At 41.1% G+C, this 235877-nt stretch overlaps 15 protein-coding genes across 28 annotated transcripts; 9 read left to right on the top strand and 6 right to left on the bottom strand.

The window, feature by feature from the left end:
• The first annotated feature begins 723 nt into the window (after positions 1–723).
• LOC147058184 (3',5'-cyclic-AMP phosphodiesterase 4D-like) lies at positions 724–27136 on the top strand. The gene is made up of 3 exons (XM_085909052.1): positions 724–855; positions 12988–13092; positions 26894–27136. Exons 2-3 carry the CDS (start codon positions 13048–13050, stop codon positions 27134–27136), a joined length of 288 nt encoding a protein of 95 aa, XP_085765178.1. The 5' UTR covers positions 724–855; positions 12988–13047.
• A 4008-nt stretch (positions 27137–31144) lies between these two features.
• On the top strand, positions 31145–123631 carry pde4d (phosphodiesterase 4D, cAMP-specific). 4 transcript variants are annotated; one of them, XM_085909048.1, is made up of 15 exons: positions 31145–31961; positions 105211–105402; positions 106381–106417; positions 106493–106569; positions 107113–107162; positions 110040–110152; positions 115684–115777; positions 115909–116084; positions 116398–116496; positions 116581–116745; positions 117537–117636; positions 118478–118632; positions 118751–118873; positions 118966–119148; positions 119234–123631. In XM_085909048.1, the coding sequence occupies exons 1-15, from the start codon at positions 31654–31656 to the stop codon at positions 119750–119752; spliced, it is 2391 nt and encodes a 796-aa protein (XP_085765174.1). In that variant the 5' UTR covers positions 31145–31653; the 3' UTR covers positions 119753–123631. The 4 variants fall into 4 exon arrangements, with proteins under 4 accessions (XP_085765174.1, XP_085765177.1, XP_085765175.1 ...); XM_085909051.1 differs by lacking the exon at positions 31145–31961 and adding an exon at positions 83463–84032; XM_085909049.1 differs by lacking the exon at positions 31145–31961 and adding an exon at positions 94867–95200.
• Positions 123632–124409: 778 nt separating this feature from the next.
• rab3c (RAB3C, member RAS oncogene family) lies at positions 124410–132694 on the bottom strand. Of its 2 annotated transcripts, none has more exons than XM_085910440.1 (5): positions 132544–132694; positions 130244–130468; positions 127768–127886; positions 126361–126485; positions 124410–126146 (listed from the first exon to the last, which is right to left on the bottom strand). In XM_085910440.1, the coding sequence occupies exons 1-5, from the start codon at positions 132559–132561 to the stop codon at positions 125956–125958; spliced, it is 678 nt and encodes a 225-aa protein (XP_085766566.1). In that variant the 5' UTR covers positions 132562–132694; the 3' UTR covers positions 124410–125955. The 2 variants fall into 2 exon arrangements, with proteins under 2 accessions (XP_085766566.1, XP_085766567.1); XM_085910441.1 differs by lacking the exon at positions 132544–132694 and adding an exon at positions 132115–132227.
• On the top strand, positions 132553–135907 carry LOC147058181 (adenine nucleotide translocase lysine N-methyltransferase). The gene is made up of 6 exons (XM_085910442.1): positions 132553–132802; positions 133604–133779; positions 134626–134730; positions 134963–135103; positions 135177–135227; positions 135299–135907. The coding sequence occupies exons 2-6, from the start codon at positions 133612–133614 to the stop codon at positions 135473–135475; spliced, it is 642 nt and encodes a 213-aa protein (XP_085766568.1). The 5' UTR covers positions 132553–132802; positions 133604–133611; the 3' UTR covers positions 135476–135907.
• A 506-nt stretch (positions 135908–136413) lies between these two features.
• plk2b (polo-like kinase 2b (Drosophila)) lies at positions 136414–142846 on the top strand. Its single transcript, XM_085910656.1, has 14 exons — positions 136414–136634; positions 136712–136819; positions 136918–137034; positions 137501–137630; positions 137711–137894; positions 138108–138306; positions 138392–138539; positions 138989–139083; positions 139260–139395; positions 139711–139791; positions 140459–140618; positions 140745–140874; positions 140952–141062; positions 141990–142846. The coding sequence occupies exons 1-14, from the start codon at positions 136449–136451 to the stop codon at positions 142179–142181; spliced, it is 1977 nt and encodes a 658-aa protein (XP_085766782.1). The 5' UTR covers positions 136414–136448; the 3' UTR covers positions 142182–142846.
• Positions 142847–144482: 1636 nt separating this feature from the next.
• mier3b (mesoderm induction early response 1, family member 3 b) lies at positions 144483–179000 on the top strand. 7 transcript variants are annotated; one of them, XM_085910362.1, is made up of 13 exons: positions 144483–144606; positions 172571–172595; positions 172832–172977; positions 173241–173363; positions 173433–173556; positions 174020–174093; positions 174176–174248; positions 174327–174469; positions 174609–174690; positions 175122–175216; positions 175291–175418; positions 175506–175666; positions 177316–179000. In XM_085910362.1, exons 3-13 carry the CDS (start codon positions 172879–172881, stop codon positions 177771–177773), a joined length of 1560 nt encoding a protein of 519 aa, XP_085766488.1. In that variant the 5' UTR covers positions 144483–144606; positions 172571–172595; positions 172832–172878; the 3' UTR covers positions 177774–179000. The 7 variants fall into 7 exon arrangements, with proteins under 7 accessions (XP_085766488.1, XP_085766484.1, XP_085766483.1 ...); XM_085910358.1 differs by lacking the exon at positions 144483–144606 and adding an exon at positions 171670–171782; XM_085910357.1 differs by lacking the exon at positions 144483–144606 and adding an exon at positions 171799–172019.
• Positions 179001–180452: 1452 nt separating this feature from the next.
• elac1 (elaC ribonuclease Z 1) lies at positions 180453–182788 on the bottom strand. The gene is made up of 5 exons (XM_085910364.1): positions 182334–182788; positions 182012–182218; positions 181886–181944; positions 181454–181664; positions 180453–181315 (listed from the first exon to the last, which is right to left on the bottom strand). The coding sequence occupies exons 1-5, from the start codon at positions 182488–182490 to the stop codon at positions 180831–180833; spliced, it is 1119 nt and encodes a 372-aa protein (XP_085766490.1). The 5' UTR covers positions 182491–182788; the 3' UTR covers positions 180453–180830.
• A 4546-nt stretch (positions 182789–187334) lies between these two features.
• me2 (malic enzyme 2, NAD(+)-dependent, mitochondrial) lies at positions 187335–195340 on the bottom strand. 2 transcript variants are annotated; one of them, XM_085910643.1, is made up of 15 exons: positions 195210–195340; positions 193463–193611; positions 192284–192417; positions 192059–192208; positions 191821–191896; positions 191590–191751; positions 191299–191512; positions 190962–191059; positions 190775–190888; positions 190541–190652; positions 190330–190472; positions 189902–190004; positions 189765–189835; positions 188877–188975; positions 187335–188808 (listed from the first exon to the last, which is right to left on the bottom strand). In XM_085910643.1, exons 2-15 carry the CDS (start codon positions 193577–193579, stop codon positions 188644–188646), a joined length of 1758 nt encoding a protein of 585 aa, XP_085766769.1. In that variant the 5' UTR covers positions 193580–193611; positions 195210–195340; the 3' UTR covers positions 187335–188643. The 2 variants fall into 2 exon arrangements, with proteins under 2 accessions (XP_085766769.1, XP_085766770.1); XM_085910644.1 differs by lacking the exon at positions 195210–195340 and adding an exon at positions 194569–194720.
• A 357-nt stretch (positions 195341–195697) lies between these two features.
• On the bottom strand, positions 195698–202013 carry mapk4 (mitogen-activated protein kinase 4). The gene is made up of 8 exons (XM_085909856.1): positions 201638–202013; positions 201405–201580; positions 199699–199843; positions 198462–198544; positions 198317–198395; positions 198019–198238; positions 197794–197947; positions 195698–197570 (listed from the first exon to the last, which is right to left on the bottom strand). Exons 1-8 carry the CDS (start codon positions 202002–202004, stop codon positions 196791–196793), a joined length of 2004 nt encoding a protein of 667 aa, XP_085765982.1. The 5' UTR covers positions 202005–202013; the 3' UTR covers positions 195698–196790.
• A 2775-nt stretch (positions 202014–204788) lies between these two features.
• tspan36 (tetraspanin 36) lies at positions 204789–211397 on the bottom strand. Of its 2 annotated transcripts, none has more exons than XM_085909854.1 (8): positions 211283–211397; positions 209697–209920; positions 207238–207429; positions 207080–207154; positions 206667–206762; positions 206382–206531; positions 206227–206310; positions 204789–205882 (listed from the first exon to the last, which is right to left on the bottom strand). In XM_085909854.1, exons 2-8 carry the CDS (start codon positions 209754–209756, stop codon positions 205802–205804), a joined length of 738 nt encoding a protein of 245 aa, XP_085765980.1. In that variant the 5' UTR covers positions 209757–209920; positions 211283–211397; the 3' UTR covers positions 204789–205801. The 2 variants fall into 2 exon arrangements, with proteins under 2 accessions (XP_085765980.1, XP_085765979.1); XM_085909853.1 differs by lacking the exon at positions 211283–211397 and adding an exon at positions 211057–211233.
• A 212-nt stretch (positions 211398–211609) lies between these two features.
• LOC147058174 (uncharacterized) lies at positions 211610–212529 on the top strand. Its single transcript, XM_085909855.1, has one exon. It carries the CDS (start codon positions 211709–211711, stop codon positions 212396–212398), a length of 690 nt encoding a protein of 229 aa, XP_085765981.1. The 5' UTR covers positions 211610–211708; the 3' UTR covers positions 212399–212529.
• Positions 212530–216737: 4208 nt separating this feature from the next.
• Positions 216738–217757, top strand: LOC147058173 (uncharacterized). The gene has a single exon (XM_085910112.1). The coding sequence runs from the start codon at positions 216885–216887 to the stop codon at positions 217497–217499; it is 615 nt and encodes a 204-aa protein (XP_085766238.1). The 5' UTR covers positions 216738–216884; the 3' UTR covers positions 217500–217757.
• Positions 217758–218544: 787 nt separating this feature from the next.
• On the top strand, positions 218545–221812 carry mpeg1.1 (macrophage expressed 1, tandem duplicate 1). The gene is made up of 2 exons (XM_085910773.1): positions 218545–219091; positions 219492–221812. The coding sequence occupies exons 1-2, from the start codon at positions 218642–218644 to the stop codon at positions 221163–221165; spliced, it is 2124 nt and encodes a 707-aa protein (XP_085766899.1). The 5' UTR covers positions 218545–218641; the 3' UTR covers positions 221166–221812.
• Positions 221813–222553: 741 nt separating this feature from the next.
• prf1.5 (perforin 1.5) lies at positions 222554–225216 on the top strand. Its single transcript, XM_085910288.1, has 5 exons — positions 222554–222673; positions 222802–223071; positions 223143–223414; positions 223853–223994; positions 224073–225216. The coding sequence occupies exons 2-5, from the start codon at positions 222808–222810 to the stop codon at positions 224958–224960; spliced, it is 1566 nt and encodes a 521-aa protein (XP_085766414.1). The 5' UTR covers positions 222554–222673; positions 222802–222807; the 3' UTR covers positions 224961–225216.
• A 146-nt stretch (positions 225217–225362) lies between these two features.
• smarcad1a (SNF2 related chromatin remodeling ATPase with DExD box 1a) lies at positions 225363–234936 on the bottom strand. 2 transcript variants are annotated; one of them, XM_085910706.1, is made up of 25 exons: positions 234438–234936; positions 233525–233642; positions 233346–233454; positions 233084–233150; positions 232768–232865; positions 232533–232596; positions 232027–232121; positions 231773–231895; positions 231460–231538; positions 230761–231365; positions 230238–230434; positions 230066–230156; positions 229829–229928; positions 229633–229692; positions 229485–229560; positions 229266–229401; positions 228916–229047; positions 228415–228510; positions 228184–228301; positions 227697–227812; positions 227073–227261; positions 226826–226944; positions 226571–226753; positions 226374–226483; positions 225363–226050 (listed from the first exon to the last, which is right to left on the bottom strand). In XM_085910706.1, the coding sequence occupies exons 1-25, from the start codon at positions 234523–234525 to the stop codon at positions 225989–225991; spliced, it is 3231 nt and encodes a 1076-aa protein (XP_085766832.1). In that variant the 5' UTR covers positions 234526–234936; the 3' UTR covers positions 225363–225988. The 2 variants fall into 2 exon arrangements, with proteins under 2 accessions (XP_085766832.1, XP_085766833.1); XM_085910707.1 differs by having other exon boundaries at positions 232768–232862; positions 234438–234931.
• Between the last annotated feature and the right edge of the window lie 941 nt (positions 234937–235877).

The raw sequence follows: 235877 nt of genomic DNA, 5'->3' as shown, positions 1-235877 counted from the left end.
GAATTCTGTGGCTGGTCAGCTCAAATGCTTTGAGCCCATGGGCTCTAGTTTCCCCGCCCCAGTTTAAAAAGAGAAACTGTGTGTTTGAAATGATTTTATGTGTGTTTTTGTAAAGCTGTCACAGAGGAGTACCGATGGTGGCAAAGAGGAATAAGAAGATGACTTGAAGTCAAGTAACACTGAAACTACTTGTCTCTGTCCCAGTACAATAAGGCCAATTCAAAGTGACAATAAAAAAAACTATTTCCAACTTGCCACTGAACGAGACGTAGGCATTTCCTTAAAATCTTAAAGTTCCCAGATGTTGTAATGACAGCTCTTTGACTTTGTTCTTTCAAAATACAGGCGCAGTTTGCAATTGAAAAATAAAACACCCAACAACGTCATATTTGTTGCAGAACTAAAACTATGCACCTATCTTGTACTCTGTTTGACTCTGCAAAAGATTAATATAATTTCCAATGAGAAAAAAAAAGGTGTTTGCAAAAAAAGAATAATAAATGGAGTATATTCAAAATCAATCACCACTTCTCCCAATTAAATCAATTGTTTGTCAATTACCTCATGCGGTTTGTTCCACTCTCCAGCGCGGGGAGGAGGAGGCGGGGGCCGGTCCGTAAGAGCCGCACTATTGGTTGGAGGTGGGAAGCAGGAAACACTGTGACGTCACTGGGCCGCGCAGCTGGCAGCTCGTTGAGGAGAGTTCCCTCCTTCCTTCCATCACGAGAGAGCCTGAGCACAGTGAGCAGGCAAGCAGGAGTGGGAGCGTGGTTGTGATGATGCATGCATGTTTGTTTTGGTTCTAGCTGACTTGGACTACCAGAGAGGGGAGACACCAAACAAGGATCAATACATGTAAGTTTCTTTATGGATAATAACAATAGCTGTGATGATGAATGCAATACAGACAATATTCATGCTGTGAGAGTTTTTTTTCCCCCCCCACATTGTATATTACATTTTAATTCATTGAGTTAATGTGCTGTGAGAGATGCGTAGGTAGCAGGAGGAGAGTGCTGCAAACTGCATTGCCTCACTTTGACTGAGGAGCTCAAGGACTTCACCCCCCCCCCCCCCCCTTCCCCGAAAACCCTGGTGTGACTTTCAGGGGTCGCATCCCAAACTGTGCCGCAGATGCTCATAAACTTCATTCGGCGAACATAAACTACACTACTTTTGTTCTACGTCACGTGTTGCCATAACAAAGTCATGTCCTGTAAATGTACAAATGATAAAGAACAAACATGAATTAGTGCAGTGACCCATTTTGACTTTTGGAAAACCTGACATATGGAAATGGAACATAAAAAGTTGCCCATTTTTAATTGTGTGCGTGTGTTTGTGTGTGTGTGCATGTGTGTTGTAATCGGAATGGGTGTATTTGCATGTGTCACACTTTCCCTTGTTCCACTGCCACATGCAGTTAAGATGATTTGCTTTGCAGAGCTACACAATTCCTCGGTGGAAGTTTTGGCTAAACTGTCACAGGAGTCTAAATTGAAAGCCAACACGAATGCTAGATGTATAAACAACACACACATAAGTGTCAAGCATATGGCAGCTAACCAGGTGGCACAGCGAGGGGTGAAGCTAATGTAGCAGTGTAACTCTCCACTTGCCAAACACAAAGTCGGCTGAGAGGCAGAACAAACTAAATGGGAAGTCATTCCAATCATAATACATGTACCAGCACTATACAAAATTTACCTTCACATTTTTTTCTTTTTTTTGCAACTAGCCTTTTTTGCAAAAAGTCACAAAAGGCCAAAAGAAAAAAAAAAAGTTTTTGATGCTTGCTGAAATGAGGTTTAGTGAGGACCTATGCTGAAGTTACGTGCGTCTTATACAATATTGCTTAAAGAAAAAGGCGCAACAGATTTTGTAACTACAGGAGGTCCCTAAATTCTATTAAATGAATTATTAATGGTTATATCTATAAACCATGTACGCTACAAATGTGGAGCTTTGCCATACCATCAATGGTAATGTCTTTTTATTTGATCTTTCTATAGAAAAACAAGTAGCCTAAGTGAAATTCAAAATGCACGATTTAGAGTCTACAATAAAACTTAGGTTGCATGTTTTTAGAAAAAAACAAAAAAACACCCGCAGAGCCTCATGATCACATGCAGCTCCATGCAAATAGTCATCCATGCCCCACATCCACGTCAAGGAATCAGTGAGTCCTTTGTCTCACCTGCACGTCATCTTACGTCACAGAATTCACCGTTTAATTATCAACATGGGAACGAGGGAGGGTGGGAGGGGGGAAATATTGTCTCGCTTCTTTAACCTCTCAGTCAAGCATCTATTGGGGGCGTGCTGACTTAGCAATTTGTTGTTTTCACATCATCACGGCCAATGACGAGATGATGCATTGTAGCAGTTGTTTGTTTATATGAAGCACTTAGGGTAGGACGCAGAGCAGAAAAAGTACATTACTCTCTTGCTGTCTCGGGTGCTTACTTTCCTACAGCAATAAAAAACATAGGCCTAATCTGTAGAACTTTATTTAGCACTTTATGGACTAGCTATTCCAGTGCTGAGCCATTTTTGTCCCTTTATGGTTAGCATAGGCTTACTTGTGTTTGGCAATGCAAAAGCTATGCTACATAGCAGGAAAACGCAGTGACCTGTAGAACTCATTAGCTCCAACGAGTCCAGTAGTGAGCTTTCTTCTACCCAACTAGTTCCATCTTTGGTGCTAGTAGTAACAGAGCCTGATGACGCCTGTATAAATGCTGGGATGGCGAGACAGACGTGTGAAGTTTCACACTTCAGCCACTAGTGTGTTGAAAGCGATTTTTCTTTTTCTTACATCACGCCAGACCTCCAACCGATGTCGTCATTTAATGATCCGATTGCAGGATGGTGACTCACTGCGTAACAGTACGAGTGATTGTGGAATTATTTCACCTTCGATGGCTTATTAGAGTGCCTTCAGGTAATATAGAACCAGATGCACCCTAAAACAGGGTACGCACATACTAGAGCGGTAATCGATCTGAATTTGACCATTTTCCCTCTCTTGCAATCTGATTGTTTGAGAACGATTGTGCTGTGGTGAGGTGTGTTGAGAGATTACCCCCCACCCCCTTCTTCTCCTTGGAATATGTCCGACAATCATAAATTTGAAACCTATTGAATATTTACAATCACCTTTTATGTTTGGTCCAGCGCCCCCTACTGTCAACTAAAATTAACATCAAAGTGCCGTAGAGCTGACATCGTTTGCAATTGTTCGTAACGTGTGCTCCCGGGCATATTAATGTCAATTTTGGTGGACTGCATGATGGGTGCTGTGTAAATTGCAGCCTCCTTGGATGGCTAAAAAAAACACATCACAGGGTGTCTACGGTATTTATCGATAATCGGTACGGTACAGCAACCGGAGCTCAAGAAAATCTTCAATAATCAGACCTTTGCTCAAATTCATCTGCGTACATCATTTTTGATAAAGTGTGATGACAGCATTAGTCAAGTTTATGAATGAGTTTTACTCTTTCGAGTTGATTGGGAAAAACATCGGCCCTGTTTGCTTCATTCAGTCCAATTGGAGCATTAAAGGAAGGCGAGCATCCCAACAGCTGCCACACTTTCCGAACGATGTGCGGAGATGAAAAGCAGCCGTGTACGTCACGTCTGCTCGTCTCCCCCTCAGTTCAACCACTTTGATCCGGAACACGTGGATGTGTGTAAATGTTTATCTGACTTTAGTTTATTCCAGATGGTCCGCCTTTCTGAAAGGAGTGCTTTTTAAAAGCCACGCTGAGAGGATGCACTGTGGTGCTTTGCAGAGGTGAAAGTTCAGGGGCTTATATTGCAGAAAATGAGGAGGGGCGGGGGGGCGATTTGCCTTGGTGCCAACAAAGTTAAATGTCACATATTTCCCTGAGCCACTCTTGCCATTTCATAATGGAGACTTAATGGAATATTATATAAAGTGCTTATTAAAGCATATTCATGACTGTAATAATAAGCCTGTGTTTGTTTTTATTAGCGAGGCAGCGTATCCAGTAGTATCCCCCCCCCCCTCCAGCACACATTTTTAGTTTCAGTACAGTTTAATTGAATAGTTGGTTCCCATAACAACACTGAACATGTACCGATGCTATTTAAGGTCATTGTATAACATCTCAGTTGTATTTATTTTTTCTTCAGACATATTTTCTCAATGTATCATGTTAAGGACGCTCCCTGCATGCAGATCTTGGCGGATACTGTCACCATCCCAGTGATTAATGCGGCACGCATCCAAGAAAATCTAAAGACTTGTGTGACTTTCGAATTTATAAAGGAGGGTTCCCATTTTGTACTTCCTTAAAAGGCAGCAGTGTACCTACACAGGTTATCACATATTAGCTCAAGCACAGGTGGTCTTTTTTTTTTTTTTTTTAGTCCAGGTCGAACACAGTCCTGATTTCTGAAAAAAAAAAAAAAATTGGAAATATATTTTATATATATATATATATATATATATATATAAATATATGCAGCAAAGCAAATATATATATATATATATATATATATATATATATATATATTTGCTTTGCTGCATGGTGGGGGGGGTCAAGGTCATGTGGCGAACGGTCAACAGGTCCTGGATTCAGATCTTGGCTTGGCCTCAGGCTTCCTGTGTGGAATTTGCAAGTCCTGGTTTTCTCCAGCTACTTCCTCCCACATTCTAAAAACATGCCAGTTAGGCCTGCTGAAAATGCTAAATTCTCCACAGCTATGAAATGAACTTTGAATGGATGTCTCTATGTGCCCACTGACTGACTGAGAAGCTGGGATAGGTTCCCGCTCTCAGATGGACACAAGCTGTAGGAAATAGCTAGACACATGAAATGAGTGTGGCCATAAAGCCAAGAAAAAGCAAAACAGACATTACTCCTTTGATTCACACTCATCTGAAGTGTATTAAGGTCATCATGGCTAACAGCAGTTGAAACTTTGGACTTCCACTGCCATGGATGAGTGGTTATGGATGTGGCATGTGGCTAAAGGTCCCCAGGTTGTTGTCTGACAACTTGAATTGGTTTGACGTTGTGTAAACTTGCAAACCGATGATGATAGAGGATGTGTGTGGGTGGGTGTGTAACTGTGTGTGTGTGTGTGTGCGTATGTGCGCGTGTGTGTGACGACACAGTGTGACGCGGGACATCAGGAATGACCTCGCAGGGAAACGATTGAGTGGAGGAAGCAGAGACGAAGAGAGAAGCAGCTGTGTCCCAGCGCTCATCTTTTGTTTTCCTTACTCCTCGTCCGTTTGGACGTCCTGCCATTGTGTTTGTTTGCCTGCGTCCAAAAAACTCAAGTATCATGCAAAAGGTTAAAAACACTAAAGACACTGTGGGGATTTGGGAATGGAAGGGTGGGCTTGGATTTATCTCGTGAGAATGATACGATGTGCTGCGGAGTACCGCACAACCGGAAGCTTGTTAAACAACTTTTGTTTTTTGTTCCGGAACCATGGAAAATTTTTTCCATTACAACTGTTGACATTTTCACTGTTTTTTGGACCGGGATAGTACAATGTCACTCTCCTCTTTGGCCTTTGCAAATGAAATTCCCAAGGATCCCAACTCCTTTAAAAGGAAAAAGCTACAACAGTGATATATATAGTACATATGTGACTATATTAAAGACAAATAAAATCCAATATATTTAATAAATACATGTGATAGACATAAATAAATACATGCATGTATAAAAATACAAAACCAAATAAGACAGATAAATCAGAAACAGGCAAAAATGCATAAAACAAACAAACAAACAAACAAACAAACAAACAAACAAACAAACAAACAAATCCACAGCTAAATATAAGCTAAATAAGATACAAAGAAATACATAACAGACATAAATTAACCAATGAATAAAAACACAATAAAAAATAAACAACATACATTTGCACATAAATGAATAAGCACAAAAATAAAAAAATAAAAAATAAAATAAACTCCATGTAGGCTGAACCATTCTTACTTTTACATTGTCAGTGTGATTCTCAATTCATTTTTGAGGAACACAAATATTTCCCTTACTTTATTCACAAAAATGCACAAAATATTCATATAATATAAATATATAAAATATTCTCAGCACGATGCAGCGCAGTTTTATCCACAATAAATAAATACTTTCTTTAACGAATAGCTCTCTGACACAGTTATCTTTCTAAGGGCGGAATTTTACTACACTGCATATGCAAACGACAATATTCGCTTGCAAAGTCATTGTTACAATTCCAATCCAAAGCGGCAATTGAATAAATTGAAAATGCACAAATGACGTGCGCCTCAAGGCATTGACATTTATTTGTTTGGCTTACTTGAACTCGTATTAAGCTACAGTACGGTGAGCTGCACATGTGCGAGTGAATCATCCTCAAACAGAAAGGGAGAGAAATGTCTACAGCACTCTGCTGACATCTGCTGGTCTGATAGTGTAGTACAAGTTAAAGCAGAACGTGTAAAGGCCCAGTTATAGGTTGGTAACATGATTGTAAATTGACCACCATGAGTCAATCCACTTCCACGTTGGCACAGTCAGGTTTCATAGTACACACGGACCTCGAAGGGAGAAAACCTGCAAACCCACTTTAAGTCTGGAAAAACTAAGTCATAATCATCATTAATCCGCTTCCAAACAATTAAGATTAACCAGTAGTGGTTTTCACGCCTGGCGTCTGGATGTAACTGAGGTGGCTCAGTTAAATTCGCATATTAATTATTTGTGCTTTTTGCCAAACAATTGTCCAGCTAATGCGTTATCTTGCATTGTTTTGTCATTGTGAAGTACAGCTTTGTGAGCAAAATTAATACCAATAGGTCCGTTACTACATTTCCCATAATGCAACTCTTGCTTTGCCACTTCCTACTCAGGTTGACATGTAGGTCATCTGTCTTTATGTAGGAATGGATTCTGAGCTGTCGATTTAAAAGAAAAAAAAAAAAGGCCTTTATTGTAACGCAAACACATCAATTTGGCTCCTTATACCCAACAACACAAGTCAACATATTAAATAACTAGTCTATTGCAGTACCGCAAATTAATTGTAGCCGGCGTGATACATATTGGATGACATCATCTGACTGGATTGTTCCATTTCTGATTGTGGTGTAAGGAGAATGTGTAATGCCGGCTATGAGTCACTGCCTTTTACTTATTATTTTGGGGTATAAATTGAAGACAAACCTGTCCAAGGGAGTTAAATTGTGTGTGTAATGAATGGTTGTATGGTGACCCTACAGTAAGTATGTCCCCAGTGATTGATTCCCACTAATCTGAAATCCCACATTCACTAATGTCAGGCACGTTAGTAGAATTTTAAATTGTGCAAGCCTGTACGAGGAGTCATTTATCAATGCCTTAACTTTAATTTCACACGCTTTCCACTCCACTCCCCCCTTGCGATGACCCAATTTCACAGCACAAAAACCAAACACGCAGAAGAAGAAGAAGAAGAAAAACCAAACAACAATATGAAGTCCATGAGTCATAGTTGACGCCGGGAGACAAGACGTAAATCCCTCAGGGGAGGGGTTTCGGGAGCTGATTTACATTTCAAGTAAATATATTTCACCCCCCCCCCCCTCTGTCCAATTGCTGTGAAATTGTTTCAAGGTGCGACAAAGGCCAGGTCGCATGTCAAGAGATGAATGGCGATGGAAATCCAGGCTGATATGGATTTGCTATCACAAAGTAGTAATCCCACCTCCACGGACTGACATCTGTTGGTTCCACACTTGTGTGTGTGATTGCATTTCATGAGCTGACAGGCCCTCGGTGCTTTGATTGCAGTTGATTTATGTGGGGAGAGGCAGCAGGACTGGAAAGGACAGGACAAGGTCGTGCTAACCCAGCCGTCGAGGATCCTCTTCTGCGTCTCCCCGTAATAAAATATCATCCCGCTGAGCTTTTCTCATCTTTTCTTCTTTCTTTCTTTCTTCTGGCATGTTGAGTGTAAGACCACTTGGAGGAGCCACTGCTGCATTAGATGCTTCAAGGAGGTTATTTATTTATTTATTGATTGATTTATATATTTATTTTGCTCTTCCCTCCCAGGACATTCATTTTGGGTAATACAAATACATTTAGGAAAAATTGGAATGTATTTCAAGATCATTGTCAATTTCATATGGTGATTTATGATTTTATTTCAAATTCATTCATCTCACAGGAAATAGGCAATTCATTCCCGAGTCGAGCTGTCACCATCAAAAAGCCGATTTTTTTTTTGCTGTATGGGGGATTTGAATCATCATGTCACCATACTTTACGATAATACTTAAATAAAAAGATTACCACGGCTAATAACTAAAATCAGTAATGTGAGTAGCAGTACACAATTTGAACAGTGTATGAAAAAATAATTGTTGTGATTAATAGTTTTATTCATAAAAATCGATTAATTGCCCAATTAAATAGAAGTGATGCATTAAGGACTCATCCTGAATTGCACAGTCCTTTCTTCTGTTTATTCTAATCGTCAGCAAATATATTGAGCGGCAGGACTGTAATGTGCTTTCCTCATTTCAAGTTAATGTCACCCATGAGCAAGATCGATGATGTGATTGACTGAACTTGAATGTTGGTTCTTGATGCTTGCGCACATGCAGCTTCGCAAAAGCTCTTTTTGAAAGGTGCTCCATTCTAGTAAATAAAAATCTAAGCTTGAATGTTTGTGACTGTAACGGGCGAACGCCCACGGAAGATTTTTTTTTTTACAAATGGAACAAAAAAAAAAAAATCCTGTTGATTACTATGGTGAGTGCACAGCTTTGCTTTCAAAGGGAATAAAAGCTTTATCAAGCTCATTTTCGCTGATTGGACAGCCATGATAAAAGACAACGTTTCTTTTGAGGGATTATTCAATAAGCAGCCTCGACATAGAGGAAAAAAAGACATTTCACTGAGAAAACTAAAATCCAGAAGCCCCGTCAGACAGCCGTGACCTTCCTTGGCCGTGTGCACCCTTGTAGCCCAAACCTTTTTTTTTTTTTCCCGGGTTAATGTGATGAACTGTCACTGCACTTTTACTGATGGCGGAACATTCAACAGAGGACATATCAGTGGGGCAAAATGACATTCACAGAGGGCAGACTTGTAGCCAAGCTCTTTGAATTCATCCAAAACATTCTTTTATTTTTTGTAGAGCTTGTTCTTATTAGGGCTGAACAAACGTTAACCACTGGATCATCATGTTAGCATCTAAAATGTCATTTTATGAAGCTATTACAGTGGAACTTAGAAAATTGGTTCCACACAAATTTGGAGTTCAACCAAACACGCAAATGACCATCACTGAGCTAATCGTGTGGTAAATGGCCACAAGCAAGCAGAAACCGAGTTACGAGCCTTGTCCCGATTCAACTGTAAACAAGAGTATGTTTGTGCTCACAGCTGCCATGTTTGAAAATTGTATCCTGCATTCCGCCCATCAAGTCTTGGACAAAAAAAAAAAAAACAACAAAGTCAAACAAAGCAGTTGAATTTCCATCCATCATACACCTAAACCACTTGCTGGCCTTTTGCTCACTGACAGGCAAAGAAAAGTTCCCCGCGAGGGATGTGCAGCCCTTTAGAAACTAAAGAAAGAACTTAACTTTGAGCTCAGACAGAAATCAACCTCCTGCGGTCGCGCTATCGGCACACGCTCCACATCTACTGATCATCCATCACGCACACGAGCAGCACACGGAGGAGAGGAGTTCCCCACTAAAGCTCACACTCCCGCTCACAATATTAGGTACGGTTTTACAATCTAATATGGAGGTGTCAAAGTTTGGTCCGTGGGCCAAATGTGGCCCACAGTGCAATTATATTTGGCCCGCAAAGACAAATTGTGCATCAACTTTATGTGTCAAGATAAAAATGTTACTAGCAATTTGTATTACCATTCATCTTTTAAAATGCGGAACCGTTTTTTTTTTTCTCTGATTTCAAAACTAGTTTCTTGTGTAGCCTATATTGTATATAATATGAGACGTTCATACATTTTATGGGGGGGTTGACAGTCGTAATGGCCCTCAGAAGGAAACCATGAATACGCCAAAAATGAGTTTGACACCCCTGATCTAACAGGTTCCGAAACGAGCGATAATTTTTGCAAAGATAACAATGCTCAATTTTGATTGACACTCTCAGAGAGGTAACATAGAGGTTTCGCTTTTGTTCCCGGTTCCCTTGTTTATTTACGTCCTCTATTCCGTTTCTTCCCGATATATCAACCTGATTTTTTTTGCAATGACAAGATGGTATTTTTCAAGGATTGTTATGATGATGAGAAAGTTTTGTGCTTTTTCAAAAGTGAAATTTTTCACTTTTCGGATGACAATGATCGTCCATGGTCTCCACTTTGCTGCAGCAGACCTTATTCTCCTCTCGAATAAAAGTGTCACTGTGGCTGAAGATCTCCTATTTTACAAACACTTGCTGCAACAGTCCTCAACTTCTTGAAATGAAATCTTCCTCCTTGCCCTCAGAAAACTCGCTACCCTGTGAAGACCGAATCCCAAAAGGAGCTTATTAAATGAAGCAGACTGATATGTTCAATGTGGTGTGATTAATGCAGGTTTCCGCGATAATATTTTGTTTGGCCTTGGGCTAGAAACCCACTGAGTGGCGAAGGTTTGTGAGTCTCCGCAAATGTAGAGAATGTTGCTTTTTCATCAAGGTCGCCAATGGTTGCTCAGACATTCGCCGGACATTCACCCACCAATAGTTTTATTGGCACAAACAGTTTTTCTTATAGCCATCAAATTTTGAACATGTACAACATTTGAGTCTGTGATGCAATTTCTAGTCAGTTGTATTACAACCAATCATGGCTCAGCTTCAGAAAACTGGTCAGCCTGAAACTAAGACCTGGCTACTATGTCATTTTCAGTTGATAGCAAGTGGCAAAATGGCCGCCCTCTAAAATGGGTGAATTTTACTGCTTAACTCATATTCCAAAAATGCAATAAAAATCTAAATGTGTTTAGACTAGTTGGGCACATACAACATATTATTGCAAAGAAAATTTGGGGGTTGACTTGCCCTTTAATTAACCAAGGCATTTTAAAAATTAATCCACCGTGTCACTTTGTAAAGGTGCCCACCTTGGATTGAGAGAGCGAGAAATAGCTGAGCAGTGAAGTTATTTCTGTGAGTGACTTATTATACAAGTGTGGTTTGCCGGAGTTCCCGACAGATGCAAAATGTCAGCGCTTTCAGGAGAAGATGTTCATTAGCATCTCTCGACACCCCGAAGGCTCCAAAGAGGAGCGGCGTCGACTGAAATGCAGGAATTAGTTTCCCTTTTCGAACCAAAGCATTGACAAAGCAACTGGCTTGTGGAGTCAAATTTATATTTAGGATACTATAATGTTAAAAATAGATGTGACAGTGCATAAACATTGTTAAATAAATTAACTTTGTTATTGTCCATCAAAACTGAGCATTATAAACTGAAGTGAAGCACAAAGGATGATGCACAAGTTTGTGCGGTATTAAATTAATTTATTTTCTCATAATATTCCAGCTTTCTTCTCTGAATATTAATTTATGTTTCATATTATTGTTACAATTTTGGTTGGTCTCAAAAAATATGGAAGCTTCTTTTTTTATTTTGATAGCAATTATTTCCTCATATTACTGTCATAACAGTCTGACTTCATTCTTCTGATTTTACCACGTTTTTTTTCTCATACATCTATATTTTTATGGTAGTCCCATTTTTTTCTATAAAATATATTTTTTAAATTTGAATAACAACATTTTTCCTCTTATTTTAGGAAAATTAGGACTTATTAAAAGACATTCAAAAAATTCTTAAAACATCGGCTTTAAATCTAATCGTATAATTGTTTTTTAAATTATTCTCATGGCATCATTCAGATGTTATTTTTGGAATGTTTATTTTTATAATATTACACTTGTCATAGTTGGACTTTATTTTCTTATCTCTTTCTCATGCATATCGTTTAATATTGATTTTATGACTACAATGTTCAAGCTTTATTCTTGTACAAATTGCAACTTTTCTCATTGCAAAATATAAGATTCTCACAACCTCTTTCCACCAAAAGCCTTCGTAAGACACAGTTGTTTTTAAGTACATAAAGTAGATCAGTACTGTTGATAGCTTATGTGATAAGCATCGCCTCCCCTTTGCTTCCATCCTATCTCAAGTCTGCAGTAATTACCAAGCCGGGCTGTCACTCCGCAAGTCGGCATCTATTTACTGGAGAAGGTCCCGCTCATTGGTTGCACTCGTCACAGTGCTGTTGACAGGGTCAACGAGGAGTTCCCTCCAATATGGGTCATGTTGCAAATGGCAAGCGAGGAGGAGAATGCAAATATCAACTCGGTGTAGGCTAAAAGTATTATTTGGAAAGACTTACATGGATTCAACTTTGTACGGAGTTGCTTGCTGACTTGTTGATATCAACAATAGTTGTGATCACAAAGCTGATAGACGCTATGTGCACGGGCACATATCCATCATTAGATTAACCTTTCCACTTGCAATTCTTTGGATTTTACTCTCGTGGACCGCAAACGACATTTTCCACTCGGTGCAGAACATTCAGTTCAGTCCTGTCACGAAAAGACAATAAACGAGAGGGAGGCAGGTGTCTGCTAGGGGTTATTAGGCCAGGTAAACATAACAGGCTTGTGTAACTCTGGCTTTTAATTCATTGACCTTTACCTTTTACAGCCTAATGCATTCTAATAGGCCAGTGGATCCCTATATGACCCCCCCCCCCCCCCTCACCACCACCACCCATACACACACACACACACACACACACACACACACATGGTTGTCAAGGAGATCAGGGCATCACAGTACACTTACAAAGAACCAAAAAAAAAAAAACCCTAACGTGATTTCCAATTAATTAGATTAATGTAGAGATGCTATTCGAACATCTTGTCAAGCTTCTTGCTGAACACACACATTATGTTGTTCTCTGTCTCTGTTTTCACCAGCACCCTTCCTGATTAACTGTGTGAGTGAGCCCTGCCTTGTTTCCGGAGGTTGTGCACACCATGCAAAAAAATGACCTGTCTGTGGATGACACCCAGCGGGACAGCGTGAGTAAAACACAGCTCAACTACTTTTTATGCCCCCTCATTATAATACTCATTTTTCATTTATTTACCTAATAAAACATACATTTTTTTTTAATAACGCTAATGTATAAGGGCATGGTACATACGTGTACAAAATGAATCAGTGTTATTAGATTCAATTACTTTATGAGGGAGCATTTTCAATTAACTCCAGATAGGTAGAGCTTTTTATTGGTTTCAGGGTGTGTCTACACTGTATGTGATTTTCAACTGATATTAAACAATGTTACCAAGGTATTATAATGTCCAATATGTCAAGTGAAAGCGGCATTTCAAACATAAACGAGGTATTAAAAAGTAATGGATCAGAGTAACATGAACCAAGGGCAGACTTAATAGTAAGATGGCTGCTTTAGCACATAAAAAAGGATATTAAAGAATAATGGATCAGGATGACATGAACCAAGGGCAGACTTGGTGGCCGGTAAATGGCAGCGCATAACATTGTGTAGCAATCACTAATTGCAGAATCTCCACTTGACTTGGGACTTTTTATTATCGGCCGAGAACTTGTTTACAACCCAAACCAATTCCTAGCGGTTCAATATAATGTCTTTGTGTGAACAATAACATCTATCAACTGCAGTTACAATCGTTTTGTTTTTTTTCCTCATGGGAAAAATAGAGGCATTTATTTGTCTTGAGTGTATTTGGCGAATAATTGGACAAATGTTCCATTTGTACAATCTTATCTCCCAACAATATAACATTTGTAAAGGCATATTTTTTTGAAATATATATTTATCAGTTAGCTAACATTGCGTCCAGTTGCAAGTACGTGAAAATAATCAATATACAAATGTAACCTAATTATTGAAATGTCACAAGCTTCACAGTGCACAAATAAAGCATTTAATAATAGCTAATTACTCTCATTTCCAGACTACAAAGATCACAATTAACAGCTACATTAAAATGTTAATTTCAATAATAATCATTTTTTTAACCCCCCCGACAACAAAATATTTTTTGCCCATGTGATTTGTAGAGAAAAAAACTCCAGCAGCCATCGGTTTTTAACCAAGACTTTACACGACGTGCTTCTGTTCATTGTGGTGATGTCGTCCGGTGCCCCCTGCAGAAAACCAGCCCAGAAACACAATGTTTCCATCACAGATGATGTCAGAGCTGAGCGCCAGTTATCTGTCACTCACCGCAGGCTGTCTGGATTTAATAGACGTTTCTTGGAAGTCCTGATAAGTGCCGGACAGGTCGGAGCAGCCATATTTAACTGGAGCTGTAGCTCGCATTGACCCGCCGCGGATGGTCCTGGCCTTTTCCTTTCAGGCATGAACAAGAAATTCGATTTTTCTCGATAGCCGTTGATCCCCAGATGGAAAATCTCCCAAATGGGCTGACACGAGAGACCAAATGCATTCGGGTACACAGATGGCGCTTTTCTCTCGGCGGGAAGTACAGTAAAGGCCAAAAGCGTCATAAGATGTTAAATATAAATGGAAGATTTAAGCAATTCCCATTACGTTTGTGTGTTCTTCACATGATGGGGAAAGTATGAGTCACGGCAAAAAGATGAGATTGAAATGTCAAAACGACCATTATAGCCGGGTTACGATGATCCACTCGGTTTGGAAAGCGAGGAGGGCGGTGGGGGGGTTGTCACCACTGAGACGCTCAAGCTCCTGCCTTCTTTCCATAATGAGCAGCATTGTTTGTGCCAAACATCCCTTTTGGAGTCAAGTTTAACCTTGGATGAATTGGTCCGTAACACATTTTCTCAGGTGCTTGGTAGATAATTTTTTTTTAGGGTCACTTTGCAGTTGAGTGATTGCCATCTTGCCGTTTACCTCCAATACTAAACGACTCGAGTTGTGCTATAAAGTGGATAAATCCCATGGAGATATTTATTAATATGGATTTATAAAACATGCTTTTATTGGTTAAATTGGTACAAATTATTTTTTTTCAGCATCGGAAAACATCTGAAGGGGGTTTTAGTATTTTCTGGAGTTTGGCTTCGCCTCAGAGACAAACAAGTAAAACTGCATACAGCTTCTTGACATCAAAAGGAGTTAACTGAGGGAGTTCAGACACTTGATTAGAAAACCTCTTAAGATGGAGATTTTCTAGGCACGTCCAATTGATAGGCGCCCCGGAGGTGGTCCCAAAACACACGCTTGGGTCGATACAGTACCTCCACTGGCCTGCCATTGACCTGACGTAGCCACTTTTGAAGAAGAGTTCTGTCAATGGTTACAAAGTTCTCCACATTGTGTCAAAACTGAACTGAACAAAGTACAGAGGCTACTCAAGTAAATGCAAACCACTCATTTGCAGGAAGAATAGGCAAGTTGGAATCTACGCTAAAGTTCAAAAAGGAGCTTGAATAACTCAGAGTCAAAGTTTTGCGAACTGATAAGACAAAGATTAATCTTTGACAGAACGGCTTAAAAAAACAATCCGCTCATAATTCCTCAAAAATACAGGCTCATCTGTCAAGCAGTGAAGGATTTTTTGGAAACAGGCTTTCTTATCATCATTGATAGATAACATAAATTCTGAATTCTCCAGAAACGTTTTGTCTGCCATGGTTTTTTTTTTTTATCAAAATTGTGATTCCAGACACCTGAAAACTTTTTTAAAATCACAGTATGTCTTTTTAAAGCAACCCAGCGGCTGTGACTAAATGATATTGGCCAGATGGCTTGATTAAGGCGAAACAAGAAGCTTATGTGCAAGATATTTGGCAAGGTTAATAACAAGATCTCTTCAAAAGCCAAGCTGAGTGAAGCTTGCGGGTAAAGGTGGGGAAAAGAAAGAGGCGGAGACATCAAGAGGACAGGTAATTAAAGACGTCAAAGACAAATTGGGACGCAAACACGGCGCCCAGTCGTGAGCCCCGCAGAGGTAGCACGGGGACGCAGGACCGCACTTGATGAATGCGTTCATGGCTCACGACGCTCTTGGGGGTGGCCCGTGCAATCAGGCGCGGCTATTGATGAATAGTCATGAGTCACCTTATCAGCATCGCCATGGCAACACAGATGCATCTGTAACTCCTGCCAAGGCGCCAAGAGAGTGGGCCGAATGCACCTTGAGCGGGCTCGGAGCCAGGTGACCATAAATGATGGATAAATGATTTCCTGTATGGATACAGAAATAAATGAGGATTTTGATTTGTTAAGGCAAATGAAAATGCAAGAAAAAAAATGTCATGTACATGCAAGTGATGGCTGGGAAGCAGATGGAAGGAGAAGTGGGTGACAAGATATTAAATGAGCAGAGCTGGGCAGCATCGGTGCAGGACGACATCATAAGAGAGATGGAAGAGTAACAGCTGCCGGAAACAAACAGTCATGATATGGAACAATAGAGGAGTAAAAAATGATTCATTACAGCGTCTCCACAGGACAGTGTGAAGAGTCCTTGTGAGTAGAAATGACCTTAAGGAGCCCAGTCACTATATTGATTTTGTTCATTTTGTGCCCAAAATAAGGTATGCATGTGGATTTATGTCGAAAAAGAACATGCATTTTTTTGCCTCAACTTGAAATGTATTCAATAAATTGACAATTCATTTTTAAACCACATGGCAAATTGGGAATGTTATTAAATGTATTTTTTACGAGCTGCTACTGATTTAAGTAGATGCAGTGTAGGATTGTAAGATCTTATTATTCTTTATTTTTAGGTTTTAGCTAAAATGGCACTCAGTAAGGCACTGGGGCTTCTAGCATTAACCCCATCCCTTCCATATAATATCGTGAGAGCCTTCAATCACATTTCCGGCACGATTGCACAATAGTTATTCATAACAAAACAATATCTATAACTATCCATTTATGCTGCAACATTGTGTAAATGCCTCTGTCATAATTAACACAACAGAGCCGTGTCCTTATTTCAACTCCCAAGAAGAGGAAGTGACGCTGGGGATGAGACCACCAGCCACGAGCCGGTCAAAAGGCGGAGCCCCATAAGCCAGCTGGTGGCTAGCAGCAGCATCAATAATTGGGACTCTCAAGTAGGAACAAAAAAAAGTTCTTTGTTCCCCTAAGGCCTTCTTCCAAATTGTTTTTTTGTAATGGGACAATCCTTCTTTGAAAGTTCAGAACTTCTATTCCCATGCCATGTTTTATGAATCCCAATATTGCTGCCTTAGGCCATTTATGGAGGTTTCCGTGGCTGTAGCTCAACTCCCCGTAGCTGAAGTCATGTTCATTAGACTGCAATTGCTCCAAGACATTTCAACAGTTCCTTCAACACAATCGACTAAATCTCAATGATTATATTGCCGATTACAGCCATGTCATGAGAACATCCATCTAGACCAGGCGTGTCAAACTCATTTTTGTTGCCGGCCGCATTGCGTTTCCTTCGGAGGGCCGTTATGACTGTCAACGCCTTATATTATGGGTTACACAACAAACTGATGAAGAACTAACTTCGAAATCAGAGATTGGTAAAAACGGTTCAAATATTTTATTTTAAAACGATGAATACAAATTGCTAGCAATACACAAGTCATCACAACATCACAAGTCGATGCACAATTTGTCTTTGCGGGCCACATAAAATTATGCGACGGGCCGTATCTAGCCCCCGGGCCTTGAGTTTGACACCTAGACCGTCATCTTTATGTCCTCATGATATGAAACAATGGAGTGAAAATAGGAGGCTGTTATTTGAGGAAAAACGGTAATTCACCAAAACATTTTGCCCCGAGTAGAAGTAACAAAGCTATCAGTGTCCTCGCTATCAGTGATTGGCCAGGACCATTGATTTGTTTTTGAGCCATTGCTTATCTACCTGCTTTATTTATTCATAGAGGTGGTGAGCATTCCACTGCATTTTTGAAACAATTGAATAAATTAGTTGCTTCACTTATGTCTTTTCCCTTAAGCTTGCCAAAACTCATTTGTTTTAGCTATTTGTTCCCGAAAATACTTGATTGTTTCTGTCTGTTTGTCTGCTCGCTCGGCCTGATGTTGAAGAGCGGTAAGCCAGCCCGCTATTTATATAATTCTTTATTCTTTAAACCCGGTCTAAAAGAAAACATCAGCAGCCGCCCAAACATTCTCATTTCACAGCCTGTTGAGCGCATTTAAAGTGTGATTAATCTCGCAGGTGTTTGGCAGCACGCTCAGCGAGAATGTAGGCCCGATGTATGAAGAGTGATGTGCGAACTCTTCTCGGGAAGGTCGTTATGGAGATTTCACGGTGGGATGAAGCCACCTTTCCCGTCGATGTCAAAGTTGAGTAGCTTTCAAGTCATGGCTGACACAGTGAATTTCCTTCCCATTACAAAGCAAATATAAAATCGAAGCCTTACGGTGTGAAGACGGAATAAACTGCAAGTGGGATGTTCTTTCTTTCGTTCTATTCTTTGACTTTTTGTACAAAATGATAGAAAATGTGCTGCATTCGTTGCCCTACCTTGCCCCCACCATCTCAGAAAAAAAAGCTCGGGCTCACCCTTCACCCTGAACTAGATAAGCTGCGGGAAATGGATGGACAACTTGCAAAATGGGTTTCCATGTGCCACTCTTGCTTCCACTTTGAGCAAATTATTCGCCATTTCTTTGTCTTTTTAATTCCGTCCACCACGCTTTGTCGAGGTGTTTGTTCTACATCATCAACCGGGTTAATCTTCCAAATTTTCCATTTGACAGCTCACTATTCCCAAAACGTCACACTTAAAATCTCTGTCCAATCGCAAAATATTTCTTGGACACTGTACAAGAGAAAAGTTTTGTGCTTCTGGGATTTTTTGGGTTCATGAACATATGAAAGAAAAGCTGACTGAATAGACTCAAGTTATTTTCTTACTGTATGAACAAGTAAGAGTTAGCCATATTCTTTCATGCCATAGCGTAGCCTGCGGGCATTTACATATTTACTTGGTTCACATAAGGGGAAGCAGAAAAGATGAGGAACCATTTTTATGAAATGAATTAAATTGGTGTTTAAAAACAAAACTAAATAAAGCATGAACATGGGCAAAAACAATATTGTGGAGTGATTACACGTCAGCATCTACTTGAAATCGAATACATTTTCTTTATTGTATAAGGGAGTGTGTATAAACATTAAAAGTGCAAATACCAATGCCATCTGAGTGCCTGAAAAAAGTTGAAGTACCAAAATAATGACATAGAAATGAAACAGGTGCAACCATTCCATTACGGCTGCACAATGCATGAAAACATCACGAACATTTAGGTACACGTGTACGCATGTGCTAATCGCAGTCGGAAAATGCTAGCCTGAAACTCACAATATTTTCGATCACGTTAACATAAACAATCGGATCAACTTCAATACTGTACTTGTTTTCAACCTACAGTAAGAATTCCCGGTTTAATTAACATCTCAGTTATTATCTGTGTGCGAGCGATGTAATATATGAACTGAGCACATTCTTTTTTTTCCCCCTGATTTTTAAAGAGTCATTTATTACCCTAAGTGGGATAAGGGAGGCGTTTATTTCTCCTAAGTGGGGGAGAGGGATGCATTTCTCTGCGGATGACTAATAATGGCACAGCCTCTGTTGGCAAAATGGCATCTGTTTGTCGACAAAATAAAATCAAATTCGACGAGTGACTTTTAGAGAAGAATTTCAAACACTGCCACTAATCACCTTCCCCACCTTGCAATGTGTTGCGAAAAATGTGACCTCTAAACGCAGATAGACCTGTTAATTTTTACTCCCTCCGGGATTCTGAGCCAGGTGAGACAGCAGATCAAGCTGTTGGAAAAAAAAAAATACACACATGGCTGTAAATTCCAGGGTGCAGCAGATAAACCTCTCCTTTTACTCAAGCGATAAGCCCATATGTGTGTGTATGTATGTATGTGTGTGTGTGTGTGTGTGTGTGTGTGTGTGTGTGTGTGTGTGTGTGTGTGTGTGCGTAGGAAGCACAAGTACTCACAGTCTGTCTCGAAGTCAAAGCATAAAAAGAGAAAAAGACTGCAGTAAAAGTAGACCAATTCAACTCCATCAGAAAAAATAGGCAAAAAAGCCAACTTAAAAAAAATTACATCTGAGCTTTATATATATTTTTTATTTCCTGCAAATTATTCTGATGGGCCACAACATCAGGCTTCTCTGAATCTGCAGCTTGAAAAAACAACAACAACATTTTGACAAAATCATAAGTTCTTCAAGTTTAGGAAGTGAAAATCTTTTAAAATATGCTCGGATACCTTTTAAAATCTATCATATGAAATTTGTATGTCGTTATTTCCCGCCACCGTGTGTTGAAAATGACCAAATAACGAGAAACAGTCATATTGCTCTTTACGAGAATCACCAGCCTTCACCCCAGAGGCACCGAAAAACAAAAAAAGCTATCAATAAACTCTAGACAAAAGCTGGCTTGTTTCAAGAACAATGTTCCGCAAGCGAGACTGCCTGGCAGAAAAATGGAAACGTTAAAGAGCTTTTTTTTTTCCCTCCGTTGTAAACTGGTGATTGAACACTTTTCCAATGGTAATCCTTCTTATTCATCTCCTCTGCCCTTCCCCTTTTTAACTTCTTTCCCTCACCTCGCCTTTGCTCAACATTCATTTCAGATTCACCCTCCGATAGAGTTGATTGCGAAAGTCATAGCGTGGAGATGGATGATGGCACTGCTGATGAAAAGTTGCACTTTTTTGGGGGATACTGTTCGCAGGATACCTCGTAGCTTCCGGTGATGATGGCGAACTCTCATATTTATTGCTGCGCCTTCGGGGAGCTCGCAGTCAGAAACCTAAAGAGGAAATCAGGCCTTACTAAATTCAAGAAAGATTTCAGCACTTGGGGCAGATGGTGCTGATAGGATAAACAGCAAAGCACAATAGTCATGTTCAAGATGTGCATAATGTTGCAGTGGATTACATAACACACTAAATTCAATCGGAATGAAATCTTGCAATGTGCAAATTTTGAGATCCAATGTCATAAGCAATATTATAATATAAATAATCTAATGATCTCATCACATGTGCTTAATATGTCCACTGTAACACAACACGCATTTCATTATTTGTCTTACTCTTGAATTTTTTTGCCATGTTCAAACTGTTCAAAATGTCATCTACTTTGCAGTTAGTGTGTTTGAATAGAATTTTTCTCAATAATGAAACCTAGAAAATCTTTAGGTATTGTCGAAATTAACGATTAAGTTATTCAACTATTCAACTCCTTTTATTCTCATTTATGGGTTCAATGTTTTGATATTTTTTCATAACAATGCTTGTGAACTTTTGTTTTTAGAAGAAGCATTTGTCCCGCCCGCACATGCCGCAATCGTAAACAATTGTCCCACTAAGTACATCGTTATCTTGTGCAAAAGTAGAAACCCCACACAGACCACATTTTGAGTCACCTGAGCACTCAGGACAACAGAAATAATGAGGAAAAAAAAAACCCTGAAGAAATGACTTCCACTTTGCTAATTGATCTGAATTAATTCATAAATTATGCATGAAACAAAATGTATCAAAAAAACCATTAATAGCTCCCATGATACTGCCTGATTAGAATTGGGAAATAGTGCCAGATGTTGAATAGCAAACTGAGGATGTTGAGAAAAATCTATAGAGTGTGCCACATTAATATAAAATCTTTGTCATTTAGATTCTGCACCACAGCGAGGATATCTCTTCAAATCAAGTATATATTGTGAATGTGTATTTTTAAGGTCCATGCAATCAAAAGGTAAAAAAAACAGATTTCCTTTGGAGTTTCTGTTCAGCTTCCCAGAGTTGTGCAAAGAGGGAACAGGAGCTTGCTTGCATTGATTTATTTTGCTCTCCTGCAGCTGCCAAAACCCCAAACACGGGCCCCGTGAAACCAGCAAATGATTCTGGACTTGTTCTTTAGGCGGGAGGCATGCTTTAACTGTCGAGGCTGCAGGCGTGAGATATTGCTACGCCTTCAGCGTCAAATAAGGGCCCCCAAGCAATAGCTTCTTTTACATTATATTCTTTGTATTTCTTCCTCACTAAATCAATAATCCACAATAATTTATTCATGTTAACATAGGCTTTACGCAAACGTATCCGCTGACTCGACTTTCTCTGACCACTGTGTTTTTTAATGTTGCCGGTTTTATCCAATGAACTGTCACGGGTCGCTATCTCACCTCTGAAGTGGCTCCAAAACTGCTTGCAACAAATGTTTTTTTCCCGTTTTACTTGCTCAGCGCGGTTCTATTGTTGACAAATTTAACTGCCGACTTCAATCAAGGCTGGGATCTGCTTGCATCAACCAAAACGTAAAAGATATTAACAAGAACTAATCCCCTGTGGAAAACGGAAGCGGCTGAGAGAAGGTGCTACAATTGTGAGCAGTCGGACCGAAGCTCTCATCTCAAAGACGCGGATCATGCTAGATCTTTTTTTTTTTTTTTTTTTTTTGTGAGTGTGATTGAATTTTTGTATGGTCTTGAGGTTGAACTGGATATTCAAATACTTCTGCCACCTCCTAACATCAGCAGCATCGAGCACTGGGGATGCTAACACTGCTGAGCACAGCTTATTTAAAACAACAGAGGCATAACGTGATTACTGCCATTAATCCTAAAAAAAATACAAAATAAAAGAAACCTGCAACTCATTTTTTTTCCCCCACCTACACACAAAATCATATTTTTTAAAAAGTCAAGTTGTTAACTCAAAAACAGAAGATGGTAAGTGGAGCAGCAAGTTTGACCTTCCACATTTCAAATAAGATGATTTCAGCGCCAACTGAATGGCACATCAAATGCAGAAGAGTCGCTCTAGGCTCATTAACCTTTAACTGATCCCACTTATCATAAAGTGTCTCTTCAGACATTTGGTGGCTGGTTTACGAAAGGTTTGCATGAGCAAAAACAGCAAACTTGATTACATGTAGGCAAACAGGGATTGCATCTGCCGAAAACAACACATTTAATTTTGTCAATTGTGGAACGTTGTGGGAGGAGTCTATACAAATTGCATATGCGCTCCCATGCTAATTTGCACTTTTTTGAGATCTCAATCTAGTTATCAATCACAAGCTAGTTCGACCCAAGGACCGCAAAAGGTTAAACTCATACAAACAATAAGATTGCAGCATCTTGTCTTTTCTCATCACATTACGGTGTTAACGGTTATTCGTTTACCTCATTGGACGATGAGATTAATAATTTTACCTTGGATCTGCTTAAATAGTGAGGTTAATCAAATCTGCCCCTTTGTGTCCCGCAACGACAAGTCGCAGTCTGTGGCGCTGAGCGTAATGCACCTAATTATGTGGAAATGGCAGCTCAATGGCTTCGACAATGACGATTGACACTTTGATGGATGCACGCGGGCATGCGAGTTAGTGCTCGCTGAGGCGTTACCTGGACTGATAAAGATGTACAGTGTGTTGATGTTCACGCTACAGAGCTTCACGCTAATCCGCAGAATTATTGGATCACGCCGGCCCAGGCCATGCATACAGTCAATAAAAATCCGGAACCTTTACTAATCCCGTGACGAGCCTACCAGTGCTTTTCTTAGCTTTTTAATATGTAACTTCTGTATGGTTTGTTTACGTAATCTTCAAATCACTTCCTGCAGTGTTGTCAAATCGACGGCTGGTGTTCAATTTATTTTGCTGAGGTGTCGGTATAGAGCGCGTTTCAAACTGTTGTTGGCTTTCACAACTAATCTAGCAACATTTTAAATTCAGCCTCATTTCACTCCCGACTTTTGTCTATGACCAAAGCCACGCTCCTCACAAACATGCACGCGACTCACACTGTATGTAATACAACATGCGACGTATACACGATGTTTACTTTGGCTGCTACATTGTTAGCATGCCTTGTTTATGTTGAAAAGTTGTAAACACCAGCGTTTGCTACTGAGTCAAATAATCCATTCATGATTGATGGCCAATGCTTTCTGCGACAAAATACCCTGAAGGTTTTTTGATGATAATTAAAGATAAAATTAGGTACATGAGATGGGGTCGGGGATCGATGATAATCTACATCTCACTGCAACTCTTGACAGGATATTCAGTATACAAAACAGATGGACTGATGCTGTGCACGTAGATGATGTGGCGCAATGAGATACGGAGGTCCGCTGGCAGGGGGTAACCCCCCTGTCAATTTAATGTTGTTGTTAAGACACATTGGGGGCTCTAGGATTGCACTTTCCTGACAGAAATTCACCAGGTCGACATCTAACTGCTCCAGATACGTCAATCATTCCTTCTACCGCCTGTCGACTGAAGTCTCAACCCGCCTCCGATTCCAATGCGAGCCAGAGGAAACCTAATTAATATAATATTTGAGAAGAGGGCTCTGAGTTCTTCGTAATGCCGCTAAATCGGCTTCTACGCTAATCTCTTCAGGCGTTGTTTACAAGCTTGTAGTCTTTGCTTCAGAGACAATTAAAGCGGTACTTCCTCAAGGAACACAAATTAGCGTTTTAAGCAAACGCTATTCTGTCTGTCTAACGGGGTGGATGGTTTCAATTTTCTGTGGCTTTTTAGTTCAACAGATTGCTATCTCACAATATTTGTATAATTGCTTAGTCAAATATTCTCGCTCCAACAGAAGAGTGCTTTGCGGTACTTACTGGACCCTGTAGAAGATAAGGTATGAATAGGGGCCCAACAGCAAATAAACTGTGTCAGGCTAATCCAACCTTGACCTTTTTGTAGTAAAGCGGGTTGTTTAAATGGACTATCTCAATCTGTAGTTTTTAATGTGTCTATTTTTATTGAGGGGGCGGCGCTGCTTGTACAAAATGGTGTGGAACTATCACCTGGAAAAGAACCGCGTGGGATATCCGTGCTGACGTCTGAACCTCACTTCACGGGACAAGTTTACTTATTCATGCACAACAAATGAAAACTCTGGGCGGTTTGCTGCAAGATAAATGGGCACCATATCTCCCTCAATTTATCATGCTGTTCCAGCCTGTGCATTTGTACCTGTGTATTCAAGTGTGCCCTGAATCAAGGATACTCCTGCGAGCGCTCAATAGGCAAATAACTGATTACCTTGCTACCTTCCCTAAGGACACTTTACCAAAGGAAACCCAAACAAAACAAACAATAGAAGACATTAAATTGAACTCCATCTAGTCCACTTCCAGCTATCTGAGCCTTTGGGTTTATTGTGAGTTCAATAAGAGCGAGGTGGAAGGATTGGAAGAAAGAAAGCAACTCACTCTGGAGTTCAGTCCATCACAAGCCAGCTTGAAAGAAATGAGTCATTTGTTTGACCATAATGGAGGGAGTCTCTTTGAGTTGCTCAGCATTGCGGCAGCTTTTGCGGTATGGCGATCATTTAAATAATCTGTTCACTTTATGCTGCATCAGTCACTTTAATGTGCTCCTACCGAGTTACCTTAGCGTCTAAGGTGTAACCTCAGAGGAAATCACGCTAGCATTTGCAATAAATGCAATCCACCTTGGTGTAGTCACACAAGCGTATGTATATTAAAAATAGCAGCAGAAGCTTTGCATAACTGAGTCATGTTGCGGGTCATGGGTTTTGCTCCTTTAGGGGAGTGAAACATTTGTTTCTCTGGCTGACGTGTTTTTTTTTTTTTTTCCCAGGATGGCTCGGTTAAGACAATTTCATTCATAGATATGAATTCCAAATGGTGGAGGAAAAATACTTCATATTTTGCCATTCAGATCCACTCCAGCTACAGCAGAGACTAGATAGGCGCCTCGGGCACAAACAAAGATGGTGGCAGAGTCTGACATTAAGCCTTTATGAGTTGAGCCATTTTGTGGTTTCAATAGTTTTTTTTTTTTTTTTTTAGTTCGTTCGTATTTGGTGTCTTGACTTGATTTAAGCCATTGGCAAAAAAAAAAATACTTGTGTACTTGTTTTTTTTTAATTTGCATGTATAAAATGGAGTTCAATAATTAACATTTGTCAGTTTTCCATGTGGAGAGGAGAGAAGGCCGTTTATTTCAAAAATTCAAATGCAGCCTTGAATCTATAATCTTTTGTCTTTTTGCACAGAACTGTCTCCCTCTGAGCTGAAACTCTTTTTGTCATCTCGAGATGCATTTCTGTAATTTACCATCCCAGTCACAATGCATAAATGGCGTGGATGTCTTAAACAAAACAGCAGTAATCCAACTTTTGTATTAGTATGACATTAACTGAATTTATGACATCATTATCGGCTGATGACACGACTTGCTTGATCACCGGTGGAGACGAGACAGCCTACAGGAATGAGATAGCTCAGCTGGTGTTGTGGTGCAATGAAAATAATCTCTCCTCAAATGCTGTAAAGAATAAAGAGATGATTATTGACCCAAGGCAAAATGCATCTTGCACCGCTTGCCATCAGTGGAACTCAGGTGGAGATGGTGAAAACTTTGCAACATGAGCGATGACCTCACATGGACCCACAACACATTGGCATCTCCATAATTAGTCAGAAGTACGTTGCACACCATCAACTTTGATGTTGTGGATTATTTCAAGCCATTCTACTTATTTCTGTGATGTGCGTTGACAGTTGAACTCATGAACAAGTAGCAGAAGAAATGACCTCCTAGATTATATTCTGACACAACTTTGACGTGTGCTCGTGCTTGTATGTCAACAAACGTTAAATGTGCTTTGATGTGGAGAATTTCTAATGGTTCTGGATATTTCTGTGATGCAAGGTGACAGTTATCATTAGCAAGTTGCAGAGGGAACGATTGCGTGTGGTTTAATTGTCAATTTGATCTGGCTCATTCTCGCCGTGTGGTCTTTCCAAACTTTCTTACCATTTTTTTAACGTGGTTACTCCGATATGTTCTTCCCTGGTTCCTCAGGTGTCTGACGATTCGACGGACTCCCCAGAACTGGGTCCTGTCACCTGCATGGAGCCCTTCCTGGTGCGGCGGCTGTCTTGCCGCACGGTGCAACTGCCACCTCTGGCCTTCAGACAGGCCGAGCAGGCGTACTTTGAGCGCAAAGCGGAAGCCGATCCGGTCACCGTTCCTCCCCGGCCCAACAGTCTCCCACTTCGTACGCCGCCTCTCATTGCCATCACCTCCGCTGACACCAGCAGGTAGGAGCACATAAAGGCTTTTTCATTTATATTTAACAAGAACCTTTGAGGGTCAATTTTGGTGTGGAAATGTTGTCAAACTAATGTGATCTAAAAAAAAAATGGTTAGGATCTTTAATCACTTTAATCCGTTTTCAAATGATAATGAGGATTAAGACGTTCATTCGAGTCCCTTCAGATTGAGCTTCTGAATTTATCCTGGAATATTCTTTGGTCATTCATCCTGCATATATAATTGCCTCATAACTTGCAATTTTCTTTAAAATGACTAACTGCCAGCTGCTGTGAGTCATCACGCTTAATAGATGAATGTGTCACTTTTCTAAAACATGCCTCCATCCAGCTAATAACAGCCTTTTGCCAATTGGAATGTAAAGCAACACATCTTCTTTTCATATTGAGCAGTGCAGAATAGAACACTGAGAATTTGCTGGCCTTTTCTCACATGACAAAACATGTCCGTCCGTTTGTCCGTCCATCCATCCAACCAATGACCCCCTACAACATTAAAAATAAGGATAATACAAAAATAAATCTCAAGCAATCCTTTACGGAGATCTTATTAGTCTGTCTCCACTTGAAGAAAACAACCTTGTGATAAATGTGAGAAAAATGTAGCCCACTCCGGATAAGAGACTGTACCGGTGTGTGTGTTTGCCATATGTGATTCTTGAGAGACAAACAAATCCTTCTTCCCGCATTGGACATCCAAAGACGGCGTTTCAATCACGTAGCAAGCTCAAATAGTGGCGCTAGTTCATTCCACGGTCAAATTCATCTGTCAGTGGAAGTCCGTCAAGGAGAAAGAAGGGATCGTTGCCCTACCTGGTGTACGGCATAGCGTAAATATGAATGAGGCATGCATGGACACCAAATCAAGTTTTTACGCTCGAGCGCAATTGCTTTGTTTACCAAGATAGATAGTCGAAGGTCTCCTCTGACTCGGATGGTTGATTCAACAGTCGCTCCAGACAAGTGCGCATCTGTCACGTTATCAACATACACACTTGTCTCTCAAAGTTCTGTTCCAAATAAGGACTGAAAAACACTTTTTTTTTTTCTCTCTCTGCCTCATCCTCCTCATGTTGTTTTTGTGCTTGCCAAGAATGCTGCTACCTGCAGTGAGTGGGTAAACAACAAGGACACCAGCGGACGCTTACTAATAAGGCTTGCTATGGGGGCTTTCATTATCCAGACTGGATAATAAAGCCCCGCTAATGGAATTCAAAGGCAAAAAAAAAAAGGGTGATTGATAGAAAAAGAAGATGTCAGAAATTACAGTCTACTGTGTGGATTACATGATCAGGCAACTTTGTAACAGTTCACACAAATAATTTTGTGTTCCTTTATAATAGGCTTTTGTCTGCCTTGCTGACATTTCTTTGGCTTTGTTTACCATGCGTCACCAACCCAAAAAGCTCCTACTTGTAGCTTAGACTGAATCATTCTGCCATCAGCCAGCGGGGAAACGACGTAGGATGAAGAGACAGCCCAATGTTGGCCGTGTGTGCTTATTTTTACACTAAAGTGTCAAGTGTGTGTGTCTATCATGTTCAATAGATTGGAAAATGATTGGGTCACTCTTTGAGGCTAGTTGAGAACAGAATGGGACGAATTGATCATCTAACACTGCCTTGTTTTCTCCATTTCTCGGAGGTGAAACATCCAATTTGAAGACAATTTGCTTGTTTGATAGGTCATACTTGTGTTAATAACAGGCCTCGCCAGGACTCTTTTTTTTATTCTAATGACGTGGTGCAGTAAGGGTTCTGGTGGAAATGAAATTCAGAAGAGTACCCAGGAAGAAAAGCTACGCTTGGATTTTTGTCTCGGAATGCTGATGGATGGATCACTAGAGCAAAGATGAATGGATGGATGGCATCATTGTTACTCTTAGTTTAATGTCATTCTTTTCATTTGGTTGATGTAAGTAATCCTTACATGCGCGCTAAAATGAAGTCCAGTGAGATTTTCCGAGTTCTCGGGTGACATCATAAACAGCCGAACTTTCAACTTTTGTGCAACTTTAGTATCAACTGCAACCAAACTAGAAGACGTTTAGATGTTTCAAATTGATAGCGACACTGTTTATCACGATCGCCATCAATGAATAACTTAAAAGGCAACGTAGAAGGCAAAAGTCTGGCACCAACGTGAGCCAAATAAAAACAAAATGACAAGTTCCTGAAGATAACAAATGTATGTATTTTAAATTCAGTCTAGGAGCAAAATTTCCTTTGTGTTTTTATTGATAAATAACTTTAATAATAACAAAATGATTTTGTTATTGGAAACTTGATCGCTCTGCTGAACAACTTCTTTTAATACATACTATTTATTAACCTGTTGGGCTAATCCACTGTGGGGGTTAAAAGCCACGTACGTTTTTCTAGATCAACACTAATCAGTCCAGTTAGTGTGACAGCCCTCAAGCGCTCTCATATATTTGAAATCAAATGCACAAATCCAGAATTTCTAAGTGAGGGAATGGGTCATGGAAAGAATGTTAACACAGGCTATGCGTCTTTGCCTCGCTTCAGGCATAATTCATTTATTATTCAATACGCAGTGTGGAGATCTATACAAAGGTGCTGCGCTTTAATACTCTCAACTTTGACTTTTGGGCATATAAGGAAACGCAAGATGCATTTTAATAATTCAGTGTGTGCGAGTAACACAAAAGATGGAGTCAAGAGTGCTACTGTATGTTTTTATGACTGGTAATCAGTACGGCAAAATTCACACATGAGATTGTGGGAGCAGATGCGAGTGTTTACCGGCGAAGTAGCTGTTTTTGCTAAACAACGTGACGTTGATGAAACGGTGTGTTGGGCTATTTGTACATTTGCAAATTGTTTTCAAACAACATTCCGGGGAAGCTTCAGAGAGCACGGAAACTTAAATCAACACGTTTATGTGACGTGGCGGCAAACGTGTGGATTGTTTCGTGCACTCTGGACGCTAATTAGTCTGCGTGGCGGTTAAAGCAGTGTGCTTGCTTGCTAATTGTAATCAATGTGTATGTTTGGGGATGAACAGGCAGGTTCTGTTCAAGGGTCGAAGCCACCTGAGATGGATGAGGCCATTGACACCCATTCCTAATTGTGCAGTGGTCATTATGGATTGCTGAGGTAATGACCTCATTTCCATGAAGCGTTTAAGAGGGGAGGCCCCAAGAATAAGCAATCCCGTTGAGTTGCCCTTCTGGATGAAGGTGAAGTTTGAGATACGTCAAGTATTTATACATTCATTTATATGCATTTAATTTTTGTTGTCAGTCCGTCCACATCGGGGCCAAGTTGGGCCGTGATCCGGCAGATGTGTGGCAGCTGGCTCCCACTTTGTGATGGTCTTTAGCACAATTGTCAGCTCTGAATTGCAAAAATATCGCTTGGAACATCTTAATCTCCCCCCCCATCAAGCAATTGAGATATTTATTTATGATTCTCAAGTCTTGGCAGAGGTTTGAGCGCTGCTGATTGTACTTTTAATCACATTCAAGCCCGTTTTCAATGGGACTCACCCAGCACACACTTGCCACCATTTAAAGTGCCTCTGAATATCCTCTTAACCCCAAAGGAAGTTCAGATTTGATAATGGGGTATTCCTGACATTTTTTTCCACTGCGGACTGAAAATTAGTGTTCTTTCGGAATTATGATAAAAATATTCAACCTTGGTTTCATTGCATTTGAGAGAATTAATGTATATTTTTACAAAATTGAGGTCAGACTTTGTTGTCAGAAACAATTCTGAAATGACTGCAGCTTCTTGGCAATGTAAATGTTGTGCTATATTTTAATGTTGACAATCTTTACTGCGTTCCAAAATAAATCTGATTTTTTTTTTACATTTTATTTCTTCTTCTTTGTATTGTGTTTATATCTGTGAATGATCTAATTTGCTCATTTCCCTTCCCATTTGAAGTCTGCTCTGCACAGCTGTAAGATGTTTTTATTTTATTTTCCTTTTATTATCATTATTCATTTGGCGCACTGGGCTGTTTTCCAGCTGTGGAGTGTGGTTAAATGATTGGGCCAAGTTGGGCCACCCTTTGCCTCCTCACGCTCGCAGGATGGCAGGGGAGGTGCTCTGGGTGGGTCTCTCATGTTTAATGTACGCTCCTGCCTGCTTTCCTATATTTGCCGCCGGATGTGGATCCTGCACAGGAGCATTCGAAGGGGGAATGGAGTCGTGCTTTTTGACTTAAAGTTCTTTTTTTTTTTTTTTTTTGCACATTAAAAGTTGTGCACATGCAGAATTGGTCTTCAAGTGAGCATGTGATATCTTTTTTCTGCAGTGGGCATGAATGTAGACACTACTTTGGGCAAAAATGCAACTTTGGACCCGTTCAAGACCACATGGATGTACTGTAGGTCAGTGGAGAGATAATTCATGGAGTTGAGTTTAACAAGCCTTAAAGTTCACCTACACTGATGCTTCGGCCAAACATTTGCATTAAAAAGCACCTTAAGTATTGTTAAAAAAAAAAAAAAAAAGAACAAGAAAGCTCAGGAGTGAAATGGAGCAAGGCAAAGTGGGGACGCAGCCCTCGGTGGCCGGCGGCGGCGGCGTCGGAGCCGCCGGCGTGAGTGCAAAGGCTCCCAAACATCTGTGGAGGCAGCAGAACCAGGCTGCGCTCTCGCCGCTCCACCACGCTCTCCTTGTGCGCAAGAGCCACCAGCGCGTCAGACAGCGAGGCTTCTCCGACACCGAGCGGTACCTCAGCCCACTCAACATGGACCGGACGTATGCCGTGGACACGGGACACCGACCCGGACTGAAGAAATCGCGCATGTCTTGGCCGTCGTCGTTTCAAGGTCTTCGACGGTAAGATTCGAGCGTAGTGCAAGCGAGGTGGCGGGTACAAAGTGCTTCGCGATGGGCGGTGTGTGCAGGAGCGACCGGGTCTTTAAGCAGCTCTGGTTCTTTTTTTTTGCTGAACTTTGGACGGGTTTGTTGCTTTATTCTGCTATTTTTTTTAATTCTCTATTGCTTTTCCATCAAGATGCACAATGTGCATCAGTTTTTGACAATGGACGCGGTTTATCTTGCTTTTGAAGGCAGCAATGAGACGTGAAATTTATTGCAACTTTTGATGTTGCCAAACGATTATTTTGGAGGTTATTCTAAAACGGGGGGGAAAAAAAATCAAATGAAAGCTCAATGTAACACAAGGTAGTGGCTGCCTTCAGGTGCAAATGACACCGAGCTGAGGTGTCGCCCCACAGGCGGGTCACAGGAATTATAATATATGCAAATCAGCAGACGTGTTGTGCACTGATCCTTAAGGATTATTACCATTTAGCTGTATAAAGCCATTCCTACTCGTGTGAGACATAAGGTTTTTTTTACACACTTAGGCTCCAGTTACATAGGTGGGAAGCCTACGGCCGGTGGGCCATACATGGTCCTTGAGAGCATTTGATCTGGCCCACATCCATCAATCTATTTTATGTACTGCTGATCCTGTGTATGAGTGTATTCTATCTTAAATTGGATCAAATGCAGACTACAATACAGCCTGGGCTGGTTCTGATGCCTTTGGAAAAACGGGGCACACAACCATTCGCACTAAGAATCACACTCTTCTGAGTGGTAATTGAACTCTCGCTGTCAGCGGAAGTCAAGTGAGCGAAACGCTATTGGCCCATGCAATTTTGCAATTGAAACCTGTGAATGCTCATAATATACAGTGTACCACTTTTTGGGAAAATCAAGGCAGCATTTTGATCTTGTGCTTAATTTGCATCTATGTCTCTGTCCTGAGATTAGGGCTTCAAATTACTCTGTTATGGTTCCTCAGTCGAACGTTTTATATTGTCCATATTTGTAAATATGAGTGTGAATGTTTGTCTATTTGGCCCTTCATGCGATTAACCAGTCCAAAGTGTATACTTCCTCTCGCTCCACCTCACCTACAACTCTAATGAGGACGAGAGATAATAGATATTTGGCAATTACCCCCCCCCCCCCCAAATTTACTATGCCTCCAAGATGCTTCTAACAGGATTAAAATGATTCTGCATCCCTGATGTATCGTACTGTACATATGCGCGATGCCCACAATCCCTCTCTCCTACTCTCCTGAGCATTTTATACAGACACTCAAGAGTGATGACAGCAACGTTTTAATGAAGCACTTCCTGCAAACATTTATGCACAGTGGCAGCAAGGCAAAAAAAAAAAAAAAATGGCTGTGGTGTATACGGGAAGTGCTCTAATTACTCACATGTTCTGGGAAAGAGAGAGCGCACGACAGAGTGGATGGGAGGGGGGAAAAAAAAGCATCTGAGGATGAAATCTGAGAAGGTCACCTCAGCTCCCTTGTCTAAAGTGACTCTTAGGGATGCAGGTTTTATGTCAAATCACTTGATGTACCCCACCACCACCTCATTGCTTTTTCTTCTTTTTTTTCTTTCCCTCAAATATTCTGGTGATGAGAGCCTGTGAGAGCACTTGCTGGCCAGCTACAGAAAAGCTGTTGGTTTGTCTGGCCGGCTGACAAGAATAGTTCCTGTCTTTTAGTGGCAGAACAGTCATACAGAGGAGAAGCCCGAGCGAGAGGGAGAGAGCGTAGCAGGGAGGGCACGCGAGATCAGAGCACAGATGGAAATGACACAGCCATGCAACCGCTTTGCTGCACTTAAACACCCTTGTCGTTAAAAAAAACCAAAAAACAGGGTAGCATGAAAATGTGTCTTTCTTTTGCCGACATGTTCTCGTATGCCGTACGACCCCATTCAAAAGAGGGCAGCACTTCGGCAGGTTAACGGCCAACGCGGTACCCTGAGCAAATGACACTTTACACCAAAGACTAATTAGTTGAGTGATACACTGAACTGTTCATTGCGAGGAACAAAAACAAACCAGGGCCAATGAAATTTGCAGCAACACGCTCTGATTTGCAGTTGGTTGTGTTTTTTTTTTTTTTTTTTTTATGTCACATATCCTTCCTTCTTGTCCTTCAGCTTGTATTCTGTCTGGTTTGGATGACAAGCTGCTAGTTGAACGGATCTAACAGTTGACTGTAGCCTTATAACGCTCTAAAACGTTTTTGTTTTTTTTCTACGATACTATCTCCACTTTACTGCAGCGGTCTTTTCACCTGCTGCCTCTGAAATAGAATTGCATCGGCAAGACATAAATAGAGAAAGACCCTTATTGTCGTTTTGGTCTGACAGATGCTTTTAATGTTTTCTGTCTTTCTTTGTCGTCCGGACCCAATCCGAACTGGTAGTGGAAAAGTGGCATTGTTTGGCACACAACTTTTCAGAATGGTAAACCTACCTTTTTGTATCATAGCATAGTGAGGAAGTGAGAAAGTTCAGTGATGTCGAGGAAGGTGACAATAAACCAAGTACATGAATGGAGGACTTCCAATTTTTTGACATGCATTTCATTACAAGAAGCCGGTGACTAGCATTTTGTCTTTTGGAGGTCACGTTTCTTTCTCGACAAATCAAATGACAACATTGTGTCTTGCTGCAGCCTTCAGGTTGTGTCCTTACTTGTCTTGTTTTCCAAGACCAGTATGTGTTGTACAAAACAAAATGGTGCACCGCTATAAGGTACATTAAGCCTTCAGTAAAAAGTAGCTGGCCTTCCCCACCAGAAGTGCTTGTCGTGCTATTTCATGCGAGGCTTGTTGTTTTAGTGCCGTGCGGCGGTTTGAAGGCCACTTGTCGTCCTTCCCAGACGTGCAATAAAGTAAGTAAAGCTGCCCAAAGAAGATGAAGAATATGACGCTTTTGGCTCGGCATCGCCGATGTTGTTTATACGAGCCGTACTTCGGAACAACCTCATTAAGCCAGGCGACGGCATGCCTCATTTCTTCGCATGAAAACCTCAGCGATCAAGTTGCTTCAAGGCAGATAACGGCTGACACATCTCCTGATTATAGCAGACAGATATAAACAACTATCCGGCCACTGTCCCCGAAGAGGAATGAGAAAAGCCGGCGCTCCCTCCTTTGCCTTTCACTCTTACAATCTTGCGTATATGCAGAGAGACAGCCGCCCTTTCCCCAATGACTGTGGATGTTACAGTCCGTCCCCGAGTGGATGGTGCAGTGCAAAGTCCAGCGGCCACCCCCTTCAGGTACAACACATCACCCAAATGTGTCAGAATGGAGGCTGGCCTTGGATGTCGCTCAAGGCTTCTGTGAGACCTCAGCGAGAATCTGGAGCATCCTCTGATGGCAACATGGCATTTCTCCCGTTTCTACCCTGTTGCAGAGAAGCCGCAGGGGCCGCTTCTGTAATGCTACACGTCTTTGTCAAAGGGAACATCCGGATTTCTTTTCTCGCCGTCCAATATTTGACTGGAAAAGGAAATGATGAAATCAAAGCAGAGGAAAACATGGAATGGCTCCATCTGGACTGTTGGTACTTTTTGGTTTACCCGCGTCCTTCGAATCTAAATTGGATTTGACAGTCGTGGTGTTCATTAGGAACGGTTTAAAGGTAGCTGTAATCAGATTTGTATTTTTTTTTTCCATTTGTCAAGTTCCCCAAAATAGGGAAGCAAGTGTGACTGACTTGCACTCTAGCCACTCTGTGAACTAATTCAGTGCAGGTTAGCCTCTGGCTATCAGACGTCCTGGTTCTTGGGATGCTTTTGGCAGTTTTTCTCTCTAATCACTCCTACTGTGGCTCCCATTTCCAAGAAGGTTTTTTGCTAATATTAGCATAATCGTTGCTCATCTTTGAATTCTAACGATGTTTGCGAGAAACCCCATAATCACATCTATTGACTATGTACCATGTGACTTCTGCAAAGAACGTGAGGAATGTGCTAATAAACGCCGTGCCCTACATTCCATTAGTCAAGATTAGCATCAAAGTTCATAGACGGGATCACAAAATGATTATTTGTGATTTCTCAGTACAACAATGCACTCATTTGAGGTAGATAGAAGTTCCAGCGTAATGATATCAATGGTACCCGCCTCCTCATATCTGTTCATTAAGAAGAGCTCAGTGCTTTAGCCAACGGTTTTTAAAATTCTTTTTTTTCCAAGGCTTTAGAGGGTTATAGAAGCAGACGCATTTAGGCGCCCCCGTCGAGGTAGTTTCAGCCAGTCGGATGTGGAGTAAAGCCTCTGTTGTATTGAATGAGAATGCTAAAAAAGGTCAGCGAGCATTCAGCATCAGAGTCAAATCATCATCATTATTATGCACAAACCCAGGCAGTCACTACGCGCCGGAAGCCTCGCTTGCAGCTAACCTTGGTAACTCATCAAAAGCTTTCCTCATGAGCAACGTTCATTGTTTACTTGGTCACACCTGACGAGGAATCTCATTTAACATCAACTCATTGTGCATTAGACAATAAAAGTCATTGTCAAATATCTGCTAATGTTCATTTGCTTCATCTATTCAGCTTTTAATATGTTTTTAGTAGGTCGCTGTTGGAGTAATTGTTCATTTGCCTGACGTAATTCGCACTCCTGTCGCTCAAGGCAACCTTTAATTGACTGGAGAAAAGTCTTGGGGTGTCATCTATCTGAAGTCACCTTGGAGACACTTCAGCTATGAAGAGGGATAAGCGGTAGAGAAAATGGATGATTTTAGGAATTTATTTAACCTTGTGTTATGTTTTTAATAAAAAAAAAATACAAAAAATAAAAACGTATGTGATTTTGCTCCGAGACCACTCGTTCCTTCAGATCTTTTCAAGCTGCAAATGAAAAGGAAAGTATCCTTGACTGCTAAATGCAGTCAACATGTAGTGCAAGGCTCCCAGTGAATCGTCCATTCCTGGTTTATTTTTTCCCCATTGGCAAAAGTGAGGTACAATAGAAAGCCAATGAAAAGCTAGGTGATATGACTACTGTCCTTTCAAATAAAACAAAGTATATGAATTGCTGTAAAATTAACACGTTGGTTTCACTCTTCCTCAGGCAAATACTTAAGTGCTTTCGTTTTGTCTTTCTATGAACACGATGGCTCTCTAGAAATACCTGAATTGCAGGCTTTTCCCATTTAATTCCATTATTTTAATTTCTTTCAGGAACTCGGTCATCTTTTCTAATTATATTTCAGTTCAATGTCATACTTGTTAGAAGGCTGTTAAGACTACATTTTTGATTAATTATGCAGCAAGCATGCAAGTGAGCAAGACGACCGACCATGTTTTGTAAATAGGCAGTTTAGCACATTTAGTATGCCAACTGGCACAATTTATTGATGAAATGAAGTGGCAATTTAGACAACTTTTTATCAGGAGGGAAAACAAATAAATTTTTTGTGATCTATTTTGTCAGGATATGTGAATTTTATAAGACACAATTTGCAATTATGCAGTTTAGATTTTTAAGCATATTTAATTCATTTTTCATATTAATCAATTCAGCCATCCATTGTTAATTTCAAAATATTTTATTCATTAGTGTCTGAGTATGTGACAGTTTGACCATATAATATATAGAAACTATTAAAAATTACTATGCGTACCATGTTTTTTTACAACCTCCAATAGATTGGCGCCATTTGCCGGGCTTATCAAATGTATGGACGGACATGACTGCTACTGTGAGTCAGAGCCTCCTCGCCTGTCCTGATGCAGGGTGATATCCATCAGTCTTGGCTGGCTACATCGTGTGGATCACATGGCACTATTACATAGAGAATAACTTGCTCGTCAAGGCTTCGACAGACTGTACGCACACAGGAGATTGTGTTGACCGCCTGCCTCTGTAAGAAACCACACATTATATTGAAAATGACTTGCCGGTCACATTTGTTTTTCCTAACCATGATTTACCACCCTGTGACGGTTGCGGAATTTAAATTGGCATCATATCATTTCCCTGTAAGAAGGTGAAATGGTTTTAAAAAAGAAACCCAAATGACAATTGACTGAAAAAAATACAACCACTGACCTCTACTATTAAAACACATTGTTAGCATTTTATGCCTTGCACATTTTCTCACATGGAGCCTGAAAATAATGTTGAAAGATAGGAGGCATTGGACACATACATTCACCTAGCTTCTTCAGAAGTAGAATCAATGACCACTGGCCATGGAATTCGCAACGGGGAAAACGAACAATGCCAAATGCCAGATGCATCCGCTCCGATAGAGATACGCTTGTTGCAATCACAGACCACAACTGCTCGTGTAAGTTGACATTTTAATCACAGGTTTCTTTCTCACTTTTCACGTGTCTTTTCTTATTTTGCTATCAAAAGGCTTTTTTTTTTTTGCTTGCTGCCTTGTGTGTAAGTTTCCAGTGTGAGATTGGAATTAATGATGAATTTGCATTCCCCAACATAGTATGTAAGGCAGAAGAGGGGTAAAACACTGCTTGTGTTTGAGGAGCTGTGACCAGAGTGTGTAGTTGAACACGTGGAACTCATTACCCAAACCACTTTGTGTTGATAGATTTATTTATTTATTTTTTTCGCTATTCCTAACTCGGACTTTACCACACATCTAATTGTCGAATTTGCCAAGTCCAAATGACTTTTTGAATGTGTGCTTTGGACGCCATCTGTCCATTTATCCACCCGTCCATTTTCTGAACCGCTTATCTCAACAAGGATCGCGGGCCACTTTGGTCTTGTAATTTTCTCTGAAAAGGCCAGGCAAATAAGTCAGTGCTGGCTGTACGCCTATGTCTATTACACCAATTTAACAGAGTCCAAGAAAATCAAGTGTGGTTTCAATTTAAATGTTATGTCACAGAGATTGGCCATTTCTTGTATTACTCTGTGGGGTTCTCTTCTATCACTCTGTGCTACTTTCTTTTTGGGTCAACACACTGCTATCACTCTTGGCCACTCAACTGGGGCTGATACAAATAAAAATAGTTTCAATTCCTGGCTAGTTAGTCACTTTTGAAGCATTTGTCCCACTTAGTCAATCCTTCACGATCACATCTTCCCCACTAGTGCCCTGGAGTTGCGTGACAATGCTAGTTTTCAATGTCAAATATTAAATGCCATATGCATTCACTCAGAAAAAAAAAAAGCTACAAAAAGAATGCTTTTAATGTCAATCATATGCAAGATTCATTTTTTGGCATGAAAAAAAAGAAAAGAAAATTATTTCTCACTTTTATTAATTTAGTACATAGTGGTCATACAGAGAAGGAAAAAAAACAAGTTCCAGGTTGCCTTTTGAACCAGGAGCTCGAGTTTGCTCAGGCTTTTCAAAACAGCATGTTCCGCCATTGCCAACGTAAGTGAGGAACAAAATCAGCTAAATTAACTACTCATAATGATTGAAAAATAATACCAATTGTTTTGTTCAGATTAGACACAGTTTTTGAGTGCCAGCAGCCGGTCGTTTTTAGACGTCACATCATTTTTGGAGCCGACAAGTATCTGTCCGTTTTTCAAATGACAAAAGGACTACATAAAAGTCATCCAAAAAATATTCAAGTAGATGACAGATAACCTGAATTTTGAAGTCAACCCCCAAATCTTCTTCACTATGATACACTTTCCAACTAATAAAGAAGCTGACAGCATATCTCAGATGGCAGAGTTGCTCCACAGTGGTTTGTAAAGAGATGTATCGTCTCTGATGCAAGCACCCATGGGTGTTATCTCGCTCGCTTGAGTTCCGTCTGCTTCGTCCTGTGAGAGAGCGGTTGTACTAAAGCTGGTGAAACATGAACAAAATTTCCGCCTATGCACGACCACAAGGGAGCGTGATAGAAGAGTTGTCGGTCATGCTGGGCTCCAGCATGTCTTCATAGTTCAATCCCTCTTCTGATTTATTATTCATTTTTGTTCCCCTTTGCCAAGTTTCCTTCTATGATGTTCCCCATTATTATTAATCCCTACTGGCATGTAAACACACATGGGATTAGATTTGTGTGTTTCATCATAAAAATGTACAGGTCTTGGTTTGAAGGCGATAAAAAATATATTTTATGGAAACAGTAAATTTTCTTTCCCTGCCACATTTATGTTCTCCAGTAGTTGCAAGGTTTTGTCTCACTCTCGGGTATGATTAAATGGTTGTTGTCTAAACATAAAACTAACTTTCAGCATAGCGATAGCTATCAAGTTAAATTTCCTGTCCTGTATGGGAAAGAAGAATGTTGATGATTTGGTACCAAAGCGGCTCATTTAAAAATGTCTGATCAAAGGTGATGGACTAATGGATGGATTTTTTGTTTTTGTTTTTGGTCGAGGTAGAAAAAGCCATTTAGAAAAGCGCTATCGTTAATGTATTACGTCTGGAAAAATCCCATTAAAATTCTCGTCGGCATGTTTTTAAATATTCATAAAGGATTGAAAACACAATTCGCCATATAAATAAAATGTCAGGGCAGCTGCTTAACACCAAACAAGTTATGGTAAACAGAGCTAAAAAAAAAATCTGTGGAGTTAGGGGATTAGGTCCTATAATTAAGTGGTTTATTTACTACATATACTTTCAGTGTGTTTTGATTGCTTCAGGCACAGAATTTTAAAGTAAATAGGCAAGTGAATATCAAGGGAATGACAGTCGGGCAATGATATGCAGCAAAAGTCCTTGGGTGATTTAGGCCAATGATTGCAAAAGGCCATGGTCACTGTTTTCTGTGTGTTTTTAAGTTGAGTATCACTTGAGTTTTAATATCTCAGTTGTAGCACACAATAAGTTGACTCGAGGCCATGTCCTTCTCAACATAAGAGTTTTGTTTTATTTTTCTGCTAACACACAGGATTGAGTGGAACAGCAGTTATGGATGGTTCCCATTACAATATAATGGATGCGCCAAGATGACACACATTTATTATTATTTTTTTAACTTTTATTTCATACATATTCATCATAGATTATGGAAAATATTGGAGAATTTTCAAAAACTAATACCTTGGGTGGACTTTGGTGATGTAACTGAATTTCCTTAATTGACTTTTGGAAAATAATCAATTAATTGGTTGTTTAAAAATATATATATTTAATTTTATAGTTGCTACAAGTTTTCCCACGGTAATTTTTTGCTGAGCAAAGTTTTTAGACTGCACTTAGCACTTAATGCTAACTTCATCTAATTAACTTGTTGTCTGTTTTGGAGGTAGATGTTGTAGTGTGGAATTAAGAGATCAAATAATAATGTCTTGAGACTTCAAAACATTTTCAATTAGTTCAAATCCATGGATTGTACCCATTCTTTGACTAACTGTGTTTGTTTGCATGATGTCCTCTTGAACATCAAATTAGATCAATCAAGGATGAAATAGATGGACACTGTTTGGGTTGCATCATAATCGGTTTGCATTTTCTCAGAATACGTTCACAGAAGGGCACCGCAATCATTTGAGAAATAGTTGCCATGGCTACATTAGTTAAATGGGCGCGCTGATTTCATTAGTGATGAGATCTCACGAGGACGCTTTGAGGGCAGCGGGCATAGGACAGGAAGGGAGAAGAAATGCGACCAAATTATTTCAGGATGTGCTGAGCAGATGGGAAGATTTTTGCTTTTCACCCAATCATTTTGCCGTCAATATGAAGATGCGTAAAAGACTTTGAAAACTTTTTGTGTGGTGTGGCGTGATGATGAAAGCTACTACCACAAATAACACAAATGTCTGTTTAATAGAGGCGAGGAAGAAAGGGAACATTGCCAATTTGCTTGCACATTGTTTTAGGGAGGACCAGAAATGCACATGTACATGAATATCGGTACTCCCCAGACAGACGGCTTTTGAAACCAATTATGTGGAACAGTTTTTTTTTTTAATTCTTTTTCAAAGAGATGAGTTCTAATAATTGATCCATTTGGCTATTTAACAAAATTAGCAGGTTTAAGCACATGTTGTTCTTTTCCTCCACTGGAGATCCTCAAGCCATTTTCATACTGCACTTGCTCTGTGTGAATTTGATAGCCTCCTGCTGAGTCCAAAAGGCCTGAAAGAAGTCAAGTCAAAACCTTTCTTGACAATATGTTCTTTGCGGCCCCCCCTCAAATAGTCTAAACACAGATTTCAGGTGATTATTACTTCTGATTAATATGAAGCATAAAAATCCAACCATCTCATGGTTGTGTGGCGATTTTCAGTTGACAGCAAGTGACTAACATACAAAATGACAGCCTGCCAAGATATGCATAAAAACGGGGGGATTGTTATGTTTTATTCATATTCCACAAGCACAATCATGTTCAGAATACCTTGTTTATGCTAGTAGGGGTGCATAATGTAAAGAAATGCTGTGATTTGACTTCCGCTTCAACACTGCCTTTCAATAGTTTGACGTCAGACGCTAATACTAGGTCAGGACTCCTGCGATGATGATGTTGATTGTTCCTGAACAGGAATGCGCTGTAGTGTATCACTATCATAAGAGCATTTGGCAATGAGTATTCACCACCTGCAAGCTTGAATCACTCAGCGTGCACCGCTACCATCACCTTAACTCATGGACACTAAAAAAAGCTCCATTTCCTGGTGTCCATCTGTTTGTGCTGAAGTTAACTTCCCGAGATAAGCGAGTCTCACACAACAGGGAAATTAAGGTTCCTTTTGCTAAAAGTAAATTAGGATTGTGGAAAATGTCGTGCTCTGCTACACTTGGTTTTATTTACACAGATTGCAATAGCGATGGCAATGTACCGCGGGGAGTAAGGCATGACTGAGTCTCGCATCCCTTTGGAGTGGTCAAAATGACTTTTGCTCGTGTTACTTATAGGAAGAGTCTGAAACATGAGGGAGACGGGTAGTTATTGAATTCATCTATCCTTTATTTTAGCTTAAGTCCTTATTAGGGTCGTAGGTGAGCCAGAACTTCTTGACTGCCAACTATCATAATTACAAAGACTCCCAAAGGACAGAAAATGACGCCAAATGTGTGTGGTGTCGTCGAACGTTGGCCCACTCTCGTTTCAGTCATTCCCATCGGATGCGGTTCCTCCCTCACATCCTCATTGAGCGGCTCCACCCAAATGTTTTCTCAGGAACCGCCATCTCAACCCCCATTCCTCTTGGCTCATTTTGTGCCGAGCAGCAGCCTGTGTGGAAATAATGGCGGAAATTAGATTTCCAACCCATTGATATAAGGCGCCAGCACATTCGGATCAAGAATACTGATTTTTACATTTGACTAAAAAAGAACTGTGAGATGAATGCTGTAGTTGAGATCCAATCAAAAAAGTCTGTCTCCAAAGTTGCGAGGAGCACAATACATAAATAAGATATCAAGCTTGTGTGCTATTGAGAGTGAGGAATGCCCTCTAGCATATTTCCCCTGAGTCACTTTTTAATGAGACTGCAGGACTGTCCCTCATATTGAGTCATTGTTTATTTTTTTGTGTATGTGTGGGGTTCTAATCTGGTCCCAATGCTACATTGCTATATGCTGTGAACTGCTGTCAAGCTCTGATTTCGATAATTTTTTTTAATGCAGTATAATAGAATAGTACTTGAATGTAACCGCTTCAATTTGTGGGATGGAGTTCTAAAAAAAACATCCATCAGATAGTTCTATTCAAATTGTTATTCCAGCCAACAGTTTCCGAAATATCCATTTTCTCCTTATTGCTGTTGTTTGCTGATGCGTTCAATGGAAAAGCGGCATTTGACGCTAAAACTACTAATGAGAAAAAAAACCTCATCTTTGCCTATAAAATTAGGGTCTATGAAAACAGTGATATGATACCCAAATATATATATATATATTTTTTTTTGCTGCTAGAGAGGAAAGCCACAACGTGTTTACATTCCAAAAAGTAGCATGATTGTATAAGCTGCTACATTTGAAGACAGTGGACTCCAAGGTAATCAGAAAGCTGTCTTGCAAGGACAAGCCTTGGTGTCACCTTCATACATGAATGGCTCAAGTCATTTTTTTTTTCCAGAAAATTTGAATCTGTCCTGTCTTGTGCTGTATTGTAAATAATGAAGTAGCCCCAATATATCTTTGTGGGTTGATTGTGGGTAAACTCATAGGTTATAGTTTGGCTGTAGAATATATCTTTAACTTCTCTCCTACACGTCCCATTTAAATTGCAAGTCAAAACATCGTCTGCAATATTCATGCCTAATTACAGAAGTGGCTAGTCTTTGACTCAGTGGAGTGACTGATTTATATGGCTGCAAATATCACACTAGAGCAGAGCCTTCGTTCCATTTCTTTAACGTTAGCTTTGGGGCATTTTGTGCACATCTCGCTGGGTTTGTTGAGGCTGTTGAAGCATCTGTCCATCTTGTTCATTTTTGTTTTCTACATGGTGCTGTGGTGTGTCATGCGTGCACAATAACAGGACTCAAGATGTTATTTCAAATGTTTGTCCATGTATTGACCTAAAACTGGATGAATCAAGTGGCCACTTTATATAAGGTACACAAAATCTAATACATGTAATCCAAAATTGTTATCTTCCTTGAGCAACATTATTTCCTTCGCTTTTTTGGAGAACATATTTCGAATGTCTCTGACTTCCAAGGATCTAACTTGGCATGAACACAAGTGCTTACTGCCAAGTGTGTTTTTCAGAGCACAACCTGTTTCTTAGTCTCCTCTTCTTGATGAGGCTCAAGTGACGTGTGACTCAAAATGCCACTCACTGATAATTGTCGGTCTCTCGTCGCCGTGTATTTTTTCTTCCTACATTCCGCTTAGTTTGGTTTTTGCTCTTTCAAGTGTTTTCACCCAAGGGTACAATACGGCTTGCCTTGAAATGCTTTTGAACAGTATCTGTCTTTGTTTCTACAAGCGTGTAGGTGGCATGCATCAGCCAAGTACAGTAAACGTCATGACATCATAGCAGTGAAAGAAGGCGCAATTAGTGCCACAACAACACAACATTGTCGTCCAAGGACACCCATGTGGCGCTCCATTGCAAAATGTTTCTCTGCTTGGTCCCCCCCAGAAAACGTTGGCAAGCAATATCAATTGGAAAACTTTGGTCTTTCCAGTGTAGAATGCTCAACAACAACTGAGTCAGCTACGTAAATAACGGAATATCATGACAATAGGTTCGCTCGGCCAATAAATTCCATCACGAAGACACAGTAAAGGGCAACAGTTCAGTGCTGGCCTTTTTGTGTTGTCTGCCAAAAGAGACATATTGTGTCCTCCCACTTCCAGTTTATTCCTATTCAACTGACGGCAGTGTTTCTAGGTACCAACCAACCTCGAGGTACCAAATTACTTTGGATGTCGAAAAGAACTACTTATTCCTCTGTCTTTTGTGTAATCCTGCATAGCTTTTGGAATTTGGGCCTAATTTAACTGTACTTGTGATTTGTCCTTGGGTAAACTTGAGCTGAGTAGCAAGTTAATGAATGGGTGACCTGCACACTTTTTTTTCCAGGATTTTTAAGCATCCTATTAAAAAGAAGTTGTCAAAGGTCAACACGTACATACACACACTTTAAGAAGTGGTCCGACACTCGTTGCGTGTTGCTGTAAGCTTCCACCAAGGGCTTTGGGGGAATAGTGAGGGTTGCTTTTCTTTTCTTTCTAAAATTGTCATTCGTTATATTCTGCGGGGGTTGAAGACGACACAAAGTAGTAGTCATGGTGGAATTGTTGCTTGTTTCACGTTCCAAGACTGCTTCAACCGCGGACTTCTTTGTGCAACTCGGTCGTCAGTGCTTCGTTTCTGGGGCAGATATAGGATTTTTCTCAACAATTATGAAGCTGTCAAAAATGTAAACAATGACACAGGGCTTGGACTACTCTACTTCCAATAAACTCAAGCATATTGTGCTCACAGGTGAGATTTCAGGATGAATTTATAATCCACGGTAGCCTTGAAGGGTTCAGTATTGTTTTTCCACCATTCTCTAATATAAAGCTAGTGGCAGATATTTAGTGGCCAAAAATCATTGGAGCAGCCAGGAATCCTCTTCTCGCTACTCTGGCTTTCATTTCTCAGCCCAGCCCCTTAACCACAATCACCTTTGTATTTACCACTATAAGTGACACTTAAGAAATGTAGTGGAAGCCCTTGAGGAGGATAAAAAAGAACGTCGTCTAAATTTGTCTGCGATTCTTCCCATCTCACCAATTTAGTCTTTTCATACACGACATCTTTCACTGTCGGCGAGAACTCTCTGTGGGATTCATCAGTGCCATCTGGCTTGGAAAGCATAAGTCTGCTAACATGCTTGGCTTCTCTGCAGATGTCACTTACCTGATTTGTGCCACACTAATGAGAGGATTTCCTAAATGTGTCTCTTTGGGCCCTGATAGGTGAACAAAAGCACCAAGGATCTCTTTTGTCCTACATACTGCTGAAAGTAGCATTTAAGGTGACATTTTGCTTTGGAAGCATATAACTGACATGGATCAGGATACTATGAAGGTCTTGCTTTTTAAGTTGAAATGCTAACTATTTGAGTTAGAGAAGCACAAATCTCTTTTCCAGCTTAAAATCCAAGAACAGAATTAATCGCAACGTCCATGCACGTTTGGTTGGTTCATTTGTTTCCATGGCCTGATATTAAATGACATTTTTTGCGATAAATATATTTAGCTTTCATGAACGTTAATGACGAGCTGGTGTTTACTGTTGTCTGAATAGTGAGTGACTCGACGATTTAATTGCAGTCAATCACATGGTTGATGGTAACCTCGGCTGTCTGTCATTGCTTTGTTACCCGCTGATGTTTATTTTGCTTTGACTTTAAAGGATACCTCTGGGCTGCATTTATGGATTTGGGCTCCTCTGGGATCCAGCCAGTAAATATTATCAACACAAGCAGCTGTGCAGTCAAAGCGAGTCAGTCGGTTGTGATTTACAATCGAACACGCTGCTGTAATTACTCTTTTTCCTTTGCTACGTTCAAATGACTAATTAGTCAGTATGCTCTACATGTTAGCGAGGCCCATTAGTCCAACTTTGATCATTTCTCTCTAAAGGGCAGAACGTTTCGAGAGTGTGTGGATGGTTAATCAACTTTCAAAAGCAGTCTCAAATTAGCTTTGTTTTATGGGCAGCACAGTGAAACCTAGCCTTTTCGAGGTCCGCTTTTCAAAATCACTTTTTTTTTCTCCTAAAATGCTTTAAGAAGCCACAAGATGGCACCAAAGCCTTTGCTAACAGGAAAGTAGTAATTGGTTTCCAAAAATATTTTGAGAGACTACCTACTGCACACCTTGGTCAGTTTCCTCACAAATAATGGTTGTTTACTGTATGTAAAGGCAAGAGAAATGTCCCACAATTTTAGGACAAATCTCAGATGCAAGTCAATAATAACATTTTCTCTGTGAATTTTTTTCTTTATTGAATCATTAGTTCTGGGACATAGCTGATAAAAGCAGTCAGGAGGTAAGCAGAAGCTTGATGGGAAAGTTAATGCACAGGCATGACTTTGCTTTGCCCGTATCTTCTCCACAAGGTGACTCGAATGTGAAACGGTAAAGAATGAACAGATTGTCGAGGCACCCCAGGGGAAGGAAGTCAATGCACACCGACTCTCCTCTGACTCGGACTCGGCTGCTGTGCGAATGGCCTCGTTCGTCCCTGTGCCTTTTAGAATTGATGAAGAAATCCAATAGAAGCACTTTTCTGAAAATGATGATTCTGATAACTGCGCTGTTTTCTTTTGGCACTGGCGTCACTGCGCCTGCGGGACCTTCTGTGCACCTGCACAAAGTGTGAAAGAGGCAGACTATCTAATGAGGAAAATTTAATGTGGAGTGACATGCAGAACAATTAAAAGCTAGCCTCCTTTGTTGTCATGTTGCATCCACCAAACAGCTTGATTGCATGGTGTTCAACTACTTCAACACACACCTAATTTATGAGTCAATTAATATGAGACCATTATCATCGCTAATACAGTCCAAGTCAAAATCGGTAATCCATCACTACACTAATAAAGCCATAATTGTAACTTCAAATATGAAATGTCAGATAAACAGTTTATTAGGAACTCAGTGTACCTTTTTGTGCCTCGTAACAACATATTTGTAAGCTTGAAACATTTTTTGGGTCGTAAACCCAGAACCCTCCGTGCTAAAAAAGAAGACTGAATTTCCATCAACATTTTAAGAGTGCATCCTTTTCATCGAGAAAGCAATTTTGTAAGTTTTGTGTAACTCTGAAGCCCACCCAATCCACTGCATTGATAGAGGGGGGGAAAAAAAAAAAAAAAGAGAAGCGCAATCAATGCAAGATGACGCTCTTAAAAAATATATTCCGCCATCATTTCAAAGAGGTTAGGCTCGGTGCATATTATTGTATTGAGTCCAAAGTCATCTGTTTGTCACCTTTGTGTTTTTAGTTTTATTTGGACCTCAGTCCAGATTTTCTATATTTATTACATTATGCAATGACATTTCAAAATTGGCATAGGCTCCAGTTGCTTATTTCTAGTTAGGACATGGAAAAGGAATGGATACCGTTCAAACAATATACTGGGAAAAGATTGTTCTCTTATATTTGAGAGCTTCTCATTTGGGGCTGGTGTTCAGCAATCACAAAAGCTTTACTGTGGTCATTAATTGTGTAATGATAGCTTGAGCACTTTGACTTCAGCTAAATGGCTCAGTCGTGGCTAACCGTCGTAATGCTCGCCGTTAATAGCTCGGAAGTCTTGTCTTATCATCACAATAGACTCTGAATGATCTTTGCATTAGTTGTTGGAAGGTCGACGTGGGCTTTTGCTACCACATCACACCTAGGTGTTTGTGATTAACAAGACCCCAGGGGAGGGGGGGAGGGAATGTTGCAAAGGAGAAGGAAGGTTATATGGATGTGTGTGCTTCCATTCAAGTGCCTGCGTCCTCGTAGAAGCACAAAGGCGGGACATCTAATCAGCCTGTGAGCCACAAAGCCGATTCCCGAGATATTCGTACATTCAGAGAAGTAACACCACCCAGCAACGCAAGCAAAGGTGCTCTTGTAGATGCAAGCTAGAAAGAAGCTAGAGCCGCCCTTCCTGCAAAACGACATAAATTTCAGTTTGCACGTTTCCTGAAATAGTCCTCTTCCCTCTAATATATACCGTGCATCAATTATCTTCCAACCTTCAGATCCAGCTCGGCTCTGTAAGGTTTTTACTCATTCTGCTTTTTCTGTAGTTTTATGCAGCACCTTGGATGATTTTAATAGGTGCCTTTAATATGTATTTTTTTCTTACTGTTTTCAGTCAATGGTATTAGTGACATTTAAAATCTTTATTTATTCATTCTGTGTCATAGTAATTTTATTTTGCTGAGAAGTAATCACAATATAATTGACCATATTTTTGGGGGGGTAGAAAACCATACATTTTAGCAGTCATAATATTTTGAAATACAGTATATAATAAAAAAATGCATTTATAAAAATTCTGCCGTTTCCTTTAATAAATGTTTCACCTCTAATTAAAGCTGTGTCCATGGGCAAGACACCGGTCCCTAATTTCCTCCCACTGGGCCTGGCACAGCTTCTTGGATGGCAGCAGCTGTCCCACCAGTGTATGAATGATCAATGCGCTCTATAGGTAGATTTTATTTACATTTTTCTGATACTCAACTGAATAGTGTAGATTTGTGAAAATAAAGACCACCTCTCAAACATATGTATGAATTAGTATGGCTCCTAAAGGAACATGACAGTCTCTACAGTTGAATAGTTAGAGATGCATTTGCAAAAAAAAAAAAAAAGGTCCCCCCTTTGATTAACGCCACACCATTATTACATACCTCAGTTATCAGTACTTCAGTTAGTACGTCTCCTCCCTACTAAATCCATCACCTCAAATAAGCACGTGTTACTCAATGCAATCCAAGATTTTACATTTCCATACTTGTTGCTATCAGGTTTTCAATATAAATATGAAGCCGGGAATAAATACCTCACCTCAAGGTATCTTCCACCTTGCAAATTACACCAATAATGAATGCACAGGCAATTTAAATTCAAAACGGCTTTAGGTCAGATTTTTAGGCCCCATAAAACCAAACATGAATTTTGTGTTATAACTTGAGCCATAAAAATTTGATTAGGTGCATTAAATGTGATCACCTCAGGCAATAGAAGAATAACGTTATGGAACAATTTTCCTCAACTGACATTTATATAATGTCCATGAGCACGCCGCTCCCATAAAAGGGTCTCTAACATGATCACATGAATAAGTTATGACTTTCCTGTAATGCACATATAGCGTACATGGTTGACTTAATAGGCTGTGGCTCAGAATGATGGGAAGAGTGGCCCTTAGAGACAGGCACTTGTCTTTTGAAGTGGCGAGTGGATGCTAAAAAGCCCGATCGCTACACCAGAGGAGAGATCCCAAAGCAACTCTTGAGTTCCAATCAAGGAAAAAGCAAGGGGAAAAATAACAGGGGCAAAAAAACTTTCTTGCTCCCCCCTCCCCCTTGCGCACAACTTGTCCCTCTGTGAAGTTTCAATATATGACTTCCACTTAAAGTACATATAAAGCTCCATGCGGGCATCTCTACTTTCTATTTGATTTTGTCAGGAACTTTGGAAAAGAAAGTCTCTCAGACTGTCGCTGGCGGCTATTTGTGTGTCGGCGGGTGACCACTCAGATACCCCCAAGGACAGAATAGAGAGCCTTTCATGCTAAGTGCTAAGGGATGTAGCTAATCAAGGGTCGAGTGAAACGGCATCCTTGATCAGCTTCATGGCTTTGACAAGGGAGCCTCAGAGCAAGCGGGTCCATTTATTTTTAAAGCCCCTGTGTGTTGTGTTGTTTTTGAATTCCAACTTGTGCTGTGAGGGAAAGCTAACAGTCCAGGTTGCCCCTCTGTATGCAAAGACAGTCTTGGTGATAGCTTTTTGTTGCGTGTGCATTTTAGATTTTTACTGACTCCAACAATGCCAAATCCCAGGGACATAATTAATATTACTGTTTAAGGAACAGCTAAATGAATTTGCACACACACACATTCAGCTAAATGAAGAAATGCTCCAAAGAAACTCATTGCAGGTTCGCTTACCTTAAAATATAACTATTCATAATACGCAGACAGTAAAAGGCGCAGGTGCCGTAAAATGTCTTGGCGGTTGTTATTCTATGATAAATTATGTTTTCTTTCCCACACTGTTGTTGTCTGAGGAATAACAGACATCATCATCATCATCAAATGATTATTGAACATCATAATCTGGCGATGATGCTTCTGCCTACTAACAGCTGCGTGTGCAACCAAGCCAGGTTTGTGTATCTGTGACACAATAAGGCAATTCCCCTGTGGAGGTTTTTTTTTTTTTTTGGTGCTATGGGGTGGTGGTGGCTCAGAGAGCAGAGCATCAGGCTCCAGCGAGGTCAAAGAGACAGCGTCCTCTGGGGCCATGGGCTTGGAAGAGCATACATTTGGAAAGGAGATGATGGAATAGTGAGGCGGGGGGTGCAGGGAGCAAAGGAGTTGCTGTGTGAGCTAGGCACACTTTGTAAAGCTGGACAGCTGTGTTTCAAAAAGCACAAAAAAAAAAACCCCAGCTGAGGCACAGGTGCAGTACAGCAGAAAGCGTTCCTTGATTTAAATTAAATATGGTGCCTCCAGGCGGTTATTATGAACGGAATTTGGTACGGTATAGTCGCACTGATGATGGCAGAGAAATATTTTTCACTGCCTTGCGATTAATTGGAATTGAAATGAGTGCAAAAAAAAGTCTGCATATTTGCCAAAGCACAAACTCTAAACCCATGATGGAGAGGGCTTTCTGTATTTTTTTTCTTTGCAACATCAGATTTGGGATGTATTTATAGCATAATAAAAAAGTAGCATTGCGTCCATTTTTTCACTTTGGTCTCTATCCATTGTGAGTAGCGAGGGATTCCTGTAGTATAATGATAAAAGCTTGAACAAAGGTCTTTTTTCAGAAGGAATAAATGTGACGATGACCATTGATCAGTCTGCTCTTTGTAAGGAAATGTGTATTTATCTGAAACATTGTAGTCTATAAATAAAAATAGAGTAAAACCAAAAACCTTTGTTGTCTGCTCCTATGTGGACATCTCTTTGTATCGGCTGACCCAGCATGATCCCATCAACATGCGTTCCCTTTTTAAGCAATGATGAAATGTCTCCTGGGTTCTGCACTTGATGTTCTCCGCTCAAGCCGAAGCACGCACTCATTTGCACACCTAGAACAAGCTAAGAAAAAAGACCCGGCCTGCATGTTTTTGACTTCTTCCTCGGCTAATTCCCGGTAGACGGTCGCAAACTCACGAATCAGAATCCATTTTTCTCTTTACTAACTATCATGTAAAATAAGTCAAAAGGTAAGCAGAGCTGCATTGAGTTTTGATGTAGCGAGCGTGGTAAGATAAACGTGATATTGCAGTTCTGTCATCAAGTGAAGAAAAAATAGAATCTACTTATATCCTATCTTTGTGGGGTCTTCCCAGTTTTCAGATTTAAAGCATTTATTAGCTCCGCCCCCATTTCCACAGTGCAACTAGCAATAACACGAAGGTTTAGCCTTGATGTCACATCCCCAGAGCTTCCAAGCTGTTTTCTCGTATTTCGTTCCGGCGGTTCAAAGCGCAGAGCCCGATAGAGCTCCTCATTTTTTATTCAGTGGGACGATAATGAGAGCAAATTAAAAGCAAAATGCCTGCGATTTTAGAACTGTCTCCTCCAGTTTTCTTTTCTGTCCGTTTAAATTAGTTGTTGTCGGTTGGGGGTGAAAGGCTGTGTTGCAAATTTTGATTTATTCATCGACCTTATAAACAGACAGATTAGGCTGCTTGAATCATACATTCACATTTTAAGATGACATCAGCATTTTTAAACACAATTTACTAGCTGGGTTTTTCAATGAACAATAACTAACGAGCTAAAATAGAATACATAATTTAACTCGATTATAATCAGCCAACCGAGGTTTAATTATTGATGTTTGCTAATCAGAATCTGTTACCCTGCTTCAAAAGCAATAAGCACACACCTGTCCATTTTTTAGAGTTTAAAAATTGGTATGTGGATACCCCGCTTAAGACTAAGAGCAGCTCTGTTCTCCTGTCATTTTTTCTTTTTTTAAAGTGAATCCAAGCTGAAAATAGACTATTCATTTAAGAGTCATTTTATGAAACACATGCTTAGCATACATGAGGGCAGCGGACAAGAAAGAAAATGGGTCACTTACGTTATTAGTGTCAGCCACCATCACTGAAAGGGATTCATACGTGACTTTGCATGACCTCTCTCTCTCTTTCTCTCTCTCCATCCCTGCATGCCTTCCTTTGCTCCCCTCTTGCATTTACATATACCTTGTTCATTTTGTGTGCATGTACTGTGAAATATTTTCTTTCCACCTAGGAAGTTATTTAAAGTTTCTGTAACATGCTCATTTAAGCTTTCCACTAATTATATATTATCTTTGGCTTAATGGCCATATTATTTTGGTGGCTTTTTTTCTAACCCGAAAGAAAGACGGCAGGCTTATTTAAACCCCGCCTCTTACATTGTGGTTGCCACGCCCCTTTCATCACATCGTCTAAAGATGCGTGTAAATAGTAATAAAGTTTCTGCAAAGGTGCGTCTCGGACGGGGAGGCCGCCCATAGCGTGCCTTCATCTGTACATGCATTTATGGGCGAACGCACGGAAATGGACTTGGTAATATTTCAGAGCAGTTGTGAATGTCGTGAAAGTAGGCGTGTATTTAGTCTGAGTGGCGGTACGTGGGTGGGAATAGCATTTTAACACGCTTTGTGTAATATAGAGTACAGATGGTTTAAAGTGAATTCATTTGTTTCCTTGCCTGTTGACATCACCGAATCAGTTGTGATTCATCGTTTGCAAACTCACTGACTTTTCATTGAATGAGAGCGGAAAATAAGAAACACAATTATTATTACCAAGGACATTGGCATTTGTTATTGCTGTTGTAGTAATAAGTTGAAAATGACTTTGAGTTCCAATATAAAGGAACAGATGGGGTCTGGGAGGTTCCTTCTTCCAAGGAACGTCGTGACAGTAGCTGGCGACTATTTGCGGCGATTCCCTCAGCTTCTCGTCTTCCTTTTCTCTCCCACGTTTGTGTGTATGTATTCCTTCATCCATGCGCTCATTCTTATTCATCCATTTACTCTCACCCAGCATCTGTTAGCGGCCACTCTCAGCTCCTGTCAGACTTGGCAACCTGCTCCTGCTCATTTACCTCCTATACCTTCCTCCTTCTCCTCTTCTTCCCACCTGGTCCATTTCCCTCTTTTGTCAAATCTATAAACACATGCATGTACAGGTACTGTGCCATCAAGAAAAAACAAGACTCACACACACATTGGCTTGTCGCTATGCCGCATGCCCACTTTTAATCAAAGCTTCCAGGAGTGTGCTAATGGATCCCAGCCTGGGGTCTGTAATAATACTTCTTTTCCTCTTCCAAGTTGGTCTTTCGGAGTCATTATTCCGTCGAAGGCGCACTGTTCCTGAACGAGTAAAGCCTTGGAAATTGCAATAGCCTCTCCACAACATGTCAGGTGAATTATGAGTGAGAGATGTGTGTTTGATATGTAGTTATTTCTTTTCCGGATTCGGATGTGGATTTAGGGAGTGAACACATCACTTGTTAAGCTCAGATTTTTTTCAGTGAGGAAAAAAATGGGACATGAAACCTGAATTCAATCCAATTGCAAAATGAATGAATGTTGGTTTCTTGCTCAGCAGTTGTGTGCCATCCTTGAATTGTAATTATTTTGAAAGAGATCATATAAAAATGATAATTTAGTTTGCCATTTGTCATCACAAACAACCAAAACAAAACGCACGCACGCACGCACACACACACACACACACACACACACACACACACACACACACACACGCACACACACGCGCACACACACGCACACACGCACGCACACAAACGATGCTTTTAGATGCTCTCACTTAGTGGATGGCTCATTTATGGAAGTTTTGTCTAATTCAGAAGTCTTTTGTTTCCAGAACTTTGGGTCATTTAGTAAGACACCTAACAATAACGCATGGATGTAATTTATATACATACGTGTTTGTGTGAGTGTGAAGATTGTGATTGTGATGGATGGTGTGATGCAAATTCTAGTCACTTATTCGGGCCATTTCTGGAGCTCAGACATGTAAAATCTGCCAAGTGATGCTATTGTTCACAATGTATGCCTTGACCTGACACTTTGCCATTTGCTCTGGTCTTTTGGCCAGAAGCGGTGAAAGAGGGTGGCTCAGGGGTTGGGTCTGGACCATTGAGCACTTGTGGGACAACGGGATCACTCAGGGTCACCATGGCAGCTGTGCTAGACCATGAGCCAGCCTGCCTTCCCTGGCAAGGTGATGAGGGCAATAAGGAAAGCAAACAGAGAAAGAAGGATCAAGTATCTGTGTGCTGGTCTGGAAGGTTTGCAGTCTTCTGCTTTATAGGAGACAATAAATTTGGATCTTTGCCTGAAATAACTCATTTCACATTTGTCATATTTTCTCTGAGGTTCTGAACGTGCACAAGAAGCCAGCCCGTTTTTAAATGACTAACAACCTCAGTTTTACTTGTGATTCATCTTAAGTGAAAGCTCCATAAATGTTAAAGATGTTATAAATAGTATGTGTCAGTCTTTGCAGACCATCTCGAGGAGATTGCTGCACCAATGCTGCTATCTACTGGTCAACTAGTGTTACTGCCATTTAGTTTGGACAATTGTTTCCTGGCACCTCAAATAGATGTTGCCACAATTTTTACTCGGGTATTGCCACAAAATGAATTATAATACAGTGCCTCTAAAGGTGAGGTGGAAATAATACAAATAATAAAATGGCATGTAATGGAAGCCGTAATATATAATATATATAATATATAATATATATATATATAATAAAATATATAAAATCTAATCTATATTAGAATTATACATATATATTGTATGTATCATTATATTTGGAACGCTTGAAAATGTTATCGAAACTCAACAATAACAAGAACAAAGTAAAAATACGAGCTTTTTGTTGTATTGTCAGAATGTTATTGTATTATTTAGGAAACAATCGTTTGTGAAACAACAGAATTTTATTACTCTTTGTGTTTTGGCTTGAAAAACAAGGTTCAACCTTTTTGTTGGACAGCCATTTGACTGCATTTATTTAAGTTTTTTGGATGGTTTAAAAAAAGTACAAGATTTTTGTTGGATATCTGCAATATATAAATATTGCTTGTGTGTTAATTTTCCTGTCGAGAATTATTTCAAAATAGAACTGCTTTTGTAGTAAGCGCATGCTACTTTTTGGAGTAAATGCCCCGGATCGCTATATTTGGCAGTGTTCATGTATTTCTTTTCGTAAATAGGCTCCTAATCAAAAGTAATATTTCAACTTTTATTATTATTATTCATTAATTCTTACATGTATACCATTTTTTTTATTTCTCTTATTTTCTTCCACAGAATTACTGATGACTAAAATTACATCTCACCCCCAATATGAGTCCTGTTCATTAGGTTCATGTATGTCCACTAGAGGGAGCCAGAGCATTAAAACGGTTGTTCACAGTCTATGCTGAGGCAAAACTAAATCATATTTTCAGTGTCCTCTTGGCAAATGAATGACCTATCCCTAAACTTTGTGTTGTGTGCTTGTTCCAGGTTGAGCTAACCGTTACGTGCCGTTATATACATCATACTAAATATGCTAAGCACAGTCGAGTGTTGTGAGCACCGTCTGGAGTGCCCCTTCACTGATAACACCTCACGCTCTCTCTCGACTGCTGTCCCCGTATGACACTGCCTCAGGGAAAATGCATTTGCACCATTGCTCACTGATGCACATTCATTTTATGTTATGGTTAAGTAAATACTTTTATCAAAAGGGGGGGGGGGGGGAAATGAAACCATCTGACCATGAATTAAATCTTGTCTATGCTTTTGGGTATGAGTCACACTTTGTGATGTATCCTTCCACAGTATGTATAAAAGATGTCTAAGAGTGACATTTATAGGCTTCTCTTTATTCTATGTTGTGCCCTTTGTGTGATAAATAATAAGTCTGGAAAGTATAGACGTCAATCGGTGGAGGATTTCATCCCCGGTGATGTTCAGCCTGGCGTCTTCTGCAACCGTCTTCATTTCTTACTTCCTCCTGGCATTTTTTTTCCTTCAGTTTTGTCTTAAGCAAGCGAAATGCAGAATGCAATTGGATTCAATTTGGGTGATTGACCTGGCCAACGCATAACTTTCCACTTCTTGACCTTAAGAAACTCTTACTTTCACAGTATGGTGAACGTCAATGACCATCTGCAGTGTGAAGTGCCGTCCAACTTCTGGATATTAGCGGAATTCAGAATTCTCCCTTGCTGCTTTTGTCAGCAGTCACATCATCAATAAATACAAAGGAAGCAGTTCCATCGGCAAGCTATATTTGCTCACTAGGCCGTGGAATAGCTGAGCAGCCAATTTCCCCATTTTATTTATAGCTTCCTTATCAGCATAGCGGTGGGAGGGCAAGGCCGTTTGACATTTGAACGTTTTGGTGAATTTATTCCTTTGAGAAATTATCTGGAAGCACCATGGCAGCAGCTTCTTATGCAGGGCTCACAATGTTCTGTGGTGGCATTCCACATTTCAAACAACTTTTTTTAAAATTTCTGCTTGTGGTTGTGTTGGTGGATTTATTCCTTCAACTAATGGTCTGTATTGATCCATTTTCTACTTTTTTTTTTTTTTGAATGAATCCACACATCTATGTTGCCTCTGGTAACTAGGTGGGGGCGATTTGAATGCACGCTTGTGTTGAAGGCTTGAGGTGAATTCACATGAAAAAAGGTCAGAGGAAAAAGAAGCAGAAGTGAAGGCGGTAAGGAGAGAAACAGCAGCGTGAGATTAAAAAAAAAAAAAAAGATGGCTGGCAATGCTGGAACGCAAGCTGCCGTCGTCGAATGTGTCACACGGTTTGCGCTTCGCCGATTCAGCCATCCAATGATGTAACGCGCCAGACTCGGCCGACTTAACAGCCACATTGCGGCATTTCAATTCATTTGAACATGATTATGCTGAATTTGAATCTCACCGAGCCAGCTTTCTCTGCAAAGGAGTTTGAATAGACGTGGGGCAAGATTGGCAGACAAATGGCCATCGTGATGAAGAAGAATGCTTTTATGCTGCCTTGGAGACACAGAACTGATCTTTAGTCTGGAATGATAGCCAAGAAATGGCTCTTATGTCCTCCCAATGCTGCTTGCAGCCACTAGAGAGCATATTTCTCCAATATTTGAAGATTCTGTTATGTAGCTATTAACCAGTGCCATGGTCCATTTTCTTAGTTTCTTTGGTGGTACAAGCAAACAAAATTTGAGATGATGTTGGCAGAAACGGTTGCATTTCCTTCATGTTTTTCTGGGGAATTTATGGCCTATTTATAGTTTTTGTCCCCAGTTAACTTAAGGGATTGGTCATTCATTCATCCCATTAAAAATAAGGGAAATAGAAAGACTACAAACCAAAGCTATTTGGGTGGGGGAGGCTGTTAGAAATTATGAAAGAATGCAGTTAATTGATGTTCCTCTATTAATAGTTCATACTATAAAATCACAAAAATAGGGTCCCAAAACACTTATTGTTTTCATTTTAAATAAAAAAATGTACACGCATACATTTCATATACTCTAGAACTCCTACTAACGACCCAGGCTAAACTTAATGTATCACCTCACTGCATTCATCTGACATTAGATACCAAAAATCAGCACCACCACGTTGACGTCTTCACCAAACAATAATAGCAATAACAATAATCAATATATGCCACTTATCAGGCATTAATGCTAAGATGAGCATTTAAAAAATGCAGTTTTGCTAACCTTTTGGCTTGAACGTCATTGCGGGGGCATCACACTCATGGGGAATGTTTTTGCTTGTTTTTTTGTATCATATTGCCTGCCTTTCATTTTTAATGTGCGTTTTCTCACTGCTTAGCCAGTCATATTGTGGGCATAAAAAGTTTGTGTGATTTGGAAATTCTGGAAATTAAGAAGTGCACAATTACGCGCTCACACACATTCTCAGATAACAAAATATGTAATTGTTTAATGTCACACTTGATGACCGACCGGACAGGCACCCCGGAGACACAATTGTATTTCTATTTTGCAACTTGCCACGATAAAGTCAATTTTCCAGCTGACGTCCCCCTGTGAAGTGATGCATGCGTAGGCACACACTTGGCATTTTGGGTTGTTCCTCGACATATCTTCATGTCGAGCCTGCCTTCAGCTCCCTCAATAACTCATGCGGGCTTTTAGCGCCACGCAGCTGCGCTCTCAGCATATTTCTATTAAAACACCTTCACAGCGTCACTCAAGCAAACTGTATTCCTCCCTCTTTTTATCCTTTATTAAACACACACACTCTCGCGCGCACAACTCGCTGGGTACAGCGCCAAAGGATCAGTAGCTTGTAAACTGGCTGCAGTCAGCAGTCATTTTCTCTGTGTGTGCACGAGTGTGTGTGTGTGTGTGTGTGTGTGTGTGTGTGTATGTCAGGAAGAAAGATGGGAGGAGGAGGAGGAGGATGGATGAATTGCTTCGATTGGATGGTGCAGAACTCCAACAAGCCTTACTGGATTTAGTCGCACTGGGCTGGTGATGGTTCCCAATGGTTGGATTTGACTAAAACAGGGGGCACACACTTATTGATTTAGTTCAACTACTGCTGCCAGATTTGGATTTGCCGGACTGTGCTGCTGCTCTGAAAGACGGAAATCCCTTTTTTTTTTTTTTTTTTGCCTGCCGCCCTCTCTCCTCTCTTGCATCGTGCCCTCATCTTCTCACAGCAGACATCCAGTGTGGTGTTGCAGACAAAGGCAGCAGCCTGCCTCGGTGATCATCTCTTGATAAGGAGAGAGGAGGAAAAAGAAGGGATTTTAATATTTGATTTTTCACTACCCTGAGGAATTTGGGAAGGCGCAGTGGGGGGGGGAGGGGTTGCAGATTCGTCACTATATGGACTGAGGTGATTTTGTCTTTGGATCCCGGGCATCTTCCTGGTGCTACTGGTGGTGCTGGTGGCCAAGCCGCGGGCGAGGCATGGCCCAGCAGGCAGCCATGGGGCCGACGCACCAGGACACCCTGGCCGTTCCCCCCATGCCCAAGCACTCGGGCCTGAACGAGGACCTGGTGAAGATCCTGCGTGAGAACCTGCTGCACCCGGAGAGACCTCGAGGACACCGGCGCTCGCCCTCTTCCATCTCCCCCCGCCTCTCGCCGCGCAATTCACCGAGGCTGCTCCGCCGCATGCTGCTCAACAATAACATTCACAAGCAGAGGCGCTTCACCGTAGCGCACACATGGTGAGACAAAATACTGTACTTTAAAAAAAATAAAATCAGGACTCGAAACTAACTTTTTGTGGGATATAATTATGAACCGTTGCCCCTCATCTGAAATTTTGTGCCATAAATCACAAATTGACTTGTCCATAGTCACATTTTCCACTCATTTTCATAATATTGGGAGAGAGAACATCAGCAAAATCGATTTTCATTTCAAAGATGTGGGGAATCAAATCAAATTGAATCGAACCATTTTAAAATCTATCGAGATACGTTTAGAATCGTTTTTTATGGGAGAGGTATGTCATTGAGGGAAATGTCAGATTTGCAGTAACCTACTGACAAGTTAATGTAGGCTATAAAATGACAACAACAAAAATTGTTGCATTACACTCTCGCAAACTGAGTCGTGCCATAACAAATCAAATTTGTAATCTCACTGAATCAAGCCAGATCAAATCGTTCCACCAGGCTTCGAATAGTCTTTCAATGGAGAAATACACACGCCCTTGTCCAGGAACTGCTGTGAGCCCCAGCTCACACCTGGATACTCACACGCAGGCCCCGCCCGCCTCTTGAAATTTCCAAACTCCATCACTTTTTCCATCATCGTGTTCCTTTTAATACACCTGCCTGCCATTAATTTTTGGACTGTTAATTAGCGCTTTATTCATGGCTGTCTGTCAAGCTTGGCTGCACCCGCCCACGAATCATTCGTGCCTTCATCTATTCCCCGGTTGCCTGTGCCGCCATAGCTCTCTTCTACTCCCACCCACATTAACCAGTCCCCCCCGCCCTACGACAATATTCTATTCTTGATGTCATTCGCTGGTTCCTTGATTTATGTTCCGAATTTACATATGACACGAGGTGAACGAGTTGACAGATATGATTTGCGAGGTTTCTCTGTCATTGTGATACTGGGGTTAAAATACCTTGAAATCATTTGGTAGACATGTCTATGGTGATTAGACTGCTAATTTTACCCTTGTGACATCTGCCTGCTTAACTTCTTGGTTGCATAAAATGTGGCTTTACTTCAATTGTCTCCTTGCATTGTCTGTCTGGAGTCTTTTTCTTTATTAAATTTCCCATCACTTTTATTACGGCCGTTATCCAATGTTCAGGCGCCCAGTGCTCGTATATGTTGCGAGCGAGCGTGTGTAATTTCAATTTTACGACTTTATTATCTCTGTCTGTGCGCACACGTGAATGCAACGATTTGTCCGTGGTGGTTATTTCACGTTATGTAATCATTCACACCACCATCGTTCTCCCCAATCAGCCACTTTAAGGAGGACTTTTTAAAACTTTTTTTTAATCTTTTCCACTATTCTTAATTAATAACCAGAGGCTTTTTTTTAATGACTTAAGCTCTTATCCACGGTGATATGGTAGATTGTTGGTAGCGAAGCTTTTTGCTTTTTGAGTAAGTCTGAATCATTGCCAGAAGCAAATTTAAAACTGTTGAATCCTTTCCGTGTCTTCTACTTCTCTGGAGGTCCTCTAGCTTCCTGTTTGGGGATCTGAGCCAGATGTCCACAGAACAGTTGGGAAAGAGTAAACCCAGATCTGGCTTGTATTTCCACCACGGGGTGTGTCGGGATAGCCATAGCTGCGTCAGCTATGTAAATAGTGTGACATCATAGCAGTGCTCTCCACCCTTTAACCCGCTGATGACTTAAGCAAGACCCTGGGCAGATGGCCTGGTGCTACAGAACAGTGCATTCATTGGAAATGAATGCAATGGTTCATTCATAGTAAACAGTTAAAAAAAGGATCAATTAAGAATATCCAATCCAGTTGTCATCCTTATGTGACTGTTTCTAAAGCAGTTTCATCTTAGTATGGCTTGTGTTTCAAAGACTCTAAACCGTCTCCATTTTTTTGTACCTAATTTTAGCCATTTTGTTTTCTTTCTTTTCTAGCATTGGCTGAACGACACGAAACTAAATGGAGCTACATTCTTTTTAGATATTAGTAAAAGATTCGAGGAATTTCCAAGTCCAAAAACGTGCAAAAACAATACTTTTTAGGCCATCGGTATATGCCGCATATAAGCAACAAAATGAGTGACGTTACAAGCAAAACATCATCCACACAGCCCTCTGATGCCCTTCAACAAGAAATCACTTCTCATCTACTCTATCATTTTAATTTGACATTAAGTCATGACTCAGATTGAACCAGAGTTGATTGATAATGATAAGATTATTTGGAAAACTCAGTCAGTCTCTCCTTTTTACATTATTGACACCAAGTCTGATGATTGGATTCATGCCTTGGAACTGAATTGTCCTGTTTGTTCGAAACGTGACTCAAACTGTCTGTATGTGTTGATATGAAGCGTGATGTGTCAGCTATCTATGCAAATGCAAGACAAACATCCTTATCGTCGTGACCGCCGTCTTGCAAGAGAGTAACAGTCCCAGGCGGTAAGCGAAGACAACGCCTGGCTAATCAAGGCAATTTTTATGTTTTGACATTTAAGGAAAAAATGATGACAAAAAGAAGTGTTAGACAGACTAGATACAAATGATGTGACAGATGGGAAGAGAGGTGTTGTATAGTGAGGGCAAAGGGAGAGACAATTTATTTATGAGAGCGCGACAGACACCAGCGCAATTTACCTCAATCATGGCCTTATTGTTTGACTGCTGCTAGGATTCGCAGGGCCGCTGGGTGCTAAAGTCTAGTGACACAAACGTACGCACGCACACACACACACGTACACTTAGCCCTCAGTGGTAACACTCCACACTTCATTAAGGAGACAATGCTTCTCGGCGGACTGATTGGACTGATGTACAGCTTAGCTGCTCAAATGGAAATTGCTTGCAAATTGTTTTCTCTTCTATCATCAACGCGAACAAAATGCTGATTGGCCAAAACAAACATCAAAACCTGTGTCATAATTTAAAAAAAACAACTATGAAATATAATATATCACCTCCAGGGTCATATAAAATAGCATTGATAATTGTAGTGTCTAAATGTATATTTGAACACAAGGGGTGAAGCAACACATGAAGACAGACAATATACTCATATTCAATACCACAAATTCTCAGTTATTTCAGCAAAAACACGAATGACATGATTGTTGCTGCTTACTGAGTCAATTGTGAAGCTTAGTTTTGTATGTTTGTATTACACAGCAGAAGGAACATCAAGGCTGGAACAGATTAATGTCATTTCCATTCACTTTAGGAGGAGATTTGATTTACGTGTTTTGCGTAACAAGCTTGGTCACCGAACAAGTTAAATTCTTTAATTATAATCTGAAAATGTGTATGTACAATTTGTGTTTTTTGGGAGGAGTGGGGTAACCGAATAATAATTCATTCTAATTTTATAGGATTATTTTATTGATGTAATTATAAATAACTAATGTTTCTAATGAGATAAAAACAAATACTGTAAAAATACATTAGAATAAAAAAAAAAGGCTAGATTTATGCAATAGGACATGACCCTTGATAATAAAAGTGCTCGCTCGGTAGGTTTAAAAAATGCAGCCGCTGGGACATACTGTACCCATTTCGGAACCTGTGCATGTGCAAACAGCTGATAATGTGTTTAATGTAGGCGGAGCTTCCAATGCAATTGTTGGCGGTATTACAGCTCTTCAAAAGGACTTTAGGATAGCTGTTTGGGATTCTAATAATTTCTTGTCAAAAAACCAGGAGTGTTAACAAGCAGCAAGATAGTCTACCTCAGCAGAATTAAATTGGATTTGGCTTTGGTGTCAATAAAATAACTCTTAAGTAGTGTAAATGTACGTGGCTTCGACATGAGCACATGAATGCGGATCGTGAATGCAAATGAGTTGTTCTGTTGTATGCGCAATTGAAGTGACAGCCTTTTAGCTATTATGACACCTCCATTACCAAAGTAGCACCTAGTGCCACATATTCACACACCAACATTTAATTACTCTGCGAGCCACGCACTCTTGATATCAACAGCGCTTTGCTTGTAGTTTGAATCCCTTGCATGTGTACATGAATGTTGATTTCATCAGTGACTGACAGTGGAGTGCAGACCTCTCCCGATGTAGAGAAGCAACAAAGTCGAGGCTTGTTTTTGTGGTTGGTTTGACAGACCACATTGTGGCAAGTAGCACTTTTCCGTAATCAGTAGCTGACAAGAGCGAGGCAAGAGATGCAGCGGATGCTTACTGGACAGTTAATTCCTGTTTTGTATAAGTGTGATCATTTTGTTTGTATCTTAGCTTGCGAGGCACGTTCATGTTCATGGAAAACGAGTTAAGATATTGGTTATGTTAGCTTGAAGGTACATTTTGCAGTTGGAAAAAGGGGGAAACTCTTATATAAATGAATGAATGAATGAATGAATGAATGACTAAATAAATAAATAAATAAATAAAGTTCCCAGTTAATTATCACAGTTGCCAAATTGAAATATCAATCCACTCCTTTCCACCCTAATAGGGGGGGGGGTCCATTGTTCTCCTCTTTGCATTCCCTCCGCCGTAGTCGCAGTTTTCAACTTTCCTCCCAACTGACCCTGAAGTATTTTAATGCTGTTGCACAACCGCATCCGATGCTGCATTGCAACAGTGAGACTGGCTCTTTATGTAACAGGAAGAGTGGGCCACATCAGTGAGGCGGGGAGGGGAGGGGAGGGAGTGGGAGGGAGGGAGGGAGGGAGGGAGGGAGGGAGGGAGGGAGGGAGGGAGGGAGGGAGGGAGGGAGGGAGGGAGGGGGAGAGCGGGGGAAACAGGTGGCTTTGGCAGGTTTGCGCTGATGCCAGAGCTTCCTCTCTGGCCAAGCGGGAAGCTTGCGGACAGATGATTGACGGACAGGCGGATGGATGATGAATGTTTAATGTTTGGCTCGGAGTGGAGGACCAAAGTGCACGACTGGCTGATATCATCGTTTTACGCATCTTTATTTGATGGCTTTTAGCTGGATTGATGCAATACAGTTGTACATCACTGCAAACCGCAACCACAGTAAAACTCACAATGAAAAATGACCATTAGTTTGTAAAAGCTGAATTTTGGATATAGCTGTGGTCAGCTGCTAGTCTTGCACTGATGTTTTAAAAAAGAGACTTTGACTGAGACTTTCCGTGTGCCCTAACATAAATATATATAACTGTCAATCAAAACTGGCTGCTATTCTTCCAAAGGCATTTTTTTTTTATATTGGATCGAATCAGACTGCAGGTATACCTTTTGTCTTCTGCATGTGCCACATGAAAGAATCTGCAATTAGCTAATGACATTTTTGGAACCCCCCCCCCCCCCCGCGTAGGACAAATAAGGGAATATTTAGTCTGAATTGCTCCCTCCTCTTTTTTTTTATAGTCTGAGCGAGCAGCAGCCACATCTTATCGCAACCCCCCTCGTCATTATAATAAAATCCGTGCTCTGCATTGGCCCCTGCCGCTGTGCTGATGAGCGGCTTGAGCAGTTGCTCATTTTGAATTTGTAAAATCTCCTTTTATTCAAAGATATTTATTATGATACTATCAATTGTTTACAAGATGATCCACTTTCTGTATGTCCTGTCCTTCGCTGCAGAGGTTCTTTTCTTTTCTTTCTTTTTTCGTGACCATAGCCTTCAGCTCCTTTTCTCCACAGGCTCTATAGCTACCTTTTGATTGTGCCATTTCTATTAATAGTCTCTTCAGGGCCACGTCGCCCGTTGTTTGGGCCTTGCAGTCAGTCCGCGCTCATGCTCATCCTTTCATTTTAAAGGTGTAGCACATGTTTTTCTTCTTCAAGTAATCAGCTTCTTTTGAGGTCGCGGCAAAGCAACCAGGATTCGTCGGGTTTTTATCAGCTCAAACAGTCCTCTCGGCCCAGGAGAATGAATGATTTCCATATACACATATTTATGTGCGGCGATGCTTCTGCTGTGTCTGCGGCTGCTGCTTTTTTTTTTTTTCATCATGTCGTTTGACAAAGGCGGACAGATTGGGCGTACACGATTTTGCTCGTGATGCTGCACGCTATCACAGACACGTGTTGACCTGTTCTGTCTGGCAATCGGGCATTAGTCATGTTTGTGTGACTCAGCTTTGACTTTGTGTACTTGTGACAGAGACGGTGATGGTCGATATAAGAGAAGAGAAAATTCAGAGGAACGAAAAGTGCTGCTGTCTATCGTTGAAATGGTTCGGATTTCATTACCACATTTGAGCAAATAGGCTGGGGGTTATTTACTCAACTGTAGATGTGTCAGGTGGACAACACACACTGTTTGTGGATCAGCCACTTCAAATTTAAAAATAAAATTCATGGTAGAATAAAAAAAGAAAAATCATTATTAGGAAAAAAAAAATCCTAATATTTCCTTTCATACCTCCATAGGTGCTGCTGTTTTGGTTAGCAACAGAATTCAAATTGGCTCACCAGTATTAACGCTGAATATAAACCTATATAGAGAAGCTGCTTTATCCACACTGTTGCGTTGTTGACAAGATCAGGGTCTGTCTGTCTGTCTGTCTGTCTGATCCCTGCAGGGCGGGCGTGTACCAAACAATGGCTGCAAAATGTGACCTTTACTGCAGGAAATGAGTTATTGAAGTGCAGGCGTTATATCCTGCGACAGTCACGGCAGACACGTGATGCTCAATAAAGTGTTTGTGACATTTTAATAAGTTGCAAATGAACCTGAACACAAGACAGTAGCACTTTGGTGGCAATCTACATTAAAAGCAAAGAGAAAGAAACGAGTAGCACAATGTTAATGTTCTATAACTCGCACGTGATTTAGGGGGAAGCATATTTCCTCAATTTTCCACGTAAACAATAGCAAGCGCGTCACCCCAAACAGGCACATCCTGTGTGTGTGTGGGGGGGGGGGGGGGGGGAGGGCATAGCATAGTAGATGATTACAAAACATACTATTAGAAAAGTATATTCGAGAATAAATGTCAAATCCTCTTTGTAGTCAATAACCGCTTCAACAAAAATGAAGACATCGCAGATCTCTGAAAGGATCTTTCTGAATTACGTATATGAGGAAATACAGATTATGACGCTTTACTCGACATACTTGGACAGAATAGAGCAATCTGTGCAAATTGGTGGCTGTATTCAGTGTTTTTTGGAAATACAAAGGTCACATGGTAGACATTTTGACAATGAGTGGATTTCAACTGGTGCAGACACACTAAGGTGTCTCGGCTGAGGTTAGCACACCGACGGGTTTAATTAAAGTGTGACAAGAGTGAATGCGCCTTGAATGGGCCCAGCTGCAGGGCTTCATCAAAGGCTTTTTTGATATGCTGATATCTTGTTTGATTCAACCCAATGACGGAAAGATTCTGCCAGTGGCCACTGCACCATACACACGCATACACATCCCCCATTGCTTCTATTTTTAAATTTCATTTGAATATGGAAACGTAGACAGTTTGGGGCTTGTATTTTTTTGTTGTGGAGCGATTCATGCAAGTCGGCTCATAGTCAATCCGTGACAGGTTAATATAGTTTCAAACTCTTCTTACAACATTATCATTAAAATTAAAAATTAATGGCTCGGCTAAATTAAAAACGAATCAGAATGCATATATGTGATCTATCTTTGTCATTTTTTGAGCTGCTACCTTTCTTGCAAATTTCATCGGTACTACTCTGACTAATATTTGATTGCAAAGAAAGAATTCAGCGACTAATTAGCTGCTCCCATAATTAAGGCGGTCGACTGGAGGAATAATCTGAGGAATCAAGAGTGTGACGTGTAGATAAGTGTCGGGGACTTTTTAATGGAGTGTCCTTTCTTGACGACATGATCGTTTTAGCCTTACGTCGTTATCGCCGTTCAAAGATAAAGACTATATAACTCCATCATTTGCCACACATCCCATCTCATCACCGAGGAGCGACTTAACGTTGCGTGACCAAAAAATGAAGGTTGAATGTTCCCTAAGGCTTATGTTATTACATTTAGTTGAGTGGAAGGTGAGATGCCTTAATGATATATTGCTTTGGCTTGACTCCATTGCTCACGGTTGCCTATAAAATGACTGCCTAAGCTTGTTAAGGAATGATAAGACATATAGATGGTCCAAAACTTTCAGTGCCTGGATGCATTGCTCATGTGTTTCAACTTATCCAGCAAAGGTATTTAATTCGGATAAGTGTGCGTCTAATGATGGATGGTGGCATTGCACGTGGGCAGTTCGTTGGACAAGGCGACTGTTTAGTAAAGACTCGAGTAGAACCGATGTCAGAGGAAGTGCTTCAGATGAAAAGATGTCTCTAATCCTGATTGGATTCATTCTTTTTATTCATAGGCACTTTTGTGGGCACTCAAGGATATTGTGCTGACCATGAATGCGAGTGTCAATCTCAATGTGTTCATGCGCTTCTCCCTGAGCTGGATCTTAAGGGAATGAAGCCAGGCCAACCGAGTCGGCTGTGTTGACTCCCACAACGGCGCAAACACCCCTTTCTTACCTGTGCCTGTTTAAGAAAATAGCAAAAGAAAGAAAATTCCACTAAATTGAGATATATGGAAGAAAGTTAAATTTGTAAAATGTCATGGAATTTTTTTTCGCATTGAATATTTGTGTAATTGTTTATGTGGCGAGTGTCAGTGTCGAGCCTCACGTCATGGACAGGAAAGCAGCTGGCGTCTAAGGTGTTTTGTTATTTGTTCAACTATGACCTATGGGGTGGATCGTCGTCCTGTGTCCTCTCTTAACCATTTGCATTTACAATTTACATGCAGATGTCCCCTGTGTTGTTCTGCCATTTATGTCATCCCTTGATCGTTTTTCACAGCGACCTCCCTATATCCATGTTTTTTTTTTGTTTTGTTTTTTAACGCCGTGTCTTTTATGTGCATGCAAACATGCCGTAGCCTGTGTAAATACACCTGGCGCCTTTTGTCTTCGTGCATTATTCGCATATACACGCGGAATGAATGCATGTTTGTGTACGCCGATGGATTACTTGTGTGCACTCTTGTTTTTGTCAGAACCTGTTCTGATTAGCACTCGTCCGCCGTCTCTTCTGCCTCTGATGCACTCGCTCCTTTTGATTGAATCGCTTCGGCGGTTCACGTGGTGATAAATGACAAAAATGAGCGGCGCTTTGCCAATGTGCGAGGTTACTTCTCTGCAGCAAGTTTGCTCCTCTACAGGGGAAAATCACATCAAAACATTAAAACACACTTTTTAAAATCACTGTCATGTATTTGACCTCACAAAAATAATAGCTGCAGTAATGAGAAAAATTCCATGACAAAGTCTTTCACTTTGTGCTATAGTTAAATGTTGGTGGGCAGCGCCGTGGTTGAGTGGTTAGCACGTCTGCGTCAGAGTTCTGAGGTTTGTAATTCAGCTTTTTTCCCCACATTCCAAAAACATGCATGTTGGGTTCACTGAGGAATTATTTATCTCTTTTTTTGTCAATTGTTCAATACATGAGAGGAGAAGGCCAGAGGAAGTGTAGTGGAATAGTGGTTTTGCACATCTGCCTCATAATCGGGAGATTCTAACTTTCTGTTGGAACACTCCCTGAAATCACATATTTTAGATCTTGATGGAAAAAATACTCCAATAAAAATGTATGCATGTGATAAGTATGTTATGTTGTACTTCCTGATCCTTGGCATGTTCCAGACATGGAAACCTATCGATTGCATTTGCAGGTAAATGCTATATCGTGCCTTTTTTCTTTTTATTATCTTGCTCTTATTTCTTTTATTCAGAAGGCTTCAATACAAGACCTATACACTACTACAGTTAACCTTTTGATTTAGTTCAACTCAACTTAGGTATGTTTCTAAAGAGTTTTGTACCCTGACAGATGTTTGAACAGCACGTTAATGTGTGACTGAGCAGATGGCTTTAAGGAGTGCAGCTAAGTATGTGTAATGTGTCAAAGAGGAAAAAGTTGAAGTGGATTTGGTGATTTGGGATGAATGCTGTCAGCCTCTGGCAGAAATCTTTGAAGTTTTTCTTTTCACAGCTGTGACAGCTGTAGAACACATCTTAGGATTTAAGTTTATTGAACAGTGATTTTTAATTGTTGTGGTTATTCTCTTGGGCTGGGGTTCATTTTGGTCCTGGCAGTCAGGCTGCATGTGTTTCCAGCTGCGACGGCCAAACGATCTTGTCTTCAGGTCTGGAACTGGTCGTGACAAGATTTTTTATTTTTTAAATATTGTCATTAAGTTTAACCCTAAATGTATGAAAATTAATAATTGAAAAAAAAATGAATTTGGAGCGTGGAACAACTCTGTGTTGCTTTCACCCAAAGTCAGTTGGGGTCGATGGATGGGAATCCACACAGTGCAAACAATATTTTTTTGGGAACTTTTTTTTTCCCTCAGAGTTTGTCCAATCTCCATATTGAAACTTTTAAATGATATATTTTCCAATGCAGCTTTTCAGGTATATGTTATCATACATAATTCACATGATGATGTTGTTGGAGTGCCAGGTAAGTGCAGCGTCTGGCCTGGGAATTGAACTGGAGTGGAAAGATTAGTTCAGGTACCTATACTTGAAAACAGAAGCTGGACCTTGGATCACCTCACTCAACCTTCGCGATGGAGCCTTAAAACCAACTTCGAGGGGAGTCATTTATGAACCTGACATGTTACAAAATGGTTGTTGAAGAAATCATATGTAAGGCTAACAGAGCACATTTTACCCTAATTTGACATTTCTTTGGTCTCCTGGTGAGATTTTATAGCAAACTCAAGAACATTTCCTTAATCCCAAACGGCTCAGTATCTTGGCAACATGCACTGCAGTAATGCCCACACATCAAGTAAACAAGGAAACAGGAAAACACACAAGACAACAGTTACATCACATCCCACCCACAACATGCACAAATACAAGAGCACAAATGGATGTGCACGCTTCAAAATGTGCAGAGGTGTAGCTGAAAATGTCCTTTTAATCTGTTGTGTTTGCTTCAAGAGTGTTTTATTGCAACACTTGAGGTAGGGTGAGGTTTATGGTACCTGGAAAGGAGAAGACATCAGATTTAAGTTGAAAGTGGACAATCAAGAGTAGTTATTTTTTTTTTAAAAAACTTTATTTTTTCCGCTATTTGCAGCTGGGCTGAGTCTTTACCCGCTGTGAAAAGCCCGCTACGCCTATAAATATTTTTTCTGCAAGATGCCGTTTTCTATCCACACGTTTTTGATCTACATGTTAAATAGTTAAACAAATCCATCTCGTGTTAACACAGCAGAGCATTCTCTCGGGGTGAACTCTGAATGACCTGCAGTCACAGTACATCTCCAGCAGCAGCTGCAGCAGCGGCGCTAATGCTGCACGCCGCCGCTATAGCAATGACAGAAGTTGACATCGTTCCAGAGAATGCGAGCGAGCGAGCGCACGCGCCACCGTGCTCTCCAGGATCCCACGTACCTCTTTGCGAGCTGTTGCTTTTTAGATGCTCCCCAGAGGACCTCGTCACGTTGGTCCCGCTCATTGATTTTTCTCCTCTGTCCATGTCGCCGACTCTTGCTGACAACACTTGGATGTGAACTCCTCCTCATACCTGCGGCATTAAGTATTTACTTCATCTGTCGATGCATGTTGGATGCTGTTGCGTTCCAACACCTGCGTTGCTATTCCTCGCAGCTGATTGTCTTATCGATTCATTCCTTCCCTCTTTTTCTTGGCCTGAGGTTAGATCTTGATGAAATCCAAACAGGGAAAAAAAATTCCACTGAGTCGAAGCGCTTCTATAATAAAATTGGTCAAAACACCCCGATTGGCTCTTTCGTGATCTTAACCATCCTTGTTTTTTTTCTATGCAGCCTCAATTCTTAAAGCTTCCCAAACGTATGCATTGGAAAAATCTTTCCATCACAAACATACAGCCGTTTTGTGTTGAAATAATGATAGTAGATTGAAAAAGTAATATTCAGCATCTTAATATTTTACTCTGGAACCATGCAACAGCTACTTGTGCCATGTTTGATTAGGGAGCTGTCATGCTACAACTTGCCCGTGCTTCGTGATGCATTTCTGTGCGTGCGCGTGTATGCGTGCGCTTGTCTTCATGTTGCGACGGAGTGGATCAAATTGATTTGAGAGCCAGAAATGCGTAATCTTTTTTCGAAATTGGTATTCGACAGAAAGCTTATCTCTGGAGCCAGAGAGGAAGAAGAGACCAAGCAAGCGAGAATGCCGGGTTTACAAGTCGGAGAGTAAAACGAAAACGTGATTGATGTCGTAGCCACCATTGACTTTTTGGTTTATTCCGGACTACGGAATAATAATCTTTGTCTTTGCACAGTCTGACGTGTTATTTTCTCCGATTTTCACATTCTTGCAGGTGGCTGTAAAGAACATTATACTAGCAATATTACACAAAGTGTCTTGACAAGTAGAGACAGGAACAAGATAATGCGCTAAGGCAGCGGCGATGGCGGAGACTCAGCCTGTAAATTACACTCTTGATTCTCGACAAGCATTGAACTTCAACGACCCCGCCGACCTCTCAGAGCCTCGCCGTGTGACCTTTGAGCGTCAGCTGTGAATCGGCTCGTCGTTAGAAAAAATGGCTGGAATCCATACTGAGCTCGATCAAATTTTTATATTTGAATTTCATTACTTAAATTGGTACAACGTCTGTATTATTCATACAGATGGAACACGCTGTGACGTTATTCAGATCTGGTGTTTTTTTTTTGTTATCACATAGGAAATATTTCACGTTTTCTAAGCAGCACACTCCTATGATTTATGTAAGGTTGAGACTCCCTGCACGGCTTTTGTAAACACCTTTAGAAAGACGTACTGGGTCATTTCACACTAATGAGCGTCTTCAAACTGTGACTGCAAACTGCTCCCATTTGGACGTTGAAACACACCCGAGAGATTTTGTCAACTGTAATCTCGTTTTTTTTTTCCCCCTTCTGCATTTATTTATTTTGTTGCTGGCTTGCGCAGGGCGGGAAAGTGAGCCAGCGACGTAACATTATTACATCTCTCAGTATGAAATTGTAATCCTTGTGACTCATTTGACGCAGACTCGCAACCTCTAATCCTCAAAATTTGCGGGATGCTCACAACACGGTCAACGCCTTTAATCTGTGTACACTTTTTTTTTATTTATTATTTAACACATTTTCAGTCTGCACACTTTCTTAAATGTCAATGAGCATTGATTGGCTCTTTCATGAAATATTTATTCAGCTCTAATGATGCATGAGAGACAGTTACACAACTCACCCATCACACATTTGCCGATAATGTTGTCACAGTGAATATCGCAAATGAACGTCTTCCTCCTCTCATCTGCGAAACAGGTCAGGTACTAACTGTCATAAGTTCTGAGAGACAGACGGACACGGGCAGCTGAGGCCATTTGAACTTCTGTGCTTACCAAAACAGCAGAACCTACCAAACCTGCGCAGTATTAAAATATTTTTTGATGAGGATATGCTGTGTTTAAAAAAAACAGTTTCCATATTTCCCAAAAAAACGCTCCCCCTCAATGGACCGGTTTGCGTGCACAGTGTGTCGAGAGAGGGCGGAGGATGTCTGCCAAGGGTGGGAAAATGGCAAACGGTACCTTCCCAATTGTGAGGAAAGTAATGTAAGCTGCTACGATTAAAGTGGAGCTTGGGTCTGCTCTCTTTATTTGTTATGAAGCTTAAGTTCTTAAGCCAGCACCTCTTATACATGGAGCCCTTTGTTTCTTGTTTTGGTATTTTATGACTGCATCTTATTGTCATTTACAATGCATCTGATTATAAGACAGCAAGCATACTGATTCTTGTTTCAAATATTCCGCGAGTATTCGTACGGTGCACACCGCACCCATTTTTCATCCAAGTGATTAAAATGTGTCGTAATGGAACGCCGGGCGTAATGAGGCGTGCACACCTGTTAGCCGCAGCTGTTTTGTTAGACGCAAGCTGTCACCCTTCACTTAGGACAGCACTCTTTGAAGGTGACGACTATTTGATGCCGTAAATCCCCCCCCCGGCCAAGTATCCCGTCACCACGGTAACGAGCCTCGTTAGGATTTTGTCACTGGAGAGGCTCGTCCTATTAGTGTGTGCACTGGAAATGCACGTGCATCTCGTACGGTATGCGGTCAAAAAGCAACACGTGAGGTGGCTTTTGTTCAGGTGTTGCTAACATGCATCCAACTGTTAAAAGAAATCATTAAAATCCATGGCTGCACAATTGATTGACAGCATGTTCCAAAGATGGCAGCGCTGCAGTGCCAATTTGTTGATATGAGAAATGATGGGGAAAAAATGGACAAGCTGAAAATAAGCTTCTGAAGGTCATGTGCTGTACATTAAAAATGCAGGATTTAATATAAAAATAATGTGAAATGAAGAGTGGAACCAAGATTTTTTTTTTTTGCTACTAAAAGTTGAGTTTATGAATTGGTGTTAAGAAATCAATACACTAATCTGATTGACATTGATACCAAAAATAAAAAAAATGTTTGATGGTAAATGAGAATAATAATAAAATAAATATAAATAATAAATAAAATGTAATAGGCTCGTTGTTTAGAAATTTACAATTACGGTACGGTGGATGCTAGTTTCTCTAGCCCATCTATGGACCTTTGTATTCTGCATTGAGCTAGGAAACTTTCAAGTTAACACTCTTTGGTTATAAACGCAATTTGTCTTCTTTTTATTGTTGATTATGTTCAACTGCAAAGTAATATTCGACTGGGAGTGGCAATAAACAAATTGAATAATTGTTTAATATCTGCCAGACTCTTGTAAGTGCGGATCCAACACTTAAGAGCCTGGCTGAAACCAAAACCTTTGCACAGCACTGTATGCCAATTTTCAAGCAAATTTGTCGAACCCTCAGGGAAATGTTCCACCGGTTCTTTTTCTTTTATAGATGTCATTACACTTCAGAAGTATCTGAAATTGTCATACAAGTCCACGATTCCCCCCACACACACTTTCTCCCATTGCAGACATATCATTCTATTTTTATTCCAGCTATGCTGATAACAAAGGCGGGTGAGCGCAGAGGAACGCGAGAGGCTCGGCTCGCCTCGATCAATAAGCCGTAGTGCACGGGGGGGGGGGCTAAAGAAAGATGTTTTCTCACCACTGCAGTGAATTGATAGAGACTCCCTCTAAGTGTGTGCGTGGTGTCCATTACGCTGAGGGGGTCAAGGGCTAGCTCCAGTCATCTCAAATGTGCTCCCATGCTTGTTTCAGCACAAATTGTACTTGACTGGAGTGGATGGATTAACCTCTCTCTTTATTTCCCTCTCCCGTTCCATCCTTCTTCCCTTCTCTTCTTTTTATAGGTAAGTTGCTGAAGTGAGCATGAGGTGCCCCTCAAGGTAAAGCATGCAGTCATCTGCTTCACTTGGATGCTTCAGTCTGTTGAATATTGATTTAAAAAGCGTTACATAAGGTGGCATATTAATAAATATCAGCATCACCAAGAACTGTAGGCAGTAGTTCTTCACTGACACCATGTTTCCTCACATAGTGATCTTCTCAAATGTAGATGGGTGGAGAGGATTTTTGTTCATTTTTTTTATACCATTAAATGGGTATAGTCAAATTTATTATAATTATTCATGAAGGGCTGAACATTTTAATTGTTATTTTCCTCCAGCCCTGCAATGTTGTGATAGTACAATAGTCTTAGCTCAGTCCAAATGTTTCATCCACATTTACACAGATATACTTCCATACACAATATGCAGTTATTTATTTTCAACACCATCAACCCATGCAATTTGTCGATTTGAAACAAAATAACAAGAAAAATAATAAGCTGCAGTATTTAGAGAGCAATATTTATTTTGACTAGAGTTTGGGCCACTAACTGAGGAAATACGGTCATAACCTTAAAAACCACAAGTCAGAATTATGAAAACAAGGGGTTGCCTCTCTGCAGCGGTATGTGTCTCTTTCCGACCGACGGCTATGTTGTGGTTGGCTGCTAATCTGTTTATCTAATCAGATTCTGAGGTTACGACTCATCAACTTGCGGGATATTGATCATGCTGCGTGGTCTACTGCAGCGGCCCACGGCTGCGCTCCCAGGTGGGGAGCGATGCAGCTTTTTTGTCACATGGCTCATCAATCGATCCGCCTCGTCTCAGGGTTGCTGCGTGCGCCAGCTTACAAAAGTAAAAATAGCTTGCGAAGGAAACATGGATTCCTGGAGATCTGCTCTAAAGTGCCTGTAAACAAATGGTCGACACTTAAATGTATTTGTGATGAATGAAGACCTTCATCTCAATAGAAGCTCTACATTTCTCATGTATTCATATTTTAGTATCATAATTGCATGTATTCCTGGAAGACATCGTTTCATTCCCCCCACCCCCCTTCACGCCAAGCTGTTTATCAAAATAAATCCATTGTGAATTTGAACATATCTGCTCTAGCATTCAGTGAATGCAACTGTATTGAACCTAAAAGTTAAATACAACTGAACTTATGCAGTGTCTTCACAAACCACTAGAGGCAGCGCCTCATTTTGAGAATCACTGACCTACCCTTATAGAATGCTGGTATTTCGTATTTGAAACAAAACCTACTCATTATCAATAATAAAAATGTCAAGTTTGTAGATAGATTTTGAAAATTGGCTTGAATCAATTCAAGAGCCCTACAGCCAGCTCTTGATTTAAGATACTTCATCTTATCTTACTAGATCATTTGCATTGAGCATATTTCCCCTCATCACTTTGTTGACATTTTCACTTTGTACGACCTTTGTGGCTTTCCACCATAAAGGTTCCACACTAGGATGTCTTCAACTCCAGCTCACTGCAGTCAGACCACCCACTCCCTTAATCCCCACTTGTTAAATAAGACATAGATGTAAATCTAGAACTGTGGTGCACACGTGTTCAATAATTCATCGCTTGAACGGCCATCGTGTCACACCCGTTGCAGCACGGCGTGTCGAGGAAAGGTTGGGAGTCGCTAGGCTGAACGCGTGCTGCAGTTCCTGTGTGTGTGTGCCCATGTTTTGTGTGCGTGTGCACGTGTGCCAGGGCAATGCGTCATACTGCGACTTGCAGAGAAGCCCGGGAGCTCCCCTCTGCCTGCTCCCATGCCGCTCGCTTCTCGCCGTTACGTAACGATGCCCGCTCCTCGTTCACTTTCAATGGCTCTCTTAAACCAGTGCTCCTTTTGAGCAACTTCATACATTCGACCTCCTGTTTACAAAATGTTAATGTGAAGTGAGCTCTTGTATTTCTTAGCTGTAATCGTGTTTTGTTGTTGTTGAAATAGTCTTTAAATAAAGTTGAGTAAGTCCACAAAACCATACATGGAATCAACCCATCGGTCAGTAGATAAAATTGGAATAAAAGTAGAGCATAGGTGCCGCAGGTGCTGCCTTGGTCATTTTACTTGGGCGAACAATAATAACCGTAACATGACACTGTTGATCTCTGTAGGGAGGCTCTCTATTTGTCTGTGCCTTGAACCGATGACATCATCGGGAAGGCTCACATACTGAGCGGCATGAGGCTCCCACTAAAATATTAACATGTGGCCGCAGGAGGTGCATACTCTAAAGTGCTTTGCATTATGTAGCGTACACTCAGCGGTCACAACATTCATTTAGCATTCGGTCTAATGAGATCCAATGCAAAAAAAATAATAATAATCATATTGCTCAGGAGCTGAGCATTAATGTGGTGTCCGGGGTCATACAAACATGCTAGCATGCGTTTGTCATCCCAGTCCATGTCATTTGGATAAAGACGATGTGTGAATGAAAAGGAGGTGAAAGTTTGACTTTTAAATGTCACAGGAGCCATGGCCGCAAAGGCACGCACGCATGAACACACGCACACACGTAGAAGGGTGGCCGGGTCGCTGCTGTGTGCCCCTCAGTCGCTGCTGTCACATCCTGTCAAGACACAAAATCCTCAACACCCCGCCCGCCGCATCTGCACAGAGAAAAGCCCACAGTAATACTGATAGCGGACCACTCTGTGAGTTTTACTCCAAGAGTTAATTCATTTAGATTTAATCTACAATGGCCCTATTCTCCTAATTGAATGTTTGTTGACCGCTGTTTTGTTTTTCAAATTCAATTGCGACCAAATTTACCACCTTGGCAGGCCAGTGCACACTTCCAAGCAGATCACTTGAGGCTACTAAACAGCAGTCTCCATTTTGCTTCAGCGACCATTCGTCTTCTCTCGGAATTGTCTGTAGTGTAGTGGTTCACATCGTAGGTGTTTTTTTTTGCAATTTGAACTAGTTTGCAGTGTGTCGCAGAGTTTTTCGCAGCACTTCTGTGATGCAGAAAACAGAACTGCCACATAACCTAGCCGAGAAAAAACAAAAACAAAAAAAAGCCGTTCCACTAATATTCTAGACCACTAACGTGGATGATTTTAGGGATCGGTTTAAAAGTGAATGTGACTCTCAGCCTTATGTTTTTTCTTCCACACTTTGTAGGCAGAAATTTAAACGTAACTTTTTTTTCTGCCTGGAAGATAATTTGATGTCCCACAAAGATCCACCTAACCTGTAATTACTTTAACAGTTTAATGTCACACATGTCCGCCCCCATGTACATTGACAACGCACTTCCCGTGTGCTGTTCTTTCCGCCTTCATAATTCATGCCCTTGAACGGAATTTAAGGCAATAGGAAAAAAACAGGACACAAAAAGCCATGATTCATTTCTTTTGCACAAAGTGCCCTAAAAATTCCTTCGAATGTGTCTCGATCTGAATACTCCGTACTAATATCAGTATGATTATTCATCGAGATTTGTGATTTTTTTTCCGCTTCCTGTTTTTAATCCTCAAGTGCTTTTAAAGCACAGAAAAGAAAAATAAAGCCAATGAAGTCAAGCCAACGAATGTACTAACATACCTTATGTAAGCTATAACGTCATATCTAGTCGAAGGTTAGCATAGATGCTAACAACATGAGTAGTCTCCTGACTGCTCTACTAGTATCATAGAGCAATAAAAATACACATTTCAGGGTTGTACGGGATGATGTGTACCATCAACATCACCTCTTGGGTCCCTTGTCAACAGGATAACTAATTGATTTCAATTTATCGTTTCTCTTTGAGACCAAGAGTGGATGTATTTTCCGCATTAGCTCCTGGTAATTACTGTATCACAGGGTCACTAGTGGGCCGTATCATCCCCCTGTGGAATTACTAATCACGCTCACATTGACGATCAGTCCATGCAGCTCAGTGATTAAGACTAGCACCAGTCAGTTGGCGCAAAGGGGAAAAAAGTCAGCCCGAGCGTCTCGACCGCACCAGTGACACAACGTTGGTGCAATGCAGGAGGAGTCTATTTTTGGAGGGCTTGAAAAATGGAGCTGAGAAATGCAGGTGCTGGGGTGCGCTGCTTGATGGGCAGGGAAATTGGGACAAAGTGCACATGCAACAGTGGCTGTGTGAATGAGAAGCATGTAGACATTTATGCTCAACATATATAGTCAGCAATCCCCCGCCAATTTGCCTATTCCTGCTTTTCTTCTGGAAACTATACTCTGTTATTGGCTGAAAAACATGTAGCATTTCCATCCATCCATCCATCCATCCATCCATCCATCCATCCATCCATCCATCCATCCATCCATCCATCATCCATCCATCCATTCGTCTTTAATTGACTGAACATGGATGTTTTTCCAAATGTGGAAGGAAGAAAACCCTCGGAGAAAACCCAAACAAGCTAATTGAGTACCTGCAAACTCGTCAACGAATGTAAAATGGAACCATGACCAAATACCAACACTTAGCTGTCGTTGTGGTGATATGACAAGTAGACAAGGTGAAAGTGTCAGCTCTACACTTCCAAAGCTTCCTGCTTCCTTTCCTTTTATGAGTTACTAAAAAGTGCTCCATCTGTTAAATCCGGCAGCTCTTTGAAGCTGATTTTCTTTTTTGGAGAAAAAAAAAAAGCCATAAAGGCCATAAAATCAAAGAGAGAGTAGGGGGGGGGGGGTGTTCCCCCACTTATCAAGTGAGCAATTTCTTCTCTTGCTACTTAATCCTTCTTTATATTCTTCAGATGGCCCTTGAAGCCTCCTTGTCGCCTCAAAAGTGCCCCCCCCTCCCCAGTCGATGCTGATCTGATTACAAATATCTGCCTCCAACGGGGAATGAGTTACCATTTGCTGAAATGCCATCGCATACACTTGTGTGAATGCCAAGAAGGAGGGCTGGTGCCTCTGGGCTTTTTGCACAGCAGCACACCTACAAATGACGGACAGCCGACCTTCCTCAAAGGAGCTAAGTGGGTACCTTGTTCCACTTTTTTTTAACCTCCTTGGGGAGCATCACTTTTGCATTTGGATCTTATCTGGAGTATTCAAGTGTTTTTATTAACATCAGCCCATGCAGGTTTTTTATTAACTGTGTACGTTGGGACTGTCGTAAAAACCTGTGTTGTTGAATTAATTGGATTTCACCTGCTACAAAAGCAGTCACATGACCAGTCGCGGTGTCATCCTGTCAAGTCTCCGCTCCGTGATCGATACAGCGTACGAGGTTAAATTCTTTGCTAACGTAAAATCAATATCGACTTGTTAGGCTGTGTAAACCCGCCTCTTTTCATTGGGCGCCCGGGGTCACACGGCAGTGCCGGTTCACAGATGCGATGGGATGCAGGCGTTATCTGATGAACGATACTGTCCATTGTTCTCCTGCTAGGGACATAGTTGTTTGAAAATGACTGGGAAAATATTACAAAACAAGTCGTCATTGACCCCTCAAGTACCTTTCCTAGACCTCATCTTTTCGTCTGAGTCCTGCTCTCATTTTTGTGTACATCTGCACACTTTTATCATATTTGTTTTAGCCTTCCTCTTCCTAGTTGTGTCGACTGGCAGAATGAGTCGTGACAACTCACCAGCGTTGAGTGGATCGGGGGTCAAGAGCCCGCCGGGAAAACGTCTAAGATTATGCAATACGACAATCAGAGGCATACAGGGACAAACGGTGTCTATGACTATCACCACTAAAACTTTGAGTCAAATCTAAAAAAAATTGTCAGAGAAGAATGAATCGCAAGACAGGAAATTCTGTCGTCATGTCAGATTAATGGATTGAATCAAGTGTTAAGTTAACTTCAATTCATAGACACTTGTGTTGAAATAAGTTGTTAACTTTCATTTCAATCCGTTTATTTGTAAATTCAGTTTTTGCAAACTGCTGGAGGCATTTCTACAATTATTTGACAATTTTTGCAAACTGTGTCGCCATGACGTAAATGGCGCACCATTAACGTGAACGGAGGGATATATAAACACAAATATGGCACCCTGCAATTTTTTTCTACTTAAGCCAAGACTTGGAAGAGGTCTTGTTAGTTTTGCGACTGTCCTTTGAAGCCTCCTAAATGAAAACGTTTTCCCTGTCGCCGCTTTTACGACACAAGTCATCCTGCTTGCGTGCACAAACCGGCCACAGTCTCCCTGCGGGACCGCATCTCGGTTTCGACGTCGGCCACAAGCGGATTCCCCGCCCGTCATCAGCTGCCCCACCCAACCCGCGTAGCCCAGAGGTGCAAGTCGACACAGGCGGCGAGGCGGTTTGGACTCCTGGCAGCGTTTGAGAGGCTGCTGACGTGCGTGTCGGGCAGGAAGTGTGCAAGAAGCAGCGTTGGATCCTGTTTTTCAGACCGCAAGCAACTGGAGTCGCGCCATTGCTATGACTTGCACAACACACACACACATAGTGTGCTCACCCCGACCTCCACTCATAACTTCCTCGCAAACCACTCCCCTATAACCAAATTCCTAAACGCATGCACGCAAATACGCATGCTTTCTGCAATCAGTGTCAATCACGCAGTTGGAGGGGGTTGTCGTTATCTTCACACCTCAGTGCTTATGAATGACATCGTGACGTATGACCCTCTTTCACACTCTAAATAGGTTCGAGCTTGTTCTCACGAGAATGCTGCAGGATTTTGTAGCACGGTGAAACACTGGAATTCATAGAGAAATGACTTGCCTGCAGAATTGTTTTTAAATCCAATCATTATGAGACACAGCTTGAAAGGTATACTGTTAAAAATGTCGACCATAGTGTTGAAAATGAAGGAATGAGTGTTGCTTTTTGTGGCTTGCATTGAATGAAAAGGAAACACAATGCACTTTAACTTTTGGACATTTCTTATTAAAACCCCTGAAAAATGCAAAATACACTAACTCTAAATCAAACGCTGACTTGGAAACCGACCGCTAATATGCAGAAGTTGACTGTAGTTGCAATTTCACCATTCAACACTAGATGGCAAATATGGCTGAGATATTCTTAGGACGTAGTAATCTTGCAAAATTGAAATGCTACACATTTTGAGATGCACAAAATGAGTCAGTTTGTTATTCAGGAGGTTTGTGCCGCCCTTAAATTTTATTTTTTAAGTAAGAGAACCCTTTGCACCAAGAAAAAAAAAAAAAACGCAGTATGTGGTTATTTTGTTGTTTGCTTCAAAGCTTTCTTTTTGGGTTAGGGTAGTAAATCATTGATAAACGTGCATTGAGTAATGTATTATGAACAATGGAAGATATCAAAAGCATGTATTTTACTCATGTGCTTGTATTCTGACACATATTTAAAATGACTTTTTTGTCATACATCTGGTTAGGAAGGTCTTATGTGCACCCCGCCCCCTTCCCAGTAGCAAAAGTTGTGGCCCCCCTTCCAGCATTTATGGTTTCATGCGTAATAGACGCTCCAAGGTGCTGATGTAAGAGAGGAATGTCTGTTTCTGGTTAATAGTTAGGGGCTAGTTAACATCCTGTATAACATGTTTCCAAGAATGCCCCTGCATGTTTTTATTGCGTTCCTCCCACACGCGCACCAATGCAAAGCAATACGGCTCTGCTTGCAATGATGTCGGCAGACAAACAAAGGCGTACTCCGTAAAGAAAAGAAAGGTGCGGCGGCAGATGGATATAAGTGGGCGGAATTACTTGTGTCAACTTACGTGTGTGCACATTAAGTACACACTACCGGCTGTGTGCATGTGTAGACACGTCGTTCGGGTATGGTAAGAGGATCAATAGGTTTTAGCAAAGTGGAGAGAGAAAGAGAGAAAGCGCACCTCTTATGCGCCGATCAGGACATCCCACACGGGGAGGAGGAGGAGGAGGGAAGCAGCGATAGGCTCAGATGGTTTATTGTTGTTGTTTTTTTTTTTCCTCCTCCCTCTCTCTCTCTCCTTTCCTATTTCCTTACGTTCCTCTGCGGGATGTTGAGAAAGTAAGCGAGACAAAGCAGAGCGCTTTGCAACATGCTCGGTCACGCTACCGCCACTCCTCCTCCGCCTCCTCCTCCTGCCGCTGCCCCCCGTCAGCTGTTCTCCGGAGGAATGACTCCCTGAAGCCGGCTCACCATGTGGATGCGGGGCAGTCATTTCCAGACCTTTGCCGGAAGAATACCGAGGAAAAAAGGAGCGGCGGTGGCGTCGGCCCAGAGGGCTCGGCGTGGGTGGCCGCACTGCTGGGAGTCCATACGCTGCAGTTTGGACACTGGGATTTTATCTGCCTTTTTATAGCAGCTTTTTTTTTTCTTCCATTAATTCGAAGGTGCTACTTGAAGTGCTTTTTTTGATTGCAACCAAAGACTTATATTTATGGCTTTCTGCTGGACTCGTTTGGTATACCACTGCAGCATGGGACACCACACCGGTGGATAGACTTACTCAAATCCGAGTAACAAAAGAGCTGAGTCAGCCTCAGCATGAAGCCCGGACTGTGTCCAGGTGTTTCCAGTGACAGAACCATGAAGCACCTTAGCCACTTTCCCTTTAGAAGACACTCCTGGATATGGTGAGTTTCAACAAATAACTCCTGCTGCCCTTCCAACCCCTTGCAATCTCAGGCCAGGAAACATATTGTGAAATAGGCCACAGATTTCCTGTTATTTATCTTCTGCAACAAACCTAAACAAGGAGGAGAAAAAAAAACAAGTGCAACAAGTTGATGTTTGCTGCTTTTCAACAGCCAAACAAGCCAAGGGGGGAAAAAAAACTTGATAAATGACTTGCTGCGTTGTTGGCCCTTTCTCCTGCTGTCTGGTTGTTGTTAGTCATCCCAATGAGGCTAAATGGTTTGTCTTTTGGGAATACTGCAGGTGTGCCATATACACTTGAAAATGAGAGGAGGTGCATAGGGACCATTTGTGATATCAGTGCTGTTTCGTGAAGGCAAATTGGTTCCGTTCTGCGGCCAGTAAATGAAGCCAAGTTAATCTTTGCATCATTTAAAGTAGTTTGTCTGTTTTGTGTCTGCAAGTTGTGAAAGGTCAGAGTTCAACGCAATTACTTCTGATGCTAATTATGATTCTTTGGTTCTCCGGAGGCTATTTATTGACTTCTTCCGTACTACCACTGAAACCAGAAAATGCCTTGATTTCACCATCCCCATTCTGAGTCAATGGTGTTCATAGTAGGGAACAACAATGGCGCTTTTACAAGCTATGTAAAAAACGCCTCTGATATTACGCCAGAAGTAGGAACATTTCTCTGTCAATTTCATCCCATTCCCCAGGTTGGTGCCATTTGAAAAAAAACAATGGCAGTATCAGCGTTTACAGGTAGCTCAGGAAAATTGCCAAGGCAACTCCATGTTGGAGCCATTTATACACAACAGCCATGCGGAACAAAAGCAGAAAGCTTGGACAGTTAAAGCGGAAGGATGATTTTTTTTTTTTTTAAAGATTACACTGTGTGTAAGCAACAGTAAAAATCGGGTATTCTCCTTTATATTACATTTGTGCAATAAGAGTTAAACCAAATTCATCAACCTCAAGGGGGCGCCATGTTAGGCATTTCCATTCTGATGTCGATTGAAAAATACCGTTCAAAAATACTATCAAACCACGCACTGGTTTCGTTCAGAAATTCAAATTCAGACAGAATAGATATGTCATATTGTGACGACTAGAGAGCAAAAATGGCATTTCTCTTAGGCGAGTAAACATTTTTTTTTTTTTAATAAATACTTGGTAGACTAAAGTTTAGAAACAAAGATAGTACGTAAATTTGCCAATTTTAAATTGAACTAGGTTCGCACATATTGGGTTGACTTTTAAGGAGGATTCTGATATTGTCAACAAAGATTTGTCGGTTGACTTTGTCCTCCCACTCAACATGTTGTCTATGGTGCCTACTTTTATATGGTGTTTCTGATTCTTCTACTTATTTAGAAATATTGCTGACTCAAAATGACCTTTCCTCCTTTCTGTTTTAGTGCTTCTCACGCTGCAGTTTTACAGAAACTATTATCTGTTTATTGTCACGTTAAGGTTCAGGGAGTTTTTCACTCAAGACACGCAAGTTGAACTGTTGCAGAAGCGGAAACAGACATTGACGTACGTGAAGACGTCAGTGTAGTATCTTTATTTTACAGCACTGTCATGCACGGAAGAGGGCGGGCTTTATAGACAGGAAGGTGCCGTCAAATAACCCTTCAGGATGGCTTTCAACATGCTCAAACATCCTTTGTTCCTCTCTCAAAGCTCGCGCTTGCAAACACGTCAGGGCAATAGTTTTTAATATGGCAAAATCTTTTCTGTACTGACCTATTGTTGTTGGTGTGTGCTTGTGTGTGCGTGTGTGTGTGTGTGTGTGTGTGTGTGTGTGTGTGTGTGTGTGTGTGTGTGTGTGTGTGTGTGTGTGTGTGTGTGTGTGTGTGTGTGTGTAGTTGCATAGTCAAAGCAGCTTTCAGGGGGACATGTATAATTCATTACACCTCGATAACAGAGCCGTTCCTCTTCTGTCTGTGCTAGATGTAGAATGCTATGATGAGATATGACTTGGGCCATTTAGTGTAAAATCCCACACATTTTTCATACCCAACAACAATTTCATGCAAGTAATTGCTAAACTGTCCATCAGTCCAATGTGACGCGTTCCAACCAGTGATTGATGTGGTTGCCTTCAGCACTGCTTTAAAAGCCTTGAAAAATTGAACCCTGACATCTGTCCTGAAGAGTGGAGCTTTTTTTTTTCTTTTTTTTTTTTTTTTACCAATGTTTTACTGGTTAATGGTCAATTTTCATTCCTGGGCCTCGACACCCTCCTGTCTACCTCTTCCGCATTAGCCCGAGGCGCTCCTCTTACAATGAGACACTTGTTATCTCGCTCTTGTCTGCCATTGCCCTGTGTCATTGATTGCACTTGCACTCAGGCAAACTTTAGATGACTTTCTTTCTCTGCCAGTTGCTTTGCTTTTGAAATAGGCTTTTTTTCTTTTCTTTTTTTTTGTACTTTGGAGAGAGCAGAGACCTGCTGTCACTTGTGGTGACACAAACACATCACTCACGGTTTGCAGAGTATTCCAAGGACCCCTACCAGCGCTGTGTGTGTGTGTGTGTGTGTGTGTGTGTGTGTGTGTGTGTGTGTGTGTGTGTGTGTGTGTGTGTGTGTGTGTGTGTGTGTGTGTGTGTGTGTGTGTGTGTGTGTGTGTGTGTGTGTGTGTGCGTGTGTGTGCGTGTGCGTGTATGTGTGCTGCTCAACTGCAGCATCAATCTTGCCTCCCTACTCGTTTGTGTGATGCCGGTGCGCTGGCACTCATTACGTTCTCCACACTCTCCCCACGGTGAGGCCAAGCAGCTCAACACATCGTAACTTTTTCCTGCATCAGAAATGTGATGTGGTGGAGAGGAAAACACACAAACGCACACTTGCTGGACAAAGTTTTAATATGTAGTAAGTTTAATATTTGTACCGGGTCAATGTCGTGCGGTTGACTCGTTGGCCGAGCAGATTTGGTATTGTTATAAATTGAAGATACATAGCTAAAGAAAATGCCTATATTAATGGTTTATATCCAAAATAAACCACGCAATTTCAATAATATCTAATACAAAATTTACATTGCCTCTTAAAAATAAATGGTTTACGGTTTATTTGAAAAAAAAAAAAAAAAACATGCAAGTTTGGGAGAGGACCTTCGCTAACAACTGTCTTTAAAATCCAAACCTAGTGCATTTTTATGTAGTGTGTGAGAACACTGATGTGTCCCATGAGGTGCGCGGTGCAGCGGTAACTTGATTATAAACTGACTTGAAGCAGAACAGACATGTTTCTCACCGATTTGTCTCGCTTTCGTGTGCATGGGCGCTAACGTGGAATGTTAGTTCTTGCCCACAAAGACCTCCTTGTTTCAACTCTTGTTTTTTTTTTGAGGAAGCAACCATTCGCTTGACCAGAAACAGTATTTACTTAATTGTGTGTATTTTGCTTTGAGGCTCGTCATATCCAAAATATTCCTTTTTTTTTTTCTCCACACTATTCTGCATGTTTTTTTGAGTTATCCACATTCTCCTTCATACATTGTTGCTCTTCTGCAGATCTGCAGGGTTGTTGAATTTGTACGTTATCAGGATATCAGTGTTATCGTATCACCTCCCATGAACGCCCCAAAAAAAAAATTACATCATAATAGTCGTAAGCATAAGGTGCCTCTACATGACATCATCCAAAAAGAAGCACAATGTGATGCTCACATTCAGTACGTCCAGTGTCCTGCAATTTTGCATCCATGAGGCATTTTATCCAAGAAATGTCACACATTTTATTAGGACTCCTAGGATCTGTTTCATTTTGTGATAGTGTCTTAATACGTCTCCTTTTTGTGCTTACAACCGGCTGAAAATCTCTTTGGGCATTGCAGTGAATCGGGTTGTCACTGGTCAGTTGAATAAAGTCTCCGGAATGACACAAAATGGTCATCTGGAGCCCCAAACAAGCCCTTAGGTCTTACAGAAATAGATTTGCGCAAATAAAGTTGGACCACGACCAATAAAGATGTGAGCCTTTCGACACACAATATTTGTCTTTGATAGCAAGGTTCAGGTATGGCTACATGACACCATACTTCCAGGAGAGGCTCCCCAAGGCCCCGAGGTAGCTTTGAGATCACATCAATTGTAAATATCCATTTCTTTTTCAATTTGATTTATCAGGCCGTGCTTTCCGCACAGCAGCTGCTGCACGGGGTCGCTCAATCTGGTATTCATCTCTCCCACATAGGGGGTGAAGACGGACAGATCAATAAGAAAGACAGAGCACAAGCTGGCGGTCATGCCGTATGTCTTTGTGAGCTGTTGAAAATTAGGTACATCGCCGCAGTTTTGACTCAAAGGCGATTGGGCTGACTGGGAATAACTGATTGATTTGGGAGGGGGCTTTGAAATCGGTTTTGTTTCATGTAACAGGATAATGTTGACAGATATCGATACAAATTTTGTGCCCAGGTTTCTGTCTCAAAGGCGTTAATTCAACAACGCATTACTTATTGTGGTTTCCAATAGGGTACAACTAATAAGAACATGTTCAAAAAACGTTTGCAACACGAAATACTAACATTTGCTACATGCACAAACACTGATAGTCAAGTAAGATACGGGCTTAAGCTCTTCTAAGAAAAGTGTTACCAACTAACTGGCAGAATCCAATGCAACGCAATATTGTTTAATCGAGTCACATCCTGTCTTTAATTTATGAAATGTACCCTTTAGGAAATAAGTTATGCTTGTTTTTTAATAATAATAATTATAATGTTCACTGCCATGGGAACAACCTGAGCCAGAATTTTAATTTAAAGTGGCACAAAAATTAAACCTCTCAAAGTTAGATCATGAATCTCTTGAAGCTAGTTAATAGCTAGCCACAGAGGCTAATCCTCTGCCTAGCCACATTCCCAAACTCAGATTAGACAGGCCTTTGTAGTTTCCTCGTAAGCTGATTCTGTGAAACGTAATACGTGCGGTGAATCAGAGTGCCACTGTGCGGCCATGTACGTCAGCCTTTAACACAAACAAAACCTGAGGCTAGACCAGAGATGCTATCAAGCACGGGTCCTTCCTGCATGAACAAAGGAGACATCTACTTCAATAGTGCTGCCGCTGCTAATAAATGGCAATGAAACTAAACAATGTGGATTGAGTGTTGCAGTTGCGTTTGAAGGAAATCATCTGATAATAATAAAGATATCCTGTTCTCGGAGGGCTACTCTTAGACGTAATAACCTTTATCACAGTTGGAACCTAACCCAAGCTGGATCAGTACTATCCACATATAATAAAGGACCACAAGCCCCGCTGCGAACAGCGAGGAACCTTGAGTACTTGAGCGCCACCACCTCCACAACAAAATCACAATAATTGCCTTTATGTATTAATAGTTTAAACCTGAGGAGGGCAAACAACCTGGCAGCAGCTTCTTCAAACAGGAAGGCCGTTTATTGTAAAAATAAAATAGTTCATTCTTATTTTTCGATTATTTAGAATTATTCTTATTTATTGTTTATTTATTTTGATGAAATAAATTCAAAACACAATCATTTTTGATTATTTAGAATAATTTATTTGATTATTTAGAATATTTTTTTTTTCATAAATAAATTCAAAACACATAATCAAAAGGATAATAAATTAAAGGAATAAATGTCAAACAATTTAACTTTTTACTAAAAAATATTAGTTACTTAAAAAATAAAATCCATCTAATGTTTTCACAATATTGTGCATTTCATTTACGATAAAAACAAAAATATCATTTAATGAGTGAATGAATAAAACAAATAGATTTCAGTTAGCCAATTTCATTAAAATGTCTTCTAATGAATTCAACAGATGTATGACTATGAGATCATTGGGCTGGATTAAGAGTGGAGCCCGTGGGGTTTACTTTTCCCACCCTGATTGTATAATATCCACAGTATATTCATCAGAAAAAAGAATGGCAACAAAAGTAATGGGGAAAAAAATGTTTCCATAATTCGCTTTTCGAGTAATCCTACTAACAAACGCACAGTCTTTGGGAACCTCACGCCCTTGGAGGAGGTAATGAGCACTTAGCACATGGCCAGCTGCAGTGGTGCAATCGCGTCCCTCGTGGTCAGTGGCGTCCGTAGGCGGTGCCTGACACGCGTTCCGGGAATCGCCCTCTTTAGCATCGAAGCTGAATGACGCCGACGATTAGGATGACGATGGTGTTTATGGCTGGCTGTAATCAACGGCTTAGACGGGAGCTTAGAGAGGGAGTCCCTCCTCGTACCTGCTTGGATCGGGTCATAATGACAGACTTGAAAACGTCGACATGTTCTTTCTCTGGCTCACTTCTTCCACCCTAAATATTCTCATTTGTGCAAACATTTCAAAGTAATGTTTAGCCAACACTGTACCGTGCGTGTGCGTGTTCTGGCAGACGATGAATGCAATGGCTTCCCTGGATAAAACACACTCCCACTTGCATAATTCTAACTGTTGCTGTACATTATTCATCCATGTGGTAGCACAGACTCTACATTGTCGGCGTGTAAAGTCAGTCGTCATTTAGGACTCGCTCATTTCACACTCACTTTTTATTTCCGACGCAGGGTTTTTATTCCTTCCATTATTGTTGTTGTATATGTGCCTTTATTTGTTTTTGATTAAGGGACTCTAGGGACTGTCGCAATGTTGTAATTGTGGCTTATTTTTCCTGAAAATTTGAGCCAGATTCTTAATAGCACAACCTAAGTGGAGTTTCACTTCTCTTCATACAGGTGTCCTTGTTTTAAAACTGAATTCTATTTCTACAGCGGAAAAAGCAGAAGTGGGCTATGTTCTATAGCTAACCTAAAAAAAAAGTCAGTTACAGTTCATATTTGTTTGTGAGACTTTAATCATAATAACACTTGAACATTTTAATAACAATCAAGAGTTATGCCTCGCATTACACCTGTCGAGGTTTGATTCTTTTTGGTTCCTTCAGGCCCACATTACTTGAAATAAATGTTGCAAAATAGTCAAAGAAAGAGCAAAACAAATGGAGTTATCCATCAATGTTACTTCTGCAACTGTCCAGATCACCACTTCTGTCCATAGGCTATTTATATGATTATATTTCCGTACAAGGAAATGTTTTGGAAATATTTGTGACCTCACCAAAAAGCACAACTGTCAAAGTTTTACACTGTTAATTAATTCCCACAGTAAGAAACTCATTTCATTTGCTTTTAATTGCATTTTTTGATGGTCCTCTTCAACCCATGTAGAACCCTATGTTCTTGTTAGTGATAACGTGCTGCACATGAACACATTGTGTAGTCACACGCACACACACACACACACACACACGCACATATAAAGACCCTGCAGCGTACTAAGCATGTGTGCGTGTGTGTGTTGGGGAATATCCTGGATTACCTGGTCTGTGTTGGCACACAATGACAGGCTGTCCCTTCACACACGCACAAACATGCTCACAGTCTAAAGCGCTTTCTCTTGTGGACTGTCCAAAATGTTCACACAAAGAGAAATGTCCACACAATAAAGGTAGGACGGACGGCGAAGATTTGGTCAAGCAAACAGAGAGAAGGAGAGAACGACACGCATACACACAAAGGTTGTCCAAGAGCATGAGGCCTCAGCTTTTTGCTCACACACTCTCACTCGCGTAGTAGTGATGTCATCAGGGCTTTAATGAGGGATTACTCTGACATCAGCGGGCCCACTGCCAGGTTAAACCTATTAGCTGCCCCATGTGCTTGCAGCGTACTGCATCTTGAGTGCTCTGCTTGCATGTGTGTGGCCATGCGTAAGGTTTAAGAGGCTCCCCACATCCATTCATCTTTCCATCAATTTAGCACGTCTCAAGAGAGGAAGCCAGTTTCACAGTTAGTGTGCGCCAACGACAGATCCTACGAGGATTTGACAGCACTCCCGCGGTGACCATCTTTGTGTCCATAATCAATGGAATTGAAAGCCATTGTTGTCGCGCCATCACTGGAACAGGCAATTGGAAGGCAATTAGCAGTGCAAGTTAATGAATCAGACAGAGTGGAATATCCAAAGTGCATTTTTTTTGCCCATATTAAATGAAAACCCAATGCAAAAAGAAAAAAAAGGTGTGCTTAAAATATTTGCACAAAATCAGTCAGACTATTTTATTTATATTTGTCGTTTGAACGCATTGTATGCGGCCTTATTGGGATAGAATCTTGCAAATGTTCTTTTGGGATCACCTCCCATCGTGTTGCGTGTACATCGCGTCGACTCTCGTCATCGTCTATTTTGTCATCATTCCTTATCCTTAGCAACGACATGCTGGTTGGTTACCTGTCCCCTTGTCTCCAAGGCAACCGCATCATAAACATGACTCGCCGGCCGTGGCGAAAGGTAGGCAGGAGGTGCAAGCTGAGGTGAGACGCGTCATTGGTCGAGACGCTCGGTTTGACTTGCCTCTTGGCCACGCCACTGCCGAGTCTTCCTCACAATAACTTTACTCTCATTCACACACACACACACACACACACACACACACACACACACACACACACACACACACCGTAAGATGAATAGTCAGTCTTTGTCACCCTGCTTTCCCGTGGCCAAGGTGCAGTTGCCATGGTGATAATCTGCCACTTTAGCATGAGCTGCGGAGAATGTTTTCTTTTTTTTTTAACCATTTACTCACCGTTGCGGAGAATTCAATTAACTGTGATGTATGTGCCTTCTGTACGAGCGTGTCAGCCAGTGGTGTAAGATAGATGGCCCTATAGCTCATCCCCACCTCTTTGTCGAATCGGATTGTCACTCACGCCCTACGTTATCTTTCGAGAAACAATACCACAAAGTAGGTAATGCACTGACTTGGCTGCGGTGTTAAGTATTTGTCAACCCACCAAACTCTTACAATGTCAGTCAAAGTATCCAATTCACTCGTTAAGTTTGGGGTTTGCGCTCAAATCTGAACATAGAACTCGTACTGCTGAATTGCGATTGTCGGATTTATGCAGGTTTTCGGTGAACCTGCTTGTATCTCTCTAGGTAGTACAGATCATTTCTACGTGTATGTCCAGGAAGCTTGCGAGAGAAAGACAAATTGACAGCACTATACCACTGTGGCAATGAAAGACCACTTTAGAGGGCAATGTTCTGACTCAATGGCATTAGGATGGGCCCGCAGCTGGTTGTGGCACGTTCCACCAACACAACAGACTTGGCTCAAAATAGCATAGCTCTATCCCAATTCAGAGGGCAGCATGGATTTTAGAGGCTGTAATTTGATGACGTCATAATGACAACATGTATCCCATGTCAAAAGCACCTTCAAATACAGACCACAAATGTGGTGTTCTCAACAATGGCTTTCTTTTGTTCAGATGATCTCTCAGAAAAAAAAACCTTTTAATGAGAGCCATATGGTGAACTCGTGATTAAATATAGAGTACTTCTGTCACCTTTGGTTACATAGCGGCGTGCGTCAGGGAAGGCGGGATACCAAGTGACGGCAGTCGTGTTGTCATTTGCTGCGCTGACAGGGTGTGCAAAGCATACAGTCTGCTTGTTGTGTGAGGAGGCACAGGAGATGCTTGTCGCTGCACTGGAGCGTGCATGTCACCTGCCCCGACACACTCGACGAAATCACTACAAGGGATAGTGTGTGCGTACGCAGATGTCAGGGCCCACCGGTGTGATGGCATTGTCATGCACACACGCGCAAGATCTGTTGTCACACGCTGTGTGAGTCTGATAGAGTGGCGTTGCAACAGGAACACCGCTGAGAAATACAGTGTGTGTGTGTGGGGGGGTTATAATCTTGAATTTAAATTAAAACATAACTCTCGGGCATGGAGTGTTTCTAAATGCTATTTATCCGTTTGAGTCAAATGAATGACTGTTTTATTTTGTAGACAACTGATATCAACTATTGTCATTGAGAGCATTTATTTGCAGGAAAATGTAAAGCCAAAGTCAAAATACCAAATAATTCCGGTGAGGTTTTTTTGTGTCTGTTGACTCGTGTCCGCCTTTGTGATGTGCTACTCCCTCCTACTGGTGGAAATTGTCAGTTACAGGAGTTGAATGGATTTGGGTGATAGGCTTTTGTGTCCTCATATAAACTTATCTTGTGTCCATGGTCACAGTCTGATAGGGAAAGATTTATGTTGGCTAATGTCTGACATTTCTGGAATCATTTTTTAATTAAAGGGGGAAAAGGATTAAGAAAAAACATGATTTGTGATTGTCATTATTCTTATTATTAGTTCGTAGTTGTCGAAATACGGTATTCTGATTAATATTGTGTGTGTTGAATAAGAATTAAACAGCAGAATCAAACAGTTTTATCCATCTCAGGTTTGGCAATTTTGCCACTTGCTGCCAAAAATGACCTGACAGTTGCTGAGACCTCAGACTAGTCACGGCTCAGCTTGCAAATGTCACATGACCAAACCCAGCACACAGGTGAGCCACGATTGGTCCTTACCTGAGCCCCGAGCAACTGTGATGTCAAATAATTACAAAAGAATATAGACAAAAAATTGTTAATTCTCATTTTTCCGTCACTTTATTACTTTTTTTTTTCCTCAGCAACAAGCAACTTTGAACATATTAAAGCATAGAGAAATGGGTGTTGTATTTCTTTTGAATAAAAATGTGGACAAAAGAAAAAGAGCTTATGTTCATCCAAAACATCAGCTTCCAGTAATAAGGTCCACTCAGCTATTAACTGCCAAAACAGTTTTTGCACATGAATGTAATTTATGAGCAAAGTGACTTTGAAAGTGTGCTCATACAGCCAGTCTCCAGCATTACTAGAAAACATACTTGATTATGAGCCGACAGATATGATAAATTAGTTTGCTCTGCATTTGCACTTTGCCCCCCTCCTATTGCATCCCTCGCTCTCTCTCCCTCTATCATCTTTTTACTCCAAGTCACACCCACCGCTTCCCTCGCTCTCTACACTCGGCTCTTCTCCTTTTCACTAACACTGGACGCTGAAGCCTCGGTGGTACCAAGTGCGCTCGATTGGCTTTCTAAGAGCCCCCCCCCCCCTTTCCCGGTCCCATGAACCCCCGCCCCCGGTCGAGATGAGTTTGCCGGTCAACTCCGAGTACCTGTCTCTGGAGAGGATAGCGCGTTACCGCCACGCCTGCTCCAACGGATCGCCCTACGCCACCAACAAGCCCATCGACATCAAACCTCGCGGCAGGAGAGGGTATGCAAGACAGAGGGGCTTGGCTAAATCGAGTCCAAAAAGTTGCGTGCTTGCTTTGAGAGCCAGAAAGTTGAACTTGAACGGCTTGCTTTGTGTGCATGCTTATGACCGCTGATCTGCTGAGTTCTTCCACCTGCTGTAGTTTACCACTGTTTACTCAACATTGTATATATCCGTGTGTTGTGTGTGTGTGAGGGGGGGGGTTCATATCCCCTGGGGGGCCCAAACAAGGATCACAGAGGACCCTCGCCCCCAAAAATTCTTATGATATAATCGATAAAGAATTTGCATGTTTAGTTGGCATTTTGATGCATATATTTTTCAAAATCTAGTGACTGATACATATCGCAAAATTGGTCAAACCCCGGCAAATTATTTATTTATTTCAATTGGCATTTAACTTTTTAAGTGGTGCTGCTGGGCCCGCGAAGTGAAGTAAAACTAACACTTCAGATATAATGAAACTTTATTTGTTTGTTTAAAGTTGTCATTGAACTATTTATGACATGCTGCTTTGTCTCGGAGGTACCTGAACTTTTTGTAGGAATTTTAAAACAAATTCTATTGTCCAAGATAAAAAGAAAAAAAAATTCAAGATGTTTCATAAACCTATATAAAGGTACTGCATTACAAATATTTTATTTTCATTTATTATTTTATTTATTTTAATTGCAAATACATAGCAACTCCACTTATCTGTTATCAACCTCCATGACTTCTAATAATTGACATCAACCTTAAAGATACTGTTAAATGACTAACAAAGAACCATTTTCTGTAGCCAATCAGGTTTTGATAATAATAATAATGATAATAATAATAATAAAATAATATTATTAAACACATAAAATCTGAATTGCGCAAGCTTTCATTGGTCAAATCAGAAAACAAAAAGACATTTTTGATTCATCCTCAAAACTAAGTAGAGACACAGAGAGCCATCTCTGGTTAAAATTTGACCAGTGTAATGATTCAAAGGCATGATTTTCCAGAATGTACCTTTTTAATGTACCTGGTGTACCTTTTTATTGCCAGTGTTTGAAATAGTGGCCAGTGTCAGCATTTTTTGCTTGGCCCCCTTCAGCTCGGTGCCCCGGGCAAGTGCCTGGGTCGCTGCCCTGTTGCAGTGTCTGTTTGCGTGTGTGCCTTTGTTTCATATTCCCATATTCCTCATTTTTGCTTTTTCCGACAACAAGGTTAACGACGAATGAACACTCAATCAAGGTGTTCAGGCGCACCGCTCATAATCCGTGCACTCAACGTCCATTAAGGCCGCGCACAGCAAATTTCAGGACCTTATTAGATCCATTATCATGCTGCCATATTTTTTTGTGACCAGCATACACTCAGTGACCTCGAACAGCAACACAGGAAAAAAAAAAAAAAGTATAAATGTGAAATCTGGATATTCACTGTGTGTGTGTGTGTGTGTGTGTGTGTGTGTGTGTGTGTGTGTGTGTGTGTGTGTGTGTGTGTGTGTGTGTGTGTGTGTGTGTGTGTGTGTGTGTGTGTGTGTGTGTGTGTGTGTGTGTGTGTGATGTCGGAGTATTTGCATATGAACTTAAGATAATGGCTGTGTAGACATATAGATATGGTGGAGACTTGTCAATAGCGAGCCTGAGCCATCTGTGCTCTGCTTCCTTGAGTGCTATTTATATATATTTCAGCGTTTACTTAGAGTGCTTTCTCTATGTGTACCACAAGCGAGACCCCCCCCCCCCCCCCCCCCCTAAACAAAATCAATCATTTTGTGTTTGTCGGTTTAATCTGTGCTGCAGCTCTTTGAGGGCCGGTTTAATGCTGCACTTGCTAAACAATCAGCACTAGGTGGCTGTCTTGTACATCAGGGGTGAGCAAGATTTTTGCTTTCACTTATGATGGACCGTTTGAGTCTTCTCAGGGCTCCACTGAAAAAACAATGGTGTGTTGAATTTGCTCCAATTTTCTTTCGTGACAAAATAAAATCAAAATGGTTCCAGATACGCCACTTATCTGGATCTTATCTGGAGTATCTGGATCCAGATCATTTTATTTCATGCAACTCCTTGACAAAAAATATTTGAGTAAAAAAAAAAAAAAAAATTATTTGCACTGAGCTAATATTTAATTGTATTTATTTGTTAATATTGATGTAATATCATTATTAGTCGATTGTATTTCTAAAACACTATACTGTAAAATCTTTGTCCATATCAAGCAGCACTAGGTTGTGACATTTGCCTTATGTAAAAGTTGAAAATGTCCCTAAGAAGTGTTGCATTGAGTTGAAAAGTGATTAACAGTATGATGCGGATTCTTGGATCCAAAGAGCCTGTTTGTTTGCTGTTTTGCAACAACAGTCTCAAGTGTCGTTTTGAGTTCGCTTTCATGGTGTGTTGAGGTGTGTTTACGATGACGCTCACACGTAATGCCTACATGTTTGTGCTTGTGAGCTCACCGGCACACGCACGCACGTACGCACGTACGTACGTACGCAGCATCCCGCATTCACCTCAAGGCCGCCGATACCGCCACCTTTCTTTCCTAACATGAAAGCCCGTGCCTGCAATTGGAGTGGATGACCGCGGTATTATCAGTCAAAAGGGTCGGGCAGGCCGTTTGTTATGCTTTGAAAGGGTTTGCAGATGGACGCATTTCCATCTGCATGTCTTTTACATACGCTGTACTTGCCGCGAACAAAAGGGAACCTTACGCCGACTGATGTCACTCTGCCGTCGCTTACGTCTCTGGTTGGTCGGAAATGTACAAGGCTGCTTTCAAATTGACCTCGGGGCGTCTTGGGTGTTCTTCTTTGTCTATGTAAAACAGCCACAGTGTAAGGTTTTTTAGGATGGGGGTAGGGAAACAGTTGTTCGCTATGCAGTTCACAAGTAACAAGGAGAAAGCCCCTGCAATCCTTTTTTACGACGAATTTCTAGCGCCGCAGCTATTGAAAGTTTTTCGACCAATTCATTGCCATGAGAAAGAGATGGTCCGGATGAATGAGAATATTCACAGGAAAATCCGGGTACAGAAAGAAAGAACGGAAAAAGTTTGGTCTTCTCTCTATGCCATCATTGTAGTACTGATAGGCAGATCAATTAAATTAAGGCTTAATATTTTGATAGTGACACTTTTTTTTTGCGGCCTTGGCTCAATAAAAGGTTGGGAAACACCAATTGAGGATACCCACACCTGACTGGGGTGCATTTGGATATTTTGTCACTAATCATCAATTCGACTAGAATAATTTTCTGGGGTTCAGAATTTCTTAAGTATTGAAATGATGATTATTATTTTTTTTAACTGTGGGTACGTATCTAACTGTCACTTTCTTATCTCCCATCAAACACATTTCCAGTCCACTCCCTCACATTTTCTTTGCTACAGTCAAAGAACATATGGGGCCCGTGGCCGCTTCTCCTGGCGTCGTTGCCGTTGGTTTTAGGTTACCCTGGCAGCGTGGGTGATCGACGCGTGAGATTGTAAGGATGCCTGGGAGTTAGCGAGAGCTGAAAGCAAGTCCCGCCCTGCGAGGAATTACTATGACCAAAACAACCCCTCCCACTTGCACTCAAAACCTTGGCTGCAGCTGTGGAGTGAGGCAGAGAGAGCGCGAAGAGTCATGTAACGCTTCCACTCGGGTGAGGGGTCGAGGGTGCCGAGTGGGGGAGCGGAACCCAGGAAGTTGTCTGGATTCCAAACGAGCCTTGAAAGGAAGTCGGGAATCATCTGGAATACGGACAACTTGATCCGAAGGAGCGTACAGGACTGGAGGTCCAGGTGGCCCTTGAGTGGCTGTGTTGGGGTGGCTTCATGTGTGTGTGCTTGAGTAGAGCAAGTGGATGTGGACGGGAACGGGAGAACATGAGTATCATTCTAAAGCCAAGGTCGCGCTCCACCAGCTCGCTGAAGAACACTGAAGGAATATGGTAAATAGAATTATTGACAATCTTCATTCTGTCCTCTTTGTGTGTGTGTGTTTGTCACGCTATTGTTCACCATTCCTTCCTTCCTGTTTGAGTGTTACTTACCTCCCGTTGTTTTACATCCGACCTATGCCGTATTACACTCCACAGTCTCCACTTTGCTGCCACAGCCCTTAGTCTCCTCTTGGATATAATTCTCACAATTGCCCACAGCTAAGAATGATTAGAATGTCAATGGAAATTTAAATGAGCTGACAGCAAATACAGTATCAAGACCAGGAAATAGTTTCCTGGGAAAGTTTGAAAGGATGGCGTTGTATGTTGGAGATATGTGGTGCCAGAAGTAACCTCTTCTGTTTAGAGATGGTCTTTTCACCTTCATGTACATGGTTTCCGTCACACCTCTTACACACCACCTGTCTTCTCTGTCAAGAATATATAGATGTTTTTTTTGTCTTCTCTGATGTCATCATGCTGTGACTGACGTACCGAAAAGTAAATACTGAAGCACCTCTTTCACGTCTATTGTATTGTTTTGTTAGCGTTTCATTTGAACTGGTCCGTTCAATGCCACATGGTTTTCAGCTTCCCAAGGTACAATTTTGAAGGTAAAACTTGTGAGGCTGTAACTGTGCAGTGAAAAGGGGCATTAGCGTCACTACCTACCTGAGCGAGGTCATTCATTGGGTTATGTAGTGTTGCACTTCTCTTCAAGCCAGTGTTGAAGTAGTTTATCGACAAACTGCAACATAGAGAAACCTTGATCAATTAATTCATCAGTAAAATTTGTTGCCAGTCTAACATATTTGGAGCAATTTATTCTTCTAATTTGTATGCCCTGATCTCAACATCATATTTCCTACGATTAATCGTCACAAAGTGCAATATGTCTAAACATGGATATTTATTAACTCAACAAAATTTCCATAGTAGGAAGCGCAGTGAGATGACATCAGTTGAGAGTTTCAGGCTACGGATCTCTCGTCCTCTCTGGGTACGCGGACTTCCTCAAACAGTCCAAAAACATCTATGTTACGTTCATTGAAAACTCTGTGTGCCCTTGCTAATTAACTGGCAGTCAGTCCATCTATGTACACTTCCGCTATTGGATAGACCCAAGCTTACCTGTGACCCTCATGAGGACAAGCGATGTAGAAAATGGCCGGACCTCCGTTGTATCCAGTTTTTTTTTTTTAACTGGTGGCACCCCTATCGGGCCTTAGGCAAGACTTCAGGTTTCAAACGGTCACTGGTCCCCACCATCTCCATTTGTCCCACGAGGAAGTAGTCGCTCTCTTTCGCTTTTGTACAGCAAATAAACAAAGATGCAGCCCGAGGCGCAACCTGCCCTGCCCTCGTCTTGTCTCGACTTGTCCTTGGCTGTCAGCTCGCATTTTCTTCTGACAAATTGTCCTCCTGTCGCTTCCACGCCGGGAGGAGGGAGCCCGGTAAAGATGCTCCTCCACTGTCGTGCTGTCAGACAGTGCTGAAATAAATCTCCAAATCCATGCCGTGATCGTACAGGACAGAGGAAGACGCCTCTTCTCTGATTTCCTATTTTTAACTACATCCTTTCATCGGTTCTTTCCTTGCACATTTCTGTTATCGCTTTATCACACGAAATGTGAAAAAATAGCTCTGAGAGGTGTGGGAGATTGTTTGGCTTTGTCTGTTAGAATAAGACAGTACTTTACACTGGTTGTGTTATTTTGTAGTGTTTGTTTGTGTTTGCATGTGGAGCTGACACCCTCGGGTAATGTGCGGCACACCTCCTGTCTCAATATCACAACAGAGATGATGTCTGTTTATTTTGAATCGAATTGAAAACTGGGAACGTTAAGGTCAAAAGCTGGTCAACTTTTCCTCTGCATTTAACAAAACCCAGAGCAGCAGCCCTGCTTAGCTTTTGGCTTTGGCATGGTAGCAAGTCTGGGACTTATGGGGGACATTCAGACATTGAAGTTTGAAAGTGGCTCTGGAACGTAGCCCAGACTAACTGGTAATGTCTAGTGGTGGTTATTATGAAAAGCAGGCAAGTGGTGGAGTTGCAATCCGGTGAATTCAGATCATTGGTTTTCTGAAGCTGAGCCGTGATTGGTTGTGACCTGAGACCTAGCAACTGTGATGTCATTTCCAGTCGACAGCAAGAAGCAAAATGGCCGCACCCAGAGATGAATGCAAAGGGAATTTTGCTGCCTAACTCATATTCCACAAATACAATATTGATCCAAATGCAGCATTTAGACGAGTAGGGGCACATACCACATATTGTTCAGAAGGTTTTTGGGTTGACCTCCCCTTTAACCAGCATTCTCGCCCCACTTCAAAAACACAGATGATGGCGTGCTGAGATGAAGCGTGGAGGAATGGAATTGTCTGACGTTGACTTGAAGGGCTTTCATCTGGACTTCGTCTGCCGTCAGTCGACTGAGTGATGATGCCGCTCGCATGTGCACAGGCCCTGCTTTATATTAGTCACATTCGAGTCTTTAGATTCCTAGTGGCAGGCTAGCGGAACTGGTTGAGTGCGTGACCTTTATTTTGCACGCGTGTCACGACTGAATGGCTCATCTGAATGGAGCATTGACAGTCAGCGTGGAGACTACGAGCAGCGAGTGTTGACTTTTTTGCGCTCCATCTGGCAGAACAAGATTAACCAGACGGAGCTGGATGACACAATTGGCTACTTTTGTATGATAATTTTCTCTCCAAGGACATTGACACCACTGACATACATTGTTTGTAAAATAAAACAAGAGTTTAAGTCAATACACCTTCAAGGTTTAATGACATTTCATACTGCAAACTACAAGCAATATAAGTCTCAGGATAAAATAAATTGCAAAATATTGTGGCGCGATGTAGAGTTGTAGAGTTGTAATTTCATTCAGAAAAATACCCTGTTGCTTTCCCCCTTATTCATAAATGTAAATATAGTAATTATAATAATAATTATTATTATTATTACTATTAATTTATTATTATTAGTATTATTACTATTACTATTATTATTATTGGATATTGCTTTGTTACATCCTCTGTTTAAGTGCCGCTGGAAATTTGAGATTGCTCTCTACTAGGTTTTTATTTTTATTTTTAAATGAGTTAACAATTTTGGCTGCTGCTGAAAGCATATTGACCAACTGTGACATGCACAAAGCAGAGGCCGACCTGCATCGTCCATATTTGTTTACAGAGTAGATGTGTGGCTAAAGTGGCTGAGGCAGACGCTTGTGTCCATGGGCCGTTGATTTTTTTTCTTTTTTACAGATAGAAAGAAATGTAAATGTAAAATGTCTTCATTTCAACACTGACATAATTCATTCTATAAATGAAATATACAATGGTACATATTAGAAATGACATGACTCTTTATAATAAAAATGCTTTGTGGGCCAGATTAAAGTACAGTTCCTGTCTAATGTGGCCCCCAAGCCATACTTTGCTTACCAAAATCTCATTTGTTCTGTGTAAGAACTTTGTACCATGCAGAATGTTCTGTATCAAAAATACTAATACGTATCACACCGTTACACACAGTGTTGATAATTAATAATCTCACACCGCTTGCGGAGTGTGAGGAGGAGTCGCTTTCAGTGAAGTTTCCTGACATTCGAGCATGCAACTTGACTCGCGTGGGAAGCATTGTTCCTTGCCGGCCATCTGGCATATTTGCTATGTACGGGCAGTTAAAACTAGAGCTTCCATCTTTGGACACGTTACTGTCCTCTTGGAAGTTAACGGGACATATTGTTTTATCACAAAGGCAGATTAGAGGCGTATTTGGAATCTGCTGACTCTTCAAAAATGTCCTTCCTTGGCGGCTAAGTCGTTCCTTGTTGGGAAATGTGGAAGAGCTTCGTGTCAGAGTGGAGCAGGAAAGAAACTCTTCCGTTGGGTGTGACGTCAGAGCTGGTGCAATACCTCAATAAGACATTCCCAGAGAGGGTGTGTTCTTTACCACTAACACACACACATTTAGACATATACAGTGAGTTGCAAATTCCAAATGCGGGTGTGGGGGGGTGATTTATTTTATTACACCCTTGTGACCTTTTTTTAATTTGCACTGGACAAATACTCCATATATTTATAAAAAAATAACTCGTACTGAAATTCATCAAAACTAAACTAAAATGAAGTGCACTCACTTCCCCCCCCAAAAAAAAAGCAAAACAAAATAAAAAAAATGACAACAGAAAGAACAGGGACATAGAAAAAGATTATTCAAGCAGAATAAAAGGGTAGGCGAAAAATTGCCGAGTTGACTTTGTCCCCATTCTGTGTCGGCGCTGTTGGTACAGACCATAGGAATACAGGAATAGGAATATTTTTTTTTATCTATTATTTTTTTTAGTAGTGTCAATGGTGCTTGTATGAATGTGAGTTTTCATTTTCATGCCTAATGCTAAATATGAAGTGTGGCGGTGAGAGGAATGTGGTGCAGCGATGCCGGATGATGTCCAGTCAACACAAACGAGGAGTTACTGGAGTCATACTGGCCGTGTGTATGTATGCGTGTGTGAGAATATGAGTGTGAGAGAAAGAGGGAACAATTCGATTGCCCTTTCCTTGCCAGCCAAAACTGACACACACACTTAGCTGCTGCTGGTACCCAGACAACAGAGGGTGAGAACCCAGTGATGAAGTTGTTGGGGTGGGATGGGGGGGGGGATTCCTAGCACTTTGGCTCGCTGTAACATAGCGACACATACAGATAACATGTTCATCCACATTTAACAATTTGAACGCTTCTTTATCAGTTATCACAATTGGAACCAAAAGTATCATTTAGCTTTTTCCCTAAACACACATTGTCACTTTATGGAGTATTTTATTATAATTTTTTTAGCGAATAATGTCTTTTTACACATTAAATGACATAAGCAGGAGATTCCTATCGAATATTTCAGAGTATTTTGCTGTTGATCTAACGTGTGTGAAGTGTTTGTACTCCAATGGTTGCTATTCGATATTGCCCTGGCTGTGTTTAGTATTGGTCGCACCTACTTTTTGCTAAATGACGCATACAAGATGAATGGATAAGTTCAACCATCATAGCTAAAGTATTGGGACACATGTTCACTGCACATACCAGAAGTGAAATGGTCCCCCGAAGTACACATTGGCACTGTATCTCAAATCTGCTTACACGGACGGCACTTGGATTGGCAGATAGCCGATGTGTATCAGATATTTTTTCATATTTGCAAGAGGCCTGAGTCTGATTTGAAGATATATCGGTTGTGTGTTTTTTTTTGTCTTCATTTGGCAACATGTAACTAAATTGTTAATATTGCTAAGTCAAATTTTCCTTTCCTTATGTCAAACAATTTATTCTTTCTGAACTGAATAATATAATCCCAATGACATGAAATATTTTCCTTCCTTGTTCTTTTAATCTCACTCTTTTCTGTGAAGGTATGAATCAGCTCTGATGAGAAAACGATTGACGCGCTCTCACAATGTATTTCCCTTTCCACCGTTCCAATCATCCACGTGTGTACGGCATGCCTCAACACGTTGCTGACGTCATCCTGTTGCACACACTACAAAGTTAGTCACACAGGATTAAGGATGTGCCCTTATCCACAGTGAGGATGATGATTATGTGCGGGGGGCACGTCATAGCTGGGCGTCATGGGATGCCCTCCCCCCACCCCCACCCAGCCTCCCTCACAACCATGTGGGATTATGGGATGGGTCAGCAACAGATCTCCCCTGCCTATGACACAAGTACTAGTCATTGGCCGGCCGATAAATTCTCTCTGGAGACTAAAGCGTTCGGGTTGGTGTTGCCGAGGTGGCAAAGATTAGCTGTTTGAGCCGTGAGTCAGTAGCATCCCCCCCAGTACAGGGGTTGTGCTCAAGGGCAACGTTAGATTTCGAGGAAGGTCATTAAAAAGAAAAAAGGATTCAAAATGGTTCTTAATTTGATGTAATAAATTATTTAAATGTTTTGTTGTTTTTAAGATAGTTCAAATAGGTTAGAGTACACTTACTGGGTACAGAATATTTTATTTGTAATATGTTGGGTGTACAACATCCCCAATTTTCACATAATATGGCCCTGTTAACATTTGTTTCTTTTTGTTTTTGTAGTTTCGACGTGGACAATGGAACATCATCAGGTCGCAGCCCGCTGGACCCGATGGCCAGTCCAGGATCGGGCCTCATCCTGCAGGCCAACTTTGTCCACAGCCAGCGGAGGGAGTCGTTCTTATACCGCTCAGACAGCGACTACGACCTCTCGCCCAAGTCGATGTCCCGAAACTCCTCCATCGCCAGCGACATGTGAGTGCTTCGGAACATTAATTTTTTTTATTTAAAAAAAAAAAAATCCACCTCTATGTTCTCCTGTTGCGCTGAAAGCTTTTTATTCTATTTTTAGACTTTTTTTTTTTTTTGCCTGTCTGAGTGTGTGTCTGAGTGCCACAGCTGGATGTTTATCAGCACAGGTCATAAAGCTGCCACATCGGCCACCTTTGGCTCTGGAGGGAAGTGTGCATCACCAACAGCTCGCCGAGTGGTGTCACATCTATTCTTATCGCATCTCGCGCGCCGTCTGCGCGGTGAAGAATCTTAAACCACTGATTAAACCCCTGCCGTTGACACACTGCTCTTTATCGACTCAATACTTGCCCTCCAAAAAATCTTGCTTGTATTAAAAATTCAGCATTCACCAAAATAATAATGCTCACTTTGATTGACACTGCCTCCTTCGTATGAAGATAGCATGCTCCCTCGCTGCTATCTGCTTACATGAAGCAGTCAAACGGGAAATGGAATTATTGGGCGAAAATGCATGTCATGTCATGCTTGCGTGTGTTACGGTTCACCGATCACCTGATCAAAAGTTGACGGTGAGCTTTGAGGTCAGCAGCACTCGTACGTGTGACTCACCGTCTCTGTAGTTCGGATTCCTTTCAAGAGGGAGCAAAATGCGTAAGGGCCTCTCCCTCACCTTCCATCCTGTTGGCTTTTCCCAGAATCCACGAATAGGAAATCCTCGTGCATGGAAGCTTTCTCTGCGTCACGGCAACGTCGCGCCAGCCACGTACGGAAAGCCGACTTACAAGTGACGAGTGCCTTAAAAGCTGCTGATGTGAAATCGACATGATGGAGTGCATGTCAGACACTGAAAGTTCTCATATGACAACACCTCATCTTTTTGTGCCTGTCCACAAGATGTCCACAAGCATAGTAGATCGTAAAACCTTTACATACTGTTATTTCATACTCTCTTTCTAAAATCTCTCTTGTGTTTTCCAGCCATGGTGACGACATGATTGTAACGCCATTTGCACAGGTAATCATTTTCAACCCCCTTTGTTCAGGTTTCACAATTGCAAGTCATACTAAAAACACAATTCTCTCCTTACAGGTCCTTGCCAGCCTAAGAACTGTACGGAATAACTTTGGAGCATTAACCAACCTGCAGCAAGACAGAGCATCAAATAAGTACGTTTGTGCCCCTTTCTGGGGAAAACGTCAGCTCTACCTCAAAATGTGGTTTTGTACTCCCTCCTTTGTTTGTCAGTGGTACTACATCAACAGCTTTACAGCCTCTTACTGCTTTTAGTTGCTGCATGCATGATCCAAGTAGCATAAATAAATGCCTTTGTCAAATATATGCCTCTGTTTTACCATCCACGGAGAAAAGATATGTAGGAAGTGTCTGAATTTATAAACCCGATTGGGCACAAATAACAACCTCTGGCCTCAATTAAACACTGTTCCTAATCAGAATAGCAAATACTATTTTAATTGGTGAGCTCTTTGGAACTATGTTGCTAACCAAAACAGAGGCACCTACCAAGCATTTAAACAGATGAAATAAACAGAGGAGTTCCCTGTTAAGTATTCCGGGCAACTTTATGTTGGAAACAGTGTTTAATATAATTTCAGTGATGTCTAATTGAAGGCCTCCTTCCCAGCTGCAGTTCAAACACACTTGGCTAATATTTGCAAATATATGATATGTGTTTTGTTTCCTCACAACAGGAGATCACCCATGTGCAACCCACCACCCATCACCAAGACCACCTTTACAGGTCTGTCTATGATGTCAGTATTACGTCCACTGTGTGTTCAAAATATCACATGAAATTTTCTGACCCACTTCATGATGGACGTTGTTGTTACTGGCGATGTTGTTGAGATGAGCTGTCTGTTTTTGGTGGTAAGAACACACTTGTCCTAGACAGGTATTTCACTTTGATATCTGGACATGACCAGGGCTGTCCAAACTAGGGTCCGGGGCCAATTCATGACCCGCCGTCCTTTTTTTGCATTTGTGCCATACACTAAATTTAGTGCCCATGACTTGTTTCTTACTTAAAAATGAAAAAACAAATCCAAGAGGGTTGTGTTATCCTATTCCCTTGATGAAAACAACAAATGATAATCATCATCATCATCCTAATAATAATAATTAACTTTATTTTAATAAAAGTTAATAACATTACTGATAGGTCCCTGATATAGATTATTGTGTATATGATATGATATATGATATAATTCATAGTAAAATTCCTATTTCACTTTCAGATGCATTTATGCATGGAAATAGGAGGTTTCGCTGCATTGAAAAAAAATCAAGATTATCTACTTGCCGATAAATCGCCCGCTCCTTTATATGGGACGTCTGTCGATGCTGCGTTATATTTAGAGGACAATCATACTGGTTAGTGGCCATTATGGGCCCTGCCATAAACTGGTGACAGCTGTGAGTCACGGTAGTGGTTATTTGAGAATATTGACGACCTGCAACGGCAAGGCAGGGACTTCATCGATGAAAGATTAGCTCATGGTTGAAGTCAATCAGACAAGGCCTTTTTCTCAAATTTAGCGTGCGTGTGTGTGTGCGGGCGGCCGTGTATGTTTATAGTATATAATAGAAATAAATATCTGAATAGTTGAATCAACAGCCACTTAGTGCGCCCACCTGGTTTGGAGATGCCAGATCAATTGCCACAATTTTTAATTGAGTCAAGAATTTGATACGCCCTTGGCTCAGAACTACATGAAATCACATTACAAATACAATTTCCATCACTCTGTTTTAAGAATCAAATGTGGCCATTGATGTTCAGGGTGGCTCTTTGTCTCCCTCCCTCCCTCCCTCCCGGTCCAGTTTCGCCCACCCAAGCGCTCCGCTTCGTGGTTTGTCTGCAGCCGTGCGTCTGTGCAGCAGCAGAGTGGCCTCTCGGAGCACCCGGTGTCTGATGTCGCACTAAGCATGAGAAGAATGTCATTGACGTCAGTGCAGTCGCTGTCAGAAAGGGTTGCACCCCAGTCGCTGACACCCCAGCCGGGGAAGAAAGAGGACAGACAGACAAGATGAGTGAGAGAGAGAGGAAGGAGGATTATTGGGACAGAAAGACGAGTAGGAGGATCTTGTTGCCAATAGCCGGTGACATAGGAGCTTCTTTATGACAAACGCTTTGTGGGACCGCACTGATGCTATTGTCACTATGTCATTAAAGCTCGAAAGGAAGATGACGGCATTTTGATGTGATTCGGTGTGCAGAAGATAAATGTCCCCCAAAACACTTTGGAGTTCAACCAAAAATATGCTTGCGATTTTTTTTTTTTTGCTAAGCCTTTCTACAATCAATTTTTCCAAAATTATGTTCTTGTTCTTCAAGTTGTTTTTAGTTGAATGATGCCTCTTAGTAAGTGTTACAAGCAAATGTAACATATCCATTGTGCTACTTTTTCATTGAGATGCAGCTTTGGCGGCATCTTGTGGTGTTTCAGAAAAACTACAGAAAATGGCCATAGCTGAGTTTTTTTAGTGAGTAGCTGCGGATAGGTTCCTCACAAAACACACCAGTGCGTAAATTTGTGAATAATAAACCGCCAATACGCAGGGGACCGATTTTATTCTCCCCTCATCACATCGCATTAGCTTTGGCTTCTATCGTCTTGCACGCCATGTTAGTTGTTTACCTCCTTGCTCGGTGCATTTGTATGCTGATCATATATTTGACGTGCACGCTCACACGATATAGCAGGAGCAGCCATGGCGCTCTCCTGCTCCTCTTATAATCCAGTCCATGTGTTGTCGCCCTCCCTTTCTCATCTACAGTGCAGTCCTCTCAGGCTTTAGGTACAGCACGTTTTGGCTACCAGGGACGCCGAAGCAACAGCAGATGCCCCCCCCCCCCTTTCCTATCCCCTCATCCCTGAGCACCACCTCCATTTCTTTACACACACACAGCATCTGTCTGGCTAGCATACAGGAATCTACCCTCACGGATACCATGGATGTTTTTATTTGCACACGCGGCGGCTGAAGCATCATGTGCTAGTGTTACGTGCGCTGCGGTGCGTGAGCGTGCGTGTGTGTTTGGTAGTCATGTCAGGATGCTTCGGCGGGGATCCGAGGCGTTTGTGAGCCCCCCGGTCGGATCCGATGTTTCTCCTCCATCCTCCCTCTTCCCGAGCCTGCTGGGCAGACTGCTCTTCATCCTGCTACATGACTGGAATTACACCTTTCATATGAATGACATTGTGGAGTTGCTGAGGCAGGAAGTGGCGTGAACGTGCGCGTGGGCTCTCCGCTTGGGCAGCTCTCTGGCTTCTATGGCGAATCGTTGTTACCCTCCATTAGCATCTGGACAGTTTTAATCGTCCTGGCTGACGTCGAATCTGTCTGACTTCCGTAGAAGAGGACTAAGGATTCAGTTCTCGGACACAGGGACCCCAAGGGCCTACTCCCTAGACACCCCCCCCCCCCCCCCCCTACACACACACACACCCTTCCCCAAGAGCTGGTCCGTCCAGTATGAAGAGTCACCCATGTGTCTACTCGGGGTATCCCAGCTTAGCCGTGTTTGGGGTGGGAGACCCCGGGCCTGGGCCGTCCACTAGCCCCCTGAAACGGGCCCTTACTGACCCCTTACCGTCCTGTCTCGTTCCTGCAGAGGAGGCCTACCAGAAACTGGCCACTGAAACTCTGGAGGAGCTGGACTGGTGCCTGGACCAGCTGGAGACCCTGCAGACCAGACACTCAGTCAGTGAGATGGCCTCCAATAAGGTAAGGATGACCAAATCATGTGTACTGTTGTTCCTCATTTAGTGGCCTGGAGGTTTGTTTACTCAACTGCAGAGAGTGCCAGGCATCTCTGCTGTGTGACCTTTTTATTTCCAGCACAAAATGATGATGATGATGTGTGATGACATGATGTGTCATATGTCTTGGTTGGCTTTGTTTTGAGGTGTGGTTGAAAAAGGGCTGTGGCTAAAATGTTTTTTTGGGGGGGGAGCTGATGATTTTTCGGAGGTGAAAGCCGTCATACATATGACGGGGTCAATCAGGGGTCAACAGCGAGGTGCTCGCGGGCTCCACTCAAGGGCCACATGAGCTTGTCTGCGGGCCTGTTCTAAAAGGGACACTTGTGATTGATCATTTGAAAATGTGGCAACATGGCATTGCAGGGAAAAAAGAGAAACTTGAAAGTTTGAATGGTTTAGATCAGTTGATGTGGAAGGAGCAAAACGTGGGAGGGTTAATAATAAAAAAATCTCTCTTCAAGATTTGCACAGAAGCATCACCTTGGAGAGGTTGATCCTCAAGTTGAAGCACGTACGTGTAGTGCACATCCGCAGTTATGCTGACCCCGTGTCATCTCTACGTCACTAATGGCAGCCGCTCATCTCTTAGCATTGTCAGCACATCGCTTTTAGCGTGCCAGCAATAGCATCATCGTGCAACCAGGGAGCATGCTCAGTCAGCGTCAGTGTGTGCGCCATGCGTGCGCGCCATGCGTGCGCGTGCGCGTGTGTGTGTGCAGCACACTCTGAATGCTGATCAGCTGCAATGATGTCACACCTTGTGATGTCACACAAAAAAGGGGGGGGGTAGTAGGTGGATGATGGAAATGGCAAGACAAAGGCACAAAAAGGACTGATGTCAACTGGCACCAGACATGTGAGATCATAGAAAAGCGGGAATATGTGTTGTGCCCCCCCCCCCCCCAAAAAAACCCCAAACCTGCCACCATCACCACCTAGCATCCACAGCTTTACAATATTTGGTTGCCATGGCAACAGCTACAGGCCTAAATGTGGCCACCTTGTAGATGGTGCATTCACTAAAAGACGGAGCTGTTCCTGATTTGTTTAATATGGGAATGCTAACAGCTATTTCATGGCCTTTCTATGAACATTTCTACTCCAGTGCTTTTAGTATGGACACAACAGGTTTCATTAGCCGTTACATTAAAAATAATGTATTATTTAAACATTATCTATCCATCAACATTTACATTTAACCTAAGGAGGTACTAAAGATGCAGGGAAATTCCTGTACTCTTTGTTTTTTGTTTGAATGTTCACCAAAGATAAGTCGATTATCTGAGAAAAACAAATCAGTCTATCTGTAACTAGGATGCTGATTGGAATTTTGTGCGGATTGGAACCCGGAAGTGACGGGCAATGGAAATGGAGATTTATTTGCAGACCCATGTAGCAGTCAGTCTTTGTTTTTATTTCCATGTTGACTGTTTCTGTAACAGTTCCTTAGAGGAAGTACCCTTCACATCCAGCAGATAACGGTGTTGTGCAGATAGGCGGTTCAGATAATGGATAGTTGCATAGTGATTCAGAAGTGAACTTAAAAAGAAAAAATAAATATTCAATTTGAGTGTATTTTGGGCAAAGTTGTTCATTGGTATCAAATATTGCACATCCATTAATAAAATCAATCATCCTTTTTGTAAACGAGACCAAAAAAAAAAGGCCTAAAGAAAAAACATACATAATCTATACAAACAGTTAAAAATGGTTTTAAAAAGTGGCCATATACAATACCTTATTTTATTTCAGTGGCAATCACATTAGCATGTGCAGGTGTTCTTTAGAAAGGAGTAGATATTTTTGGTCAGTGTGCCAAAGAACAAATTGCTTTGGGGGCCTGGCTCAGACTGGTGTGACACTTTGCAATTTGTACCCGATACCTTTTGTTCACACCTCCTTTCCCGGCTATCCATACGTACCAGTGTGCATTGCATAAGAGATACACGTGCATGAGCTCATGCGCGTCTGTGATCAGCCAGTGGCCTCATCTGCTTCATTCTAGCTGTAAATGACTCCCACTGCAAAGTCAGAAGAGATCCTTTCTCTTTGTTCGCTACATTTTCAATATATTTCACATCCATTGTGTTCTATTCATCTCCCAAAACAGCCACTTGGAAAGTGAAGTTGAATTTTGAGCTTTTACAGCAATTGATCATTTTTCTTGGTAGGAAAAAAAAAAATCAACACAGTATGTTTGTAAGTTGTAGCAGACGGGAATCACAATATTACCATCACAGGGTTTGATCCCAGGCCATTGTAGTTTCGGGCTGTCACTATATTAAATATTTATAAAATTGATTATTCTATCACTCCATCGGTGAATCGAATAATCTGATACAAATCATGGATATTATTATGATTAGAGTTTATGAGCAAATTGTATTATTTAGTGAACAAAAAACAACTAAACAGCAGTCAAGCAATATCCCACATAAAAGATTGATGGGCATTGTTTTCTAAAGTAAAAGCAGATGTTTGCTAATGTCTTACTTTGATTAAATACAAAATCACTTTGCTTCTATGAAGGACTAGAAAAATCAAACAATTATTACTTCAGAGAGCCTGAAATGAAAAGATTTAGAAAAATGATCACTGGATTATTAAAATATGAGACGATTAGCTTGATATTGGAATTGCTTTCGATTGATCGATTAATTTTGACACCCCCTGTATGTAACTGTCACTTACACGTTTTCAATAAAAGACAGACGCCAGACAGCAAAAGATTTACTTGTTTATTTGATAAGTACAGTTTGTAAGTATTTTTGCCACCTTTGATTTGTCCGGATTAATGATTTAATTTGTGTTTATTCTGGCCCACTGACATCATCCCAATGACCGTGTTAAATGTGTGAGCTCAGCTTCCTTTAATATTGCATCTCTTTAGTCACCGCACAGTACACACCGGCTCATATGATCTCACACACGTATGACGATGCACACGCATGCCCCAGCACGGAGGCGCAGGACTGTACATTTTCCACAATTTTGGGCCAATCGCTCAGCTGGTGACCTCGAGTCTGCTGGCGTCCAAGCCAATCAAAAAGCAGGGTGAGCTCACCGTCCGCCCGTGCCCGGTCCCGATTGGCTGCCGTCGCTTTAGGAGCAGACTGTGCGTCGCGGGGGAGGATCATGTCGCTCCCTCCCAGCTTAGCCGAGCAGGCAAGGAAGGACATGACACAAATATTCCACTGCTTCCCCATCTCTTCCCTGTGGCGGTCCATCCTTTTGTTGTTTTTCTAATCCTCGCATCCGATCTGTTCCCCGCATCCCTCACAAGGATGCACAATCCGTCACGATGTGCTCCTGCTTGATCTTTGGGGGAGTCGCATTCCACCTGACGTTCCTCAGCGGATGCTAGCGGGATGTGAAGCATCATGAAGACACTCTCTGAACTTCAGTTTTAATCTTGGGAACTTTACATTTTCCACTTTCTCTTTTGTGGGTTTCACTTTTGTTTGTTTTGCCAAAATGCCTGAAGCTAATTATTTGTTCTCTGTATCCTGGGGATACATTAAGGTAAGATTTTATTTTAGCTGGAATAGTAATAGATCATAAAAATGTTGGTTTTATAACCCTTTATTGGTCATTTCATCTTTCATTACATTTACAAAAATGCAATATGAATAGATGATGACGATGACCTGGGCTGCAAATAGAACAAAAAAATCCGACGTATTCAGAGATAGTGTTCATTACCTGACTTGTTCAAAGCTATAAAAATCTCACTGCTTACTAGTACTAAAAATAACATGCACTTTTCTGTGATAAAAACTGTCTTAGTTTATGTGTTATATGGGGAGGAATGTTTTCCCCCTTTTGTTGTATCATTAGTTTCCTATGGTTATTGAATTTTTTATTTTATTTATGCTATATATATATATATTATGTATATATGCTATATAATAAATAAAATTCACTAACCTTTATTTATTTATTTATTTATTTATTATTATTTTTATTTTAGGTAAGCTTCATCATTTTTACATCCATCCATCCATCCATTTTCAGAATTTTTCTATGGTTATTTTATTCATAGAATTTAGGTGTGTGTGTGTATATATAGCAAGGATAGCTTTATGTCATGCATTACTGCTGATCCATGTCTAAAACAGGCAAATTATTTTTAATGCGACTATGCTACTCATTAAAAAAAAAAATTGTCACAATCTTAATTGAAATTTTTAAACGTGACAAAGGTTTAGCTGTCCTCTAGAGAGCTTCTTGTGCGTCATACATCTTTTCAGGCTTGAACAAGGCAATGAAACACAAATTATTATTCATTCATTTATGTGTGCTTGTTTATTTATTTGAGTCATTTGTTTTTTGTCACTTTTCAGTATTCAGAGTTTTTATTTTATGAATCACAAAAGTGCTCCTCAGATGAACCTTTGTGTCCATTAAAAAAGGGAGAGGTGTTATTCAATAGCACAAACAATAGCGCAGTAAGCACTCTGGTGGCACCGTAATGGTCTATTTCAAGTGATCAATAGTAAATACCGATTCCTGCGTTTCTGTCAATATGCATGCATAATGTGTTTAGCCTGAAGGAAGTGACTCTTTTACTTATTCTCTCTTTTATTTATTTTTTTTAATGAGTTGTTGCGCAATTTTGCTATTGAAGCACTATGGAAAATCCTCCTATTTCAAGCACCCTCAATCCATCAAATCACAAAACCGCAACTGCCACTTCAATTAGACCCGCGTGACGTAAAGGACAGGCACAAACTGACTGTTACGCAAGAAATGCTGAACTAAATATTAGGTTACGGCGAGAAATGGCGGTGCACTTGCAAGGCATCCAATCAAGAAAAAATCTTTACAATGATGATTTTGAAATTAATTTTTGATTTCATTTGTCCAGATCCTACTCTGGAGTCACCTGCTTGTTTATTTTGCTTTTTGAAAATGTTGTTACAAGGGTTAAATCCTTCCTTTGTATTTGGCCCAAGCGACGGGACACCCTTGCCCAAAATATGGTGACAAAGCTTGATCGCATGCCCTTGCCGTGCCCTGGTTGTCATGGTAACAAAAGGCAAATTTATCATAGACATACTCATCCATTTTCTATCAGGCTTATCCTTAATAGGGTTGTGGGCGAGCTAGCACCTGCCCCAGTTGACATTGGGTGCTTAGATAAATCCCGTTCTTGGCTACAGTTTCTTCTCATTTTTGTTTCTACAGTCTCAGTCAGAGGTTAGACCTCAAGTTAGAATTTGTTTGTATTTTGTCAACAACCTTGAGACATATCTCACGATAGATTAATTAGTTTATGCTTTTCATACACTTTGGAAAAATCGGTGCCAACGGTTTGGGGAAGGAAGGTTGTTTGCTGCTGATGGTTGGATTAGTGTGATGTGGAAGAACAACCTCCTGGATAAATGGATGAGCCAGTACTTAAGTCTAGAATGTTTTGTTCATGTATTTGTTGTATTCCATGCGGCGCGTCCCGAAGTAACCCTATAAAGAGACACGTGTGTTTCTTTGCAGTTCAAAAGGATGTTGAATCGAGAACTGACTCACCTGTCAGAGATGAGTCGCTCTGGGAATCAGGTGTCTGAGTTCATCTCCAGCACCTTCCTAGGTGAGACGGGTTCTTCTATATTCAATTTCTACTTTTTTTTATGAGGCACCATATTGTCTCCTACTTGATCCCTCATGCGAAATCCTCTATCAGCTTTTTGGACCATCATCTGATTCTTCCGACTTTTGCAGACAAGCAACATGAGGTCGAGATGCCGTCACCTCAGTCTCAAAAGGACAAGGAGAAGAAGAACAAGCCTATGTCTCAGATCAGCGGTGTCAAGAAGTTGCAACACTCCTCCAGCCTCACCAACTCCAACATTGCTCGCTTTGGCGTCAAGACGGAGACGGAAGATGAGCTGGGCAAGGTATATGCCCTTTTTTTTTTCTTCCCTGTTCCGTTCACCCTTTACTGTTCCAGCCAATATCTGTGCTGTAAGACCATGTAGTTTTACCATAAAAGCTCATCGCGTTTCTGCAGTATTAAGCTTTCGCCACTAGATGGTGCTAACAGACTGTGTAACAACTGAGTAGTTTAAAATCAACGTTACAAATAACAAAAAAAAAACGCCATCAATGAATTAAAACCTAATAACACCAGGATGACACCAAAGTAGTGCTTTAATTGTGTCGGTTTGGCTTTGAAACTCAAATACTGTATTTCTTGTGATTATCCAACAGGAGCTGGAACAAGTGAACAAATGGGGCCTTAACGTTTTTAAGATCTCCGAATTCTCTGGGAATCGGCCACTGACAGTCATGATGTACACCATATTCCAGGTAGTGCTTCTTGCCTCCCGCTCACCAAACGGTATTAAGTCAGCCTTTGGATATGAAAAACGTATTCTTTGCTGTTTGTTTCAGGAGCGAGACTTGTTGAAAACCTTTAAAATTCCACTGGACACCTTTATCACCTATTTGATGACCTTAGAGGACCACTATCACGGCGACGTGGCCTATCATAACAATATCCACGCTGCTGACGTCACACAGTCTACCCACGTGCTGCTTTCCACACCGGCGCTTGAGGTCAGGACCACACACACACACACACACACACACACAAATTTTTTGGGTTATTTATTTATTTATTTATTTGCAAAACTGAGACCGCTTCCCTCTTTGGTATATTAATTCTAAAGTTGTGGCATTTTTCTTTAAAAAAGTTTCTTCTTGTACTATTATGATTTTTTTTCCCCCCCTTGTAATGCCACTTTTGTGTCATTTCTTTCTTGAATAAGGTCTTTCTTTTCATAACCGTAGAAATTTTGACAATTTTTTTTCCCCATTAAATTCCATCTTTATTCTTGTAAAAATGTGTCTTTTTGTTGTCAAACTTTTCCCTGTAAAATGACATCACTAGTACCATACGTAACATTTCAATTTGATTTTCTTGCAAGATAGTACTTTTTTTTGTGTAAAAAATACATCTTTAGTACTGTGAGTATCACTTTAATTTTCCTGTCGTAAAATCATAATCTTTAGTTCCATGACTTATGGCAAAATTACTTGCAAAATTATATATCTCTTAACACTGTGACTTTTTCTCATGACCTTTTTTCCCCATAACACTTTGTCAATGTTCTTAGCAGACAGGTTTTTTCTCGGAAAGTGATGTTTTTAGTCTCGTAACACCGTGTACTGAAGAAGAAGCGCGTTCACGCTCGCATACACACGAGCATGAACGCACCAGTGAGCACGCCACAATAAGCTTCAATCAAACCCGAGCTCACTGCAATCAATGGCTCGTGCTTGTGGGGATATTTTTAACTTGTGCTTTTCTGATTCCCTCTTCCTTTCTCTCTCTCCCTTGCTGGCAGGCGGTGTTCACGGACCTGGAGATCCTTGCCGCCATTTTTGCCAGCGCCATTCACGACGTGGACCACCCAGGAGTATCTAACCAGTTCCTCATCAACACCAGTGAGTCTATAAGCGGTGTCATTTTAGCGCCTACATCACTTTTGGTCACACAATACTCTCTCCTCACGTGGGAACACACACACACACACACACTATATGCTTGCTTGTGAATATTTTCTTTCATCCAAGTCATTTGATTGTCAGCATTGAATCGATTACAACCTAACTGTCCCGGTAGTCCTAGAAAAGCGAACATCAATTATATTTAATAATCAAAATCATATTTATATAGTATTTTGAATATTTATGAAATCAGTAAGTGCTCCACGGAAAAAGGTTTCTAGACAGTGAAATACAGTTTGCTCCTATTCACATTGTAAATTTAAGAAATGAAATATTTATTTCATATTTAAAAAAAAATAAATCAATAGTCAATTACACACACACACACACACACACACACCACACAGAGACAGAAACAAATGCAATGTCCACGTGGCAGAGCTTCACGTGTGTGCATCTGTTCACGTGTGAAGACAGGTGACCTCGTGCTGTCAGGAGTTCAAAGTGGCTCATCAAACGTGATGTTTAGCTTCAACTCAACATTATTAGCCACTCAGGCTAGCAGCTCTTCTGGGAAACTCAGCAGGGTCACTTTCAGAACAAGTTGCTTCACGAGCTGGGTTGAACGAAATGGCACAGCTGTTAAATAAATCGCACTATTTCCTGCCAATCATTGTTACTTCAAGTACATTTGGAAAATCTTCACAGAGCTTCTCTTCACCTTTTGTTACGTCACAGCCTTATACCAAAACGTAAAATTTTGAAGAAAAGAAGAAAAGCCTTTTCCTTTCTTAGCTTTAATAGCATCTTCAATGTCTCACTGTTTCCGTCCCGGCAGACTCTGAACTGGCGCTGATGTACAACGACGCATCAGTGCTGGAGAACCACCACCTGGCCGTGGGCTTCAAGCTCCTGCAGGAGGAGAACTGCGACATCTTCCAGAATCTCACCAAAAAACAACGACAATCATTGCGCAAGATGGTCATCGACATTGTGAGTGCAAAATCATCGATCTGTCTGTCTATCTATCAATCACTTTACAGTTGTGTTTAAATCTTCCAGTGTTGATTTGTTCTCCTGATGAGTCCTAACGTGCTGCTTTACATCTTAGGTGTTGGCTACTGACATGTCCAAGCACATGAATCTCCTGGCTGACCTGAAAACCATGGTGGAAACTAAAAAGGTGACCAGCTCGGGAGTCTTGCTGCTGGATAACTACTCCGACCGGATACAGGTCCATTTTCACATCATTTCGTCCTAAACACGGTCTATTCCAAAGCTCAATTGAAAACTTTTTGGAATAATAATCACCAACTTGATTTGTAGGTTCTGCAGAACATGGTTCACTGCGCCGACCTGAGCAACCCCACCAAGCCGCTGCAGCTGTACAGGCAGTGGACCGACCGCATCATGGAGGAATTTTTCAGCCAGGGCGACCGCGAGAGGGAGCGAGGCATGGAAATCAGCCCTATGTGCGACAAGCACAACGCTTCTGTCGAAAAGAGCCAGGTGAGATTCTTTGTAATTCTTCGGTGGTTTTGTGTTGCGTTGGACCAACCAGGTCAGTTCTCATAAAGTGTCCCCCGGTGCGCAGGTGGGTTTCATCGACTACATCGTGCACCCCCTGTGGGAGACGTGGGCCGACCTAGTGCATCCGGACGCTCAGGACATTTTGGACACGCTGGAGGACAATCGGGAGTGGTACCAAAGCACCATCCCCCAAAGCCCCTCGCCCACCCTGGACGAGCCCGAGGACGGCGGGCGGCACCCGGGCGGGGACAAGTTCCAGTTTGAGCTGACACTGGAGGAGGACGGCGAGTCGGACACGGAGAAAGACAGTGGCAGCCAGCCGGAGGAGGATGAAGAAGAAGAGGAAGATGAGGACGAGGATGAAAACAGCTGCACGGACTCCAAAACCCTCTGCACGCAGGACTCGGAATGCACTGAGATTCCCTTGGACGAGCAGGTGGCCGAGGAAGAGGAGGTCGCCGAGGAGGGCGACTCTTCCTGCTCGCAAACATGTGTCGTGGAGGAGGAGGAGGAGGAGGAAGAAGAAGAGGCGGTAGCGGAAGGGAAGGAAGATGAGGCGGAAGTGAAATCTCCTGACACATAACAGTTTAGGGAGTGATGAACTGCTTCTTAGTAATGATTATTTATAGAATTTTTATTTGGGGGGGGGGGTATGTTTTTATCTTACTTGTATGTTCCCCTTCTGCCCTACTCAGATACTGCTTTTAAAGGGGAAGTCAAGTCCAAAATCTTCTCCACAGTCATAAATTTGATGGCGCGTCGCTTCTCTATACACAACATTCTGATATGTGCCGTATTTGTGGACCATGAATTAAGTGGAATCAGCAGGGAGTCGCCGTACAAGGCAAAATGGCCGCCCCGGAGAATGATAAAAACAGGTTGATTTAAATAATTTGATTAATTCATGTTCCATAAACACAACATTAATCTGAAATACTGTATTTAGACTAGTGAGGTCATTTTGAACATGTTGTGAAGACATTTTTTGACTTGACCTACGCTTTAAGCCTGCTCTAGACTGTAGCACACGAGCAAAAGATGACGCTGCAAAATTTCACGCATGCTCGCACTAGGCCGTTTGAACCGTGCTTGAGTCCACAATGTTTAGTTGTGATGTGTACACTTCACCTCAGAGGTAGCCCGGCACCATTTGGAACCAACATGCAATGCCGACATTATTAGATTAGAAAAAAAGAAATGAAAAGACTTGAAATAATCCACAGAATAAAAAAAAAAGGCAGTTCAAAATAGTAAAAAAAAAACCATCCACCCCGTGCACTTACAGATGGGCAATGTGCGTGTCATGTAATTAATAATAATCGCCACTTCACAATAGAAATAAATAGAATAACTAGAAATAATCCCAAATTAAAAAAAAAAAAGCTGTGGCAGACATTGACATGCAATTTTCTTGTCATATGATTATTATTTTATATCCGTGCCAGTTATCCATGATAATTGCCCTCTTGTGAAAGCAGCATGAATAGAATGACTAAAAATAATCCACAAATTAGCCTCTTGCATCTTGCGTACTTGAAATAAACCCCACAATGTCAAAAAGTCCACATCTGACCATCATGTGCTCTTCACCAGCTAATGGTAACAACCACCACCTTGCACATGACAACTGAACAGAACAGCTAGAGCTAAAGAAAGAATTGTGGCAATTCCAGCACGGTTTGGAATGGCCTTTGACTGTAAAAGGCCTACAGTATAGATCAGGCTTCAGCTGACACCCAGCACACATGAGCGCCGCTCAAACATGCCAAGCGCACGTCTAGTTCAAACATGTCCACCCACCGGTACTCTGTCACTTTTTGTTGTTGTTGTTGTTGTTTTTGCACTCAGGAAAACTTTATATTCCTGTTCACACTAAGGTGCCGTATTTCCTGCTCCATCATTTGACCTTCTTCTCCTAAGTCTGAGAGGGTGTGTGTGTGTGTGTGCGTGCGTGCATGATGGCCTTTAGAAACACATTACGGATGTGGAAGTCTTCCTCGGAAAGTGGAGGGATACTGTCTTTGTCATGTTGTCTTCTGGTCTTTTTCTACACTTTGGTTTTACTGAGTGAGAGCGTACAATAAGGTCTTTGTGCGTGTGTGAGAGACTCTTGTGAGGTGTTTGCACTTGCTCCGATAGCATTTATACTCCTTAATCTACTCCCACTCGGCTAACTTGCTAGGACTTTATGATTAGCTTTTCTTTTGACCATGGAGGAGGTGAAAAAAAAAAAAAAACACACACACAAGTTGAAGTGGGGTGAAGCCTTTAAATCTTCTTGTTGCCTACAGTTCTTTTTGAACGCATTTTGAGACAATGCAATGCTTTCTAGTCCATACAATGAAAAAGCACCTTTATTTCTTTTGATACAACTAGTAACCATGTTTAGGGATTAGCGGGGTGATTTTTTTTATTTTTTATTGTTTTGTCACTTCCTGTTCTGCTTTTGTTTTTTTTCACTGCATTTAAGTTGGTAGTTTGTAATTTATTTGAATTTGATCCTTTTTTTTCCTCAATATTTTTAATCTGGTTTATTTGCTTTTTTTTCCATTTTTTTATATCATTTTTTATTTCCATTCAATGTTTTTTCATTTTCAACTTCAATCAATTTTAGATGTTTTTAATTAATCTAACATGCCAACTTGTCTCCCTCACTCAAACGCTTTTTTCCACCATTTCCATACATAACTTCTTAATATATTTTTTCCTCCCTTAATTTGAATCCTAATAAGTTGGTACAGTACAAAAGTCACTGTACCATAGACATGCTTGCCAGTTTAAAAACCCAAATATTATTCTTATATTTTCCCTTCTTCTTCTGTGTACATAAAACACAATCAGCAGTTGCCAAAAAGAAAAAAACACACTTGAAGACTGCACACTGATTTTTTTTCATTTTATTTATTTTACTTTATTTGATTTCTTGTTTTTTTTTTGTGCCAAATGTTTTCCCCCCTCCATCATTTCCCCCCTCATGCTCACCTGATGCCCTTATCTGTAATACGATCTTTTTCGGTTTAATCGCTGTTTACAAACATGATATTTGTTGTTGTGTATATACTATATAGTTATTATTATCATTATTATTATTATTATTATTAATGTTATTACTATCATCCGTTTGTTGTAAATGGTCAACTCTTAATCATCCCTTTTGGTGATGGTGTGGCTGTAATCGCGTCCCTCTTGTTGAGAGAATGTGTCAGAGAAAAAAATAATCATAAGGTTTTAAAAAATGTTGCTTGGGTGGGGGCAACTAACGAGGGGGGTTTAAGCCAAATTAATTTCTAAAAAGCAACTGTTCCTTGGCTCATGGGCTGTGCCTTAAATCCAACACTCTGTCGCCCCTTTTTTTCTTTCTATCTTCTTCTGCTGCTGCATTAGAAACATATGGTGGCCTGCAAGGACAAAGTTGCAAAACTCAAAACAAATTTCCATGTTGTTGGAATTGTGGCTTAAATCACAGTATTATTTGGGATGGCAATGTCACAATATAGTGACATAAAAAGTTTTAACAAAGAAAGACATAAAAACAAATAAACAACAATCAATGGTCAGTAGCCTCGCAAAAATCGATATAAAAATTGACATAAATCGACAAAAAGTATCTTTTAGTCACATTTAGCAATACAATACGGAAACAAACATTTCAATGTATTTTTGGGAACTTTGTACTGTGAAGTTGTCGCAGCCAAACAAAAACCACAAGATGTTTTCATCAGTCAACGATTGGCTCTTTCACAACAAGTACATTTGTTTTGCTTCTTTGTTTCTGCTACTTCTGGGCCACCGTAACGAGGGCCTCACCTCTTGATAAAATGCCTTTTTGTTTCACGTTTGAAGCCAAACCTTTTGCTCATGGAAAGCACACAGGCTTGGCGACACACACACACACACACACATGTGCACATTCAGCCGCTGCTGCATTAAATTTGGCTGAAACACTGACAATGAGTGTGTGTATCGCTAATAAACATCCCCTTTCCTTCCTTCCTTCCTTCCTTCCTTCCTTCCTTCCTTCCTTCTTTCCTTCCTTCCTTCCTTCCTTCCCTTCCTGGCAATAGAACACAACACTCCGGCAAACAGAGATGCTTCTTCTGACACATATACTGTAGATGCTAAACAGCCCTGGCCCAATGGAAACAGTCTGTTGTTCTTTGTCTTTTATTTTTTAATGGTATGAAAGGAAAAACACAAACTGTAACTTTGAAATAAAAGAAGAAGAAAATAAAAAGGTCTTCAGGACAATTATTTTTTGGGGTTATGTCTTTAGAATGCCAACTTGTCTGGACGTTTCACAGGACAATTCCAAATGTTATTTTAATGGAATCCTTGTTGATTGCAGTCTATTGGATAGAACTGTAGAGCATAACACTTTGTGTATAAAAAAGTAAAAAGAATGAAAAAAAAAATGTTTTATATGCAATGGATTAAATAAAAGCATGGGTTGATTCTGCCTAAATTGGGTATTTCATCGTTTTTTTCAATTATGCATACAAAAAGACACATTTAGCTAAATTACATATTGCGGTATCCAATTTTCCCACAAAAGGTGAATACATCAAATATTTTTAACGTAATTACTAATTGCACATTGTTAAATTAATTGAAATATTTGTCTGTTTGAAATAATATTAAAGATTGAACTTTGCAAACAAAACATTTACATATTGACAAAAAATATGTCAACATAATGGATTACTCATCAGTCAGTGTTGAGAAAGTTCATTTTGCGTGCACGTTACGCACCTGCGTAAATCAAGGAAAAAAAGAGCGTGTGCGCACTCGACTGACCTGCATGTCACTAAGTATCCCAGGAAGAAAACGGAATGAGCAAGAAATATCACCGCAACACAGAATGCAGGTCAAATACAAAGTACCAAAAAGAAACAAAGATCTGAACAGAGAGCCGGTAAGGTCACTTAAATCCTCTTTATGTCAATACGAGTGACGGGGCATTTACATAAATCCATTTAAAACTGTTTATTTTAACTCAAATGATTTTTTTTCTATTATTTATGTCAAACTTTTCATATCTTTTTTTATGTACCTGCTTTTACAAGTAATATGCAAAATAGTAAATGTTGGAATTTGTTTGCTGGTAATGAATGATTCCCCTCACACTGTGTGCGTGCGTGTGCGCGCGTGCGTACGCTCAACACTAGATGGTGCTAGAGCTAATATTATAGTGCAAGTCTAAACGCTGACACCACAATGGAAATAACAGAGGACCCCAGAAGGACATTGAATTGGTTTTATTTTTCACGATCTCAAACATAACTTTCTGTCATATCTCATCAGTTATGCAAATCACCCTGCTCTAACGCAGACATTTTCCCTTGAGATCCATACGATAATATCTTCTTTCATGGCTATTCATTGCATCAAATTCGAACATTACGCACACATTCTGACACACCGCATCCATGCACAACGTCTCGTTGAATCCTCACGACAACACTGCAGTTTGACACGACCGACATGTAGAGCGGGGACGCCATCTGTTGTTTTTGTTTTTGTTTTTTTTGTCTTACAAAATGATTTACCCAAACAAAATGGAACACACACACTGTAGTTATAGTGATGGAGAGAGTATTTACAGGCTTTTAAAGTCAGAAAATATTGCACTTATTGGCCCATTTGCATGTCACGGCGAGCGCCGCAAGCATGCTTTTTTTTTAAATCTGTTAACGTAGCATTTATATATATATATTTATATATACTGTACATGTATACATTTATTTTATTCATAATGTCAAGGTCATGCATGTTCCTGCTATTTTGTTGCCTATACACAACAAACAAACAAACCTAAAATGAGTGTTTGTTTTTTTTTTAAATCTTTTTGTCTTTTTTTGGCACACATATTTCATTGATTGCAAGTGTTCTAAAAAAGCCAAAAGGGCCTTAAGGAGACAAAAAAAAAATCAACTGGTTACAGCTCACGTTTGCAGTGCTCTCAGCACCCACTAGGAGGAGCTCTTTCTTCATTGGCATGCTGACTACAATAGGAAACGATTCTAATCAACAATCAATTCCCCCACCCCATCCCCAACTAGCTGTGTAGTACACTTCCTGTGCTGTGTCATTGTTACGACATTGTTATTTTAAGATGAACGAACATGTGATTGACCTTTTTTAGGCGGCATGCTAAAAAGGGCCTCGACGGAGGACGACGCGAAAAAGTAAAAACGCAAACAGAAGTCAGGCCATGATGGATGCTTAAAGGCCACTTTTTTAACATGTGAAAAGTTCCAAAAAGTTCATTCACAAACACATACTGATTGAGGAGTGCCCTATTTGGCAGCCTAACATTTAAAGTAGACATATGATGGAGATTTCACTTTTTAATGGCTTGTATCCAAATAGTTGCATGCTCACTTCTGTGTCTTATTTGAACTAGTGTTTAGAATAAGGGGTTAGTGTTAGGGCTGAGGGTTAGGGCTTAGGGTTACTTTAGTGATCAGTTCATTCGTTCAAGACATCTCGGAACTGTTTAAAATTGTGAAAGCATTTGCATAATATGTCTCCTTTAAATACACAACATAATCACTGTTTTTCATTTGTTTGGATGCTTTACAATGGAGTGGACTACAAATATGGAGGTTATTGACAGTGTCTCTAATAGCACATCTTGTAACTTCTTATTTGCTCGCATTAGAAAGTGACGAAGGTTAGGCGATAGCACGACAGCATTTTAATATCTCTACCACTAAAGGGCCCAGATGGCGAGGGGAAAGGGAAGAAGGATTTGTGGGGGACAAAAACACGATACAGTAAGTGAAACTAACAGTTGCAGCTGGGCTGCTGCAGCGGCGGAGCACTGTCTGTCAGTTTGGCGGTGGGCGCTCCAACTGTAACGGCGGGGTCGCCGTCCAAGCTGTCGGACATCTTGTCACAAATGAGGTCGACGAGGCGCTCAAAGGTTTGCTTGACGTTAATGTTGTCCTTGGCGCTGGTCTCGAAGAACTCAAAGCCTTTGTCGAGTGTTTAACAAGAAATTTGTACATTTACCATTTATGTTTTAATAGTTATGCAGTTTTTGCATTTACATTAGCATTTCGAGTTAGCATTTCCTGTAAGAGATTTCGAAATACAGATACTCAATATAGTTGCTAGGAAAGCTTCGAATGTCTAATTCACACTTTAGTTCAAGGTGCAGCCCGCTAATAAGGTCTTTCTCACACTTACCCAGCTGTTCCGCCAACAGCCTGCCGTTATCCACCGACACCACTCGTTCCTCTTCCATATCACACTTATTACCGGCAAGCACCACTTGCGCATTATCCCACGAGTATGTTTTTATCTGGGTCGACCTGTGCACAACAACGTAAGAACGCATGGTACGGTCAAACAACAAAGACAAGTTGTTATTGGGTCACCGGATTGCATGGAATCTTTTCAGCTGGAACAGAGAGATGGGCATGTTGTGAAGTTGGTCTGCCATTTGGACAGGTCAAAGGTTGAGATTGCCTCAACGTTTGTTATGTGAATCACTGCTGGCAGGAAAGGGAAAGTGGGTCAAGTGCTGTTCTGGGATGAACTTGTGCACTCCTATGTAGGTTAATTTTTTTTTCTTGTTATTACGACTGCTCCAAACATTGAGGCGAATATTTATAAAATCTTCTCCAGGAGAGGTCTAAAGTGAAGGAAAATGCGAGTCACTAAAGCAGGTTTCACACTTTTGGACATCCGACATCAGCAGTTCCACTTTACTTGATTGTTAAAAAGTCCTGCAGCCAAACGATGCGTCAGTGTTTGTGCAAAAGAGTCCCTGTGACTCAGTGAGGCGCATTGAGAGAAAGAGCTTAAGGAGCAAATATCTCCTGTGGTGCTGCAGCCCCACTCAAAAGTAGGCCAGCGAAGATGAAGGCTTCCAAAAAACAGGAAAGCAGAAGAGGCGGCAAGACACCCAGACATGCTGTGTATGTGTACAAAGATACAGTATGACTCATTTAGAAGAAGATAAAAAAAAAAAAAAACATCTGTGTGGCGCGACAGCACCAGAATAGGTTTGTCGCAGACAGGATACGTATAAAAACGTCACACAGTTTAATTCAGGAGGAAAGAATGGTTGCCATGGCGATGCTTTTTTTTTTCGCAATACGTCGCAGGGTGCGATGGGAGGAAGCGAAATGAAAGTGACAGGCACAAAAAGTCGATACAGGGTGCAGATTGGATTACTCTATGAAAAGCAGTGAAATTTAAAACGGAATGTAGCAATAAGACCAACAGAATACAGCAGTTTGGTAATGTTGCGCTTGTCTCTTGATCCTTAGTGTTTTTTTTGTTGTTGTTTTTGTCAGCATTTCTCCTTCACAACCTTTGCTCGTCTGGTTCTGCATTTTCAAGGACTACAAAACTTGAATTGGCATCTTATTCAAAATGAGATGTACTGTATTGTCCATAGCGTGTTTGCATGTGACTTTTAACAAGCAGTTTTGTATTCACCACCCAGAAACTTGATTTCTAAAAATGATTGAATGTGACCCAATTCAGATGATACAACACGATGTGACCTTGATTAGCATTGGACATTTCAAAGTCTATTATGCACATGCAGCCCCAAAATAAAAGCCTATCAATTAATAAACTTACCAATCCTGCACGGCGCCAAAGGATTCTTCATTGGTGATATCATACATGAGGATGAAGCCCATGGCGCCGCGGTAGTAGGCCGTGGTGATGGTCCTGTAACGCTCCTGGCCTGCTGTGTCCTACGCACACGCACACACATGTACTGTTCACTGTCATGTGCATACATAACTGTCCATGACAATCTGATTACAAGAGAGCATAAACCACGCAGGATGCAATGGCCGCATTTAATCGCATCCTTTGTGTCGTGTTCACCGTGCAGACATCATTCTGCTGAGTGCCTTGCAATAAATCTGCACTGACACAGAACAGTGACTCAATTTTAGCGTCTCCTCGAAAAGCGCAGCCAAGTGTGTAAATATTTTCTTTCTATGTTCGCTTGACATCAAGATTGAATTTCTTTCTCAGCTTTAATATTGGATTTTATTCAATTGTGTGTATGTAATATTGCTGCTGAATCTCCAACTAGGTCATTAGAAAGAAAATGTGAAGGATTTCAATTTGCTAAATCAGTGGTTCAATCTTTAAGTCAATTGAGATGCAATTGCATAAACAAAAAAGAAACTGCTCTTACTTTACTGGTGTAAATTCCGCCCAGTGGAAAACCAGAATACTGCGAAATATCACCGTGGAAACAAACGCCCGCCGTTGCACCTTTTTCTCCGACATCTCAATGAAAATGTAAATGATGATGCTTTGATGTGCTTGATTGTAGAAGAGGACGTGTGGGCTATTTGTTTACTCCTCGTCCCGTTTGCCACGAGTTACATAACGACAACACGAGGTCTGCCGTTTGCTCTGGGCAGTTTGTTCCGCCCACAGAAAAGTGTGTTTTGCGGGAAGCGTCTGTCTGTGAATCATGTTGGAGGGCTTTTTTTGGCTGCTCCACTTGGCGCCACTTTACCACGCTTTGCAATCCGTCGGCATGCGCATGGCTATCACCGCAGTGTGCTCGCTGGAGCTTGAGGCACACTCTGACCTTCACTCGGCAGAGATTGAACTTGCATGTATACACACACACACACACACACACACCACTGACCTTTTAACTCCTTGCAATGACACACATAAAAAAATATTTAATAAAGTCGTTAAAAAAAAAAAAAGCTATAGATAATTGGGCTTCTGTTGCTTGATTATACAATCCAAGATGATAGTACAGTTTTTTCCGAGACTCATTAGAGGAAAAGCTGAGAGCATTGCTCCGGTGATTTGTTGTCATTTAAATGTCAAGAGAATGACTGGAATGAGGAAAAAAAAACTGCTGAGTCGTGCAAATGAAAAGCCGGGCTGGACGCTGACAGGAAATCAATGCAAACAGCTGACACCATCAAGCAGAGAGCGGTTGGGCGGAGGCATTTATTTTTAATACTAATTAACTTTGTCAATTATGTTTTATAATCTAAACTATTAATATTGGAAATTACATTTTTGCAGCCATTATTTCATGGGCACCGATTTGTTCAAGCCAATTTTTATGAGCATAAGATCATTTGGAATTGTGACCAAGAAGCTCAGCCCTTGTTTCAATGGTATCTTGGTCTCATTTTTTTCTGTCACAAAAAATGGCATTTAAATAGACTCGGGTAATTTGTCATTAAATTTGCAACACATTACAGACTAATTTAACTTACAGTAGGTTGGCAGTCTGGTTTGCTCTTTTTCTTTTCTGCCATGGCCAGAAGGCAGCATAAGTCTGTCTTGTCTATTATGTCTGTGATTGATTGTGGCAAATTGTCACGATGCGTTCAAGGGCGGTTTGGAAAAAAGGGTTACAACATGTATAAAAAGAATAGACGTGTTCTAATGACTGTAAAACTGGGGAGGGGGAGCGGAGACAGATCCCAGACAGATTTTTTTTTGCTATTTTCAACATGGCTCTGTCCCTATTACTGGATTAATTTTGCGCTAAATCATCAAATATAGATAAGATCCAATAAATCGCTGTCATCCAGCAGCCATAAGAGGCTGGCTGCAAGTGTCAGCTTAGACCAATTAGAAGACGACCAGGCAGTTACTTGAGAGCAAGGAGGACATTTAACTTAGCACTAAAAATGCACACATCAGACAGTCACGATGCTGTTGAAAGCAAATCTCGGGAGTTGAATGTCAGGGGCTGGCTAATTGCTGTAAAATAGTTTAACGACAAGAGATGGCGTTTTCGACAGGAACGTTAACCTTTGGCGTGAAATTCAAGATGGAAGGGAAAATGGGTGACAGAGCAAGAACGAGGCAATGTGCTTCTGCAAGTCCTAATTAAAAAAAAAGCTTCAGCTCAGCTTCACTTCCACACACAAGGTGTGACCGTGTGAGTGTGTGTTCTTCCCCTCCTGCTGAGCGCCAAGCTAACACTTACTGAGCTCCGCTCACAAATGTTCAGACTTCCATCTGCCTCCCCAATTCCAATGAATGTCAAAGCACAAAGACAAAATACATGATTGGTTTATAACCAACCCTTAAATTTGTCATTTCGTACCCATATCTGCAGCTTGATCCTCTTGTCATTTTTGTACACCGTCTTCACTTTGAAGTCGATGCCCACGGTGCTGACAAAGGCCGAGGTGAAGGCGTCATCGGCGTAGCGGAATAGGAAGGAGGTCTTGCCCACGCTGCTGTTGCCGATGATCAGCAGCTTGAACATGTAATCGAAATTTTGGTCACCTCCCTCCCCTTTGCCTTTTGCATCCTGAGTGGCAGCCATCTGCAATGACAGTGAAGAGAGGATGAGGAGTTCGCTATTGGAGGAGATGCTCGGCAACGTCGTGAAAAGGATGGGAAGGGGCTGCATTTGTAAGCAGGATATGGCTTTTACTTTTAAGCGCTCAAAAAGGGAGTGGCCGGCCGGCTAACAGACAGACAGACAAACAAACAAATCATTTTTATTAGCAGTTCAACCTTGGAAAATGTCTGAGGGTCATTCCATGAGAATATAAAAATAATTCTAAGGCCTGATGGATCATCTGGTTTTATGATGACCACTATTTTGCTGCGATTTAAAAAAATATATATTTTTTTTTATAGTAATGAAAACTTTTTTTCTTCCAAGAGTGATTTTATTCTTGTGACATTTAATCGTTTACTCCCAACATTTCAACATTATTCTCCAAAAGTGGGTTTGAGTCACATACAAAGTACATTACAATGTGCAAGTCTCAAGTCATAACTTACAAGTCTCAAGCAAGTCTTAAATTACAGAGGAATTAAAAATCAAGCAAGTCAAGTTGAGTCAAAACCAAATTTGAAGCAAGTTGAGTGAAATCATGATGTAGATCAAGCAAGTCGCATGTCAAGTCTTACAATTTTGCTCAGTCACGTATGTATATTGGAGTGATTTTCACTGATCTAACACAAAAGTACACTTGTTAAATTTCAACAAACACACAAAAAGTACATTTACATCTTTAAATATTAAACAGCTTGAGGCTATTGAAGTAATTTATGTATACAGTACAGCACTTGTATTATTTAGAAAAAAAAATATTCACTGATGTCTACATGAGCATTTACACCTATAAATGTAGCTACCACTATTCGTAATAAATATTGACATGTTATAATATAGTATAGTATTTGACCGTCATCGTGTACCGTAATGATCATAGAAACAACAAAATGATGTGTTGGTTTCAATCTGTTTCCTAAATCTGTGCAAATGAATGATGAATGAGAGGCAAAAACGCTGTATACTGTGTGGGTTGTTGCTTTATGAAGTTTCGTGAAGCTGACGTGCATTACAGTTTTGCTCTGGCATGTTGCTTTGTGACGCAAAATGATCCAAAACCCCCCAAATAGTACCATCTGTTGTATTAGGTGGGGCACTGCGACCCCTGCCCCTGATGCAGTCACCAACTAAATGCTTCATATAAATACAATAACCTTCTCTCACTATGTTTGACCTGCTCGTTTCTACGTCACCAACCGGCCACTTACCGACACACAGACACACAAAGACAGACACACGCACGCACGCGCGCACACACAAAATCATCTTTGCTCCAAGGTGAACCGTACGAGCAAAATCACCGCATTCATTTGTGCCAAACATCTGCTGCCTTGCTATCATTTAAAAATAGAATCATTTTAGCATCCACTTTGCATCTTTGTGTCTACTATGAAAAAAAAAAACACTTGCAAGGGCACACCATTGAGGCGCTGTCATTTACACACACGACTAATAAACGAATAATGAATAAAAAGAATGACACGATGTGATAGGAATGGAGGAGGAGGTAGAGGGGGGTGGTAATGGGGAGAAGGGGGCATACCAGCTAACGCTAGCGAGGTCATTTATGACGAATTATATGAGCCATTCACAAATGAAGCCAATAGACATGCTGATAAACAAACCTGTCTCCAAGGACTTTGGCTCGAGTTCAATTTGTGTCAAAATTCTCCTCCTTTGTTTTAATCAATATTTGTTGGGTTTTTGTTATTTTCCGTCTTTTTTTCCCCCCTCTCCTTCTTGCCCACTGCGCCTCGCTCGTTGGCTGTGTTGAAGCAATTTCAGCACCAGGGAGCTGTTCCCTCCACCTCCCCCTCCCTTCTCGCTTTCCTCTACCCCCTTCCCTCCCGTGACAGTACGAATGGCTACTGACGTCATCATTATCAAGTTGTAGTTTTCATACGGCTCAGATGCGGAAGCGCATCCACTGCCAAAAAAAAAAAGAGCGTTGACTACAGTTACCAGCATGCAACGCGGTACGTGCGTACATAACTGTGATTTACGATGACAACGTAGTGTGATAAATAACCTGTCATAAAATACCGCTTCCTTACCTTGCCGTATAAGTCCATTGTGTTTAGATGACTAAAGATGAGGACATCAATGACGTGATCGCATAAGATTGAAAACTACTATTGTGCGGCTGTCAAGCATAGGGAGCAGTATGGGCGATTTTATGGAGCTTGGAGTCGTCTGTGATAGGACGAGTGGCCGGAAAAGTGTGCTCATAGGCCGGCTACGGTGGGAGCTGCCCTCCCCCGTAATGGTGGCTTGGGTGTTGAAGAGTACGCAGTAAAGTCGCTCCAGTAGCAGGTAAGGTAGGCTGCATTAATAAGCCTGCATGTGAATCGCAGCATTATTATGAATAAACAGCATATTTTCACATCGCTTCTGGGCACTTTTCTTCATCGTGTGGCGTTTTTGCCACGCTTGCAGACAGTTTTAATAGTTGTGTCGTGCGCAAAGAATTTGTGGAAGAAAATGCGCAATAAAAATGAACAAATCTTTTAATTAATCACCAGATAGTGCAGGATGCACATTTTTTCTAGAAGGTGTTGCTGGCTAAAAGGTCCAAAGTAGCGCCCTGTGTTTTTTTTTTTTTTGCACAAGAATCGATCTGCTAATTAATGGCCAAACTCGAGTCAAGTTAAGGTCATCATTTTGATGCAACTGAGCTAATTTAGACCTTAGCAAACCTAAACCAGATGACAATGACATAAAAAAAATACATGCAAAAACCTGTAATGTACATGCATTTTTTTTTTCTACAACACGTCTATCTCGACATAGAGTAGGGACAGTACCAAACCATCTAGACACCTACCCACTCCTCACCTAACCCCCCCCCCTATTTGGGGAGGGAGACCAAGCCTCGCACAATGATATCAAACCATTACTTTTCATGCTAAGGCCAATATGTGGGAGTAGTGAACCAATTTTTATGGTGATTTTTGCACAAATAAAGTGATGGTATTGTTCAACATAATCTCCATTATTAGAGAAGCTTATACTTTACCTAGTTTGTTAGACAAAAAAGTGAATGATATTGACTGCTTAGACAAGAGGACAAAAACATGGCTAATCTTTTGAAACACTTTTTTTTTTCTTTCATAGAATTGTCAATGGAAGACTCCATCGAAGTGATCCTGCAGGACTATGAGAAGGTCCTTCCTTTGAGCAATCCTCATCCGGTGTTGTCGGCCTGCACTGGTGCCCTGTTCACAGGCCTCTATGGCTTGTGGAGCCTCTTCACCATGCCCGGCTTCCGGAAAATCCCGCACAACCTTAAGGTGCTTCAATGTTACCCCCCCCCCCTTTAAACTGTCATTTGGCTTTTTTGTGCGTAGTGATACCAACAAAATTAGCAAAGAAAAGTCACCTGTAACCTAAATTGCCTTGATTATTGTACATATGAAAGAGATTCTTTGTTGGACATAATGCCAGACTCTTTTCCACAATCAGACCAAGAAAACACGCTGATCTGGAGATGATTGTCCTTAAGTGAGTTGTAGTTTTGTACCATTACCTTGTAGTTTATTCATCTTTTCCCATCATTCCCTAACATGTCAATGATATGCCAGAAATGATACTGGACAAATGATCATGCATATACATGCTAAGATAAAACCAGTACAAGAGCTGTATTAGTAATCCCGCCTTTGATAGCAATTATTTGGTCCACAAATATTTACTACATATTTAAATCTGAGATGCACTAGTGTAATGTGTAATAATTTTTAATAATTTATTGTATTTGAATTGTTTTCAGATTATTGAAAAAAATATAATAATTAAATTGAATTTATTATAAATATCTATTTTCATGTTACTTGTGTCTAAATATTTAATATTATATTATGTTGAATCTATTAGAATGTTTTTAACTATTCCCTATGGGTGTGGTTTGCAATGTTACAATTACATATAGTTCTTCAAGTATTTTTAACTTAATATGCATGTTGGCTGCAAGAAATAAGAAAGGACCTATATAGTTGTTAGAATACATCAAAACCTATATTTGTGAAGAAAGGGTGTCTTGTATAATAAGTGTTTATGGCATAGATTAACTTGTGCAGATGTACCTAATGCAGTGTCCAGTGGGTGTAATTAATTGATGTATGTGTACTTTTCTCCAGGTGCCCTATTTGCCCTCCTGTAGGGATCAGACATTGAACATCATGAAGCTGCTTGATGGGCGCACAGGTCGCTTAGCAGATCTGGGATCAGGAGATGGGAGAGTGGTGGGTGAGCTGCTATGCCTAAGCTTGAAGTGTGTAATGTATTGCACTCTAAAGGTAATAATGGTGGAATTGGGCTCCAGGAAGAATAGTGATGGCCTCTGCCAAAGCTAATGCCAAACCTAATAAATGAAATTAAATGCACCCTGTGTTTGACTTGCAACCAGCCCAGCGCTATAGAAAATCCTAAATGAGATTATTATTTATTTTATTTTTTTATGTTGTCATCTCTCAGGTGTTTGCTGCCTCCTCTGCTGGCTTCAAGTGCACTGGCTTCGAAATTAACTCCATTCTTGTTGCGTATGCCAGGGCAAAAGCCCGTTGGACTGCATTGCCTTCCAGCCAGGCTACCTTTGTTAAAAAAGACTTTTGGAAGGTAAATGCATGGATGTGCGATTATTTATTTATGGATTTTATACTAACATTGAGTTTATTTCTTCTACCCACAGACTGATTTATCACAGTACAACAATGTGACGGCTTTTCTTGCTACAGGAGTGGTGAGTTAACGTTTTCCTAGCATTACGCAATAGCACTTTGGCTGATGCAGCCTCTCCCGATGGTTGGACAGATGGAAGTGCTCGGAGAGAAGTTGCTGAAAGAGCTTCCTGACGATGCACGAGTCATCGCTTGCCGCTACCCTTTCCCCGGCTGGCCTCACCAGTCCACTCTCGGCTCAGGACTTAACCAAACGTGGGCCTACGACATTGGCACTGTGAGGTCCAGTCTGAGGCAAAATGTCAATTAATGTGAGGGAGCAGGAGGTCACTCAGGTGACCCTCAGTTTTGCAATGCTTTTTTTTTCATGAATTAAGATTAGGATGATTATTTAAGAAACTGAATCATCGGAGTATATCTGAATGTCCTGCACGAGTCAACCACCTTCAATAAGACAAATCATTTTCTGCTCACATGTAAATTCTAACATGTGAAAAACTAGCAGGTGAGCTTTTTTTTTTTTTTTTAAGTCTGGGTCTTTAAGACATCTCATTTGTTTGTCCTAATTACTATGAAATTAAAATTGAAAATATTTAATGGATTTTTAGTGACTTAGTGGTTATATCTGAGTGAACATCACTAGTGCTTGTTTGGAATCATTAAGTGGTTGCTTGTACAGTGTTACATAAAGAATATTAACAACATTGAAAAATGTACCTTGGTGAAAATTGAAAAAATAAATAGGCTTGAACATATTAAGAAGTTGCACATGAAAACTAATCCACCACGTACAAAAACATCTTGAGGTTTGATGCAAGGTAATATGCGCACTCCATTTACCTAAAATGAAATGCACTACACCCATACAACCACCCAGGGGGCGTCCGTGTTCCAAACAGCTGCAAATACAGACTCCAGCCAGGACTATGCATGAGGACGACCAAATACATCAGCCGCAAATCTAATCTTACCTAAATTAAATTGATTTGCTCAGAGTATTCTAAGTGAATTTATTTTTAAAGTGATTTTTATTTTACTACAAATGCAAGAAGAATACAGTCACAATCATCAAAGACCTCTTTAGAGTTATATATAAAATATAAATTCAATTACTATACCTGTTTTGGGCTGTATTTTCTTAGCAATGGACGTAAAAGGAATGTTGTGACGCCACAGAAGGGGCGGAGTACAAACGGCGCCGCAGTATAAAAGCCAAGTGCGCGCTCTGGATATGCATTGAGAGTGTAGAAGAGAGCAAAGGCAACTCTCATATTTCACAATAAATGGAAGTACAGAGGACTATCGGGCTTCAGCAACCAAAGAGCGGCAACATAGGCGAATCCACGCCGAGGTCATCCGAGCCTCGGCGGAAGAAAACCGAGGAGCCCGGCGCACCCTCGGAGATGGCTCGAATCATTACCGACCCGGCCACCGGCAAGTGCTACTGCCGGGGCAAAGTTCTGGGAAAGGTATAGAGAAAGAGAGAGAAAAGTTTTATTTATGCAAGAATTCAGTCATTCATATAAACAATATTTTGTCTTTGCAGGGCGGCTTTGCCAAGTGCTACGAGATGACCGACCTCTCCACCAGCAAAGTTTACGCAGCCAAAATCATCCCGCATTCGCGCGTCTCCAAGCCGCACCAACGGAAGAAGGTATAAACCCACACATGACAGTTGTCACCAAATTGAATAATCACAATTACCTTTGTTAAAAAGTGTTTTGAACCATTTTGATGTTTTTTCATGTCTAGATTGACAGAGAAATCGAGCTGCACCGAATACTCCATCACAAGCACATCGTGCACTTTTACCACCATTTCGAGGACAAGGAGAACATTTACATCCTGCTGGAGTACTGCAGCAGAAAAGTTAGTCACATTCACAACTTTAACTTCATGGGCAACCTTTTTCCTACCGTTTTCCTTTCCTTGCCTGCACTCCCTTCCTGTCCTATGCCATCTTATTGACTACTTGTTGCCTCCTTTCCTCACACGGGGTAGCACTGTGCAAGTAAAGGCATGCAAGTCTAGCATACTCCATAAATATTTAACCCGTACTAAATCGAATCACTGACTACTGACGTTTTTTGTCATTTGTTGTGAAGTGGATTTTTTTTCTATCATTTCATTTGGGTTCTACCCATTTTTAAAAGTGTATGGTAGAAAAGAAAAATTGCTCTGTTCGTGATCCAACTACTGATCAGATCAGTGGCTTGCCTCCTATATATATTTTTGTTGTAGCCATCCCACCCATCCATGTTTGCATTGCACCCCGACTAGTCTGCATTTCTGTCCTGTGGCAAATTGCATGACTGACCCTTCTTCTTTTTTGCAGTCATTAGCACACATCCTGAAGGCGCGCAAAGTCCTCACCGAACCCGAGGTACGCTACTACCTGCGACAGATCGTCTCTGGGCTCAAGTACCTGCACGAGCAGGAGATCCTGCACAGGGACCTCAAACTGGGTAAGTCTTTCGTGCGTGTTGAATAGAACAGCAACCTCGTCAGCTCGCCCTTTCTCATCTTTCTCACTTATCCCGTGTAGGTAATTTTTTCGTAAATGAATCCATGGAGTTGAAGGTGGGCGACTTTGGTCTGGCAGCCAAGCTGGAGCCGGTGGGGAACAGGAGAAAGACGATCTGCGGGACTCCCAACTATCTATCCCCCGAGGTGCTGAACAAGCAGGGCCATGGCTGTGAATCAGACATCTGGGCCCTTGGCTGTGTAATGTGAGTAGACTTCTAAATGAGTCCTAATGTGAACCCTCAAAGTGCTGATTGTATGAAACGGTCAGGAAGTGCAACTTGTATAACTTGAATTGAATGCTTGTATACGAGGATGGTATATGAATCGTTTTAGATAGCTTACATTAACCCCATGAACAAAATCACGGTCGAAAATAAATGGATAGAGCCTTACAAGCACCATTTATCTTTTTCCAGGTACACAATGCTCTTGGGAAGGCCGCCGTTTCAAACCATCAACCTGAAAGAGACGTACCGGTGCATCCGCGAGGCTCGCTACTCGTTGCCTTCCTCGCTATCGCCGCAGGCCAAGCAGCTCATCGCCAGCCTGCTGGCCAAGGTGCCAGAAGACAGACCTGACCTGGAACACATCTTGAGACACGACTTCTTCACACAGGTAATTTTCCAAAGAACAAAACCTCCATCCGCTCCATTCCTTCCTCACAATAAGGTACTGACCCACTTTGGTGTCCCCTTTGCAGGGCTTAAGTCCTGAGCGTCTGTCAACGAGCTGTTGTCACTCTGCACCCGATATCCACATTTCAAGTCCCGCCAAGAGCTTTTTCAAGAAAGCGGCGGCGGCCCTCTTTGGAGGCAGACGAGACAAGGTCAAATACTACGAAACTCTGAGTGAGTAAGACTCATTTACCAATCACCGTGAAATCGGTATTAATGATACGGTTACGGGAATAAAATACGGATGTCTTGCTCTCACCAACCCGAGGACGGAAAAATGCTGACTTGTGGGCCCCATTAGATGAAATTGAACTGTGATTGGTTGAAGGGACCGTTCGATTTCTAATTTGGTTTATGTTACATTTCCCAGCACGAGTGCTGCCGAAGGCCCTGGTCAGATTAAATTGGCATCTAGAGGCCGAAATCAGATTGAACAGTCTAACATATATTTCATGGACAAACACACTAGAATGGAGAGAATGAATTGTTGGAAATAGATTAATATCAATTTGTATTTGGGTCATTGCTTTAAATGGCCAATTGAGAAGTCCTTGAGAACTGCTTACATCTAAGCACTTGTGTAGTTTGGCATTGCACTGCATCAAATATATTTTCTCTTGCAGATAAATTAACCAAAGAAGAGGAAGAGATCTACAAGCTGCAGCATGACCTTGAGCGAACTGTCATCGGCCAGCAGCAGTGCAAAAAGACAACCGAGGTATGAATGAATTATTCACACTTGCAATTTTCATACGGTTCCTAAGTGAGCAAGTTATTCAGAAAACCGGTTATTTTCAACCATTTTGAGTTGAGTCATAGTGGGAGGAGATGAATCCTACTCCGTCGCCATCGCACATTTTCAAACGCTGTCGTCATTCGTTTCATCCGCCTCAGAATGGAAGTCAACTTCCGCCATCTGCCCAAAGCCCCGTCGCCCTGGCAACAGAGAGCCGATCCCTGACGACGACGCGAGATACCATCCGTTTAATCGTCAGGGGGAGTCTGGGGAGTTGCAGCAGTAGCAGCGAATGTGAGTTCTTACGGTGACATTGATAAACTGGACACTTCATTAGGTACACTTTACAATTTAATGACATGTAATCAAAGAGACATGTAAAAAAAATCCTGCATTGTGCCTCGTTATACTTTCCGTATTGGGTAGTATGGTGGTACACGCTGCTGCTTTTCACGCAGGCGACGCGACGGACTCAATTTAATGATTGCTAGACTTGCAGTATTTTTCTTCTGTCTCGCTGACTGACGGCATTGTGCAGGTGTACCTCATGAATTGTGACCGTAAATCAAAACATGAAATGCTTAAATCCATCCCCTGTCGTCCCTGAAGGTTTAGAGTACAACACCACGGGGAGCGTCGGCGATACGGTCGCCGGTGTGTTGAGGGGGTGCCTGGAGAACATGCCGAAAGGTGAGTCAGCCATATATACGACGTACCCAACAGATACAGTTTTGAGGTTATGAACCTGATTTAACTGGTGGGTTGGAGAGCGATAAAACTTTAGCCCCAGCGACTCAAAGGCTTCAAGCCGAAGATTATGATTCTCAACGATCTAAAGTCTGTCAAGTTTTATCACTCCCTAAAGCAACTGCTGACTCGTTCTTTTGCGGATGTGGAGTTCCAGTGCAGATGTAGAGGAACTTCACCACCTTTACTTTATCAGAACTTTATGTTCCGATGTAGCTACGTGACTTATCGATTCCTCCTACCAATATGGATAGCTAAAAATAAGGCCTACCCCAAACTGACACCTGCCCCCATCCACAGTCTAGCTCACTTGCTAATATTTGCCTCAGAAAATGTCAGTACAGAACATAAAAGTACAATAATGTATGTTTTGCGATGCCTTCAGGTAAACTGCAAATGATGCCTTATTAATCTTTCGCAAGTCCTCCACTCTAATGGACATCTGGCCCCTCCCCCAGCCACCATTTACCGAACAGAACAGAACATTTGTGATATTAGCGCACTTATTTGATCGTCACGAATACAAATTGCACGCAGTCCTCCTGGTAAATGTATTCTAACCCCCCCCCCCCCCCCCCCCTTATTGTTCTCCTTGTGTTTCGCCCCCCAGCTGACAACATTCCTCAAAGTGCAAATAGTTGCAGCCTGCAATGGGTGACCAAGTGGGTGGACTACTCCAACAAGTACGGCTTTGGATACCAGTTGTCCGACCACACCGTGGGCGTTCTCTTCAACAATGACACTCACATGAGCCTCCTGCCAGACAGAAAGTACGCGCCACTGCAATTGTTGCCAAGTGCTATTCAGACGCTGCCAAAAAATGATAATCACACAATTTGAGCTTTTTGCTCAAATCAACGTTTGTCTGACTCTGTTTATCTTCAATTCATCTCCAGGACAATCCATTATTATGCAGAGTTGGGCCAACGCTCTGTTTTCCCCACCTGCGAGGTTCCTGAACACTTTGTGGGCCAAGTGACTGTACTCAAGTACTTTTCCCATTACATGGAGGAGAACCTCATGGATGTAAGTCTTGTGTTGAGTCCGTTCCTACATAATAGCATGCCGCGGCTTGTCGGATGCTAACAGTGTTGTGTTTCTAGGGCGGCGACCTGGGCACTATGACGGATGCACACATGCCCAGACTCTATCTGCTTCAATGGCTCAAATCGGACCGCGCCCTCATGATGCTCTTTAATGACGGCACTTTCCAGGTAAACACCGCAGAGGAAAACATGGGTGGTTGCCAGGAGCGGCAAGATAACAACCTTATATCAACATTAAAGAGGGAGAAATGTGTCTTGGTAGATCTGACATAGTCATTTGGGCTCTTTAAGGGCTTTATAATGTTAACCCGCCCAATCTGTGTCAGAACTGCTGACACATACAATTTTTATGAGAATCAGATAAGATTTGACAAAGATTTTGTTTGTGAGGTTCTTTGGGTAGGAAAAAAAGAAAGACAATGAAACCATTGACATTGTGGAATGGCCTGTAGCATATCTTTCTTGAGCACATCAGCTGCCTCTTAAAAAATGTAGGCATGGATACACGGACTCAAAGTCAGATGACTACACTAGGATGTTGAGTAGTCACTTGGGGACTTGATGAGTTAAAAGTCAAACATAAGGGTCTTGCATATTTTAGGTTCATCCTGTAATTCCACCTGAAAGCTCGATGGCTCGAACATTTTGGTCGGTGAGTGTGTACTGAGCTGCACTCAAGAAAATTGGGGAAATGAAACTTGCAAGCATCAAAAATAATTCAGATAATTTGTTTAAATTATGATCAAGTAGCCCCCAAGGTTGTTCCCTCCACTAATTGCAATTTGTGTTTCAGTCCATTTCACTTTCCTGACCCAAACCTCTGTTTTCGGGAATGCAAAATTGAAACTCTAAACAAGAAGTCCAAAAGAGGAACACAAACAGATCATTATCAGGGGAAAACCTCTGGTGAAATTGAAACAAAAAATACCACATAGCCTTACAATCCCTTTTGGTTTGTCAAACTCATTTGCACTCATCGATCCGGTTCAATTGAGAGGGGACAGATCAGATAGCCAGATTTTTTTTAACCAAATTTAACAAACACTCAAACCCTTATTGGCTATTATTAACTGTCATTTGTCATTCTTCCCAAAGGTGAACTTTTACCACGACCATACTAAGATCATCCTGTGCTGCCAGAGGGACGAATACATGCTGACCTACATCAACGAGGACCGCGTTTCCAAGACCTTCAAGCTCAGCTCGCTGCTGGCATCCGGCTGCCCCGCCGACCTGCGCGAGCGCATGCTCTACTCGCTCAACATGCTGCTGCAGAGGTGCAGCTAAAGACCCTACCCTGCTTAAATATGTGCATTAGACACATGGACTAACATGCTGCAGAGCTATCGGGGAGGAACTGCGCAAGTGGAATTGTGGTGTGACAACAGATTGTGGATGATAAAGGAACTCCATGCAACGGAGAAGAGTTTGACTGGAGGAGAGTATGTTGGACCTGGGAATGTTGGTACGATCCAAATGTGTTGGACAAAAAGCAAGAAGGAGGATGTCTTTTGGGTAGAGCGAACAGCTGGGCTGGCACCAGCTTGAAAATCGAAAAAAAGAGGCCCCAAGACGGTCTCTATTGTAAATGATGTACAGTGTAAGATAACCTGCCATACAGAAACAGGCTAATATGTGTGTGGTGGGGCCAAGGTTCAAGTGATGGTAAAAATGTGTACATCTGTTTTTATGTCTATCTGAGTCAGTGTGTGTGGGAGGGTTGTAATATCATGCAAAAAAAAAAAAAAATGAACGGCAAGTTCTTTAATGATGACTAGACAGGGGCACGAGCGCACAGGGGTGGGGGAGGATGTTTTCTTTTCCCAGAATACTTAAAGAGCCATCATGGGGGAAAAAAATACGACATAACTTATTGTGTACAAAAAGTGCCGTATTTATTTATTTAATAATAAAGTGCATTTTCTTAAAAAAAGTGAATTTGTGTGAATTTTTCTTTTCTACTAATATTTTACCAATTACTATAATATAAACAAAACTGGACACCATTTCACTGTGATGTGAGCAAACATACAAAATCAAATGATCAAATCACGATTTCCACCGAATGCCAATTTTTCTTCATAACTCCCCCATTTTTTTAAACAAGTTTCATGCAGCAGTTTGGATGTTGTATATCCACTCCAAATTAATTAGTTGCCGAGGGGAATAATAGCTAAATGGACCATAATGACACTCGTGTCTCTTTCCGGTCCAAATCAAAACAAGTACCGTATCTGAACATGAGGGTTTGTAGCACAGAAATGAGCAAGATAGAAGAGGTTGTCAACAATAAAGGCAAAGATGACCTGATGTGACTTTGACTAACTTGTTTCACTGTGACATGATTTAGGTTAATAAGTAGTGCCTGTCTCTAAATGAATTAACCAATGTGTTTATTTGCTCAAACATACTGCATGAGACTTATTAGCATCTGAAGAAAACTGGCTAAAGTATTTCTATTTTATTTGTTACATTGATTTTAAACTCTCACTGAGATTTATGATATATAAATGTCCTTCAATTAATTTATTTTTTGACATTTTAATTTTATTTATCATACAAATATTGATACTTCACGTGGACAATGAAACTTTACAGTATAAATTTTATTCCTATAAAGGAAAAAAACGTGGTAGTTTTTGCTCTTCTGAATGTCAGAGATTACTGACTCTACAGCTCACAGTTTGTCATCCGAATGTTCAATTGATTGTTTAGTTGTACACCTCCTCACTGCTGCATCTTACTTAGCTATGGCATGACTGCAGTCCAACATAGATACTTGAGTCATCCACTTCAAAAAAATATCAATGCTCAGTGGAGCTCAATAATACATGGTTCAAGTGTAGACATATCCACAGAACAGGAAGTAGCGGTCCATGTGAGGGAAGAAGTAGGAATTATTCATGCAGTGATACCTCCAGGGTCCCAGTGCTTTTGACGGTAATGGACGCTCCAAATAGAATGCTGATGTTGACTTTGCATGGCATTCAAGGGCGTTTTGACTTTGTGGCCTAACAAACACAGAGCAGCATCTGCATTACATGCATGCAGACACGCACCTGAGAACTCACTAACAGGGAGAAGAAAAGGTCGGAGGATCTCAAATATACAAAATAAGGTTTATGTACATTTGGAGCAGGAAAACATAACAAAAGACAGAAACACCAATTTTGTCCCCATTGGGAATCCTGAGAGATGCAAAGATGAAATGCTAATTAAGAACATGAAGCGTGATTTATATTGGTAGAAGAAAAAAATCCCCAGAAAAAATACAAGGAAAAATCCAACCAAAAACAAAATAAAATCTACTTTAAAAAATCTACCCAAAAGTCACACAAGATCCACATGAAGAAAAAAAATCCACACTAGAAAAAAAACGGGCAAAAATCACATAAAAGCTACGCAAAACAATATACAAAAACAAAACGGCACAAAAAACACAAAAAGTGAGCAAAAAACACAAACACAAATGTTAATTGTTAAAACGCCGTTACCGTAACAAACAGTGAAACGCGGCACGTTACTCGCCAATCAGCTTTGCAAACGTGTCACATGACACTGCGCGAGGCAATGGCGGGGCTTTTGTTTGGGAAAAAGAGACCAAATTGGAGAAAATGATCATCATCATCATTGCTGCCCGTGCTCATCCCGAGTATGCAAAAAAATCGGGAGCAGGCTTGGAGGACTTTGAGTGAGGAACTTGGCATACCTGGTATGTTTTTACGTTTTTCTTAGTTTTTTTTTTTTTTTTAGCTTTTGGACTGTCCATATAGTGGTCACTCCATGCTGAAACTTTTTTTATTTCTCCTCTCAATGGAGTTTTGCTGTAAAAACATTTTTTTTAAATGTGCAGTGTGTGTGACAATTTATTTATTTAAATATTATTTTACATTGTTGTTCACTCAATATTAACTTAAATAAAGTACTGGTCTATGCTGTTCTGCTCCATGCAACTGTATTGACACCTGCTTAAAAATCTGAATTCTTTTAATCATAAAACATTTTTTAAAAAGTAATGTTACATTTATGAAGGACCAATTCAATTACTAATTCAATAACTTTTTTGTAAAGGTAACTAATAACTGTAACTAATTACATTTTGGAAGTAATTGAGCCAACACTGATTATGCCAACTTACAAAAAGACATGCTGCTTTTCCTACAGAGTTGGTTTAGCTCCTTTTCCATTAAAGAGACAAAATGTGATTCACTCAATTAGTGTGAACGCTGGTGTGTAATTTAGAAAGAGTTCATATTGGCAGTAAGGCACAAACAAGGCAGCTCCAGCTTGAGTCACGTCGACTAAGGAGATGTAGTGCGTGCGGGTAAACTGAGCCGTGAGCTTGAGCTGATGTGACAAAGGAATCCTTATATCGGCTTCTTCCCTCAGGTTGTGTGCAGGCAAAAGCATGAGTCAGGGTGTCAGTAGAAATGATTGTTATGAGGGGCCAACCGAGACATCATTTCACATGACCTCTCTCCCACAAAACCGAAATCCTCTCAGACGCATTATAAAATTGTTGAAATTTATATGAATCTATTGAAGTGGCTCAACAGTGTTTCTGTGATTTATGTCAAACAGTGTGAAAGAGAAGCATGGGATGTATGCATCTCACGCTACCCTCTGAAAAAAAGCCAGACTCAAATGCTGTCAGGGCACTTGTTATTTTCATAAGCTCTTCTAAGGGATGGAGGGGGGGGGGTTGATCTGGCAAAAGAGCTGCGACTCCCAAAGCCGTCACAGTTGAACGATGGCTTCACGGTCACTTGTGTGTTTCTTGAACAGAATTGTGTCGCGACAAAGTGCCAAAGACGTTGAGCAAAGCTCCCCCGAAATGTGTCAGGTTATTAAATGCAGCCCTGCCTAGTCGAGTGAGAAAGCGCGACAGGCTTCAAAGCTGCGTTTCAAAATAGTGACTCACAACAAGAAAGGGATGTAGAAAGCAAATCCAAGACAGACATGCCCAGAGTTCCAAGGGATCTGGGTGGGGCTGCATTGCTCAACAAGTGCTAATGCTCACGATACTTGCAAATCATTAATACTTTACATAGCGGTTGAGATCGGTCAGAAAGGTAGCTCCTTTTTTTGCACTGGGGCCAAAACCAACATTTCACAAGATACAATCGTCTACTGTGCCAAATGACTTGGAAACGTCAATAGATAAGGCTACACAGAATAATGTATTTTCAAGTGCAGAATTGATATCATTAACTTTCAAACAATCTGAAACCAGATTGCATTGGGATAAGAATATGATGTTGCTCAATAAATGACTTCAATGGAGATTTAAAAACTTTTGCTACAGAACACAGATTTAAAATGGGATGATAACGATCCAAGTCTGTTACCTTTCGATAAAGGTTTGTTTTCACATATCAGGCATTGCCTGTGTACAAACAGAAAGATTTAAAACATCAGTGACTGGTTGAGCTAAGGCTTTTAAAAAAAATGAGCGTCAAGACTCGTATTATTTGATTCTGCACCCTGAATCTTCCTCAACCTGGCCACATTCGGCTAAGGAGTGGCTTTCAGTATATTAGCATTAATAGCAGACCAAAGAAATGTTGACTGTTGTAATTGTTTTCATTTGAAAGAAATTGGTGAATTCTTCCATATAAGGGAAGCCCTGCATAGCCAATTGTCACGTCGGCTGACGTTACAAAAGGCGTCAAGACGTTTGTCCATAATACTCCAGCACATTCCTCCTCCTCTCATTCATAAAAAAAAAGCTGCATGCCCTTAAAAGAGCGTGACGTGAGGTCAGAGTCGTCAAGCACAACATATCCGTGACGAGCCAATCAAACGCCATGAAGTCTAGCTGTTAAATGTGCAGACTGCAACCGAGCTGAGTGGGAGACACATCGCTGTTTCTGTGGCAACCGCCTCTCTCTCTCTCTCTCTCTCTCTCTCTCTCTCGCTCGCTCGCTCGCTCGCTCATTGTCATCCCCCGCGTGTAAACATCTGCAGTTGGTTTGGTCTCTCTGAGTCATCGCTCTTCTTCTCCCAAATACTGTCATCAAATTATGTCATGAATTTAGTGCACAGGTTTCACTACAAGTTTATTTGCAATAAAAAAGAAAAGCACTTTTGGAAGAGACATGCATGTGATTCACTGCTGCAGCTGCCAGTACAAAACATTTGCCAGCAACAAAAAAAAGACATGATTTTATAAGTATAAACATATTGTATATTGTAATTTAATAAAAAAAAAATGAAAATGTAACATTTAACATAAATTTATAAATAGAGCTAACAAATATAAAAAATATATGACAGTTATTCCTGACATTGTAAAACTAGAATCCACCTACTAACACCACATTTACCATTAATTTAATTATTTATTTGACAAGATATGATTAATAATATGTATGAAATACAATCAATATTTCATTTTAAAATGATAAATGTTTTTGGATGCAAAATTAGGAGAATTAATCAATTTAAAAGTTGTATAATATGAATGTATTTCTCTATCAAATTTAAATAAATCTAAGTGTATTAAATGTCCTTATAGTGGGGGTACCATTGTCTTGAGAGCCTAGGGGAAAAATAATTTTCATAATAATAATAATTACAATCCTTAACCAATGAATGGATTGTTTGGGAGTGGATGTACGTATGTTGGCCCACTTTGTATCTTTGTAACCATAGAAGGGCTTGCGGTGTGTTCTTTTGTGTAAGCGTGTGTAACCCTCAACAATGGATGCCAAAGTACAGATGTCGTTCCTCGCCAAGAAAGTTGCAACGCATGATGACGAGCCACAAACAGATAAGACTCATTCTCTCGTTCAAAGTGATACGATGACTCTTGATAATTGTAAGTTGGGCATCTGTTTTTGTCAGTGTAAAAGCACACCTGGAGAAGAAAGACTCAGGTCTGACTAGCACCTTCTCGATTGTGCCTGCACGGCATGTCTGTTAGCAGCTTCTCTGAAGACATTTATCTCATAAGGGGCTGTTTACACGACAGCGCTTTATCTAAAAAAAATGGATGACAGGATCGTTGGTTTTGGTTTGCTTTGTTTACGTGGCAACACTGCCCTATCTTAAGACTGAGACATTTAAAAATGGGTCTCTTAATAAACTGTAAATGTTTACATTGTGTTTGTCTGTGAAAATAAGCAAGTCATGCTCGACTCTGAAAACAAACAATGGTGGATCACAGCAGCTTCTCTTAGTAAAAGACAATTTCACGTCTTAAAAGGACAATTTTTTCTTTCACTTTTGTCAACAGACTGAAGGATTCCACCCATGGAAGTATCGGTATGTTTTCATTCAATAGAAACTTTTGTTAGAGCAGGTTCGGACATGCTTGAGTCAAACCCTCCCAAATCAAGAATGACGCTAGTCTTTCTGGCTTTAGGGCATTCCGTTCTTCTGTCAGTGCTTTTTTTTTTTAAAACCTGCAATCTCACTTTGTGAAGAGAAACTTATTCGCAACCCCTCCGGGATAATAATACGCAGTAACCATATGTTCGTCACAGAGAAGAATAGAAAAAAAACAATCTTAAGACCATATAAGCCTTAAAATGATGCACTTTGCCATGAATGTGACTCATGCAACCTATAGTCTGTGAACCAAAAAGAAAAATATTCTCAAAGACTAAACCATCCATCCATTTCAACTGATAACTTTGTGTATATGTCAAAATTTTGATATTTTTTTTGTGTGTGTATTTGTTCCATTATTTATGAAAATAACATGACACTTTGTTGCTTCACAATGCTGACGTGAGTGCTGACTCAGAAGCGAGACAAGCGCTGGTATCAAAACAATAAAAGAGGGACTGTGTGAATATTTTTCACCTTCAAAAGGTGTTTAAAATTGTTTGAGATGTTGCTGAAAATGACAGTTAAAACGGCATATGCCCAATTATGGAGTAGTTTCAGAATTTCAAGGATGCTTACAAGTTGTATTTGTTGGCTACGTAATACATCCTAGACAATGAACGTAGAAAGTTAACCCAAATACGAGGACTGATTAACAAGTTTGTGGCCCCAACAGGTTTCATGACTCAATGGCACCTACCTTACGTAATATTCAACAAATCGTCTTCTTGCACAGTGAGTTTTTTTTCCGAGTCAAAAGTACAGTGTGCTTTTTTTCCCCCCCACTTCATTTTCTTTGTGTATATTGTTATGCCCTCATTCCATTATAATTCATGGGAACATCTTGCGCAACACTAAATTGTCATTGTTGTCTCCGTGAAAATGTTCCAGATACAAGCATATTATTTACCGCCCAAGTTTCTTGTTCCTCAACATGTTCCAAGCAGCAGTAAGAAGACGAGTTAGATGACAATAATTGGTTAATTGGACGTAATCACACAAGTGGATGCTTCTGTTGTACTGCAGACAAGAAGACACTAACTCAATGACTCAACGGTTCCAGGAAGGTATTATATAAGGAATTTGATGTTTCCGTGATTGACAACACGTTTCTATTGCGTGATGGCGCGCTGTTTGGAATCGTCAGATGTCATCAATAATACATTGTACTTTTACTCCTGGATGATTATATCCCATGGAGATATGTTGTGGTTTTGTGAATGCATTGTCTCAGCCTCCAAGAAGTCACGCAACACCACCAAGTGAGCTCCTTGATGCAGTCACATCTGTACGAAGACAATATGTCCTGGGTATGTTCTTGCACTATGACCTACAAGTAATGCTACACTGCTGACATCTGAGCTTCTGGTGCATCTTTAATGATGTTTAGTTCAGCTTGATTGGGATCTCTAATGGAGTCCAAATCATCATTTCACTGGCAACGTTGATAATTGATGGGTTTGCTATTTTCGGCTTGGCGTAGAACGACGACTGTCAATTCAGGACTAGAATGCTATGTGGACAGACAAAAATACATTTTACTGTTTGTAATTATTGCCTCTTGAGTACCACAAGATTTGATACTAGGGCCTTTATACTAACAAAACATTGCGTCGTTATCCTATAATTCAACCTAAAATACAAAAACATTTCTCTTTATTGTTTTTTCAGGAGTAAAAATACAATCGGGTATTTCATAAAACACAGTCATATGCTCAATTTAAAATAGTTTAAATCAAGCTGACACATATATGACGTGCTTGATATTAATATGAAGAATTCAAGCATCAACTCACCCTTGTTATGATTTTAAATGATTGTATGTATTGAAATATATTTCGGATACAAATGAATGATTGAGACAATCTGCGTCTTAGCTGGGCTTGTACACAAGACACCGTGATTCTTGTCCAAATGCCGAGAACACAAGGAGGGCGATTATAAGAACGACATTGATGACGCAGGAGCCTCACAGCAAGACTGTGTTTTCGCTCTTATTACTAATCGACTGGCGCACGAGAGAAAACGCTGAAGAAGGAGCCAATTAATGTGCGCATTCAGGAATGTCACTATGTGTGCGTCTATTCACGATTGTCTCTCGCACAGCTGCACGAGACCCCAACTAGTTTGTGGCTAGATCAACTTTTTCACATGAGTAGAAGAAAATCGAATTCGCCCTGCAATGGGGGAATTTCCAGTTTTGTTGTAGCAAAGCGAACAGTAGCAGCTGTCTTCATTCTGTTTTCATGCTTTCGTGTCAACCACCCCCAGAGATGGGAAATCCCGGTCCAGAAAGTAAAAGCCCTGCCACAGATTGGCTTTAGCTACAAGTGTTTCTACTCCTTCAGGTCAGTTTGAGCATGTGCAGCTTCTTTACTTGATGGTTGATTAAAAGTTCCTGTAGCTAAAGCTAAACTGTGGCAGAGTCTTTACTTTCTGGACCAGGATTTCCCATCTCTGGAGGTGGATGATCGTAAAGGATCAGTGCAGGTTTGAATACTAATACTCTCGTGTGATGCATGAAGACGTTGACGTATTTCAGCAGAAATTATGAACTGCCAAGTATTTGCAACAGTGGGCGTGTAATCAGGGTTGTTCTTCTGAAGAACTATTAGGTGATACAATCTCTTTTTATGGTTTCCTTTAACAAGCTATTTAGATGCTGAACAAAAAGCCGCCGACTTGCGCAAGACTTGGACAGCAGAAAATGACAGCAAACATTTTTCTCATCTTTACGCTGAATGGTTTGGACAAAATGATTTTATAAGACTCATTTTCTTTATCTCCCATTCAAAAAAAAAAAAATCAATTGATGATAAAGCACAAAATCGAATTCATTGACGGAAGCCATTATCCTACAATAATGGACCCTCTGGAGAATCAAAATGGACTTTCAGTTCGAATGGGGGAGGATATTTCCGAATTTCAACTATAGGAGACGCCCAACACATGACAGAAAAAAATTGGTTTCAATCTTTGCGGATTATCATGACCGTGATGACTGAGTGAGAATCTACCCCCCCCCCCCACACACACACACACACACATAAAAGGGATTTTTATTATTATTTTTTAGCAAGTTCATTGATATTTTTTATATTGACATTGTGATGGACTTTTCAATAAGAGTTAACAGTATGCCATTTAATTGACTGTCGATCAGTCCAGGGTATCCCTCACCTCTCCCCCAAAGTCAACTCAATAGGCGTAGCTCAGCTGCCACATCAATGAGAATCCGTTGAATAGCAAAAAGACGTCATGTGAATAGTCGCTCCTGATTGAAAGCGGGCGAGGGAGGGAGGGAAGGGTGGTGGGGGTCTCTGCAGCTGCAGGTGTGCGTGTGCACAAAAGCCATCACACCTTCCCTTCCAACAGGAAAGACTTGGCTGTCTAAGCACAAGGCTTCCTGCAGCCTGAATGATCCCAAATGGCGCTTTTCCTGCCAGAGCACTTCCTGAGCTAATGAGGCCTCACCACAATGGAAGCATGCAGCTGCCAAGACCTTCTGCCTGTGCTTGTGTTGTTTACTAGACAGATGATTTGTCTACTCTTCGTTACACACATAAACTTATACCTCCGTCATACGAGTGATCTTTTGATATATTGTGTATTTTTTTTTTGACTCCCTGTTCGTCGTGCGGTCGAGTGGGTGGAGGCGGGCAGGCCACGCTTCCTGCACAACAGGAAGCCGAGTGCAGGGCAAGAGAGCGGGGAGTGGCTCTAATGGGCTTGATAGATGAGCTCATTTTAACCCATTGTGTCCACTTCCCTCGACAGGTGCACTTTAGCCTTTAAGTAGAGCGAGGAGGCCAAAACACAGCGCAGTCGCTTTTTTGCATTTGCTTTCGATTTATTACACTTTGTTGTTGTTTTTGTTGCGGGAAGTACTGAATGAACATTAAAAGAAGCGACATGCTCTTGTTTCTTCTTAGACTTTGTTTCCAATTTGCAGTCAGTCCTGGTCGACTGGCTTCTGCACCTTCAACAAATCGGTGAGATTAGATCCTATCTGAAAGTCAACCATTTCCTCACAGTGAGAGTTTGCGTAATCTAATGAACGAGTTTGAGAGGGGCCTCTCTCAAGATAAAACTTTGAATTAATTAATTAATTAATTAATTAATTTAATTAACCAACAGGATCAATGATTGTAACCTGATACAGAGCAGGAGTGCTACAAGAATAGAACCAAAATGTATTCTCTTCTCTTGCTTCTTTGAAAATATGACTCAAACAATAATGTAAATATTCAGTCATCAATGCTGAGGCCGTCTCTCCCGTCAATATATATTATATATATATTTTTTATGTTTATATCTATATATATATATATATTGAATTGTCAATATAGTAAGCCAGGTTTATGTATTGCTTCCTTTTGTGATGTCCTTTTCAGCACTCTCATCACTTTGACTTTTCATTTCCAACCAACAGCATTTTCTTTGCACTGATTATGGCAATCAAGGGGGAATTCAGAGCCTTACATGCATCTCATCATCAGCCTTGATAGAAGTATCCAATTAAGAAATCCGCGTAGTCTGCTGCACACAATCAGTCATCCAAAGTTCAAACATAACATCTTATTTGATTGGAGTTTGAGGAGAAAGAAGATGGGGGGGGCAAGAGGAATCATCCTGCATCCTGAGTTTCTTGTCTGTTCTACAAATCCACGCTAATTTGTAGATTTAATGGGGAACCAGTCAGCGTCACTTCAAACTGCCCTCAGGTATACAAACGTTACAGTTATGTAAGATTCTATTGGCACATAGGGACACATTTGAGTCTTATGCTGACATTTATGTTTTGGGGATGTGGAAGGAAACGAGTGTACAAGAAGACAGGAAGTACATAGGGTTGTCCAGTTCGTACTCCACCTCTTGCTCAGTGTCGGCTGGGATAGACTCTGCCACTCCAGGGAGAATAATGCAGCATCGTTCATGATTTATATGCATCCCCACTTTGCTATTGAAGTCTTTTTGCGAGGCCTACTTTTTTAAGTGCCTCTCCTATCGCTTCCTCCCCTAACTCTGCCCCCCTCCCACCTCTGCTCCCTCCATCATCCCTTATGTCCTCCCTTCCTCCTTTGCACATTAGTATTCCAAGCAGTTCCCGCTGCTCCAAACAGGGAGGCTGTCTGCTGTCTTTGGTTGAAAGCTGCTGGAGTGAGACAACCCAGCACGACTTGACGCCTTTTTTTTTTTTTTTTAACCAGTCTGTAATTACCCACTGCACAGATAGACATGCATTCATTGCACCCCACACTTCTTTCCTGACCGTGTGTGCAGTCAGCTCTGATAGATTGCTCTCGAGCCGTAATGGGTCCCGTTTCGACTTCTGCCTTGATAAGCCCTTCAGACGCGAGACATCACGACCCAGTGCCAGGCACGATACGACTCAAGGCGTGACCAGGGCAGAAAATGAGGGGGGAGGTGGCACAGCGTAATAGCACTGCACTCATTTTGTTGACTATCACCTGAAAATTGACTAGCGTAGTGCACTACACATTCATTCTCTATAAATCACAAAGTCATGTGAAATGGATAACCACTTTGATTTTTTTCCTTCCACTGAATAGATTCTTTACTTTCTTTCTGAAAATAATACTTACATTTTTTTTTATTCATTTCTTATTTTCAGTCTCAAGCAAGCAGAGGAGACTTGTATTGAATTAGTTGCTGCTGCAGAGTACATGTCGAGATCATTCTGTAATTGCCGGTTGAGAAAAGAAAATGAGACCCTGAATGCCGCATCAGCTCGAGTAGAATCAAAGATAAGATTACACACGTGCACGGACACGCGCCTCCATTTTTTTGTACATCTTGTGCTAAATTGTGAAGGTGAAAGGCAAATCCATTGCTTCCTTCCATTTCTCCCAGTGACAAGTTGACCTGCTTAACTTTGAAGTCATAAAACAAATCCGATAATGCAATTGAATTTAGAAAGTTGAAATCTAATTGAAATTGAAATCTAATTTAAAAATGCTGTGGATCCACTAAAGTTGAACTCATCCTGGAATGCCACCTCAACGACATATTCTCAATATTTTCGCTCCGTTGCGATGACAAACATACGATTGTCAAGTTACTTGGAACTGAGCGTACAAAAACAATAAACCACATGCAGCTTCATCAAGTCATCTGATCACATAGCCGCTCTGGTAGAATTCCAATAAAATCTCCACCTTTTTTTTTTTCATAATAACTATATTCAAGGACATCTTGAAGCCCACTCTGGTAGATTTCCACGAGTGACCCAAAAGGTTTTGCCTATATGTTGTGACCTTGTTTCAGGTCCATTACATTACTTATCCACCGCTTCACATGGCTCTCTGCCACATAGATGCATCAATACAATGAACCCCATAACCTCACAGGCCAAAGAGGCTTCTCTGAAAGGCTTGCACTTCACCCAGTTCGCTATCTGTAGGCGAGTTCAAATTTCTCAGTAGTCTTTCAGTAAGCTTAAAAAAGGGTGCTTTAATAATTAATGCCTATTCATATTGGGGGCTAAAAAATAAATACTGATGTTATGCAGACGGAACTTGTAAAAACCTGTTGAAGGACTTGAGGTCGTTGATTGCATTGATTTGATTTCCTGCTAATTATTTGAATTCTTTGCAAATTTGTATGTCCATTTGTTTTTTTTTTAAAAGACGCCTAAATCTAGCTGAAAATTGCCCAAATAAATCCAAGATGTCCCGTGCCTTGGTGTTCCTGAGACTTTTTTTGTGGGTTGGATTTCAATACGAAATTGTGTCTGACTGTTCTCAACAAGCACGTATAACCAACATTATCATGGCATTTAATTTCTGGTGTCTTCTCTGGTATGGAACTTTTTATTAGACAGACCGTATCTACCAAATTGCATGTTGTCAAGTGAAACTGGCTTGAGCGGGAACTGAATTTCCCCAAAAATGTTCCTCAAAATTCTGCTGAGTGCTACAAAGCCCCAAGCAGAGTCGATGTTGATGACATCATATCCAACTGTCCATGCCATTCAGGTTTAACTAGCTTTTATATGCTATTCATTTTCTACTAGACCCTCAAATGTTGCCTTGAAACAAAGATGGCCGACTTCCTGTCTTTTCAGGCATATATTCTTCAGAACTTCTTGGAATCTTTTCCCAACCAAAGTAGTTGAAGACAAGAATGACATCATCTCCAACTGTTCACACCAGGAACATTTCACCAAACATTAACATGCCATTCATTTTCAACATGACACTTTGATGCTGATCACTGGAGTGCGAAACTGTTAAGTCGCATTCTCCAAATAGCAAAGTGGATGGTTTCTGTCACCTGCTTTGTTCAGACATGACCATGCATGAGATTACACGTGGCATTTTTTTTCTTCACTTGGGGGTATGCTGACTCATTCTCAGACAACCCTGACATTTTAGTCTCATTAGCCTATGCGAGCTTTCGCTTTTCATTCGATGTCAATGATTGGGTTTGTGTTGCCACAAAGTTCATCATCGCACTCATTCACTGTGTGGAAGCTTTGGCATAAAAAGATGTTGCAGGGTAAAAATTGAAGTTGAATTATATTTAGATATTTCTTTCATGAAAAGGCCTTTTTTTTCCGTGTAAACCCTTTCTAGTAAGAGTCAGACGCAACCATTATTATGACAAATGTTCTCAGGTGCTTCCTGAAAACAAAACAAACAATGAGCCCGATTCTTCTGTTAAACCCTTTTGGAAATATTTCACTTTTAATCATGGCCAGATGCAGCTCTCCTGTTTACGGTAGATTGAAATAGGACATTTCATCCAAAGCACTTTTATGTCGCTTTTACTCACTGCCTCACATATTCTTTTGCAGACTCCTTCAGTCATCCAAGGTAAAGGCCAATTCGGGACAGTTGAAGCATGTCAGTAAGAGTCCTTTAAAGAGTGAGCCGATCATAATGTAAAAGTGCATGATCTGTGACGTTCGCTGCCAGACCAGAATGCCACACTGTAAATCGCAGAACTCCCTCAAGGCTCTGTTAGGCCAATGGCAAGTACAGATTTTGTTTCCAAGCTTCTACCAATCCTGTAGAAAATACCTGAAAGTCATTGGGGAGGCTGGGATGTTGAGTATAATGTAAATAAAATCGGAATTTCTTGTTATTTTAATTAGCCCTATCGAGTAACACAAATGATAAACGTTTACAATTTACTTCAGAAATGGACTAAAGTGAAGGTTGGCAGAATTTTAAATAAAGCACAGATACTTGAAAATTACAAGTACCATAATTTCAGTACTATAAAGCGAATCAGCTAAAATTAGAGAGAAATCCTGTTTTGTCCATACATAAACCAAATCGTTCTATAAGACGCAGATGTTTTAATGTTTAATTTCCATTCGTAAGAGAATATGCACAAGTCATACAATATCATAAACATCATGAAAAATCCATAAATAAGCCACACTGTATTTATAAACCGCAGGGTTCAAAGCTTCTGCAAAAAGTAGCATTTTATAATCCGGAATATGCGGTAGTATTGTTCGTCCTTGTCCTATCATCAAACAAATTTATTGTGAAAATGCCTTTCAAAGTCACCAGCAAAGTGTATATAGTCAGCAAAATAGCAAGACCATGTAAACACACTTTACACTCAGTAATGGCAGACAGAAACTGTCTTTTGTATAAATCTCCTCAAATGAGTTGTTAGGCTGCTGTTATTTCACTTTTCCTTCCGCTATCTGTGTCATTTGAATGTTTGAGCAGCAGCAACAGCCTTGAAGTCCAAACACCACGCAACACTCTGCTCATGCTACGTACTCCGTACAGCCGTTAGTTGACACTTGGTGAACACACACTCACATGCTCAAATACACACTCGCACAAACACACTGCAGGTTCACAGATGCGTGATGCACACTTTAACAGAATCTTGTTTTTTTTTTTCTCTTCCCTCCTGCACACACACATACTTAACACAGAGGTGGAGAGTGTTAATGCAACATGTTCTAACAGGAATTAAGGAAGCACAGTCACCAATGTGCTTTGCAACCATTTTAAGTAAAACACATTAAAACAAATAAATTGTGGAGAAACATTGATATTCTGGCATCCAATATGACTAGTCTCTTATTATATCCCATAAGACTCTGTAAAATTGCCATTAGAAAATCTCCACATTGACGTTTGTGTAGAACGGCAACACTGGACAAAACCGGAAAAAATCCTTTTAATGTCATCTCAAAAAGTGGATAATTGTCAACCTCCTCCTTCTATTTCATGCAGTGCTATTTGTATAGACCTGGTTGTACTGACAGTGTAAAAATGGCATCTAACTCCCGAGATGGAAAATTGCAAAGCTAACTTTGTCCCTCTTTCTTGTGCCTGTGCTATTTATGCAGAGCACTGATGTTAGAAAATTGCCATCGTTTACAGGCAGTATAAAAGGGGCTTCTGATACTATCGCTGTGCTTGGAAAATTATTGGCTTGACATAGGTCGTCCCATTCCACGTTGTGTTTATACAAGTGAGACATAGAAAAAAAAATCGCAGGGTTGACTTTGTTTTCCTAATTGGGTGTCACTGCGATTTACATACAACTGCCACATAGAAAAGACAAAGTAGGATGTTCCTACATGAAATGCTGCTTCGGATTCTTTTTCCGTGGGTAGAAAATTGCTTAGTTGACTTTGTCCTCTCCATTTGGTGTTGGTGCTGTTCATCCAGAATGTGACATTTAAAAACAGGTGGACAAATGGTCGCTTTTACAGGCGGTGTTAAAGGATGGAAATTGCAGGGCCAACTCTGTACCCTTGTTCCATGTTGGTGCCATTTATACTAAACACCCGCATGGGGGGGGGGACTGGAAATTTCCATGGTTAAGCAACAAGTTGGGCGAAAAAGCTTTTTTCAATAACGATACGATATATAAAATGGATTTGACACGACCTCCAAGTGCGGAAAATTGACTTTATCCACTTATTCTGCGTTAGAGCTATTTTTTTCCATTTTCCCTCCTAAACTTTATATTGCAGGCAACAGCCATTGCTCTGCCCTCTCGTCCGTGCGTCCAGACGTATAATTACAAGCAGTCAAGTGGCCCCAAATGCTCTCCGCCTGACCGAGGGAGAGCTTCCATAAGATTGCGCTGCCCTTTCCCAATCCGCAGAGTGTCCATCAAAGGTCACGCACTTGTCTATCCTTTTTTTTGCTACTCGCTGCACATGAGCACGGAACAGTGTTTGACTGTGGAGTTTTATTTTTGCCCCTTCTGTGTCACGAGTGGAACGTCGGAACTGTCACCAAAGAGGCACATCGCCAGCCGTAACCACAGTGTGGTCAACGATCATTAACTGAATGTGCCCTTTAGCCCACTAAACCGCAGGGCGCGGGACAACAAGGTCTCCTGAGTGTTGTCATTCCAGCTACACGCGGCCTTTTAATGGGCACACGTGTAACTCTGTAAACAAGATGATGGGAGGAGGAGGAGACAGCGGCTTCTCTTTTTGCCTCACTTCCTCCCCACCAAGAGTAAACAGATAACAGAGGCAATAATCAGTTCATGGCAGCACACATATTAGTTGTGGTTTTTAGTTCAACATCTTACAAATCAGGGCAATGATTCTAGATCTAGATGTTTCAATCTCATGTTTGCACGCGATCTGAGCGGTTCTCAGCAAACATGAGAAAGAGTCCTTTTTTTTTTACCTTCAGGATCTGTCTGAATAAGAGTGTGATTTGTTGTTTGTCTGTGACACGGCGTTTGCTAAAGAAAATGAATGGATGGATAAATGCCATGCAATATAATGAACATTTTGTTTGTCTTGCATTATTATGTACTGTGAATGCTATCAGCCAAATGAAAAGAATCAGCAGGCATATTGTCCTTTTAAAAAAAAAAAAAACACCCACAGTTTGAATGTAACTTGACAGAATGTACGTAATTAAACAATACTGGAGTGGATTGTGACGGAGGTCCACACTTTGGTGCATAACGCCAAGAACATAGCACCTTTGCCGCTCGCCTGCTCGTCACCCAGCCCTCCGATGAGTCATCAGAAGCGGCGCTCTTAAAAGATTATGTCAGAAACAATGACAGCCATGGAGCTTAGCTTTATGACTTTTATTTCATGCTTAGTGAAAGTACCAAAAAGAAACGCCTGGGCAAGCCTTAATTGATGACTCACTCCTGCATACCGACTTGACTTTTTTTTAAATTAGAAAATCACAACTTGGTGAATTTGTGAATAGGTGGCTGCAAATGTGTGTGTTACTGTACTACATAGTACCTAGTCTTGCCAACAGAAAAGCATCAATAACAAGTGAGAGGTATTTCCCCATAACGTATTTTTAATTTAATCACTGGGGTTCCAATTTTTTTGAATGTTGTGGCAGCAATCAAAGTGCAGCTAAAATTACATGCATTATGATTAGCTTTTGTTTAGGGCATTCTTTTTTTTTTCTTTCTCATCATTGTTATTTGTGAGTGAGTGGGAACCAAGGTCTTAAAGTCCTCCCCTTCCTCCTCTCAGCTCTTTTCTTCAACTCCCAGCACCACCATCTTTTTATGTTCCAAACAAGCATGGAAGAAAAGCCGAAAGGTGACCTCATCTATTGTTTTTCCCAGGCTGCACCGGTGCCATTATACGCTGATACACCATGGCTGACATTGAGCTTGTAAACACAAAAGCAAACACAGCATGAGAAAAAAAAATGTGACAGTTTGTTTTGGAGCAGTGACGCGACTTCACAAATTAATCATAAGAACTCAGGTTGTGGTTTTTGAGTCAAGTTGAGTTTAAATACATATTTAGATGTTTTGATGTGTTTGGCATTGCTGGAATAGTACATATGTTACATCATTTTTTTTCAGAATCACACAATCTTGATTTATATGGACATGATCACTCAACATTAACATCAGTGACCCACATGTCTATTGACAGTGGGAAAAAAAATAAAGACACGCAATTCCGTGTAACCTTCCCTTACAAACAGGTTGATTTGCATTCCGTTGTCTTGGAAATGTCACACCATCACACCTTGACGTAATCCAGATGCCACACAAGTTTGACACACTTGAATCACCCTCATTACTAAAGCTTACAATGGCATCCTCTTTTGAGTAGAACATTCTCACGGGGCATTTTCTTCCTTGTTGCTGTTTCCTGTTCAAAATACAAATGACTGCTATTTGTACTTTCTGCTTGGTATTACCCCACTTGTTGTATCTAAATATGTAAATATTTGGTGTTTGTAAAGTACAGCAGTACATGTTGACTGTTGGTCAGAAATGATTGATTGATTGATTGATTGATTGATTGATTGATTGATTGATTGATTGATTGATTGATTGATTGATGATTGATTGATTGATTGATTGATTGATTCATTGATTGATTGCATCACGGCAGGTGCAATGCCCATAAACAATCTGTGCACATCTGCCTTCCGGTGGCTCCTCATTGGTTGTTTGGTCACAAACTCATCTTTGAAGATCATGGGGTAAATTTCACCTTGTGCGGAACAGAAGTCAATTAGTTTTATACTTTGTCATGATTGATTTAAGAATGATCAATGAGGTTTAATGGGTTTAGTGAGCAAACCACAAGCGATGACTATAATAACTCAAAATTTAAATTATAAAAACTCAAAACAGACCTACCATAATTTGCTTTTCAAAAACCACTTTCTAACATGACAGTCCTTACCCTAACACAGGCATCCCTTTTTAATATTTGGGTCATGCTTGTCCTCACTAGTGTTGCGGGTGCGTTGGAACCTATCCCAGCTGACTTCCTGAAGAACAGTAAAATCCACCCTGGATTGGTTGCCAGGCAATCGCAGACTGAATGTGACAATAACATAAACTCGGCATGTTTTAACAACCCTGTGAATATCGTACAAATATGCCTTCGAGAAGCGTTTTAGTTATGTTTCATCTTATTTCATGGACTCTTCCATTAGTCTTAGCACCATATTGTCTTAAATGTCACCTCTTCAGTATCCATTGCAGCCAAGTCGTCCTGGAACGAGGATTCCCCCAACTGCGGCCCCTTCTCGAGGTTTCTCATTTTCCTCATGAAGTGACAAACAACAATTCTAGCAGGACTCAGGTTTACTTCTACGTTTCCGAAACATTCGGGTCAATCAAAGACTTTAAACTTTTCCAAGTGTGATATCAATGTGAATGCTTGATTGTTTATATGGACTGGCTATTGCCCAAATACTTCTGAGCCCCAGATGAGTCTCATCCAAATTCAGCTGGTGTAGACTCCAGCTCACCCGTGACCCAAATGAAAATAAGTAAAATAGAAAATGGATGGATGTTCTTCATAAATGAAAGACTGGCAAGGTTATAGTCATAGCTCAGGTTGAAAACAGTAGTCAAAGTTGAGCAGTAAACAATACACAACAGTATGAGCAAACAGCTAAAAAAGCTTTAGCACTTGCGACCCTGATTTCCTCTCTGACTTTTCTTTTTTCTTCAAATGTCTCCTTGCCCTGTAGCAGGAGGCTTCCAAACACATCTATGTGGGTGAGTCCGAACTAGTGAGGGGGAGTGTTTGTGTGTGTGTGTGCACGTGTGCCCAGAGCATTTATGGGATCCCAATGAGATGATTCACCGTGTGCAAGTTGCAACCCTCTGCTTCTTCTGCATGAGTCGACGGCATATTCTTCGCACACTGCCACCACCTCCTCCTCTTCCTCTTGCTCCCATGGCCCAGTGAGCTCGCTGTAATCATCTTCTACGTGACTCACAAGCGAAAGCACCAAACTGGCCCTCTGAGGGTAGATAGTGCTCCCTTCTGCACCCTAAACTGTGCTGCTCTTTTAGCATTGTTGCCACACATGCCTATTTCCGGTTTAGTACTTATATCCGACCTATTGATGAGTTTGAAGTTACTTGTTTCCGATATTGCTGTTTGCTCATTACTAGCACTGAGGACCTGCAAGCACTCTTTACATGAAAGTCAGACTTGATTCATAAATCATAATGATATGTGATTTTGTGGGGATTTTTCCATTTTATATTACAACAACCTTTTCCTACACCAGTGTTCCCTTTTTTGCAATGGACTTTATGTCCTTAAAAAAATATATACATTTGAATGATCAATTTTTATCCATAAATAACTATGTCTGACCCTTGCATACCATGGTTCAGAACTTGCACATTTTCATATATGTGGATTTTCAAAAAGAATGAATACTTGTAAAATAGTTTTAAATGTTTTTTGAATGATTTTATTGTTTATTATTGTCCCAGTTTACCTTTTTTTTTAATTGTGAAAAAACACAGTGAACTAGGCACCAGTCAGTTGCAGGTATTTTGAATAATATACTTATTAATAACTTGTGACATTAGTCCGAAGAAATTGCTTATTGTACAGCAAAAATGAGAGATGAATATGTCACAGCAAGAAGACAAATCAATATAATTTTTTGTGTCATCTTAGAGTTTGTAGTTGCATTTGCTTAAAGTTTCATTAACAATTTAATTCAGGCAACAGCAGACCGTATATTTCAAAACTTACTGTCATAATTTTAATGGTAGACAATCTAGCATGTGTTGCATAAATTTAAACCCACAGGAGAATTACATATACCTGGAAACAATGCTGAGAGGTTTCAGAGGTATACTAATGAATGAATCAGGTGCACAAAGACACGTAGCACATACTTCAACATTTAGACGCACACGCCTTAACCTTTTGTACCACACACCCAAAAGCTGAGACCTTCCACTGCACACCCAATCCGGACTAAACCGGGTGCTAAACCGGACCGGGGCCCTGAGTTGACTAAAGTGAGGAAAGGGTGGAACCTCCAGGGAGGAGGAGGAGGTGTGATGGCATCCTTCCTTGGAGGAAGCATATGGAGAGGAAGCCGCACTCCTCCAGAGGCCTGAAGCAACACATTCACAGAGGAAGCCCAATTAATGACATGGAATGTAAGCCATGTCTTTGCACTTGGATTCCCAAAGACGCTTGTGAGTGTCTTTTATTGCGGGAATGTGTTTGAACAACACACAATCCCTAATGGGTGTGTTCCTTCTGGCTATGAAGAAAAAAAAAAAAAGGGGATTTGCTGTATTAGTCACTGCTGTTCATTTCTGTAGCGCAATAGTCTTGTCACCAAAGCATTTATGGAATGCTATCGCTTCATTGTGGTGAAAGTGTTGCGTGACAAAACTATGTTTTATGGTGCCTTTTTTGCAATCATATAATTATGCAGGGCCTTAATTATACAGGGTGTTTTTCATTTGGATTTACCTTTCTGTAGGTGATTTTTTTTCTCTTTAGCTTACAAAATATTCAGCATAATATTAAATGCACAAAAGTAACAACATATATTTCTGGCTCATTTCTCTTAATGTTTTGGCTTTATTCACGTAAAGAAAGAAAAAACAGTTTTTAATGTTATGAAACTAAAGTAAGTTCTTTTTCGGAATGAAAACACATTGATGGATTACGAGTATCGAAAACAAAATACAAGAATAATAGTTTAACTTGTGTTCAAGTTACTGTAAAAGGGTAACAGAAAATGCAGAATCTCAGCATTATTTATTACTCGTGACAATTTGAAATTTTGCTACAAATTTTTCTTTTCGTGGGCCACACAACAGGATCTGGCGGGGCAGATCTTGCCCTCGGGCCTTAAGTCTGACATGTGTTCTGTAGGATAATCAAGTTTTATGTTTATATTTACAGTGTTACTTCAAATCTACGGTATTAAAATTGTGAGGCAGACGTGCAAATCACCATCCACTGTGCTGCCCAGAGGTGGTGTATACTGGCAAAATCATAAAAAGTCTTGCCAATGTCAAAATAAATATTCCCCCTTCCCAAATACACCGCCTTCTTCATTGTCACTCCTCCCGCACATGTTTGAGCAGGTTAAAAAAAATGTAGCGTTAATCCTTTTTGTTGCAACATCCTTACAGGAATGCCTTTGCACGTCTGCGCCTCTTACTGTATGTTGCAAAGGAAAGTGGACGTGTTCTTGGCTTTGTCCCATTGGGACTGGGGGTCATCGTCACATCAGAGAGGTTCATCCTGAACTCGAGTCTAACGGAAGCGCAAAGAAAGAGGATGTGTTTGTGTGTGTGTGTGTGTGTGTGTGTGCGCCTGCAAAACCTCTTTAGCTCGCAGCGCTGGGAAAGAAAAAAAAAAGGTGAACTTCCTGTATGGTGCATGAAACAAAATGGCGTAGGATGGAGGGCCCTGGAACAATGCTGTGAAAATCAGGCCCACCCAGGTTGGGGAGCAAGGGCCTTGTGAATCACAGAGGCAGAGAGAGAACAGCCCACATGGTGAAATACCTCTGACACTCTTTTGGAGTGTATTGTCTGCTTATTGTGCACATGTGACAATGTATTTCAATGTAACCTTGCTCGAGTAGGAAAGTAGGTTACCTGGAGGCAATGTACAGCAATTCCACTTGGGTGTCATTTGAATTGGGAACTTTCGGGTAATTATTTTAAGCTTTACAAGTGGACCTTTATTTTATTTACATTATTTAACCCGCCCATGCTTCAAAGCACTAGATCAAGGGTGTCAAATTCATTTTTGTTGCGGGCCACATTGGAGTTATGTTTTCCCTCGTGGGGCAATTAATGACATAAACAGAAATGAATGGGTGGATATTATCACATACATGCAACAGAAAATGTATTTTAAAATTAGGATTATAAGAAAAAATGTTGCAGCATCTCACTGTTATTAAAAGGAAAGACAATATAGAGTTTTGGTATTTTAACAAGACACATTGAATTGACACACATGATTTTGCTTTTGCAGCTCACATAAAATGATGTCACGGGCCGAACCTGTCCCCGGGGCCTTGTGGTTGACACCTGTGCTCTAGATTGTCCATATATGTGAGTGTGAATAGTTATTTGTTTTTTTGGCCCTTCCCCAAAACTCTGTGTACAAGTGGAATTTAGGAAAAAAAAATAGATTTCATTTGACAGTGAGAATGCTCTGTACAAAAGCATGACAGGAAGTTGTGTCATGAACACAAATCGGAACATGACATTTGAAATCCAATATTGCAGAATGATAGCGTGTAAAGAACAGTCATGATAAAAGCAAAAGTAATTGCATGGACTTAAAGATTACGGAACATTACGTTCAGACTATAAAGCCTTTGTGTGACATTTTGCTGACGCTTAATGGTTGTATATATTTATAAAGTGGTGGGAAGAGCAAGAAACAGGAAGTTTACAGCTCTGTCTTTGTTTTCAGGATGTCACGCAGGCTCTATTTTTAGTCACATGGAAATACAATCTGTGTCACATCCTTTGAAGATAAGAGACTGTCGTTGTCACTCACCGCTGCTGCAAATATTCTGCATTAACGTTACTTTGAGTAACTGTGTTCCAAGTGGATGCGCATGTATGACTTTTTGGGGTCATCAATGAACCAAACGTGCATGTTTTTTGAATGTAGAAGAAAGTCAGAGAGAGTCTTGGATTTGAACCCAGAACCTCAGAACTGCGTTGCAGATGTAAGAGTCCTGCATTAGTGAAATAATTCTAACCATCCCCTGAGCTCCTAACGTATCATAAAACCTGACTGGTGCAAATTATGAGTTTATGACACCCCAATTATTGTTTTAAATTGTTGTGCGTAACTATTCGGCTTATATGTAAAAGTTTCAAACTTTTTGAGGGGTTTTGGCTTATACCGAGGTGTTGATTAGACCAAATTAAATAAAAATATTGAATTGTATTTTTATTGTCTGAACAAAAGAATCTGTTTATAACATTTAATTGATTATTTATTACATTGAAAAAAAACAGCATAGGTTAATTGGGATACAATGTAGAGTTAAAAATGTTCCTTTTTTTTCTTTTCCTTTTACAGCGGTGCGTTGAGAGATGAGAGGAATTTTGAACAACAGACATACAATATGAAGGCCGGCGGCTTTCAAAGCAAAGTTATTACATAATTTAGCACTCAGTGTGCGACTCCACCAGAGATTTCCATACACTTTCCCAATCCACCCACCTACGTTCGACTGATAAAAAAAAAGACTGCAAAACGGAGCTGTGATAAAAAAGATTAGAACAAGAGAGGTCATACACTTTAAACACGTGACCATCAAGAGAGACATTACAGTCTGCTGTGGTTTTATACTTAAAGGTGAGAACAGTTTTTGGTTAACTGCAGCTATGACTGACACTTTCGCTCAATCTTGCTTTAGAAACAAAGCCATGCACCAATCTTTATCTGTACACTTTTCAGGATGAAAGTGGAAAAAGAAAAAATCGTTTTGTGGGCGAACCGGTGAAACGGCAAAAATGTCAGCTTCATGTTGCTGAGTCACATAGGGGATAACTTTTTGTAGGTGTGAAGAAGAGCTTGATTGCTTCTCTTATCTGCGGACAAATGCTCACCAGGCATTTCACTTCTTTTTTTTTTGCAAGCAATAATGTGTGGGCAGCACTGTGAAGCTATGAATCTAAGGTTCTCGGTTCAAATCTCGATTTTGCATCTCTCGACTTGTACTTGTGTGGGTTTTCCTCCCAAATCATACAGTACGTGTTCATTGAATATGTTGACTCATTACAGTATGAAACTTCTTACAATGATTTTGGATGCATATTTTTTTCTGCAAACTGCCCGACAAAATCCTTTTGTAGGCTTCAGAACTGATTCTGCTGTAGCCATCATCACTAACCATCCTCACCATACAAAAAAAACAAGAGTTTGACCTTGTCGTTTCAATACTTTTGGAGGTGGTTCAATGAATTGCAAAAAAGTTCTATTTATTCCATTAAATATTTGGTTAATTTTATCTAATTAATTAATTATGTATGAAACTGTGATATATAAAATTAGATTCAAAAATTACAAACAGTATTTATGCTGTAATTATTTTTATTGTATTTAACTTTTTATCCATTTATCTTGTTAAACAATTGGTTAATGTATTTACTGGCTGCAATAAAAATAAAAATATTTCTGAAGTTAACATTCCATTATATTTAATTTTACAATCAGTTAATCAAATGAAAGTTGTTTTTTCTCTCACCTCATCTACAAATTACCTGACCGCTCTTTCAATATTTACAATTAAATGTTGGCCCTGAAAGAAAAATTCCCCCTCAATTCAATGGATAGTAATTCCAATTATCAACCACAGTTGCATAAGAAATGACAAATCTAAAACCATGATCAACCTGTACTGTCTCTTTTAGGTTTGTGTCTGACTGCATGATGGAGCACTGATGTGCTTTTCTTCCATTAGTCTGCAGCAGACTTGAATTAGCCCTGTTGTTGGACATTGGAACTAATGCATATTGATGCCCAGTCTGCTTCATTAGTTGGTCCTCTCCTTTGAAAATCAGTCCTTCTTCTACTTCATTAACCAAAGCGAGACTCATGTACATGTATTATGTTTAAGCAGCGTCGTAAAAGGAGTCCAATGATGACTCCAGGTGTCATTCAGTTCATCTGCTTGAAAAGAGTAGACAAATCATACATGGCCAACCTGGACTCAGTGTTCCATAACTTCCCTGAAGTTCTGTTGGAGCTAGGAGTTAAAATTCCTTCAGACAGGTGTTAGACAGGCTAGATGTTATCAATCGACCCTCACAATACGTTTGATTCTAGATATAATGATATTCCTGATCCTCTCTGCAGTTGAGTACATATGCAATATGGACTAAAATGTTTGAATCGCACCATAAGTCATGTTTTCAGTTTTAACTTTGAAGCGATGACTTGACATGTTTGCCTTGACACGTAAAAAGAATTAAAAGTGAGACTCTGGCAGGTTTTTCCTGACTTCAAACATTTTCTCTTCTCCCTTTTATGGTGGATTCTGACGTTGCCATGGAGACAGAGTCACCCATGTGGCTCGTCTCTTGTCCATGACAACGCAGCTGTTTTCTCCATCCTTCACTGTGTCCATTTGGTCTTGTCACTGAGGCCTCCCGGAAGTAATGCCTCACTTCGGAAGTAGCTTCACTTTTCAAGTTCAGTAAATCTTCTAAGAATTTCAGTGGGGTCATTGGACCAAATATGGGCATTTCCACCACTACCTCTGCTACTGCTGCTGAGTTAGTCAGAGAAATCTCACTAATATCAGTGCATGGCATGACGCAAGTGCTGGATGTGTATGGTATACAAACGCCTACGATTAGAAGTGTGCAAGAGAGAGGAAATTACAGCGCCCACTCACACTCGTTGACTCCACCTTCAAGTCACTGCTTGATTGTGTTTCAGGGAGGGAATAAAGTTTTCTTTTTAAAAAGAAAATGTTTCAGGGAAACAATGTTTTGTTTTTCATTACTTATATAGCTGTACTTAAGAACATTTAACAGATAAGATGTTTTTAGATGACTGTTTCACTTTATGTGCTGATTCATATCAACACTGAGCGCTACAAATATTAGTGATTATTAACACAATGTCAGTTTAATGTCAGGACCAAATACAGTGATGCATAGAACAGTGTTTTTTTGTTGTTGTTTTTTTAAATGAATTCCACTTGCAAAGGGAGCTCATCTAAGAGGAATACAGTTCTGTTTTGTCTCCCTGAAACTTTGATTTGGCTTGTCTTGTCTGCAGATTCAAGATTTGGGTGTATTCAAGGTATTATTGTGACATCTCGAATAGGTTTGTCATTTTAAAGCACACACATACACTAGGGCTGCACAATATAATGAAAAATATATTGTCGACACATGAATGGCCCGTGGAATATGTGTACTGCAAAGACATGCAAAAGGAAGAAAAAAACGGACTTTGATCAATCAGATGCAACCTTAAATTCGCATTGGCATCCAATAGGTGTACCTGGGGTACTGACACTTCAAACACGCATGTACATATACAATGCAATTTACTTTATTATACATTAGTTCCCCAATAAAAGGGGCTAGCAAAAAGAGTCGAATAGAATCTAACCTCCAATTGCATGAATCACTACTTACACCTGGAGTAGCCAAACGCCCCCAGTCACTATTCGTGGAAATGCAGTATTGACTCATGTGCTGATGTCTTTTAATAGCAAATGTTAAGAAAAAAGAGCAACAGACTCCTCAGTGTAAACATTTATGGTATCTGTGTGACTGTCCCTTGTTGCTCCACAGCTGCCCATTGTTTTATGATGTTCATTACAATAACACCATAAACTTGTCATTTTTACCCTTGAGGCTGCTGCAACGTGTTTACATTAGGATTTGTATCATAAGCCTTGAAATGGCTTCATCCAAACAAAGCCTTGCTCTTCTGCTGACCCTCTCAAGAAGCCCAGAAGTCAGTTGGGTATTTGTCAACATGGCCTTTTACATGATTCACCATGTTGAATATGAGCACAACAAAGAGAGGGATGTCTCAGTCATGTTGCAGCTGGTCTGGAGGGACCAAGAGGGAGGGAGGGCGTTTGCAGTACTGGAGACAGGGGGGGGAGCGGTTGGATTTGGTGGGGTGGGCATGACGCACTTTGAAAGCTGTTGCACAGCGTCACCAGGTGGTAAGACACCGCAACAGTTTTGAACAGTCAATATGTGGGTATCATGAGTTGGAGTACATTCTGTACCCAGCCATTCGATTTCAAATAATCCATATACAAAATACAGAAACATGCATTTTGAGTCCGTCACACAATCTGGAGTGGCCACTGGGCAAGGCTGGATGTTGATGGAAAAGAACAACCTGAAAATTCAAATTCACTCATCACATTCGCTTCTAGTATCATCCACTCATGTTTCTCTTAAAGCAAATGGTCAAGCTGTAATGCAATTAACTTTGTTTGCAGGAACTGATAACACCTCCAGGAAAATCGCAAACATTTACGATGGTCAGTGGAATGCAACCCTTCTTAGAAGGCCCCAACTATTGCAATATCAAAATATATGTATATATTACCATATACCTTAGTGGTCATTCCTAATTGTTCTTTAAAATGCAAAATAGCTTTTGCTATGCTCTAAAATGACTTTTTTTTTTTCTTGTCCATCCCTCTCGATAAACAACTTTCATACCTAATTTAACACGAGTTTTGAATGTTTTATATATCCACTGCACAAGTATGTGGCCTGCGATTGGCTGTGTCCAGTCCAGGATGTACCGCACCTCTTGCCCAAAGTGAGTTGATGAACGTGGCAGTCTCACTCTGAATGTTGTGTACGTCTGTTTCCATATCATCCACTATCAAATTGAGCAAGGAAATGCTTTGTCAGGAGTCACAGATGTACTGTGCCTCACCTTCCTTTATGATAAAGCTGCAATTGGCTGGCGATGAGTCTTCAACTCCGATAGGCTTCAGTTCTCCCGTAACTCCCGTGACTCAAATGAACACGTACTACAGAAAATGAATGTGTGGATGGAAATCTAATGTTAGCTGTAATGATTGGGGTAATTTGGATGCCAATGTGTTTGCTCCCAGCCCTCGCAGCATGACACATGAGTGGGATGTTGGCTGGATCACACAAGAGCGGCGGTGCATTTGAACCAGCTTTAATGACCTGCGTATGGTTTGGCAAGAGCGTCACAAAGAATTGTCACCCGCCTCTGTCGAACGGATGTCACGCCAACTAGGGTGTTGTTCTTGACACAAAGATGGCACCCTTCGGGATTTTTTCAAGCAAAGCAGATTTTCAAAGCATAGTACTGTGTAGTATGGTTTGGAGTTTAACCCATCAAGTTCAAAATGTCCTTATTTGTGATATTACCGAATTCCACCAAATTTGGGTTGTGTTATGCTTTAGATTTTTTCTTCTTAGTGGAGTAGAGCGATGGAAGAGTAGTTAGCGTTTCTGCTTAACAGTCGAGAGTCGAGACATTTTAAGATTGTGCCTAGGCTGAGAAGGAAGCAGTCTTGGAAATAAAGATTTAAGACGTGTTGTAATGTTCTGTTAAGGCAGTATAATGGCCCACTAATTAACCCTAATGTACACAGGTACAACCACACAATAGTTGCATAAAATCAGAAGGCTATTGCAGGTTCAAATACTAAAAAGAAAACTTATTGTAAGCTCAAATAAATCAAAAGATTAATTTAAGGTTAGAGAAATACATGCTTTTTTTTCAACTTCACCTCATTCTTCAACATAACATTTGCATATCACTTTAATTTTTAAAAAATCCAAAATTTTTTTGCAATAACACAAATTTATCTGTATAACATTATAAAAAATTACACAACTTTTTCTTGAGGATACACAGTAGTTTACTTTTTTTTATGTTTTTATTTTGTTTCACTATAGATGAAATGACTCTTCTACCTTACTGTTACCTTCATGGTCATACACAGTAGGCTACCATAAATAGTAATATATATATATATATATATATATATATATATATATATTTATATATAATTGGCTGGCGACAAGTCTTATATAAAAAAATATATATATTTTAGTCTTATATAAAAAAAATATATGGAGGAAGAAATATATATTTTTATATATATATATATATTATTATTATTTTTATGTAAATCGACGATTTAAAGGACTCCGGTTAATCTACGGAGGTTTTTGAAAGACGTCACGCCTAGGCGGCCAGCGCGCTGTGTGATTGGCTGAGGGTCGCCATCCGGGTACTGTGCTACGACTGGCTCATTAGCTAAAGGTACCAATATGGCGGAGGTAAGAGGGAAAACAGGGGAGAAGCGATCGCTCTGAAATCGATATTTTCATCATTTCGCGTCGCATTTTCCCAGTTTTTTTACTAGCGATTGGAGAGATTGTGTTTTTTGCTGGCTGTACAGTGTGACTTGCGTCAAAATAATGTTTACAATTTCAACGGAGATGTGCTTGAATGTCTGGAGTGAGCCTTCACTACAAGGCCGCTGCGCCTTCGCTCTCAGCTGCTTCGGTGTAGCGGTGATGTAAACTGAGACGTAAATTTGAACGTTTGCTTTGAAAAATAACATTTCACGCATGTCTTATGGGGGTGAGCAAACAACAAAACGACACCTTAATTCGCCACTGCGTTGTCGTCACCGTTAATTCAAAAGACGTCAAATATTACACCGCGCCAAACGAAATGTTCATATTTACATGCATCGACGTTTGAGGTTTTATCATCAGTGCTCTGACGTGAGCTCGCTGGCTTTTGAGCGTCGCTCACTTATGTCACTTTAGTCTCTCAAAAACGTCTTCCTCATTGTTTTAAAGTTCTCGTGTGTCACGGTTGCCATTTATTGAAGAATTTTGTGACAGAATTTGTCGATATGTCGTATATGCGGCTCCTGTGGTCTTATACCCGCCTACTGTCGTTCAGGTAACGGTGACTGATGCTTTTCTGCATTTTTGCCCACATTTTGGAGGGATGAAATTCACGTTTAGCTGAACCGTTATTATTGGTTTTTAAATATTGTGTGTATTTTTTATTTTATTCAAATGTAATTTGTGATGTGATTTTCCTCCCCCAGGCTTCCATTGGGAGTTCAAGTCCAGGTAAGAGTTGTATACTAAAAGGTTATGAATGATCAATTTTTGGGCCTCACTGGGGGGTTAAAAATAAACAAATAAAAGTTGGTATTAAAAAAGTATTTTTCAGAACAAAGTAGGATATTTCCAAACGATATAGTGTTGTGTAATTTAGTGAAAAGAAATAGCTGGTGAAATATTTAAACTATTCTGCATTTTGTATGTATTGCTCATATTTTTTTGTCTGTTTCTTTCTAATACAGTTGGCTCTTTGTCGTCAGAAGATCATGACTTTGACCCAACTGCAGAGATGCTAGTTCATGAGTACGATGATGAGAGGACTCTGGAGGAGGAAGAATCTCTTGAAGGGGGAGGCAATTTTAGCTCCGAGATTGCAGATTTGGAGAAGGTAAACTTCAAATCTAGATAAAACACATCTGTGAATTATTTCATTGATACCATGCACATTTCGTTGACTGTGTTGGTGGTTCAATGCGTATCTCTGCAATTATGCGTATTCTTGGTATGGACTGATTTGTGTCGGTACTACTGAGCACCGATTCACATGAAATGAAACGGTACCATGTTTCAGTTCCAAAGTGACTGCATATAAAACTGGCCAAAGTGAGTGTAGCAGTTCTGCTATTACAAATGTGCCTCCATCTTCACCAGGAAGGCAACATGCCTCTCGAGGAGCTGCTGGCCATCTATCGCTACGAGGCCTCAGCTGGTTCCAGTATCGACAGCTCCTCTGGCGACCTCACAGACGAGCTGCCCGACATGACTTTAGACAAGGTGAGCGCCGCTGCCATACGTGAAGTTTATTTCCCAGAAGAATGGTCAACCTTACTCTTTTCTTCTTAGGAGGAAATTGCGAAAGACTTGTTGTCTGGCGACTACGAGGAGGAGACCCAGTCGTCAGCAGATGACCTCACCCCTTCGGTCACCTCCCACGAGGCCACCGATTTCTTCCCCAGAACACTTCGATGTAAGAAGATTACACAACACTATACTTACTCAGATTTAAGTTGATGTTATTTGCCATATTTAAAATAAATTTTACATTTAGAAGAATTTAACCTTATATAATTTCAATGGTTTTAATTTAAAAATATCTAATGGTGTAAGTAATAATACAATTATAAATAAAATAAATGTATATATTTCATATTTAATCACTTAGTAGTTAATTGTTGTTTTCATTTTTAATCAAATATTTCCAGACATGCCAGTCATTGATTGCTCCACTGTGTTGCTCCGACTGTCAAATTATTTTAATAATCAGCTTTGGTACTTTCACTGTATATGGTGTAACTATCCAGTGAAGTCCAAACAGATCCAAACAATGTGTTTAGGATACAATCTTACCCAAAATTGGGAGAAACATGCATTTCACTGGATATTTTTTTGGCGTCCTAAGAATAGTGGAATGAATGTATTTATCCCTTCAGCCAACGCCGTCTCTGATGGGGATAAAGATTCTGAGTGTGACGATGATGGTCCAAGTCCAGAAGACTCCAGAAAGGTACTTTATTACATTTTGTATCTTGAAACACAAAAATATGTTCATTCATTCATTCACTGTTTCATTTGTGTTGTATCAAAAGGAAATAATGGTGGGCGCTGAGCACCAAGCGGAGGTTCCTTTGGCCATCTGCCACTACACCGAAGACGAGAAAGGTAGTCAACTACTCTGTGAACTCCCCCTGCTTTGCAAAGTTTCTGTTGACTTCATGCTTCCGACGTTTTATTTTGCAGTGTATGAAGATGAAGATGAGCTCATGTGGAGGCCGGGCACACTCTCAGAGAGCAAGGTCAGGAATTTCCTGACCGACGTGGTGTCGCGGACGACGGACGAAAAGGCGACGCACGACAAACTGCATGTTCGAGACAATGAACAAGTCAGTTTTGTTTTCCGCTGCTCATAGCAACAATAGTAGTATTTGAGAGAATGTCTTATTTCCCCCTTGGTTTCACTACTCTACTTTCTGTAAATCTTTACACGGGCTTCTTCTCAACCCCTTTACTCTCTTCACACAGGCTTTGCTTGAGCTCGTCAAGTGTAACTACAACACCCATGAGGCGCTTGAGCAATACTGTAGCCACCTAAAATCCTCGAAAGGTAAGACGTCAACAAAAACCTCAAATGCCGCTACATGTAAACAAATGTCAAGTTTCCCTGGGAATGCCCATCTGGACATTTTTGTCAAAGGTGCCGTTGGCCTCCAACCAAATGTGAGCATAAACGCGTGTCCAAAGCAAGACATTTTGACATATTTAGTTAAACTTGATCAAGTTTTAAGTAATTTATTGAACAATCTAATGTCATTGAAGAACATTCATGTCGTGTTCAATCTAGAGCTGTCACAAACTAATCTTTTCTGAGTCGATTGTTCCCTTTATTCTTCCATCGATTAATCAGGGAAGAGAGAGATTTAATAGTGGTCTGTGTGCCCTGTTTGCCTTTTGGAGCTCACCCCTTACATTTGATGACAAATTGTTATATACCCCTAAGCGGAAAACTAACTGTCACTTTGAAATGGATTCTTCCAGAAAAATCTCCTCCGTGGTCTGAAGAGGAGTGCAAGAACTTTGAACATGCTCTACAGATGTATGACAAGAACTTTCACCTCATTCAGAAACACAAAGTAAGTCTTGCTGTGGTGACAGCAGATTATTTGCTGCATGGCTGATTGTTTAATGGCCTTTTTTCCCACCTCAGGTTTCGACACGAACGGTAGCAGAATGTGTAGCGTTTTACTACATGTGGAAGAAGTCGGAGCGTTTCGACTTCTTTGTGCAGCAGAATCGCTTTGGAAAGAAAAAGTATAGCAGCTATCCCGGCGTCACGTAAGTTTGACATCCACAGCGCGGTTGGGCGTCAACCAAAATGTCAAGGCTCCAATGAAAGGAAAAACCCTCGCGTGTGGTGCCCAGGGACCTGATGGACAGGCTGGTGGACGAAGCGGAGGGTTTGGCTGTGGACAGTTCGTCGTCTGTGTGCTCGGGAGGCGGCGGCGGCGCAGGAGGAAGAATGGAAAGCACAACGGATCAACAGCTCAGCCTGCTCAACTCCATCACTGCCAGTGACCTCACAGGTCGGTGCTCCCTTCACACTGCCTTTCTTCATACTCAAATCCAAAGCAGGAGAGTCGCATATCATGAAATGCTTATAAATCCTTCCTTTTTACATTTCACTCATTCAATTGTGGTCTATAGAAAGTGGAACCGCAAAGCTTTTGTCTAAATTCCTCGTTATCATAGCATCACAGGCTCCCCTTATCTGAGAAGTAGCTCAAAGCAAGCCGTTTTGGTGCAGTCTCTTTAAATACAAATGAGATACTTTCACACACCACTCCCTCTAGGCCACAAGATGTGCGCCTCCCTTTCCGGTCAGACATATTTGTAGTTTTTTAGCCGCGATGGAGTTTACTTCAAAGATGTCAACAGGAGAATGAAAACCATACATAACACGTAACAAAGTAAATCCCCTGACAATATTTCTGTACACGTCAAGTGCAGTCAATTTAAAAAGTAAGCGAGCATTTGTGAGAAGCTAATGAATGCATTGAACACATTGTGTTCCCCAAGAATAAAACAGCAAGTTTGATGCAATTACTCTGATACAGCTACTCAAAATACACGCGTCTCTAAAATCAGCAGAAAGACTGACGCTAATGCTTTGAAAACGAGAGCATTATAGACACACAATAATATGAAAGTGAATTACAGTTTATTATTTTCGTCATCTAAAGCTTACCGCTTTACTGTGTCCGTCGTTTCCATAGATCGAAGGAACTTCTATACTGACAAGAGATTTCTGAAACACTCGTCCTTGAAGTGCTTCGCACAGCCAAGCAGGACTATGCCCACAGATGTGGGAACTTCGTTCTGAAAAAAGAAACTTAACCAGGCACTTTTTGGAGGTTCTGATGCTGGGGGACAGTGTCATGAGTTGTGAGGATTAATTCATCCAACAACGGAACATTTTGATCTCTCCATATCGGCATCCTTGAGTTGTTTGGACTACAAAAGTCTCTTAGAGTCATAAAGATGGATGGATTTGAGCTGGCACGGTGGGGGACCGGTTAGCACGTCTGCCTCGCAGTTCAGAGGGTACGGATTGGATTGCACCTCCGGCCCTTCCTGTGCGGAGTTTGCATGTCAACCGGTTCAGGTTGTCCCCCGCCTATTGCCCGATGACATCTGGAATAGGCTCCAGCACGCCCGCCACCCCCATGGGGACAAGCGGTACAAAAAATGGATGGTACAGATTTGCTATAATCTGGCCATACCCATTATCTTGTTTCTGACGTAATAGATAAAAATACGTAATACAAAATATCCTCCAAACAGATTGTAAAAGTATCTCAGCAGCACCGGGTGGGATTCGATTGAATTTTTTCCTCCAATCCTGGAGACTCCAAGTGCACGGTCTCCACTGCACAATGTGCACAAAAATATAATATTTTTATTATATAAAAAATAATATTTTTATTATATAAAATATATAATATTTTATATATTATATAAAAATAATCTATTTATTATTTTACTCTGTGGCAAATTATTTTGCCTATTTCAAAGCTAAAGTCTCTTTTAAGCTCACATTTCTACGGCCAGCTTCCTTGTTTAGCTGGCCCAGCAAACACGTGCTGTAATATTTGTCATTAGTTAAGGAATAATAACTAAGTAGTCATAAGTAGTCATTTTTCATTTGAGTTCTTTTCGGCTGTTTCCTTTGAAGCTCTGAGCAACAGCGTGGCAACAGTGTGCAGCCCGACCGAGGTGACGTGTATGGACTCGTACAGCTTCCCCCCACTGGAGAGCCTCCACCGCGCCTCCCTCAACCATGACGAGTCGTTGGGCTTCCCATCGGGCGGCGCTGATGCCGAGTGCCTCAACATGCTGGACGCCGGGTTCTACCACTCGGACCTGGGCCAGCTGAGCGGCGTATGCGTGGCCAAGGACTGCGAGCGGCCCTCCAAGAGACTCAAGATGACGGCGCCGGACTCGTTCATGGGTGACGTCACCGTGGGCAACCTGGCCGTGGACTTTGAAGCGCGCCGGACTGCGCCGCACCACCACCGGATAGCCGGCGCCAAAATGGCCGTTTCGGTCACGGACTTCAGCGAGCCCAACGGCTTTTTGGGCGGGCACGCGCGGCACCACGCGCAGCATGCCACAGCACTTCAATCTGACTGATCTTCCTCGTCCTCTTCGTTCTTCCTGTTTTTGCCATGTACATAAAAGACTGACCTCATGTTATATATAATGCGCTATATATATATATATATATGTACAGAAATATACTTTTGTTTTCATTTTTTTTTTGTGTACTATGACATCAGTGATGTCTCTCATATAGAACTAAAAATCTTGATTTCTCTCAAGAGTTTATAATAGCCATTTTATGTTTGTCGCCGTGGTAATGTTCATGTACAGTGTGGTTGGTCAACATCACCCTGCCATTCTCTTCCGCTGCCAAAATCATCTTTAGAAGGTGCTTCATTTCAAGTGGTACTTTTTGTTGAATCAGTGTTTGGTTTACAGGTACGCAGACATATTTTTCTGTTGTTACTGATTTCTGTGGCACTACATCACGTCAACTTGTCTCTTTGCCCGTACAATTGGCCCTGCATTTTGTTGTTCAACAACAACATTGAAATGAGAAGTGACGGAAAACAGTGACAACCAAATGTTTAAAAAGGGATTTAATGGTGAGCAGGGGAAAAGATTTTAATCTCTTTGGAAAGTGAAGACATTTTACAGGAGCTTTCTTGCCATAATGAAAGGAACTTATTCATTTGGCAAAAATCATTAGTAATTCAAATAATGGGGAAGATTCCCATCTTCCTCCTGCGCCTTGTGTATGTTTGAGGCCTGTGAAAAATTACTTGTACTTCTAGCACACTACAGTCACAAATGGCTGAATGACACTTACATTGGTAAAGAAAAGTGCAGAATATGTTGAATTTGGATTTTGCTATCGCTGAAATCCAATAAAATTGTCCGAAATTATGTTGGTTACCACTTCTAATCGGCTAACTGGAGCACTTGTTAAAATCCAGTTGTAGTTCTTTGTCTTCATCTGTGCGAATGTTAATCACAGGGTTTGGCAGTGTTAGCAAAAAGTTCAACTGGTGCACTTGAATGGTTAAAATCCACTTTGTTTTTGTCTCTTTTTTTTTTTTTCCATCATTTTAAAAGCAATGATAACATGAAAAGTACATGAGTTTCAATGTCTTGCATGCTAACCTGCCTAGTGACTTATTGGAATTGGCCAGCATAGTTTGTCATTGACCAAAACTCAACTCGAATTGGACTTGTCAGTTTGATTTGTACAATAATCCTTGTTTTTAGTCATCGGCTAAATTTTATAGAATGTTCTGACAGAATGACGACAATGAACTAAAACTGCATTTGAATCACCATATGTTCTTATTTTGGAGATTTGTTTGATTTTTTTTGCCGTATCACAATCTCCCATTTTTATTCGCCCAGTAGCCCACAAAGCAATGTTAGCATCAAAGGAACAATGTTGAAAGTTTCGTTTGCAATTGCAATGTTAACATAAAGCCGGAAGTGACTAATTTTATCATTCTAAGTATCAACACTTCATTCCCTGTCACGTTCTGTTTTTGTTATTTTGGGTATTATTTTCTAAAAATGTCAGTATTAACTTTGATGCCGCATTGTTATGTGTGTGTGTTTATGTTGCGCTCGCGGCTGGAATTTTGGCCGTGTAGCAGAAAATGTTTTTTGTAGCATACCATGTTTTAGCACAGGGGGTCTATACGTATCTATGCATTATGTGACACAAAAGGTTCATTTCAGGGGCTGCACATGACACTGTGTGTGTGCGTGTGCGCATATGTGTGCGTTTGCAGTTCAACACGCACTCGGAGCAATTCATTCATGCTTTCCATGACATTGTTGTAAATAAGAATTAGCAAGTAGCCTTTAAAAAGTCTAATGACCTGACCTCTAATTGTCCATTTATGTGCATACAAAGCTTATATTGTTTTAAAATGGCCATGCATTGTAGATATGTACAGAGTTTTTTTTTTTTTTTTATCATTACCTGGCCTTTTCATATTCTATACAGTGGAATGCAAAAAGTTTGGAAACCACATAAACTGAGATTCAAACTTGTCAAAAAACATGAACTTTTCGGGGCTGCCTTTGGTTATTTATACAAATGTGGCATTATAAGAAAAAGCAAAGAAGAGAACCCAAGATCCTCAGGCGCTAATTTTCTTTTGAAATGCACAACGTCGGACTCCAAATAAAACTGCTATTAGGGTGTTGACCATTAATTCCACTGTACAGTATTGTGCTCTCCCCCCCTTCCTAAAAGTCTGACAGGCTTCTTCACCCACTGCATGCCAGACCCCCAAATGCCTTGTAGATTATTCTGGTTAAAGTAAAAGAAGGGAGAGAGAAGAAAAAAAAAACTTCCTGTATTTGTTTAAATGGTAAAGGGATGGCTGCTGCTCTTTGGGAGATGACATTTTGTACTTTTGTTTTTTGTATTTTTTTTTTGTCTAAAGAAAATGCAGTAGGTGGTGCGGTGCAGTGCTATTTATTATTTTACTCTGTGGTTTGTACAAACACTTGTCAGAATGTAAAAGGCCATTTTCGAAGTGGTATTTTTTCCCACCACCCTGTGAACTCTGGAAAAATGTGATATTTTATTGTGTGTATGTGTGTGTGTGTGTGCGCGCGGAAACCGGCATGAAGCAAATCAAATTTTATATTTGTTTTTTTAAGTCATTTTACAAATAAAAGTAATACCTTTGTGAATAAAAACTCCTACAAAAGAAAATATATATCCAGAATTTTAGACAATCAAAAAGGCATCACTATGAGAAATATTCCAGAACAGAAGTTATCTTTATTGTTTCTAAGAATTGTACATAAACATTCAGGTTTTTATTTTGTTGTCGATGTTTGCGCTCTCTTCTCACTCATTTTGTTAAACGTTTTTTGTATTTTCTGTTGTACTTTAATACCTTGTGTACATACAGATCCAGAAATAAAAGCTCTGGAAAAAGACCCACAAGGACTATTAATATTTTCATTTACTGTACATGAAAAAAAAAAAGAAAAGTAAGGATATTTGAGCGTCATTTTTAAATTATTTTTTTTTAAAAGCCAGAGAATCTTAATAACATGATGCTGGCTGAGGTGCGGTCTCCTTAATTTTTTTTTGCATCATCCACCTTGAAGAAGACCTCCACATGAAGTAACCTGTTCTCGTTATAATGTAGACAATTTAGTTCTGCGAAGAGGAATGTCGATGGTGAGAAAGTCCTCAGCCAAAATGACCTCCACGTCATCACCACGGAGAACTTCTTCAGCCTGACGTCGAAGCTCCGAGACGTCATCGTCTCCGTCTTGGCGAAGTTTCTCAGGTTTGTACCTCTGGCTGAAATGATACAAGGCGAGCCTCCGAGCCCCGCAGGCCCGCGTCACCGCCGCTGCCATGCCGGGCGTGCTGTGCCCGTGCTCCACCACCTTGTCGCCATGCGCCTCCCCCAGCGTGGCCTCGTGAACCAGGAGGTCGGCTCCCCGGCAGACGGCGAGACCGCCGCCCGGCACCGAGCTGCAGTCTCCCAGGATGCACACCTTCCTTCCGGGGATGTCCTCTTCCAGAACTTCGTCAGGTAAAATCACTCGCCCGTTTTCCAGTTGAACCTGGTGACCCGCTTTGAGGCGCCCGTACAGAGGACCTGGTTTCAGGCCTGAGGAGCACAACCAACTAAAGGTTGACATCTTGAACTGCTAAATGTGAGAACACTGGATGGTGAGACTGAAAGTATTTTTTTAGGTGGCAACTTTGTCCAAAACGTTTGAGCTTCACTGTTGTGTTGGATGCGTACCAAGTTGTTGGAGTCGTTCCGTTTTGAGTCTTCCGGGACGGTCGCGTTCTTGCACGCAGAATCCGAAAGAGGGAACACGGTGGAACAACCTGAAGGCTTTCACCACAAACTTGTCATCTTCAAACAGGAAGTAAGTCTCGGACGAGACGTCCAATGAGACGTTTCTGCCGGGACGCTCCTGAGGGAGGGGAGGGCTGCGCTCTGCTGTCAGCTACAAACAAAAAAAAATACATTTACTGCACAGTGCAAACTTATATACATATATAAGTATATAAATAACTTGAATAAAATATATCCAGAAATCATGGGTAAGAAATAACACAAAACCATCCATCCATCCATCCATCCATCCATCCATCCATCCATCCATCCATCCATCCATCCATCCATCCATCCATCCATCCAAGAGGTGTGAAGTATTGGAAAACAAACCTCAAGACTGAGCTGACCCTCCTCTGGACTTTGGTCTTGTGTGGGCTCCAGTTCATGAACTGTAAACAAGGAGCACTACTCAGAATATGATTCATGGTCAGTGAAATTCGCCAGAGGCTCAGTCACCGGCGTAAGGGAAGAGTAGCTGCGACCCCGTTAACCCCAGCGTCACCCGTAGGAAGTGACGGAGACCGCGGGGTCCAAATACATCCACGCATTTGACGCCTGGCTGGGGGTCGGAGGTCAAGTTGAGGCTGATGGTGCAGAGGAGGCCTGGAAGACCGAACACGTGGTCTCCGTGAAGGTGAGAGATAAAAACCTTACTGATGCGACCTAAGACACACAGGACATAATCTGTTAGTTCACATTTTTCTTTTAGGAATACAAGGTCCAGTGAATATCTTGTAATGGTAGTTATAATAGTTGTAGTAGATCGACAAGGACTGACCGGCTCGTATCTGGCTCTTCATCAGCTGAGTTTGCGTCCCCTCTCCGCAATCAAACAACCAACAGTCGCCCTCGCTCCGCAGCACCAGAGCCGATGCGCCACGGTGAGGGGACGGGTAAGCCGAGCCCGTCCCCAGGAAAGTCACGTCCATGGTCATAACAGCTAAATTCGCGTCTTATTCGTGTTTTTTTTTTCTTTATTTATTTAAATCGCCTGAAATGCATAGCTTTATTTACTTCCTTGTTCGGTGCCGGTGTTACATGTCAAGTTGCTCCCACGTTATCTTGCTCCCCTTTTCGAGTTACGACTGTTATGGTAAAGCGAGTTGCGCAGTTTTGTGTTTTGAGACTGCAGATTCGTCACAGCGACTTGGAACTTCCCTGATTCCAAAACTGCCATTGCCTGATGGGAGCTCAGCATCTGTTGTCATGCGATGTTTGGATGCTTTAACAGAGTGCGCATGAAGTTTTTTTCGTTCTTGATTCGTTCTTTTTTTCAGTTCATATGACTTCAACCAGTAGGTGTCAGTAATGCACATTAAAGCTTATGTTAAAACCTGTCTGGTGTTTTATTCCTTGTTTTTATATTTGCCAATTAAAACGTAAAAATCTGACGTTTGGTTAGGTGGTGTACCTAATTTTTTCCTAAAGAAGTGGCCTGTGATTAGGGACACCTTAAAGTGGCGGTGTACCTAATGTAGTGTCAGAGTGACGTCACAGATCAAACAGCCAATAAGAAAGTGGGGGTGAGGGCGGGTGTGGCACTTTTCACTTTCATTCAAGCTTTGACCATGATTTTTCCCTAATGAAGTGGCCTGTGATTAGGTACACCTAAAAATGGCGGTGTACCTAATGGAGTGTCTGAGTGACGTCACAGATCAAACAGCCAATCAGAAAGTGGGGGTGAGGGCGGGTGTGGCACTTTTCACTTTCATTCAAGCTTTGACCATGATTTTTCCCTAATGAAGTGGCCTGTGATTAGGTACACCTGAAAATGGTGGTGTACCTAATGGAGTGTCTGAGTGACGTCACAGATCAAACAGCCAATCAGAAAGTCGGGGTGAGGGCGGGTGTGGCACTTTTCACTTTCATTTAAGCTTTGACCATGAATTTTCCCTAATGAAGTGGCCTGTGATTAGGTACACCTGAAAATGGCAGTGTACCAAATGGAGTGTCCTTGTGACGTCACAGATCAAACAGCCAATCAGAAAGTGGGGGGTTGTTTGGGTGTGGCACTTTTCACTTTCATTTAAATTTTGACCATGATTTTTCCCTAATGAAGTGGCCTGTGATTAGGTACACCTGAAAATGGCGGTGTACCTAATGGAGTGTCCGTGTGACGTCACAGATCAACCAGCCAATCAGAAAGTGGGGGGTTGTTTGGGTGTGGCACTTTTCACTTTCATTTAAATTTTGACCATGATTTTTCCCTAATGAAGTGGCCTGTGATTAGGTACACCTGAAAATGGCGGTGTACCTAATGGAGTGTCCTTGTGACGTCACAGATCAAACAGCCAATCAGAAAGTGGGGGGTTGTTTGGGTGTGGCACTTTTCACTTTCATTTAAATTTTGACCATGATTTTTCCCTAATGAAGTGGCCTGTGATTAGGTACACCTGAAAATGGCGGCGTACCTAATGGAGTGTCCGTGTGACGTCACAGATCAACCAGCCAATCAGAAAGTGGGGGGTTGTTTGGGTGTGGCACTTTTCACTTTCATTTAAATTTTGACCATGATTTTTCCCTAATGAAGTGGCCTGTGATTAGGTACACCTGAAAATGGCGGTGTACCTAATGGAGTGTCCTTGTGACGTCACAGATCAAACAGCCAATCAGAAAGTGGGGGGTTGTTTGGGTGTGGCACTTTTCACTTTCATTTAAATTTTGACCATGATTTTTCCCTAATGAAGTGGCCTGTGATTAGGTACACCTGAAAATGGCGGCGTACCTAATGGAGTGTCCGTGTGACGTCACAGATCAACCAGCCAATCAGAAAGTGGGGGGTTGTTTGGGTGTGGCACTTTTCACTTTCATTTAAATTTTGACCATGATTTTTCCCTAATGAAGTGGCCTGTGATTAGGTACACCTGAAAATGGCGGTGTACCTAATGGAGTGTCCTTGTGACGTCACAGATCAAACAGCCAATCAGAAAGTGGGGGGTTGTTTGGGTGTGGCACTTTTCACTTTCATTTAAATTTTGACCATGATTTTTCCCTAATGAAGTGGCCTGTGATTAGGTACACCTGAAAATGGCGGCGTACCTAATGGAGTGTCCGTGTGACGTCACAGATCAACCAGCCAATCAGAAAGTGGGGGGTTGTTTGGGTGTGGCACTTTTCACTTTCATTTAAATTTTGACCATGATTTTTCCCTAATGAAGTGGCCTGTGATTAGGTACACCTGAAAATGGCGGCGTACCTAATGGAGTGTCCGTGTGACGTCACAGATCAACCAGCCAATCAGAAAGTGGGGGGTTGTTTGGGTGTGGCACTTTTCACTTTCATTTAAATTTTGACCATGATTTTTCCCTAATGAAGTGGCCTGTGATTAGGTACACCTGAAAATGGCGGTGTACCTAATGGAGTGTCCTTGTGACGTCACAGATCAAATAGCCAATCAGAAAGTGGGGGGTTGTTTGGGTGTGGCACTTTTCACTTTCATTTAAATTTTGACCATGATTTTTCCCTAATGAAGTGGCCTGTGATTAGGTACACCTGAAAATGGCGGCGTACCTAATGGAGTGTCCGTGTGACGTCACAGATCAACCAGCCAATCAGAAAGTGGGGGGTTGTTTGGGTGTGGCACTTTTCACTTTCATTTAAATTTTGACCATGATTTTTCCCTAATGAAGTGGCCTGTGATTAGGTACACCTGAAAATGGCGGTGTACCTAATGGAGTGTCCTTGTGACGTCACAGATCAACCAGCCAATCAGAAAGTGGGGGGTTGTTTGGGTGTGGCACTTTTCACTTTCATTTAAATTTTGACCATGATTTTTCCCTAATGAAGTGGCCTGTGATTAGGTACACCTGAAAATGGCGGTGTACCTAATGGAGTGTCCTTGTGACGTCACAGATCAAACAGCCAATCAGAAAGTGGGGGGTTGTTTGGGTGTGGCACTTTTCACTTTCATTTAAATTTTGACCATGATTTTTCCCTAATGAAGTGGCCTGTGATTAGGTACACCTGAAAATGGCGGCGTACCTAATGGAGTGTCCGTGTGACGTCACAGATCAACCAGCCAATCAGAAAGTGGGGGGTTGTTTGGGTGTGGCACTTTTCACTTTCATTTAAATTTTGACCATGATTTTTCCCTAATGAAGTGGCCTGTGATTAGGTACACCTGAAAATGGCGGCGTACCTAATGGAGTGTCCGTGTGACGTCACAGATCAACCAGCCAATCAGAAAGTGGGGGGTTGTTTGGGTGTGGCACTTTTCACTTTCATTTAAATTTTGACCATGATTTTTCCCTAATGAAGTGGCCTGTGATTAGGTACACCTGAAAATGGCGGTGTACCTAATGGAGTGTCCTTGTGACGTCACAGATCAAATAGCCAATCAGAAAGTGGGGGGTTGTTTGGGTGTGGCACTTTTCACTTTCATTTAAATTTTGACCATGATTTTTCCCTAATGAAGTGGCCTGTGATTAGGTACACCTGAAAATGGCGGCGTACCTAATGGAGTGTCCGTGTGACGTCACAGATCAACCAGCCAATCAGAAAGTGGGGGGTTGTTTGGGTGTGGCACTTTTCACTTTCATTTAAATTTTGACCATGATTTTTCCCTAATGAAGTGGCCTGTGATTAGGTACACCTGAAAACGGCGGTGTACCTAATGGAGTGTCCGTGTGACGTCACAGATCAACCAGCCAATCAGAAAGTGGGGGGTTGTTTGGGTGTGGCACTTTTCACTTTCATTTAAATTTTGACCATGATTTTTCCCTAATGAAGTGGCCTGTGATTAGGTACACCTGAAAATGGCGGTGTACCTAATGGAGTGTCCTTGTGACGTCACAGATCAAACAGCCAATCAGAAAGTGGGGGGTTGTTTGGGTGTGGCACTTTTCACTTTCATTTAAATTTTGACCATGATTTTTCCCTAATGAAGTGGCCTGTGATTAGGTACACCTGAAAATGGCGGTGTACCTAATGGAGTGTCCGTGTGACGTCACAGATCAACCAGCCAATCAGAAAGTGGGGGGTTGTTTGGGTGTGGCACTTTTCACTTTCATTTAAATTTTGACCATGATTTTTCCCTAATGAAGTGGCCTGTGATTAGGTACACCTGAAAATGGCGGTGTACCTAATGGAGTGTCCGTGTGACGTCACAGATCAACCAGCCAATCAGAAAGTGGGGGGTTGTTTGGGTGTGGCACTTTTCACTTTCATTTAAATTTTGACCATGATTTTTCCCTAATGAAGTGGCCTGTGATTAGGTACACCTGAAAATGGCGGTGTACCTAATGGAGTGTCCTTGTGACGTCACAGATCAAACAGCCAATCAGAAAGTGGGGGGTTGTTTGGGTGTGGCACTTTTCACTTTCATTTAAATTTTGACCATGATTTTTCCCTAATGAAGTGGCCTGTGATTAGGTACACCTGAAAATGGCGGCGTACCTAATGGAGTGTCCTTGTGACGTCACAGATCAAACAGCCAATCAGAAAGTGGGGGGTTGTTTGGGTGTGGCACTTTTCACTTTCATTTAAATTTTCACCATGATTTTTCCCTAATGAAGTGGCCTGTTGATTAGGGACACCTGAAAATGGCGGTGTACCTAATATTGTCCGAGTGATGTTGCAGATCAGCCAATCAGAAAGTGGGAGTGAGGGCGGGTGTGGCACTTTTCACTTTCATTTAAGCTTTGACCATGATTTTTGATTATTTCATTTATATATATAAAAAAAAAAGATCAGTATGTAATGTACATACATTAGTACATGTAGTGTACTGTAGTACGAAAAGCATCGCTGTTCCACTTTATAAAGACCACAACTGAATGAGTAAAATGTAAAACAGTAGAATTTATTAATGTCATACTTAAGCTTTAATAAGTTAATTTTAAACAGACAGACTACATGCAATATAACAAGAAAAGCTGCATTCTGAATACATTTAACACAAGACAAACTTGACAACTTGCTTTGTTAATTAAACATTTAGCAGCTCTTTAACATCATTGATGATACCAATTGATTAAAACAGTGTTGAAAGATTTCCTTTAATTTGACAATGTCCTAAACATCAAGTTATCAAAATAGTAGATTTATCACACTTATTTTTAGGCCATGAGGTTAATTGTATGCATCCAGTGTGTGAGCCGGGTCACAGTGACTAAATTGTGCAGCAACATGAAAAAATAAATAAAGCTTTTTGGATACAAAACATCTCAAAACGTACTACAAGAAATTAGAAAAATAGACCAACAAAACAGGTCATATTTCACTATATTGATTTTGCAAAAATGACTGGTATGCATTGTAAAAATCTGCAAAGTACAGATAATATATTAAGCTAACATGCAGGTTAAAACAATTACACTTTTTTCAAGAGTGTAAATGAGAAGAAACAGTGCAATTCAAGGCCTTTCCCAGCAAGACAAGTAAGTAAATGCTTGTGTACTTTTAAAGAAGACTTCTTGTTTGTATTGTCAAGTTTGCTGGGAGGGCCATAACATAACACACACAAAAACATTAAAGACAACAACTTGCATTGTGCAAACAAGAAAAGGACTAAAGCAGGCAATACTGACCTACATTTTCTTTTTAAGCGAACGTTTCCCATGTGTAAGTTTAATATTATTAGTCAGTGGTTAAAAATAATGATGGTAAATCTTTCAAAGAGTGCTCTAAACAACAAAGAGAATCAAATAACAAAAACAAAGGAGGGAGACAAATGGGGTTTGCTTGAGCTGCACATGACTTTTTCCTTCTCGGAGTGTTGTTTGAATTTGTTTAACTTGTTTGACATTATTTCATGTGCAAAATAGATTTCAGTGCTGTCATAAATATTTGTTTCCTAATCAATTTGGAATATGTTAAGATTTACAATCATAAATTCTTGTGTTGGTCATCTCAGGTACCCTACACATTCTGAGATTTTTTTTTTTTTTCCTCTCATTGCCAGTTCATCTTGTGAAATGTGTTTTTGTGCTGCCCTTTTGCACCACGGCAAGTGTTGACCGTATTGGTTATAGAGGCAAGAAGAACAGCAAAGTAAAATGCCCATGCTGTCACATGGCAGCTGTAATGTGACATAATACACGTGACGACGTGATTCTAATGAATGAAGGTTAGGAGGAGTGAGTGTAGTTCTAGTTCTTAGACCGGGGGTTGAAGGTGACCCCAGGCCAGTCGTAGGTGTCAGGTAGGAAGGAGTCATAGTTTGTGTTCCACACAGTGGCGTGCACAAAGGCATTCTTGTCCACAGGCTCCGGGTAGCGAAACGCCATGCCTTTGGCGTACACGTACTCCACCACCTGCATACAAACGTCAAGTTGCGAACGCTTTGTAAAGTGCAGTTTTAGAAAATGCGTCTTTGTCTTGCCTTGACAGCCATCTGGAGAGAAACGTCTCGGATGTTGGACAGAGGTGGGTACAGTCGGCCTTCTTCCAGCTCTTTGTCGCTCAGCTGATCTGCCAGAGTCTGGAAGAACAACAGTGCAATTTACTGCACATGAAACACGACAACGGGAAAAACTGCTGGCTCGCTAAAAGCCACAGAGACAGTCACTTTGTAAACGGCCGACTCAATGTATCAATATATTTTCCTGTATTAATATTCATTAATTAAAGTTTTAATAAAGTTGCAATATCAAGCTGCTTGAAATATTAGAACCTTATGATGCTAGCTGCTTAACATTGTAGATCTTAATTCATAATTCAATGTGTCGGCAACATACACCGTGTGAAGTTTTTCAATGTTATGGCAACAGACCTAAGTCAGCAATAGAGGAATAGAGGCGGCGGTCTAACACAGGGGTTGAGCTTTTCAACTGGTTTTGTCCAAGGGACCACCATTATAACCAAGAAGCAACTCCGGGACCACTGCTTTGGTGGAATATTATTTTATTTTGCACCGAAGGAGGATAGGGGAAATTTATTTGCATCTGTTTGTCTATTTTGAGAATCTCAGCTACATTTTACATAATTTGGATGGGTAAGTGATTCACAAAATTTGCTGGAAAATAGATCAAGTCTAAAAATGAATCAATTTTAGTTCTAAAAATGTTACAATCATTTTCCATTTCCAATTTTGCGGACCACCTGCAATACCGCCACGGACCACTAGAGGGCGGCCAGACCACCAGTTGACAACCCCTGGCCTAACAGAAAGCCACTGCAGAACATTGTGAAGAGCAACTGCCAGCACTCACTTAGCCTGGCTATCACTAGATTCCTACACTTATCAAAGTTATGTATGATAATGACAGACCTTGGCAGCCTCCAAGAACACTGTGTCACTGATGTGGCGAACGCCGCTCAGGATGACAGCCAGAGCCACACCTGTCAGCCAGAAAAATATCATGAAATAAAAAATTTAAAAAAGCGCATTTCCATCGTGTTGCTCACCTGGAAAGATGTAAGCGTTGTTGCCTTGACCTGGAGTGAAGACTCGTCCATCACTCAGCGTCACAGGTCCAAATGGACTACCGCTGGCAAAAAGACATCTACCCTGTGTGTGTATATGTTGTCTTGTTAGAATTCCAATAAATTCACATACAATGAACCTTGTTCGAATTCCAATAAACTCACATACAATGAACCCATCCATGCTATTTGCGGAATATTGCAAATTAAGAAAATTTGCATGTAATTGAGGTGAGCACAAAAAGCTTTGTAATTGCCTAGAAAGTACCGGCAAAGCTTAAGCAGGTGAGTTTTTTTTCTTCAAAAACAAATTCCATGAACAAGCAAATTCCAAAATGCCAAAGAGCCACTGATATGCAAGGGTTCACTGTACTTTTCATACGTTAACCGCAAAACCACAAATTGTGTACATCTGTAAGCGTGTAGGCGTCCTCGGCGGTGCATTCTGCTTTGACGGTGGGGTTGCTCAGGGCGAAGATGATGGGTCGCTCGTTCAGGGCGCCCATGGCCTTGATGACATCGTGGCTGAACAGTCGACCGGCTCCCGCTACGCCTACCGGTGAACAAGATAAACGTTTCAAGTTCCAGTCTGAGCTTTCATCTTCTGTGCCACGGTCTTACCAATGATAGCTGTCGGTCTGATGGTGTTGACAGCATCCAAAAAGCTGTGGACGTTCCCAGGACTGTCGTGAACAAATGCTTCCTGGTTGATGTCCGTTGCCTGCAGCCTTCCCTGAAGACACAAAACGTGGAGCCGGTCAATACCACTGACGAATTGTTCAAAGTGATAACTTCATTGAGCCAGACAGGAAGAAATACAGACAGCTTCTGCTCATCCTTATTGACTTTGCCGACCTTCACGAGTAAGCCGTCTTTGTCGAACATCCAGATCTTCTCCCTGGCTTCCGCCTGTGACATGCCTGACTCCATCATGGCCATGACGATCAGGTTTGCGATGCCGAGAGCAGCCTACGGATGTGACAGCAAGTAAAAAAAAAAAATCAACTTAAAAAAAAGACCGACTGGTGAGTCACCAGTTTACCTCTCCGGCTCCGAGAAAAAGCACTCTGTGTTCTGTGATGGGCTTCCCAGTGGCTCTCTGAGCACCCAGCAGACCAGCAAGTGCCACAGCTGCAGTGCCTACGAGAAGAAACAGGCCAGAAATGTATATTAATCTTAAAAAGAGGATGACTATTGCATAAACTGTTTCCTCATGTATGACATGGGCGGCGTTAGAGGGGGGGACCCACGGGGGCACCGCTCTATACATCCAGGAGACACACGAGAAACAAAATCCTGTTTCTCTCTCACTATAGTGGCTGGATAAATGAATGTATCTAAATTAGAAGTACAAAGTGTTTTGCGCCTAATTACTGTACCTTGGATGTCATCATTGAAAGTGCAGTACTTCTCTCTGTACTTCCTGAGGAAGCGAAAGGCATTGTGGTTCCCAAAATCCTCAAACTGAATCAGCGTGTCCTGCCCATATTTGTCCACCACGGCCTCCATGAACTCGTCGATGAGGTCGTCGTAAGCCTGAGAGCGGTCTCTCCTCTGGTACAAGCCCATGTAGAGCGGATCCTTGAGGAGAGTCTGGTTGGGAGGCGAGCACAGGGATGGAGGGAATGATTCCATTTTAGGGCTCGGGATTTAACGGCGCGCCTTCTCACCTCGTTGTTTGTGCCGACGTCAATGGTGACGGGAAGGCACCTCTCGGGTCTGATGCCGGCGCACGCGGTGTACAAGCAGAGTTTGCCAACGGGGATTCCCATGCCATAAACGCCCAGGTCCCCCAGGCCCAAAATACGCTCGCCGTCAGTCACCACGACTGCCTACGAGACCCAAGCATGTCACTTTTTTCCCTCTGAGATTTTCTAAAAGCTTTATGAGAAAACACTCACGGCCACATTGGTCTCTGGCCAGTTGTCCAAGATGGAGCGGATGTGTCCTTTATCCAGAATGGAAATGAACAAGCCCCTATGAGAGAAACAATTAGACTTACAAAAATAGTCAATCGGGCTAATTCCATCCATTTTCAACACCGCCTCTCCTGTTCAAAAAATTATAATTCATTCATTTTTCAATGAAAGATTTCAGAAGAAGAAGTGAAGTATGTTGCCCACCCTGGTGTGACCTTACTTGGGTCGTCTAAATATGTGTCCATACTGCGTGCAGGCCAGTCCGACGGTGGGGGTGTAGACGATGGGCATCAGCTCCTCAATATCTTCCATCAGCACTCGGTAGAAGAGCCTCTCGTTTCGCTCCTGGATGCCCATCAGATAAATGTACCTGCATGGTTAAAAATGTAAGCGTAAAATAGAGTTGGGATTTTTTTTTTTCTCCAATCATGCAACATTTCCTTACTTTTCAAGGGGATCCGTCATTTTCTTGAGATTCTTCTGGAAGCGCATGGCCTGGAGGTCTTGCGTTTCTACTTTAGGAGGCAGCAGGCCATGTAAGCCCAAGATCTGTCGCTCCTGTAAAGAAAAGGCCATTCCCTGGGGAAACGCACAAAGCGGCAACTGTGAGACAAATACACCGGCAACATTTGGAGTGGCCGACCAGAGCCTGTCTGGAGATAATTGTATCAGTATCATTCCTCAAATATTTGATTCCACATTAACGGACACGTGCCTTAAGGAATTGCTGGAACTCGAACAAAAGATGTCTGCCTCCACTTAATGCACAAAAGCCCTTTTGAAAGGGACGAGAGGGGCGTTGTCTGCAGCAAGCCAATGAGGGCACAACGTGCGTACATACCTTCCACGCCATTCATTCACACACTAATTTATAACATCTGAGGCTCCTTATGTTTGAACATGTTCAGTGGTAGGGGAATCCTCTGCAAATTGCAAAGTCATGCTGATGGAACGGTTTTCCTCACGAGTTTAGTCACTATAGTGATCGCAACGTAGTGAAAAAGTATTAGGTGGAGTGTGACTTTTGCTTAAATGTGACGCAGAAACATTGCTAGACTTGATCACAGTGGGTGAGTGTTTACGTGTAAGGTTGGGATGTCTATTTTTAGCTCAACACTTGTGGTGAGGTCTCAGTTGGGAATAACCGGCACAGAGTGAGACCAGACTTCATTTATGATGTTCCTGCCACATTACAGAGACCATTTTGTAGCCTATTCACAAAAAGGGCCAGTGAGCAATTCAAATTCACAACATGACTCAACAACAAAGCTGTGTAAGGTTTGAAATGGTGGCTGACGCAAAATAATGCTTACAAATACAGAAATTAATGAATGGTGAAAGGTGAAAAATGGCTTTAAATGATTACTCGATTATTGATTACTTGTCAATTAGGAGCATGAAAATAAAAAAATAAAATCAAATTAAAAAAAAAAGATACTCATCGTATTTAAAATTGACAATTACAATTGTAAAGGAGACATTTTAGTTCCACTACTATGCAACCCATTTCTTCGGTATAGTATAACAACAAAGTACATGTAGAGTAATTGTTTTTCACTCCGGCGCACAATAACCATACGCTCATTACGAGACAATATACTGTACACATTTTAAGCTCACTTACTTTATTGGTGCGGGGGTTGAGCATTAACGGTTTGCCCTTCTCTTTGGTATGCGCCCATCTGCAGGCAGGCACGAAGGCAGGCCTCAAGGAAAAGCTACTCCTCAGCCGCGACAACATGATGGACCGTCCGCAGTCAGGGAGCCGATAAGCTGAATGGAAAGATGAGGAAGGGGGAAGTGAGACGTTACTTTGGAGATGAGGCAACGGCCGAGAGGGGCCGTCCAAGAAATCAGGAAATAAAAGTGTCATCATGTTCTGGAGATGTTTTAATGCGGTCGTTTGTAGCAATGCAGGTCCAGCGATTGCCAAAAATGGATGCAGAGGAAATTAGGAAGGAGTCCGTGTTGTTTTGGATAGAATATACCTGTGCTTTTAAAAAACATAAAAATAAACAATGAGCGGTACAGAGAATGGATGAATGGAATTTTTTTCCCTTGCCATCTATGCCATCTAAAATGATTGTAAAAAATGTTTCAGAAATCATAATTAATGATTTATTACTCATTTTGACATTATCCAAATGTCAATATGGTGGGTTTCCATTACATCACAGTCAAAAGAGACAATTCACACAGACAAGGATTAGAAACACGAAAGTCTTTAATCTGCATGTTGACGTCAGTGATTTGGCGTGCGTGAAATACAAAGATTTGAGGGATGGACATAATAATCCTCATCTGTCTGTTGCTCCACATGAAGGAAGAAGGAAAAGATGACATTACAAATAGGAAGGAGTAGGCGCTTTCTAATATTTTGCTGACCTCATTTGAGAATTGAGGGCTTTGTGCCTGTGACTTGAACTTTGCAGACAGATAATCAAAGGAAATACGTAAGCAATTTCGAGTCCGGGCCGACGTGACCGATTTCTATTTCACTTCCTGATTGAGAACAAAGCGACTGCTCAGCAAAATTTAGGTCACAGTCAAACTGTATCACTATAACATACTTCCTTGACACCAATTATTACTTTCCTATTAGCTTTGACAGTTTAATATGTTCGAGAAATAGCACAAAGAGCATGAATAGGTGTGATTTGGGGCGAATAGAATAGACGGAAATAGAATAGAGGCAAATAGAAGTTCCACTGGGAAAAAAAAAAATCTTACCAGGTACTTCAACGTATTTCTATTTATAACCTTTCAGGGTCATGTGTTTGTTGACCCTGAGCTAATGTAATCGGACAAGGTTTCGATGAGCCTGTTCAATGTTTTGCAGATATCAATCATCATATCGCGTTATAGTGCACACCGAAACACAATAACTAACACATTGACATGCTTTCATGTTTTATGATGTCAGTGTCACATGAAAGGGCAACAATACAGGACTATTCATAACGATGCTTTTAAAGGACATGGGTGGCGACTTTTGACTGTCACCTCTATGTTTAATGTGTCACTAAGACGGAAGGAGGGCGTTAAGTTTTTCTTTAGTACAGTACACGACAGTACAGTACATTATAAAGAAGCTCACGCGCCCATTCAAAATGAATGGAGCCGCACTAGCGAGCTAAGCTTAGCCGCCTGTCACAGCGATAAAACCCATACGCGTTAACATCACAGTCGGTGGACCTTTTAAAGAAGCTTCTTTTTTTTTTAATGAATGAATGAATCACCGTGCCATGTTTATAAAAAGGCCTGTTGAACTGAAGCAAACGCACGTCAGAGACTGACATTCAACCGACCGCCTCACTATCACAACTCTTGTCAAGTTTTTCAGTGATGCACATTTTTAAACGACGACTTACCTGGTTTTGAGAATCTATGCAAACGATGTTAGTTGAAAGTGTGAATTTATCAGGGGCATATTTCCAGTAACTCAAACGGCGGCTTCGTTGAGACCTCGGTAGGCAGCAGAAGCTACGGATGCACTGAGAAGGCTGGGATTCGCAGTCGAGAGGAACTTGCGCGCTCAGCCAATCAGAAGACGGGATTCCATCCTTACGTTTACCGTAGTTGACAATATACGCATCACCTTTTTTTTTTAGATTACCCACAGGATGACGTCATTCTACCGTAAAATCTTGGGCAAAGTATGGCCCCAATTTTAACATATTTATTGTAAATAATAAAATCAAAGATAAACAAATGTGTGTATTTAACATTAAATGAAATTTTATAAAATAATAATCATTTTATAATTGTAATTATCTCATATATAGCAGTACATACACAACATATATTTTAATTTTAAAAAAATCAACAGTGGTCCCTGAGCACACAATTTCACCTTCACTCGAACACAGCAGAATTATTCAAATGTATATTTGCACATTTTAGTTTTAAATGTTGAAATTAAAAAGAAATACTTAGCAACTGTTTTGTATTCGTTTTATTATTTTCCCAACAAAAAGTTGCAAAAACAATCAGCACTTAGCATTCAAACCTATTACCTTCACCAAAATGAAGGAGTAGAAAAAGCCTGCAGGAAGGACACGTGAAGTTGAACATATTTGCATTACTCTCAAGGCATGCAGATTGCAATTTGGGGTCTGTGTTTACATTCAGCAAGCTGGGAAGCATTGAGCTGTACAGAGGCACGTACGATTGCTGCATTTCTTCATTTAATAGAAAAGGAGCTCAGTAACCGTGTGTTCAATTTGTGTGCGTGAGACGTTATTGCTGGTTTTGTGGAAAGTATACAGAACAAAAACAAAATGTGCTCATTGGACCGGAATAGTCAGTGAGATTAGTTGATTTTGCAGCACCTTACTGAATATTTAACAGAAAATAGAAATCCAACAATACCAACTGTGCTTGTGAGTTCAAACGTGCTGTATGTCTACTGTAAATAAAACTTGTGTTTACTCTTTATTAATTTTTACACTGAATGCATGTGTTTTGTGGACCGAAGTTATAGTAAATAATAATCATCTTTATTGCACCCTTGTAGAAAAAGATAAAGCACACGTCAGCACGATTATTAACCTTGCTAGAATGTCTTTTCTTATGAGCGTGAGATGCATAAAATTAGCATTTCCAATAATTTTATGAAGGGTTTGAGTTATTCAAATGTGTTGTTTCCATTAGGAGTTCTGTTAAAGTTTGTTGCAAAAAAAATTCACTAAAACTTTGCAGCAGCATTTTTAAAAGAAAGTGTAAGAAATGAGCGCACAACTGCAATTTTTCAGTGTTGTGTGCTGTGTGTTGCAAAATAGTTCCATAAGATTAAAAAGGTGAAGCATTGCACTGCAAATGCACATAAGATATGATTCAACAAATCTATAAAGAGCACACGACAGCTAAAAAAGTTCACGTGGAATAAACGATGAACCACGAGGGGCAACGCTGCAGTACTAGGAAACAAAGTTCAAAGAAGATAAAAACCTTCAGTTGATGCTCACTTGTTTGTTCTCCTCCCGCCGCCCTTTCCCGTCAACTTTCTCCTTAGTTTGTCGGCACAGCTTCAACGCTCGGGCGATGAACACGTCCAAGTCGAAGAAGCGTTCTTTCTGCTTGACGGGAAGTGATTCGTCGGGTTGGACGTCTGAGCATTTGGAGGTGGTGGTAGTGGAGAGAGTTGCAGGAGGAAGAAGGGGAGGAGAGGTGGGAGGTGAGGGATGGAGGGAGCAAAGAGATAGAGGGGTGACAGGCGGAAAGGGGCTATCCTCATTGGTGACGTGATGAGGCTCCACGTCCAGGATCTCTGTGGGGGACGGCGGGAGAGGTGGGGAGGAGGGGTAGCAGGAGTCCCGCTCCAGAGATGAACTCGGACTGGGTGAGTCCAGACGGGACTGGGTGCTCTCCACCCAGCGGGAGATCTCTTGAAATAAATCCCCCGTCCCAGTTCCTGTTCCTGCAACCTGGTCTTCCACTTTTATCTCTCTCACGTCCTCCACGCTTCTACCGAGCGGATGAAGGGGCTCCGGCGGGGTGCTTGTGTTGCGCTTCCAGTGAGATAGATCCAGAATGAGGCGAGGTTCCGAGTAGTGCAGAGGTTTGCCATCCCGCCACGCAATCCGGTCCAGATAGGACGGCGAGCCCACCTTGTAGTCGCACGAGCGGCCGCAATCCAGATCGCTGAAACCACAAACCCGGTCCAGAGAGGAGTGGGAGTGCTCCAGGTAGCGTTCGGCGGAGCTGCTGTGCGAATATTTACGTGGGTCCACCTTGAAGGAATGGGAAATATAGTAAATGACTTGTTGTTTTGCCTAGTATTTATTTAATTTTGCCATTTTGAAGATGAATTTTGGTACCAAATTTGTCATACCGTTCTTTGGTGTATTTCAATTTACAGCACTCTACTATCATGAACTTCAAATTGTAAAATATCATGTTTTATGGATCAATCTACTCAACACAGCAAATGTGAATTGTTGAGGCGTATTTTACCTGGGCCTCCTCTAGAAGTGAGGTGCAGCTGGCTCGGGGGTCCCTCTGCACTTCCTCTTCTTCTGTCGTGCTTTCAATATCTGAGGTCATGTGACCGGAAGGCATGCATCCACAGATCCCGCCTAACTGTGGCCAGCACACATCTGTTGATAAGCTGAGAATGGAGCAACAAAAAGTTCATTTCTAGATTTATTTTTGTAGGGTTAATAGGTCGGGAGGGGTCACCTGTCCCAGTGGATGCTGGAGGCCCGGCTCAGACTGTTGCTGAGACTGTGTCCCATGACGAGATTGTCTTCCAATTCATCCTCAATGCGAAAGGGGTGCGACGAGGTGGGCTCGTCCTCTGGGCAAGTGTACTGGCGCAGGAAGGGGTGGGAGAGCGCCGCCTCGGCCGTCAGACGGTCAATGGGGTTGAAGGTCAGGATTTGCTCTAGGAAGTCCACAGCTGAGAGGAAAACCATGACAAAATAGCAAGTCTCAACCTACATAAGCATCTCACTCACTTATTGGTCACTCCACTCACCTTCTGCATTCACTTCAGGCAACAGCACAGAAAATGGCTTCTTGACTTTCCAGCCATGATTAATACACGAAGGCATCACCTGGACAGGCAAACGGGACAACGTCATTTTGTGATTATTTTTGTATTCAAGAATGAAAGCAAGCACCTGTAGCAGGTCCTGTCTGTCCTCGTCTCTCATTACTGGCACAGTGTCGAGAATCACCTGCATCTGTTCCAGCTCGTGAGCTCCTGAATGGAAGAGTCACCCATATCCATATAAAATATATATATATATATATATATATATATATATATATATATATATATATATATATATATATATATATATATATATATATATATATATATATATATATATATATATATATATATATATATATATATATATATATATATATAATATGTATGTATATGTATATATACATATAAATAATATATGTGAATATTTTTATATACAAAAAAATAATAAAAATCCAACGTATTTCTTGAAATTATTGTTTTGTTTCTGGCTGTATCCCAATTTTCTTTTTTTTTTCTTTTTTTAAAAATCCAATCCCATTAGATTGTGCTCGATAATGTCATCTGATTATATTGTCCAAGAGCTGGCTTTCCCCAGCATGTTTATTGTAGTGACGTCACCACACCAGCAGAGAGTGCTACATCCAAACAAGCCATCGAGTACTCTTTAAATAATACTGCAGTTACTTATATAATTGTATTTTATGAATATTTGTGGGTATTGGGGTTTCCCCCCCTACACACAAGTTGTATGTTTGCCACCACCTTTACAGGTTAACACCGTCAGTGTATGAGGAAGAAAATGGATTGGGTTCCCAATGGTAAACATGAATACAATCAAAGCAATAAAAAGCGATTCCTCAGCTGCTTTGCGGATTGCTGTGTTAGGTGAAAATAAAAGCTGTGTGTGACTGTAACATTGAAGCACTTCCTGCCGTATGTGCTCCCCCGTGGTGTCGAGCAGGCCGGTGGAGGTCAAATAAGCTGCTAGAGGAGGAACAACATGCAGACTTACGCTGCATCGTTGGTATTCTGCTCACACAATCACCGAGACTGCACAGAGAATATCGACCCTACTCTGTTGAGAACAGACAATCGCTCAACAGACGCCCCCCTTGTGTAATGTCATTTTGAATTATGGGAGTGGCATTCATCATACATTTTAAGGGAAACAGCTTTTGGAAAATCCACTTGCAATCTTCTGAGCATGAGAGGCCGACCGAGAGCAAACTAATAATAGTCAAAAACTGAATGAAGTTGTAAAAAATGCAGCCTGATGGACAAGTGGTTGACACATCCGCCTCGCAGTGTGAGGACTCTAAAACTGTCCAATCATGTGACTTACTGCATAATTTCAATGATACCTGCAAAGAGCATGCGTCCAGTGAGCATCTCAGCCAGGATGCAGCCTGCGGCCCACATGTCAATGGCCTTGGTGTAGTTGTTAGGGGACAGCAGCAGACGTGGGGAACAATACCACTTGGTGACCAGACCCTCGGACAGATAGCCCTGTGAGAAAACAATGATGGAGATCTTACAATGCAGTAAGCTAGTGGTACTGTTCTTCAACAATTCAGTGCAGTGGTTGTTTTTGTTTCAACAACAAAGATGCCTTATGATATCAATAACTCCTCTGACCAGGTCAATCAAATGAAACTTTATGAGAAAAGACAGCATGAGACAACTCTGCATAAGGTGTACCTAATAAAGCGAGCAATGACGAAAATCAACAAACGCTCTCATTGTTCCGCCTTTCTTCCTTGCTCTTGAATAATTTGTGGGGCAGAGCTAACGCTGTAGACGCACACAAACATCTCTTGAAAGAGTAAACATTTGTCCATATTGACGCTTCACCCTCCACTGAACTTCCTACCGAAACATTTCTCACTCCTTTGCCCTGATTTGTCCTCTGCTCCTGTTATGCAAACATACCCCCTTGTGTGGCACCCAGCCGATTCTCTGCCCCCGTGATCTGAACGGATCACCTTTCAACTTGCACAAACACACTCGCACACCAAGCTCGACTAATGTTACACTATTTCTGTGGACACTGAAGTAGATCAAACAGATCATGGGGTAGGATTAGTACTAAAACCCGACGCTGGACAGGTTAAGTATGAACACTATGGACACTTTATTATGTACCACTGCAGACTACTAGCAAATCCACGAGTTAGTGCAGGACATAAAAAAAGCCCACAATGATTTTTTTTTGCCGGATGCTTCATTTGAAATACTATCCCTTATCACGGAGTCATTTCAGCACAATGCTTCTTATTCTGAGGATCCCTTATCTCCTGTCTCATAGCGCACTAACAGTACCTCAGCATAAGGGAACAGAAATATCTTCACAATTGCATTACAATAGGTACATTCAGCCATCTTCAGCCTGGCTGGCTCACATATCACACAAACAATGAGAGAAACATCCTGTCTTCCAAGTGACGGAATTTATACTAAACATCATTCTAGCACTAATAATGTGGATTTATTACAACTTGCCATAACAGTGTAGAGTTTAATCTATGTGAAGCCCTTTGAGACTGCTTGTGATTTAGGGCTATACAAATAAACTTGACTTGACTTGAATGGCCTCCAAAGTGAATCAAAAGTATTCACTTCACGAGAGAAATTCCAGTAAAGCGACCGTGTTAAAACAAGAGCAAGAGTGGATTCATCCGGTTCAATTTACAAAAGATTAATGAGAAAAAAAATGTGTCCTTGGAATAAAAGCTTAAAAAAAAAGAATGTGTAGAATTGAGTCGTTATTGTTACCATGGCAACATCAGAGGGCTTCAATATTGGTGGACATAAACAGGAGTGCTAATTTTTTAAAATGTGGACCGTGTTTTTACAAATAACACTTGAATTTTCCATGACGTATTGTTGTGTCACCCACTTTAGAGTTCTTCGATCGCCAGGACATTGTGTTAGCACTAACATCAGCTACAAGGTTAGCATGTGCAATCAAGCGTATTGTTTCATCAAACAGATATTGAGTCATCTTTTTTTGAAAATATGTTTTCAGCACAAATACAAAAAAACCAATTGAGCGCTTATTCAAACTTACCTTATGAGAATAGTGGGGGTCAACTATCCGGGCCAGGCCGAAGTCTCCGATCTTGAGCAGCAGTTGGTCAGTGTTGATGAAGATGTTAGCAGGCTTCAAGTCTCTGTGCAGCACATTGGACGAGTGGATGAACTTGAGGCCCCTCAGCAGCTGGTAGAACAGCAATGTGGCGTGACCTGTGGAGATTTAGATTATTTTGTTGTTTTTGCAACGAAGCGTTCAAGTTCTTGTACCTGTCGATAGTGCTCCTTGCTCCAGCACCCGAGCCAAATCTGTTTCCATGCACTCCTGGATGACATACAGGGCGCCGAGCTGGGCAGGGTCTCTGGCAGGCGGTTGTCCGTGTGGCGCCAGGACCTCGTATACCCGGACCACATTCTCATGACGCAGCCGACGGGTAATCTTCACCTCTCTTAGCGCGTGCTTCACTGAGACGGCGTCACGCATGGCCAACTTTTTGATGGCCACACGGCGTCCGGTGTGCTGGTCCACGGCCGACAGGACCGGACCTGTACCGCCGGCGCCGAGGAGCCTGATGTCGACAAAATGGGCACTGATGTCGAAGCCGTGGAGGAAGTGCGAGGTGTCTTGTCTGGCCATGATTGATGACTTGCCATGATTGGAAAGTTGGAAAGATATGAGTTGAACTTGCTTGACTTTTTGCCAGTTAGTTTTTGATTGAAAATGACTTACTTATGACTTATGCCAACATCTGCGGGACACTCATCAACTCTGCTCAAGTATCCATAGAAACAGCTACAAGAGTATTGTCTTCTTCTTCTTCCATGGTGGTTGATTCACATATGTTTAAGCGCCATAGAAAATCAGTGGTGGTCTCTCAGCATCTCTCACCCTTCAGCTTCCGGTAGCTGACACTCTGAGCTGGAGGCATTTCAGCACCCCACTATGAGCTTCAGTCAGCCAGCGCATCTGGCACGGCGGCTGCAGAGGGAGGAGGGAAAGGAAGACAGGTGAAAGTCACACGGCAACAGTCTGCAGAGTCTTCATCATATGGATGAGAGGACTGCAGCCAAAAGCATTACGCCTTTTCAAACACAGGAGTGCCTAGTTTTGATTGGCATTGTCAGAGTACTCGTTCAACAAAAGAACAATATTTACAGAAAAGATCAAATGTGAGACAGACAGACAGATAGACAGACACAGACAGACAGAGACAGAGAGAGACAGACAGTCAGAGCAAGAGACAGAGAGAGATACAGAGACAGAAACAGAGAGAGAGACAGAGACAGACAGACAGAGAGAGACACAGAGACAAAAACAGAAACAGAAAGACTGCATATAGTGGTGCTTGCTGGATGGGACGTGCAGACTAACTTCATAAATAATGCATCACGACTGGATATGGTGCTTTGTGTGAGTGTGGAAGCATGTGTGTGTGTGTGTGTGTGTGTGTGTGTGTGTGTGTGTGTGTGTGTGTGTGTGTGTGTGTGTGTGTGTGTGTGTGTGTGTGTGTGTGTGTGTGTGTGTGTGTGTGTGTGAGTGAGTGAGTGAGTGACTGAGTGAGTGAAAGAGAGACAGATAGCAAAAGAGAGAAACAGAGAGAGAGACCTCAGCAGCTTATGCAACAACATTATACAAATTAGTTCCACAAAATGACTTAAAAGTGGGTATTTTTTTATTTCAGAAGAAAATGTTATGAAAAATGAAAAAAAGTATATGTAATGTAAAATATATCTGATTCTACATTAGAGCAGGATGCACAACTTATCGCAATTTAAGAAAGCAGTTCACACATCTTGTCCTTTCTGTGAATTCTACATGGAAAAAGAGGCTTTGAAAAAAAATTGCTTCTCAAAGAAGAATCATTAAAAATACTTTATTCAGAATTTTTGTAAACAGGTTAGTTCAGTCTCTTGTGTTTGGTGACATGACATGTTGAGCAAGATAGTGCTGGTCTATATTTGTTTTACTGCTTTTTAGCATTAAAAATAAAGAAATAAAAGTAGATTTCTAAAATGACAACACAACATTGAGAATTTGATTTGATCAAAGGAATTTGGTGGGGTCCAAAGTTTTTAATGTGGATTTTAAAGCATTTTCTCTTGATTTGCATCTTATTCCATTCACGTGCAGCATAACAGTTTACAATGTTTGCTATGAACTCATGGACTCCACTAGTGGATCCGAGTCTGCAGACCTTAAGAGCAATACTAGAAATAGCAATTAACTTATTCCAGACATTTGTGTGACGTCAAAATTGCCCGAGCAGTTAAGATTTTTATATGATGACCACGGTAAATAGAATTATTGTATATGGGAAATGTGTTGCCTTCCGCTGTATTTGCAAGTGTCAGCATTAAAGCTTGACTGCATCTTTTTTTTTTTTTTTGTGAGTGCCACTGGCTTTCATGCAGCAGGAAGAAAGGGAGAAAAAAAAGAACAACATCCTCACACTCACCGGAACATCATCAGCCCGCCTGCCGTCTGCAGACAAAAGATCCGGTGAAGAAATAAGCTAGACAGATGCGAGTCCTCGTAGGGGGAAAAAGTGAATGAAGTAAACGCATCTCTATATCACGATGCCTTTTTTTGTTACACTGGGGTGATACCATGCAAAAAGGGAGGGCAGACAACTGACAGCATGTCGGCGGCACCGGAGTGGGGATCTGCAGATGATGAGATAAGGCGGCGGGCTGCTCCGGAGCCCCGCTGTGTGGACGCCCAGAGGACAGCGGAGAATGGAGAGCAGAGAGAGAGAGAGAGAGCAGAGAGAGAGAGAGAGAGAGAGAGGGGGGGGGGGCGACATCAAGATGCACGCACACACTGCAGTTGATGAAGTGCATGTCTCTCATTTCATCTTTTCCCACAATTCCATCTGCTCAGTCAGAGTCCCAGCAGCACCAGCAGTATCCATGATGACCTCACTTAAACCTTCTTCCTTTCTGCACTCCAAGACCATCAAAACCTACTAAGGTTCATGGAATATACACAAGATAATTACACAAACGTCTCAAATATAATTTTTTAAATTTTTTTGGGATAAAGTTATGGTACAATTGCAAAGGAAAAAACTTTGTTAACAAAATCGCATTGTTACGTATTGCTCAGGACATGAAATAAAAACAGGCAGAAGAGAGCAGATGGGTGGATGATATGAGCGAGACGTGCAAAACACACCTCAGGTGGATGAGACTCAGGTGGATTAAAAAAAAAAAAAAAAGCTGCCAGACAATGCACAAAAATAGACATGAGGTGGATGGGGGAGAGGATGGGAAAGTCAGAAGTGAACAGTCTGCAGGCAGTTTAAGTCAGGCAAAAATGTAAATGACATTTAAATCAAGCCAAACCAAAGAACAAAGATGTCATGTTGCAATATCTAAGACAAATGGTGTCATAAGGTGGATGTATAAAAATGCAACAATATTGATATAAAACATCAAAATCAATTTATTGTTTTGCATATATTTTAGACGCTCCCATGTACATCTCCATTTCAACTGTTGGGTTTACCTCCCATCCAGAAGCCTTACCTGGATTTACCTTCAAGTCTCTAACACAAGCACTCTTAGACAAATTCAAATGCAGCCCGACACTGTTGTGGTAATTTTGTTATTTTTCCCTGTTCAATGGACATCAGCAAAAGCAAAAAGATGTGTTTCATGACTTGCATTGTCATATTATTCCTCTCATTTAGTTTGTATTCTTCAAAGCTAGTTTTCCTAATTTCATTGCTGATGCAATAGCACCACTTGCAGGAATCATCTTGTCATTGCAGAAAAATGTAGCCTTATAACAAAAAGCCATGACTTAAATTGAATCCTATTACTTCTATTCAAACATGAACTAAGTTAACTTAGTTTTGTGCTGAATCAACATAATGCAACGTGTTAAATTAATTGTACTAATAGATTTCATTCGGCCCTGCACACAATCTTCCAAATAATTAAATTTCACGAGGCAGTTAGAAAAGAGCAAAAATATAGCAGCCATTCTTCCATACCATATGAAGAGTGTGATACAACTACCTTTGCGAATTTCTCACTTTATTATTTTAGAAAGACAATATAACCATGTAGCGCAGCAACTATATTTAATAGATAACTCATCTAAAAAATTGGCATCCTCATTAAAATAAAACTGGTGATTAGTTGAATCAAGTCAGCTATAAATATTGCAACCCGACATAAAGCATTAAATGCAGTGCAGTGCATTCCAAAACCTCAACGCATGTGTAGCTATTTAAAAAAACAACAACTGTGAGTTTAATAATGTGGTACAAAAGAAAGATGAAATACTTGTAGTAATGTTGGAAAGTTCAGCCAAATGCTCGAGAATGACAGCCGTGCGAGATATTTTCGCTTTTCATCTATGACATTGGTTTATGATGGACAGCAATAATGAACAGATACAATGCGGTGAAGTCATAGTTCTTTTGGTCAGGCATAAAGTGGTTGGTAGCCGCTCCTCCGGCTGTTGCTTTTACAGGCAATCACGCACACGCTCAGCATCCCAAAGAACTGCAGAAATAAAGAATTAAAAAAATTGTTAAAAAATTAGGTAAATATATTATTGTACTCACAACTAAAATAAAAAGTGAGTCTGACAAAATTGCTATTTTTTGTTCTTAAGTGAAACAATTGGGATATGCGGAAAAGTCATGGAATTGGATATCGTCAGATCAGAATCAGGCCTTTTCCAAATGTGGCTAAAAATATGATGTTAGAGCGGATGGGATACTTCCCCAAGAAAATGAAATCTTCAAAATAGTCTGCATAATTAATAAGTACAGATAGCGGCAAGAGTAAAGTGGATGTCACTTGGACATCCAGTGTGAATTGTGCCTGTGTCGCATTTTGTTTACCTTGATGATGGCGAAGCCCAGAATGACCAGCATGGCATACTTCAGCATGTCCTGCAGCAGGTGCTCCAGCTTGGCTTCACAACCCTGAAAGCGCACAAGCCCCTGACAGTGAGTCCTGCTTCATCTACATTTGCTGTCCAGCAATCTTAGTTCACCTCTAAGTTGAGCAGGTTTAACTGGTCCAATCTACCAGTGCACGGTGTGCTGACATTTTTGCAGCAGGACTCGGGCACTGTGTTGTTGTGGCTCTGGTACCAAGTCGTGTTGAACCAGCTGGTGTAGTTCCTCACGCCACAGCACTGCAACTACACAAGGAATAGAATTTGGGGGAAAAAAAAGATGAACCTCACAACTGCATTAAAACACATTAGACACGAGTCAAACGAAAGAGGGACAGAAAATCGAAAGAACGTTGGAGGTGCCAAGTGTCCACTACCAACCTTAGTCTGCAGCAAGTCCACAGTTTTGGTCTCTGGGTCCTCGCCGTCATACTTTGCAAAGACGCCGTTCATGGAGTTCTCTAAATCTCCGTTTACCTGCACACACATGTGAGGAAAAATACTCAACATATGAAGGAATGAGTAGCAATTTTGCAGTAAGGGCAAGTGCGGTGGTGATCACCAGTGGATGTCACTGTGGTGAAGTAGTAATTCAATTGTGAAATTTATGATGACAAGCAAATGTGTTCCATTCATTATTGTAATAGCTAAATTGGATGCTTGGCCCGACGCCAGCGATAATAGGCTTGCATCATAGAACAATTCCTACTCATGGTGGCTGGCTGGGTGAATATTTTATTCATCTTGTGAGGGCAATTGTGTATTTTTGGCAAACATATTGTTGGAAGACTCACTTTGCCTTGGTAGATGAAGCTCAGCACCAACACAGCAACCTCTGCCGCAAACATCACCATGATGATCAGAAAGAACTGCATGAAACAAGACAAATGGCAATTCAGATTCAAATTACGGTGAAGTGGCATCGTTGTATTTTTGGAGGTTGGCCACTCACACAGCTCAGGCCCACTTTGGACTCTCGCATGGTGGCGCAGCATCCCAGCAGGCCAAAGATGAACATGACCACACTGATGCCGATGATGACCACGGCCGGGATGACAGTGTACTTGTTCTGGATGAAGTTCTCAAAGGTGCCATAGCTGCTCAACACCTGGGAGCCAACGTAGGCTAAGCCGGCACCTGCAGCCTATAAAACAGCAACACATTTACGATTCCAAAATGTGTTTATTTTTTGGGGGTTTCACAAGTTAATGTCTGAATACTTTTGCTGTTGATTATTGGAATTCGATTTTTTTTTTGGGGGGGGCTCCATTTTTCAGTGCATTCTATTAGAAGGAGGTACTCATCCCCCGCTGATAGTGAAAGTCGATTGTGTTTGTACAAACAGCTAAAAAGTCCATCTGACCGAACTTGAACTACAGCATGTCAAGTGTGGTCATTAACTCATCTGCAATACAATGACAACAAATCAGCTGGTGCAAGCGGCACAAACAAGTTTGTTCTTGATAGCTCCTGTGACCTCATGTGAGTTTGTCCAGAAACAAGCCCTTTAAGCGCATGTCGTCACCGTGACTCGCCTTTTGTTTTATTTGCAAACATGTGACTGACTTTCCAAACTACCAAATGTGTTCTGTTAATCCATTATAAAGATGCGTCACTGTGACCTATTTATTCATTATCAGCACACTTTAATTCCCTTTTCACCTTTGACCAGCCTTTATCAGTGAAGAAAAAAAAAACATAAGACAAACATAATTTTTATGCAATTCTTCTGGAAGCAGGTGATCCCCTATCTTTCCACTGGGCCGCATGACTCATGTCTGTTAATCACTCCACAGTCACGGGACAGCAGTGGGCTTGCTCACCCGCCCACCACCCCCCAGGCTCGCCCCGTAATCTCCCCGAGAAAGTCTGATCTTATGCCCATGAAACGAGGCAGCAAAGAGGCTTTGTGTGTGTGTGTGTGTGTGTGTGTGTGTGTGTGTGTGTGTGTGTGTGTGTGTGTGTGTGTGTGTGTGTGTGTGTGTGTGTAAGAAAATAAAGAGGCAACCACACTCCAGTGCTCTATGGAATGTGGCCAAATCCATCAGAGTCTTACTTGGGAGACGCGGACAAGGGAGGTGGCTTGCAACTGAGTGTAAACCAGTGAGTCAGGGGCATGTTGTCCAACTTTGAGAATGTGGCCAAATCCATCCGAATCTTGGCTTACAACTGACTGTAAACCAGTGAGTCAGGAGCAACTTGAAGCGATACTCTTTAAAACATTTTCAATTAAAATCAAAATCCAATCCCAATTATAAGGAAGGGGAAACAAAAGCACTGCTATATCATGTATATTCGAAAAACTATGTATATACTTTCCTTTTGTTATCTTTATTTCATGTTCAAATAATCTATTTTCTTCAAATATTTCAATGGGGTGGGGTACTACGTGTATGCAAAAATTTTTTTCTTAGTGGTCGTTTTTGTTTACTTTGTCTCGTAACCAAGTAGACAACTCTGACAGATATCTGTATCATCAGTAAGCTGTAATTTGTCCAAATATCTTGTTCCTTTTTGTGATCCAAATCCAAGTTTGTCGTACAATTTGATGCACTTTTCTGCTGTCTCCAATCTTTATCCATTGCAAAATCTACTGAATTAGCTGTTGTTTTGTATGTATTCAGCGCAGCGCTTACAGCCTAATGGCCCCAAGATGGCAGCCACTTGAATGATAATGTGCTGTGAAAAGCCTCTGTTACTCAACCATAGTGGCTTGTTAACAAAAACAAAATTGCAATAATTCAATGTTATTATGACTTGGATTGTAACTATTCTACCAACAATTTTGGATGGTGACGCTCATGATTTGATTTTGTGGGCCACATAAAATTGCACGGCGGGCCAGATATGGGCCCCCGGGCCTCGGGTTTGATACCAATCCTCCAAATTATTTTCGTTGTTACTGAATAATTAGGGGGATTTATTTAAAATATATCCAGAGTGAGTAAACAGGGAAGAAAACGAAGAGAGAGATTGTATAACAGAGCTGTTTGCTACAGCTGTTTTCCTGCGTCACCAGGCGGTGAGAGCTGTTGAAATCGGAACGCATTTATCAGATCAAATCTAAACTAAAGTGTTTACATCATACAAAATAGCGCATTACAACCAGCGAAGGCAACGAATGACATAATCTGAAGTAACCAGATGACCGACGAAACGTCAACATCAAAGTCAGCTAAATGTGACGTCAAAATTTGATTGGTGGTGTAATATTTAGAAACTTTTCAACACCATTTTACAAAAAAAAAAACAATGACCAAATAAAGGAAATTTGATTTTTATGTACTTCCGTAATATCTGACAAACGATAAGAATCATGTTTAACGTACCTTAAGGGGGCCAGCTGTGGTTCCGAATATCGCGGAGACGCCATTTGATATTACAAAAGATTGAATAAAAAGTTTCTCTTACCCAGAACACCAGACTGAGAAAGAGAAGGACCGTCTTGGACGTGATGATGCCGCAATCCATGCCGTCAAGGTGTTTGTTGGAAGACTGAATGAAAGCAGTCCGGCAGGAGGTTTCGACGTCGGTCCGCTTTGATCACGAGGGTTTCTGGCAGTGTGACGTCACTTGTGACTTCATGCGGTCACATGGTCCGGAAGGATGCAAGTCTGTTGCAACGCTTCCTGGTTCTTTGACAGACAATAATGATTTGGAATCTGTCTTCTATTCACATTTAAGTCATTTAAGTACACTCGTCTGACGCCCTTGCAAACCACGTTGGTTCGTTTACCACTCAGTGTGAATTAGGGCTGCACATATTGAGGAAAAATATTTGTTGAACATTGCTGTAATATTTAACGAGCACCAAATGATATTTTTATTATTTATTTAATGACATAATTTTCTCATTGGGCAAAATGAGCATTCTTAAAAAGATATGTTAGTGAGGCCCTAACGTGCCCAAACGAAGGGCCATGGTAAAAATAGCTGACCAGACATTTTCCATAATTTTTTTATGAATGGACTGTGTTGGCCAGCACGGTATGCACTGGTCAACATGTCCACCTCACAGTTCAGGATTCAATTGTGGCTCCAGCCCTCCTGTGTGGAGTTTGCATGTTCTCCCTGTGCCTGCATGGGGTTTCTCCAGGTACTCCAGTTTCCGCACTCATTCCAAAGACATGCATGGGCCGATTTAACACTCCAAATTTTCCCGTAGGTGTGACTGTGAATGGTTGTTCTTCTATATGTTCCCTGCAATTGGCTGGCGACCAGTTCAGGGTTTTTTCCCCCCGCCTACCACCCAAAGTCAGCTGAGAACAGGATCCAGCATGCTGACGACCCTCGTGAGAAGCGGTTCGGAAGATGAATGGACTGTGTGGACTGTGTCTCCCTTGAATGTATTTTCCTTCATGGAATGTCTTTTCAACTGAGACCACAAATTCAAACTACAGCTAAAGAGAATTGGATATCATCTGTCTTGGTTAAATGACTATCAAAATCCATGGGATTTTGCTACCAATAAAGTTGTCTAAAACTAAGTGTATTTTATTTCATTTATATTTCAATTTAGGGCTCAGGCTGTTGAAATTTATTTGACACTTATTTGATTTGCATAGCGACTTTTTGTGACATTGAAAATCAGTGTCCTCCTATGTAGGACATGGATTTTGGAGAATTACCAATCAGAGACTAAAATTCAGCCCCAACAGCAAAGCAAATATTTTTATGGTATGAAAATCCGACTGGACACACATGAGGACAAAAAAAAAAATAACTTCCTGTCTCAAAACCAAGTTTAGTAATAACACATTTTCGGCCTTACCTATCTCAAATAGGAAGGTGAAAAAAGAAAGGGCCTCAGGATGTTCATTAAGCAATCAAGTGCCCATCAAAAATGACACGTTGATGTAATATTCCTCCCCCTCGACGGACAAAATATAAAAACAAATTGCCCCACAATCATGACTGGTGAAGATTTCACCAAAATCATGAATTATAAGAGAGCAGATTTGAATCGGCTAAAAGCATTAATTTACGATAGAACATACCTGCAAGTGTGATTATACTAATAAATAATGATTAAAAAAGCCAAGTCCCTGCGCAGCAGCCAAATTCCTCCATAATAAAGTCTTTTAAACAATCCTTGGTTCACTTTGCGGAAGAGCCCCTACACTCAGACATCTCTAAATAAAAGAAAAAATCCGCCTTGGCCCAAATATAGGAGTCTTAATACTGTGGCTGCCGTTTGTAATAAGGAGCGCAAAAGTCTGGATGACGTCACGCGTAATCGCTCATCAGCACTTTGTCTGAAAGGCTCTCATCTCTCTAAAGTGCACAAATTACTGAGATCCCAAAACCGATAAATATCAGGAGGAATTGCTTTCCTGGCGCAATCGGCTCTTGAGCCACTCTAGCTCCAACCAGCTAGGCCAATTGGAAGATCCACAGACTACCGCTGATCAGGCGAACCGGCAATGACACCGAAAACGCAATCCAGGAAAAGTGGGGGTGAGGTTTCCAACCTCATCCTAAATGCCCTATCCTACGGCGGTTCGTCTGGCGTAACCCTGGCCGGTCTCAGGAGAGTCCTGAAGGCCAACGGCTACGATGTGGCGCACAACAGAGCCCAAATCCGACTGGCCGTCCGCAGACTGATGGCCAGGAAGTACGTCGTGCGCACCAGGGGACGTCGCCTAAGGATCAACCCATACGGCCCTCGCAGGCGCAGGGGGGTTCGCATGAGGCGAAGGCGTGGAAGGAGGCGGCGGCGAAGGCGCAGGACTAGAGGCAGAAGGAGGAGACGCTCCAGGAGAAGGCGAAGGAGGGGCACACCCCGCCGCAGGAGAAGCAGGAGAAGGAGGAGAAGGAGAAGGTCGACCTCCGGTAGGAGGAGAAGGAGGAGGAGATCTGTGAGAAGGAGGAGGAGATCAGTGAGAAGGAGGAGGAGGTCCCGAAGGAGGAGGTCTTTGAGGAGGTCTCGCAGGAGGAGGTCCGTGAGGAGGAGGAGAAGGAGAGTTGGGAGAAGGAGGAGGAGGAGAAGGTACCCAAGGAGGAGGCGGAGGAGGAGAGTCAGGAGGGTCCGCAGGCTAAGAAGGATCAGAAGAGTCAGGAGGTACCGACGCAGAAGACCCATGCGCAGGAGGAGAAGAAGGAGCAGGCGCTAGTGGCAGCCTATCATGATACGAACTTCAGTTTTCACCAAATATTCTTATTGTTTATCACATAATGGACCTTTTCACTTTGCATGCCACTGTTTAAATACTATTACTGTGTGAAAATAAAACCTTCAAAGGCATCAGCTTGGACCTCATTGAAGCTTTACAACCATAGGTTTATTTATTTTTTATTTTTTTGCACAATGAAGCTGTGCATTTTAAAATGCCTCACAGGCTGATCATTTACAAAAGTTTTTTTTCTTAAACTAAAAGAAAATAAAACTCGGGTTCAGTAAATTGCTAAAACTCTGAAAATCGTATCGTACATGTAACCTTGTCATACTGGAAAGCATTTCTCCCGCATTTCTTTGTTTTGACTATTTAAAAAAAATAATAATTTGAAATTCAAAATCGTACTACCATCTATAAATTGGTGTGAAATAAGGTACAGAATTAGAGCCAAAATGAAAAGGACCAAAATGAAAAGGACCCTGTCTTGCAAGAAAGGCTTTGTGGTTGTAATGCATATGAAAAATCTAAAAATCAATTTATGATATCTTTACTGAGCAGATGCTGCTTTCATCTACAGCATGAAAAAAACCCAGCAATTTTTTTTCTTCAAAATTAGCTAGCATGCAGTCCACTCACACATTTTATGAACAAGCAAGAACAATGTGAATAGATCCCGATTTATACTAGGAAATGAGCAGTTAAAAGGTGTGCCGCCAGGGATTAGGTAAAAAAATAAAGAAAATAAACAATATTGGGCCCCATCAAGTTCCTCAAAGTGAAACTGCATTAAAATCAACATTGCTTTTCTGCCCATACTGCCTGTTAATCCAAGAGTGTGGAATAAAGGAAGACAAGTTAAATCAAGTTTATTTATATAGCCCTAAATCACAGGCAAGTCTCAAAGGGCTTCAATTGACAATTATTCTCAAACATCCCTTGACCATCCTTCCATGCAATTAAACATAAAATGATGGATAATGATCAACCTAAAAATATTAAAACATTTAAACCTGTTATAAACTGTTATGAAATAGCCCCAAAATATTTTCAATTTATTTTTAAAAAGGGACATGTGTGTTAATCAACAATTCTTATGAAAAGTAAATATACCCAATTTCACTAAAAGTTTATTTTCATCAGCAGTCTGCCAGATGTTAATAATAATTGTATTCACCTTAATTTATTAATTATATTGTCAATTGTATTTTGTTGCATTATATTTGATTGTAGTCTTTTTCTATTATTTCTCTTTTCTATCCTTTTCCTATTTTATTAGTCTATATTTGTATCCATATTCTACACAAATACTACACAAAAACTTTCACACAAATAGATATATTTTTGCAGAATTTTATTATTACATACAAAAGTAAATTACATTACAAATAATCAACGTGTGCAAAACCATGACAAGTTCACATTACAAACCACATTATAATCACTTTGGTGCGCAGAGAAGGCAGAGAGAGGGACGCTCATGTGACACAACGGTTATATATCAGACATTTTACAGTCCTGTGTCGTAACTATGATGACACGAGATCGAATGACACAGGACCACTGACCTGTGCGTAAATACGCATCACACTTTGACCCCAGGGCTTGAATGTCTCTAAAACCCCAACGTACAGAGGGGTCAACTCTCAGCTGAAAACCATGAACCGTCTCTTTTTCAAATCTATTCGACTGTTTATACATTCAATCTAAAGCAGGTCTTACCTGTAAAAATTTGAGGTATGGTCTTAAGTCTCAGCCTCCGAGGTACCCATCAAGACCTGATGAAGCCTCAACACATTGGTACAAGCAAAGAAGCATCAGTCAGACTCACTGCCTCAACCCAAACCTCGAGGGCTGCCGAGGCGCCATGTCTCCTGAACCCAAATCCCCGGGGAGGAAATCCGTCAGGCCAGGGGTGGTGTCCAACCTCATTCTGAAGGCCATCTCCTCCTACGGGGATTCGGGAGGCATGACCCTAGTGGGCCTCAAGAGGGTACTTAAAGCCAACGGCTACAATGTGGCGCACAACAAAAGCGAGATCCGCCTGGTGCTGCGCAGGCTAGTGGCCGGAAAGCACATTGTGCACGCCAGGGGTACGGGTGGACGAGGAGTCTTCCGGATCAATCGCTACAGGAAGAGAAGCGTAAGGAGGAGGAGGAGGAGGAGGAGGAGCGGGGGGAGAAGGAGGAGTCGAAGGAGGAGAAGGAGCAGGAGCCGCAGGAGGAGGAGAAGGAGGAGCAGGGGTGGAGGAAGCAGGAGGAGGAGAAGGCGAGGTGGAAGGAGACGCAGACGCAGACGGAGACGGAGGCGACGATACGGGAGGAGGAGAAGGAGGAGAAGGGGCACACGCAGGAGGAGACGCAGGAGGCCCTACAGGAGAAGGAGGAGGAGGAGGAGAAGGACGTCAATCCGAAGGCGAAGGAGAAGAATGTCAGTCAGGAGAAGGAGGAGGCTTTCTATGAGGAGAAGGAGGAGACGGAGGACATCAGGAAGGAGGAGAAGGAGGACCTCCATAAGGAGGGGCAGGAGACGGAGGAGACGGAGGCTGTCTGTGCGGAGGAGGAGGAGAAGAAGGAGGGTATCTGTGAGAAGGAGGAGGAGGAGGTCCGGAAGAAGGAGGAGGAGGAGAAGGGCCCCGCGGAGAATCAGGAGGAGGAGGAGGACCCGACGCAGATACGTCAGGAGGGGCCGCAGGAGAAGGAAGAGTACAAACTAAAAATCTCTCAGATGATACATGCATACTGTAGATATTTCACATGTACTCGACTCTTCCTCCAGTAACATTTCACCTCTAAATCTGCTGAGTGTCATCGTATAAACATCCTGTAGTGTGTGAACAATAAAATTGGAAAAATCCAACGTTTGTCTTTTATTTGAAAAATATACACTTGACGGCATTTTAGTCCACATTCACATGTATGAGACTTGTTTTAACAATTTAGCCTGTTAGCTATATTACTGTTACCTTGAAACAAGGATGGTATCGGCACCGTTCCCTGGTATCGGTACTCGCCAATCCATAAATGGAAGTATAGATCCACCTATTCTAATCAGCCATTAGCCTTCTAACACAATAGTCATTTACCACATCAACAATATATAGAGTGAATTCCTCATTAGCAATGAGAAAATAGTGATTTTGTTTTACCTTTCTAAGTGACCCAAACTTTTGAACGGTAGCATATACAGGTGAGTGCCAGTGTCACTTCTCTAAAGTGCACTTCTCCTACCACAAGTGGTTTGCAAGCTCCCTCTACTGGTACATAAAATAATCATAATTAGAGTACTTGTGTTTGTTAATGTCTTTAGTACTGTGCATTTGTTAAGTCAGTTTTATTTAACTTCAAAGTTCCATATATTTGCATGTAAACTTGAATAACTTATATTTTGATAGAGTCGAAGTTTATTTTGATGATTGATTTATGTTCAGTATGCATGCTGTTGCAAAATACATTGTGCCCGGTGCAAAAGTTTAAGAACAACTGACTTATGCAATTCCTCCACCAGAGGGGGAAAAAAAAAAAGTTAAATTTGACCATGTAGCCTTTTATCAGTTTGCGGACGACTGAAATGTGGTAAACTGGTGTAGTTTTTACCATTAATCCTCTAAATTAATACACCTGAATGAAACTACATTTGAATCATGTGCAACTGATGTATTTGAATACAAAGTGACATTTAGACAGTGAACATTTTAGAGTCTTTTCATTGTGGACAAATGCACACCTATCTAATAATGTTGTTTCATCTGCATCAAGAGGTTTTCTCCAAATTGTCAACAATGATCATCTGAATAATGATAAACACATAGTCTGATCTGATCCACATGCTTGGTTTTCGAGGTTTTAACACGTCGAAATATACTGAACAAGTGCATGAAATTGTGATGACGTCAGCACACCGCAGGGAATATTTGCAATTTTTAGTCTTCAATCAAAACAAGATAACCATCGGCTTGTGCGAACACGAGAATACAAATAGTTGATGTTTGGCTAAATCATTTAAAACAAAACGTGTTGCACAAACACGTTTTCTTTCAAATAATTAAGCTTTGCATTGCTCTGCAAATTTGCGCTGCCAGTGCATCACGTGAATTCAAACTTCTATATTAAGTTGCCTCCTGTGACAACTGATGACTTCGCTGTGGAATGACGTCGTAAGCGTGATGACATTCGCTGAACATTACGACTTCTCAATTCAGACGTCACGGGTACCAGTTGCGTAATTACGCATCAGACTTTGTACTAAAGACTCCAATCGCTCTCAAATTCTCACGTACAGAGAGAAAACACCCCCAACCAAACATTATGAAATGCCTTTTCAATAACTCACGAGGACATCTGCAAGAAATGTTTAGGTGGATAAGACGCATAGCTTGCAGCTTACATCCAAACGTCAAACAAAACAAGAAAAACAAAATACATATAGTTTGGATTAAGACATCCCTTTCAAGACTGCTGTTTGCATTTGGACGTACTTGATTAGAATGCAGGCGCATCCCACAATGTCTGTGTCAATTGCTCCCAAATCTCCGCGGAGACCGAGAAAGAGGACCGGCCCCACGGTGTCTATCCTCATCCTGAACGCTATTTCCTCCTACGGGGGTTCACGCGGCGTGTCCCTGGTGGCCCTCAAGAAGGCGCTGAAGGCCAGCGGCTACGACGTGCCCAGGAACCGAGCTCGGATCCGCCTCGCTCTGCGCAGGTTGGTGGCCAAAAACGTCATCATGCGCACCAGGGGCAAAGGGGCTTCGGGGTCCTTCAAACTCAACCCTAAACCACCCGGGGCTCGCAAAAAGGGGGCTGTGAGGGTGGAGAGGAGGCCCAAGAAGAGGAAGAGGCGGGCGAGGTCGAGGGCGAGGACGAGGGGGAAAGGGAAGAGGAGAAAGGCCCAGGGGAGAAAGGCCAAAAGGGGGCGCTCCGGGAGAAGACGTAAGAAGGCCACTCCTGCGCGAAAGCGGTCGACCAAGAAGAGGAGAAGGAGGAGAAGGGCCCCGAGAAGGAAGACCCCAAAAAGAGTCAGGAGGGTCCGACGGAAGCGGCCCAAATCAGCCAAGGGCCGCAGGAGGAGGCGCAGTAGGACGAGCAGAAGGGTGTACTAATGATCCACGGCGTTCCTGGCATCTTAAGAATCACATGGACCATGTATTTATGAAGTTATTTTGTCTATGCTATCTGTCCTTCTGTAATAGGAAATAATAACCCTGCTGTCTCAGCACTTCCCTTCCTTATTGTCCATGTTGTGAACAATAAAACTCATTTAACTGAAGTAATCCCTAGGAGTGGCCAATACATTTTTTTTCTTCCCCACACGGTCAAATATTTCATTTTCCTAACCATTTCAAGTGTGATATGTAAAAAAAAAAAAAAAAAAAAAGATATTTGAAAAGATTAAACTAATCAAGTTGCATTCAGGACACTATTTGGAATGTAAATTTAGACAGATTAAATATATATATATATCTTTGATGTATTTCTGCTTTGTCTTTGAGAAAATGAGTATTATATGAGTTATTAAACATTCAATTTGACGCAGGTTATTTGGGCTAACATAATTCATAACTCTTATATGAAAAGAATCAATCCATCCATTTTCTATAAGCACTTGTCCTCATTAGCGTGTTGCTGGAGCCAGGGGGATTCCATCAAAAGAACTATCTGGATCAGTTGAGGTGTAACAATAAATGTTTTTTTAGGACAGGGAGTATTTTGGCTTTGCACATTCAGGCCTGGACTCGTTTAAGCAGTGACTCATTTTGAGAAGCATAAGCTCATGTGACACACACAGCAAACATGCTTCCCCTTTTACTTTCACTTCTCTTTCTGGTCATAGTTTCCCCTCATAGGGTCAGTAAGACTACGTCTTCTATATACAAACAGTACAGGCTAGACAACAAACTGATGAATAACTCGTTTAATAATCAGACTAGTAAAAATATTTCACATATTTTAAAAAGATGAATAGTAATAAAACTTGCTAGCGATGTCTTTATTTTTCAAAAGTAAAGACAATTTGTAATTTTAGTAATGGCAAAGTCGATGCAAAATGTGTCTTCTGTTCTAAAAGCTCGACTTGTAATCAGAAGGTTTTTTTTTTTTTTATCAGTCAAATAGAGTGGAAATACTGGTAGCGTTTCCTCAAAAGTGAAACCGACAAGTTCCACCACAAGGTCATATGATGAGAGGGAGGAACTTCTGAAACTTAAGTTCAGCAGTGTTTGCCTACATTTTAGACACACTCAAGATGAGGGCACCTGCAACTCTCCTGGCTCTCTCTCTCCTTCAAGTTTGTTTGTCGGTTCCCGTAAGCCGTCCGACCAACTGGCTACGACAATGTCGAGGCTCTACAAACCTCTCCGTCACAGCCCTGGAAGTTCTTCCGGGCGGAGGCTGGGATAACCTACGGAACATGGATATGGGTCGGGTCACAAACCTCAGTTATTTCCATTGCCAGACCACCGAGGACGGACTCTACTTCATACCAGATGAAGTGTTTGTCATACCCCACAAGGAGACAGGAGTGGAGACCAACTCTGAGATAATCAGCTCCTGGCAGGAACATCAAAGCTCGACGTCTCGGGGTATAAATGCCGATGTATCATTCTTTTCTCTGTTGAATGGTAAATTCTCGACTGAGAACCAAAGAATGAAAATCCATCAGGTCAAAGACTCTTCAACCACAACCAGAGTGCAGGTGAGGATTTATTTCCGGATATCTTGAAATGTTAAAATCTTGTGCCAAACGGTTCAACGTTTACAAAAGTTATATTGAAGTTTTATTTATTTTTTTTCAAATATGTATCAGTCATTTTTTATCCAGTGTTTTCACCCATCTGGTTAAGGTTTTTGTTACAATAATAAAAATGTAAAAAATAATGTAGGTCTAATTTTTTTTTCTTTTTTCCAAAAATATTGAAAATGACTTAGGTAATTATGCTAGGTAGCTGCTGATATGTAGATATTCACAAATTTATGAGAGACAAATTATTGCAATTAAGCTGTGGCTAGCTGACCACTAGAGGTCCCAGTTTTACTTGTATTAAAACTGAAGATGAAAATGAACAACACTCAAATATATTCCATTTCATTCTCAGGTTCGCAACCTCCTCTACACAGTTCGGGCTTATCCGGACTTCAGTCTCGATTCCCGTTTTGCTCGGCAAGCCAAGGAGATAGCGGATGCGATTGAAAACAACCAAACAAGGAATGCAAACTACCTCTCAGAGAAGATGGTGTTGGAATACGGTACCCACGTGATCACCAGTGTCGACGCTGGGGCTACGTTGGTGGAAGAGGACTACTTGCGTTCCTCGTATCTGTCGGACAAAACGTCGGAAAGTTCTGCCATCAAAGCCTCGGCTGGACTCAACTTTTTTGACAAACTCAAGTTTGACATAAGTAGCCAAAGCGTTCAACAGAGCTCGTCACTCCAGACATATCAGTCAAACATTCAGTATTCGCTCATTGAAAGCCACGGCAGTATACCTTTCTACCCAGGGATCACGCTGCAAAAGTGGCAAGAAAATACCAGAAACAACCTGGTTGCAGTTGATCGCTTAGGATTAGCCCTGCCCTACTTCATCAATGTCAACACCTTCCCTGATCTGCCACAGCCTACTGTCAACAAAGTCGCCAAGTCAGTAAGCAAAGCCATCGAGCGTTATTACAAGGTCAACACTCGCCCTGGTTGCGTCGACATCAACTCCCAGAACTTCAACTTTCAAGCAAACATCGACGACGCTTCATGCGACGGCCCCGTAACAAACCTCAGTTTTGGTGGAGTCTATCAACAATGTATTCCCCTTTCCCAAAATGCAGGACCGCTGTGTGAAACTCTAGCTCAGAAAAATTTGGATACAGGTGTCTTCTCCTGTCGAGCACCTTACTCACCTATTTTACTGAGATCAGAGGTGAGACAGCAAGCTTACAGCGTATACGAATGTCATGATGAGACATACCGATGCGGGATCTTTCACTGGTCCCGTTGTCATCGTCAAGTTTGTCAGGACAATTCGTACGTCCGCTCGGCTCGCGTAAACACTTACTGGTGTTCGGTCAGTGGCGAGGCTCCGGAAAATTCCGGGTATCTCTTTGGAGGGATCTATAGCCCTTCCCTCTCGAACCCTATCACCAACTCTAAAACCTGCCCAAGAAATTATGTGCCTCAAAAGTTTCTTTCAGACGGTCAAGTGATTTGTTTGAGCAAGGACTACGAGGCTGGCACCAAATACGCTGTACCGTTCGCAGGGTTCTTCAGCTGTGAGTCAAACAACCCCTTAGCGGGGCAACAGCGTCGCTGCCCCCCCAAGTTCAGTCAGCATCTTGCCACCATCAGCGATGGTTGTGAAATCCTTTACTGCGTCCAGTCGGGATTATTCACAGGCGGGGCGCTTCTTCCAGTCCATCTCCCTCCTTTTACTAGACCACCGCTTCTTACCGTAAAAGCCACCAACACAGTAATGGTGATGACTGAAGGTGAAAATAGCTGGGTAAGAGTCGGAAACACCAAGACCTGGAAACTGGCGGAACCCAAAGATGTTCAGAGCATTTTAAGAAGCTTCAACCAGAACCAGAGTCAGATGTCCGGCGGAGAAAAGGCAGGGGTAGCATTTGGCGTGATAGCCATGGTAGCTCTGGTGCTCGTGGGAGTCGTCTTTGTCAAAAGAAGACGGTCCAGGATGACCTTAAGCAGAGGTTACAGAGAAATACGCCAAGAAGAGGCCGTCGACGAAGAAGATGAGAGACCGATTCTGCAAGACAATGCGTGATAAATGAGGGCTGACATCTTTCGAATATTGTAATCACTTGATTCAAATAGTTAGTAATCGTAGATCTTAAGCTTGAAATGTTATGTACGGGCACTCGAGTGAGAAAATGGTTCATTTGTGTTATTAATGGTACCGTGACTTACGAGTTGAATTTGGTTTGTGAGCACGCTTCTGACATAAATCATTCATATCGCAAATCAAAATTGCCCACATTGAAAGGAAAGAAAGCGCCATTAATACGTTCCAACCAACAGGTTTATGTAACGTTTTTCAATAAGAAAAAGGGAACTGTCCATTTTGTATTGTACAATAAAACATACTGTAATAATAATAATAATAATAATAATTATACAAGAGCCTAAGGAAATTTCATTTTTCGTTGTTCTGTTATTTTTTTTTGACTATTACACCATGTATTCTTCACTGGCGGTTTTACAACTCTTCATGTAGAAACGTACACAACTTGGGAATTTTATTACACTCCTGGCAGACATTCTTGTATGATGAATAATAATGTTGCCTATTTGTGGATCTGTTTTTTTTTTTTTTTTTTCCTCAATTAAACGAGTCAATTGCAATTTAAGTACTGACATGAACGTAAAAGAAAGTTATGCTGACAGAACGCAATAAAAGTAGTAATCTTGAAATTGTCTTGCTTTACTGTTTCACGTGTTCACTTTCCCCAGAGTTCTTTTAACTCCAACAAACGTGATGTGCCACAGCTTGTTGAAAATTTGATCAACCATATTTCGCCTTTGGGCGTCAATTCAAACTGTGCAAGTATCCATGAATCAAAATGGCCATTCTATTTTGATGCTTGCAAACTAGAAATAAAAACCTGAACACCACAAGTTCCATGTTTGCAGCAGAGGCCTTGCCCAGTTTGAAGAGCCATTTTTATTTTCTGTGGGTTTGCTGGACCCAAAAAAACCACATTCTATCCACATGCATAAATAGACATTGGCTGAAGTGACCTCATAGTTATGGTAAGGTTATCAGCACACAGACAGGCAGGCTTAGTCGCTGTATGGACAAAGCGCACATACAAAAGCCACAAGACAATCCCCCTTGCACGCACACATTCATTTCCAGTAAATGTGTAGTTGTGCATCTTGCTCCAGTGAGAATTAAAGAATCACCCTCCCCCACCCAGCTGAAGGAATAGAAGGAAATCTTCAACATGAAAACAAACCGGCTCATGCTGAGGAAATTGGAACAGCCTAAAGGGGTGAGAGAGAAAGAGAGAGAGAGAGAGAGACGGAGCAAAAGCAGGCAGACAGACATGAAAAGCCCTGAGCCATGAATTCCCTCCTTGGTGTTTTTCAAACAGCGAATCGCAGACAAAGGTGAGGCACCAAACAGAAACGCTGCCAGTCTGCAGAGAGTTTACACTTTGGAGGCTGAAGACAGCAAGTCTTTGAAGACAAGGCAAAAATTCTGAAGGGCAATTTCTGCACTGATTTGACGACAAGAAGAACCGACCCCGAGGTTATAAGACCCAATCTGAGGTAAGTGTCGACTTTCCCTTTGAGCGCAAAGCCTTTAAAATTCTTTCGAGCATGCTTTTATGACATCAGTGGAATAATACAGATGATGAATATGAATACAGAGATGCTTCACTGAATATCAATTCTAGGGTACCATGCCAGGATTTCAAAGAAGTCGCTTCCTGTCATTGGTGTTGGCATTGCCACTCATCCTGGAGGTCGGCAGGGTCCGGGCATGTCGGTTGGGCTCGGCGACGGAGTGCGAGAAAGCCCCCTTCGTGCCCGGCTATAACCTGGCCGGGGAGGGTTTCGATGTGATCCGCTTGCGTCGGACGGGAGCGTATGTCATTAACGTCAAAGGTCATCTGGCTGACAACCACACATGCACACTGTGTCCAAACCGCTTCCACGGAGGAGAGGTGATTACTGGTGATTCAGTGCTCAACATGAAGTGCCTTGTTCCATACTGTCCTGCCCATCCCATCCTCAGATTCAGAGACTCCCAGCTGCTGTGCTTGACTGGCGTCCCTTCAGTCGTTGCAGCAAACATCTATCTAGTGCCCTTCATCACTCTGTGGACTCTCTGCTGCGCAGCTCCAACTCGGTGGTGAACAACAACTGGAGTGTGGGTTTGAGCCTCGATCCGTACGGCAAGGTAGCGCTCGGAGGGAGCCGCTCGGACTTGGCCAAGTTTGCTCAATCGCAACACAGCGTGGACAAGGCCACTTTCGCCATCCATGAAATCAGTTGTACCTACTACAGGTAAAAGAACTGACATGCTCATCAGGTGGAAAAAGCGTGAAATGATTCAATGCTTCCTCAAAAGTCTGTGCTGATTTCTGTGACAAAAGCCGATCCAACGTTTCCATTTAACGTCAAACCAAGCACCAATGTTAGGTGTTTACCAAAACGGATTGAATCGTAGCATCGAGTACTGTAAAGATTTACAACCACTGTGGCACAGATAATAATACTCGTGTCTGTCGTGGGAATTTGCCCAATTTGACTTAATTGTTTCAAATGACAAATCTTCTAAACAAATATTGTATCTCTGACTGTCAAGGACAAATGATGCCAACTAAATGACAGTAGGAGTTGCATTTAAACTTGAAGCATTCAGCATGAACCAGACCACCTACGGGAACTAAAACTGCCATTCACAGTAATACTAACTCCCTGTTCCCCTTTTTTTAATTTCAGCTACAGACTTGCTGACCACCCTCAGCTGAGCACAGAGTTCACAAAGCACGTGAGCAGACTCCCGCAGAACCTAATGACAAGCCACAGCAGAGCTCTGTACAGACGGCTGATTGACACGTATGGAACACATTACATTCACCAGGTCGGTTGCAGATAAGTGGAAGTTTCTCTGCTACGGGAATCACATAGCAACTAAATGTTGTTTGGTTTCATTTCCGAGGTTCAACTTGGTGGAAAAGTGAGGCAAATCACAGCCTTCCGGACTTGTCTGGCCACACTAAAAGGTTTTACCGAGAGGGAGATCAAAAACTGTATAAATGCCGAACTCCGCATGGCCTTGGGATTCCTACCTGCCAATGCTTCCTACTCCAACAAATGTGATGGCCTCATGAAGGGCAACATGAGCATGGGCTTCTATCAAGGCTTCATGACTCATAAGATCGAGGTCACTGGCGGGGAGAAATATTTTCCGGACATCCTCTACCAGCAAGACCCCTCCGAGGCCTACCACAGCTGGATGAACAGCCTCCATGATAATCCAGACGTGATCTCCTATGGGATTTTTCCCCTGCACCATCTGGTGGAGGACACTCAGATCAGCGCTAATCTAAGGGCAATGATCTCAGAGTATATCCAAGAGAACAAGCTTCAGGAGGAGCAGCTGGGTTTAAAGAACTGCTCCCCGACCCCCAACCTAGACCATAACTGCTGTCCTTTGCGAGCTGGCCGTGGATCTCTCAAACTGGAAATCCACAGAGCCGCAGGGCTCAGAGCAGACACCTTCACCAAAACTGACGCCTACATTAAGATCTTCTACAACAGCATGTACGAGGAGACGGAAACAGTAATGGACAACAACAACCCTGTATGGAATGCCACCTATTACTTTAGCTCGGTGGAGGTGGGGCAGGAGTTGAGGTTTGAAGTGTGGGACAGAGATGTTCTTTACAATGACCTGGTAGGTGTTTGTCTCATCTTTCCTGAGCGAGGAACTCATTCTCTGAGCTGTCAGTTGAGGAAAGGAGTCCTCTACTTTTCATATAGCATCAAGTGCGACACCCACTTGTCAGGCTTCAGGTGTGGACGGTATTCTCCCACTGCAAAGTAGTTCAGACCTAATACTACATTTATTAGCTCAATGGTAATATCTTCTTTCAGAGTTAGAGATTTTCCTTGGAAGTCAACATTAGCAAGTTCCTAATGCAGCCAAGGGAGAATTTGTTTTGAGACAAACTGATAAAAAAAACGTTATCATGCTCATTGATAGAAGCAAATCAATGTCCGACTATAATCGTGTACTTTAAATTTGCTTTGATTTGAATTCTACAGAGCTTTGATATCAAAATCTTGATGACCATTATTTGATGAGATCTTTTTGGATTTCCAAATAAATGTATGCAATAACTTTTGTAATAACTATTCTTACCTAACCTTCATGCGCAAGTATGCTTTGTACAAAAATTTGGTTTGCGGTTCCTTTGTTTGCACAGCTACACAAATAGTCATGCTATTTGCTTGAACATTGTTTTATTTATGAAAGGTAGTAAATTCCTCTAACATAAAAAGAACATACAAATGTGCATATGAATCACATAAAGACATTTCAAATGCAGTAAAAAATAACACGAACACATATATAAGATGTAGCAGCTGCTTACAAGACTTTTCAACAGCAAAGAAACTAACTTTCCTAACGTCTGATCCATTGAGTCTACTTTAGCACTTTTCAATTAAGCAATGGCACTTGATGGAAACAATCCTGTTTTTCCTTTTGCGGATACTTGAGTGACTGACAAAATCAATAATAAATGAAATTCCAATGTTTATGGTTACAACAGCCGAAACCAGTGGCATTTTAAAATGAAATTTAGACCACGATATCAAAAAGGCACAATACCAGTTTAGCCTTCACTGCTTATATTCATTGTGAATTATTTATTAAATGTGCTTTAGGCACAGATATCAATCCACGGAGGAAATCAAAACCAGGATTATATTTAAAAATAAGAATTAAATGATGGTCAGCAGATGGTTTCGGAATGTGCTCCAGTGCCTGTTTATTGAAAACTCAAGCATGCCCAGGATCAGTGAGGTAAGTAAAATACTGTACCTCAAGTATTTTGATGTGACTGAATATCACAACCCCAGTGAGGCTTTGAGCAAAGATGCCATATCTTCAGGTAAAGTCCCCTCATCACCTAAAATAAAACAACAATATTAATTTCATACCTTACATAAGTGTTTGGCACAAAACAATTGTAACAAACTTGCCATGAAAATCAAAGATGGCTTGTGCTTATTAATAAATAAAATTGCTGCATAGCTTTGAAAAATAACTTTACTGTAAATAGCCCATTCGCTCAAATAGTTTCACTTGTAAACGGCAAGGCGTTCCCTGAAGTCTGTATTGATAAGTGCAATGTGATGACAAAATCTATTTGAGGAAAACCATCAACCATCTCCTCGATTGCTGACAAAGCATAAAAACAAAACCTATGTGTGTGCGTCCATGTGTCCTTACTCTGCTCAGCAGTTGTCATGTCATGCTCCAGTTTGAGTTTCTTCTGGCTCAGCTTCAGTATGTCCTCCTCAATGCTATCTTTACTGATCAGCTTTATGACATGCACAGTCCTAACGCACAAATCAGGAAATTGGGGGTGGAATTCAATGTTTTTATGTTTTTGTACATGTTAAATGTTCCGAAGCTTTCCAACGTACCTGGTCTGACCCAATCGATGACAGCGGTCCTCGGCCTGCTTGTCGTTGTAAGGGTTCCAGTCGATGTCGTGCAGGATGACGACGTTAGCGGACGTGAGGTTGATACCGAGGCCACCGGCACGGGTGGAAAGGAGGAACACAAATATATCGTCGTCGTTGTTGAATTCATCGATTAGCACAATTCTGCAAGCGATGAGAGGGCGAGCACATTAAACGCATTGGATCGAAAAGTATTGGTCATTCGTGTGTGCTGACCTGTCTGCTATTGGTGTGGAGCCATCCATTCGGATGTAACGATGGTTCAAGTGTTTCATCAGTATCTCAATGATGTCCAGCATTACGACAAACTGACTGAATAGAACAACTCTGTCTCCCTGTACGATGAGACAAAAATGAGGCCGAGTTTAAACCAGCAAATGTGATGAGCTCATGCACGCAACAACACATTGTGGTGGATTGAAGGTCCCACCGTATTTACGTGCCGCTACATTTTGCATTGCACCTTTTCTTTGAGTGATGCCAGCTTCTGTGTGAGCCAATGGAATTTCCCAGAGTCGAGGAGCAGATTGTTGTCCAGCTGATAGGAGCTGATGGACGTGTATTGCTGACACAATTTATGCAACTCAAAGTCAGACATCACCTCCATGTCCTCCTGGATCAGCGCAGCGTTTGCATCATGGTGAGTTGGCTCCTGACAAAAAAAAAAAAAATCTATCCTATTACCTTTGAGGGTAGCATGGTGGAGCGCTGGCGAGCACGTCGCCTCACAGTTCAAAGGTGTTGTGTTTGATTGTGGCTCCATCCTTCCTATATGGAGTTTGTCTGTCTTGACCAAAGTCTTGCCCGCAACGCCCGTGAGGCTAGGTTTAGTAGATTAATGAATGAGTGAATGCCTAAATATGATTTTTATTATTATTTTAATTGATTTATTAAAAAGAGTCAGAGCTTCAGTATAAATTAGAGTTGAGGTAGGTTGATACAGCCTCAATGTTAAATATTTGCAACGGCAGCATATACCAATATTTGCTGCCCTCCTGAGGCCATTCTACAATCAGGAACCGGGAAATTACAAATTGGAAGTTTGCTCATCTCTCACGCAAATACACTTGTTGGGCAGCAAACTTACCTTAAGCATGAGTTTGCTCATGGCTGACAGCTTCTTTGTAGTATAGTACTGTCGATGAAGCAGGGGGTGGTTGGCCATCTTTCTTAATTGCATCACGACGTTACACAACTCCTGCTCTGAAAGGACCAAAAAAAAAAAAAAAAGGTGAATCAGAGTTCCTAGACATTTGAAAAATATCCATACTTTTTCCAGATGCAAATCTTTCAACGGTTAACGCCAGAGTATCAGGCATTAATGGATGCTACTGCAACTTTACATGTTTGAAGGTTGTACATTACTAGCTTCATAAAGAATGTCAATGTTATTTTTTGAGCCGATCGGAATTGTGTATTCTTCAAGACCATGGTAGAAAACTGTCTCTCACACAAACGCTGTACCTTTTGCAAACCTGGAAATGTATCAAATATATCCCATAGTTTTCCATATTTGCGTAAGGGCCTCAACAAGTGTGTCTGTGTGTAAGCGTGCCAAAGTGAACATAGCTCACTCTCGCCAGTGGTTGAAGCCTTCATTTTTTTCAAGAGCGTCTGGTAGAGAACCTGCTGCTTTTCACTCATGGAGCAGAACTCCACCTTCTCTTCCTTATCAGGTAGTTGCTTGAGGACCTGGAAATACGATGAATGGAAAATAATATCAACAAGTGATTTTTTTTTTTTTATCACCCCCCCCGAGAGACCAGAAAATGTGTTCATTAAAGATGCACAACAGAGCGGCTCACTTCTTTCTTCAGTCTTCGAAGAATGAAAGGTTTCATAATACGTCTGGCCTGAGAGATGCGCTTCTTTTCAAATCGACTCTGCTCCTCCTGGGCCTTCTACAGAAAACAAAAAAAGAGGCTGGTTGAACATGCTGGATTTGGCAATATATACTGCACATAATACATTTGATATGATTACAACACAATATGTAGTATATTGATTTCTCTTACTATTTTTGTCTCAGAAAATAACACTTCACAAATATTTTCAGTGTCACCCTGTCTGTTGATGATTGCTTATTCACAAAATAATTTTGCCCTTTCAAAAGCACTTTAACCTGACACAGTGACGTCTAAGCCCTGACTAATGGGAACATAGTAGGTGATGCCAAGGAAGTGTGCTGAAGTGATACATCTCGACAGAAGCAACTTTGTATGTCTGGTAGGTGCTAAAGCTAAGTTGCTCTAAGTGGAAATTGGTTATGGTTCATTACAGAGATGAAAGAAAAGTCATAGAAATACCATCGAAAACATCCTGGAGAGCTGCGTGGTGGAGCTAGAGAACATGGTCGGCATGATAAAGTTAAGGAGTGACATCAGCTCTAGGAGGTTGTTTTGCAATGGCGTGCCAGTGAGCAGTAAGCGATGCTTTGCCTGAAAGGAGAAGAGGACACATCCCCTGAGTTTAAAAATAAATCTGGAAATGAATACAAAATAAAGATAAAGATAGAAATACAATCAAATATCATAGTTTTCACAATTTTTGATTTGGGCAGTTTTGGTTTGCCATGGGCGTGCATTTTCAAAAAATTATATGACAATCTAACGCAAATGATTTTAAGAAACGCCGCCATAGAACACGGTGAACTCACATTGATAGACATGAGGTTGCGGTAGCGCAAGGTGTTCATGTTCTTCAGCATGTGACCCTCGTCAAAGATTGCATACGTAAGACGGAGCTTGCGGAACAGACTGCGGTCACTTTTGTTTCCAATGACAAAGCTGTACCTGTAGAGGGGGGGGAAACAGAGTTGAGGAGTGGGCCACAAATATATATTTAAATTAGGGTCTTTCCAAGCGGAGACACTAACGTGGTGAGGAGAACATTAAATTCTACGGCCTTGTTGAGGATATCGTGCTTGAGGTAGTGGCGGTCTTCCACAGAACCTGTACACAAAACAAAAGCATACTTTGTCTAAAAATATTAAACAATTCACATAGAAATGTAAAGCAACCTACCATAATAAACTAGGACTTTCAGACTAGGACACCACATTTGAAGTTCTCTGGCCCAGTTATCTGTAAAACAAAGAAACGTTATCGACAATATTTGTACTTTGTGTAAATTCTAAAAGAAAATCTTATCAGCATTAAATCAATGGAGTTATTTCCATTTGAAAGAAGTTTGGCTAAATGTGTAAAGGGTGTATGTTACCAAATGTAGATGCTGGCACAACGATGAGGTGAGGACCCACTATTCCATTCTGTAATAAATGTGCCAAGAAGGCAATAGCCTGGATGGTTTTCCCCAAACCCTGATCACAGAAAAGAGGATCATCAAATCACCCAGTAAAACGTACAGTAACTTACGTATGTTGTATGTTTATTTGTTTATTTTAAAACAACACAAGGGTTGATTGGACTGCTTTGTATTGCATTGCTTGCGTCTCACCATCTCATCGGCGAGGATACCGCTCAGCTTGTGCTCGTGGAGGAGCAGCAGCCATTTCAGACCGATAACCTGATAGGGTTTCAGCTGAAGCCTGGAAGACAAATATGATCCACGTGAGGAACGACAAACCAACGTGCTAACATTGAGTATACCGAAGATGCGTGCCACTCACTGGCTGTTGAGCAGGTTGGTCTCTTGCAGTGTCCCTGAGCCAGCCCTCATCACCTTTGTGACCTGTTTGACCATCTTGGTGGAAATGGTCTCACATTTAGACATGAGTTCCCGAATAATGGTGCGCTCCTTTAGAACAGTTTTGCAGCCGAGGAGCAGGTCCTCTGACAGCCCGTTGGTCTTATGGATTCGTCTGGTCTTGAGAGTGAAAGAAGGATGGCATGGTGGTAAAAATCAGATTACATATGAGTGGTTCTTTTCAAAAGGTTACATTTATAAAAATTAATTAAACAAATGGGAGAATAACTTTCAAAATTGATTTGAAAATTCCTTGAGGTTGTCATTAGCTGTTGGCAATAATCATCAAAACGACAAAAGAAAAACTGAAATATTTCACTGTGCACAATGAGGTTTCCTTTATGACCTACTGAAACAAATGAGGTTTTCTATGTTCTTCTATTTTATTGCGATGGACCTGTATATCAGCCTCGAGAGGCGATCAACAAAACCAAAAGATTTCTCACCAGGTTCAGCCAGTCTTTAAAGGGTCGTAGCTCTATGATCTTGTTGGCTTTTTTAACAGAACACCCAGAAATGAGTGCCAACTCATCGAGGGTAGCCTCCTGAAAGAACTTGAGGATCTCTTCCTTTATGTTTCCCTTGCTTTCAAACGCGTCACGGTAACTGTCAGAGTCGCTGCTCTCCGAATCCTCGTCGTTGTCGTCCTCGTAATCGTCAGAGCTCAGCTGCTCTTTAGCGGCGTGGGCTTTACGCTTTCTCTCTTCCGCTCGCGCTTTGGCCAGACTGGTCCCGCTTGCAAACCTAGACAGCATCTGTGCGGCGGACTTTGAGGAGGAGGCTGGCTTCTGACAAGGAGTAGTTTTCTTGACAGAGGGTATCGAGTCTTTTGTAAGCCAGGTGGAGACGGTGGAGTTGGAATGTTTGATTGGCTCTTCATCTGAAAAATCATCGCTGTCCACTGTAGCGTTTGAACTGTCGTCTGTCGCACTCGCATGCAACGAATACGATTCCTTGTCATCCATTTTCTTCTCACAAGATCCAAGACGCTTGACTGCTTTCTCTTTGCTCTTGGCGTGGTTGGATTTCTTGAGGGAATGTTGGGTGTCATCTGTAAGGAGTAAGAACACAGTTCGCATCGGATTAGCAGAACATGTCGCGGGTGATAGATGAATGAGATTGTGTGCGAGGAGGTGTGTTAGTACCTGGGCTGGCAAAGCAGCGGAGAGCATGCAAAGCCTCATCCACATCCCACTCGTGCTCCTCAAGCACCGACCGCAGTTCCTACAATGAGACGGACATCGGTGAGGTTTACATCAAAACACAACCAAACATTCTTTCACTTTATATTATGCCTTCCATATTTACTTGTTCGCATTTGTTTGGGGGAAACTGTTGTCAATTCATAAACTGCTCTTACTCAATTAGCAAAAAATGTAAACGTCTTATATGGTGACAAAATCTAGAAAGCAAAAGATACATTTGCTTAAAACCTCATCTTTTTTTTATTTTATTTACCTCCTTGTCCTGATTGGGGAACTTCCTTTGTAGCTTTTTGACCATCACCTCCCGCTTCTCCCAACTTGGTTCGTCGCTATCATCCTGATTATCGTCAATGTATTCAACTTCATCTTCAGACATCTTTTTGTTTTAATACGAATGAGGGAAAGGAGACAACTGTCAGCGTGAGCGACGGACAAGGACGCACAACTCTACCAACTAGTTATTGACACCATTTCTTTCAACAAAATTATTCAGAAATTAAAACTCACCTCTGATTGCTTCTTCCTTTTGTAGGGTTGAGATTCACCACTTTGCAGTGAGGTGTCTGATTCATTCTGCTTTCTCTTACTAACATAATTTGTGTCTGAAACAAAAATAAAAAGCAATTAGCGTTGACAATGACATCAAATAAATCTGAAACTATACAGTACACACACAAACAACATCTGATAGCAGGTACATACACAAACTGTACACTGTGTATGCAAGTGCTCAGCATTTATAACGACACAGCATCTAGCCGAGGGGTATCAGTCTTTCCTTTTGGCATGGTTTTCAAAGAGATACTCTGACAAGCTTCAAAAAAACAAAACACTTACTTATCCTTGGGATATTTTGACGTTTTGTAGCCTTGCTATGATCATCTTTACCCCAAAATAGGGGGTTCAATGAGATAAGCGTGAATAGAAATACTATGTTTATGCTTTAACATTTTCCCAGAAAAATACAATTAATTGGTTGTATAAATTGGGCTGGATTACTACTCTATTCATACCGTCATCATCAGAAATCACCACACAACCAACACTTCCATGATGAGTGCTTGGACTTCCAACAACCTGTGAACATAGCACAATATCCTATTAGACAGACCCTTTAGGATTTATTTTTGTCTGTAATGTGGTACACAATAGCATCAATGTGATGATGTGGCGAAAGACAAAATAGTCATTGAAAATGTTCTTTCAACAAAACTAAAAAGATAGCAGTAAGCATATCTGACAACTCACCCCTGAGTGATTCCTCCTTTTGTAGGGTTGAGTCTCCCTGCTCTCCAGCGAGCTGTCAGATACATCCTGCCTTCTCGTCTTGACATAATCTTTATCTGCTTCCCCCCACCCCAAAAAGACAGTGTTGACCAATGACACTATTTTACTGAATGTGAGCATTCTGAGTTCAAGCGAAAACAGCCCGGTGTCCCCTAGACTATTTACACAGAATGATGTCACACCAAAAAATATTTTTTAAACTTTTAAGCACATACAGACATGAACTTTCTTTAGTAAAGCAAAAATCTAGGTTGATGATGTACAACTCTCTTCATACCTTCATCATTAGGAATCAGCAGACACGTCGCAACAGCTCCATCCAGTGTACTCGTACTCCCAACGATCTGCAGACAAAACATGTACAATGAGCCCTACTGCTATTTGGTACAGGAGGAAGATGTATAAATGCTTCATTCCAAAAAATAATGATAATTCAGACAACTTTTGGCACGGGCCAGAATCATATGTGAACGGTATGATAAACTTATACTATAAATTGCAACATCAACTGGATTACATTCCAAGATGACGTAACTCACCTCTGAGATCTTTTTCCTTGACAACTGAGGAAACATCTCTGCGAGTTTGGACTCTTTTTGACTGTTTTCATCGCTGGTGACATTTGTAGATGTTTTGACAACAGGATCTCTGAAATGGCAAAGATATGTAAATAAACAGCAGGAACAAATAAAACATTCAAAAGGCGTATGTCATCAACCTGGATTTCCTTAAAAAGGAGACTTTCCTCAGTGGCTCTTCATCATCATTGACGTCTTCAAAAAGGACTCCTCGGGCATACGACTTTGCCGAATGGGATTTGGTGGATCTCATTTGAGCTGGTGGGCAACATTAGATGAAATCCCAACAATGAGTCAAATAATGGAACTAAAATGAAGAAACGATGTCATGGCCTAATAATATATCTCTGAATTTATGATATTCTGTTTTATTACAGCTGGGTGAGATTTTAAAAGATGCAGATTATCATCCATTCTTTTACCCAAATGTACAGTACATTTTAAACAGGGTATACGCCTAGCAACAGACAAATACTTGCAATCCCTCAATTTCAGTCTGTGAGAAAAATCAATCGGTCGGTCAATGAATATGATTACATTTCACTTTAGTGGGCACAAACACTTATTTAATTTAAAAAAATAAAAGAGAGCAGTGGGATGGGGAGTTATGTACTGTCCCTAAAACAAATTGGTGGCAGGAGGAACACCCCAAGAACATCTGTAGCCCCCAAAGGGAGCTCTGAGATGAGACACTGTCACTTACTAAGAAAAATTAAAACAGAATTTTGATTTTTATAGAACTAAACTTAAAATGGTACATTCCTCATGCACCAGATATTCAATATTTCGTTCAATTATGTTAAACATATGAATGTGCTGTCCAAGCGCTGTAGCCAACATTCCTTCACTGTCTTCACATGGTTCATTGCCATAGCACCCACAATAAACACAATACCGATGTTTCATATATTACATGCATGTAACATGCATCATGCATGCATGCATGTATGTCTCACTAGCTTGTTTGAAGCACGCTAATGCTCATGGTAGCATTCTTAACAAATCTGGCCAAGTGCTAAGATTGAGCTAGCCCCGGACATCAACATTACTCACCCGGCTTGTTCTCCTTCTCAGACTCGGAATTGACTTTACACGTTGAATCTCTTTGAAAACGGAAACATTCCAAGTTGAATTTGCTCATGCTGACAGGACGGCCTATTGCATGCCCAACTGAGGGAAATCCTTTTATACAACTCCGGTTCGTACGTGTTCTCTTCCTTTTTCTTTTTAGAGCGTGAGGCTCAACCTTTATCTTGGCTACCCTAGCTGACAGCAGAGAGCGCGTTCGAGAAAGACAACACCCTCAGGTTGTTTTTAAACACAATGGTACATGCTGGCCCTAATACAGTTATAGTTTGGTGGTGGTGGTGGTGGGGACCGTAATACGGGGCGCTTAAAAGGCCGAAGACAACCGGTTTCCCGCTACAGCAGCTGTGCATGGAACGCGGTAGAGCCCTGTCATTGGCCAAAGGAGCGGATGTGCTGCGAGAACTCACGAATGAGTCCTGTGTGATCGTTAGCCTATGGAAATACTGACATTATTTATCATTAGCACAGGAAATATGACAATATTATCCATTCTTGTGTTTTTGAGCAATTGTTTAGTTTGCTTATACTGTGTTTCCACGTATGAGAGAATGCTACACTATGCAAATGAGGGGCAAACGAGCCCTCCCATTGGCCAAAACACCGGATGTGTGTGAACGTAAGGGCAGGAATTCACAAATGAGTCAAGATAAGTTTTGCGTCTCACTTCCGCTTTAGCTTTACCCAAAGATGGAACAGGGGCTACGATTTGCGATGTAACTAACAATATAGAAATAACTATAACTTTTATGTGCTCGTGTGAATTTTAAATACACTGCATGAACACAGGCTCAGTGTGTGTACAAGCATTTTGATAGTTAATTTACAAATACAAAAAGAATGATAGTTAATTTTCAAAGTCACGAAAAACCCGACTATTTCCAAATAACCCACCTTTCAAAATATTATGTGTCAATGATCTCGTTTTAAATGTGTTTTATTATCGAATCACCGTTTAGAATCATGTTATTAGCCATGTAAGTTGAATTGCATGATGTCATTCTTTTTGACAGCTGGAATTCACTGGAACGCCTTTAAAACTACTGCGTCACCTGGGTTGTCCACTAGATGTCATACTCAGATGACAAAATCCAATCCCAACGTCAATTAAAAACCGCTCTTAATTGAATTGAACAAAAGGGGCCAGGTTGCCATAACCCATAAACTGTATCATGACTGAAGGCGACAGAGCTGCAACAGGTAGGTGAGTGAGTGAGTATATATGTGTACATATATACATATATATTTACTGTATATATATATATATATATATATATATATATATATATATATATATATATATATATATATATATATATATATATATATATATATATATATATATATATATATATATATATATATATATATATATAAAAAAAAAAAAAAAAAGCCAAGACTGACACG

Source organism: Syngnathus leptorhynchus, chromosome 4 (genome assembly GCF_054491065.1).
Source record: "Syngnathus leptorhynchus isolate UIUO chromosome 4, UIUO_Slep, whole genome shotgun sequence".
NCBI lineage: Eukaryota > Metazoa > Chordata > Actinopteri > Syngnathiformes > Syngnathidae > Syngnathus > Syngnathus leptorhynchus.
Note: the sequence above shows the minus strand (reverse complement) of the source record. Positions and strands in the feature narration are given on the sequence as shown.

Coding starts and splice junctions, on each gene's coding strand:
- LOC147058184 (XM_085909052.1), top strand. CDS start 13,048: ATGCAAAAAAATGACCTGTCTGTGGATGACACCCAGCGGGACAGC. Junction 13,093..26,893: donor ATGACACCCAGCGGGACAGC/GTGAGTAAAACA, acceptor CTGGTTCCTCAG/GTGTCTGACGATTCGACGGA.
- pde4d (XM_085909048.1), top strand. CDS start 31,654: ATGGAGCAAGGCAAAGTGGGGACGCAGCCCTCGGTGGCCGGCGGCGGC. Junction 118,633..118,750: donor GCAAGATGGTCATCGACATT/GTGAGTGCAAAA, acceptor TTTACATCTTAG/GTGTTGGCTACTGACATGTC. Junction 118,874..118,965: donor ACTACTCCGACCGGATACAG/GTCCATTTTCAC, acceptor CTTGATTTGTAG/GTTCTGCAGAACATGGTTCA.
- rab3c (XM_085910440.1), bottom strand. Junction 127,887..130,243: donor GGATCAAGCTGCAGATATGG/GTACGAAATGAC, acceptor GCGTGTGCGTAG/GACACAGCAGGCCAGGAGCG. Junction 126,147..126,360: donor GCTGTTGGCGGAACAGCTGG/GTAAGTGTGAGA, acceptor CACTCGACAAAG/GCTTTGAGTTCTTCGAGACC.
- LOC147058181 (XM_085910442.1), top strand. CDS start 133,612: ATGGAAGACTCCATCGAAGTGATCCTGCAGGACTATGAGAAGGTCCTT. Junction 134,731..134,962: donor GATCAGGAGATGGGAGAGTG/GTGGGTGAGCTG, acceptor GTCATCTCTCAG/GTGTTTGCTGCCTCCTCTGC. Junction 135,228..135,298: donor CTTTTCTTGCTACAGGAGTG/GTGAGTTAACGT, acceptor ATGGTTGGACAG/ATGGAAGTGCTCGGAGAGAA.
- plk2b (XM_085910656.1), top strand. CDS start 136,449: ATGGAAGTACAGAGGACTATCGGGCTTCAGCAACCAAAGAGCGGCAAC. Junction 137,631..137,710: donor GCACAGGGACCTCAAACTGG/GTAAGTCTTTCG, acceptor TATCCCGTGTAG/GTAATTTTTTCGTAAATGAA. Junction 139,396..139,710: donor TTGCAGCAGTAGCAGCGAAT/GTGAGTTCTTAC, acceptor TCGTCCCTGAAG/GTTTAGAGTACAACACCACG.
- mier3b (XM_085910357.1), top strand. CDS start 171,924: ATGTTTACAATTTCAACGGAGATGTGCTTGAATGTCTGGAGTGAGCCT. Junction 172,596..172,831: donor CATTGGGAGTTCAAGTCCAG/GTAAGAGTTGTA, acceptor TTTCTAATACAG/TTGGCTCTTTGTCGTCAGAA. Junction 175,419..175,505: donor AGCAGCTATCCCGGCGTCAC/GTAAGTTTGACA, acceptor TGTGGTGCCCAG/GGACCTGATGGACAGGCTGG.
- elac1 (XM_085910364.1), bottom strand. CDS start 182,490: ATGACCATGGACGTGACTTTCCTGGGGACGGGCTCGGCTTACCCGTCC. Junction 181,665..181,885: donor AGGGTCAGCTCAGTCTTGAG/GTTTGTTTTCCA, acceptor TTTTGTTTGTAG/CTGACAGCAGAGCGCAGCCC. Junction 181,316..181,453: donor GGAACGACTCCAACAACTTG/GTACGCATCCAA, acceptor TGTGCTCCTCAG/GCCTGAAACCAGGTCCTCTG.
- me2 (XM_085910643.1), bottom strand. CDS start 193,579: ATGTTGTCGCGGCTGAGGAGTAGCTTTTCCTTGAGGCCTGCCTTCGTG. Junction 192,209..192,283: donor ATGACGGATCCCCTTGAAAA/GTAAGGAAATGT, acceptor TTAACCATGCAG/GTACATTTATCTGATGGGCA. Junction 191,060..191,298: donor TTTCAATGATGACATCCAAG/GTACAGTAATTA, acceptor TTCTTCTCGTAG/GCACTGCAGCTGTGGCACTT.
- mapk4 (XM_085909856.1), bottom strand. CDS start 202,004: ATGGCCAGACAAGACACCTCGCACTTCCTCCACGGCTTCGACATCAGT. Junction 198,396..198,461: donor ACAGACAGGACCTGCTACAG/GTGCTTGCTTTC, acceptor TTGCCTGTCCAG/GTGATGCCTTCGTGTATTAA. Junction 198,239..198,316: donor GCCTGAAGTGAATGCAGAAG/GTGAGTGGAGTG, acceptor TTTTCCTCTCAG/CTGTGGACTTCCTAGAGCAA.
- tspan36 (XM_085909854.1), bottom strand. CDS start 209,756: ATGGATTGCGGCATCATCACGTCCAAGACGGTCCTTCTCTTTCTCAGT. Junction 206,763..207,079: donor GCTTCATCTACCAAGGCAAA/GTGAGTCTTCCA, acceptor ATGTGTGTGCAG/GTAAACGGAGATTTAGAGAA. Junction 205,883..206,226: donor TGGGCTTCGCCATCATCAAG/GTAAACAAAATG, acceptor TTATTTCTGCAG/TTCTTTGGGATGCTGAGCGT.
- LOC147058174 (XM_085909855.1), top strand. CDS start 211,709: ATGACACCGAAAACGCAATCCAGGAAAAGTGGGGGTGAGGTTTCCAAC.
- LOC147058173 (XM_085910112.1), top strand. CDS start 216,885: ATGCAGGCGCATCCCACAATGTCTGTGTCAATTGCTCCCAAATCTCCG.
- mpeg1.1 (XM_085910773.1), top strand. CDS start 218,642: ATGAGGGCACCTGCAACTCTCCTGGCTCTCTCTCTCCTTCAAGTTTGT. Junction 219,092..219,491: donor CAACCACAACCAGAGTGCAG/GTGAGGATTTAT, acceptor TTTCATTCTCAG/GTTCGCAACCTCCTCTACAC.
- prf1.5 (XM_085910288.1), top strand. CDS start 222,808: ATGCCAGGATTTCAAAGAAGTCGCTTCCTGTCATTGGTGTTGGCATTG. Junction 223,072..223,142: donor ACCGCTTCCACGGAGGAGAG/GTGATTACTGGT, acceptor TCCCATCCTCAG/ATTCAGAGACTCCCAGCTGC. Junction 223,995..224,072: donor GAACACATTACATTCACCAG/GTCGGTTGCAGA, acceptor TTCATTTCCGAG/GTTCAACTTGGTGGAAAAGT.
- smarcad1a (XM_085910706.1), bottom strand. CDS start 234,525: ATGAGCAAATTCAACTTGGAATGTTTCCGTTTTCAAAGAGATTCAACG. Junction 231,896..232,026: donor AAAGGAAGAAGCAATCAGAG/GTGAGTTTTAAT, acceptor TAAAACAAAAAG/ATGTCTGAAGATGAAGTTGA. Junction 226,051..226,373: donor CATGACAACTGCTGAGCAGA/GTAAGGACACAT, acceptor GTTTTATTTTAG/GTGATGAGGGGACTTTACCT.